At 39.7% G+C, this 249,946-nt stretch overlaps 5 protein-coding genes across 6 annotated transcripts; 3 read left to right on the forward strand and 2 right to left on the reverse strand.

Moving 5' to 3' along the window:
- The first annotated feature begins 20,422 nt into the window (after positions 1-20,422).
- On the forward strand, positions 20,423-47,169 carry TBC1D2 (TBC1 domain family member 2). The gene is made up of 13 exons (XM_070935414.1): positions 20,423-20,830; positions 22,267-22,405; positions 24,458-24,596; positions 27,932-28,050; positions 29,077-29,249; positions 37,421-37,807; positions 39,558-39,668; positions 42,015-42,199; positions 43,819-44,292; positions 44,497-44,617; positions 45,684-45,869; positions 46,066-46,187; positions 46,968-47,169. The coding sequence occupies exons 1-13, from the start codon at positions 20,423-20,425 to the stop codon at positions 47,167-47,169; spliced, it is 2,766 nt and encodes a 921-aa protein (XP_070791515.1).
- Positions 47,170-61,220: 14,051 nt separating this feature from the next.
- Positions 61,221-124,050, forward strand: CORO2A (coronin 2A). Its single transcript, XM_070938490.1, has 12 exons — positions 61,221-61,298; positions 102,580-102,780; positions 106,631-106,747; positions 108,990-109,139; positions 109,808-109,987; positions 112,023-112,139; positions 115,134-115,238; positions 116,805-116,901; positions 117,999-118,111; positions 118,223-118,313; positions 119,316-119,575; positions 120,189-124,050. Exons 1-12 carry the CDS (start codon positions 61,284-61,286, stop codon positions 120,318-120,320), a joined length of 1,578 nt encoding a protein of 525 aa, XP_070794591.1. The 5' UTR covers positions 61,221-61,283; the 3' UTR covers positions 120,321-124,050.
- Positions 124,051-124,256: 206 nt separating this feature from the next.
- ANP32B (acidic nuclear phosphoprotein 32 family member B) lies at positions 124,257-160,029 on the reverse strand. Its single transcript, XM_070938491.1, has 7 exons — positions 159,568-160,029; positions 146,680-146,829; positions 133,444-133,566; positions 132,190-132,376; positions 128,908-129,041; positions 126,652-126,727; positions 124,257-126,050 (listed from the first exon to the last, which is right to left on the reverse strand). Exons 1-7 carry the CDS (start codon positions 159,619-159,621, stop codon positions 125,977-125,979), a joined length of 798 nt encoding a protein of 265 aa, XP_070794592.1. The 5' UTR covers positions 159,622-160,029; the 3' UTR covers positions 124,257-125,976.
- Positions 160,030-169,493: 9,464 nt separating this feature from the next.
- Positions 169,494-177,935, forward strand: HEMGN (hemogen). Of its 2 annotated transcripts, none has more exons than XM_070938492.1 (4): positions 169,494-169,691; positions 172,215-172,308; positions 174,260-174,513; positions 177,719-177,935. In XM_070938492.1, the coding sequence occupies exons 1-4, from the start codon at positions 169,610-169,612 to the stop codon at positions 177,817-177,819; spliced, it is 531 nt and encodes a 176-aa protein (XP_070794593.1). In that variant the 5' UTR covers positions 169,494-169,609; the 3' UTR covers positions 177,820-177,935. The 2 variants fall into 2 exon arrangements, with proteins under 2 accessions (XP_070794593.1, XP_070794594.1); XM_070938493.1 differs by having other exon boundaries at positions 169,499-169,691; positions 172,215-172,296.
- Positions 177,936-183,604: 5,669 nt separating this feature from the next.
- Positions 183,605-184,678, reverse strand: FOXE1 (forkhead box E1). Its single transcript, XM_070935415.1, has one exon. It carries the CDS (start codon positions 184,676-184,678, stop codon positions 183,605-183,607), a length of 1,074 nt encoding a protein of 357 aa, XP_070791516.1.
- Positions 184,679-249,946: the final 65,268 nt, after the last annotated feature.

Raw genomic sequence — 249,946 nt, forward strand, 5'->3', positions numbered from 1 at the left:
CTGGCCCCTCCGGCAGCCGTATCGGAGGAGGAGGAGGAGGCGTGGGAGTCAGGGCAACCTCCGAGGAAGAAGAGGGAATGGAGTTGGTAGAGAGAGAGAGAGAGAGAGACAGAGGTGAAGCTTGGGCATCCATCAGCCCTTCAGATGGAGAGTCAACAGCCCCCAGGTGGTTGATGAAGAAGAGGGCCTGACGCACAGAAGGCAGAGAAAGGGAGAGCAGTGGAAAGCCGTGGGCCAATCCTGTGGAAAGAGAAGCCACCGCTGCTAATGAGGCCCCACCCTACTCTGGGGATAAAAGCCAGGGAGCAGAGATGAATAGGTGTGGCAGAAAACTACAGTAGAACCTCTGGTCACGAACGCTTCTGACCATGACCAAATCGGGTTCCAACCAAAAAATTCACAAAATTTTTGAATCTGGTCACAAACACATACTCGGGTGGCAAACACAGCCATAGCCAATTTTCCCTTCCATGCCACGAGCGACCTCATGTGGCTGTTGCATTAATTTTGCATTAATTTTGGTTAGGTTCGGGTCACGACCAAATCGGGTTGCAACCAAAGTTACGGAACGAATTATGGTTGTGACCAGAGGTTCTGCTGTATTCATCTTCCGGCCAGATGCACTTGTTAGCCTGCAAGATAAACTTTTTACCAGGGCTGCTGGCATTCCTAATAAATAAAAGAATCTTTTGAGTTCATGTCAGAGGGTTTGTCGTGTTTGGGGAGCTGGGTCAGAACACCACCATGCTTGAGTTCACATAGTACTTTAGACTAAACTGGGCTTGCCTAGCATGGATGAAGGAAATTATCCAGGTTCCTGGTAATGTTTTGTGTACCCTATTTCATCAAACCAATTGCAAACACAAGAGTATGTTTTTTGAGCAAACATGGAGGGGGGAACTGTAGCCTCCAGGTTCCATTTCAGCAGCCCATTGAACCTCCCCATCTAACTGGGAAAGTCAAAAAATTCAAGAAAGTAGCTGTTCCTACATAATTGAAGCCCCAACTCTTTTACGTGCAACAGGCATAAAAAAGAAGTAGAATTTCCACTGCATGGTTGCACCCAGCATTTATACTTTTTTAAACCCTGCACACAACCCTGCTCCTCTGATGGCTAAAAATTGTGCAATGAAACCTCCTTTGGATACACTCTCTGGAGGAGGGGATCTGTTTTTTCAGTCTCAGATAGCTCTGACTTTACAATTGAGCCCAATATTTCTATTTCTAAGCAATACAGTTGCTAAGAGAGTTTTTCTCCATTTTAGGAGCTTTCTTGCCATAGTTATTAATTGTATTTCAGTGGTTAAATGGGTTCAAAACCCGAGTGCTGTGCAACAGGCTGAGCTCCAGTTACTTGCTCCAGCTCCTGTACACCTAGAACTTCGAAAGCATGCAAATGAGAGTAGATAAACACTTTGGATGAGAAAGTAACCACATCCCGTGCATCTTGGTGTGTTGTTATTCTGGCCACATGACCTCAGAAATATTTTCAGATAACGCTGGCTCCCTCCACTAAAAACCAGAGATGAGCACCACCCCGTAGAATTAGAAATGATTGGACAGGGGAACCTTTACCCTAACCTTTACCTTTTACCTGCAGTTAAGGTAGTAACATGATCTTTACGACCTTTTTGCCATAGTTGTTAAGTGAATCACTGTAATTGTTCAAGTTAGTAACACAGTTGTTAAGTGACCCTGGCTTCCCCACTGGCTCTGTGTTTTACAAGGTTGCAAAAGGTGATCGTATGATCCTAGGACAGTGCAACCATGATAAATATATGCCAGTTGCCAAGTGTCTTAATTTTGATCATGTGACCATGGGGATGCTGCAAAGGTTGTAAGTGTGAAAAACGGTGATAAGTCAATGACCATGGGATCATATTTGTGACCTGACAATCTGTGTCAGTGGCAAAGCCCATTCACTTAACAGCAATGTTAAGCAACTAACCTAACACCTGCAGTGATTCACTTAACTGTGGCAAGAAAGGATGTAAAATGGGACAAAACATATTTAACAACTCTCTTGCTTAACAATTTAACAACAAGGAGCCTGAGTGGCGTAGGAGGCTAATGCCTCCTATTAAGGCAGCATTTAACATCCAGCTGCCTGCAATTACTGCGAGTTCAATTCTCACCAGGCTCAAGGTCGACTCAGCCTTCCATCCTTTCTAAGGTGGGTAAAATGAGGACCTGGTTTGTGGGGCAATAAGCTGACTTTGTATAAAATATACAAAAGTATGAAGGCTATTGCTTAACGCATTGTAAGCCGCCCTGAATCTCCGGAGAAGGGCAGCATATAAAAATAAATAAAAATAAAAAAATAAACAATGGAAATTTTGGACTCAATTGTGGTTGTGAGTCAAGGACTACTTGTTTGTATGCAATGCATAAACTTACCAGCGCTGATTATCTCTAAAGACCCCTTCTACAAGAGATCACTCAGCAGACGTTGGTTTCTTCTTAAATCCCCACTTCATTTCATGCTAGCAGAAGATGATGGACTCCAAAACATTAAGAAAGAGCCATATTGGAGAAGACAGGTGAACAAAATTATCCCTGAACTGAGCAGAAGATATGATTATGTCTCTCCTTCTTTCAAACAGGACTGTATCTTGGAAGAAAATGTAAAGCAGAAGATGTCCCTGGATAATCTCTAAGTGAGCAACTAGAGCCTCCGCCTCCAGGTTGAGTAACTGAGACAAACTTCAGCCCTTCAAAGGGCTGCCAAAATTCTGATTAGGTTGCTGTTCGGCTGCTATCTCTTTGTAAAAATGAGTGTATGCAAAGAACAAGTCAATCAAGAATTCATCTTTGAAACATTTTGAGCATTCTGAAGTGACCAGAGTATTGACTGCCTTATGCACTGTTCCCTCCTCCCCCTGACATATCTACTGGAGAAATTAGGGCCTTTTGCTCTTTCAAGACAAGACAGGGATTCTTTCTCTTCTTCATTTGACTTACTACCTAGAAAATTCATTTTTAAGCGTCCTAAACCCCTTAAAAAGAATGCCCCTCAACCCAGGAGTGCGTACCTCCCACCAGGACTTGAGTATGATTTCCACTGGTAACATTGCCAAACCTTTTTTAACCTCTAAGCAAGCAGATGTGTCTCCATCAACATATCTCTCCTGCTCCTCAATCAGTTCCTGCTCCTCTACTGGAGGAAGAAGTTGAGATGTGGAAGAACATCCAGCAACCTCAGCCTTTCCTTTCCAAGATCAGCCCATCAGCCTGTCAAATCTTTTGCATTACAAAACCATGTGGACAGGAAAGGTTTGGGGGAGAGGCTTTTGCAGCCCATAATAACTTCCAAGTCATCCCCAGAAGATAGTGATAGTCCCAGGCATCCTGTTCCAAGCTGCTGACATCATCTAGCATATCTTCCCATTCTTTGGGAGAGCCCACTGAATGATAGTGATTCCCCTTTAGCCCCAAAGATGGACTATGACCTGTCCTTCTTAGGTGGCTCTGCATGGCATAATTCATAGTTTTCTTCAGTTGCGCAAGCTTTTTCATCATGACAAGGCAGTGATCCATGAAAAGGCTCAAATAGGTACCTCTTTGAATTAAAGAGGGGGGTCCCAGGAGTCCTCTTCCAGGCTGCTGATACCATCTAGAATGTCTTTCCTATGAAACGGAATGATTCCTTTTTAGCCATCGGGGTTTCTAAAATAGGGCCTACTGAATGGGGAAGCTTGGCCTGTATAGTGTTTCTGTTGCTGGATGCATCTCTGGAGTTGGAGGAATCTCCAACCAGTCCCCCCAGGAAAGTAGGCTATCTGCATGTTAAAGCCCTGCATGGAAGCAGCAAGGTGCTGGAGAGGGTGAAGCAGAAAAAAGAAAGGGATTAGCAGGCATCATCAAGCTTTTAGCACCCAGAGCACTCCAGCACAGTTTACTCAGGTTAGGACAATTGGATGTAGGGCCTCCATCTTTCCTCAACTGAAAATTGTATTTCTTTCTCCATCATTTCCCGGAAGAGAAGTTGACCTCAAATACCTGTGCAACCTCTTCCTCACTTTCATCTGATTCCACACCCAAAATATCGTAAATAATGATGTCCACATTTTTGAGGCTGCAGGCCGTGGATGCCCCTATGCCCCCTGACTTCCATCAAATCCTGCAAATGACAGTATCAAGGCATAAATCCAAAGCTCTCTGCATCCCAACAAGATGGCTAAAGCATAGGGTGTATCCAGTCCCAGCGCCAACAGTAGCAGCGTTTGGAAGCCTTAAGGTTAGGAGGCTATATAATACACTTTCTCCCTTCCCCCACAAGGATTTTATCCATGATTTCCATCAGCCCCATTGCTAAACCTTTCTTTTCTCTGAAGTAGGAGTTGTATCTCCATCAGGAGATTTCTTCTCTTTGTTTTTTTCTACCCTTTCAATCCTGTCCAGAGAAGAGAGTGACACGTGTAAGGACATTAGCCTCCCCTTTTCAAGATGAGCCGGTCAGCCTGTCAATTTTTCTACTCTGCAAGGCCCTTGTAAACAAGCAGAGGCCTTCACCCTCTAAGGTGCTAACACATTTTCTGCTTCAAAGCCCTTGAACTGGTTGTCTTCTCCAAGGGTAGGGCTTCTAATGAAGCCTAAAATGACAATGCAAAGTTTCCATCTGTTGGCATATCAACAAATCCACAGAGACAGGCCTTCTGCCATTATAAGGATGTGGAGCACTCGGGCCTTATCAACTTGATAGAGATCTCCCAAATAGTATAGTGACGCGGCCTCTTCTCATCTCTTGGTAGAGATTGAAGGGGCCAAAGATCAAAACTAGCCATGGTCCCTCTGTCAAGAGTGGCCACATAGAGGCTCTAAGAAGCCTGCCAGCTGGCCTGCCAATAAGTTTGCCCTGAGTCATTCTTCCTTTATCAAAAGCAGATGTAGAGGATAGAGATCCCTCCCCTCTGCAAAGGTTTCTCCTAGCCTTTTTTATTTAGGGTTATAGTGCAGCTGTTTTCTTGGGGGCTTCAGAATTCTTCAGCTGAGAGCACATACCTTGTCAAATTGGGCAGGGACTTTGTATCTTCCATCCTGGGGTTCTGGCCTAACCTGAAAGTAGCAATTGTTCATTTTAAGGTATATATCAAAGTTCTCTGCATCTGGTGAAATGTTGTCTGGATTCCCAGAACGGAAGCTCTGCATTCCAGAGGGCAAAGACTGCAGAATTTGGGAAATTTGGTCGACAGATAGTGGGTCAAAACATCCCCTCCCTAATATTTCCCAGTATTGTGCTCTCCAACTCATCATGGTCTTTCCAGGAATCCAAGGGGCTCTTATTTAATTTGCTATGTTGGCTAGGTTCCCGCTAAGTGAGAATTCCTCTCTTCCCCCACCTGGTTTTGAGGCATGAACCCCCACATATTACAAAACCGTCCTTACCCCTGGGAATAAAGATGTGTTTCCATGATGAGAGCAGCCGTGTTGCTCACCCCATTCATGTGCCTCTTCAGTCCTTAGCAAAGGAAGAAGGTGACATGTCCAATAACATCCATTTAGCACAGTCTTTTCAATCATTTTTCCCTTCAAGACTCTTGTGGATAAGAAGCAGTCCTGGGGAGAGGCTCTTACCAACTCTGCAGCCCATCAAAAGTGCCCGACCATGCCCAGCGTTTAGGAGAAGGCCATGGTACCTGTCAGGAGGCACCAGAAGGTCCTCAAGATTGGTGTCCATGCAAATAAAAGCAAGGAACACCTTTTCCAGAGTTTCTGTAAAGAGAGGAGAGAACAGATATCTGTGAGCCAGGCAGAAGAGTCAGGAAGGATGACTTTCACCTCTACCCCATTTTATTGGCAGCTAAAATGGCCACATTCCAAAAAAACTTCATGCTGCCATAACCAAGGTAGATTTTGGCATTTCAATCCATTAAGCAAATATGGACAGCTATGGCTTGGTGGCCTTTTTTCTCTGCCTTTCATATATGAAGGTGTCTGTTCATAGAATCATCTGGTTGCACCATGGAGATCTTCTAGTCCAAACCCCTGCCCAAGGAATTAGTCTTCAAACCATCTCAGACAAATGATTTTTCAATCTTCTCTTGACAATCTCCAGTGATTAAGTTAGGATTAGGGTTAGTTGCCCACTTTTAGAGTTAGGATTAGGGCTAGTTCCTCACTTCCCAACCTAGTTCTCCTGTTCCCCACTTTTCATCTGACTCCACATCCAAAATATAAAAAAACTGAAGTCCATGTCTTGCAGGCTGCTGATCCTGGAGTCCCACTGGACTTCCATCGAATCAAATAAAGCTCTCTGCATCCCAACAAGATGGTTAAAGCATAGGGTCCATTTAGCCCTAGTACCAACAGCAAGAGAGCATTTGGAAGCCTTAAGTTTAGGAGGATATACAGCACAATTTCTCCCCTCCTCAATCAGGACTTATGACATAGCCTCCATTGGCCATATTGCCAAACCTTTCTTACCTCTGAGGTAAGTGTTTAGTCCCCATTAGGAGAGTTCTCTTCTTCCTCGGCTCTGTCCTCTGCCATTTCAGTCCTGTCCAGAGGAAGAAAGTGAAAGGTTTAAGCTCAGCCTCCTTTTTTCTAGATGTGCCACTGATACTGCTATACGATAAATGAACCAATCGCACCAGAGCTTGACTGCATATATTTAGCCTAAGTACTGTCCGAAGGGTCAGGTGTGACCTCGCTCCAGCACCCAGAGCACTCCAGCACAGTTCATTCAGGTTAGGAGAAGTGAATAGAGGGCCTCCCTCCCTCCCCAAGATAAAACACTTTGTCTTTCTTATCCAAGGACTGGAAGAATCACTGGCATCGGAAGCCACTGCAACCTCCTCCCAGCTTCCCTCTGATACCTCATCCAGAAGCTCAGCAAGGGAGTCCACATCCTCCAGGCTGCTGATCTTGGAGCCCACCAGGACTTTCATCGAATCCTACAAATGACAGCATCAGAGCTAAATCCAAAGCTTTCTGCATCTCAACAAGATGGCTAAACCATAGGCTGCATTCAGCTCCTGTGTGCCAAGAGAAAGGGCCTTTGGAAGCCTTAAGACTAGGAGGCTATATCACACAATTTCCCCCTCCCCTATCAGGTCTTGTGGCATAGCCTCCATCCGCCCCATTGCCAAAACCTTCTTACCTCTGAAGAAGGTTTCTCCCCATTGGTAGAGAGGTCCTGTTCTGGTTCCAACATATCTGGACTGTCCAGAGGAAGAAGGGGAAATGTTTAAGGAATCAAGCTAGCTCAGCCTCCTCTTTCCAAGATGAGCCACTGATGCTGCTATGCACTAAATGAACCAATCACACCAGAGCTTGGTGCATATAGTTTGCCTAAGTATGTTGTTCAAAGGGCTAGGTGTCACCTTGCTCCAGCACCCAGACCCCTCCAGCACAGTTCACTCAGGTTAGGAGAAGTGAATAGAGGGCCTCCACACACACCCACACCCCAAGAGAAAACACTTTGTCTTTCTAATCCATGGAATGGAAAAATCACTGGCCTTGGAAGCCACTGCAGCCTCCTCCAGCTTCCCTCTGACAACTCGTCCAGAAGCTCAGCAAGGGAGTCCACATCCTCCAGGCTGCTGTGATCGTCTAGAGTGGCTTCTGCTTCTTTGAGAGAATCCTGTGAATGACAATGATTCCTCCTTAGCCATCAGAGCAACAGAAACTCAGAATTCCTAAAAAAGGGCCTATTGAATGGAGATGCTTGATCAAAACTAGATTTTTGTTGCTTTCCAGAGGCAGAGGAATCCCCACTCCCACTCTACACATCCCCCAGAAAAGTAGGCTCTCTACTCTTTCCCTGCTAAAGCCCTTCCCAGAAGCAGCAAGGTGCTGGAAATGGTGACGCAAAAAAAGAAGAGGCATAAGCAGGGTGAGTCACATCCATTTAGCACATTAGTCCACTCCAGTGGGCCATTCCGTGCTGCTTTGCAGTAAATGAACCAATCACACATGAGCTTGGCTGCCTATATTTGGATTTCATTCAAAGAGCACTCCAGCACAATTCATTCAGGTTAGGAGAAGTGAATAGAGGGCCTCCATCCCTCCCCAAGAGAAAACACTTTGTCTTTCTTACCCATGGAGTGGAAAAATCACTGGCCTCAGAAGCCGCTGCAGCCTCCTCCCAGCTTCCCTCTGACTCTTCATCCAAGATGTCAGCAATGGAGTCCACATTCTCCAGGCTGCTGGTCCTGGAGCCCACCAGGAGTTTCATCAAGTCCTGCAAATGACAGTATCAAGGACAAATCCAAAGCTATTTGCATCTCAACAGGATGGCTAAACCATAGGCAGCATTCAGCCCCTATGTGCCAACAGTAAGAGGGCCTTTGGAAGCCTAACTGTTAGGATATACTCCAAATTTCTCCCCTCACCCACCAGAACTTATGGCATAGCCTCCATCAGCCCTATTGCCAAAACTCTACCTCTGTGGAAGGTTTCTCCCCATTGGGACAGAGCTCCTCTTCCATGGCATATGACATATCAGTACTGTCCAGAGGAAGAAGCTGAAATGTTTAAGGAATCAAGCTAGCTCAGCCTTCTCTTTCCAAGATGACCCAATGATGCTGCTATGCGGTAAATGAACCAATCGCAGAAGAGCTTGGGTGCACATCTTGCAGGCTGCTGAGATTGTCTATCATGGCTTCTTCAGGAGAATCCTGTGAATGACAATGATTCCTTTTTAGCCATCAGGGCAACAGAAATTCAGAATTCCTAAAGGAGGGCCTATTGAATGGGGATGCTTGATCAAAACTAGATTTCTGTTGCTTTCCGGAGGTGGAGGAATCCCCACTCTCACCCTACGCATCCCCCAGAAAAGTAGGCTCTCTATTCTTTCCCTGTTAAAACCCTGCCCGGAAGCAGCAAGGTGCTGGAGATGGTGACGCAAAAAAAGAAAAGGCATAAGCAGGGTGGGTCACATCCATTTAGCACATTAGTCCGCTACAGTGGGCCATTCCGTGTTGCTTTGCAGTAAATGAACCAATCACATAAGAGCTTGGCTGCTTATATTTAGATTCCATTCAAAGAGCACTCCAGCACAGTTCATTCAGGTTAGGAGAAGTGAATAGAGAGCCTCCATCCCTCCCCAAGAGAAAACACTTTTTTTTTCTTACCCAAGGACTAGAAGAGAGGTTGGCCTCTGCAGTCTTCTAGCTTTCCTCTGCCTTCTCATCCCAAATGTCAGAAATCATGGAGTCCATATCCTCGAGGCTGCTGGTCCTGGAGGCCCCCTGGACTTCCATTGGATTATGCAAATTATAGCATCTAAATACAAAGAGGCTAAATACAAAGCTCTCTGTATCCCAATAAGATGGCAAAAGTATAGGGTGCATTCAGCCACAGTGCCAACAGCAAGAAAGCATTTGAAAGCCTTAAATTTAGGTGGATATAGAGTACAATTTCTCCCCTCCCCAATCAGAATTTATGGCATAGCCTTCATCAGCCACATTACAAACCTTTCTTTCCTCTGAGATTAGCATTGAATTCCCATTAGGAGAGTTCTCTTCTTCTTGGCCCTGTCCTCTGCCTTTTCAATCCTGTCTAAAGGAAGAATGTGAAATGTTTAAGCTCAGCCTCCTCTTTCCAAGATGAGCCACTTAGCCTGTCTATCTTTTTCTATCCTGCAAGCCCCTTGAGAACAAGCAGGGGTCTTCATCCTCTGAGATGCTACTTAGATAGGGACTCCATTCTTGCTGTACATCTTTTTGGTTGTTAGCCTTATCCAAAGGTAGGAATTCCTCCTGTGAATCCTGAAATAACAGAGCAAACAATCTGTTGGCATACTGACAAATCTGCAGAGGAAGGGCTTCTGCTATTGCCACTGTGATAAGACCTTAATGACTCATTGGAGGTCTCCAAACTCCACTCCACTCCACTCATTGGAGGTCTTAATGACTCATTCTATTCCACTCCGTGGAGGTCTTAATGACTCATTAGAGGTCTCCAAAATCCATTCTACTCCGCTCCACTCCACTCCACTCATTGGACACATTGGAGGTCTTAATGACTCATTGGAGGTCTCCAAAATCCACTCCACTCCACTCATTGGACTCATTGGAGGTCTTAATGGCTCATTAGAGAACTCCAAAACCCATTCTACTCCAGTCAGCTCCACTCCACTCTACTCCTTGAAGGTCTTAATGACTTATTGGAGGTCTCCAAAATCCACTCCACTCCACTCATTAGATTCATGGAGATCTTAATGACTCATTGGAGTCTCCAAAATCCACTCCACTACACTCATTGGAGGTCTTAATGTCTCATTGGAGGTCTCCAAAATCCACTCCACTCCACTCATTAGATTCATGGAGGTCTTAATGACTCATTGGAGTCTCCAAAATCCACTCCACTACACTCATTGGAGGTCTTAATGTCTCATTGGAGGTCTCCAAAATCCACTCCACTACACTCATTGGAGGTCTTAATGACTCATTGGAGGTCTCCAAAATCCACTCCACTACACTCATTGGACTCATTGGAGGTCTTAATGGCTCATTAGAGGTCTCCAAAATCCATTCTACTCCACTCAGCTCCACTCCACTCCTTGGAGGTCTTAATGACTCATTAGAGGTCTCCAAAATCCATTCTACTCCACTCCTTGGAAGTCTTAATGACTCATTGGAGGTCTCCAAAATCCACTCCACTCCACTCTCTTCTCATTTCTGGGGAGAGAATGAAGGGCGATCAAAACTAGTCATGGGCGCTTTTTCAAGAGTGGAGAGTTGGAGGCTTTAAGAGGCCTCCACTTGGCCTGCCAATGGAATTGCCCTGTGTCATTCCTCCTTAAACAAAAGCAAAAGTAGAGGGAAGAGATGTCTCCCCTCTGCAAACATTTCTTCTAGCCTTTCTCTGTAGGGCTTTAGTGCAGCTGCCTTCTTGGGGGTTTCCCAATCTCTCAGCTGAGAACACATATCTTGTCAAATTGTGAAGTGGTATCACATCTTCCATCCTAGGATTCTGGGTGGTTGTCTGTATACCTATCAATACCCGAAAGTAACAATTGTTCATTTGTTTGAAGGTATAAATCAAAGTTCTCTGTATGTGGCAGAGCAATGTCTGGATTCCCAGGAAGAGGGCTGCATTCCAGAGGGCAAAGCAGAACATGGAAAATTTGACTGACAGACTCCCAGTATTTCCCCCCTCAAGGTCTTTTCATGAATCCAAGGGGCTTTTCTTTTTCTTTTTGAAAACAATTTTTTAAAAAAAAAAAACTAAAACAAAACATAAAAACATAATCATTCCAAACAATTACAGACAGTGTATCAATTGGTTAACATCCTTTTGTGCTCAATCCCATCTTCAGAATATCAATATCTGACCAAAACTTATTTTTCATTAAAAAAAAGAATTTACATATTTTATCTTAACTTCCGCTTCCTATTTCATATTTCATGTCCATGTTTTATTATCTATCCATTGATAAAACAAGTCCCATATCAAATAATATTGTTTATCTTCCTGTTCTCTTATTTCAAATGTCAAATTTACTCATTTCAGCACAGTCCATCATTTTCTTAATAATTTCTTCATCAGTAAGTATCTTCTCTCCTTTCCAGTTTTTTGCAAATACAATTCTAGCCGTAGGTAAAACCAGAGATATTTTTATTAGGTATCTTACCAGAGACATAAAATAGAGAATTGCAATATTTAATTGTGAATATTTTAACCAAGGGACTTTTCTTGAGTTTGTTAGGCTGGCCAGGTCCCCCAAGTGAGAATTCCTCCCTTCCCCCACCCAGTTTTGAGGCCTGAACCCCGACTGGCCCTGTTGCAAAACCATTCTTACCCCTGGGAATGAAGATGTTTTTCCATGAGCTGCTCACCCCATTCCTGTGCCTCGTCAGTTCTGACCAAAAGAAGAAGGGCATGTCAAAGAACATCCATCTAGCTCAGCCTCTCCTTTCTAAGACTGGCCAGTCAGCCTGCCCATCTGCAAGCTCCTTGTGGAGTTGGATGCTGTCTTGGGCAGAGGTTTTTACAGGCCCTGCAGACCATCAATGGTGCCCCACCATGCCCAAGGTTTAAGGAGAAGGTCATGGCACCTGTCAGGAGGCACAGGAAGGTCTTCTATGTTGGTGTTCATACAACAGAAAAGGAATGAACACCTGAGAGTTTTCCAGAGGCTCTGTGAGGAGAAGAGAAATAGACATGAGCCAGTCAGAAGAGTTGAGAAGCAAGTCTTTCTTTCTACCAGTTTCTTGGCATCTGAGAAGCCTTTGTACTACCATAACCAAGCTAAGTGTTGGCATTTCAATCCATGAAGCAAGAATGGGCAGCTGTGCACTGGCTGGTGACTTTTTAGTCAAACTCACAACCTTGTTCCATTGGCAACCAGGGAAACAATTTTGAACCTACACAAGATCATTTTGGACTAGAAATGATTGGGCAATCCTAGTCCAACTCCGAAGGCAGGGTTCCTCATACCATCTCAGACAAATGATTGTCCAATCTTTTCTTGAAAATCTCCACAATGGGGCACACACAACTGCAAGAGGCAAACTCTTCCACTGCTTTATTTGATTTCACTGTAAGGAAATCCCTTCTTATTTCCAGGGTTGGCTTTCTGATGAGCCTCCATCCGTTTCTTGGGGAAACAGAATTATATTGTTTTTTCAGAATTGTAGGTAGACATGCCGGCCTGTGAAGAAAATACATTTTATATGTTTCTAATCTCATGAGCTAGGCTGAAGCTTGAGAATTGTACCTAGGAGCTAGGATCAGAGGCCTCTGCTATGCTAGAAACCGGCCATAACCAGAATTTACTGATATGATAATTACTCTAGAGACAACCCCTAGGAACTAGGACCATAAAAGGAAATTTGTAAATTAGGGCAGGGGGAGATAGAATTAGAGTAGTGGGAGATGTAATCAGGGGCAGAGATATTGTATTTATTTTAGACACTTTGGATAGGTTGTGACATCACAATTACTAAGCCAATCAAGAAAAGGTGGGAGGTAAATTTGTAACGGTACTAGAGAATATAAGGCAAGTGTATTGATGATTTAGAGTGTTTCCACTGTACCTGTGTGTGCATGATCCAGCCTCTTTGCAAAGTGAAGAATAAAATTATAGTTTTTTCTTGGAAGTTTGGCTGGTGATTGTTTATTTCCAAACTAGACAACAAATCCCACACTTCCACCACTGACTGTTCTTGATGAAGTTGCAAGTCATCCAGAGTCCATTGACGGTGATATGAGAGGATATAAAGTTGATAAATTAAAAAAAATAAATGTATATTGCAATATTGTAAGTCAGCCCCCATTTTTAATTCATTAATTAAAAGTTTGGTGGCATATTGGTCATTTTTATCAAGTTCTTGGTTAATTTTAATGTTTTCATTCTAAATGTTGGATCTTTTGGTGTTTTTCCTCTATCTACAGTTTCATATTATGTTTTTATTAATTAATGCAAAATATATATTACTATATTGGAAGTCATAGGCAGCTCCCATCCACATTCCATAAAAGCCAAATAAAAAATAACCTGTTTCTGGCTGCTTCTGAGTTCTTCATTTCAGCAAACTATTGGATGGGAGAGGATTGCCTTTGGTTCAGGGCTGGGCTGGGAAATTTCTGCCAGATGCAAGAGCTCAACTTAAGACTGGGCCCCTCTGGAAAGATCCCATGCCGAGAAAGGCCAGGAGAACCCCAAGAAGATGGAAGAGCCTTTGGCTTTCAGCAAAGTAGTTGGCCAGGGAAACTACTGAATTCTCTTTGCTACATTGGTTTCTAATGAGATTCGGTCAGTATTGCAGCACGATCCATGAGCAACCACCTCAGAAATTCACATCATGATTCAGGGCAAAAAATAATGTCCAGAATAAATGCTGACCAGAAGATTTTTTACCTTTATTAATTGCTTTATTCAGTTTTATTTACAATTTAAACAAGACAATATCTTGGATTTTCCAACAGGATTGCAATTAAAAGGTAATACTGAGTGCTCATCACTTAATATCTTGCTAAAAGATCCTGCTGGCCTTTTGTGAAGTGTTGAAGGCCTGGTGGTGCTATAGGAGGTCAGTAGAAGCATGACTTTCTCCCCTACTACCATTTTTTTGGTATCTGAGATAGCTATACTTACTCTGAAAAGCCTTCGTGCTGCCATAACCAAGCTAGGTGTTGGCATTTCAGTCCATGAAGCAAGAATGGGCAGCTGTGCACTGGCTGGTGGCTTTTCAGGCAAACACAACCTCGGCAACCAGGGAAACAATGACTACATTTTGAACCTACACGAGGGTAGATCATTTTGGACCAGAAATGACTGGGCAACCCAGTGGCTGACTCTTGATAGCCTCTGGCCTCTGTCTTTCATGTGGGAAGCTGTCTGCTCACAAGAAGCACAATCATTGTGGCACAAACCACAGAGAATCGTAGAATCCTCAGGTAGAAGGAACTTCTAGTCCAACTCTGAAGGCAAGGCTCCTCATATTGATTTATTTTATTTTATTTTATTTAGTTAGTTAGTTAGTTAGTTAGTTAGTCAACCATGAGAAAGTATAACAAAGCAAGTATAAGTATGAACATAACATATAAACATATAAGTATAAACAGGTATACATAAGAAATGAGTATGAATAAATGGGAACAGTAGGACAGGGACGGCAGGCACGCTGGTGCTTTTATGCACACCCCCTTACAGACCTCTTAGGAATGGAGTGAGGTCCACGGTAGACAGTTTAAGGTTAAAAGTTTTGGGGATTTGAGGATGTAACAACAATCAGGTAGAGCATTCCAGGCATTGACCACTCTGTTGCTTAAGTCATATTTTCTGCAATTGAGTTTGGAGCAGTTTACTTTGAGTTTGTATCTATTGTTTGCCCATGTATTATTGCGGTTGAGCTGGTTCTAGAAGATATCTTGTAGATTGTGCTTAGTGGTTCGGCTATGGCAGTGGAAAGCTTTTTTTAAAGTAGGCACATAATCCATCTGGGCCAATAGATAGATATGGTTTTAGTTTGTGTAATGCCTTTTCAACGTTATCTTCTATAAAGTCAATATGTAGCAGATCGTTGCAATTAATTGTGGTAAGACTAGGAAATGTAGGGTATGAGCCATTGCTGTTGACAAAGATTGAACTGAAGAACGTGTTGAAAATATTGGCCTTAACAGCTTCATCATTACAGTCTTTCCCATTAGGCCTTTTTAGGGGTAGCATGGTTTTCGAGTCTGGTATTTGATATTTACAAAATTATAGAAGGTGCAGGTGGATTTTGTGTGTAACAGCTTTTCCTTTTGTTTGCAGTTTGCAGTAGCAATTGGTGCATTCTGCCTTTATCTGACTGCATAAGGTTTTGTAGCAGTTTTTAAAGTTAGCTACATAGCCAGTTTTGTTTTTTCACCAAAGAGATTTTTTGGGGGGATTGGAGCTTCCCCCAATCTTTTCTTGAAAATCTCCACAATGGAGCACACACAACTCCAGGAGGCAAACTGTTTCACTGCTTTACAGTTCTCACTGTAAGGAAATTCCTCTTTATTTCCAGGGTTGGATCTCTCCCCCCCCCCTTCTTTTTTGTTCCTTTTTATTTATTTATTAATATTATAAGATACAAGAGTACAAAGGAAATAGTAGGAAAGATAGGGGAGGGACTAGGGAAGGAAAAAGTATAGGAAAAAGGAGAGAATGAAAGAAAAGTCATAGAGATCCGACTCTCTTTGGTGCAATAGAATAAGATAATAACTTGAAATCTCAATACAGAATAAAGGAAATTGCAGACCAGACTCCCCTAGCCGATGCCAGTGGTGGGTTGCTCCCAGTTCGGACCAGTTCACAAGAACTGGTAGTAAAACTGGTGGGAGGCTCTGTCCACTGACCCGGGTGTCGTCATAGTAGATCTGCGCATGTGCAGAAGCTTCTGTGTGTGCCAAGCGCGCGCAGGCACGGGCACAATGCAAACCAGTAGTAAAGGTGAGTAGAACCCACTCCTGGCCTCTGCCCTCCAGATGTATTGAGCAAACATTTCCTTCACCAGCACATTCATGGCTACCTAGAAAGTTCTAGGCTAGAGAAGGTTCAGTGTATAGAAAACTGGAAGATCATAAATTTCACTACAGGATGCTTCCAACTGTCCTTATCACATTCTAAATAATAATGATTCTTTTACTGATTTGACTATTTTATTATTTGAAACTTTTTGCCTTGTGCTGGCTTGTTTTAGTGCTACAGTAATTGGAGCTGCAGACCATTTAAATAAAAGCTGACAACCACTTTCTTGTTCTCTCAACCTCCATACTGCATACATTTCATTCTGGTTTGAAAGAATCTGTGTTCACAGAGCTAAATAACAGAATGACAGAGTTGGAAGGGTCCTTGGAGGTCTTCTAGTCCAATCCCCTACTCAAGCAGGAGACCCATTTCAGACAGATGGCTGTCCCATCTCTTGTTAAAAACTTCCAGTAATGGAGTATCCACAAGTTCTGAAGACAAACCATTCCACTGATACGCCTTAGAATTTTATTTTTATTTTTATTTAGAAGGTTGTATGGGTAACTGTGGTTATTAGAAGGTTGTATGGGTAACTGTGGTCTGGAAAATTTATTATTTATTTATTTTATTATTAGGCTTATATGCCGCCCTATCTCCAACGGACTCAGGGTGGCTCACAATAGAAAACACAATAATCCAAAAACTGCCGAAGAGTGAACATATAACACAGAGTTCACTATTGCCTGGTTAATATGACATGCAGAATAAAGTAATTGGGCTCTCTCTGTACATTTTAGACTCCCAGTGTTAATTGCTGGCAATTTGTTTATAAAAAGAAATCAGTACCTGTTGGAGATGCATTATTCAGAAAGCAGTTCCTATAATGGAGGGGTTATGCTCTTTATTTGGTTAGTTTGGGAAATAAATTATTTTACTGTTTTTTCAGAAAGACTCATTGATTTTGTAGATGTGTATGCTTTTTAAAGCTATACCAACAATTGGGAAACAAACAGAAAATAACAGAAATGGGAACAATCCCATTATTTTTCTGACAAGTATTCAGTGACCTGCAGATCTCGTCTTTCTTGCTCTTTTTTGCTTTTAAAACAACATAAATTTTGGGATCAGTTGTGGTCATAAGCCAAGAACTACCTGTAATCTGCTCCTACATGTGACCTAAATCCATTTAGGTTAAAGGGGTGGTGGAATTCCGATAATTAAAAATTGCTTCTGCATTTAAAAATATATCAGGTTGTTAACCCGTTTGGTGCTAGAAATGGGTTGCTTTTTTTCTAATCTTGCCATTAGACTGGAGGCCATTGATGGCACTATAAGGAAACAAAGCTGAAGTTAATACTCAGCAGGGTCAAAAGATGTATGGGATTTAATGCTGTTATATTTTATTTTGTTCAGTTTCTGACCCCCCCTACAGAAAAGTGTAATGGAGTTGAGAAGCCAATGAAAGACTAAATGGCTGGATGGATTCCATGTTGGGGATGATATATAAAGCTTTGATTCACTGAAATGTTCATGGCTCCTTTTTTTAAAAAAAAATTATGGGAGAACATTAAAGCAAACATATAGACATCATAAACAACCTTGTTCTTTTTTTTATATATATATATTTTTATTTTTCAAAAACACAAACAAAACAAAACATAAAAACATTATCATTCCATACAATTATAGACAGTGTATCAGTCGGTGGCATTTTTGTGCTCCTCCTCCTCTTCAATTTATCACTAAACATGCTAGCTTATTTCCAAAAATTTCAACATCCATTTATATCATAATTATTTCCAATTCTTATTCTCTGTCCATTGGTAAAATAAATCCCATATCAAATAGTATTGTCTATCTTCCTGCTCTCTTACTTCAAATGTCAATTTACTCATTTCAGCACATTCCATCATTTTCTTAATAATTTCTTCATCATTAGGTAACTTTTCTCCTTTCCAGTTTTTAGCAAATACAATTCTAGCTGCTGTCAAGAAATTCACAATTAAATATTGCAGTTCTTTATTATATGTCTCCGGTATAATCCCTAATAAAAATATCTCTGGTTTAAAGTCAATATGTCTCTTTATCATTTTTTCCAACCTTGTTCTATTTGAGCTGTTAAAAATTTTGGAAAAAATGATAAATGGTAGCTGAAAATTAAAGATCTTCGGGTAGTGCCACTGTGGCAGCAAAGGACTAAGGAAAAACAGGTAATACAGCAATCATACTATCATGCTCAAATCATACTATCTGACAGGAACGTTTATTTCAGAAGCTGACACGATTAGGGCTCTGCTATCTCAGCCATGTGGTTATTCTGTTCCTTCCATAGTGGTGAGCCAATTAAAAAAAAAAGATGCCTAATGTGGGAATCAGAATTAGAACCAGAACTCCAAAATAAGTCGGATCCTTTCTTTGAATGTCCCACCTAAAGAAATCATTGAACTAATTCCCGACATTAGTCTAGCTGCTTTTAAAATAGTTAAAAATATTTTAATCGGTGTACTGCGGTCAAATATTGCATGAACCTCCCTTTTACGACCTTTTCTGTAACTGCTCTCAGCCGCTCTTTTGGCTGGTGAAACCGAAAGTTGCAATCCAAGAACTCTAAAACTTAGAAGAGGTCTTCCACGCCATCAGTAACAGTAAGAGTTGGAAGGGACCTTGGAGGTCATCTAGTCCAACATCCAGCCCAACCCCGTATTTTGCTAGTCAAGCCTCCCTTCAGATAGCTGACAAGAGGAAGATTTGCAGCGCCTCCTGGATTCCAACTCGAAACACCCTGTAGCTCCTGCTTAAGCGGGCGACCGGGAAGACTTCTTGAGGAGAAGGCTGCCTCCTCGCTCTCTTTCCCGCTTACGGGACTTGGAGCGTGTTGGGCCGACGGCACTGCCTGGCACCGCCTCGCCCCGCCCTGTCAGGAAGCAGCTGTCTGATCGCCTTGCGTCGGCCTGCTCCGCCGGGTGTCCAAAGGCGGCTGTGAGCGTTGCCATGGACAGGCTGAGCCGAGGTAAAAAAGAGAGAGTTGGAGCAGTGACGTTCTCGGGGGAAACGGCTAGCGTGGGCTATCGGGATGCGCGTTAGGCAGAAGTTAACTTTTTGATTTCAAGAGGGCAGCCGCCTTGGAATGTGTCGTAAAAGAGGAGAAGCACAACGGTGGCTTCCCGGGCATTGCTCACCTGAATCGCTCGCAATGTTTCTTAAGGCAGCTATGCTCTTCGGCTTGACGCCCCTGATGCATAGCAGGTGAACGGCCAAAGGGATATATGTAGGCACGGAGTGTGGGGTGAAGAAGAAGAAAAAAAAGAAGAAAAAGAAGAGGAGGAGGAGGAGGAGGTTGTAGTTGCTTTGCTTTATAGCCTGACTTTTTTTCCGGGAGTTTTTTTCTCTCTCCTCCCATAACAATTCTGTGCGGTGGGCTGAGTTGAGAGGGTCAGTACAATGTACAGAATTTATCCAATGGCAAATTTTGCTTGAAAAGAAGCAGACAGATTGAGCTCTCCATTTTCTTTTCTTTTTTTAAAAAAAAATAGTGGGACCCTCATGAAAGGATGGGAATTCAAGGCAGCCATCAGCCTTCCCATCTATTCATTTTAATGATAGAATTCACAATCTCCTGGTTTCTAGCCTGGCACCTGGTTTTGAAAATGTTTGAGGTCTCCATTTGGGTTCATTCTTTGGCATAGGGACTGGGATGTTTGTCTAATTATATATATATATATATATATATATATATATATATATATATATATATATATATATATATATATATATATAAAACAAAGAGGATAGCAGATATCACATTGAAGACAAACAAGTGTGCAAATCTTGATGTCTGACTAATGCTATTAATTCTTGTTGTATTTCAGAGGAGATGCAGGAGAGGATTTTTCCACTTCTGTTTCTGTTTAGGACTCTTCCGATTCCTTTTAAGACAGGGCTGAGCAGTCTTTTGGTGACCAGAGGTTAAACGTTGTAACTTTGGAGAAGGCAGAAAGCTGTAGTGGGAAGACTGGTTATTCAAAGTCATTGTAGTCATAACCTGTATTCTCTAAAACATGCCTCCGTTGTATTATGTAATATTATAAATGTTCAAAGTTCAACTCCTATTTTGCCTAAACTTGTTGGCAAGAGAAGGAATTTAATATAATACCACATCCTCTTGTCTATGCATTTTAAAACTTCCTGCCCAAAGAAGAACTTTGGGAAATTCAAAATGTGTGAGCCATTTTCCTTGTTCTTAATAAAGATAATAGCCAACAATAGATTTAAAAAATAATAATTTTTCTATTTATTTATGGCTTTAGCAGAATGAATAACACCAATTTATTTAAATAAGGCAAATAGAAAAAAATATTTTCTGTATTTGGCGTTAAGAAAAATATATATATTCTATTTGGAATTTCAGATAATTTTAGGTGATTGGTCTTATTGCATGTACTTGGTTATACTTTACTGTTCTTAACTGATGTCTCTTTTCTTTTTCTTTTTTTCAATTAGTATTCTACCATCAAAAGAGCTGTTGTTCAAAGAAACATGAAATCAGATCATGAGGACAGAGAGGATCTTGTATCTGGAACATCAAACATGTCACCAGAGGAAAAAATGGCAGACACCTGGAGTAGCAGTCATGATATCATCGGAGATGTATCTCCATGTCCTGAGGTTTGGGAAAATGCTGATATAAAACCTAGCCAAGAAGCCTCCAGAAAAAAACTATGTGGCTATTTATATAAATGTTCTTCTAAAGCACCAATCAAGACCTGGAAGTCACGCTGGTTTTGCTATGATGAAAATAAATGCTACTTGCTATACTACAGGACAGCACAGGATATTAATCCTTTGGGAAGCATAGACATTTCCATTGCGAGCTTTGATCTGAAAGTGGGAGCAGATGAGGGTATTTTTGAAATCAGCACTCCCATCAAAGACTTTATTCTTAAGGTATGTAATTTCAGGAAGATGGGGGGCGGGGGGTGGATGTGTCCTGAATTAGGACTGAAGCTTAGCATATTGTAAGCCGCCCTGAGTCTCCAGAGAAGGGCGGCATATAAATCAAATTAAAAAAAAAAGCCCCAATTATATTTATTATTTCAGCAACTTGAGAGATATTTTCAATAAAGTTGCTAAACAAAGAATTCAGAACTGTCCAAGTTTAAATTTGCTACACAAAATATTATGAAATAAGAAACTGATTGTGTTCTTGCCTATGATAGCTAAACAAATTCTCAGTGCTAGAAATTTAAACAAACTTTGTATTGAAATATGGCTTGAAAAGTTCTGGCTAGCTGCTATGTTTGAAAATGTTTTCTTTAAAAAAAATCTCATGTCATGTGATATCTTTTTATTGACATTGTTGGGCAAGCTATTAGCTTATCTCTAAACATTCTCAATAGATAGCGTTGTTATGAAACATGATATTGTATATGTGCAAATAAATATAACTTTTTGCTGGGTTGATAAATATATTCTGTCCAGTACAATCAGATTTTTAAATATCACAGTAGCATACAGGTAGTTCATGATTTATGACCACAATTGAGCCCAAAATTTCTGTTGCTAAGTGAGACATTTATTAAGTGAGTCTTGCCTCATTTTATGACCTTTCTTACCACAGTTGTTAAGTGAATCACTGCAGTTGATAATTTAGTAACCCAGTTGTTAAATGAACCTGGCTTCCCCATTGACTTTGCTTGTCAGAAGGCCACAAAAGTGATCCCATGACCATGGGACACAGTAACAGTCATAAATATGAACCAATTGCCAAGCATCTGAATTTTGATCACATGAACATGGGGATGCTACAAAGGTCGTAATTGTGAAAAATGGCCATAAGTCACATTTTTCAGTGCTATTGTAACTTTCATTCAGTCACTAAATGAACTGCTGTAAATTGAGGACTACCTGTAATTGTTTACCATGCTATGGATGAATAAGATTCAAATAAAAATCACTAGCAAAATCATTTAACTTGTTGGCTAAGAGTGTTTGCATTCTGATACATTAGTAAGAATTCATTTTTTTATTAATGTCTTTATTCCTTTTTATAAGTTTTTTTTAGAATTACAGTATATGTATGTATGCATGCATATGTGTGCGTGTGTATATATATATATACACATACATACACTAAAGTTTTTTTTTAATTTAACCTTGTGTATTTTATATTTTTAGCTTTTAAAATTATTAAGTATTTATATTTTATTTTTCTTACGCTGATCTATGAGTGCAATAAAGATTTTGATTTTAATTAGTGATAAACAAGAATATTAGGAGTGGCATTCCCATCTGAACAGCAACAATTTTGGAAAAAACTACTTTAGTTATAAAGACTGTATCTTTTCTCTTTTGTTTTGATTTTAAATTGAATTACTGTACAGGCTGTCAACAAACAAGCCATGATGTATTGGCTACAACAACTGCAGCTGAAACGCTGGGAATTTTGTAATAAACAGGCAAAGGGTTTTGTTGAAGCCATGCCATCTTTGCCTTCCATAAATGAGGCCCAGCAGAGCATCAGTAAGTAATAAAAGTACAATAGCTTGAACTTGAATTGCAACAGGAGAAGCACTCTTGTTAGAGGTTATGTAGGTCAGGGTAGGCAGCTCTTCATCTCTTGATTGCCTGTGGTAGTAAACTGTTTTTGATCCCCCATCAGGCCACCAGATTGTGCTGCTTAATATCAGTATATGGCTTTGGACTGTTTTAGAAGAGAGAGAGAGAGTGAGAGTGTTTTGCCTTCAAAGCATCTTGGTCCTAATTTCACTCTGAAAAAGATGGTTTCATTCCTTTTGATAACATCATTTCCTTCCTTCCTTCCTTCCTTCCTTCCTTCCTTCCTTCCTTCCTTCCTTCCCTCCCTCCCTCCCTCCCTCCCTCCCTCCCAATATGTTTCATACTGTAATCAGTTCAGCATAGCAACATTATTAAACAAAAGAATTAATATAACATTGCGGCATGTGTCCTGCAGCCTTCTAAATGCATGGAAGGCCAAGCAGTAGCTACTAATTTGTTAAACTTATGCTTGTCTTGATGGAGATCAAGATGACCATTGGCTACAGTTTGATTCCACATATTACAGGTCATCATTCAAGAATTCTAAATGCATATATTTGCTGCAAAAATTATTATTGTTGCCCTGCCTTTTTCTCTGCTTTCTCCTCTTCCGAATATTGGTCCTTCGTTCATCATCCTGAACATTGTCCTTCAGTCTTGATCCATATATCAAGCAAAAAGCATTTAAAAAACATAATTCAATTTGTCCCCAGTTTATTGCTAATAAACAGCTGGAGTCTTTGTCAATCCCATATCCCACAATAAACAAGCTTTATTCTGCCTTTCTTGACAGGGATGCATTTTCTAAAATAGATGTTAATGCCACAGGAGCTATATATGCCTTGGCCCAATCTATATACTCCCAACTTTCCAAACTGAAGGAAGAAGATATATAAAATCACACATTGAATTCATGTGGTGTGCCCTGAAACTGATTTAACATTAGCTGAAACATTTGAAGATGTTTATAATTTGGATTTTGATCTAAGTTGGTCACCTCCGGGTCCCGTCAGCTAAACAATGTCGGTTGGCGGGCCCGCGGGGCAGGGCCTTCTCTGTGGCTGCCCTGGCTCTCTGGAACCAATTACCTCCTGAGGTCCAGACCGCCCCCACCCTATTGGCCTTCCGGAAAGTGGTGAAGACCTGGCTTTTCTGGCAGGCCTGGGGCTGTTGATCTCGCTAAGGCGATCTTACGAGACCCGGCCATGGAATGAAGTGTATGGGTTTTTAATGTTCTTTTTAAAAAAAAATTACAGGATATTGTTTGCATTGTTTTTTTGCTGTAAGCCGCCCAGAATCGCTAGGGAGTTGGGCGGCATAAAAATGTGACATATATATATATATATATATATATATATATATATATATATATCATATGTGTTGTAATAAACTTTGAATTAATGAAGTTTTCATCACTGGTTTACAGCTTTCTGTTCTTTTCTATTTTATGTTCTTTAGTTCTGGTGCTGTATTTTGTTAAATTTTGAATTATTACAGTTGTTAGCTGTTAGGCCCCTTTTTGTAGAAAGTGAGAATGTCAGTGTAATCAACAAAACAGAATTTCTGTATTTCAGCTATTGGAGGCAAAGTAAGAGAAGAATGGGTTTGCCCCTGCTTTGTCATTAGGCAAGAGCTGAGCATAGGTTGCCCAACTGCAGCAAGCCAATTTGTCAACAGCTGAAAGAAAAATGCAAGTTAATTTTAGGAAGTTAAGACAATCTGAGAACTAGCCAACATTGACTTCACCTTCTTAAAATACTGGGTTTTACCCAATCTGTTCCCTAGTAGAATAAAGATTGGTGGCAGGATTTCCCCTTCCCACAAAGCCTCTTTAGATACAGTCTACACAGAGTTGAAGGAGAAGTAGTTACAAGTCAAAGGGCAATGTTTGCTCAAGAGGCAGCTGAGAATACTGTGATGCCTTGCAGGATATAGCTATGCCATAGCTGTGCCATCTGATCTGTAGATTTTGCCTGCCTGACTGCCAGTTGTTAAGCTTTGTCTCTTTCTTTGCAGCTGAGGCAGAACAGGATTTTTTACCCCCAGTGAAAACACCCACTGATGTAGTTGGCATAAAGGCAGCTTCTCTACCAGCACCACCGACTTCTATTGCTCTTCAAAACATCTCTCTCAAGCATCCTTGGATTGAAATTCAGTAACTATTTCATCTGTTTGCATTCCAGAAAAATAACCATGCTAAATATATTGCGCTGAAGTAGCCATCTTACTGAACTTGGTGCCTTTTGGAAATTGTGAATAGAATTCCCAGTCCTAAGGCTATAGTCGTGTATTCCATAGCAAAGAAATAAACTGTGAGCTGTCACTCAGTTTTCTTCCCTGTGAGTCTTGACAGGCTCCATCCACTATTATTCATCTCTCAACTGACTACAGTAGCCACTAGCTGAGTGGGGAGAGGGAGGACATATTTTGGTGCCTCTGTTAGCAAGACCTAGATAGAGATGATGTGGTATTCACATTTTTTGACTTCTGATGATTCCCTGGGCAAATCCTGCAGGTTTCTTGGCAATATTTTGGAAGTGGTTTGCCCTGGCCAGCTTCCTAGGGTTAAAAGAGAAGGGACTAACCCCAGGTCACCCAACTGTCTTCATGCTTAAGGCAGGACTAGAACCCAGGCTCTTAAGTTCCAGCCTGGTGTAGTGGTTACACCACTACACCAACAAGCTTTTAAACATTTTATTTATTTTAAAACTGAATTCTTCTCTTTATCTTGTTTTTTTTAAGAAAATAATCAGCTTAGAAATTCTTTTAAATTGAACACTTAAATAAAATGGTTGCTCTTGCATAGAATTAAATGCAAACTGATGCCAGTACAGTTGTAGAAATCCTGATTTCCTTAATTTTGTTCAGTTTTCACTCGGATTATTGGTAAATGTATGACCTCGCTCTAATGAGAACCATTAAGCCTAAAGCACTTTAAGGGGTTCTTTCTTCTCTAATGTGAGTAAAATGAAACAAGACATGATTCAGCGCTCATCTACCCTGTTTCTCTGAAAATAAGCCCTAGCATGGTTTTTATGTATGTGCCTAATATAAGCCCTACCCCCAAAATAAGCCCTACTTAAGAGCCAGCACAGCCAGCCTCCTGCCCCACTGTGAGCAAGCAGAAGAAGTGGGCCTCCTGTACATAGGGAAAAAATGAGATATCCCCTGAAAATAAGCCCTAGTGCCTATTTTGGGACCCAGAAGAAAATAAGACCCAGTCTTATTTTCGGGGAAACATGGTAGTAGTGAACAATTTATGCATAGTATGCCATTTCTAAAGGTGGTCCTTGATTTTGGTAGTAGTGAACAATTTATGCATAGTATGCCATTTCTAAAGGTGGTCCTTGATTTATGACTCTGTCACTTATGACCATTCAACATTACAACAGATCTGTCTGTGGGGTATTTATGACCCGGGTTAGAACTTCCTTTGGTCACTATTCTGCAGTCACATGACTGCACTTAGGTGACTATCACTAGTTACAATTGTGATAGGCAAGCCTCCATTACAGTCATAACTCAAGGACTACCTGTAAACTCATGTAACTTAACCTACAGTTGAGTAAAAGGACTACTAAATCAAATATCTGCCAGATGCAAAGAGATTTGACACTTATTTATTTATTTAGCATATGGCATATCATACATGGACTAGCAATACAAATTAACATTTCATTTGCCACTAAATTACATTGTCAGTAGATGTACTGTAATATGGTAACATGATCACCATAAAGCTTTTTTTTTTTTTTTTGCCTTCAAGTCCGTTTTTGACTCCTGACAACTGCCTGAACAAGTCTGTGCAGTTTTCGTGGCAAGATTTTAGAAGTGGGTTGCCCTTGCTGGCTTCATAGGGCTGAAAAGGTGGGACTGGCTGAAGGTCACCTAGTTGGCTTTGTGCTTAAGGCAGGACTAGATGTCACAGTCTCTCAGTTTCTAGCTTGGTGCCTTAACCACTAGACCAAACTGACAGTCCAGGGGTGAAATCCAGCAGGTTCTAACAGGTTCTGGAGAACCGGTAGCGGAAATTTTGAGTAGTTCAGAGAACCAGCAAATACCACTTCTGGCTGGCCCCAGAGTGGGGTGGGAATGGAGATTTTGCAATATCCTTCCCCCAGGAGGGGAGGGAATGGAGATTTTGTAGTATCCTTCCCCTGCCACGCCCACCAAGCCACGCCCACAGAACCGGTAGGGAAAAAATTTGGATTTCACCCCTGTGACAGTCATACACAAAACTAGCCATGTAGATATCCATTTTATAATAATTGATTAATTTGAAATTTGTTTATACCATATTTGAACAGCAGAGTGAGATGCTAGTTGCAGAGTACCTGTCAAAGTTAACAAGCACTTTTATTTATCAAGAACTGATAAATGAGAGCAGAAAGTGCTTTCCAATACTTTCAATTGTAAAGATATGCTGCGTTTGAAAGTACATGATCACTTTTGATTTCAATCTCAGAAATGAAAAATATTGCTGAAAAAAATTTAAAGTAGCTTCTCTTTTACCAGCCAAGGAATGAAAGATAAGTTATAGGAAATAATATAAAACGGGTACACTTGCTTAATTCTTCAGCTCTTTGTAGAGTTTAAGCCTAAACAGCTAAACCTAACCACCAATTACTATAACTGTTATTTCTCTGCTCTCGTATTAAAATCAGATGAAATTGAGAAAACAGAAACACTTTGGACCTAGCAAATTCTATAGTACTTTGATCTCATAAAGCAAACCACAGTTGCTATCTTGCTAAACAAACCGGCATTTGCAACTATTTTTTTCTCTAGCATTTTCCTGCAATTGTAGGGCTGCTTTTTTTGATCATACAAGTGCTGATACATTGGTTGCAACAAGAATTGACTGACCAGCTTGTCGTCCGAGCCTGATGTAATCGCCTGAGAGAGAGTGATTGGCCCAAAGTCACCCAGCCAGGTTTCATGCCTAAAACAGGAGTAAAACTTACATTTTCCTACCTAGCTTGTAATCTGATGCCTTCACTACTAGACCAAACTGGCTCTCAGTTTGTGACCATTTTGATAGCTGAATATTTTAACTCTTCACACCAGGTAGTAGTTCATAATGATTTAGTGTTTTACTAGGCAAACATTTTAGGCTTTAAAATATCACATATTGGCTGCAAAAATCTGTCGATTCCAAATCGATTGCAAAGAGTTGGCATTTTCTGGTCAACTATGATGTCCTATATCTTTGTTGCCATCTGGGGCTTGGTTGGATTTTGCAGCCCAGATATTTTCCAGCCTTACTACACAGAGAAACCCAGTGTAACAGAGAGAAGTGTGGTTTTTGTTTTTTTGAATGCTGCTTTTCTGTCTGCAGATAATTTTTGGGGTTAGTTAGAAGGTATATTCTGTCACATGAGTTTCCACACAGCCTCTGAAGAACTGCAGCCAGATGTGCTTTAACCACTATAGTGAGATCTAGAATGAAGATCTAAGCATTAGCTTTTCTATGCAATTTTCTTCTTTCAGAAACACAGTGCATAACCTGTGTGGCAGCCGTCAGAACCGAAGAGACTGTGGTCAGTTTGAGGATAATTTTGAAATTATTGCTGATGAAGAGCACCTAAAAGGAGAAACCGAGGATACAGGTACTTACTTTGCTTTTATGCTAATGTATAAAAGACATTTCCTGTTACATTTTGTGATCGTATTATGAAGCAAATCAATGAAGGCAAACTGTGGGAGATGAGCAAAAACAAAAAACAAAAATAGTTATACAATCTGAATGTTTCTTAAAAATAAATCCTACTAAATTGAATGGGACTTATAACAGGGTTAGATCTAATGCAAATTAATTATTTCACTTTGTAGACAGAACATTTATTACGGAGATTCTCAATCATCCAGGTCATGGTTGTTCCAAAAGTACTTTTTCAAGAGACAACTGGACTTTCTGGTTTTTCTTTGAAAACGTTTCGCTTCTCATCCACAGCTGAAGAAGCTTCTTGGATGAGAAGCAAAACGTCTTCAAAGAAAAACCAGAAAGTCCAGTTCCTCTTGAAAAAGCGCCATTGGAACAGAACATTTACTTCTCCAGTGCCTATTCTACATTTGAATTAGCCATTATTGCAAAAAGACCTGGGGTGCACAAGACAATTTTATACAATGTTGCCACATTCTGCACAGCAGTACTTAAAATCTTTAGAGAAGATGACCTGTAGCACAAACTGATTTTAATGAGCATTTAGACCATTATTATTGCCTATTTTGTAATTGATTCATTTAATTATTTGTATTACATAGATTTAGTATATCTTGTTTTTAATGCTTATTTATTGTTTTTAACTTCTCTCCTTTTAGACTCTTTTTTTAGATTTTTGTTGTTATATTTTTTAATTTTTTAATGTAATTGTATTTTTGATTTGTTTGTTTTGTTTTTTTATTTTAAATTTATTGTACCCTCCCCTTCTTATGCTGGTCTTTGACCATAATAAAGGTTTATTTGATTTATTAATGTACTTCCTGATAAACATGCAGAGGATTGCTCATAAATCTTGTGACTTATCTAGAGCAGATACCGTATTAATGTTTTGCTATATTACTAATTTTTCAGAATATAATTCTGAGATCTTCCAGTACAAGAAGGTATTCTCTATCATTTGTTTTCATTTCAGTCATGGCAGAGATGCAGAAGGACACAAAAATGAGACCAACGCCATCAACACTCCGAAAATACAAAAAAGCAAACAGCAGTTTTCATTATTTTGTTGAAGGAGCAGAACAGGGAAAAATAGCTTCTCTTCAGCACCAAGTTTTGATTCTTACAGAGGAAGTAAAATCTCAGAAGGTAAGCCCCCCCCCTTAAAATATATACCTAGTGTAGATCAACCAAAAGATTTAAATCAAGTATCCAGCCATGTATAAGACAATGTTGGACTAGAAATTGTTTCCTGGTACATTTCTAGTGACAATGCAGGTTGTTAGCAAATGGAAAGCAAAATTAAACAGGAAAAGTTTCTGGAAAAATGTCCTTGGACTGGCATGTTCTAGCAAGCAAATAAACCTGGCATCTTTCATTGATAAATATATTTAATCATCCAGGCTGCAAGTTGTTTGACTTTTAATATAAAAGAAACTTAGGTTGTATATTACTTAAGTATATTATTAAGAAGAAGTGTCATTTCTTCTTAATAGTATGTATATTTTATGTACTGTGTTAAATTATATTTTTTGATATTTCATGACGTTGGAGTGCTGAGGTAACATAAAAAGGGGTGGGGGCAGTTAAACCCAGAAGAAAGGAGGCAATCTGTTTTACACAGTTTGTTATTAATGTGTGGGAGAAAATCCACAGTCATCCAGCTTCTCCTCTAGCCCCTTTTCCATTTCAAGATAAGGGCATCAGTTAGCATTAATGAGACTAAAGCTGTGGGCAGAATAGCAACTTTGAACCCAAACTTAAGAGATGTTAGACCAGGGGTCCCCAACCTTTAGTCCAAAGCCCACTAGTGAGCCATGAGGTATTTACAACTTGGCTGCAGAAACGGTGGGTGAGTGCGAGTGAACACACATCCCCACTTGCACAAGCAGCGGGTGAGCACTTGCATGTGTGCTCCATTTGTTAGAGCATCAAGTTCATGTAAAGATGATCACACAATGGAGCTGCGCTTGCCAACCACTCATGTGGAAACATTGTCTCTTCCTCCCCCACCCCCGCGGGTCTGCAAAGCTGGAAAGGTTGGGCAACTCTGTGTTAGACCACATGCTGGGTGGAATTTAAGGGGGCCTGTTTCCATACAAAAGAACACTAGTAGGAACATTTTGAGGCAATTGAAGAATAGTATAGGTAGTCCTCAACTTACAACCATAACTGAGCCCAGAATTTCCGTTGCTGAGACATTTATTGAGTTTTGTCCTATTTTACGACCTTTCTTGCCACGGTTGTTAAGTGAATCACTGCAGTTGTTAAGTTAGTAACGGTTGTTAAGTGAATCTGTGCTTCCCCATTGACTCACAAAAGGTGATCACATAACCCTGGGACACAATGAAACCATCATAAATATGAACCAGTTGCCAAGCATCCAAATTCTGGTCATGTGACCACGGGTTGTAAGTGTGACAAGTCACTTTTTTCAGTCCTGTTGTAACTTTGAAAGGTTGCTAAATAAATGGCTGTAACTCGAGGGCTACCTGTACTCAACAGGTGCTAAACAAATTCAACCTTTGAGAAGTTAGTGTAACTTTCAAGCTGTGCTCCATAAAGGAGCTCTCCCTTTGCTGAAAGGTTTTCCTTCAGCAAGAACATTCTGGATATGCCCCCTGGACAGGCCTGGATAGCTAATCCAGATTTAGATGTATTTTTCTGGTACATAATTTCTGTGAGTCATAGAACACTACTCTAAGTTAGTCTAAATTACTTTTTTTATACTATGCTCATTACATTATCAATTTTATGCCTGTGCCTATATTATGTTTTTTGTATTTTGTATCAGTTTATGTTTTATCTCTGGATATGTAAAATATTTCTCTGGGTCATGTGAATCACAGATATTTCTATTAAGCTTTTTAATGATAATGGAACTTCTTGTAGCATTTTTTTCAACTTTCCAATCTGGCCTATAGTCCTGCGGTTTTCTGGTGACTTCCATTCAAATATTAATTGGATCATGTCTTAGTTAGCTTTTTATGGTAGCTAGGTACTGCAATATAATTAGGTAGGAGAGGAAAGATCCAAATTAAAATCCCAACTTAGTCAGAAAGTTATTCCTAAATAATGATGGGTCTGTCACTCTGAATGTAACCAACCTGAGAGGGTTGTTTAGAAACATAACAGTAATGGGGTGAATTGTGTATACCTTGTGGGAAGGAAATATGAAAATATTACATTGATGGGGTGAAGGACATTGTGAAAGAAACATTATTTTACAACAATATTTTTCATGCTCCATAAAAGCATTCCCCCCTAAAAATGTTACATCCAAAGTATGTTCCATAGGGAAAAAATGTTTCAGTTTTATTAAGGAAAATTTTAACAAGAGAAAAACACTGCAAATTTTAGACCAGAAATAAAGAAAATAAAACTTAGTGAATAAATAAGAAAGAAAAAAGAAAGAAAATTGGAAAAAAAAGCAAAAGAGAACAAAAGGTTCTAAAAAAACTTCCAATCTTTTTAGCACCAGTTAATATTTTACCATCTCTCTCTAAGATTACATCAACATTTCTTTCCATTTTAACCATCAAATCCATAAATCACGAGTTCAGTTTTTTTACCCTATCTTCAGCAAAAAGTCCAAAACGGGTTTCCAGTTATTAGTAAATGAGATTGTAGCCCTTTCTCTAATCAGACTATTAGACTTCTGTGTTTGAATGGAACACTATAGACTCTTTTCACTCCCAGATAATTACAACTCCCAGATTAAGGCTATTTATTAACTTTTGTCATATATATATATATATATATATCTCACAAGCTCTACAAAGATTCCTGGTGTTTGACAACAACCCACTTAAAATCAATAAAAATAATATATAAACTCAGTACAACATAAAATCAGCCATCCTCCCTGATGTTCTTAATCCAGTAACAATCTCAGATATTAGAAGCTCTACAGAAAAACTGCTGGAATACAGAGTTGATTTGTTCCTGTAATAAATTGCTGGATGCCCAACATGCTCAACCTAATGTTAAAAGAGAACATAACTTTGCAAGATATTGCATTCTGTAGTTCCTCTGCCAAAAATTTCTGTTGTAACACACTTCCTGCTAAACTGCTGAAAACCACCCTTGTTCATTATTTCATAAAGGAAAAAAGGAAGGAGCTTTTACAATATAAGTCCCAATTCGATCCTTTTGCTGCTTTTACTAAATACTATAATTATTTTGCTTTAAGAAAATGAATTCATTCACTAGACCCTGTGCCTCACTCTATGCTATGGTTTGCTTTGGTTCACACATTGTAGTAAATCACACACACACACACACACATACTTTATCAACATGATTAATGCATTATTCTAAAATGAAGGCAATTTTAAATTTATGTTAACCCTTCAAAAGAGAAAGATTGGAGAGATAAAATAGCTATAAACATGCTAAAAATCCTACACACAGCTCAGCTGTCCTGCTTTATTCACTAGATTTGCTAATTCCCTCATAATACAATTTGGAAAAGGCTGCAAATAGAAAAAAATGCACATTGGCTAATTCTGCAATGAAATAAAATTACCATTATTACTGCTACTGATACCTAAATACATATGCTTAAAACTTCAGAAAGTAGAAAGAACTTCAAAACTAGAAAGAGTGCAGAGAACAGCAACAAAGATGATTACCACCTTTAGTTACCACCTTTAGAGCGCTCCATGGCTTAGGACCTGGTTATTTACGGGACCGCCTACTACCACAAACAGCCTCCCACCGGCCGGTACGCTCTCATAGAGAGGGGCTCCTCCGGGTGCCGTCAGCCAAGCAGTGTCGACTGGCGGCCCCCAGGGGGAGGGCCTTCTCTGTGGGGGCACCCATTATCTGGAACGAGCTCCCCCCGGAGATACGGAGGATCCCGGATCTGCGCACCTTCCGCCGTGCTCTTAAGACCTTCTTATTCCAGCAAGCCGGCCTGGCCTAATTTTCTTCCCTTTCTTTTAAATTTTTAAACTGAAATTTTAATTTGTTTTAAATTATTGCGATTTTAATGGTCGTGGGCTAAATTATTTAATTTGGTTTTAAATTGTTTCTAACTTTTGTATTTCTGTATTTTATCCTGTGCCTGTTCACCGCCCTGAGTCCTTCGGGAGTAGGACGGTATACAAATTTAATAAAACATAAAACAAACATAAACAAACATTAGGGGATCGGACGCTGAAACGTATGAAGAACGATTGTAGGAACTCGGTATGTCTAGTTTAATGAAAAGAAGAACCAGGGATGACATGATAGCAGTGTTCCTATATCTCAGGGGCTGTCACAAAGAAGAGGGAGTCAAGCTATTCTTGAAAGCACCTGAAGACAAAACAAGAAGCAATGGATGGAAACTAATCAAGGAGGGAACTAGACTAGAAATAAGGAGAAATTTCCTGACATTTGGAACAATTAATCAGTAGAATGACTTTCCTCCAGAAGTTGTGGGTGCTCCATCATTGGAGGTTTTTAAGAAGAGATTGGACAACCTCTTGTCTGAAATGATATAGGGTCTCTTGCTTGAGCAGGGAGTTGGACAATGAAAACATGTAGAAAGTAATTTGTGTCATTTGTGTGATTACACATTTGACTTAATTACTAGGTGTGCATGAGATTACGGTACATATTTGTCTAATTATACAAATGACATAAATTGATACAAGTGATAGAAAACATATGATATAATAATGTCAAGTAGGTAATTAGGTAAATGATATAAATGATCTCAGTCATCAGTACTGTTTTGGACAGAAATAGATTTTGCAGCTGAAATCTTAGCCACATTTTGTCCTGTTGCATTCAAAATCCACTGCATTGCATCCATAAAAATCAAGTTCTTACTGTTTGCAAACAATCTCTCCATTAACTGAAAGTAAGGATTTAGAAGAACTCATGATAAAACTGGAGTGACAAGCCCAGGTTAATACAGTGTTAAACATTAAGGAGACAAAGGTACTGTCAAGCAGTGAGGTTGGTGACTTCACCATTTCTCTTGAAACAATAAAGTGGTAAACAATTTATTTCAATAACTGCTCATAGCAATGAGGGAAGTGACATTCAAGATCATGAAAACAACAAAGCATATTGCAATGGCCAAATCCATCAGCATAGTTAAAGCTTTTTCCTCAATATTGTATAGCTATGAAAGCTGGATGCTTAAAAGAATGAGAGGGGGAAAAAGTCATTTAGTTACATACTTGGAGATGACTAATAGGTGTTCCATGTAGGAAAGAAGATCCAGTATCCCAATTCTGATATAAATAAATTCCCAATCACCGCAATTAACAAGTAAAAAACCATACACAGCCAGGCACCATATAAATACTACACATAGAATTGTCCAAAGCACACATTCTGCCAAAGAGAAGCTCCCTGAGAATAAACTCCAGCACAAATCTGAAAGCTTGGAAGACTAAACCTCTGGTCCTGGAGACTGACCCAGATTGGGTCCTGCAACATTATCCTGGGATATGTATATCTGCCTTCATTCATGATATAAATATAGCCTAATGTGAAGGAATTATCAGCAAGCAGGAATTCATATACTGTAGGCCATTCTGGGGAATTGTACGAGTTGAAGTCTACACATCTTCAAGATGCCAAGATAGAGAAACTCTGCTCTAGGCATTGATAAGAATAAATGATAGGCAGGAAAAAGATGATAATGCTTGGCAATTGCTAAGGAGCTGAGAATGGATAAGTCATATAGATGGGATCAATGAAATCACTGGAATGTCCTTGGATAATCTGTGGGTTGCTACAGAATAGAATACAGAATAACAGAGTTGGAAGGGACCTTGTAGGACATCTAGTCCAACCCCTGCTCAAGCGGGAGACCATATACCATTTCTGAGAAGTGGCTGTCCAGTTTCTTCTTAAAAGCCTCAGTGATGGAGCACCCACAAGTTCTGAGGGCAAGCCGTTCTATTGGTTGATTCTTCTCACTGTCAGAAAACTTCTCTTTATTTCTAGGTTGACTCTTTCCTTGATCTGTTTCCATCCATTGTTCCTTTTCTGGCTTTCAGGTGCTTTGGAAAATAGGCTGATCCCCTCCTCTCTATGACAATACCTCAAATATTGAAACACCGCTATCATGTCATCCCTGGTCCTTCTCTTCACTAGCCAAGCCCAGTTCTTACAACTATTTTTCCTATTTATTTTATTTTATTTTATTTTATTTTATTTTATTTTATTTTATTTTATTTTATTTTATTTTATTTTATTTTATTTTATTTTATTATTTTATTTTATTTTATTTATTGTTTAAATTTGTATACTGCCCTTCTCCCGAAGGACTCAGGGCGGTGAACAGCCAAAATTAAAATACATACAATATAAAATATAAAATAATTTAAAACAGAATTAAATCAAATTGGCTTCCCAAAAATTAAAACCCATTACCCTTAAAATAACCCATTAAAATTTTAAGCCAGCCCAGCTTGCTGAAATAGGGAGGTCTTCAAAGCTCGACGGAAGGTCTGGGATCAGTCGTATTCCTGGGGGTAGCTCGTTCCAGAGGGCGGGTGCCCCCACAGAGAAGGCTCTCCCCCCTGGGGGTCGTCAGTCGACATTGCTTGTTTTAGCCTCCAGGTCCCTATTCATGGAGATGCGTTTAGATGGCAGATGTTTGTCCATATGGTTTCTCTACATCTAAGGAAATATTCCCTTGCTTTCAGGAACATCCAGTTATGGGGAACAAAGAAGAGCTTCTCAATTCACACAGTTTGGGGGAAGGGGGAACTTCATCTTCCTTTCAGAAAAACAGAGAAAGTTGAATTTTGTGCACACCCCAATAACTGTGACATTTTCATTCCCCCCCCACTCCTCCCCTGCATTTTCCCAACAACAACAAAAAAAAGAACTGAAAATGCAATGTTGTTTTCAGAGAATTGCACTAAGAGCTGCTTGTATAACAAATGGGACATTCCCAACATTTGTGCTAGTTTTCCTAAGAGTTGTTATTTAACGTAACAGCAAGTCACATCAAAGTGGCTCTCTGGGATACATCATATGAACATCACAAGCCCAGTGGCTATAGGGAACTTATGAATCAGCTGTATTATCTTGAGATGATTCAAGGAAACAGAGAACTCCAGTCTGTGTTCTGATGACCTATAGTAACCAAGTCAGATGTACCATCTTTTGACATTGTAATTAAAATCTTAAAATTGTTTGAGGTAGGTCTGTGGCCACTAGAGATTGATAGTGTCTTTTAGAATAATCCAGTCATTGTTGTGCCAAAATAATAACAATGAGGAAAGGCATTACATCATTCCAGTGATGGCTGTGGCTGGATTATGCTCAAAATCCCGTGGAGATCGTGCCAATATCTTTTTTTCCCCATCTTCCTGTCACAGCATGGCACATATGCTACTTTGCTATTTTATATTAATTTACTTATGGTCTTAGGACGGAATGGAAAAACATTTTAAATGAGACAAGTTCCTTGGAAAGGAAATCTGCCACCATGATTTTTTTCTCACCTCACTTTAGATGAAGGTCTGCAGGAGAGCTATTCATTGTATCCATCTATATCTAGGTCCACAACATGATCTTTAAGTGTACTTTGATTGGCATCCACAAGACTACCTGCCACATGTAGGTTTTTTTTTTTAAAAAAATATTCTTTTAATCAAAGAAAAAAAGATAGCATTCTGCAAAGCATCAGCTTCAAATGTCATTTATTTACATCAGTGTCTATGATACAGGCTCCAAATTGACCCAGAAGCATTTTAGAAAACAAAATGGTGGAACCTGCGGGCTTGGTGCTTTGCTTTGCTTTGGTCCTTTACAGGACAATCTACCCAATTGCCCAGGGGGGAAAAAAACAAAGATAAAAGTGGGTGTTGTGGAAGGCAGAGGAGTAGCTAGGAAAAAAATGTTAATCAGTTTCCTGTTAAATAATTTGGCTGTGTCTATCACTTCAGCCATTTTCATTTCAGCCATTTTCTTCAGGGTATTTAACGCATGCTGCCAAAATTTCAGTTGTGCCATTAGCCCCATAAGTGTGGAGATCTTGACCTATTTCTTTTATATATATGTTTTTCTTTCTGTACTTAAAGACTTATTTTGTGGGGGTTGAACTACAAAATAATGTGTTTTCATGAGAGGAAGAGAACATAAAAATAGACCTTCTGAATTTGGCCTAAGCTTAACTAGCAAGTCTTTTGCCTCATACAATGACCCACTAGATGCACCTAAGAAGCACTAAATGGAAAACCAGGAGATCCTTTCTTTCCCATTGTTCTCCTTGTACTTCTAGTATATAGTGGTGGATTGCTTCCATGGCTCCTACCCGGTTTAGTATAGATTCGTTCTTTCATTTTTTTTTCCTCCTACAGGAATTGGTCAAACTTCTCCACAAAGCTCTGGAGGCAGCTCAGCAAGAGAAACGAGAGTCCTGCAGATATCTGGTAACAGATACGGAAAAAGACAGACTGGAATTAGTGCGCCACAAAGTGAGGCAGATTGCTGAGCTGAACAAACAGGTTCAAGTGCTAGAGATGGAAAAGAAAGACCTGGAGCAGGAGGCTGCTTTGAAGGAGGAGCACCTCAATGAGCTGAGAGAACATGTGCAACTCTTGATGGACAAAAACGAAGCAAAGCAACAAGTCATCCTCAAGCTAACAGAACAGCTCACTAGAGAGTTGTCCGACTCTGTTACCGAGGCAGACAGCATCATGACCGAGACCTTGTACAAGCAACAGGAAAAGATTGAACACCTAAAGGTACTCTGAGAGGAATTCACAACTAGGCTCAAATTGTATAATCAGTACAATATTGTTGCGTTTTGGCTATATAGCCTTTCACAATTTCACACTTATTGTTTTGCCAATGATATGCTTGTGTGTTGCATATATATGTAGACACTTCTAAAAATAGAACAGGGTTGGGCAACAGATTCCCACTCCTAAAAACTATTGACTCATATTTAGTTTACAGTACAGTTACAATAGAGAAAACATGTTTCAAATGGATGGACAATAACTGCCTAATTTTTGGGAAGCCAGAGATGCCATTCAGTTAAGATTTCCCTGCCTGACAATAAAAATCTGATGCAATTGTAGTTTATTTATTTATTATTTAAATTTTTATACCGCCCTTCTCCCAAGGGACACAGTGCACAGTCAGCAATAAAACACACATATACATAAAATTTAAAAACAATTTAAAATATATTAAATAATTAAATAATTTGGCCCCAATATTATTAAAAAAAAACTAAGACAACCATTAAAATTCATGTTTAGGCCAGCCCAGCTTGTTGGAACAATAATGTCTTGAGGGCATGGCGAAAGGCACGTAGGTCAGGGATCATCCGTATCTCTGGGGGCAATTCATTCCAGAGGGCAGGTGCCCCCACAGAGAAGGCTCTCCCCCTGGGGGTCGCCAGTTGACATTGTTTGACCGACGGCACCCTGAGGAGTCCCTCTCTGTGGGAGCATATTGGTCGGTGGGAGGCTATCGGTAGCAGAAGGCGATCTCGTAAGTACCCAGATCCTAAGCCATGGAGCGCTTTAAAAATGGTAACCAACACCTTGAATCACACCCGGAAGTTTTTGGCTTTTCCCTATAAATGAAAAACAGAGAACAAATTTATGTAAATTATGATACATTATGCGTCGTTGTTGACATAAAATAATCCATGTACTGCAATTGAAAATGGCACAATGATCTTTGTAAGTTTCATGCAAGTGGCACAGCTACGATAAGCCCACAATTTGCACCAATTATGTGCAGATTTAAGTTTTATATATTTGTTAGCATGGGCAGTGCATAGCCTTATCGGTTGCAGCCAAAACTAACAGAACTGATGTCAGTATGGTCACATGACATTGTGCTTAACGACCTTGCTACTTTGCTTAGAGATGGAGTTGCCAGTCCCTATTGCAGTTGGTAAGCGAAGGCTATCTGCATCATAGCCTCTTGAAATAAGTCTTAAACAGTATTTTAAATGAACTGATAAAACCTTACAAATTATAGATGTCTAGCATATCTGCAGCAGTACACATAAAAGGTGTACACATACAACACAAATATCTGTTGATGATCTAAGAATGTGAGACTAGACTGTTCCTCTTTGATTGGTCCTAACCCAGAGAAGGCTCTGAACTGTATCTATGACATGAATATCCATCAATTTATCTTGAGTCCTCAGTTGTATGGGGCTTAGTTCCCATTGGCTAATCAGATTAATATGCTGTAAGTCATTGGTCTATTTATCTATGTGACTGTAACATTTGTCAAAGTCTACACAGACATTAGAAGGGTGAAGATTTATGTTACATTTTAGGCCAATGTTCTTGATCAATTTGGAAAACCAGGGAAGGGTGACCATACAGAAATAAAATGAGCCTGATCCTTCCTTCCTTCCTTCCTTCCTTCCTTCCTTCTTGAGATATCATCAATTTATACCTAATTTCATGCACATTTTAGGGTGAGGGTTACTTTACATGCTTTTTCCTGTCTTTTTCTCAGGATGATCTTGAGGCATACAAGACTCAGAATCAATTTTTGAACTCCGAAGTCCACCAGGTTAGCAAAATATGGAGCACAGTGGCACAGAGAGAAAAAAACCTTCTGATGAAGGTAAGAAGCAAGGCTATTTAACTCACATTGGTGTTTTGATTTTCTTCTTCCGTTTTTAATTTGATTTTCAAATATATAGGAAGTTTTCTACTTGTCTGTCAAACACAGGAACTTTGGGAACTCTTTTTATTTGCTCATTTCTCATGTCACTGGCATGAGCAATATGATTGTTCACATGATGCATTTTGAGGAGGGCCACTTCTTGGGCTAGCTGTGGGTTCAATTTTCATATGTGAATTCAGAGATATGGAAAAAATTATTTTACCCACAAACACACGTATAGATTGGTTCAGTGTGATTGCAACAATTCAGGATTCCCTAGATGTAAATAGACAAAATAAACCTGCCATCAAATTGTTGCTACAGTTAATCCAAATGATTCCAGTTGTAACATAGTCACCAATAAATGATGCAGTCTGCTAAAAAGCCATTACTTTTTATTCATAAATAAGCACAAAACAAGATGTGTTCAAAAAGAGCACACCTTTTGAAAAAAATCATATTAACAGCTAGGTGAATGTAAACTGGAAACCATCAAGTTGTAAAGAACAGTGAATTCAGTGTTTTTCCATTTTTAATTTACAAAAATTGCAATTCTGAGAGGAACCAAACTTGGGTTGAGAGGCACAACCCAATGGAGACTGAAATAGATAAAACTTGAGTATAGTAATTTCATGATGGTAAGAAACACCCAACCGTAGATAGCTGCTAATGCCCCCCCCCATAATTATGTGTTTAAAGCATAAATATCGTCCACATATCAAATGCCTAGCCTCATAAACTGATGGTATGAGCTATCATCTTCAAATAGATATTGTATGGTCATCTGAGATAGTCTGACAGACGACCAAGGAGTCTTCACTGAGTAGGAGGTTGGACTTGATAATTTATAAGGTCCCTTCCTACTCGATGATAATATGAATTCTCATCTAAATAGGCCCCTAGCATCACATCCAAAATGAGGCAATCCAGTTAAAAGCAGCCTTGATGATTAGCGGATGGGATGATCAGTGAAAAAGAGAGAATCCTTAATTTAACCCAATGTTACTACCAATTCAATGACTGATAGCCAAATTCTTATGAAAAAAATAACATACTGAAGTTGTTACTTTTTGGGAAAATATGACAAGGGCAGAATTTTTTTCACCATTCCTAAAGCTGACTGGCACCAACACCTGTTGAATTCCCACAGCATATAAAGTGCCTCAAAACCAGCAGTGTGCTGTGTCAGTGTTCTTTGCAATACCTTCCATGTATTCATCTCCAACGGTCTTAAAATCACTTCCCTTCAAAAATATCATGAAATCCCAATTCAGAAAAAGTTAACAGAATTGCAGATTTCTTGCAGTGACAATACTAATGGGGGAAAAAATCCCCATCTAATAAATATGCAAAACAACATATAGGCATACTACGTACTATATGAGGGGTGCAATGGCCTAGCAGCTGGGCTTGTCAACTGGAAGTTTGGCAGTTTGAGACTTAAGTGCCGCGGGATGGGGTGAGCTCCTGTTCTTGCCCCAGCTGCTGCCCACCTAGCAGCTTGAAAGCATGCAAACGCAAGTAGAGAAATGCCACTTTGGTGGGAAATTAACACTGTTCTGTGCCCCTTGATGTATAGTCATGCTGGCCACATGACCACGGAAATTTCTTCGGATAACGTTGGCTCCCTCAGCTAGGAAAGGGAGATAAGCACCGCTCCCTAGAGTCAAACTTGACTGGGGAATCCTTTACCTTTACATACTATACTACTGTATTTTTCGGAGTATAAGACGCTTCAGACTATAAGATGCACCTACCTTTTTTGGGCAGGAAAACAAGAAAAAAAAAAATCTGCCTCTGCCTCCCAGCAATTTGCCTCCTTGCAGCAAAGCAAACAGCGGAGGCCAAAAATGGGGTGCGCGGAGACGGCAATAGGCAATGGCAATTCCTGCAGCCTGAAATTAGCTGATGGTCGGGAGGCCGATCCAATGGACAAACAGCTGCTTGTGCTAATCAGGCTGTTCTGAAACTGAAGCTGAAACGGGCTGTTTGCTGCAAATTCGGTGTATAAGACGCACCCAAATTTTCACCCTCTTTTGGGAAGGGGGAAATGCGTCTTATATTCCGAAAAATACGGTATATACAGGTCAAATGAACTACAGGACACATGAATTTATATTAACAAGATCAGATTCCTGTCTCAAACAATTGATTTCAATACTCCCTACTTTAATCTGTAGATGGTTGCTTTATTCTTTTTTTTTTTTAAATAAACTTAAAAATCAGAACGCATTCAGAATGAATCCAAGAGGCAGATGGAACAATCCTTTATTTTGACAGCCATTTTTTCTTTTCGTGCGGCAGTGTGCGCAACTGCAAGCCCACAATTGCCAGATTGAAAGCAAGTACCTGATGTCTCTACGGACCCTGCAGGGGCTGCCGGATTTGGCTAAAGAACACATGGCATTGGTGACGGGACTCATTGAAGAGGCACTGCAATGGGATATGAAGGAAGAAACCCTGATTCCTATTCAGCTAAGCCCAATCAAGTAAATTACTAATAGGACCATTTGTGAAAGAGGCATGGCATGCCTACGGAGTGGATCAGTGATATCTTCAGTGGGGTGGGGAAGAAAGCAAGATTGGGGGCTTTTCTGCCTGTGTTGTAACATTGCACACCCCGCCAAAAGGGGCGGAGCTTCCAGTGCCACAATGCTACTTCCAGCATTCTAATGAAAGCGACAAGAGTCTGCAGATTTATTTATTTAGTTTGTCAAACATGTATGAGATAACAGATACAGTATAAGTATAAACATGGATAGTATAGTATAGTATAGTTTATTGAATAGCCCGAAGGCCTTTTCAAACAAAACAGAAGAGAAAAAGGGAAAAAGATAAAACAGTTACAAAAATAGCAATCTAAAAATATATGATAGATGACATTAAAATTTTACCATATCGAATTTCAATAGCTAAGTTGCCAAGACTAGAAGACTAGATAACCCAAATAGGATAGCTCCTCTCTAACTGAGCTCATCTTTCTTACAATTGATAAAATTTTCCTTGATATAACTGGCTCGTATTGCCATCAACCTTTTAAGGTATCGAGTGATCGCTCTTACCAGGGGAGGAGAGTCAGCCCTCAACAGAAATGCTAATTTTTGGCTTATATTCCAGTGGGGAAATTTATTTATAATTGGGGACAGATATTGATTTCTAACTTCCTGATAGAGACTACATTCGAATATTATATGCGCCGTGTCCTCCACGACGTTTACCCCACATATGCATATTCTTTTGTCATACGGAATTTTCCGATAGCGGCCGAATCTAACATTGGTATCTAGAAGTTCGAATCTAAACTTAACAAATAACTGTCTCGCCACTGATGGCATTTCTAAATATAAATACTTTTCCAGGGTGAAAGTTGTTTTAACTGCTGTCAGCAGTTTAAGGGAATGATTAGTTGAAAGGGTTGCCATATCCATTTGCCCGTGTATATCTTTAATCCGTTGTTTAACTTGGTTCAATAAACATGGATATGAACACAGGAAATGGGGACAAATAAATGGAGACAGTAGGACAGGGATGGTAGGCACGCTGGTGCACTTATGCACGCCCCCTCACAGACCTCTTAGGAATGGGGTGAGGTCCACAGTAGACAGTTTTAAGATTAAAGTTATGGGGGTTTAAGGATGTAACAAGAGTCAGATGGGATGGTTTGTATTTATACCAGGCTCACTGTGGCTAGAAGCAAGAATTTCAGATTCATTCTTTCAACTGATGGCCCACTACGTGTCCTTATGCTGTTTTTGCAATAACATAGGTTAAGTTGAGGTAAAATAACTTAGCTTTAGTTGCTGGTCGTCACTTGTGTATTCAAACAGCAGATAAATGTAGATCACTTTACTTACCTTATTTTTTCAGAGTTTTTGGGTCTGTGTTATTGTAACAGCTAAAAAAAAGTAGATCATTAGTCTGACTAATTTTTCTTGAAGTGCACAATTATCAAATGCTAGGCTTCCTTCCGGATCTCCAAAAGATGCCTCCAATTTTTTTAAGATTGTTACAATGTTTGTACAGTATGCTTAAAGACAATTCACATTTTCATCCCCAGTGTGGCCTAATAATTTGTCATTTCCCTAATTCTGTTCTTTCCACTGTTTAGTCAATATGATGATTACGGGTTTATGACAGTTCCTGAATATGAAGCTGCAGACTGGAAGCTCTTGGCCAAAATCCAGGCCCTGGAGATCAAATGCACCAATCTGAACAAGGAGACCACGGAGAAACCTCTCTCTGAGCGATGGAATAACCTTGGGGAACTGACTCCCTCCTCGGAGTTAAAAAGCTTATTGCGGTGTGGTGTCCCAGCAGTGCATCGCCAGAGGGTATGGAGGTGGATTATCAGTCATCGCTTAAAGCAAATACGCTCTGCTGGTCATTACCACAATTTACTCAAGAAGTGTGAAAATGCTGAGCACCCAGCTTCCCAGCAAATTGAACTGGATCTGCATCGCACACTGCCCAACAATAGACATTTTATGTCACCCACTTCCAAGCTTATTCCCAAACTCAGAAGAGTTTTACTTGCATTCTCCTGGCAAAATCCAACCATCGGCTATTGCCAAGGGCTGAACAGGTGCCTACTTACGTTTCTTATACTTCTTCGTTTCAAATGTAGCAAAGTTTTTAAAAGAATCCTCTGGGTCTTCAGCGTTTTTTGTTGTTATTTTCATTTTGCTGTAATTTTCAACACTGAAAATTCAGATTTGTGACCATCTGAAGTGTCTAATGTGTAATATGTTTACCTGCTTTAGTTATAATGGTGTCTTACTCATCCTAGACTGGCTGCCATTGCCTTGCTGATCCTAGAAGAGGAAGAAGAAGCTTTCTGGTGCTTAGTTCATATCACAAATAATTTAATGCCTCACGATTACTACAGCAACACATTAATAGGCTCGCAAGTAAGTCTGGGGCTCCCTTCTGTGCTGAGGAACAGGATAACTATAGAATTTTATATTGTGAGAAAAAGTAATTTTGAGAATTGCTTATATTATAGCAGAACCTATTGGAAGGATCTACAGAATACAGAATAATAGAGTTGGAAGGGACCTTGGAGGTCTTCTAATCCAACACCCTGCTCAAACAGGAGACCCTATACCATTTCAGACAGGTTGCTGTCCAGTCTCTTCTTAAAGGCTTCCAGTAATGGAGCACCCATAATTTCTGAAGGCAAGCCGTTCCACTTATAGATTGTTCTCACTGTTAGGAAATTTTTCCTTAGTTCTAGGTTGCTTCTCTCCTTGATTAGTTTCCATCCATTGTTTCTTGTCTTGCCTTCTGGTGCTTTGGAAAATAGGTTGACCCCCCCACTTCTTTGTGGAAGCCCCTCAAATATTGGAACACTGCTATCATGTCACCCCAGTTCTTCTTTTCTCTAGACTGGCCATACTCAATTCCTGCAACCATTCTTTATATGTTTTAGTCTCCAGGCCCCTAATCATCTTTGTTGCTGTTCTCTGCACACTTTCCAAAGTCTCAACATTTTTTTATAATATGGTGACCAAAACTGGATGCAGTATTCCAGATGTGGTCTTACTAAGGTTTTATAATGCGGTACTAATACTTCTGATGATTGTGACTTTATCCCTCTGTTTATGCAACCAAGGATTGCATTAGCTTTTTTGGCTGCTATTGCACACTATTGGCTCATATCTAAGCGATTGTCCACTAGAAGTCCAAGATCCCTCTCACAGTTATGGTTTTTGACCATATACTGTATATGGATCTCATACACTATAGCTGATCTTATTACAATAGCTACAGTTTAAGACTGTATGTTTGTTTCAAAGTGCTGGAAATAATATTAAAACATTCTTTAAATGGTTCCAGACAGGAGTATCTAAAAGACTTCATTTTTCCATATAGATCTTCCTCTCTAAAAGAATTATCAACCTGTGAGACCATAGAAATAAAGAATAGCCTTTCTAACGTAAGTGCTTATCACTATTGCTATTTTGCCAAATCCAGGTAGATCAAAAAGTTTTCAAAGACATCTTATCAGAGAAGCTTCCCAGGCTGAGAGCGCACTTGGATCAACTTCAAATTGACCTGTCCCTAGTGACCTTTAACTGGTTCCTGGTTGTTTTTGTTGATAGTCTTGTCAGTGATCTCCTCTTCAGAGTTTGGGATGCTTTCCTCTATGAAGGTGCAAAGGTAAGAAAGTTATATTCATCCACAAAGTTGGTTAAATGTCTTCGTATATTTCCCAGCAGCTAGACAATTTTAGACCAATTTTCTGGACACCTAACATGTTTATTGAATCTTTACTATCTTTGTAAATTATTCAGGTGTGACTACATCCTTCCAGTAATACACTACATGAAATCAACCAAGTTTCTTTTTGCCCCAGGTGATATTCCGTTACGCACTTGCAATTTTTAAATATAATGAAGAAGCAATATTGAAGATTCAGGACAATCTGGAATTCTATCAATATCTTCGTTTTTTCACCAAAACTATCTGTGATGGCAGGTAAGAATGTTTTTAGAAGCCAAAGGCAGTGCAGGAAAACCAACACAGATCAAGTAGTTTATTGCTGAGACAAATGGGAAGCTGTCGGGCTGACACCTGGACTAAAACGAGTCTCTGTTTCTTTATTAAGCCACACCAGTCCTAATTCCTCATGTTGTTTATCTAAGTCTTGAAATAAACACAATGGTCAGATGGCAAACTCACTAACTCTAAGGAAGGGGCTTCTACTTGTATGATGTGAAAAGGATGCTTGAGCACCAATCAAGTAAATAGACTTTGTTAATGTCCTTTTTCCTTCTCATTTCAATATACTCACTGATGGGTTTTGAGTGTTTTCCTAATTTGATTGACCACCAAATCTAATATCATGGGTGTCTCTGAGGGTGTGGCAAAGGGGGATTAATAATGATGACGGTATGATGGCATCTCACAAGTTTCACGTTGTGCATACTTGCATCATGTCAGGATGCAAGCACATAATGACAGCATTTGAGAGATAATGTCATTATCCGGATGACACTTTGGCATCATCGTAGTTTGCTGCAGATGCTTTTGTCTAGTTTCAATTAACTGCATATAAAGAAAGCTTCCCAGGCAATCTGAATTAGTGTGATCTAAGAGAGGCCTTTGGCAGAACAGCACAAATATGTTGCTCTTTGGACCAGCACTTTTGCAAAACTGCTATATTTTGAAGAAGGATATTTCTCTCCCAAATGTATGTTCAGCCAGAGTTACTAGGTTTCTATTTCTTGTATGGCTCATGTAGTTCTCCTCTTCCAGAAAGCTGATGAGCATCGCCTTCGGTGATATGAATCCGTTTCCCATGAAGCTGCTTCAGAATCGACGCGGAGTTCACAGATTAAAAGTGGAAGCTGAGCTGAGAGAACTGGAGCAGCTAAAGGCCCAGTACGTGAAGGAACAGGCTGAACATGCAGCCAGCCAGCTAGATGGACCCGCGAGTGAGGAGGAAGAAGAGATGTAACTTTCATTTACCCTCTGGTCATCTCATTGCCTTTGTTTGAAACAGAAAGGCAGCAGTTATTTATGATAAATACTTGGCACCTGGTGCAATGAATGCAGATGTATTGAATAGTTTGCAAGTCCATCACAAATAAGGATATATCATGCCTTATTTTTATTACATCTTTTTGTGGTGCAGAAAAAAATCCTGGATTGCATTCCGCTAGAGATTTTCTGCTACTCTGACTCTAAATCAAAAGAATCCCCATAGAACTTAGTATGATGTACGAATACAGCCATTATAGTTTGTGAACCCTAATTTATGGCAGGCCTGCACAACTTGTGAAGAAGAAAGGACCACATTGATAAATTAAAAATAATTTCAGGCTGCATAGGAATACCCGATGCACCGATCACCTAGCAGAGTGGCAGCAAGGCTGGTTATTGGCAGCATCACTAAAGCCTGGAGGCACTTGGCAGTGTGTCTTTTGGGGAAGCAACGGGAAGTCCTTCATGATGATGGTAATTTTTTGGTGGCAGTGAATTTATTGACCTTTTAAAAAAGGCTAGTGGACCTTCAAGACTGCTTGCCGGGCCATGTATGGCCCACAGGCTGAAAATGCAGACTGATTTTGGTTTACTAGTATACCCGTGGTTCATTCCAGTGTAGGTTTTTCAGCCAACCATAGGTGAAGCAAATGTGGATTAACCCAATGTATGAGCCATACTTTTATTATGCATATACCAAATTTCCCCTTTTTTGCTTTCCTCATTTTATAGCAGGCTTTCTAATCAATTGGCTTTCCTGCAGAGATTGGACTAGATCACTGTTTCTCAATCTTAGCAACTCTAACCTCATGTTGGTTGGGGAATTCTGGGAGTTGAAGTCCACACATCTTAAATTGCTGAGATGGGGAAACACGGAACTAGAAGATTCTTGGGGTCCATTCAGAACTACCATTCTGTGATTCTGTTAGAGAACCCATGACCCCTTAGGGTTGTTTCAGAGATATATTTCCTTACTACATTCAGAAATATTGTTTCAGAGATATTTCCTTACCACATTCGTTCCTCAATGCCTTTAACAATGGTGCAGCTTTTAATGTATTTGAATCGGTCTTAAAAATTCAGGAATATATTTAGAGATGTATCTGCCTTGAAAGTAGCCAGTATTGAACTGTACAGCACAGTCAAACATCCAGAGTTACCGACAGGAAACGTTTTATGGCATTTTATATTATGTTTTATAAACTTTCCCAAATTTCAATTCCATGGAAGTCATAGACCCTGGATTTTTGGATACATTCTATAAGGTAGCTCATTTGAGGTACCTTGGTTCAAAAAACGTTGCCCTATGATGAGCCATTCCACCTAGTCAAAGGTTACGGGAACAAGAGTAGTATATAGATAGATGAAGCTATATACTATAAATTTTAGTGGTATATAGATAGATGAATCAATGCTTTGTAAATTTCAGAATAGAGAGGGGAGAAAAGTACCTGCACAATAAGATTCTTTCTTAGTGATATTTGGTGATATTTTTTCAGCAGTTTATCCACAAATTTTCATGCTTGGGGCATAGAACATAGAATCATACGACTGGAAGAAGACTTGGAGGTCTTTTAGTCCAATCCCTTGTTCAAGACAGGAGGCCTTATACCATCTCTGTCAAATGGTTGTCCAGTCTATTTTTGAAAGCCTCCATGATGGAGCACCCACAACTCCAGGAGGCAAGCTGTCCCATTGATTAATTGTTCTCATTGTTCATAAGTAAGTAACAGTAACAGAGTTGGAAGGGACTTTGGAGGTCATCTAGTCCAACCCCCTGATCACACAAGAGACCTGTACTAGGGATTCGAGCCGCCGAACTGTCAACCTTTCTGATCGACATCTTCTTTTCCCCTTTTCTGTTACTAATAGATAATTGTAACACCTGGAATGCAGGTCCTCACCCAAAGAGATAAGACTCAAGCCATGTATTCCTTAGATTAAATGCAAGAATGCAAAAGGCATGGGGTGGGGGTAGGGGGTGCCCAGGTGTGGGTTGTCTCCCCCCACCTTCGCCCATTGTTCCATTTCCCACTACCAACTTCTTCTTACAACAGCCTTGGTGGTGTTTCCTGCTTCTTCTCCAACCCTGCACATCTTCCTACCCCTTGTAACCATTCTGTACACCCTCTCCCAAATCTTTCCCAAATCTTTTCCAACTCATTCAGTCATTAAGATTGAAGCATTTTATTTATTTATTTAAATTGAAGGAGCAGCAAGTCAGATGTTTTGCTCTCCAAAAGTCCCACCCCACCCCCTTTAACAGAATGGCCATAACAAAGTAGAAGTACTCATTTTACTTTGAAAGTGATGGAAGATACAGGAAGCTGTTTCTGTATCACCTAAAAAAAATTGCATGAAAATTTGCAGAACGTTTATTGTTAAATTATCTTCAGTGTTGTACCTCCCCCTGCTGATAAGTTATGGAACTGCAGCAAAAACCCTACAACTAAATAAAAAATGAAATGGTTTCATTCACTGTTTGATCCCAACCTTGTCCATTGCACATAGCATGCTGTGCAAAGCCCATCCCTGTGGTCAAACAATAGTGGACATAGGAAGAATATTTCTTCATAGTCTGCTCCATAATGGATCCCTCTAAGGAGGATTTAAAATCTCAAGAATTACTCTTGTTAGCTCAAGATCCTATCTCTCTGTGTATTTTAATGAGGTAGTTAATTAAGTGGTGCATATCTGTCATTCATTTCATCCTTCTCAATTATGTAAACATGTGCCAAGGACTCCAATCTGAAATCTCCCATTCTATGATTGGGGCTTAATTTAACAAGTGCAATTGTCTGTGTTCAAACTAGCATCCTGTCTGAGAATGGAATAGACTACAGAAGACAGAATTGAGGCAGAACTTTCTGAGAAGGCAAAGCCTTATGCAAGTCCTCGAGAATTGGTTAGGAGTGCTGTGCACATTTCCAAAAAAAAATCAGGGGAAATTTAGCTCAATCTGCTGCAAGCACAACCTTTCTCTGCTTTTCCTTAAAACTTATAGTTTCTATTCGTGTAGGTAAAAGCACTTCTATTTTAATGACTCAACTCTATGTGACTCTTAAAGCAGCAACATCCAGTCCTAAAAGTGGGGTTGCTTTCACAAAGATCAGAGAAATGTTGTGTTCTTGTGAGATATGAAGCATTTCTTCCAATTTATTTTTGAAGCTTCCCCAGCCCAACTGATCTGTTGACTGAACAAAAACTTCTGATTGCTCTAGCAAATTGTCTTCAAACGACTACTGCAGATGCAGATTTATGACAGACATTTGTTGCTGGCTTAAACCAGATCCAGAAGAGAGAGTAGAATGAACTGATTTTCCTGTCTGGCCAACACTTTTTCTTACTTGGCATGACAGACGCATAGTATTTTATTGATGGCAACTACCAGAAGAACCCAAAAAGTGGCTGCAAAGCAAAATTACCAAAATCCTCCACATCAGGCTCAAAATCTGTATGTTACAAAATCTATCTGAAAACAATGTAGAAGCAGAAACTAGATGATATTACTAAAACCAGGTTGTGTGCTTTCCTTGTAACCAGCCATACCTGATTCTGTATGCTGCTTTGTCGTCTCTTGTAAGGGCATTGACTGTTCCTGAGCAATCAGATCAGAGCCTTCCGATGATGCTTCCTTCTTTCCAGAAGTTTCTAATGTTAAGGAGCTTAAGACCTCTGCTTCCCAACAGCAAAACAGGCTCTTCTTTGTGTTCTTGTTTACCTGATACAGAGAATGGATTCTTAAGAGATAGGCCCCGTAAGGTTTGTGGCCCAGTGCACCTTCAGTTCAGAGTTGTGGGATGGAGAGAAGACTACTACCCATCTTCCTGATATGATGTTGCTTTTCTCCCCCGTTTGTATTAAGATCCATAGTTGCATATCTTTGCAACTAACAAGGTTTTTTTTAAAAAAAAAACTTTAAATAAACAAATTATACTTCATGTGTATCTTGTTGGTCTGAATGAATTTTGGCCTGCTTTGCAAGTTTCTTAGAGTGACATGTACTGGTCTTGTGCCCTTCTTTTCTGATTCATAAACTGAATAGCCTTCTTTTCTTATTCTATCAAAACAAAGCTAAATTTGTTGTTGATTAATCCCTCATGATTTCCATTTAAAAGGAAAAGTGGAATGTAAATGTAACAATACTAACTATATTGTCATTTAAATGCATTGATTTGATTTATTAAACTAAAGACTCTTATGTTTTTTTTAATTCCCCTTTAAGCCAAGATGAGTATTTTGTACCATTCCTTAAGATATGTGGAGAGAAGAGTGGAGAAAGGTACTGACTTCCAGAGCTCATTAAAAGCCTGAATTAGGTTTCATTCCCAGTTACCTTGATATTTGCTTTCAGGTGTAGGTTGAGAAACATAGGATTATCTTTCAATAACTGCTTTATAAATAATTCTCATTTAATGATAATTCATGCAGTGACCATTCAAATTTAGTCCTTGTTATCAAGGCCCATGCACATTTACAATTGCCACTGCCCGCCCCCAGCTAATTTTTGTTAGTTTCGTCTACATCCCCTCAGTTGGGTTCACCACCTTGGCCTCATATGAAGGAGGTCCCTTGGAAATGTCCTGCAGGCTCACAGGTAGGTGTACCACTACTAACTGGGTTCTTCTTTTGTGAGCCAGCTGGGACTTCTTTTCATGAAAGGGGGCTCTATATGGCATGTTAAAAAAGGCCTCAAATGCACCATTGCAAAAGAAGGAGCCAATCAATAGTGGCATGCATGGGGATGGAGCACCTGGCAGTAGTGGGTAAGTGGGCAACCAAAAGGGTAGAAATGGCCAGCAAGATACCATAGTTAGATGGGGAAAGTTTAAATGGAGGCAATCCCTTATATCTTCCAAGAATGGATTTCCATTTAGATGGGTCTTCACCTAAAGACCATACAAAATTCTCTCAACAACAGCAAGTGGGGTTGCCAGAATTGCATCAATAAGTGGACAGTCAATGTGATGTTTCACTTAAGAATCACATCATTTAGTGATGGTGTTGCTGGTCCCAATTAGGGTCATTTAAGTCAGGATTACCTGAATAGGAACAGAGATCATGGACTCATGTAAAGCAGAGTCTCATGTATTTGTGGTGGCATCAATCACACAAATGCAGATTAGTTATTTCTGAAAATCCTTTTATTGTTCATATGTCAGGGGGAAAATACTTTTGTTTCAGTTTATTTGGTTTGATTTGGTTGTTATACATTATCATTCCATGCAGCCATTTGGATAACAAGACGGTAACATACCTGATTACCTCTTACTACTGTTCTCTACAACTTACAAGTTCAACTAACCTGAGTCACATTGAGTTGGAAGCAACTGAATGAAAACTGAAGAATAATAGTAACAAAAAGTTAATAAACTCACCTGTAGAATAAATATTTTAAAAATCACTTATACCTGCAAGCACTTGCGTGTGTTTAGTAGTAAATGATGTTCATTAATTTTACATTCTGTTAAGTATTAACCATTGATAGGGTTTTTTTTTTCCTGATTATCAATCAAATCATTAAAAGCTTGGTTGCCAGCCTGGAAAGTGTTGCAGTGACCTCTTGTGCTCATCATTGGAACTATGTAGTTACCTAAAAAAACTACCATAAGGATAAGATTAAAAATCTACATACTTTTTTTTTTCAAGAGGAAAAGATGTAAGCTCATAAAGCATGAAGACATCATATGCCTCTATTCTGACTGTATACATACGTTCTTTTAGCTTTTGTGACTATTGGAATGTCACAAAATTGACATTTCCAATTGACATTGGAATGTCACAAAATTGGCACCCTGAAGAGGTGTTGTGTGGTGCTAAAATGATTATATTTAAAATATACTGCATATGTGAGAGACCAAAACAGCAGCCCCAGTTTTTCTCTAATATGCAGCCTTTGACTTCTATAAGAAAGAAGAGTCAGAATGGTGTAGTGACTGAGATGTTATACTAGCACTAGGAGGAACTGGCTGAAATCTCTCTCAGCTGTGTTGATCCACAGATCTCCTACCTTATAACTGTCCATCTGATTTTTCCCGAATACCACCAAATTGCATCTTGTTGCAAAGGCTCAATGTTAAACTTTTCAAGATACTTTTGAACACCTATCTTCTTAGGTGTTAGTATTTCTCCCCATGTTTGGGTCATTTGCAAATCTGATAGTATCCCTTCTCTCCCATCATCGAAGATTTCTGAAAATCATTGATTTTCACCATATCCTGCACAGAAACACAAAGTGGGAAAAATGCTTCCTACCTGACTCTAGATAAAATAGACAAATCTGGTCTGGGATTTCAAAGGTTTCCACATCATAGTCCTAAGTGTGATGTTCAGCAGACTACCTTGGATTTTATCGTTATGCAAAGTCTGTAGGTGATATAGCAAGAATTTGGTATACACACATTGCTAGGAATAATGCTGCTTTCGTACTTTATTTACTTATTTTATTTCTATAGCTGCTCATATCAACAAGTAATTATGGGCGGCATGCATCATAAAACATAAAAACAACAAAAACAATTAAAACAGTACATGATTAAAATATATGGCATCAAGTTAAACTGTTACTATGAATGTTAATACAGGCGGGAAATGGGCCCTTAACCCGCTCAGGGCCAAAATCAGGCATATAACCAAGTCTTCACAACCTTGTAAAAGGTCAGGATGGCCAGGATTGTGCTGATATTTGAAGACAGAATATTCCAGAAGGCAGGGGTGCTATGGCAGAGAAGGCACGTCTCTTGGTTCCTGCCAGTCAAAATTCCTTGGCTGATGGGACCACAGCATGCCCAACCTACCTGATTGAATTGGATGGGTAGAAACACCTGGGAGAAGACAGTCTCTTAGGTAACCTGGTCCCAAGCTATGAAGGGCTCTGAATATGATAATAGAACCTTGAATTATACCTGAAAACATACTGGCAACCAATGCAGCTCACAAAGCAGTGGTGTTACATATATTAAATATCTGACATCCTTTACTACCTGTACAGCTACATTCTGCCCTGGTTGAAGTTTTAATTTTTGTTACCTACCTATCGGGTCCCCAGCTGCTGCTGCTGCTTTTAATAACATCTGACTACTTTAGACAGGTTTAATTCTTTCCTTTGTGATTAGAAAGAATTGGGACAGAATTGTCTAGTGTGTATTTCCTCAGCTTCAAAGATGAGCACGTCTGCTTCTGCAAATACTGGTACTGTGTGAGACCTGAAAAGTTCTCCCAGGAGATCTTTCCAAGTTTTGTGGGAAACACCAGAGCTTCAGAGTATGCTTTTAGATTTGCAATCTAAATTCAGCTTCATGTGATGTGAGAGCTAAAGCAGTGGAGGACAAATCTGACTCCCTGTAGACTGCTTCTTCAGAAGATGTCTTCCATAAGCCCTTGACCCGGAAACAGAAAGTGGCACTGTAATAGCTAACACCAATATTAGGACAAGCTATCCTTACAATAGCTTATTGATTTATCTTCGTTTGCATACACAGTGCTAAATAAATCATCATCCTTGCCAGTAAGTAGCAAGTTGATAGCTACCAAAATAATTAATGCTACCATTTAACATCACCCATCTTTACCAAGGTTAATAATTTACTATTCTTTATCTTGACCTTTGTCATTGATGGTTGCATTTAATGAGGGCAGCCCAGGTTAAATTTACTACCAAAGATAGTGTAGATAAAATATTATTTAATCGAAACTAGGTCCTTATTTTGCTGACCCCAAAGATGGAGGTTTTGAGGCAGGAATTGAGAGGTTTCAGATCAACCAAAGAGACGAATAATTTTAAAAAACTTTTCAACCACTGGTTTTGTTGATCTGTTTATTTCAACCCTTTGTAACACTATTTAATAGTTCTATGTGTTTTCCCTAAAACTGAAGACAACCCAGTCCCCTAGGCGAGTGGACTACAAGTCAATTCAGCCCAAGGTTATAGTTCAAAATATTTTCTAGGTACTATATTGTTCTCACATATATTACACCATAATCTTTAGAGCAACTAAATAAGGTACAATATGATTTTCGATATTATAGCAGTATGCCTGAGAAGAGATGAACCGAACAGAGTTGTCACTACTATGTGATTTCACCATTATCTCTGTTCACATTTTTATCCATCCTAACACTTATGCCAGTTTGCTGTTCTCGTATGGATCACAGTAGTTCTCCTTTGTATCCAATTTGAGGAATTTACCTTTTTTTGGATAAAGCTGTTCTACACTATAGTATAACACTTTGTGTTGAAGGAGTGAATGGAATAGAACAATGTGAACAATGCAGTCAGAACCATTTTGAATCTACCATTTTTTGAAGTCCTCTGAATTGGCAAATTATGTGTGAATTGTGACTAAAGTTTCATGATATGAGCTACTCCAGCCTTGACTTTTTGTCCTACTTCTGATAAATGGTTGTATAATTTGGACTTTATCACTGATAAGTTTGAAGCAGCAATAAATGCACTTAAGGAACCACTTTGGTATATCTATTTGACTTGGAGGAAATCTCTATTTAAATGTAAACCATTGTGTAAACTTCACCAAGAATTCTTTCTATTTTGGTCTAGAAATGTCATGATGATATCTGATAAATTTTCTTTAAGAAATGAGTAACAGTGCCCATTTTTCCAAGGTATTTCTTAGTGATAGAGGTAATATACTTCCTGTTTTGTTTTATTTTTTAAACAGGAAGGTATGGGAATCTGTGAAGTCCCTTTGTGTGAGAAGGACAATGCAATTTTTTCCCCTTCTGCACCGAGTCTACAGACTGGGGGCCCACTTTACTAACAGGAGGTACTATTGTATTTTTACAGTGAAGTCTCTGGATAATGACAATCAAAACAATTCTCTTACACTGTCTTGCCAGGTGGCTAGGGAATAAAGACATTAAGGCATGTGGGTTATGGGATCCAGAATGCCAAGAAAGCTTAGAAGCAGATGAAGAGGAAGTATGAGCAGCATTTTTATTTATTTATATTTTGGTTAAATGTTACCTGAGCAGGTAACATTTATGCAAAATGGAACTTTTATAAAACTTTTATAAAGCAACACATAAAGAGTAACATCTAGGATATTAAATATGTTTGTAATTTGTTGTTTTCATTTATGAAGTCTCAATATGTTTATGAAAATTGCCCCTGATAAACGTTTGCTCCTAGGCTGAAAAATGTGTCCAGGTGCTTCTCACCTGGAATGAAAAGGGATCAAATTGCAGGACAAATACATGAAGGAAGAGGGAAAGGAAGGGGAAGCCTGAGCATCTCAAATATGCATAAAATTGAGATCTTCAAATAGAGGCAAGAAGATGGAAGAAAAAAGACAATGTATGAACTGGTGTATAGACATACTGGAAGCAAGGATGACTTGCAAGACTAAGATTATTGAAAGGTATTGAAACTATTGTGGACATAAACTAGATTAAAATACATTTCTCTACTTATTTGTCTCACCACCTGGCATAAATGCCACAAGGTTAATTACATGGGAAGCTGAAGGACATTGTCTAAAACAGGATTACCCAAAGTGCTCGATATTGACCCCCAAGGATAAATGGGACTATTGTTTCTATGCTGCTTTTTCTTCATAGTACTATTAGTTAAAGTAGTATTTAATAATTATTTTCATATTGATAAATGTTTTGGAGTTGAAGAACAATATGAAACTTCATGAAGGGGTCAATAAGCTAGTGAGTTTGGGAATTGCTTCTCTAAAATAAAATACAGGCAGTTCAAAGTGATAATATTAATTACAAATTTAAATGGATATATATTTATAAAGCATTTACAAAGTTTTCAGAAAGATGGTCAGTGATGCTTTCATTAATTTTTTTCCCCTTAACTGGATGCTAGCATGAGAACCTAAAATATTTAATATTCATATTACTAAAATATTATTTAAAATGTTTATTTTTTGTAGTAAGAAAAAAAAGTAAGAATAGCTTGAAATAGTCTGGGATGCAAGGCTGTAATTTTCTAAGTGTGCTTATCTCATTGATAACAGTTAACTGAACAAATTGACATTTTAAGAGGGTTATGGGCTTTTAAAAAACCAATCTTAAAAATGAAAGAGGAAAGGACTGAATGGTGTGGTAAACAGAGATGAAAATCAAGACATCAGATCCACAATCAATTTAGATTGCCTACATATGTTGAAAAAACATCACTTAATACGATGACGTGTTCAAGGGATTAAAAATGATTTCAAACAGCTTTAGGATTTAAAAGAAAATGCCCTTCAGAAATGAGCTTGTGTGCAACCAGCTGAATATTCTCCTACAATCATTTGAAGGAGGCCTACTTGCTTAATAATTACAGAAAAAATGCCATTCTTGCACACTCACACTGTTACTGTATGTTTCAGCTTTCTTGGGTTCAGGTGGATGCCCAATTCACAATGGCTTTCCTGGCACAAGATGGGAAGTCCTATTCTCAACCTGAAGCTAATCCCAGGTAGAAATTCTGAACTAACTTCTTGGGAGTTTTCCAGTAGAATTTCTGGGCAGGACCTGAAATGAAAAATGAAACATTCATCTCTTCAGCTGCAAAGCCAAGTCAAACGAATAGCTCAACTGGTGCATACTAGTTTCAAACATCCATATACTTCACAGAGGAAGTGAGAAAGTAAAGGAGAAGTAAACTCCAGATACTAAAAAAAATAATGGGTAGAGGGCTAAATGAGAAGTAAAACAAGGAAGATTCTATCCACCCCAGTCCCCAACAAATGCTATATTCCATTTAACAATAGTCTGTTAGTTAGGGAGGTATGATCAGCAGGGCAATGGGGAGGGAGATGTTTAAAACAATAATAGAATTATAGGCCTGAAAGGGACCTTGAAGATTGTAGGAAAAAATATCTGGTCTGGTTCCAAGCGGGGAGAAAGGCACTGGAAATAAAATGGAGGCTGACTTACTGCAAGGAAATAAGGTTTATTTGGTTTCCAGAAATTTCAATGACAGCAACAATGTTTCTGGGGTGGCTGACCAAATGGCTGGGTGAGTGGGTGGATCTTTACAGGATGATTGAGATGCACCAGGGGGTTGTGCAATATAATGAGCCTTCTGTCTTTTGCTATTCTAATAGTGGTAGGTAAACTATTATGTCCTAAAGGTCATGTCCTGTCATTAGAGTTGGGTGGGGAATGTAGATTTTAGGAGTCTTTGTTTATCTACCTTTAATCCCTTCTGGGGGAGCTGGGCTGAAGGCTTGTTCATGAATAGGCTGGGCGCAAAATATCCATCTCTAAAGACTTCAGGCATCTGCTGGAGACTGTTTCATAGCAGGAAGACTAGGGCTGCTTTTTGCCTTTAAGAGCATGTTTCTCTATTTCTCCTTTGGGAAAATATTCTATCCTGTCTCTTTTACTATTAAGAATAAAGAATAAGTCATCTAAATGTTGGAAGTGCCACCAGATACCTGAGTCCTATTATCATATGTGGTGGACATGTGTAGAAACAAAAAAATACTGGACAAAAATACATACATGGCTGGAAAAGATGATAAAGCAGCACATTGATTTAAAACCAGAAATATTTTTGTTGGGGATTTTACCTGAAACTTATAGTAAAGAGAATGCATATTTAATTATTCATGTATTAACTGCAGCTAGAATTGTATTTGCACAAAATTTTGAAAAGTGAAAAGACCCCTACTGATGAGAAGGTGATTAGGAAAATATTAGAATGTGCAGAAATGAACAAATTAACACTTGCAATTAAGGAGAAAGAACAAATGAAATATTATACTGTTAGAAGAAATATCCTTCTGGGTTCAGCTCCAAGTGCGGAAAAAGACACTGGAAACATGGAGACTGCTTGGAAAGATGGTTTAATGGTGGACAGGATCACATGGCTTGAGTTCCTGAACAGAAAAAGCCGAGATGCAGCGAGTCCCCAGGTTTTATGCCCTCTCTGGCTTTGAACTTCCTTGGGCCCCAAAAGAGTATCCTGATTGGTTGTCAGACTCCCAGGGGGTGGGGGTCTTAGCTGGCCTTGCTGGCTGATGTAATCTTCCAGGAGCCATGTGGTGAGTTTCTGTTGCTAGGTGGGTCCTATTGTGTTAGTTTCTGTTGCTAGATGGGTCCTATTGTGTTGCAGATGATGGTCCATTGACAAAGGGTGGGGGGGGGCAGGAAGGTAGGAGCTGCTTTGTCTTTAAAACATGTTTCTCCATTTCTCAACCAGGGAAATATAATATTCTGTCTTTTTTAATATTTCCTAAAATATTTCATTCTTCTAGGAAAGGGGTGGGTGTTAACTTCCTACAATACGATATGGGAATTATTTTATCAATGGTTAGAGAATAAAAATGGAAGTTTATAATAAAAGAAAGAGATTAAAGAAGAGTAGAAAATATCATAAGATAGAGATGGAAAAATATGGTTATTGTGATTATTATGCTTATTATTATTAGATTCTTATTAGAAGATATGTTAAGAGGGAAAAATGAATAGGTTTACTATGTTCAATATTACAATTGTAAGATCAGAGAATTAATATCAATGTAATGAATGCTGTTGTAAATTTTGATGGTTATTGTACAGAGATATTTGTACCCAAATGATAACTGTTTAGGGGAAGATGGAATGTTTATATTTTTTAAAAAATTTATATATATATATATATATATATATATATATATATATATATATAATAAAGAATATTTTAAACAGGGGAGGGGGGGCTTCCTACAAGATCTTCTAGTGACTAGTCCAACTCTGCTGCCCAGGGCAGGTGTCCTTATTGGAAATGGAAGTGCATATGTACACTTACAAGCATGTGTGCTTGTATGACTCAGCCCAGATTTGGAGGTGATGGTTAACGGTACAGTTTCCGTTCAATGGAGGTCCACAAAACTCTTCCATACAGAATATGTAAAAGTTGATTAACGTTCTTAAGCAGCATCAGAGCCTGGCAATGGCCAGTTTTGTATTTAATTAAAATTACTTCACAGTCCTGAGACAGCACATTAAGGAAACGCCTAGTTCTTAGGGCTGGGAAAGTCATAGCCTATGCCCAGAGAAAATTCAGAATAGGGGATGGGCAACCTACAGCGGCAGATTGAGATTGCACGGATAAAGCTTGTTTTCCTCTTCATAATTAACCAATCCAGGAATACCGAATCAACAGCCTTGTCCAAGATTAGATAAGAAGCAGAATGCAGCCTTGGATGGGAGACCACAAGCAAATTCTGGGCGTTATTTTGTTTTTAACAAGCTCTGCAAAAGCAGACAATGGCAAAAACCATTGACATAGCGGGGCAGAACCGCACAGCGATGCCCAGAAAGTCAACAGGAAAGCCCTGCGGAGAACTGACTTCGGAAACTCCAAAATGTTCTGCGTGACTCTTATTTCTAAGTCGCGCGCGCGTGTGAACGTGTGTCATTATCAGCTGCAAAATTGATTTTTTTTTTTAAAAAAAATGTATTTCTGAACGTGTCCTCCCACATCAAGCGCCTTTTCTGGGGAAGTCCCGCTTTCCCCCCGCAAAGGGCTGAAGGTCTCCCCAACCTGCCTCCCCCTCCCTCGGCCGCAATGCCCTCGCCCTCCCCCGTCAGAGCGTCTCGCTCGCGCACAAAAGAGGAGGGGAGGGGCGAGTAAGCGGCCTTTGGTTCCTTTCTCCTCTGGCTCCGCCCCCTCGCTTTCCCTCTCACTCCCAGCTCGCTCGTACGTGTGCGTGTGTGTGTGCGTGTGTGTGTGTTCTGCAGTGACTTAGCAAGCGTGCGCCTTGCCTATCGAGCGCGCTTGCTGCAAGCGGGCGGATCTTTCATATTAAAAGGGCTGTCCTTTTTTTTTTTTTTTTTTAAGCGGGTGGGAAATAACAAAAAAAAAAAAAAAAAGATTCTTCCCTGATTTTTTTTTTCTTTTAAACTGGCGTCTTGCGATGCTATGCCTACGAAGCTGCGTCGCCAGACGCGGTCTAGTGAATGAACGGGATTCTTTGATCGCGCAGCGACACCTGTAAGGGGAGAGGGGAGGGAAAGCGTAGGCGGAGGTGTGGTGTAGACGGGCTCTGAGATCTTTGCTGCAGAAAGACAAGACTGGTACCAGACGAGCACCCAACATAAAAATATTTTTTTTTAAAAAAAATAAATCCAGCCTGCATGACCGTCACGAAGGTAGGAAACCGTTGCAAAAAAAAAAAAAAAAAAAAGGAGGTACTAAGACGATGAACCTGCTCTTGAATAATGTCCGAAGAATTAAACTGCCGGGTTTTTTTAATTTATTTTTGCGAGCTGTAAACAAGAGCGGGCGATTTCACATCTCTCTTATAGTACTCTGTAGTTATAATATTCTTGGCGCGCTATAATAATTGTTAAGTTAGAGAGAGCTTCTGCTCTTGGAAACTGAATGATATTCGCGAGGTGGATAAGACTGCATCATTCTGCATCTGAAGGGCGGGGTGAAGAAAAACAAGAGAAAATCTTGGTCCTTGAATTTACATATATTTGGTCCCTGCGGTTATCACAAAAATATGGGTCTTATTTGTAGAGACTCGTGGTAGATTCCCCATCCCAGCCTTTTCTAGACTTAAAGAGGAACTGTCTACCAGGAAGTTATTGGGTAAGAAATGTTTCTCTTCCTGGAAAAGAAAGACATATTTTCTATTATAGTCTAGAAATTAGAGCAATCAATTAGATGCATTGATCTGTATCTGCATTCTTGCAGATCTGACAAGAACTAGAGTTTATTTTTCACCATTGTTGTGCTTGGAGATGAATAACATTTGTTTCTAGCATCAGGAAGTGAAGAGGGTCATAGTTTGTAGAGGTTTCTTGAATTGGGTGGAGCAGGGAATTAAGTGAAGTTGGGCAGTGCTGGCAGAGTCGGCTCATTGCTTTTCAGACCGGTAGCTATCCTTTACATCGTTGCCTATGACAAGGTAAGAATTTCATCCAGGTAAACAGCCAGTGAAAAATCATTTCCTATTGGAAATAAATTCTCCTTTTTACTGTGTCTATCACAATTTGACAAAAAAGGACAGTAGCTTTCATGGACATATCTTGAAAGTTGAAATATTGATTTATTTTCAGAACTTTAAAAAAAAGGGAATGCTAGCTGATGGTCAATCTTGGTCAGCTGGTTCAGTGGTTAGGTCAACAAAATGAGATTTAATGCTGATACATTTTCCCATTTTAAATTTCCTGTTTGTTTGTTTGTTTGTTTGCAAAATTAGATACTCAGTGTTTATTATATGGCTGATAGAGAAATTTTCTCCCACCAAGTATCTCTTAGATGTGTCAGACTACAATTTGCATAATCCCAAACCAGCAAAGATATGTGGCTGGGAAGAGAATTTGTATATTACAGTTATTATATCCCAGCTTTTGGGATAACAGTTTTCCCAAAGTGGCTTGCAAACAATGTAAACAATTGTAAATGAAAATACAATACTACACCCCCTTCTCTTTCTCCTTCTCCTTCTTCCTTAAAAGATGTTTCACTGACATATTTGAGGGAGACCAGATGAAGGCTGGCCTAAATAATGGGATTTGTTGGAGGTATACCATAGATAAAGCTGTTGACGAATGCAGTAGAATGTGTTTATTGCTCAGCCTTTGCCCTGGGGTTTTCGTGCAGAAGGAATGTTCATGTGACTTTGTCCCTGGGTCCAAAGAAGCTACACTGAAGTGTGCAAAAGGATTGCTTTTTCTTTTAATTGTAATGAGACTTTTGCTGAAAGAAAGACTCAATTAATGATGTTTATAATTTATAGATGATGCAAAATATTTTTGTGCTATGAGAAACTTGTGGGTATCAGGTAGTTGTTGAAAGAGAGACCTTGCTTAGAGTCTGTGGAGGTGACTATTAACTGTCAGGTGTCACTTAGCAGCATTGGAAAACATGTGATTTTTCTGAACCTTGAAATGTTGACTTGGTCCCTGTTTAGCCCAACATATTGGTTCCATCACTGAGCACTTCTCCTTGAAGTTCATAAGCAAAATACCACCTACTACATTTACCCTTTGCCATTTCCTGCAGTTAACTGGAACTTCAGTAATAGATCTAAGAAATGTTAATTTCTTTCTTTGTTAAGACATACAATGTTCTCACTCCTCTTTTTCTTTACATATCCTACTTCCAGAAACTTGTGGCACAATAATAACCATTCTCAGAACATAATACAGCAGTCCAGTAAAGTCTTTCATAAATAAAGCTTAGATGCTTACATCAAAATACGTTGTTTATGAAGCTGAATCTTCATTTCTTGATTTCCTACTGCTCCTTGGTGATTCTTGGCTGGCTGCTTTTTCAGATCCCCAAACTATCTTTTCCAAACTCCCTGCTTCTTCAGCTCTTCTTTTGGCCCATCTGTTGTCTGTGCTCGTTTCTATGGATTCTGAGCAACTGTTCTGATGCAGGGCTAAAATAGCAAGGCTTCGTCATTGTGACAGAAAGGTGGCTCAGTCATTCATCTCCACTATTATCCTTATTCTCTTCATATCCTCTCCTCCAGAAAAATTGGCCTTCAATCCCATAAACCATAATCTGTAGGGCTTGGAAGACACATTGTAGAAGGCTTCAGTTCAGCTTATCCACATATGTCATCATCTGTTCAAATAGTATTTCTGGAAATTGCTCAGGATTGAACTCAGTAAACCTCAAGGGGAAGGGTGTTCCACAGTTTTCTGGAGTAGCTACAGATAATACAGTTTTGCATGGTTACTTGATGTCAGCTTAGGCAATTCCAGATGTTTTGTTTTCCCAGCTATGAGACCTTATTATGAGGACTCTTACCAGATTTTATAATGATTTCTGTCATGTCAGTGCTAAACTTGCTAATACTTTCAGACTAGCGTAAATCAGTAATGTTTGGCTTGCTCAAGATCCATACCATTGGCTGGGATAACCAGCCATATGTTGCTCTTGCATGATTCTGCCTTCCTCCAGAGATCTAGTAAAGAGGGAAAGGGGACCGGTAGGGAGAAATCCCCTACTAATCTCGACAATTGAACTAGGCTAGCCCTGAGGATTTTCTGAAATCCGCTAGAATCAAGAAAGTTCTGTTGCCTTTGGAGGTATGGATCAAAGACTGAGCTGTCTCTTAACCATGTACTTGCTAAGTTATCAGTGGCAAGCTGGATATTATTATAGCCACAAAAGCAATGCCATGTAACACTGATTAATATCATTAAAATATTTGGATCATATTCTTCATTTCATAGTCACCAGGCAGTCTTTTAAACATGTTTTAAAATCCTAGTGGGATATTTAGTAAAAAAAAAAAAAAAAGCATCAACTAAATCAATTAAAGGCAGCAAACACATCAAATATTCAGCACGCCAGCTTAATAAATTAGTTTCAAATGTCTAGACAAATATCTGATTTGGATGTGATGCTTAAAAGAAATAGCGTGTCAGCATTGATTGGGTGGCTTCTTCAGAGTCTGTGCGTGAAAAAAAATTCATAGCAAATGTCTGCACCTATTTATTAATGGGATATGTATATTGGACTTCTTCTTGTAAATATCAGTGAGTAGGTTTTGTGTGTTGATGTTTCACTCCTTGGAGTGCAGTGCAGAATTTTCCTATTTATTAATTAGACAGAATGATTTTCTTTAAAAGTTTCCATGTCTTGTTGAAGCTCAAATTATCAAGTGGTTAATTATGAAATCACATTGTGTCATCCTTTGGAAAGTATAATTACGGTATGTTCATTAGAGAGAAACACTGGGACATAAAAAATGTTGTTATACAGTATGTTATAGAAAAGAGGATGGCCCTGTGAACTAGTAAGCTTGGAGTATATCCAAAAATGAATTTCGAATTGATGGATCCTGAATATTAGGAGCTGCTGTGATTTATGAACATTGGATCCTTCTAGAGAGGAACAGTAGAGACAACTCCCTGTTTGAGCAGCAGTTTTATTGAGTTCTGATATATTTCTGTTTTCTTGATTGTGGTTTGGACTTTGGTCTTGCCTTTTGGACTTTTTTATTTTTTGGAAATAATATATATATATTGAATAATGGCTGGTGTGACATTGTATTGGATTACAGCAGGGGTGTCAAACTCAAGGCCCATGCCCCCACCCCCCCAGCTCCATTTTCAGTGACAGAGGGTTGCAGGAGGCTGTTGCCGCTGAAAACGGAGCTTGGGAGCCCACTTTCGCTGGCAGAGCACCCGGGCCACAGGCGCCCCGACATGAGTGATGTCAAGCTGCCCACATACCCCGCCCCCCCAGGTCAAACACGACCCTGATGTGACCCTCAATGAAATCGAGTTTGACACCCCTGGATTACAATATTGCCTGTAATCCAGGGGTGTCAAACTTGATTTCATTGATTGTGTACATGGGCTTGAGTTTACTCTAGGCTGCTCCTTTACTCTCTGTATAATACTGTATTGCATCCATAATACAGCATGGGTAGTGAATTGTGGAGACTTCAGTAGATTTTATTTGTCTGTTTACTTAGATATATGAATTCTTCAGCTAGTTCTGTTCTGATCAATGTGACCAGCAGCAAAATGTCACAGCTTCAGGGATCTTTCGTAACCAGGATAAAGGCAGAATATAAATCGAACAAATGAATAAATAATCTGGAGACATCAAGGATTGAACTGGGGAACCAAATCATCGTGTTTATACTGTATTTGTTACTGAATGTTTTTCTTTCCTTGCTTTTTTCCCCTGTCTGTCAAAAGTAAGGGATGTGATATATAACATTATTGCAGTATTCACAGTCTGCCCTTGGTTATGAAGTTATTTATTATTAAGGAACATATCTTGTGCAAGATACATAGAATTGTAGCCAATAACAGTTTTGCAAAACAAACTATTGCTTTTAAAGGTTGGGAATTCATTTTTGACAATTCCTGCTTCCTTGCTAATATGTGGAAATAGCATAGGTTATGGTAGGGAGGGTTGCAGTAGTTATGGGACAGCTAACAAACGAAGGCCCTGCATTCTGCACTGTGCTAAGCTATGATTTACTTAACTAGGATTTGTTGCATATTTTCTGTTGACCGGCTTCCTATACTCAAAGTGAACACCAAGCAAACCATGCCAAAGATCAACATGTTGTGTTTGCTTGGTGTTCACTTTGAGTATAGGAAGCCGGTCAACAGAAAATAGGTCAGGTTTCAGGTGCTGGTTAAATGTCATGTTAGAGAATGGGAAATCTGTGACATGCTGTTCCAGATTTTATTAAATCACAGGTCTCAGCAGATGCAGCCACAGATATAGGCTGGTTCAAAGATCAAAGATGCTGGAAATTACAGTACAGCACATGGAAGATAACAAATTCACTGTAAAGTCATTGTCAAAGATAAAGAAAGACCTCAATCTACATCCTTCCAACATTCCTTTCACTGTCTTGTACGGATTACTACCTATATTTCGTAGGTGTGAGTTGGCGGTTGATCATGTTGGAGAGGATATTGTGCTTGTAGTTGTGGATCTTGTTACATGATTTCATGTTTTATTATTTATATCCCTGTCCATTAATCTGTACCAGCTCTAAGCACAGCTGGCTCTTTGGTAAACAAAGGAAAAATGCCGATTCCCTGATTGTTGCTGTGATTGAAAAACCACTGCTGACGTTGCCGTTTGACAATGTTGTGGGCTGGGCCTATTGAGGAAATCTCAGGTTCTTGGTCAGCAATGACATGTTTGCCTCTGTTTGGAAGATAGAAGAAGACCAAGGTGGAAGATCAAGAAAACTGTGGATATAGGCAAGTTCCTAGAATAGCTGTTTTTCTTTTTCTGAAAAAGTACGTTCTAAATGGATTGAGCTATATGACTGAGGTAATGAATGACTCACTGTATATTATCTTCTTTTTGGATTGATTTAATTATCAAAATGAAGACAGAGACTTTGGCAATGATTGCCCTCTTATAAAAAAAAAAGGCAATCCACTCCCTCACAGCGATGTCTAATTTAATTATGGTCCTTCTAGAAAATGTATTACTCCAACTGTAAGAAAATAAAGTAAAGCGTGAATTAAAACTCTTCCGTTTTGCTACCATTTCCACTCCCTGTCTCTTCAAAGATCACAAATTGTTAGACTGAGAACAAAAAACAAAAACAAAGATTATTCCACGTTTGAGTCACCAGTAGCTCTGTAGCAAGAAAACTTTCTTCACTCTCACCCCATTAAAAAAAAAACAAAATAAAAAATTGTCTGTGTCCTCTTCCCCAGTCTCTTTCTTTATTTCACAGTCCATGAATTTTTCTAATCATATGCAAAACAACAATTCAACACAACACAACACAACACAACACAACACAACACAACACAATACAATACTCCAAGTGATTTGTGTAAGGGGATGTTGAAAAAAATTTCAAACATGATTAAGCAGCAGTTTATGGACATAGAGAAACAGACATGCAAACAATATAGAGCCACAATTTTTAGGGAATAAAAGTTTCAGATGCACTGTGACTGAGCTAGAAGTAAATTAATTTAATTTTAATTTTTTTTAATTTTATTTTGATTTAAATCTATCTATCTCCGGAGACTCAGGGCAGCTTACAAGGCGTTAAGCAAATTAGTTTACTTGATGAAATCACCTGACAGGTGTGGGATTATAGAGGTCCAAAGCTGCTTTCAAAATGTTGTGGAGTTCTCATTTGGAAGTACCTTACATTGGGGCCAGAGGTGGTATTCAGCAGGTTCTGACCAGTTCTGGAGAACCAGTAGCGGAAATTTTGAGTAGTTTAGAGAATCGGTAAATACCACCTCTGACTGGCCCCGCCCCCATCTATTCTCTGCCTCCCGAGTCCCAGCTGATCCGGAGGAAATGGGGATTTTGCAGTAACCTTCCCCTGGAGTGAAGTGGGAATGGAGATTTTACAGTATCCTTCTGCCACGCCCACCATGCCACACCCACCAAGCCACGCCCACAGAACCGCTAGATTTTTGAATCCCATCACTGATTGGGACCATTGCGATAACATAAGATAGAAGGTTTTGTGAATGATAAAATAAATAGAAAATGTTGCTGACATATGTATATGCCAGTGTTAGTACCCCCCCCAAAAAACCTTTTTATAATTAAAATGGAGCAGCTTTAATTAATTCTTTGGTGACTTCCACAGGTAGTCCTAAACTTACAACCATTCACTTAGTGATTGTTTGAAGGTACAATGGCATTGAAAAAAATGACACGACTGTTTGTCACACTTATATCATTGCAGCATCCCCATGGTCACGTGATCAAAATTTGTGGCAACTGGTCCACATTTATGATGGTTGCAGTGTCCAAGGGCCATGTGATTACTTTTTGTGACCTTCTGATAAGCAAAGACAATGGGGAAGCCAGATTCCCTTAACAACCATATTACTAACTTAAAAACTGTAGTGATTCACTTAACAACTGTGGCAAGAAAAGTCATAAAATGGAGCACCATTCACTTAACAACTGCCTTGCTTAGCAACAGAAATTTGGGGTCAGTTGTGGTTGTAAGTTGAGGACTACCTGTATTTCCACATCAAGCCAAGTTTATTTAAAAACAATTCTGTTGAATGGCAGGGTGACCCATTGTTACTGCTTTTTCTTTGTTAGTCCCCCGGAATCATCCAACTTATCTGTATTTCCTCCTCCCTCCATTCAGGACACAGAAACAATGAAAAAGCTCAGATTCCTCTATGGTTTTTTTACTTCCTTAGTACTTTCAAGTCAGTGTTGATGCCTGGCAACTGCCTAGACTAGTCTCTCAGTTTTCTTGGCAAGATTTTTCAGAAGTAGTTTATCCTTGCTGCTTCCTAGGGCTGAGAGAGAGTGACTGGCCCACAATTTTCAACCTGGTATCTTAACTACTGTACTGGCTTTTCTTTTATGTATCTTTACCAGGCTGAAGCTGATTGCAACAAGGATGCAAAGCATTTCTATGCTTCCCCTGGGCTTCCCTACCATGGGAAGTAACAGAAATAATTAGAACAGTCTGACACCTTCATATCTGACTGGAGAAATCAGGTCTCATTCTCTTCCCTGCATTATGATTCATTGGTTGATTGATTTGCCAATGCAAAGTAAAATGCAGGCCTGCAAGGGAAAGCTGAATAAGTAATGGCTTATTTTTCAGAAGAGACTGAATCTCAAATTGTTGCAGTTTTAAAAATAGACAAAATCCACAGGAAAATCCATGGGAGAAAGAAAACTCCATCAGCCAAAGCAAGAGATGTTACTCATAGTTCCTGAAAATCTTCCCACTCATTAGACCAGGCATTTAGAAGCTGTGGCTTTCAGGATCAGTGATTTTCAAAGTGATCTTCAGACCATTGGTGATCCATGGATGTCTAGCATGTGCCCATTTCCCTTTCACTGCTGATCAGTTGATTACAACCCATTCATTGCCTCAGCCTCTGATTTTCAATGTTCACCACCAGTCAGTTGGTCAGATCAGAGCCCACTTGCCACCAAATCAGCTGTTTGAGAATGGATCAAATCATAGGATGTAGAATAAATTTGAACCCGGAAACGTTTTTACTAGGCATGAAACCAGAGAACTTAAACAAATCTAATTGGTATCTCGCTCTCCACATCATCATTGCAGCCAGGATCTTGTTCGCGCAAGAATGGAAATCCAAAAATATCCCATCGGAGGCTATGTTAATTGCAAAGATCATGGATTGTGCAGAAGCAGACAAGCTTACTGGACTTTTGCGAGATAGACAAGAATCGGGGTTATATAGGAGCTGGGACAGATGGTATGCTTGGCTGCAAAAAAAGAAATCTTAAGAAGAATGAAAATATTAACCTTAATGTGAACGTGGGTAAATATCTATAGGAGCATTGCATGACAGTTGAGAATTTTTTCTCCTGGATAAACTTTTCTTTCTTTTGATGAGTTGGCTTAATGGAGGTTTGTACTTTCTCTAGGTGAAAATTGATACTTTAAAACTCTATATGTATTATATTACTCTCTGCAATTCTATCCATATTGTTATACTTTTTTTTCTGTATTTTTTAAATAATTTTCAATAATTTTTTTTTTTAAAAAAAGAGAATGGATCATTGGCTGAAAATTGCTTCATGAACACAGGAAAAATGTGCAAACAGCAATGTATTTAAATTCAGAAAATGACAGAAGTCAACAGCTCTTGAATATCATTGACTGTGAGTCCACAGGTATTCTCTTATGTAGAACAGTGATTTCAGACAAGCAGCCTCAAAAGAGACACATAACTAAGAAAGATGATGATTATTATTTTAGATTAGATTAGATTAAAAGTCCTGGTGGTACAGGTTAAAAAATGCAATGTTGCAGGCAAATTCTGCCCACAGCCTGGAGTTTGATCCTGATGAGGCTTAAAGTTGACCCATCCTTCCATCCTTCTGAGGTCAGTAAAATGAGGATGCAGATTGTTGGGGGCAATATGCAAATAATGCTTACATTATAAACCTCCCAGAGAGTGCTGTAAAGTGTTATGGGGTGGTATATAAGCCAAGATGCTATTGCTATTGCTAAAATTGGGATTTTATTAAATGAGAATCATCTTCCTCTTCGTTCCTCAGAGATTTCTACTGAAGAGCTTTCTTTACCAGTATATTTGTCCTAATAATTTTTAGGATGGCAGGGATACATAAAATAATTTTAATGATATATAAATTCTTAATTGGGAGTATGGTTGGTAAAGAATTTCATTTTAAGGGACCCTTTTAAAATGGAATGAGAAGACATTCCCAAATGCAACTAGACCTATTACGATATTCACTGGAAAAAAAATGTGAAGACAAAAACACTGGGAGTGTTCGGCGGGATGGGTGGGTGTTTGATATATTTGGTCAACATTGTTCAAAGTTTTCTTGGTACATAATGGCATAAAATTTGAGAAACACAGTTTTAGCTCTATTGGAAAAATACCTGGCAGTTGTAGGCAGCAGGAGAAACAATTGTAGTACAATAAACTCTTGAAGACCACATATATACCCTAGCTTATATTTATCTATTGATCACAGTTTCTTACCCAAAACTCCTTGAGGCAATTTTGTCTGCAGATGGAAAAAGCCGATAACTCAGTAATGCTCTTTGTTGACAAAGACCATTGTGCTGTCTCTGTCCCTTCCCCCTAAGCAATATTCATCTATTTTCAGGAATTTCTTTTCCGCTGAGAATTATCAGAGCTGTGGGTGAGGTGCATTTTATTTTATGCACTTCGCAGGAAAACTTATGTCAGCAATTCTGCTATTTTGTTGATAATTTGTTATTTCTTTTCTGACTCTCCCCGTTATTTGGATGCATTCTCTAATTTTTATTTCTATTAATCCTGCCTTTCTTTGCTTGGTGGGATTATCACTAGGGAATTTAGAAGTCATCCAACAATTGCATTCACATTACAGCAAAGAGGCTTTGTTATCATCTCGTGATAGCTGATGATGCTAGAAGTGGCTATAATCATTATGGGGGAAATGGCTTTTAGTCAGTGGGTTTATCATACATCCACCAGCTGTGGCCCAAAGATGCAGTGCTAACCATTTTTAAAGGACATGACCTTTGCTTCATACCCAGTTTACAGCAAAAAGCTTTAACTATTTCAGTTTTGAAGTAATGTTCGTCCTTTTTTCCCAATAATAACATCTGGAAGACGGCCTGACCTTGACTCTATGTTGACTTGGATAACGTTGAGAATACTTAATGAGTTTTTGTTTTGTTTTTTCTCCTCTTCTGAAGACTTTAAAAGGAACTAACTTGCACATAACTGAACTTTACTAAAATTGGCTATTGGATTATGGACTGGAAAGATTGGAGGAATATAGTAGATTAATTTGGACTTGGACTATTAATGCTATTTAACAGAACACCCTACGAGTCAAAAGAAGAAAGGTGTTAGAAGAAAAGAAAACGGGAGGGGGGGAGGAAGATTCTAAAATCTGGACAATTGGGAAGATATGTAATTGGGAAACTTTAAGGTTGTAAATTAAAAATTTAAGAGTATAAAAGGAGATTTAAAATATTGAGATACTGGAATTATAAAAATATACTGAATAATTTTCATTACATTGTTATAAAATGGATACAGAAGTATAAAAAGATATAATTTTGATGTTAAAAAGTATGCGGGAATTTTTAAAGAATGATAAAGACACAGAAATGAATGTAGTAGTTATTCAACAAGTGGGGGTAAAAGATATTCAATAAATAGAAGAAACATAAAATGAGATGCAAGAAGTTAAAAATAAAGATGAGAAAGGAATAAGTAGGAATCAATTAGATAACTCCTCAAAAGCTAACAGAATAGAGAGAAAAGAGAAAAACTTTCCCCCCAAAAAAAGATTTTAGGGGAAAAAAGAAAATCTCTTTTAAAAAGTTGAAGGATGTTCAAACAATACAGCAGAAAGAGATAAAGGGTATTCAGAAGGGAGTATTTGGCAGGCACAAAAATATCAAAAAGAGCTATAAGACTCCAAGAGAGAGAGATAAAAGGCCAACTAAAAAGTCAATAAATGATGGGACTCTAAAAAGGTTAAGAGATGATGGATAATAAGGAAATATAAAAAATATAAATATAAGAAAATAGATTAATAAAATGGAAAATTACTAACAGAATATATGCATATTTATATATAAAACAAAGATGAGTAGATGGAAATTTAGGATTAGGACATTTATTTGTATTATTAATATTTTCAGTGTGTTAAAGTATATTGTGAATTTTATATATTAAGGATTGGAAATTGTGGAGACTTTGAGGTACACTCCCGGGGTTGATTAAATATGGTTAATATTTGGCTCTACTAATAATCCTTCACATTTGGAATCTGGAAGTTATGGTGGTATAATGAGTAATTTTTAAAATATTAAATAATAGCATTTACTAGGGGAACAAATACATGGCGTAAAGAAATGTCATTTATGTTTAAATGAATTAATGGGAAAATAACAAAGGATTATGAAAAGAGAATAGCATCGTTGAAGTTGGAAGATTAGGACTATATATACTTATTTGTACTATTAGTTTAACATTGTTTTTTAAAAAAAAGACTTGACCCAGTCAATGTACTGATCACAAAATATGTATATGGATTAAAAGAAATAAAAAAACCTTGTTTATAAAAAAAACCAATGTGGGTGATGGCATGGTTAGCGTTTGGGACGTGCCCAATTCCTGTCGCATTTTAAGAGGCTGTGTTGGCATGCCTCCTCTCCTTCATGTCTGTTCAGCAATTTTCTACCAGAAGAGCTATAGTAATCTGGTGTCCAGTTGCATGGATCATCTCTCCCTCCCTCCCTCCCTCCCCCTCCCTCTTTGTGTGTGTGTATCCCAGTATATATTCCTTCCTTCCTTCCTTCCTTCCTTCCTTCCTTCCTTCCTTCCTTCCTTCCTCCCTTCCCTCCCTCCCTCCCTCCCTCCCTCCCTCCTTATCATCTGTCTGTCTCTGTCTCTGTCTCTGTCTCTGTCTCTGTCTCTGTCTCTGTCTCTTTCTGTTTGTATATGTGCTTTGACAACTTGGTGGGTAAAGAGCTGACTCCAGCTCTTGTCAGCCAATCTGAAAAACAAGAAACAAGCACTGAAGATATTTCCATTTCAGTATCCCCCAGGGCCTGCTAGGTTTTTTTTTCCAACATGGGTTTAGTGCTCTTCCAGAAGAATGGTAAGCCTCTGTTTAAAAATAGCTCTTAAAAAACAGATGAATGACGCAGGGAGAGCAGTTGCATGGTGAAGTGGGAAGATCTCTCACTGGACTGAACAATCACTTTTCATTGCCTGATGAAACAGCCTTCTCTACCTGAGGATCTGACACACCTTTACCAGGCAGGTTCTGACCAGTGGTGCTTGTGGGAGAATATCTTAATGAAATAGAAAGCCTCTCTTGGTAGGTAGTGTCTACCATCCCATGGATCATTTGCAAGTCCAGTGACTGATCTGCTTTTCTGGGCCACCCCAATCTACTCCACATAAATCAGCTCTCTGAATAATGTGCCAGGTTTTGACAGATAGCTAAAATTGAAGGTCTAGCCATCTGTCAGAACCTCTCTGCCCCAGGTTAACTAATTGATAAAAGTTTTCCTGCCACTTATCAGTATTTGGTGAGAAATAAAGCTTGGAGTCCATCAGTCACCAAATACCAAGCTCCTATGGTACAGTATTTATTTCACTAGGATTCAGGCCTGGCCATTGGACAGAATAGTATTCATTGCTGCTCAGATGGATGACTTTCATTGAAACCTGAATATAGAAAATACAATTTTTTTGATCTTGCTTGACTTTTCAGCAGCATTTGGTCCCATTGACATTAATATAGTTCTGGATTGCTTGTAAGATTCAGGGTTATGGTGTTTCTTCTCCTTCCTAATGGAGCAGTGCAAATGAATCCCAAAGGAGCAGAGAGATCATCCCAATGTACCCTCTATTGTGGGGTCCTCTTCCCCCTTCTTGCTAATATTTAAATAAGTCCTGTCAGTTTCAGGGGAGCATGCTGATAATTCCAGTTTTACTTTGTCATCCAGGCCAGGCCAGAGTCTCTATGGTTAGTCTGGGCCCAAGTGCTTGGAGATTGTGGGGTCTGGATGAGAAGAAACAAGTTGGAATTAAACCCTAATAAGATCAAGACAGCATTAAGCATTTGTCCAGAAGCCATCAGGCTCCGTGTCTGCTCTGCTTTTATCTTTGGATGAAGAAACAGCTCTTAACTTGAATGTTCTCCTGGACCCATGGCTTCTGTTACATTTGCAGGTGAAGGCTAAGTTTGAGGGGAGCTATGTTTGAGAGTGAACAACTTTGGATGATGTGCCACTTAATGTGTTACCTGGAGTGGCAGGCTCTGACTATAGTACTCTTGCTGTCATTACTACCAGATCAGATTACTGTAACATGCATTGAAGACTACAGATACCTCAGTGGCACAGGAGGCAGTTCCTGCTATGGTATAGGTGTGAACCATCACAACCATGTAGCATCTAATAAGCAGGCATTACACTGAATCCCAGTAACTTTTCAGATAGCACTCAAAATGTTAGTTTTGACTTTTAAAGTCTTACGAAGCTTGGCTTACAGGTAGGTATGTTCATTTTGGTTGAGGATACTGAGTGGTACCCAGGTATGAACGGGGCAGTCTTTGTTTTGTAGAATAATCTTTAGCCTCTGGCCCAGTTAGCACTAACCCTGTTGTCTTTTCACAAAGCTGCCCAAGAAACAGTTTACTCACAAAATACCTAATGGCTAATATTGCTTGATTGTCACCTTGGTATTAGTACAATTGAATGTATTTATTGCTTATTTATTTTAATTGGTACATTATTGTTATTATTTGCAGTTGTTCTGTTGGCTTGTTGTCAGCTGCTGTCAGTCACAGATTTAACTGAGTAAAATCTATTTCTCATTGTTGATATGGGCCAACCTATCACACACAGAGACAAGCAAGAAGTACTTCCCAATAGTAACGTTTCTAGCAAAATTGGTGAAAAGGTCATAGGAAAACAGTTTTTTAGATCTCCGGCCAGGGTTGGCAAAAACTCTCTGCCCCTTTTGTTTCTTTATAGGCATCATAATGCCTAGAATCAGATAAGTAGTGCTGTACAAAGAAAATAAAAACAAAATAATCAAATATGCTGCTGCAAATCTGGATGTGCACTATATCCAGCTTTTGGTTCATTGATCATGATAGGGTCACCTTTGAGTGCTTCCATGTGAAACATTTCTTATACAATTGCTTAGACTCATTTGCAGAATTTTCTGTGGGTTGGGTGCTCAGTGATTGCTATCTTCCATTTGTAAGTCTCCAGCGTTTACCAACTTTTTCATAATAAAGAATCCTAAGAAAGGAAAGATGGAACAGTCGAGCAGAACCTCTGTTGCTGCTAATATTGAAACCTCTTACCCAGTGGTGAAATGTAAAATTTGTTACTGCCGGTTCTGTGGGCGTGGCTTGGTGGGGGGTGGGGTAATGTGACTGGGTGGGCATGGCCAACTCTTTTTTTACTTTTAAAAGCATTTTTTCTACAACCTTAAGAGGTTGCAGAAAAAAATGCTTTAAAAGCCTCTGACGATCCCAGCTGAGCCCCCCCCCATGCCCAGCTGATCATCAGAGGCTTTTTTTTTTACTGTTAAAAGCATTTTTTCGGCCGAAAAGGTTGTAGAAAAAATGCTTTTAAAAGTAAAAAAAAAAGCCTCTGATGATCGCGCGGCTCAGCTGGGCATGGGGGGGGCAGGGATTTTTGCTACCGGTTCTCCAGACCACCCGCCGCCATCGCTACTGGATCAGGCGATCCGGTCCGAACCGGGAGCATTTCACCCCTGCTCTTACCTTGAACCTTCGTCCCTCACGATAATCCATACAAAAGCACAGTTATCTGCACTCAGTGTTCAACACCAATTGGCTCTAAGTCTAAGGCAATAGTACGCCAAAACAACAGAGGAGAATGTGTTGAGTTCTGATATTCAACATATTTTGTATGTTTTTCACTGGCTCTCTCTGAAATGTTTCTCTTAAGAGTTTTACAGCTAATGGGCTCTAATGCGTAACTCTTCCGGCTTGGGCCAAGTTCTTCTCTATCTTTGGAATATCACTTCGCTTTTCTCTGGAGGTATCTTGACCAGGGCAAGTATATTATATTCCTCCAAACTTCAAGAAAATGACTAAGAAAAAGGAAAAGCTTTGTAAGCTGGAGTTTGCCGTGTCATTGAAACTGAAGGTGCCTGATTACTTATGGAGAAAACTGATAAGGAGCTATGGATTTTTAGAATCCAAGCAGCCAAGGTTAAAATGAAATGAAGCATTGTCTCTCTCCAGAAAGAGGATTTGGATTTTATTTACTCTTCTTAGTGATTCTTTTTATATTGGTACAGAAAGCTGGAGCGTGAAAGGTAGTGTTTACACAGGGAAAACATTTGCAAGAGACATTCAGATTCTCATTCTGTGTTTTGCTTTACTATATTGATATTTCATTACAAAAAAACCCAATACCAAAGTTCACTAATTTTAGGTAGCTCTAGGATTTTTGTTTAAAGATGTATGTTGGAAAGTATATCCAATCTCAACTTTGGTTCTTTCTCAGCTTGGCCTACTTTTCCCCTTGACAATCAATCTGCACTTCTCTAATTATGTAACACCATAAATTTAACATATCCTCCAGATACATTTGACTACACCTCCCACCATGATAGCCAACATGTTTAATTTTCTGGTTGGATTGAGATAATGTTTACCTCCTTGCCTCAACACTGATTTTCACATGAACACCTTTCTCAGTCTTTAATTCATTTAGTGACAGTTCAAAGTTACAACGGCACTGAAAAAAGTGACATGACTGTTTTTCACACTTAACAATCATTGCAATATCCCCATGGTCATGTGATCAAAATTTGGATGCTTGGCAACTGGTTCATATTTATAACAGTTGCCACATCCAGGGATCATATGATCAGCTTTTTCAAGTTCCTGACAAGCAAAGTCAGCACGGAACTTAACAATTCTGTTACTAACTTAATGGCAGTGATTCACTGACCAATTGTAGCAAGAAAGGTTGTAAAATGGGGCAAAACTCACTTAACAAATGTCTCACTTAACAACATAAATTTTGGGCTCAATTGTGGTTGTAAGTCGAGGACTACCTGTATAAGCTTCTGGTCTTGTGGATTTTTATGGCAACCTTGTTCTTTCTCGGTTTCCCTTTGATTTTATAGGCCTTTCCCTTCATTTGTTTATATTGACCATTTGACATTTGCAGTTCCTTCATTAGGTCTTCATCCTGTTCTAAGCCTTGTAGAGATACCAGGTCTTTAGCTCCACAGCTTTCCCAGCTCTACCTCAGTATGACCTCAGGAGAACCTCAATGCTTATTATTCCTTCAAAGTGATCACCTATATCTTTCTAAAAACTAAAGTTAAACTTTGAGATAAAAACCAGTGGTGGCCTCCAGAATGTACTTAGGGCTCTTAATAAACATAGCATTAGAAACTACCTTCCTGCTGAACCAAATCTGACTCGCATAGGTCTCCTCCACCATCCTCCACAACCCCTTCCCAATGCATCGTTTTCATTTCAGCATTTTCTTTAGAAAATGTTTTCTATCCAGATATTTGTATCCAAGCTAATAAGGAACATTGGGGCTTTACAATCTTGTCTTGATAGCTACAGCTCAGAATTTCTCCACAGAAGCAACCCTATGTGGTAGGTTGGAATGAAAGACTGAATGAGTACACGAAGGATCCAAAGTCACCTATTGAATTTCCATGTATGAGAATGTATGTATGAGAATTCAGTCTGGGCCCTCCCCATAAGTTCTTAACTACTATACCACATTGCTGAATGCGTGTAACTGTTAAACACATATAGAAATGTAGGGATTTCTGTAGAAAAGAATGGGAGGACCTGGGATGGCTTTTTCCCCAGTTCTCAGTTCAAAATATAGCCACTATAAGAATATGTGTGTGCCATTTAGTTTTATTCCTATTAAGTAGAGGTATCATAATTGAACTGCAAAATATAGACAAAGTCTAGAATCTTGTAATGACTAGCAAAGTACAAAGTTTAATAATTTGAGAACAGTACATTCCAGAGGACTACAGTAATCTCATTCCCTCTCCAGACCCCCCTTTTCTGGTTTGGAGGATTTACTTCCACAAACTGTCAGACTACTCCTTGTTTAGTTCAGTTCTATGTTAAGTTATAATTTCTCTAATAGGTTTAACCATTCAACTCCTTGGATCATATGGAGCAAATAGCATTTTCTGGTTTTATACCCATAAACCAGGGATGTCAAATTCAAGGCCCGGGGGCCGGATCTGGCTCGTGGGGTGCTTAGATCTGGCCTGCAGGGCTGCCCTGGAAACAGTGAAGGACTAGCCCATGGTGCCTCTGCCAGCAAAAACGGAGCTCGGGAGGGCTGCATGGAGCCTTCCCGAGCTCCATTTTTGCTGGGAGGAGGCCACCAGAGGTGCCCCTGACACGAATGATGTCGAGCTGGCCACGCCCACCCTGGCCCCCTGAGATCAAACACAACCCTGATGCGGCCCTCAATGAAATCAAGTTTGACACCCCTGCCATAAACCATAATATCATTTTTCATTTTTTTTTCACAAGCACTCTGTGAACCAAACAAGATGTAAATGTAAACCATGAATTATGAACATAATGTGTGGGCTCAAGCAGTCTGATTTATTCAGCATCTGAATATATCTAAAATACACTGTGGCTTAACATGATATGTGGCCCCTTCCTAACCCACCTCATAAAAAAAGTGGTGAAGACAAAATAGGATAACCCTCAAATATGCCAAATTGCACTGCTTAGAGAAATAACATTTGTTCTCCTTTAGTAATGCTCAAATCCCAGAGTAATCATTTTATTAGGCCTTGAAAGAGATGGGTGCAGAGTATTATTTTAAAGGGCTTTCCTGATTTTAAGTGCCCTTAAATTGGCAGTGGACAAAAGGTTTTGAGATAAGAGTATCAATTATAGTACTTTGTTTTTATTGCTCTCCTTTCTCCAAGACACTCTCTGCCAGTAATTTATCTTGAGGTGGGGAAACTCAGTTGTTTACTTCTCTGTTGATAAGACTTCCTTTCTTTCCCTCAACTCAAGAATTAGTGTCAATTAAAGGCTATCTTTGCTACTAATCAGAGAGGCTCTCTTCTATCTTTGTAGAACCAGATTTTGGGCACAGATTCACAGTCTAGGGCAGGGGTGGGCAAATATGGCCCTTTTACAACCTGTGGACTTCAACTCCCAGAATTCCTGAGACAGCCAAGGTTGGCTGTTTCAGGAATTCTGGGAGTTGAAGTCCACAGGTTGTAAAAGGGCCACATTTGCCCACCCCTGGTCTAGGGGAATAAAGTCTACTGTAGGCAAGTGTAAAAGGAGTAGAAGTGCTATTGTTAAACCCCATCATGGCTTAGTATGCAGCTTGCACCTGGCTTTAGCACACACACACACACACACACTTTTTTCTTTTTCTTGTTCTCCTTTAGACACTTGACTAGAAGTTTTCCAGAAGCCCCCCAGAGTCCTTTGTTATAGAGTAGGGGTTGAGTTCCCCTCAATCAAACTTCCTAGGATGTTCAGGAACCATCCTATCCTGCTGAATGAATGTATGAGGAAAAAATGACTATTTAGATGGAATCAAACGTAGGCATCCATTTGAACCCACAATGATGCCATACAAACTATGACATTCTTGTGATGATGTCATTTGCTCTCTCCTTCCCCATCCCATCGCATATGGATACCTATGGTTTCAAGGTTAATTTGTATGTTGCCCAGAATCATATCTTGTGAGATGGACTGCTACATAAATAGGATAAATAAATAATTCACCTGTAAAGCTACATTGTAGTCTACTGCTAAGATAGGTTGACACATTACCCAAAGTCAAAGTTTATTCTTGGCATGAGTTGGGCAGGTATAGAAATCGAATGAATGAATGAATGAATGAATGAATGAATGAATGAATGAATGAATGAGAGAGACACACACAATGACTTGCTTCACACATCATGCTAAGCCATAAACCGTGGTTTAAAGTCATATTGGGTGAGGTCAAGACAATGTGCTAAATAAAATCAAAACAAGCCACATTATGCGTTAATATGAGCTGCAAATAAAGCTTTTTTTGACCTAGTTTAGATGTACTCTTGAACTTGGAAAGTGCATTTTTCTTTCTTGCTGAGAGATGAATCTTGGCTCTTATGAATCTATCCCAATTTAGCAAACTGAGCTTTTATGGTTGTCCTCAGCACTTGCTCAATAGCATGTATCAATGTATATATTTTAAACCCTGCCTTAATATTTAAAGCTCTGGTTTTTGAAGTCCTGGGTTTTAGGGTGTACAGTATGTACAGTGTTTTGTGTTAAATCAGACAAATAGAAGATCACATTGTGTATAATTAGAAGGCAGTGCAGTTATCCAAGAACCTTTTCTAGCTTGTTCAATGAGTGCCAAACATTGATGAGATGCTTCAAGCTGCTTTCACAAACATTTAATGATTGAATTGCTTATAAACATGAATGTTAAATAGTGCTATAACTCTTGCAGAGTTGTTGGGAACATGACATATTAAGCTAACTGTTGAAAATCATTCCTTTACGCTAGATCACTCGACAGGTGATAAAAGTAGTCTTGACCCTTGCTCTACATAATTGCTACAGACATAAACAGTGGCTGAATATTGGCCCCGAATATTGCTTGATTTTATGATGTAAGAACTGTGGGAATGCGTAAAGCTTCTAACTTTGAGAACTGGAATTATACAGCTCAGCAGTGTCCTCACTTGTGAGAGCTTGCAGGATCTGTGCACCGCAGAGACGTCACAATGAATAACTTGGCTATCCACTGGTATTGATGCCTCGCCCAGCCTATGGCTGACTCCTTAGCAACTCTGGTAAACAGAGATGATTTCACAGAGCTTGCGGTTGGTTTATAAAACTGCTCTGTCCTAGCTTCTAAGATAAAGTAGCCTATGCACCTGGTAACCTCTTAAGCTCCCAGGTGGGAGCTGGGCCAGGCAAGGCTCTATCAAGATTCTTTTAAAGAAAATAAGTATTGTTTTGATGATTTAAAGAAGCTTTAGGCCAGCCATGATTTTCATTTCCTGAGATAAATCTATTGTGTTATAGTAAAACCTTGATTTTATAACACTCATTCAGCAGATTTTGGATTCAACACCAAGCTTTATCCCCAAAGAATGCACACAAATCTGTTATTTGCAACTCAGTTTGGATACTTTTCTTATATTTGTGTAAATATATTTGACTTATTCTTGTCTGTGCATATTAGATAGGACCCTGGATTTGCAGAACATGCTAGACGACAAGATGGTTATGCATCTTGTAAGAATGTAAGCAATTAGGTTTAATCACCTATTATTTGGTTTAATAAGACATGCAGTTACAGTGTGCACATTCTGTTTCCTTTGGAAGGGAATCAACATTTAGGCTTAGTTCTCACAGGTATGATACTAGCTAATTTCCTTACAGTTGAACATTGACTGAGATCCATTGAAAACATTCCATTTCAGGTGATACTACAGAATGGATGCATGCATGCATGCATGGAGAGATGCATGGATGGATGTGTGGATGATATGGGTGGGATAGATAGATATGGTAAGCATCCATATGTCTTTTAAATAATGAGCAATATATACAACTGTACCTAGATAAAAATTATTCTGTGATATTTGGCCTCTGATGAATTTCTATCACAATATTTAAATTTTATGTTTTATTAATATTGGGTAAAATGACAATGATTTTAACAGGATTAGCTAACTGTTGAGGTTCTATCTCTTTCTTCTACAAGGAAAGACTTGTAGAAGAAAGAGACAGAACTTCCACAGTTAGTGCCTCCCTGCCTGGTGCTTCCAGCGTCACAAACATGCATCCTTTCAAAATTGTTCTGCTGCAGGGTGTTGAACATATGATGCAACATTACAGCCAGCATCTAGTTTTCTGTGGATGCTGGAAAACATAAATGCTGTGTCACTTCCAGAGTAACCAATCGGAATAGCAAAAGATCGGCAAAAGATCTCTTCTGCTTCTTGAACTTCCATTTTGGCGAGCCTTTGGTTTGAACCTTGAAACCTCATCACGGTGATTCATTACACATTTTCCTTTTGGAATAAGCAATATTATGCAAAATGAAAAATAGTTTTTTAAAAAAAGTAAGTCAAAAATATTAAAGCATAAGTAAAAAACATTCACAGCATTCAGCACACCCATTGAATGAGTTCTGAATTATGTCTTTGTATCTTTACAAACCATCCTTGCTTCCATTCATCACATTTGTATATCACTTCACATATTACCTTTTATTCTTTAAATGTCTTACCACTCTTTGTGGATCTCATTAATGCCATCCAATCGTGACGTTTTTGATCTCCTTAATCTGTTTGCTCTTGTTTCAGATTGTTGTTTTATAATCTGGTGTTTATATCAGTGGTGGGTTCCTCCCGGTTCGGTCCGGTTCGGCCGAGCTGGTAGCGGTGATGATATGACGTCACCGAACCGGTTCTCCCCCCCGCCGCCCTCCCACCCCCCCTACTCACGTTATTCTTACCTTTTATTTGGTCCCACCCCCAATCTATTGCTGCCTCCTGACTCCCAACTGATGACTAGAAGGAAAAAAACTGTTTAAACTCTTGCCGCGGGGCTTCAAAGGGCCGTCCTACAGCTGATCAGTGTTAAAAGCAAACAAATGAGTCAGGTCGTAAGTGCAAGGACTGGTCGTAAGTGCGAGGACCTTCCAGAAATGACTCTGACCAGCTAGCCACGCCCACCTAGTTACATGACCTCCAAGCCATACCCACAAAATAAGCCACGCCCACAGAACCGGTAGTAAAAAAATTTAGAACCCACCCCTGGTTTATATGCTGCCTCTATTTCGCTAAGCCATCTCAGTGTATCTATTTTTTCCACACTGGCAAACTCAGTTTTGTATTTTGTATCCACATTTGTTTACCATTCATTCAGTTTTTACCCTATCCCTTCTAGTGTTAGGAAATATTGTTCTTATGTAACACACTCATTGCATTCTATAGTGGTGCTTAAAAGTTTGTGAACCCTTTTGGATGTTCAATATTCAATCTTATTCAGCATGCATAAATAAGACCTGAAACACATCTGTTCTCCACAGATCTTCTAAAACTAGATAAAGAGAACCCAGTTATACAAATGAGTCAGAAACATTATGTATCTTAAGGAAAATATTGAGGAAAATAATACCTCCTTGGCACTTCCTTCGGCAAAAATAAGTGAACCTTTATCAGTTTATTTGAAATGAAAATTAGTCAGGTGTTCCAGTCAATGGGATAATAATCAGATTTGCGTGTGGAAGGTTCTGTCTTATTTAAAGAACAGCATTCTGGATACTCACTATCCAAATATGATCTTCACAACACAGGTATGGAGAAGTGTGTCATAACTCAAACAAACGAGATTTCTGAGGATCTCAGAAAAACAGTTGTTGATGCTCCTCAGGCTGGAAAAAGTTATAAAACAATTTCCACAGAGTTTGGACTCCATCACTCCACTATCAGGCAGATCATATGTAAAGGGAGGCAATTCAACACCATTTATCCTCCCCAGAAATGGTTGACCAGACCAGTTAACAGCAATGGGTGTGGCACTCAGGTCTTCAGTGTTGGCAGGAAATGCTGCATATGACATACACATAATCAATCTACACCTTTTCTATCTTTAAATGTGTTCACATGGTCAACCTTTGTGCGTACATCTGTTGGTAGCTATGGAATATGGATATAATATATATTTGTTAATATATTTAAATATAAGTATAGGATGAAGGTTCGTGGTTGGTTGGGAACATGAATATATAGATACTTTATTATGCAGGTGTATTTTTAGCTAATATGCCACATACTTTGCAGCAAATATTACATAGATTATATGAGATAATATGGAGTATGGACTTGAAATGTAATGCAATAAAGACAATAAATGCTGTTTGTTTTTGACAGTGAAAAGGGAAATATTCTAAATCATGTACCAAGAATCCAAAATCAGATCACGTTGTTTAAATATTGTACCTTGGTAGCATGTTTATTAAAGAGATGAAAATTAAAGGAGAATTTTTAATGAACAAATGCTGATAGAAACTTAGTGGTGGTATATGATATGTCATGAAGAATGTATGTTTGTCACAAGACGCAAAAATGGGTATTGTCCACTTTGATGTACAGAAGGAAGAGTTGAGTATGTCAGGAAAAACTAAGTACAATATTGCTTAAAAGTATGTGAACCTTTTTGAATCCTTTAGAATATTCAATTTCTGCCGTTTAGTTGTCACCTGGGCTTTTATGGGCCACATCTTTTAGTCTTATGCTGAAAAGTCTGTCTCACCACCTGGTGATTTTATAGATGTTATGTTTTTCATCTTGACAGTCCGTGTGACAATCCATGGGTGTTTCATAGTCATTCTTTTTTTAAAAAAATTAAAAGATGTAAATATATTTTTGTTTTCTTTATTCCAATGATATACCTGATTATTTCTGTTTGCTTTATCCACTGTCTTCTCCTTCTTTTCTCAACATGGAAAAATGTAGACATTTTTTCTAACTAACAATTTACTTAGTGCCTCCTCCTTTATTCAATCATCATCAATTTCCGTTTGGTGGCTACTTGAAGGTTTTCTCCCAAGATTTTTCAGGGTACTTTGCTGTCATCCCAGGCAGCATACTGCCGGATTATACAAAGAGCCACAAATATTCCTAACATAACAATTTTCCACTTGAAATTTTTTTCTTTACGGGAGAAAAGGCAGGAGAAACAATGGACAATAAGCAACAAGGAGAGATAGAGATTAGAAAAGGGAAAACATGCCCAAACAAGGAACAAAGAATTAAACAATTCTCTCATTTCTATTGATCTTGAAATGTTTTTTCATGATCAGCCAGCCCAGGAAGAATAAATTCAAATGAAATTTCTTATTTAATTTATCTCTTTAATCAGGCTGATTATGAGCTCTCTATCAGAGACCATTAAGCCAGAGGAAGTAGAGAAGCAAAGCATCTATATCATACTTCTTTCTCAATTGAGATACACATTAATTTTCATTATAATACAAATTCGTTTCCTGTTTTGAAATTTCTAGATGAAATACTCAAGGAAGAAATTATTCATTTAGGTGTGCTGCCTTTTCAGTGTAGGTGAAATGTCTTCTGTAAATTTCCCTTCATAATTTTTCTAATTGGATTATTTAATAATTAGTACTTCATGTTTTACAGATAATAATGGACAGATAGCCCAAGATATCACTATCTTGTTTCCCAAATTATAAACCTTTCTTATGTGAAATATTTTCGAGATGGGATACAGTGTTGAGGTAGATTAATGAAGGTAAAATTATACTCTTAATAACTGAGATTGCTGTTCAGGGTTTTTTGTCATTCTTTTTAGTCATTTGTAACTTAATCATGAAATACACAATAAATTAATGAGTTTCATGGTGTTTTTACATCAGATATGAAACAAAGAATTGTTGAATCACATTCTGTAATTCTCTGATCCTAAATTTATTTATTGTTTATTGGTTCGATTTATATGCCGCCCTTCTCCGGAGACTCAGGGCGGCTTACAATGTGTTAAGCAATAGCTGTCATACTTTTGTATATACCTGCTTAGCAGGGCTTTTGGCCCTCCTCAAGCGGTGTTCTTTTTTATACAAAGTCAGCTTATTGCCCCCACAATCCGGGTCCTCATTTTACCTACCTCGGAAGGATGGAAGGCTGAGTCAACCTTGAGCCTGGTGAGATTTGAACTTGCAGTAATTGCAGGCAGCTGGCAGCTAAGTGCTATTTAACAGCACTTTAGTCCCCCTGCACCACCAGTGCAGGGGGTGCAGAATCATTTCTGCACTTCTTTCAGGTTACATGACCAATGCAATTTTCTTGGTTTTATATGTTTGATTTCTCAATATATTCTTGCAAATCAGTGGAATGATGTACAGCTATGTGTAAATGCAACTTTGATCTTGAAACATCTTTTTCTCAACATTGCTATAAAAATGGGTTCCCATACCAACAAGGATTCTGGAAACCATTATGTCAACTGCAATGAACTGGAAACGTCTTTGTTATCAGTAAAGAGATTTGCTTCCTTGCAGGATCTTGTGAAGATTGTTGGATAGAAAAAGGAAAAAATCTTCACCTTGATGCCCATAGGGATATATTACTGTAGTTGTAAACTAAAAATAAATAAATCAATTCTGGAATTCTTGTAACCCACATTTTTAATTTCAATAAATCTTGTTAAAGAAAATACTGTGGGAATCTTGTTTGGAAAAGAATTACTGAAGAGTTATAGATTGCTGATAAAGAATTTGATCATCCTTATGTAATCTAGAGAAAGCATCCTGAGAGAGGGAATTCTCCTGATGGTTATAAGTAGGCAAATCTGTATTAGGGACCAAGAAAGTGAAAGGTTCACCTTTCAAGGAATTCTAGTCTAGCATGCTTCTGTGGCCCCTGGAAGATGGCAATCATATGGTGGGTAAACAGCTCATCATTATAGATTTTATGGCTGGGCAGATGATACTGTGAGAAGATGGTCCTAGAATATCAGGCCTAAATCATTCAAAGTGACAACTAGTATCTTGAATTGCACCTAGAAATCAACCAACAACCAATGCAGCTCTCTGAATATAGAGTTATAATAATGTTGCCCCATGCCAAGCACATGGTAACAGTCCAATTGAAAAGTGACTGAAACAGGAGTGACAATGAGTAATTATCCTACTCCAAGAAAGGTTGCGATTGGTTCAGAAGATGGAGCTTCAGAAAAGCCCTTGTGGCCACAGCTGCCACCTACTCCTTAAGGAGGAGTTGTGAGTTGATTCTCAGAATTACATTGTTTTCCTTTCTGTAATTATAGTTTGCCTCCATAGAAGAAAGCGGAACAGCAGAGATGTTACTTTTCCAGTAAGTGTGACAATAATTAATTAGGAATTGCAAGTTAAAATTCTTAGCAGACCAAAAGCTTGAAAGTTAAACCAAACATGCTTCAGGAGATACTGGTCTCAAGAGTCCTAAGCCACTGAAAATTAGAGCATATATCATCCACAAGACTTCTGAGGAGTCTCATCTATGTTTCTTGGTCATATTGGTGTGATGGAATCATGGTGAAAAGAACAGAATGCTCAAAAGAGACATGTCTTGCCCTCTCATCACTGTTAATAGCTATACAGACCAGAATGAGAACAATGGGTATTTGTACTTATGGTTGGCGGTATGAATAAACCTCTTTGTAATAAATGCATGTCTGTCCGTGTGTGAGAGAGATGAGCCACAAGCTCTGCTTATCAAGAAGACCTGTTTTGTGCAATTATTCTTTGAGGGTCTTCCTCACTTTTTTTTAAGCCATTATTGCTCAGTTCCTGATGAACACCTGAACTACTGTATCAGTTATGGAGGGCAGATTTGTTTCCTTGACTTGTTCTGATGACGGGAGGCATAAATATAACAAATTCTACATTGTAGTCTGGACAGTAGACTGGATTGTACAATTTGGGATTCACAGAGCTAAACACTTTTTAGTATATGGGGGGGGGGGAAACCTCACTTGTTACTATAGAAATAGTTGAGAGGGCATCCCAGTAGATTTGATTTGGCAAGTCTAGTTTAAATGAATTAAGCATACATGTTAAAAGCAGAACCAGTGCTTTTTCCCTGGGTAACTAAGTTTGCACAACATGCTTAACTCATTCATGAACAAACCCATTCTCTGGGTTCACACAAGGTATCACAAAGAAGAAAATTAACAAAGATTAAAGTGAATGAAATTTAGAAGGATGAGCAAATGAAGATTCCAAATATTAAGTAACCGTATTAAATAGGTTCAAGTAGGGATGGGATTCAGCTGGTTCAGACCGGTTCGGACAAATCGGATGCTAATTTTACATCTGGTTCGCCGAACTGGTAGTTGCAAGGACTGGCTGGCCCCGCCCACCCTGCCCCTCCCAGGAATCTCCACGTGGTCATTTTGGATGCCAGGTAAGTGCAGGGCCTGTGCGGAGTCTGGGAGGGTGAAAAACGGGCCTCCCGGAAATTCAGGAAGTCTGGAAAAGGGCCTGTTTCCGGCCTCTGGAGGGCTTCCGGAGCCCAGAGGAGGCCATTTTCACTCTTCTGGAGGCTCAAGAAAAGCCTCCGGAGCCTGGGGAGGGCGAAAGCACCCTCTTCCATGGTGCAGAAGGCTAAGTAGGCCACATCCCCCCATGGCCACGCCCACCAGGCAGAGAACTGGTTGTTAAAATTTTTGAATCCCACCCCTGGGTTCAAGCATATATACAGGATATATATCTTGTTCTGTTACTGTTTTATAATTCACTGTCATTCCATTTAAGGTATAAAATGATGTCTGATAGTGCGGAGCTCCATACCCCATCACATTTTGAAGATGTTTGAAAAGGCTTTTGGATTATTTCATCATTTTCAGCTAAATATTTCTATCTGTTCTATCTATTCTATCTAATCTGTACAATACTCTGCTCCTCACTCCCGAAAAAATTACCCTTTAGATGTAAATCTGTTCTGGGTTCCTTTGAGAACAACTAGATACAAGGGTGTTAAATATAAGTAATTTCAAGTAAAAATATAGTAACAATGAGAAATTAGTCCAAACATGCCTTAAAGAAGAAAAGACTGCATAATCAGAAAAATGGTTCTGTGACTAAGATATGAAAACATGCTGTTGAACATAGTGTCTTTGCTACAGTAGCACTGATGATGTTACCTAGTTTTATGCAAGAAAATAACCAAGCTTAATTTCTTTTAGTTTATCAAATAATCTGTGCTGCCAAAAGATGCTTTTTCTTCTTAATTCATTCAAGGTAGATATGGGGGAAGATGAGACCAGTTTGTGTGTTACTCAAACTAGGTAGCATCATCAGTGCCAGTAAGGAATGGAGTTTACTCACATTTTATAGTCTAGTGACTTGCCCTTGTCAGTGTAGGTGGGAGAGATCCTGGAACAGGGGTGAAATCTACTTATCTTCCCTACTGGTTCGGAAGTGCGTGCACACACCATGTGCAATTTTGGACACTCTGTGCGTGTGCAGAGGGTAAAAAACAGGTTACTTTCTGGTTAAAACCAGGAAGTAATGATGTCCGGGCGGGTAGGCAGAGCCTCGCGCTACCGCCGCTACCGGTTCTCCGAACCACGCACCACCGCCGCTACCGTTTCGATAGAAGCGGTGCGAACCGATAGCATTTCACCCCTGTCTTGGAGGTTCTATGTTTGGTCTGTTTACTGTTGGCTTGTGTGGCAGTTCCTTGCTTGAGGTATTGCTTGCTTGATTGTTGGTCTGATCTAATATTAATCTTGGAATTAATCTAAGCCCATCTGAGCGATGATTGCTGGTGGGAAGTTAGTTTGGTCTTTTCCCTTTTTGGCTTGTTGATTGTCTCTGTAATATATAGATATTGTTTATGTCTATGTGTCTATTGATGGCTAAATTGTCAGAGTGCCAGGCTTCTAAAAATTCCCTAGCATTTTTGGATTTGGCTTGGTCTAGGATGGTCACAATTTCCCAATTGAAACTATAGTTAAGACTGTCCATGTGTTATGAAATTAAAGAGTTTTCATCATATCTTCTGACTAGGTGGTGTTCATGGATGTCTTCTAATGAAACATCTGCAAGAAAACAACCACGCTTACAAAACACCAAGGATATTCTTTTTTATATATAAAAGGATATATTCTTTTTTATTGAATTCTCATTGTTTGTCCTGGTACTAAAATAATTTAATATACTTTGTTTTTTTGTGGTTAGTTTCTCATCAGCAATTTACTAAGCACTAACTGTATAATCTTGGTAATGGCTTATCCACTTACTGATAATAATAATAATGACTTACAGATGATAATAATAATTACTTACTGATAATAATAATTAGTATCAACTAAGAAAAAAAACAACAAGCCACAATGGCTGATTGTACTCAATACACTAAAGCAAAAGCAAAACCATCTTTGCAATGTATGAAACGCTACTCTAAATGAATTTCTATGTAAAATAAGCCAAACAGTGGACTATGGTTGTATCTTTTTTTTTTTTTTTAACTGTTCTAAAAAACATCTTTGGAATAATCATTATTCTGCTGCAAGGAAAGGTGGCCGACAATAATACTGTGGTCTGCCATTTTACATTTCTTGCAGCTTGCCACTACACAAAAGTTCCCTTCATTTAGGTAGAGCATCTAGTGTAATGTGTCTTGATGTGAATAGAAGGAGCAGATGGCAAGTGTCTGGTAATTTGTTAAACAGCGCAGCCTGTAAAGGAGTGGAACGGCAGCAAATTGCAGAGCCAAGCTGCCCGTGTCATGTTCTTGCATCAAGTGGTTAAGCCAGCTGGATCCAGGGTTTCAAGACTGTACATGTAGCAGTTTCTACTTTAGTCTGAGATTACTTTAAAACACGGAACAACATCTCTTGGCCTTCCTGTGAAAGATCAGCATCCACACAGGGTCACTTTTTTTACTGGACTGTTGCCATTTAGAAAGAAAGAAGAAAAAGAAAAAGAAAAAGAAAAAAGAAAGAAAGAAAGAAAGAAAGAAAGAAAGAAAGAAAGAAAGAAAGAAAGAAAAGAAAGAAATTAAAGGAGAAAGACAAGGGAATGCAGATAATGCAAACTGCAGGTGATTTTACACTACAGCTAACTATTCTATATGTGAGGCTTATGGCTAGGAATCGTCAGAATTACAATATTAGTTGCTGAGGGTGTTGGGAATTTTCTGTCTGAGAGCTGTAATTTTTCTTTCTTACAAAATTGCAGAGTTCCCTTTGAGGAGGGAATGCCCATATGCATCTTAAAATTCCTTGTGTGTCCAGTCACACTTGGTCAATAAAGGATTCTATTCTGTCCTGCCCTGTCCTGTCCTACTCCTACTCCCACTCCATTCTAAATATGTCCCAAAGGGAAGAAGATGAGCATATGAGACCAATATTAAAAAGACGGGTCGGTTCAAAGTTTTCAAACAAAGAAAAAAATTCAAAACGTTGAAAAGTTCGAACTGTCCCTTTGTTTGTTCCTTTCCTTTATTTACAGAAAAGGTTGTGCATCTTCTAGACAGCTTGGTGCCCCCTAGTTGTGCTATGGAACTCAATTCCCAGAATTTCCAGCCATCTGCATGGGGAATGTGAGAAGTTGAACTCTCAAGAAAACTGAAGTGCCCTAGATTGGGAAATGCTGTTAGAAGGAGAAGGAGAAGGAGTAGTAGTAGTAGTAGTAGTAGTAGTAGTAGTAGTAGAAGAAGAAGAAGAAGAAGAAGAAGAAGAAGAAGAAGAAGAAGAAGAAGAAGAAGAAGAAGAAGAGGAGGAGGAGGAGGAGTGTTTAAAGGAGTGTTTTCCAACTTCTCTTAACAAATTTCTTGGCATACAGATGATTTATGATACCTCAGTCATTATCTTAGTGGCAAATGTGGTCAGAACTGACATCTGCTAAGTTCCAGTTGGCCGGGTTACACTGCTGCAGGCACACCTATTCCTCTCTGACCAAGAGGAACTATTCTCCCTGGGATATTTTGACTTGAGATTCAAGAGAAACCAGATACTTGGTTTCCGTAAAAGCATTAGCCAGTTCTGTGGCTGACCCACCCTTCACGAAGTGCCATTCAGACATTATACGGGCTCTTTCTATACAAAGTACACTGGTCTGAGAGTTCTGCTCCTAGTTGCTCTTGCCTTAGTGACTTTTTGATTGGATTATTGCGGTAAAAAAAAAAAGAGCCGGCTGCTGATGTGTTGAAACTGGGAAGGAAATGTATTGCTGGTTCTGTTCCAAGTGTCCATTAGTGGTTTTGTTTTTGCCAACAGGGTTTTCGCATGGCTACTTTCTGCTGTCGTTATTGCTTTGGGGGGGGCAGTGTTGTTTTGCATGCTCCATGAGATGCTTCTGGGTACAGCCATGACTGCCAGCACTGCCATTCCCTTGCATTATTTACTGTATGGCTACTGGGAAATTGACAGGAGCTCTGCCAATTTTCCCATTTAATTCAAGTGTGTGGGAGGCCTGCCAATCATCGGGAAGAAGGGAAATCTTTGCCCCCAAATAACCCAGTTGGTAGGTTGGTGAGGTAGAGCAGGGGTCTCCAACCTTGGCAACTTTAAGACTTGTGGACTTCAATTCCCAGAATTCCTCAGTCAGCTTTGCTTTGCTGGCTGAGGAATTCTGGAAGTTGAAGTCCACAAGTCTTAAAGTTGCCAAGGTTGGAGACCCCTTAGGTAGAGGATGACTCGAGAGGAAAGGAAAAAAGAGCTCGCTCTCAGTGCATGGTGCAGACTTTTTTTTCCCTACTTCATCAATCGCTTTCCCTATTTCAAATCCGAACCAACTCAGAAAAATAATACCGATACAGATTTCTGCAAAAACTAAAGATACAAAATGTGCTCTGTGCTCTTGCTATTTTATGTTCCAAAATGTCAATTTGTTTTATTTTATGACTTGCATTTCCTTTAGTACAAATAGACCTCAACTTAAGGCTATTCATTTCGCGACTGCTTGAAGTTACAACAACACTGAAAAAAGTAACTTACAGCCAGTGATAAAATCCAATTTTTTTTTTTATTACCGGTTCTGTGGGCGTGGCTTAGTGGGCGTGGTGTGGCTTGGTGGGCATGGCAGGGGAAGGATACTGCAAAATCCCCATTCCCTCCCCACTCCTGGAGGAAGGATATTGCAAAATCCCCATTCCCACCCCACTCCTGGGGGAAGGATATTGCAAAATCTCCATTCCCACCCCACTCTGGGGCCAGCCAGAGGTGGTATTTGCCGGTTCTCCAAACTACTCAAAATTTCCACTACCGGTTGTCCGAACTACTCAAAATATCCGCTACCGGTTCTCCAGAACCTGTCAGAACCTGCTGGATTTCACCCCTGCTTACAGCCCGTCTTCCCAGTTACAATCATTGCAGCATCTCCATGGTTAGGTGATCAGCATTCAGGCACTTGTTAACTGGCATGGAGTTATAACAGTTGCAGCACCTCAGGGTCCCTTTGGGACCTTCCCAAACAGCTTCTGACGAGTAAAGTTAGGGAGGGAAGCCGGAGTCTCTTAATGATTATATGATGTGTTAAGGTTATTGTTGTTGTGTTACCAACCAGCAGAATAGATTGCACAGAGAAACGTTGCTGAGAGCAATGAATAAGAGTTATGCAAACTGGTTTATCAAAAGCTTACTTTATAGTAGAAAAACAGTCTCATAGTCTTTAAACAAATTCCAAGTCTTTGCCAGTAAATCAGTCCAGTAGTTACAGAATCTTCTTACTCAACAAACAGTAGTTGGTTAGAATAACAAACTCACTCTGGTTCACAAACCACGATGGTTGCAGATCCATCCAATGATAATTAGCAGATAACAACTCCTCTCAATGGTAGCTTATCATCAACAGCAGCATCATAGCAGCAACCTCTCAACAGCATATCATAGCAGCAACTGAACACGTTGCAGTACCTTGCTTAAATATTCTTACAACCAGTAATTATGTGATTACAGCATGACTCAGCATTAAAGCCACATAATACATATACAGATAAAGTAACAGTACACTTATATTGCCTGTACAACATAGTTAGGCTCAAACCATATCCTAACATGATGCACTGAACAATTGCGCTAATTTGCTTAACAACCATGGCAAAAGTTGTAAAATCGGGCATGACTCACTTAACAAGCACCTTGCTTAGCAGTGGAAATTCTGGTCCCAGTTGTGGCTGTAAGTCAAGGACTACCTGCAGTACTTTCTCTTAGGATTTCATTTTGTTAATTTACAAGGTAAACTAATTAGGGAGTGAATATCCTTTCTAAAAGTATATTCTCTTAGTTTATGAGAAGTGTACATCCAATGGGATGAAAAGCAGATGAAGCTGCAATAGATATTTTTACAAAGGTAAGAGGACATCTTGAAGCCGATCAATTCATGAATGGTTTGAAGAATAGAGATAAACTTTTCTTCTCCTTCATTGAAACTTCGCACACAAAAGAAACTGGTCCATCTAATGAGACAGTTTGGTACCTTCTTCCTTTCTGTAACATGTGACCGGTTGTTGCTGGCAGGAGATCTGTGGTGGATGGTCTGATGCAACCAGTTTCTTCTAATGTTAATTTTCCCGTCAACTGATCTGAGGATTCTGGGAATTTTAGGGATCATTGGATTAGGGAAAGCTGTTAGACCTGTTATTTTCTCCACAGGACGGTTCACGGTAGGTATTACTTCATATTTATGGGTTGGCTTCTTCACCATGTAGAGGTAATAGAGATTGTAAAATCCAGGCTGTCCATGGAACCTTGGGCAGAGTTGAATTTCAAATATTGCCCAATAACTCTTGGAGTATCTGGGCTGGGCAATTGGCAGTATGTTGAGATGAACCAATATCAGAACCAGAAACTATGGATAATCCAGTAGTTGCCTCCAAGACCAAATTGGGGCCAGAGCAAGGACAAGGTGCAAACCAAAGAACAGATACAGTCAGATCTCTTTTTAAAATTTCCAGTGGAAATAAGAATTCTGAAATTCTATTGCTCTGTGGCCAAAAAGATGCAGTGATCAATCTAGGAGGAAAAAAGTCCACTTAGGACAGTCTTGGGCCCACCAAATGCATGGATTTCAAGACTCAGAATTCCCAACCAGTATATCTGAAACCCATGCATCTGGAGAGTGCCCAGGTTGATGACGTGGAAAGTCTGAAGAAAGTTCACCAAAAAAGTTGTGTACAATTCAGTGGTTTACTACAGGAAAGTACACAGAGGTCTCCAAAGTGTCTGACAGGAAGAGCCTGACATTGCCTTAGTTTAAATAAAAGTAAACACAAATCACATATTTTTCATCCTAGCCAGTACGGTAGTCCCAAAGGTGCTTTTTAAGAGGCAGCTGGACTTCTTGTTTTTCTTTGAAGACGTTTCGCTTCTCATCCAAGAAGTTTCTTCAGCTCTGATTGGATGGTGAGGAATGGAAGGATTTATATTCCTTGCAGACAGCTGGTCATTTGCATTCTTTTTAGAGAGTCATTGAGGCCACTTGGCCTTTTATAACCAAGTGGGGTGCCCGGCCGGGCTGATCACCCTGATACCGTGTTTCCCTGAAAATAAGCCCTAATGCATCTTTTGGAGCAAAAAAAATATAAGACTGGGTTTTATTTTCGGGGAAACACGATATAACAAAGGATCTTACTTAACCCAGTGACAATCCTTTAGCAAAAAAGAGGTTCATTACTTCTTAAAGTCTCATTCTTTTAAAGTCTGCTGTGCAGACTTTAGAAAAACAGTCATATTGTGAACATCTTGCAGTCTCTATCCATTCTTTTAGCACTGACTAGATATGAAATGGGATGTAGATCCATATCTGGGGCAAATAAGATAATGTTAGATGTGATTGGCTGTTTTCCATGTGAATATCCAGTCGACTTTGACGTGAAAAAGGTACAATTCTTGTTCTGCCCTATTTTCTTAATAAGGCAAGTTCTGTGTTTAAGGACATGCACATTTCTATCTTATCATAGGAAAATAGTGCATATTTTTAATTAGATGTTACTCAGATAAAATTCCTAACTTCTGCCTGGGTCATTCTACTGTGTTATTCAAAATGGTCCTTGTCTGTCTCTAAGTGTTTCGTCAGCTAGAACTGGAACTTCATCCCTGATATTGTGTGATTAAAAGTTTTCCCATCTCTAGCGGTGCTTTGGGACTGACTCAACCTAGCAAGGGATTGCATGAATTTGTCAGGATAAGGAAAAAGGCTATTTTGGAAATTTCAACGTTCTAAGATAGTACAGTTGTTTGCAACACATACTGTTCTGATCTAACAGTTTGAATATGCCTCTGGTGTAATTTGGGTGCCATGTCAACTCTTCCTTTTGGCATCCTTTATTTCACGATAATACTCAGACAGCAGTGGCTTCCTACTTCCCAAAACCAAACCAGGTTGCGCAAAACGTGTATTTTTGAAGACTGTTTTTGCAAATGATAGTTTTGACCAGGAGAGGGCATTTGTCAGCCAATGGAAATATTCTTCTGGCAATGGTGAATCTTGCAGTTATTTCACTGCATTGCCTCTTAAGAGAGTGGTTACATCAGCAGGTTTTGCCATGAAGAAAAATATCCTACCCTGCCTGGTTCTTCTGTGAAATCCGCAAGAGGTATTCCTGCCCCCCCTCCTGCTAAAATGATGACTCTAATAGTATTTGTTGGAGTCTATATGAGATAACAATATAAAAGGCTAAAAAAAGAAAATTGATCTCTTCTGCCTGTACATTACACTGATTACCGGCATCTGCTGATTATTGGCATGTGCTACTGTCTTGTTTTCATGAATGTCTCATTTTATAAGCCCTCTACACACACACATCTTTTCTCTGCTGCAGATGTGCCTTGCTGAATATGGTGACCTGTTACAAGTAGTCGCTCGTTAAGAAAAGAAAGCACTGAGAATGGTTTTCAACAACAACTATTTCAAGGCAGAATCTCAATTCTGGGGAAATAGCCCTATGCTAGTATCAGACTGGCTGCTTGTCCATCGAAGTAGAGAATTGGCTTGTTGTCGGCATTTAAAACATCTTGATCTGAAGCCAAGCAAGCATCTTGTGGAAGAGTTCACAAGCAGAGGCTTGCTTCTTTTTAGGTTACGCAGTGTGCAAGGTAATAATCTAGGGTCTGTTTATAAAAAGATTTAGAGCAGGGGTGTCGAACTTGATTTTATTGAGGGCCACATCAGGGTTGTGTTTGAGTTCGCGTGGGGGCGTGGCTGGGGTGGATGTGAACAGTGTGGGTGTGGTCAGCTCAATGTCCTGTAGCCTGCATGCACCCCCTCCTTCTGTTTTTGGTTGTGACAGCTTCCTGCAGCCCTCTACCAGCCTCCCAAGCTCCGTTTTCTCTGGCAGAAGGCTGCAGGAGGCTGTCGCAGCCAAAACAGAACTCGGGAGAGCCGAGGCACCCTGGGCCAGTCCTTCGCTGTTTCCAAGGCGGCCCCACGGGCCAGATCCAAGCACCCTACAGACCAGATTTGGCCTGCGGTCCTTGAGTTTGACACCCCTGTTTTAAAGTGTCAGTAAAGATTGGATTTGAGCTGCAAAAGTTCAGAAGACCACTATGTGGCAACAGGAGTTACATAAAACCCTTGCTTTTCATTGCTATTTATTTGGTGGCTGTTCTTGAGTTTTGCAGCCACATCTTGTGGTTATTTTAATCCACCGAGGTTATGACCGCCATGTTTTACACAATACTATTTGCATATCCAACATCCTTTATGTGGCATTTTGTCATTCACACATTTCAGAGAATATTAGGACAGATTTTGGCATGTCCATATAACTCACGCATAACAGTGGCTGAGAGTAGAGGATCTTACTTCCGCCTCACCAGAATACTGTAGTCTCTACAAGATTTGTTGTGGTGGCACGCTACTTCAGGGCAGTGTTGTTGTCATTTTCTCACAAAGGTATTTTTAATGAGTTTTTTAGGAACATCAGCCTTACTCCTAACATGATCACAAAGTTTTACCAGAAAGCATCACAATAATCCTTTAAAAAATGTTATAAAAGGAGCAAATGTCTTCAAATTACAGATAAGGGATTAAGATTTGTACTGATTATTTTTCAGGAACAATGCAACATTTAATCTCCAAAGACTCCCTTCTTTCCTTTTGCGATTTTTGAGGTCCATTGGCAGTCTCTGTTGTGTGCAAGCCAGCCTGCTGGCAAAGATTCAGAAGAGCATTTTTGGTTCTCTACCTCCTCATTTCTGGAGTTAGGTATTTGCTGAAGTGCAGATCTTAGCATTTTCTGGAAGCACTTGATGCTCACTCAAACCTGAGCACCTGGTAAAACTATTCCACCTATTCGTTCTCAGAATTATCAGAAAGGGATGAGAGAGAGAGATTTAGGAGTAATGGTATTGCTTCTTACTTAATTTCAATTAAACCCTAACTCTAACCCTAACCCTAACCCTACTCTGATGTTTTGTAGATATGGTCAGGGGAGTTGGAAATGATGATAAATTGGCTTTATTGGTGTTCCTAGATAATTGGGATATTGGAATTGAGGTGGAATATTGAGTAATTTTTAATATATTAAACTATTAGTGACTCAACAGGGGGCAACAAATACATTTTATGAATAAATGTTATTGATGTTTCAATGTATTCATGAAGAAGTGACAAAGAATCATAAGGAGAGAATGGTATTGTTTAAAGACAAAGATGTGACTGTAGAAGAACCCCAACAAATGGGGGCGGGGGGAAAGATGAGTACAAATTGGGAAAATAGTATTACACACACTGATATATAATAGAATTTATTATAATTACAATGTGCATGTTAAGGTTAGAAGATGGAAGACTATGATTATGTATATTTAATTGTATTATTATTGTTAGCATTGTTTAAAAAGTATATTGACCCAGTCAATATACTGTCCACAAAATATGTATGGCTGTTAAAGGAAAATTACAATATGCTTAGAACTGCTTTTGGTCCACAATGAGAACAATTTAAACAATTAAAACAGTATTGGGTTTTTTTAAAACTTACACATGAATATTTATCATATTATAATTATCATTTGATATTCTCATAATCACCCTGAAATCAGAAACTGTGTCAAATGGATGGCCAGCAGAAGAGAATGATTGAATTATTGGGGAGGGGTGTCTTCTGCTGTGCTATGTGTGGAAAAAATGGGCAATATTAGGCAAATGATAAAGGAAGTACTTTGAAAACAGTAGGCTTGAATGGGGAGATAGATTGTTCATGTGTTCTTTTGAGAATGAAGATTACATCATACTTATCTAGAAGATCTCTCCTAAATATGTCATTCTATGTCACACCTGAAACATTTGTCCAATACACACACACACCTTACCTCAGATCTGGGTATTTTACTGGGTATTTTACAGCCTCCAAGTCACATCCGGCCCTTTGGCTGTCCCTGTCCAGCCTATGTGAGGTCAGTTAGAAATTAGAAATCAAATTTAAATAAGCATTTAAATATCATACATCATGTGCATAGTACAATGGCATTGCTTTTATTTTGAAGGTGACTGCTTTTTTTCCCCTTCAATTTACATATGTGCATGCATGCGTGCCTACATAGTTTTACAGCCCTAGGATTCGGCCCTCCATAATAGTCCCAGTTTCTCATGCGTCACCTTGAGAAAATTAATTGCCCACCCCTGCCGTCTCTGAACACAGCCCTGCTTCAGAGAGAGAAAGATGGAGAAAGAAAAATATAATGAAGAAGAAAGTGGTTTAGCATTAGCGTGTGCCTGTCATAAAAAGAAAATCTGTTTAATACAAGCCCTTGGAGGGCTACTGCCCTCAAGAAGGTTAATCAAACAACAGGGTAGGTCACCGATACCCAGAGGTCACAGGTAGACATGCCAAGACTGAAAAATGAGTTTATTCAGCTGATGGTGAGGAGGCAGCTATGGCCACACCCCAGCAGATGAAGTTTCAGCTTCCAGTGAGTTGTTTGCTTTGGACATTGTGGATGGAGGCACAGGCTGAGAGGAGACGAGTGTAGCCAATGGGCATGGCTGACTCATTTCTGTCAGGATTGTTTTCATGGCTTCATTTGTTTCATGGCGTCATTTGTCGAGCCATCCCACATTTTTGCTTTCATGGGGGTGGCAGAATGCAACCTATGCAGGCGGTAGAAAGATTAAAGTGACTGTGAGCTGAGATCAAGTCAGTGAAAGGTAAGCATCCTTGCCAGGTATTGCTTTTGTTATGATGCTGGAGATATTGAGTCCCATCAGTCTAATGTTGGCTGATACAACTTGTGACCTCTCAGATTATACCAGCAGTTGAATATAGCAGCTCTCCAGGAAAATGAGAAGTTGGGGGGGGGGGGGGTTTCTATTGACTTATCCTGAGATGCCAAGGAATAAAACAGGTTGTTACACATTTAACAAGTTACACTAATGTGTAATTAGGTAGGTAGGGTGTGCTCATTGACTGGCAACACTGCATGAAAAAACTTTACCCATTAGTAACCAATAAAGGTGCAATTAGAAGTATAAAAAGTGCCCTGCACAGTCAGTCAGACAGAGACAGACAGATAGGCCAACATGTCTGTGCACAGATTCACATAAAAATACATATGTAGAAATCACTCTTTCTCTTCACTTGCCTGCTATTATTAGTAACCCTGGCTTGATTGGTAATTTACTGAAATTAATAACTGCTCTCCATACGACAAGCATTTCTCCATGTTGCTGTCAGACTTTAGAGGGCAGCAGTGCAAAATAGGCTTTATCTCTTTTCCTGTTCCTCCAATTATTATGCTTTGTGATGTGCTAAACATCTGTTTCATTTGTGACTCTCACATTGAACAACCAAAACCAAACTTTGATAACGAAGTAAATAAAACATCTTATTGTATACTGTTCATACTGTCTTGGTTGTAAGCCGCCCAGAGACCTTGGAGAGTTGGGCGGCATAGAAATACGAATAATAAATAATAAATAATTTTTTTTAAAAAAAATTAATCACATGGAGTCAAGCTCAATTTAAGGGTATCTTTTGGAGTTTTTTGGTACTTCATAGTTGAAAGTACCAGTAATTGGTGAAAACTTATATAGAAAACATAATATGCAAATAGTACAGCAATGCATCCTTACAGACTTTGGAGTGTAGACACCTACGAAAAATATGTGCTGAATTAATGAAGGGAACCATGTCAACATATCCTGGAGCCAACAACCTACAGTATGTCTTTAAAGGGAGATAATCATCTCTTCTCCTTTAAATATCAGGAAATCTTGATTGCTGAGTTAGTTCTCTCTCTCTTTTTAAAAAATCTGTAAATAAATCACCTAGGGCGTTATCTGTTACAGTGCATAAAAAAGGATTTTAAAGGATGTTGGAATTTAGCCTGAAGCTCTGCTTTGTAGAGTACTTGACCTTTTCAAGTCCTGGTATGCTTTGATATTTAAATAAATAATAAATAATAAATAATGGCAAGATATTATGGTATGTATTCTTACCATACAGTATTGTGCCCCCCCCTTTCTCCCCCCCCTCCCTGCCTACAGGATCTGGCAGCAACCTTACATTCTTTGCAGCTTCCTGGTTTGTTTTTGTAGCATTATAGGTGCTTGTATTCACACAAGGCAGTAATTTGTCATATGATTTGTTTGATTTTGATATTATACAGTGTTGAGCAATTCAGTTGTTTTTAATACAGCTGCCTAGGAGTTGATTGGTACTGGCTGCATAAAAGAGATCTTCACAATAAAATTGTCAAAAATCTAAGCACAGATTAATATTTCATCAATGACTTTTCAATTCTAAAAGGTTCTGGGTTTCTTAGGGAGATTTTCCTGATGAATCTTTCCCGGAGCTTCCTCGGCCAAGATCTTATATTAAGTGACCTTCCTATTGATTAATGATTGGGAAACTAGTCCAGCTCAGCCAATGGCATATTTAGGAGATTCCAAGCAGTCAAGCTCCCTTTAGGCCAGGGGTGTCAAACTCATGTGGCCAGTGGGCTATTTAGATCTGGCCCACAGGGCTGCCCTGGAAACAGCGAAGGACCTGCCCACAGTGCCACAGCCTGCGAAAATGGAGCTTGGGAGGGCCCACCCGAGCTCCGTTTTCACTGGCAGAGGGTTGCAGGAGGCTGTCACAGCCAAAAACGGAGCTCAGGAGCCCGTTTTCACTGGTAGAGTGCTCGGGACACCACAGGCACCTCCGACACAAGTGGCATTGAGCTGGCCATGCCCATCCTGGCCCCCCAAGTTCAAACACAACCCTGATGCGGCCCTCAATGAAATTGAGTGTGACACTCCTGCCTTAGGCTGTTTCAAATTTGTCTGAACTTCCACAGCATAGTTGGAAGATAACTTTAACTATAGGTCAAGAGCACGGATCTCCAAGCTTGGCAATTTTAAAACTTGTGGGCTTCAACTCCCAGAAGTCCTCAGCCAGGACTGGAGATCTCTGGCAAGAGTATGGAAAATTCAAGCGTCTGAAGACTTCATGCTTGTATTCTCTTTCTGCCTTGCAGATGTCATGGAATCCTCAGTATCGGAGTTCTAAATTCCGCCACGTTTATGGCAAGGCCGCCAGTAAAGAGAACTGCTATGACAACGTACCCATCACCCACAGTGTCTATGACAACCAGTTTTGTGCTGTCAATCCTCGTTTTATTGCCGTGGTGACCGAATGTGCAGGTGGAGGCGCCTTTCTTGTTATACCAATCAGTCAAGTAGGTATCTCCAAGCCTGTCCTATATAACTGGCTTATCGATGTGGGGCGGATAAAGACATGGGAGGCCAAATGTTGATAAAGCCCAAATCAGTAACTCGTTTTCAGTGAGGGCTTTGTTTTTGCCCTGATTGGTCACTTGAAAAATTAGCAATATTGTCTGCAATAACTCCATAAGTTGATACACAAGCAGTGGGTTCATTTACATGTAGTCCTTGACTTACAACCATTGTTTACTGACCATTTGAAATTACAACGACACTGAAAAAAAGAGACTGATGACTGTTTTTCACATGACTGTTGCAGCGTCACCATGGTCACAAGGATCAAAATTTAGATATGTGGAAACTGGCTTATATTTATGATGGTTTCAGTGTCCTTGGGTCATGTGATGATCTTTTGCCGAACGCCCACAGAACTGGTAGTAACAAATTTTACATTTCACCACTGGCCCATTCTCATGTTTCCTTAATGTTGGCGTGACCAAGTGTTAATCCCTGATACGATATTTAATTCATATGCGCTCATGACACTGTTGTCTCATGCACAGCAAACAGCAGAGGCAGCTTAAAGTTGTCTTTAGCAGTTCCAGTATTCATAGTAGTGCTCGACTTACACCAGTTCATTTAGTGACTATTCGAAATTACAACAGCACTATGACCAGTTTTCTTATGACCAGTTTTCACACTTAACAACCATTGCGTCCCCATGATCCCTTGATCAGAATTCAGATGCTTGTCAATTGACTCATATTTATGGTGGTTGAAGTGTCCTGGGTCCTGCGATCACCTTCTGCGATCTTCTGACAAGCAAAGTCAATGGGGAAGCCAGATTCACTTAACAACCGTGTTACTAATTTAACAACTGCAGTGATTCACTTAACAACTCTGGCAAGACAGGTCGTAAAGAGGGGCAAGACTCACTTAACAAATGTCTCATTTAGCAACAGAAATGTTGGGCTCAATTGTGGTCATAAGTCGAGGATTATCCGTATTATTTTTTCTCATTTCAAGTTGTAAGTTCCTCAGGTAAGGGATGAAATAAGGGAAAGGCAACATCATTAAGATGTAGCAGAACAAAACTGTCTCTGGGACATGTTTGTTCAGCATTTAGGGAAACTTCACCTCACAGATTTATTGTTGTGGAGAAAATAAGAAGAGGAAAGAGTATTACCTTTTTTAGTTTTTAATGGTTATTAATTGTTTAGTTTTAATTTGTTAATGGGTTTTAATTCGCACTGTTTTAATTCGGGCCAAAGTATATAATTCTTTTAATTAATTTTAAATTTTGTATTGTTATGTATTTTAGTTTTGGCTGTGCACCGCCCTGAGTCCACTAGGAGAAGGGCGGTATATAAATTGAATAAATAAATAAAATAAATAAATAAAAATTACCTATGTTCGCTGCCTTGAATTGAATTATCAATTAAGTGATAAAAGTGGAATAAAAATCTAATATATATATAAATAAATAAATGTGAAACAACCTGTATATGCTCTGCATAAATAACTAATAAAAGAGGCATACAGTTGGCATATATTGTAGCCCTAGCCTTCAGTGCCAAGATTATGATAGACTTAATTGGAATGGACTTTACTACCCTGTTTCCCTCAAAATAAGACATCCCCTGATAATAAGCCCAATCGGGCTTTTGAGCGCATGGCAATAGGGCCAAGCGCTTATTTCAGGGTTCAAAAAAATATAAGACGGGTCTTATTTTCAGGAAACACGGGTAGATGGCAGCCTTGCATTATTTAATTAATTTGTTTAACAGGGTACTAGTATTTCTCTCCCGGCCTCCTCTTGGGGAATGACTGCTTTAATAACTGTTAACTATAAGGAAGCCAGCAGTAAGACATGCGGAAACTGCTTTTTGCTCCTGCCCTCTACGTCCCTTCCTCTAATCTACCCCGTTACATCTGTATGACTCCATATTGGCCTGGCTCTGCCACAGTTCGATAAAAGTCTTGCTGTCATGCCCCCGTTGGAATTATTATCTGGATCTTCAGCTCCCTGAACTCCTTGCTTGGCTCTTGTTTTGCCAAATACATTTGGGATTTATTGCTGTGCAGCCTGGGTGTAGACAGCATTGGGCTGGACTAACTGCAGCCAGAGGCTGTTTGAGGTTTGTGTGGGAGTTTGTTCTCAGTCTGCTTTAGGACTTGCCAGTAACGTGGGAGCGTTGGGGGAGATTTGGAGCAATGAAGGGGCTGTTTGAACTGCCAGCTGTTTGTGTTATCTCTGTGCTGTGCTCTGGGTCATCACACTTGGGTTGTGCTCCTTGTGTGTTATGTTTATACTGAAGCTATTATTTTTTTCTTGTTTCCTTACTTTATATATGCCCTACCTTTCTGATTTGACAAGCATTTAAGGTGGCAAATCAAATATGAAAACAAAACATAGAAAGTTTTAAATGAAAAATAAAATTATTGATACTAGAATTTTTTTTAAATTAGTTATCCTAAACATTTTATAACACTAAAATTACCTGATAAAAAACTGGGAACCCACATACATCTTTGCAGATTTTCTCTGCAACAGTGGAGTCCAGATGCATATCCAAAAGAGTATATTTCATGCCTTGGGTACAAGACATGAAAAGACTCTCTTCCATGTGCTATAAATAGAAGCTTCTCTTTGTAACATGGGAGGCCTTGATCCTTAGACCTAGATCTGGAATTGGAGCAGCTATGTATGTCCTTATTCAATGTCGTACCTTTGAATGGCTGTTAAGTGAATGGTTGTTAACCGAGAACTATCTGTACAAGCACATAATGATAGGTAATGTTAAATTGAATTATGCATTAGAGAATAAAGCATTTGGTATTTTAAAAGGGGGAGATAAATTAAAAATCAGCCTGCTTTTGATCCAAACAAATGAGACCACAAACATGCATGCTACTTTATTAGCATTATTATTATATACACAACAATGTGAAATTACAGCTGTTAGTTCTTCAGCTGGTGTTTGCCTTAATATGCATCAAGTTCTTCCCAAGGATGTCATAATGTATCAGTTTGTATATGTGTGGATCCAAGTAGTATGGCCTTTTTATAATTGATAGATGGAAATTTTAATAATGATGATGATGATAATAACAAATATCACAAAATATCGCGACCCGGCCATCGAAACTACGCGATTATGGATGAAACATATGACAGTGATACCCATTGTCATCGGGGCACTTGACACCATGTCCAAGAATTTTACAAAATACATCAAGAAATTACAGCTTCCTGCGATAACACCAGCGGAACTGCAAAAAACTGCGCTACTCGGAACATCATACATTTTAAGAAGATACTTGGTTGATACCTAGGATGCTGGCAGCAATCAACCATCAGTGCCAGTCAATGATATTTATGATGCATTTTTAAATGTTCAGTTGACTGAGTTTCATGTTTAATGGATAAAATAATAATAATAATAATAATAATAATAATAATAATAATAATAATAATAATATACAAAGACCTACAAATAGAAATAGAACAACTGTGGCAAAAGCAAGCAAAGGTACCAATAGTAATAGGTGCCTTGGGTGCAATCCCAAAACAACTGGAGCACCACTTGAAAACCATAGGTATTGACAAATTCACCATCAGTCAATTGCAGAAGGCGGCTTTACTTGAAACAGCTTCCATCCTGCGATGATACCTGTAACACCATCAAGCATCCACATTTGCCTATCCTAGGTCCTTGGAAAGGACTCATTAGTTAGACAAAAATGCCAAACCCAGTCTGAACATCTGGCTGACTGCGCGAGGATCATCAATAATAAATACGATAAAAAAGCCTTTTCAGAGAACTTTTCATTGTAGAATTAAACTTTTCCATTTGTTTCTAGACAGGAAAACTTGACCCGCATTACCCTCGCATCTGTGGGCATAAAGGAAATGTATTAGACATCAAATGGAACCCCTTTGATGACTTTGTAATAGCATCATGTTCGGAAGATACCACAGTAAGTCAGAGTTACGAACCTTTGCCTGAGTCAGGCAGAATACCGCCTAATTTCTTCACGAACCCAATCAGGAGCACAATCACTCAAGTTTCCTTTTCTTGTTTGTTATTATGATTAGTTATGTATTTACAGCTGGATAGCACAGTCTGTATTATGCCCATGGATTTTTAACCACGGTGGAGCTAGCCAGATCAAATGAAATCTGATGTTGCTAGGACAAATGATCACTTAGCAACATTCCATGGACTCTATAAAAATTTGGGTAGGATGTCCAGTGTGTATTGTGACATTGCAGTGCAAGCTCTGCCCCTGCACATGGGTGTGTGATGTCACGATGCATGTTCAAAAGGGACAAAACTTACATTACAATTCATCATTTGCCTCCCCCCCCCATGCCCCTGGTATCCCTTTTAACTGTGAAAATGAAATGATGCAGAATCCATGTGCCAGATTCTGACATCTTAATGTTCCAGATGGTTAGCAGACCGAACAATGTCACATCTGCATTGCTTCTAACATCGTCTTTTTTCTAATACCTTCCAAAAGATCACTGTAAATTCCCCAAATGACATTCTAGTTTTGGATTTAGAAGTTTGGAAATCAGGTTCATGGGCGCCCTTGAGCAAGACTGATTTTTTTTGTGTGTGTACTCTATCTCTTGTCGTTGTGGAGTAGCTAAAATGCCATGCTTTGGAGAAAAGGTGGGAAGTAAATTGTAACGAAAAAGAAGTGCAAGTGAAGAGAACATTTCCTTGGGAATGAAAACATGTTTGATACCTAGTCTCTGTTCCAGGTGACTCAGTGGCTAAGACACTGAACTTGTCAGTCAGAAAAGTCGACAGTTCAGCGGTTCGAATCCCTAGTACAGGTCTTCTGCGTGAGGAGCAGTTTGGACTAGATGACCTCCAAGGTCCCTTCCAACTCTGTTACTGTTATCTCAGATGCTATTTAGAAATGCAGGGACTAAGAACAAGCGAACGCCCTCGCTCATTTTGATGGATGCCAAGGCTACCTTCTGCCGTGCAGGGGAACCTTTCTCCTTTTCTTATTGGTAATCCTGTGTGTAGTACTGGAACATGAAATAACAAAGGACCTGGACAGGGTGAAGGCGGGGTGGCAAAAGAGAGTCTCTTGTACCCTTCCCTTCATTGCTAATCACTTTTCCATTTCTGTAGGCTCAGCAGTTGTTAATATTGGTCTTTCAGGCTACACTAGTCTACAAGGAGAAAACCTCAGAAATGAAAGTAGCTTAATTTTACGCGAATTGGTCACTAATAAAGGAAAATTAAGTCCTGAGTATTCATTGGCTCCAATTTCCAAGATACAGCTTCAGCTCTAAATTACATCAAAATAATTCAGAATTATGAGGGGGATGTGTGATTATGCTCCATAATTTTTCTGCAAAATGTGATATAGCAATGAGAATGGTGCCAAACCAATCATTATAAATTTATCTTATTATTGATACCGATAACATAACTTTCCATTCATTTATTGGTTTTTCACGTAACATTTTCATGCTTTTTGCATGAAAAACTGACAAGCTCTAAGATCAGATTAAATGACAAGGTTCCATCTTTATTTGGTATCTAAACTGCATTTTTCGGCTTTTCTCTTGTGAACCGCAGTAGAATCATCCCTGGGGAGATTCCAGCAATAATCAGTAAGCATGGATGGACTTCATTTCCCTTGGTATCTTTTCTCCATGCCTGCGATATCCTGGTGGAATCTCTCTCCCTGCTCATCACTCACTGCCCCACAGTTCAAAGGGAAATAGCCTAAATGTGAGTGTAAGAAGTGAATTTTCAGTGACATGTTTGTACCAAGTGTTTTATAGGATCTAAACAAATTTTCCAGGTGTTTTTCATAGTCATCTGCCTTGCTGTTCACAAGTGAAGATAAATGTATACACTTCCATGTGGTGCCATTTTCATTGTTCTACCGTACTTTGTCGAGAAGTTACGAGGCATCATGATCATCCCTCCCTTGTAGGCCAATATACTCGCCTGTGTATAAATCTTTATTGTGAAATATCTTAAAAACGTTAGCCAACCAGCACCTTTATCACCTGTTTTCTAATTCATCTAATCAAAATATGTAAAATTAACACATTTTATCTTGGAGGCCCATAATTTCCCAAAATTTGTAGACAGCATTGTTGCTCTTGAACGCTGCTGCGTTGAATGAGATAATCTGGGTTAATGGAATCTTCTTGGATTGTGTTGCATCTTCTGTCTCGTAGGTTAAGGTCTGGAATATTCCCCAGCATTTGCTAACCCAAAGCATCACAGATGCCCAGAAGGACCTTCTTGGCCATTCCAGAAGAGTGGGGCTTATTGAATGGCACCCAACTGCAAGTAACATCCTCTTCAGCACTGGTTATGATTACAAAGTGAGTTGAGATCTTAGGAGCATTCATTTCAACCCTGAAATACTGCTAGGCTTCTTCATGAGAGTCTTGTGAAAGAAATTTGGGTGATGGAGAAGAAAGGAGCATATGTGCCATAGTGGAAGAATTCCATTCCAGTTATTTATTTCAATCTTCAGTGATGATAAAGTGTAAATTGGCCAGGCAAAATGAATGCAGTCACTTTACAACTTGAATACTAAGTGTTTTTGAAGTCAGACAGACCAAAATAGAATTAAATAAATAATAGTTTACATTAGAACATCTATAAACTAAATATATGAACTAAAAACTATAAGTAAGGGAAAAAGTCATTCTTTTGGTCTTTTTGAAATCACAGCATTTGTGATACATCATAGAAATTGACACTGTCTATATGCTGGTCTGAGACGGTTATAAAGTTTTGATTTGATTTTGTTGTGCAAATTATACTTCCCACAGAATTAAACTTTTGCTCCAATTATTTTAAGCACTCCCTTTCTCATCCTTCTCCACTCAGCCATGGTGTCAGATTTGGATCTGCATTGAATGAGATAGTATTTGTTGGTGCATCACATTTGGGGCACAATTGCTGCATAGTTCTTTTATAGTCTGCTTATTCAGTGGGTGGAAAGTTCAGAAAACATTCTCTGATACCTGTACTTTTATCGCAGGTCATGATCTGGAACCTTGATACCAAAGAACATACAATTCAGACGCCAGTAAGGACAATCAGCTTCCATACAGATGTCATCCTCTCCATGTCTTTCAACACAGATGGCAGCCTCTTAGCCACAGTCTGCAGGGACAGGAAAATAAGGATCATTGACCCACGAGCAGGAACCATCTTTCAGGTATGTTGGTTGGGGAGAATGATTGGCATGAACGGTAAAACTGGTTCTAACTAGGAAAGAGGCTGTCAGGGTTCCAAGTAATAATCCCAACGAAAGAAGATTCCAAGGCTTGAAGTTCCTCAAAGTTCCATTTTATTAGAGATGTCATATTGGCACATCTGTGAATCTGAAAGTTTCCAGGTTTTCCCCACCCAAAGGAAAGCCCAAGTCCTGCCCAGCACCCACATGTCCATCACATGGTCCAATCAGAGCTCCCAACTGGAGATGCCTCCCAGTCACACCCCTCCAGGTGCAGGGCAAGATGTCCTTGACTCTCTGAGAAAGGAATGTTATTATGACTATATATCACCCGTGCTCCATACAATCCCCTCTCCCAGTTTCCCACAGCACTAAATGTGGCAGGCCTGAAGGCCCAATGCAAAAGATGGCTTCCAGGTCTGACAGGGGCTGCTGTTTGTAGGTGGGATCTACGGGATGGTTTTAGCCAGAAAGTGAATTGCCTTTCTTCAAAGCAACATTGTTAGAGGCAAGCTATCTGGTTGCAAAGACTGGCTCTGAACTTAAACCAGATTTACAATATTTGGAGAGATACAGTCAGACAAACCCAAATCTACAGTCTTGTCATGTTCTAGAGATGGGAAGGACTTCTAAAAAACCACTTCCTGAGAATCCAGCATTTGAGATGAAATTCTTCCCTTGACGTATTTCAAACTATATTAGAGAAAAGGTGCATGGAGCCTTCTAGCCTCATCTTAAATTCAAAAGATCTTTGCAGGTGATCCACTTGTTTGATCTTTGCACATGATCTACTTGTTATTTGTTGACATGGTTACTATTCTTCATTGCTAAGAAACATTAGTTATGCAGATTAACAAGACTTTCTATGTTCAATTTTGTTCTCCAGTCACATAAATCTGTACCACCCAAGAAAAAGCTCCTCTGCCTGTCTTCTTATAAATGCTTTCCAAATGTTGCCAGATCTTCAGACCACAACATATAATGGTAGTTTAATATTAACTTATTAAATTTATATGCCATCCATCTCACCAATAACATAACTCTCCTCTGATAATTGTCATTAGATTGGGCCCATTATTTTACATCAGCATCAATAATTCAGGCAATGAGTTATTTCTTTTAAAAAATTGCTGGCCAACTAAAAATTATTTCTATCAGAAGCACCATTGTCCAATTCAATTGCACCTCTACTGAGTCTTAAGTCTTGAGTCTTGATTCCTTTCAGTTCTGCAGTGTTTAACTTTCACTACTGCTGCTTTACTTCTGAAATGTTTTCAAATGCTTCCTCTTAGTTTTCTCTCCATAGGAAGGAACTTATGCATAGAGAAGACCCCAGGATCATTCATATTTGTTTTGGGTATGACTTTCAGGTATTAACTGGAAGCCATCAAAAGTCAAATTAATTGCAGCAGAATAGTGCACGTCAGCTGATCTGTTACCTGACTCGTGGATGTAAGATCTCTGTCCCGTTCTGATAATTCAGTGGTGTAGAAGATGGGCCATTAGTAGGCCTGTCCTTTGCATAATTTCTCAGTTCTAGTCATTCATTCAAGTGGTCTTCAATTCATAGTGGACAAAAATAGTTTGATAGGAAGTCCCATGATCTAGGCCAGGTCCAGTCTTTTGGGTTGCTTAGGCTGCTTTGAGTGAAGAGGTGAAGTCTTTGGCCACATATAAAATATATAATATAGCTAATGTATATAAATGCACATCATGTTAAAAGTTTACTGTTTTGGGGATACCACGTTATTAGCTGTCCAGGGCTGCATAAGCCCTTGGGCCATAGGTTAGAAATACCTACTTTTAATTAGCCTACTTTTTAATTGATCTGCTAGTATTTCTTAAAATATATTGTTGTGTCAACTAAATGTAAACTATGCAAGGGAGATGAACGTGGGTGATTGTGGAGAGATTTCAGAAGACTAAGGAATTAACTAAACTAGGCAGATTTCCATGAAAAGAGAAATATTTGGGGTATTTGATTTCCTATAATTTAACATGCTATGCCTTCTTACAGGAAGCAAGCAGCAAATCTCACCGGGTGAATAAAGTTGTGTTTCTAGGAAACCTGAAAAAGCTGCTTACCACAGGGACATCCAGATGGAATAATAGGCAGATTGCCTTGTGGGATCAGGTGAGTTTCATGGTAAACCGCCATAAGATCACGTCACTGATACACAGAGTAAGGAAGATAACGGTGATGGAGGTATACAAGCTTCATTGCCAAGGTGGCAAAGAGTAAAATATGTTTTAATTCCAGGATGTCCAGAGAACATTCTGAGGCAGCCCAAACACGGGTGAAATGCTCCCAGTTCAGACTGGATCGCCCAATCCGGTAGTGAGCATGGTGGGTGGTTCGGCAAACCGGTAGCGATCCTGGCACAAGGCTTCGCCCACCCACTCGGTTGTCTGTTGTGTATGTTTTGTACCCTCTGCACATGCAGGGGTACATGCCAGAACCAGTAGTTAAAAATGCTTTAAAAAGTTAAGAAAATCGCTCAGCTGATCGTCGGAACTTCTTCTTCTTTTTTTTTTTTTTTACTTTTTAGGCATTTTTTTACTACCAGCTCAGGTGAATAGGTAGTAAAAAAAATGCTTTAAAAAATTAAAAACAAGGTTCCGATTATCACAGCTGTGCCCTGCGGTCATTGGAGCCTTTTTTTTTTTCTTTTTTAAAGCATTTTTTACTACCTATTCGCCCGAGCTGGTAGTAAAAAAACACTTTTAAAAGGTTAAAAAAAGGCTCCAAGGATCACAGCTGTGGCGCACGATCATCAGAGCCTTTTTTTTAAGGGGTGGGGGGTGCTTTTTTGCTCCCAGCAGGCTTCCCTGAAACCTGCTAGGCCAAAAATGGGGGTGTGTGGGCAAAAAACGGGGGGTGGGGGGTGCATTTTTGAAAGAGAGAGAGAGAGGGAGAGAGAGAGAGAAAGAAAGGAGGGAAGGAAGGAAGGAAGAAAGGAAGGAAGGAAAGAAAAAGGAGAGGAAGGAAGGACTACAAACCTGGCACTAGACGCAGCTTCAGAGGATAATCCAGGGCTGGAAGGGACCTGGAGATCATCTTGCCAAACCCTGCTCCAGCAGGACATCGTTAGTGAGTTTCTGTCTTTTGATTCCCCGGTCACATGGTTACATACACCCAGTCACATGACACCCCCACCCCACGAAGCCACGCCCACAGAACCGGTAGGAAAGAAATTTAGATTTCACCACTGCCCAAACAGTCATGTTCCTAATTCACTAAAGTATAATGAGAAGAGGTACAACTTAGTTATATTTGCAAGATCCTATTATAACAGCCAATCTCAATAAAAGTAGTTTTAGTCTACTTGGGAAACTGATTTCTTGGTCTGGAGCTGGGACTGACAACCAAAGACTGTTTCAGCCATTCTTTTAGCTGTTTAGATCTCAAGAGCTCTGTTTTGAAAATGATCTCTATCACTTCACTTGCTGGAGAGATCTAGAACAGCTGCATTCTGAATCCTTTAGTTTAATCCATGCTTTCTCCTCTTATATCACAGCCTCTGAAGCAGCTGGTTCTGTTGCTAGCTACTTTTATACCCAGAATGTCTGGGTCACAATGGGGCCTTAATAGACTAATATTAAACATTTCCACATAACTGTCTATAGGAGGTGAAAATGTATCATTCCTCTCATAAAGAAAACATGCCCTAATAAATTTCCAAATAAACTTGTGTCAGTCCAACAGTATGGTTTGTACTTAATTGATTTCTGTGCTCTGTGTCTGCTTGAATTTGAAAATTCTTATTGCAAATGCATATTGATCAGAACGCTGTCGGTAATTTAGATGAATCCTGGAACATTTCCAAAATAGCAAATTGCTCTGGGATTGTCTTTCAGATGTTCAAATATTGCTTAGCACATTGTAAGCCGCCCTGAGTCTCCGGAGAAGGGCGGCATATAAATCAAATAATAAAAAAAAAAAAAAATCAAATGCACTTATTTTTTTCCCTAGATTCAGCAGTCAGCTCTCGGGTAAGGGAATCTCAGAGTTTTACATATCTCCAGCAGAAGCTGGAAATGCACAGCACTATTAGTTCATCCCTATAATACCACCAAGATCAGCCAGAAGTTCATAGTCCCTTAATTTAGTCCCTTAAAGCAGTGGTCCCCAACCCCCGGTCCGCGGACCGGTGCTGGGCCGTGGAGTACCTGGCACCGGGCTGCGCAGCGGCCGGGGGACATGAACGCTGCAGCGCAAAGGCTCCTGGGCCGTGCGCAAAAGCTCCTGGGCCGTGCGCAAAAGCTCCTGGGCCGTGCGCAAAAGCTCCTGGGCCGTGCGCAAAGGCTCCAGGGAAGAGAGCCCCGCGCAGGTACGCACGTGTGGCCCAAAGCCGCCACCCCTGCGCGCGCTCAGCGGGCCACGGTAAAATTATCAAAGGCTGATTGGTCCGCGGCGATAAAAAGGTTGGGGACCACTGCCTTAAAGTGTAGAGATATGAAGGAAAGTGAAGGTTCTCCTTGACATATCATCGTAGGATAAAAGGCCCATTCGCTGATTAGAGGCACATCATTTAAAGTGCCAGGAGGAAGCCAAGCCTGCAGAAGGCCTTAAGATTTCAACTTTACACACTCCTGTGTCCTAATGTTGCAATTCTCTTTGCGCTACTTAAAATGATATTGGTGCCTCGGTTATATTTTTTTTCCAAGTTCAGATAGGCTGAGTTCTCTTTGAGATGGGAAAGTCTACTTTAAGTCATAAGTCATAAGTTTATTTTGTCAAGCATATATAAGATAACAGGTAAAAGTATAAACATAATTTGAATACATGAAAAGAGTAAGTAAAAAGGAATATTAGGACAGGGATGGTAGGCACGCTGTTGCACTTATTATTTCTGGTAGTAAGGACTGCTAGGGCTTCAGCGCAGAAAACCTATAGCAGCATTTCTTGGACCTGTATGTAAAAGCTGTTTAATTAGTTTGTTTGGAGTTCCTACCTGCAACCTGAAGTTTTTTAGCAAACGTATCATGGCAGTGAGAATAGGATCCATTTGACATTATGGGGGGTGGTGGTGGTTATGCTCATTATTTGTGTTCTCTGATTTTTCTGGATCCAGTGAAAACCTTACAGCAGTAATTTCTGTTTCCATGATCTGTATACTGTATACAGGATGATCTTTCTGTGCCTTTACATGAGGAAGATGTGGATGGGTCATCAGGCCTCCTATTTCCTTTCTATGATACAGACACACATATGTTGTATGTCTTAAGCAAGGTGAGTTCTTAGCCATAGACCAAGTTGAAATAATTGGCTGTGACAATATGTTGTATAGTTCAAAGCAATACAGTTGGTGCTGTGATTATTAATTTCTACAGAGCAGTATTTCTCAACCTTGGCGACTTTAAACTGTGTGGACTTCAACTCCCAGAATTCCCACTGATGTATTGACTGCCAGCTCCCTTCCAACAAAACTCTTGTTTTCTAAGTCCTCCTGGCTGAAGATAGGAGGTGCTACTCAGATGTGCTGTTTGTCCAATATTGCAATTTTTCTGGTTCCCTTCCCCCTCCCTTTTTTACTGGCAGAATTTAGGATGTTGATGTGTTTTGCTGTGTTAGTTTCAGATCCAAGATATATAAGAAGCTTATAATAGTGCCAGTCTCCAAGACTGATTGCACTCATTATAACTCTCAAGGGAAGTTACATGATTTTTGCTGATCTAGAATGTGGTCTTGGGCATATGCCCTATTTCTCACCTAATCTGGCTAGGCTCCTTAGGTGAGTAGGCAGAGAGTCATTGTGATGTAACTGTTCCAACTCTGAAATCCTTTACCTAGTGGGTCCTTTAATTGTGGCCTCCCTGGTGAATCTATGAAGTAGCTAAGATTTAAGATCAGAATAATAGAATAAGGGACCTTGGAGGCTTTCTAGTTCAACCCTCTGCTCTAGCAGAAGACCCTATACCAGGGGTGAAATGCTACCGGTTTGCCCTGGTTTGGGTGAGCCGGTTGTCCGAACTGGTATTTCTGACGATCAGTTGTGCCGCTCGATTGATATTTGGTAGAAAACAGGAAATCCTGCTTTCTAGCAAATCTAAATTGCGCAGCACAGCTGTTCCCCCTCCCTCACTGTTCTACTTACCTTCTTAAGCCTCATTTTTCCACGCGCGGTGGCACCTGCAGTGCGCATGCGTGTGAATCATGTGTTTGACGCGCACTGCGCATGCACACACAGTGAACCAGTGCCAAACCTCGGAGGATTTCACCACTGCCCCTATACCATACCAGACAAGTGGCTGTTCAGTCTCTTCTTAAAAGCCTCCAGTAATGGAGCATCCACAGATTCTGAAGGCAAAGCCATTCCACTGGTTAATTGTTCTCACTGTTAGGAAATTTCTCCTTAATTCTAGGTTGCTTCTCTCCTTGTTTTAGTTTCCATCTACTATTTCTTGCCTTGCCTAACAAGCCTATCCAGCTTAGGTAGAAATGAAATCACCTTTGAGGACATATATGGGATCCCTCTAACCAAACTGCTTACTTGGATAAGCTGTGAAACATTTAAAGCTACAAGAAAAGAAGTCCAATTGCCATGACTCAACTTCCAGACCAGGAGCCACATGTTATTCTAATTTGCCAAGAATAATTTAATTGAGGCCACATCTGAGTGGAATCCTGGATTTCCCAGATCCATCCCAGAGTAGCTTCTTTTTGAAAAAAAGAACTCTTGTATGAACTTGCCCCCACCCAGCTCAAGCTGCTGCCCTGGAAAGGATGAAATATTTCACTTAACAGGGAGAGGAAGTGAGTATACATTGAATTTGTATCTCTTACAATTATCTTTAGGGAGATGGGAACATCAGGTACTATGACATAAATGTGGAGAAACCATATCTACATTACTTGACGGAATATCGTTCCCCTTTGCCTCAGAAAGGAATTGGTAAGTTTGCAACAGTTTCACTGCAGATTGTATGCTGGGTGAATTAGAACAGGGTGCCTGTGAACAACTGATGCATTGAGGGAAGGGGCAGCTGGTCACAGACAGATAATAAGCATCAGCCTCTTTTCCCTTGCTTCACTTTTGTCATGGCTGCACAGCATTGACTCATGACATTCATTTTTCTGTGCCTTTATCTCTCAGAATATTGATTAAACCAGCCTTCCCCAACCTGGTGTTCTCCCATATGTTGAATTACGGTTCAGATTATCCTCACCATTGACATTGGCAGGAGATGATGAAAATTGTAGGCGAGCACATCTGGAGGAACCAGATAGTGAAAGGCTGAATCCTTTGCCAGCAGGACAAGAAAATTTTGACAATTGTTTTTTCACCTGCTTCTAAGGAGTTTTCATCTAGTCTATTTGAAATCACAAGAGCAAGAAAGTCCTAGAAGACTGATTGTGCAATATCTGCCAGTCCATGGCTAGTCCATGAACCACCTACTATTGGTTAGAAAAGAAATACAAATAGGTACATTAATAGTTATGTATAAAAATGCTATAATCAGAATATTTTGTTAGTGATGAATTGTAATTGATTGGATGAGAACGAAGACAGAAGACATAACAAAAAGAAGAACGAATGGAGACAACACCGAGATGTCACATGGAAGGAATGACTGATGTATTAAATGTTTGTTTGTTTAAAAAATAAACTTTTTTAAAAAAATCTTCCACAAGCTCTGCCTTCTTAGACCATGAAACCGAAAGAGAAATGAATTGAAATGGCTGGAATTATAAGAGACAGGGAGGTTTTCAAGTTGTTACCTAGCAACTGTAGACAAGATCAGAAAAGGAAGAATCATTTTAGTTACATTTTTAAAAATTACATTACAAATGGAAGCAATTTGTTCTCTTTAAAAAAATTGGCTAGGCCCAGGGTGTGATACTGGTCAGGGGAAAGATTTCAGCTTTCTCTGTTTCCTTCCTCCATGACTCTATCCTATTCTGCAGAGGAAAAGAGCAGCAGTTGGATTTCCCAAACCCATGTTTTGGTGGAATGTCTTGTCATAACATGTTTTTTTTTTTTTCTGCCAGGTGTGATGCCCAAGAGGGGCCTCGATGTCTGTGCCTGCGAGATCTTCCGGTTTTATAAACTGATTCCGGTCAAAAGTCTGATTGAACCCATTTCTATGATTGTACCCCGACGGGTGAGTGGATATCTCTTCTTTGGCAATATACCATGGAGTACCTTCATTTTGAGGATATTGTAGTTCCCCAGATACGGAAATGGAACTCTACTCTGATGTTTTCCTTTGCAGTCTGAATCGTACCAGGAAGACATCTATCCAATGACAGCTGGGGTACAGCCATCATTGACAGCACAAGAGTGGCTGAATGGCACTAATAAAGGTTTGTGATACAATTGCTTGAACTATCAGAAACAAAAGATTTTGCTCATTTATCTATCTGCATCACATTACATTAAAGGCAGATCTTTGGTAAGGCTGGAGGCCCACAGGTATACACAACAGCAATATTATAATCTGGATTGCAGTGTTTAGAATTCTCATAATAACTTGACGATGTTCTTCCGCAATTAAAGCAATAACGTAGAAGCTCTTTCCCTACATCTCTTAAGGTATCACGCCTAATGTTTTACCGTAGCTGTTTGCTGGAGAGCTGTGCATGTGAAGGATCCATACAATTTATTCAGCCATAAGACTGAAATTGTAAACATCATGGGCCCCAAAACAATAATGCATAAAATTCAACTGTGAGAAGCATCCAAAGTTTTTTTTGCTTGTTTTTCACTCTTGGGAATTGAATGCCAATTAGCGGCTCATCTGTGGTATGGTGGGAAGAGTACAGTACTTTGACCCATGATCTCAAGTAACTAGTCTAAATCTAGGTTGTTTTGAACATAAAATGAGTTCCAAATATCTTGGAAGAAGAGCTAGGTTCAATACTTACCTAATAGGTAGGGAGTAGAATTCTTCCTTCGGATCTTTTGACAATGGTTCTCCCCCTCTTCTTGAGTTATTGTGGCATTTGTATCCTGGTATTGTTATATAGTGGAAAGGTATCAACTCCAGTCAATTTGATTGTGGGTAAGGCCTATAGCTGTATTTCACCTGGCCTTGCTCTATACCAAAACCAAGATAATGCAATATTCCTAAATTTGAATTAATTAATGTCGATTGAAAGAATCAACTTACTTTGAATCAAAATTGTAACGCCTTTGTACTGCGTATATTGTCCTAGCACACAGACTAAGCTAAATGCCTTTCTTGGAATGAATGAAATTTTCTTTTTTTTCTTGCATTTAGTGGCTTGGTTCTCAGAGTCACTCAGTACTAGTTCCTATTATTCTTTTTTGCTTGGGACAAAATTATTCTTTTCTGTGGCCTACAGGTCCTGTCTTGATGTCTTTGAGACCAGGTTCTGTGATCTTGAGTTCTTTACCACCATTTCTTGAAAAGGAGATTGCCATGGAAGCAACTAAGCCTGTCCCACGCCGGGACAGAGTGACTGATATCACCGAAAAGTTGAATGAAATCCAAGAGAAATGGGGGATCAGGAAGACTGAGGAAAGACAACAGCAAAACAGACGAATGAAGTTATCTAATGGCGTTGATACCAATGAATGTCCTCCACCTAAAACAGAAAATGAGGTACAGTGGTGTAACCGAGAAAAAATCATGTTAGTGAGTAAATGGGATAAAATAGAAAAAAATAGCTTCTTTCTCAGGAAGTACAATCAAGATAGGAAACAAGGGCATGCCTCACTGGATTTAATAGTGACATACAATTATTTCTTAGAAGCATCTCTCTTTGTGCTCAATTTACTGATTCTGTTATTACTATGACCTCTCACTTTAGAATAGAGGTCAGGATAAAACACATTTCTACTCTCTTCTTCCTCTCACTCAATTTCAAATATCTGATATTAGATGAGGAATGAATGGGAAGTATGAAGGATATTCTGCTGCAAGAGTAGCTGATGGGTAAAATGGATCTTAAACCCACTGCCAGTTTTTCATGTTGGAATATTAGTGGAGGAATTGAAATATTTATTATAATTTCCAATATTATTTAGCATGATCTGCATGTTTATTTTATTTTTTTAAAATAGCACTCTCTTGTATAAGCATACCCCATTGGGATAGTTCATATGTGTGTCTAAATTTCCATCAGTCATTCTCTCGCTTGACTCTGTAGTTTCAGATAGACAGATGATTTTAATGTATGATTGCACAAATGACATATGAAGTCTTTACTTTCCAGCTGCTACAGATGTTTTATCGACAGCAAGAAGAAATTCGGCGGCTCCGTGAAGCACTGATTCAGCGGGATATTCAGATCAAACAGTTACAGCTTGAGATAAAAAATCGTCATGTGGATTCTCGCCGATTCTGACAGGCTATCATTTGGCGTCTCAGAACAGATGCTGCCAGAAATCACTATATTTTGGAGATTATAGATTAGGAGGAGAATTTCAGATTTATTGGCAAGTTGTTGCCTACCTTGAGTGCCCATATCCTGCAAGCTGGAATTTACTGGAGGGGGTTTTGTGGTGCTCTATTTATCGGACTCGTTCTTTCCAGGAAAGTCCATGTTTCAAAGTAGTCCCATAATAACTCAGTAGGAGGTATTTCAAAGTGGAAGGCAGACTTGCCTGGGTATGAACATCCTTTCAGTCCCCAGTAGACAACTTGGAAATATGGTTGCTTGGACTTTCAGGCTGTTTAGCATTCAACTCTTTCACATGGTGATGAACCAAATAGGAGTTGTTCAGGATTCTTTTTGTTCTGCATTCTTGGATGGATCAGAATGATTTTGCACTGAATTAGTTTTGTTTCCTAGAACCAAGGAGAGTTTATGTGGGAATTGAAACCATCACCTTCTCTTAGTTTTATGAGTCATCTTCTTCTAAAATTATATTTATGCCGAAGAGGTAAGGACCAAAGAAATAGGTGTCATTAATTTAAAAAGGAAGTCAGAAATAGATGCTTCTGAGAGCTAAGCTTTGGAAATGAATGCTCTTTATTTGAGATGGAGAAAATAAGACCACTGCTGCTGAAGTGGTCTTATCAGAGCCAGGGTGGAAGGCTTCTGTAGCCCAAGTCAATGTGTCTTCCATCTCTACCCATAATCTCTGAGGATCACTTCATGCCTTAAATCAATTAGGAGTTTAATTACTAATGCTCTTAAAATGGCTTTCTTCCAATTGTCTGACACTGAATTTTCTACTCACTGATTCTTTCCTTCTTTATTACTCTGAGTATTGTACCAGATCTTATAGGTATATTACAGTTCAGTGTCCAGAAGCGTGAAGAAACTTTTACTTAATTCTGATAATCCTCTATCGTTCTGTTTATCAGAAACAAAATTTCCACAACTGTCAAATCGCAATACTTTTTGTCACTTTTCATTTTCTGTTTTGATGCCTATGACTAATATTTCACCTGGTGTTTCATATTTGTTTCCTTGCTGATTTCTATGATAGACTATGCAAAGCACTGCCACCAACAATTGTTTGAGAGCAGGATCAACTACTCCAAAGATTATGAAGCCCAAGATGGGGGGGGGGGGGGTAGATGCCTTTTGCTAACATAAGTTTCTCCTTAATTGTGAATGCTGAAAATGTTCATGTACAAAATGGTTGGAAAATTTGAAGAAGAAAAAAAAACATACCTAAAGCTGCACCAGACATAATAAAATTGTAAAATACAACTACTTTTATAGTTTGGGTTAAAATATTTGTGCAGGATTTAAGAAAATTCCAAAAAATAGAAATTGATAAGTGAGAATACCAGAAGACTGAGCTGTAATCAAACTGAGGAATCTTGTATAAACATTTAATACAGAAATACCCGTTCACCCATCCTCTGTACTGCTTCTGTGTTTTATGACTTATTTTTTTTCTCTTACAGTTCTCTTTTACCCCCTTTTTCCTTCAAGACCAAAGTTAAATCATTTCTTTTAATTCCTCATTAAATTGTAACATTCCCTAGTGCAGGGACCCCCAACCGAAACTGGCCCACACAAACAAAGCTCCATCCGCAGGATGCAGGCAGCACACGAAACCATACTCCCTCTAGTCCATAGAAAAATTTCTCTCCACAGAACTGGTCCCTGGTGCCCAAAAGGTTGGAGGCTGCTGGCCTAGTGGATTGATAAAATTGTCCAAGCATGCCCCAAAGGTGCTTTTTCAAGAGGCAACTGGACATTCTGGTTTTTCTTTGAAGACGTTTCGCTTCTCATCCAAAAAGCTTCTTCACCTCTCAAGACATGCCCAAACATGTCTTTTTCTTTTTTATATTTTTTTCTATACTATTCCCCCTCACGTCCCCACTGCTTTTTTGAGCAGGAACCCATCTCATAGCCAATATGTACATACAAGAAGTCCTCAACTTACAACTTCATTTAGTGACCATTGAAAGTTATAAACAGCACTGAAAAAATTGATTTATAACCATTTTTCACAAGACCATTGCAGCATCCCCATGGTCACGTGATCAAAATTCGGGGGCTTGGCAACTGGTATGCATTTAGGATGTTTGCAATGTCCCGGTGTCATGTGGTCACCTTTTGCAATCTTCTGACAAAGTCAAAGGGGAAGCCAATTTCACTTAACAACCTTGTTACTAACTTAACTGCAGTGTCTGTGCTGTCACAGTGAACCACTGTGACAAGATCATAAGAAATTTTGGGCTCTATTGTGGTTGTAAGTGGAAGAATACCCTTATAGCAGAAGCTGCATTTCTTTTCTGGATTGTACTATTCAGATCTCACGTGGCTGGATAGGGGTGACTCTCAGTTCAATTCAACTGCAAAAATGACTTCCCTATATACAAACAGTTACGTTCTGGCTCAGCTTTTTCTTTGTCCAATTTAACAAACTGTCATTTAACGGATTTTGGATGCAACAGACCAAATTTGTGTTTGGATTTCAACCATGAAAGAATGGACAAATCCATTATTCCTGTAGGCTGTTGAGACTACTGACATAGGTAGTGATATAAGTATTTTACATCATTTGCATAAGATAATTTATGTCAGTTTGGATTTAATGAACACCCCAGTCACGATTTTGGGTTAAAGTTAATATGTACTGGGAAGAAAATTTAGAGCTGTAGATCCGAGATTTCAGATGCTATAACCCAGTGTTACAATTAGCTTTGCTTAAATATGCTTTTAAAGATGTATTCACAATGGTACAAAAGACATAATGGAACTTCTATATATACCAAGCTTTATGCATATAAAATGAATTGGCCTCTCTAATAATCCCAGTAATTGGTATTAAGTGCTCATGGGATTTTAATTAGTACCCTTTAAAACAACTGGTATATTTGCACATGTTACAGTTGTAATCAAGACATTAAAACAATTCCAATTATTTAGGAGATTAGCCAGATGAATTATAACATGTCTTGAAATTAAAACTTGGAGCATACAGTAATTGTAGAGTCAGAGAGATGATCTTGGGGAAAAGAGGCAAGAACCGTTATCTAAGCAAAGAGGGATAAAACATGGGGAAGTAAAACACAATCAGAATTGCAAGATTCTACTACTATAGGCTAATCTCAAAGAGTATAGCTGCAGTCTTCCTGTGAGGTCACTTTCCTGATTTGGGCTACCCTGTAGGGCTGACAATAATAGAATTACTATTTTCTGTAGCTAATCTTGGATATATGGTAAAATATACCCCTGCTTTGTATTTTTGGAAAATAGGACTGAATGTAGATTGAACAACTAATTGGTACGAGTCCATCTTTTGTTATTAATACATTATGAGCCGATAGAGAGATGTTTTGGAAACTACAGATGCAACATTTTGCTGCAAAAGTAGAAATGCTGCGTTAGGGAAACAAAAGGGTAAAATACATCCTTGGATTAAGGACGATCGCTTGCAATTTTGGAATTTGTCTCTTTTATCTTGTTTACAGGCAAATAAATTATTTAAAGTATTTGTCATCTTAAGATAAAGGGAGAGGGTTTAAAATGCACTTCTAAAGTGTGCTTTTTGATTATTATTTTTTTTTGCATATTTTTATGTTATTGCTTTGATCAATGTTAGCCATTTATCAAAGGGATTGAAAAATCCCAAATTTACTTGAAAAATGTATGTGTGTGTGTATGTGTGTGTATATATATACACACACATATACATACTGCTTTTTGTTCTGTTTACCAAGAAACTTGTATAAAACAAATTAGCACTTGAAAGTTATTTTTAAAAATTACTCTTGTTTTTAAAAACACTTTTGAAATAGTACATGCAGACCAAAATTTTAGTCATGTATGCTTTCTGAGGCAGAGAGGAAAAAAAGAAAAATCTATATACAGTGATGACAAACTGATTATGCTTTATTAAATAGCGCCTAAATATATTTAAAGATATATGGGTGGTGGTATTTTTTTCTATTACAGTGATTTAAAAGCCAGGAAACTGAAATGCCATTGGGGACATATCCCCATATGAAAGAATGACAAGGCTTGTACTTAATAAATACAAGGAATGATCTTGGTAAAGCTAAGCATTTTTAATACTTATACCAACCATGTAACTATGATAAATCCAGTTACTAGTGTACAAGAACATTTTACTATTGTTTAATCACACATTCCATAAGTGATGCCTCAATAGTTTTAATCCTTGTACCAGTATGTCTCTTTTTCCCTTAAAGCTGAAATTCAATCAAATGGCTTTTTAGTAAAGCTGAAATTAGAACCTTCCCTTACAACAAAATTGCTGATTGGCAGGATTGCAAAAAACTATTTAAGAAATTTTAGAAATACATCCTCTGATATTTCATTTAAATAGATTCCAAAATTCACCTTTTGATCAGAACATTACGAACCAAGTGCTACTACTGAGTGTATTACTTCTATCAAATATTGGAACATGGACATTAAGCCAGAATCCTTTACATATGGCAGCTAACTCCTCTGGGCACAATAACAGCTACTATTATCCTATATGCATAGGATTATAATGTTAGTATGGCTTTGAAAAATAAGCTTTTATGACTACTGCAAGTATAGTGATGGAGATGGCCTTTATTGGGATATGCTGAAGAAAGGTGATAATGGAAAAGGTATTCTGCTATTTGAAATACTTATGCAAAGTAGCTAAAAATACGTCATTGGCTACAAACAATAATATCTTAATAAGTAAAACATCTAGATAAAAACCTCTGTGAACAGCTAAAATTTTCCAAGCCTGATAGTAGTCATTTACAACCCAGAAGCACATCAACTTCAAAAGTCAAAAGTTTTTAAAATTTACTTACATTGTGAATTGTACTAGTAATAAAGCAATCTGTGAAGCTGGAGAGAAAGATGAAGCAGGGCTTCCTGGTTATTTACTTGCATAGCAAAATAAATTACCTAACCTAAACAACCTTCATAGATCAAAGAATCTAGATTCTGTTTTATTTCACAAATGCAGAATATTCACAATCCTGTCTACTAAAGTTTAAGCAAAAAAAAGGCACATTTTCAAATCTCTCTGAATATAACAACTGCAAGATTATAGTTTATCAAATAACGTTTATTTAATTCAAGTTCTTAAAAATACTTTTTTCTGTTGTTGCATAAAACATCCTAATGTAAAAAATATCCAACGGCTTAGAAAAGGAAAAAGAAGGCAGGGAAAGCAAAGCATGAAGAGCAGTCCCCAAAACTTCAGGACTCTATTTACAAAGCCTTGTTGCACAGAGATTAAAAAGGGAAGTATAGTCAGTGGGTGGTGTGGAGCCCCTATAGCCAGGACTGGCCCATCACACTTGTTCTTGCTAGGGCAATGGGAAGAGATGAAGGCCTGGGAACTCCCAAGAGGATAAGTGAAGGTGCTAGCCCAAGAAGGCTAGGTCTGTAACCACCTGGAGAAATCAGCTGCAGGGTACAATGGAATGTCACAGGAATAGCCGACTCTTTGGCTTTTTTGAGTGCTGCGCTTGGAGGGGGGAGAACTACAGGTGCGTCACACGTGCTCCTCAAGTCACAGATCATCCAAGGGGTACCCCAAGAAATACTGAACAGTCCTTTGGAGACACAGAAGACTTTAATCATCATCTTCCTCCCCTTCATCATCTGTTTCTCTTTTACGCTTTTCACCTTTCTTACTCTCTTCTTCATCTGCAGAATAGAGAAATTATTCTATAATGACTATTCCAAAAACATACAATACATTCAGTTGAATTATCCAACAAGCTTATTACAGGCTCCATAAAGGAAAAGGTTTTAGAAACCTCCCAGAATCGTTTACTATTGACCATGCTGACTGGATGTAGTAACCGTTTTAATTAAAAATACCTGAAAGTGTTTTTTTATCATCTCTATGTATAGAAAAGCAGCTAATGGTACACATCGTTTTATACAGTTGTGCTAGGAATGACTGCTTCTGGAATCCAGCAGGGATGGTCGCAATGACAATGGCAATCAGGTGACCCAGCTCACTACAACATTGCCATCGCAAGCTGGGCAGCCAGATCACAATCATGACCACAGAGATGTTGCAACAGCCAGAATTTTGAGGACCGAGTGTAGGTCTATTTTTTTCCAAAGCCTTCATAATGGTCGGCAAACAAATGGAAATGGGGTGCATTCCAGTATTGAATGGCCAATAAATCATCATTATTATCATCTTCCAAACTTGCATTGTTATTTCACTGGTACTTTTACCAGTGCTTTTATGTTCCTGAAAGTAAAAAAGACTGGCATAAAAATTTACACATACCTTCTTCCTTTTCATCGTCGTCATCGTCATCATCATCATCTTCATCTTCTTCACTGTCATGGGCAACCTTTTCCTCCTAAAAACAATAATAGGTTTACCTTAGATAGTAAATACCTTTGCTCCTGTTATCATATCTGCTTCCCATTTTCTGATCAGTGGGCAAAACTTTTTAGAAAAACACTGATGCTAATGTATTGTAATCCAGCCTTCAATTGTTTGCTACCATGTTAGTAGCAACCAATGAGAACATAAACAGAAAAAAACCAAGGTTCATTTTTTCAACTGCTCAGGTATCAGTTTGTTCCTTATCTACATGAACCCGGGGGGGGGGAATTTGGTTGATTTCAGTATCGTTATACTGATGATACCCTATTACAGATAGTCCTCAATTTACAACAGTTAATTTAGTGACCATTCAAAGTTACAATGGTACTGAAAAAAGGTGACATGACCATTTTTCACACTTAACGACCGTTGCAGCTTCCCCAAAATCATGTGATCAAAATTTGGATACTTGGTAACTGATTCATATTTATGACAATTGCAATGTCCTGTCATGTGATCATTTCTGTAACCTGATAAGCAAAGTCAATGGGGAAGCAACAACTATTAATAATTTAACAACTGCAGTGATTCACTGAACAACTGTGGGGAAAAATTAACTTATCTCACTTAACAACAGAAATTTTGGGCTCAATTGTGATCGTACATCGAGGACTACCTGTATATCTTTTGACCCCAGACCAGCCAAGTAAAGCTGTCAAAGTTCTGTTCCAGTGACTGGAAGCTGTTTTGTGTTCGGAAGGGGAGGAACCATGTCTGCCATGACTCAATCTTACTAAGACTGAGTGGCTGTAGTAGGTGTTTGAACCAACCAGATCTGGAAATATTCCTTCTCTAATTTTGGACAGGGTAGAACTTCCCCTTGAAGTTGATGCACAATCTGGGTGCCTTCCTGTACTTGCAGCACCTGCCTGAAGAGCAAGTGGCAGCTGTGATCATAAAGGCTTTACATAAACTCATCAGGGGTACTAGTTGCTATTTTTCCTAGATCAGGGAGCCCTTCAGATAAGTCACCTAGGGCCACGTCATCTTGCGTTTGACTCGTGCAACAAATATTTTACTAATGTAAAATATTTATATGGGACTGCCCTTGAAGACTACTAATAAGCTTGATCTGGTACAGAATCCAGTGTGAGCAGTACAGGGCAAGTATTGGGATGCCAATATTAACACATCTGTTTTGTGAGCTGCACTGGTTGCTAGTTTGCCTCTGGTCACGATTCAAGGTACTGGCTCGCGCTCTCTATAAAAAACCCTATAAAGCTCTACATGGCGTAGATCTGGTTACTTGAAGGCCTACCTGACTCCCGTAGCATCTGCCTGGCTGATTTGATCCTCCAGGTGAGCATTCTCCAGGTTCCACTGATGGACCTATTGGGACCTCAGAAGAGCACCTTCTATAGCAGTGCTTGTCCCCTATAACAAGGTTCCACTCAAAATACAGATGATCCCCAGTCTACTGTTGTTTTAGAAGAGGGGTGTCAAATTCGATTTCATTGAGGGCCGCATGAGGGTTGTGTTTGACCTTACAGGGGGTAGGGGGCGTGGCCAGCTTGACATCACTCATCAGGGGCACCTGTGGTGGCCAAATGCTAAGGCAAAACTTCCCTCAGACCTTCACTTTCCTTCCTTCCTTCTTCCTTCCCCTCTTTCCTTCTTTTTCCTTCCTTCCTTGCTCTCTTCCCATCTTTCCTTCTTTTTATCTTTCCTCTTTCCCTTTTTTCCTTTCCTGTCCCTTCTTGCATGCTCAAATGCAAAAGGGGAAACATTTCTCCTTTTGTTTTGTTTTGCTAACCCTTTACCAGCAAAAATGGAGCTTGAGAGGGCCATGTGCAGCCCCACCCCCCTTTTCGCTGGCAAAGGCATGACGGACCGGTCCTTTGCTTGTTTCCAGGGTGGCCCTGCGGGCCAGGCCTAAGCACCTTGAGTTTGACACCCCTGTTTTAGAAGAGCTGTGAAGATGTGGCTCTTCATCCAGGCATTTGGTAAGGGAAACACTTGCCATCTAACTTCTATGTTTCACTGATTTTATTGTAATTTCTGTTTGATTGTTGTAAGTGGCTCAGAATCATTTGGGGCGCGATGCTATGCTTGTAGTAATACTAGTAGTAATAAAAATAGCTACTCTTGTAATTTGATAAATAAGCATAAAAAATTTACTAGAGTAAAGAGAAAACAATATTTTAAACCAACCTCTCCACTAATTTCATCTTCTTCATCTTGTCTTCCTTCATACTCAAACAAATCAGAACAAAATGACTGCCATCCGTCATACTCGTCTTCGTCCTCATCCTCATATATGTCATCATCGTCATCATCATCATCATCTGAGAAAGAAGAGTTTTATATATATCAAATAGGGAAGCTGTCATAAAATCACAGTAATATATTATCCTATGAACAACTGCTAAAGAGAGCATATACTGATATCAACCAATGTTTCATAAATTATATCCAGACTTGCAATTTATAAATGAAGCAGTATAAAAGGCAGTATGAGTTTAAAATGACAGTCTAAAAGAAGATGAGCTAATAATTTGCAATCTATTACAACAGTTTGCCATATTAGTACAGATTCCTTAATATACAGTGGGACAAAAAAGTATTTAGTCAGCCACCAATTGTGCAAGTTCTTCCACTTAAAAAGATGAGAGAGGCCTGTAATTGACATCATAGGTAGACCTCAACTATGAGAGACAAAATGAGAAAACAAATCCAATCACATTGTCTGATTTGGAAAAAATTTATTTGCAAATTATGGTGGAAAATAAGTATTTGGTCAATATCAAAAGTTCATCTCAATACTTTGTTATATATCCTTTGTTGGCAATGACAGAGGTCAAACGTTTTCTGTAAGTCTTCACAAGGTTGGCACACACTGTTGCTGGTATGTTGGCCCATTCCTCCATGCAGATCTCCTCTAGAGCAGTGATGTTTTGGGGCTGTCGCTGGGCAACATGGACTTTCAACTCCCTCCAAAGATTTTCTATGGGGTTGAGATCTGGAGACTGGCTTGGCCACTCCAGGACCTTGAAATGCTTCTTACAAAGCCACGTTTCATCTTCAATGCCCTTGCTGATGGAAGGAGGTTTGCACTCAAAATCTCACGATACATGGCCCCATTCATTCTTTCCTGTACACGGATCAGTCGTCCTGGTCCCTTTGCAGAGAAACAGCCCCAAAGCATGATGTTGCCACCCCCATGCTTCACAGTAGGTATGGTGTTCTTTGGATGCAACTCAGCATTCTCTCTCCTCCAAACACGACAAGTTGTGTTTCTACCAAACAGTTCAACTTTGGTTTCATCTGACCATATGACATTCTCCCAATCCTCTTCTGGATCATCCAAATGCTCTCTAGCAAACTTCACACGGGCCCGGACATGTACTGGCTTAAGCAGGGGGACACGTCTGGCACTGCAGGATCTGAGTCCCTGGCGGCGTAGTGTGTTACTGATGGTAGCCTTTGTTACGTTGGTCCCAGCTCTCTGCAGGTCATTCACTAGGTCCCCCCCGTGTGGTTCTGGGATTTTTGCTCACCGTTCTTGTGATCATTTTGACCCCATGGGGTGAGATCTTGCGTGGAGCCCCAGATTGAGGGAGATTATCAGTGGTCTTGTATGTCTTCCATTTTCTAATTATTGCTCCCACAGTTGATTTCTTCACACCAAGCTGCTTGCCTATTGCAGATTCAGTCTTCCCAGCCTAGTGCAGGTCTACAATTTTGTTTCTGGTGTCCTTTGACAGCTCTTTGGTCTTCACCATAGTGGAGTTTGGAGTGTGACTGTTTGAGGTTGTGGACAGGTGTCTTTTATACTGATAACAAGTTCAAACAGGTGCCATTAATACAGGTAATGAGTGGAGGGCAGAGGAGCCTCTTAAAGAAGTTACAGGTCTGTGAGAGCCAGAAATCTTGCTTGTTTGTAGGTGACTTATTTTCCACCATAATTTGCAAATAAATTCTGTCCAAATCAGACAATGTGATTGTCTGGATTTGTTTTCTCATTTTGTTTCTCATAGTTGAGGTCTACTTATGATGTCAATTGCAGGCCTCTCTCATCTTTTAAGTGGGAGAACTTGCACAATTGGTGGCTGACTAAATACTTTTTTGCCCCACTGATTAGGATCTGGATCCCCAGTGCTATCCCTTTGACTGTATCCCTAAAAATCTCACTAGGCACTAACCAGGCTCCATGTCCCCAATGGTAATTTTATCTAAACAATCCTTTGCCCACCTATTGAGAAATCAGTAAATTGAGTTTACAACCATACAATTAGGTAAAGGCGATAAAGGAGAACATCACATTTCAGTTTTTCTTCTTGTAAATTGGTGTATTTTGTGATATATCATACAAACCATAATAATTATGCTATGCTTCAAAACTGATCTTTCTCAGTTGACATAAATACTTTTGATTCAAATACACTGGATACAAAAATCTACATACCCTTGTTAAAATGCCAGGTTTTTGAAATGTAAAAAAATCAGACCAAAATAAATCATGGAACCATGGAACATTTTGCAAAAATCTACATCAAGTCTGACAAAAGCATATGGGAAAATGTGTTATAATCTGATGAGATCAAGGTTGAACTTTTGGCCATAATTCCAAAAAGTATGTTTGGCAAAACAACAATACATGCATCACCAAAAATACATCATATTAACAGTGAAGCATAGTGATGGTAGCATTATGCTTTGGGCTGCTTTTCTTCAGTTGGAACTGGGGCTTTAATCAAGATGGAAGGAATTATGAACAGCTCCAAATATCAGACAATTTTGGCACAAAATCTTTAGGCCTCATCTGAAGATGAAGAGGGATTTCACCTTTCAACACGACTCAAAGCATACATCCAAATCAACAAAAGAATGGCTTCACTAGATCAGAATTTTGGAATGGCCCATTCAGAGCCCATACCTGAATCCAAATGAAAATCTGTGGGGAGACCTGAATAGGGCTGCACACAAGAGAGTCCCTCATAATCTGACAAATTTGGAGCACTTCTGAAAGGAAGAGTAGGCAAAGATTCACAAGGCAAGATATGCCATGCTGATAGGCTGCTACCCCAAAAGACTGGACGCTGTCATAAAATCAAAAGGTGCTTTAACAAAGTATCATTTTAAGGGGGTAGAGTTATGCAACCACATTAATTGTATATTTCTATTGTTGTTTTCTCTCCTAAAAGATTTCAGTTTGTTTTTTAGTTGAATTTTACAGCTCATGTGTTATATTAAAGGTGGAAAAATTCCGAAGTGATTTATCTTGGTCTGATTTTTTTACATTTAAAAATATGGTATTTCAAGTTTTGTAGACTTTTTATAGCCACTATATGGTGCAGAGAATATTTCAAATTTCAAATTTGGTAAATTAGTTTAATGCAGTGCTCCAAATGACTCAAATGTCATGTTTACATTAGGCCTTGATCATAGCCAAGAATTAACTTTCCAATCTACAATTAATATGATTGAACTCACCTTCCTCATCTTCCTCATCAAAACCATCTACTTCAGCATCTGAATCAGAAGCCTCGTTATCTTCCTGATCAAATCCATCTAGATATGTGAGCTGTGGAAGAAGTGTGAAGACGCACTCTCGGTAATCATTTAGATTTGTTACTTCACAGTTGAACAGGTCAAGGCTCTTCAGAGAGTCCAACTTTTTCTGAATTAAAAATATGCTTTTGTTAGTTTTAAGCATCATTAATATATTGACATCATACACAAACCTGGCAAGATATACTCATAATTTCAGTTTGGATTGGGAGGGAGAGTAAGATAAACAAGCCATGAACTGAGCTGATACAGTGTATTCTTTCATGACATTCCCAAATTAAATTTGATTTCATAATGTAATTAACCTAACATCCCTGAAAAGAACAAGACTTGAATTTTGAACTTATCATATACATTTCTCACTTACTCATTATCATAACAGAAAGAAGTTATCACATTTACTAATAAAACATTTTTAAAGAAACCACCCTTACTCAATGTGAATTAATCTAAAGCTATTTCAGTTCATTTAAAGATCCTTTTCTGGTCTTTGTGTGAAAAGAAAAACAAGATCAAGTGATGCCATCTTCCTGATATGTTTTTTTTTTTTATGAAGAGTCCCTTCTTTCCTTGCCCATGAGGACACTTCTTTCTATCTTACACTGAACTCTTATATTCTACATTGGATAATAGTAAAAGCAGACTGTGCATAAATATAACTTCCTCCTGTTTTAAAACATTACTCCATGCGAGTTAATATTTTAGGATGATTTCTAACAATAATTGTTGTCTGACTTCACAACTAACCTAAGCAGCTTTAATATTCTGATTTTTGGTGAGGTAGAAAAACAATTTAAGAATTAAAATCTACCAGACAAAGAGTGTCATCTACTCAGAAAGAAACCACATGTATTGACATGAAAACATAATAATCTTGAACAAAAATATAGTATCAATCCTAACTTAGATTATGCCAACAATTGACAAAGAAATGTTACTGTCATACACAAACATTTCAATGCTCTCTTGGATTTAAGATGAACTGGCATCCTTTTATGCCTATAGGAAAGCACAGACCTTTGGAATATATTAGCTCCTGAAATGAGGAATACTTAAAGTTACATATAAAATGTAACACATATGATTTGGACAATGATTTGGACACATTTAGTGTGAGTTCAACATCTATCACTGGTATTAGTATTGTTAACCCCATTGAGACTTTTAATGACATACCAATGGTTCCAAAGTATCAATATCCTTCAGTTTATTTCCACTGAGATTTAAATGTGTGAGGCTAGGAAGTTTTTCTGCTAATACATCAAGGCCTCCAGAAATTCTGTTCTCACTTAGTTCAAGCTGCAATGAGAAAAGAGATACACAGGGGAAATGGCACATTAGCAATAATGCAATTAGAACTCAAGAAGTCTAAAGATGCAGTATAAATAACATTGGTAGCCCAAGCAGTCTTCATTATCAAGTACTAATAAAAAGCAGACTAACAAAGAGATGTTTAAATAATCCAGCTACTTAGCTAGAATGCAGTGCTGCCAGGAATTACATTTTGTTAATTTACATAATAAGAAATACAACCATACAGTCTTGCCGAAAAGATCCAGTCAAGATATACAGGCATGCATGGTAGGTTTTGTAGATGGATTTCTTCAATGGAATCCCAAGAAGTGCAACTTGGTGAAAATTGTCTTTTGGATATTCCTTGTTTCCTTACAGGATTGCAGCTACCTGAATATTGCTTGGAAACAAGTCTATGTTTTAAAATACCGTATTTTCCGGCGTATAAAACGACTGGGCATATAAGACGACCCCCTATTTTTCCTGTTAAAATATAGGGTTTGGGCTATATTCGCCGTATAAGACTACCCGTCTTCCAACACACACCAAATAAAAATTAAAAAACATCAGATTTGATTTCAATATGGTAATTTTAATTCAAATGCTTATGACATGCAGGTACTTAGTAGGAAAGCTGTCACTTATAAACATATAATTGACTTGGCGTGGCCAAGTCAATGTCACTTCTTTGCCCTTTTTTAACCTACAAAACACAACACAACACAACTGGCTCACCCACAATGTAAAAGCAGCTGTGCTAGATCCAAAATGGCCCCTGCAACAAGCAGGAACCTCACACAGCCACAAAAAGCCCAAAAAACCAACTTTCACACTTTACACACACACAACACAACACAACACAACACAACACAACTGGCTCACCCACAATGTAAAAGCAGCTGTGCTAGACCCAAAATGGACTCTGCAACAAGCAGGAACCTCACACAGCCACAAAAAGCCCAAAAAAACAGCTTTCACACTTTACACACACATAATTCCACATACAGCTTTGTGAGATTTTGTGTGTTTGTGTAGTTAAGAATGAAACGCTACAGAAACACACTAAATCTCAGAAAGCTGAACAAATATTATTTTAATTTATTTTTATTTTTATATAAAAGCAGCTAAATTTAAAACTTCCTAAACTTTAAATGGCTAGGTCTAAAAAAAGAACAACTAAAAAAAAAAAACCCCAATTAATTATTTTTTTTAAAGCTCCCAAAGGGGGAAAAAACTTACCCAATAGAACAAGGGTCTCCAACCTTGGCAACTTTAAGACTTGTGGACTTCAACTCCCAGAATTCTTCAGCCAGCTTTGCTGGGAGTTGAAGTCCACAAGTCTTAAAGTTGCCAAGGTAGGAAGGCAGGCAGGCAGATAGAGCTGCTCACCGATGAGCTTGATTGCAGGCAGAGAGATTCAGTTGCTTGCTGATGCAATGGATTGCAGGTATTACAGCAAGCAAAGCAAGGCAGGCATTGCGACCAGCAGCTAAGGTAAGCAAGCTGGAGGCGGGCGGGGGGAGGATTTTTGCTACCAGTTAGCAGGCAACTCAGCTGGGATCATCAGAGCTTGGCTCGTCAGAGCCATTTAAAAGAAAAAAAAGGCTCTGATGATCGCGCAGCTCAGCTGGACATGGGGGGCGGGGGCAGGGATTTTTGCTACCGGTTCTCCGAACTGCCCGCCGCCATCGTTTCAGCACACCGTATACCATCTTATAAGATGAACCCGGCGTATAAGACGACCCCCAACTTTTGAGAAGATTTTCATGTGTTAAAAAGTAGTCTTATACGCCGGAAAATACGGTACCATGTTTCCCCAAAAACAAGACCCGGTCTTATTTTCTTTTGGGCCCCAAAATAAGCACCAGGTCTTATTTTCAGGGGATGACTTACCTGCTTACCTTAGGGCCATGGCAGCCAGGCCTCCCATGTCTTGAACCTGTCGTGTCATTGCCCGACTTCTTCTGCAGCCACTCATGGCCAAACATCGTGTGGCTCATAGCGTCAGTGACGCAGCTTGCGACAAGAAGCTGCATAGTGTGTTGTGCTGTTGTGCATTAGCGGTTGGCACCAGCACGTGCCACGTGGCATCATGCTGCGAGTGGCGGCACCGGCACAATGTGCCATGTGGCATCCTGCCACAAGCAGCGGCAGTAGTGCAACGAACCATGTGGTATCCTGCCATGAGTGGCATCCAGCCATGAACAGTCACAGAAGTCAAGCAGTGGTAAAACAGGTATAGGGGCATGGGAGGCCTAGCTGCAGTGGTCCTAAGGTAAACAGGTATGGGGGGCAGCTCCACTCCCAACCCTAGCTTGATTTTTACGCATATGCCTTGTCCCACTTTGTACAATTTTTGGGATAGGGCTTATATTAGGCGCAGGTGTGAAAATTGGACTAGGGCTTGTTTTCGGGTAGGTCGTATTTTTGGGAAAACATGGTAATTAGGGTATGTAAGTCTAAGTCAATTTCTTTTAAGGTTTTATTCTGCAACAGACAAATTTAGAGACGTGTTTCAAATTTGCAGTGTCATGTCTTATCAGCAGTTGCACTAAGACAGATCTAACAACCTTGTTTTCTATTAGGTGATAGAATTGTAGCACTTTAACTGCCTCTTCTCCTGCAGCATTAAACAATTGAATTACTATTTCACCTGAACCTTGTCATTTCCTGTTTAGAGTTGAATAATCACAATGGTGATGTTTATATTATCTGCCTTTTCTTCAGGAACTCAGGATTGCTTATATGGGCTCCCACTACTTTATCCCAACAACAAACTATGAGTAGTTTGGGCTGAGAATGATAACTCTTGTATCTCATTTTCTAAGGCAGTCAGTTACTGAACATATTCTTTCTCTACAAATGTTTCTCACTCTATAGTTTTGTTTGTCTAGGATTTCAGAACGATTTTTCTATCTTCCTTTAACTTCAGTTGCTTTCTCAAACAAAACTGTTCCTTTGATCAAAAAGCAACATAAAATATCATAAAATGAAAGAGATACAAAAGACTTACAGCCATTTCAACAATATATGAAATATTAACATAATTATCGTTTTAGATCAAGCCTAAATTTTATGAGTAAAATCAAGTCATAGTGATATGAGAGGCAATGAAAGTGAAAAAATTTCACTCCATAAAATAATGCAAAACAGTTGTTAAACATGTGTAATCCAACTAGAAATTCAGTATCAGATGAACTTTGCTCTAGAAGAAACAATTATTATTACAATCAAAGGCCAGGCAGTTAAAATGTAATATTATAATATATAAAATGAATCTCTAAAGGATACACCAACATAATCTAGCTGTAGGTTGCTATGCACATATATATCTTCTGTGATTATTCTTCAGTCTTCCTATTTTAGCTATGCTTTTCTGTAGTCTCGCTGATTTTCTTATAATACAAACATTTCTTTCTCCTTGATTTCTTCCATATCTTGATACTCTTCGCTGAGATATTTCTTTACCTTTTTTGAAGTTGGTGTTCGTTACTGTATGTCTTTCTTGTTGCTCTTTAAACCATGCTTCTCTTATTCTGAAAGCCATTTCAATCTTTTTTCTTTTGCATTTTCATAACATTTTTGCTTCTCATTCTCACTTATCTCTTTCAAAGGTTTCCAAGTAGAGATATGCCAAATTTGTTGATAAAATTTTCACTGCAATTTTATGTTCCCTGATATTGAATTTTGTGCATCTTACTCCTCAAGTTCTCTTTTGCTTGAGTGTACTAAGTCAGATCCTTGTATATTGCATGTCCTCTAGCTGAATGGCACACCTATTTCATTTTAATGTTAACCTCTATAATTCATAGTTTGAATCACACAGCCTCCAGGCACTTGAGCAGAACCTTGACAGCTTAACTTGGCTGACCTGGCTGTCTGGAGTGCATTTTTCCATCTTCTGGTTTCTATTATATAGGCAAGTTGGCTCCAGTGTTTGTGCATCCAGGAGTTAGAGCATAAAAAGGTAAAGGTTCCCCCACACATGCGTGCTTCTCATTTCCGGCTCTAGGGGCAGTGCTCATCTCCGTTTCTAAGCCGAAGAGCCAGCGCTGTCCGAAGACATCTCTGTAGTCATATGGCCGACATGACTAAATGCTGAAGGTGCTATTACCTTCCCACCAAAATGGTCCCTATTTTTCTACTTGCATTTTTACGTGCTTTCAAACTGCTAGGTTGGCAGGAGCTGGGACAAGTAACGGGAGCTCAACTCCATTACACGGCAGTAGGGATTCAAACTGCTGAACTGCCGACCTTCTGATCGACAAGCTCAGGGTCTTAGCCATGCATAGTTTTATTATTTGACATTGGTATTGCCAATAAACATTTCCCCCCCCCAGAATTATATTAACCTCCTTAGAATAGAATAACAGAGTTGGAAGGGACTTTGGAGGTGTTCAAGTCCAACCCCCTGCTTAGGCAGGAAACCCTATACCATTCCAGACAAATGGTTGTCCAATCTCTTCTTAAAAACCTCCAATGTTTGAGCATTCATAATTTCTGGAGGCAAGTTGTTCCACTGATTAATTGTTCTGCCAGAAAATTTCTCCTTAGTTCTAGGTTGCTTCTCTCCTTGATTAGTTTTTATCCATTGTTTCTTGTCCTGCCCTCAGGTGCTTTGGAGAATAGATTGGCCCACTCTTCTTTGTGGCAACCCCTGAGATATTGGAACACTGCTGTCATGTCACCCCAAGACCTTCTTTTCATTAAACTAGATATACCCAATCCAAGCAACCGTTCTTTTTGTTTTATCCTCCAGTCCCATAATCATCTTTGTTGTTCTTCTCTGCACTTTTTCTAGTCTCAACATCTTTTTTACATCGTGGTGACCAAAACTGGATGCAGTATTCCAAGTGTGGCCTTACCAAGGCACTATAAAGTGGTATTAACACTTCATGTGATCTTGATTCTATCCCTCTTTATGCAGCCTAGAACTGTGTTGGATTTTTTGGCCACTGCAGCACACTGCTGGCTCATATTTAAGTGATTGTCCACTAGAACTCCAAGATCCCACTCACAGCTACTACTATTGAGCGAGGTACCACATATACTGTACCTGTGCGTTTTGTTTTTCTTGCCTAAATGTAGAACCTTACTTTTTTCACTATTGAATTTCATTTTGTTAGATAGCACCCAATGTTCAAGTTTGTCAAGATCCTTCTATATCTTAAGCCTATCTTTTGGAGTGTTGGATATTCCTGCAAGCTTGGTGTCATCTGCAAATTTGATGAGTTCCCCATCTATCCCCTTGTCCGAATCATTGATGAAGATGTTAAAGAGTACTGGGCCTAAAACAGAGCCTCGGGGTACCCCACTGCATACTTCTCTCCATGTAGATGCATTTCCATTGAGGACTACACGCTGAATGCAGTTGGTCAGCCAAATACGAAGCCATCTAGTGGTGATGCTGTCTAACCCAATTTTTTTTATCTTATCAAGTAGAAGATTATGGTCTACTTTTTCAAATGCCTTACTGAAGTCCAAGTAAATTATATCCACAGCATTCCACTGGTCCACTAATTTTGTCACTTTGTCAAAGAATGCAATAAGATTTGTCTGGCATGATCTGTTTTTGACAAACCCATGTTGGTTTTTGGTTATTGTTTTGTTTGGTTCTAGGTGTTCACTAATTTGTTGCTTGATTATCTTTTTCAGAATCTTCTCAGGTATTGAGGTCAGGTTGACTGGTCTGTAATTTCCTGGATCTATTTTTTTTTTTCCTTTTTTGAAGATGGGAACTACATCAGCTCTTTTCCAGTCCTCTGGCAGTTCCTCGGTGCTCCAGGATATTTGAAAGATATAGTTCAGTGGTTCCAAGATCACATCTGCCAGTTACTTCAGAACCTTGGGGTGTAATCAATCTGGTCCTGGTGATTTGAACTAGTCTAGGGTGGACAGGTGCTTTTATCATTTTCTTCCCTATTTTAACTTGTGTTCCTAATCTGTTTTTACGATGCTGTTTTTGATAGGTTGGACTGTTTTTTCTTTGTGTAAAGACAGATGCAAAAAATGAGTTAAGCAGTTCTGCTTTCTCCTTGTTGATTGCCACCTTCTTGCCACTTTCTCCCACCAATGAAGCAATCGTTTCCTTGACTTTTTTCTTGTTTTTAACATGTTGAAAACATGTTGACTTTTTTTGTTATTTTTGACTTTTGTCTCAAGCCTTAGTTTATGTTAAGTCTTAGCTTTTCTCACTTCATCTTTGCAGGCTCGGGTTATTTGCTGATATTCTGCCCTAGTTATGTGCCCCTTTTTCCATTTTTTATACTTGTCCTTATCCAATGTTTACATTCCAATCACCCATTTATAGTTTAACGACTTGTTTTAATAGACCATTCACCAAGACTTATTGATGTGAATCACATAAATTCATGCAGATGTATTATTGTAAATTTAACTATCTTGGTTAAGCTACATTGGATGCAATGGATCTGCCAGTTATTGCTGGAGAATATTTGAAGGAAATTTCATTTACAGGTAGCCCTCATTTAGTGAATATTTTACTTAATGACTGTTTGTAGTTACAATAGTGATAAAAAAGTAACTTTGTGACCAATCCTCGCATTTATGACCTTTGTAGATTTCTAAAGCAAAGGAATGCTGAAGTAAGTTCATAGATACGGTTAAGAATTCCTTTCTACATTAGTAAATGTCAGATCCACTGTATTTACTAAATGAGAACCACAGGTAGACTTCATTTACGACCACTCTTGGGACCAGCAACTTAGTCACTAAGCAAAGTGGTTACTAACTGGGAAATTATGTGTAACTGCTTTCCAGCTTGAAATTGATGAAAGCTGGCTGGGTGACTTTTAGTAAGTCACACTCTTAGCCTAACCTACCTCACAGGGCTATTGCTGTAGGTCACGAGTGTCAAACTCGCGGTGTCACATTGCCATCACGTTATGTATCGTGACATTTTTCTCCTTCGCGGAGCTGGGGTGAATGTGGCCTGTGCATGACTCTCTCCCTCCCTCCCCTCTCTTACTTCACTATTACTATTATTAGGCAGAGAAGCAGAGAAGCCACCTTCATTATGCATGTAATTCTATCTTTACTTCCTGATGACCCAGCAATATCCCACAAGTTAAAAGCATCTGAAGAGAGCTCAGAGAGTGGATAGTATGACAAGTAGTCCTCAACTTACAATCATTCGTTTAGTGACCAAAGTTACAATGGCACTGAAAAAATTGACTTATGATCATTTTTCACTTATGACCATTGCAGGATCCCCATGCCAACTAAAAACACTTATTTGTTGGAGAAAAGATTAGCATTCCTCAGACTACGATAGTTCAAACAGACACAATGAAGCACTCAAAGCCTTATTTATTTATTTATTAAATTTGTATACCGCCCTACTCCCGAAGGACTCAGGGCGGTGAACAGCCATAAAATAAAACATATAAATACAAAATTTAAAATAGAAATAAAACAAATTAAATAATTTGGCTGAACCATTTTAAAACCCCAATAATTTAAAACCAAATTTAAAATTCCCATTTAAAAAGGGGAAAATTTAGGTCAGGCCAGCTTGATGAAATAGGAACGTCTTAAGCGCGCGACAGAAGGTACGCAGATCCGGGATCCTCCGTACCTGATTGCCTTAGTGCAATCAGTGTAAAAAGTTAATATACAATGCACTTTGACTCACCACTCCAAATCTAAAGCAAGCAAAGTTTAGAATATGGAAAAGCCTAGTAGTTCCTAGAATTGCATTTAGCCTCTTCTTTTGAAGGAATGTTCATCAAGGAAAATAGAAGATCCCTCAGGAAGCATATAATGGAGAAATCCATTTAACAACTTCAACATTCCCCTCTAACATGAAATATTTCAGAAGTGGGTAGTTGCTTGAAGTGTTTCACAAATTGCTACATTAAGGGATGCAGAAACATACATTGCAGAATTTACTGGGGAACAGACTTTCAACAATAACAACCAAAGACTTTATAGTACATCTTAAGTGGCAATAAGTACTGGGGAAAAAAAACCTTGAAATGACCAAATAAAAGAAGGGACATGGAGAGAACAAACCAGATTATAGCTCTAAATTTTATCCAAACTGCCAGGCAAGGAGCTACATTATAAAAGTCAGGGAAAGATCCGCCTGATATACTTGAGCATCATTCAGTCAAACTGTTAGGAAAGGAGCTACATTATAAGTCAGGGAAAGATCTGCATGATATACTTGAGCATCATTCAGTCAAAAAAAGTTCCTCCTGCCTGGCAATGAAAAGTACAGTATCTGAAAAAAAGAGACAAAAACACTGGCAATCAGGGTTGCTAGCCATCAAGAGGCAATCAAAGGACTTGTGCACTGATATAATTACCATAGCAATGGGGTGCTGGGGTGAAGGAAATATATACAAAACTAATCGCTTCAAATATATCTAAAAATATATCTAAAAAATATATCTAAAAATATTTAAAATATTTAAATGATACCAAGTTATGTCCATTTTCTTGCAGAAAATACTATATTGGTCATTTTTTGCAGCAACAAGCAAGTCCACTGAGGATGTTTCCCATTCACAGGTATAATGTTGGAAAATTAAGGCATCCATCTGGGTGCTGAGTGACTTTATTAAATTACATTAACTTCTATGAGAAATGGAATCTAGGTGCATGAATAGGAAAAGAGTACCTTTTGTTTGTTGACACACTGAACGAGCTGAACAAAATGTTATGTTGCACAATGCAGCCAATAGTCAACATGGTGTAAATGTGTATACCAAACAAATACAGACATACAACCATACTCATACATTGTAACGTATTATATGGAAACAAGTAGCTCCAGGATCCATTCAGGGAAACCATTCCCCCCCTCAACACAACAAAATAAGCTAATCTGAAATGTGACTATCCTGAATTTATTGAGCTAGATATTATTTGATGAGTTGCAAAGATCTATTAGCTTCACTTCATTATCAGTTTTGAGGATGACAAAATAATCAAATCCAATTCACATCTGAGAGTCTGGTACTTGATCATACTTTCTTTTTGAGCAAAACTTCATACATCTATGCGGAACTGGGAAGGATAAACAATAAATACTGCAAGGCTTGAATTCTATGGCATACCCCATAGCTATCGAAGTTGAGACTAAGACTCTGTAGTGTAGGATTTCCATCCTTGGGGAGCAACTGCCAGTGGGAACTGAACTAGCGATCCTGGAGATTATATGCTAAAAATCAAAGATGATATTTAGGAGTATTTCTGAAAAGTCTTTTGTAAAAAGACAGGAGGCAGCAGTTTTGAGAAATGTTACCTCATGTTGCACATTAGCTTATAGCAACTGTAATACTAGAGAAGGGCAATTTAATTCCAACAATGGGTTTTATTTGCAGCAGAGACACTGCTATTGGCTATCATGATTGCCACTCTCATGCAATGTTTTGGATTTTGACTTTCTCCATAGCATTAGCTGTACTCTAGAAGAAAAATACTTCTGTGATGAGCAGATCTTCCATCATGTTCTGAACCTCAAGAGACACTGTAGCAGCGGAGAGCAACAACTCCTTTTAATGTGGTCAGCCACATAGGCAGCTGTGTTATATTCAGTGATGTTCATCTGCTGCTTGGAGATTTGGGAGGCCTCTGCTAAGAAAACGGAAGCAAGGTCTCATTTATCATCTAGCATATACAGTAGAAAATAGGTCATCTTTTCACAAAGAAAAATCTGATATTAGCCATTATAGGCTTGGAAATTCCATTCTAAACAATAACCTTGTTGTGAATTTAAAAAATATGAAAAGTATTCATGTTCTTCTTTATCAATGAGGGCCGTAAGACACTTTGCACTAAATTTGTATGTGCAACCTCAACTACCAGTGATTTGAAGGCCAAATGCCAGAAAAAAACTGCTACCTCTTTTAATGCAACAGCTTTTTGGTTGGAAGAATAGAGGCTGATGTTTGCCATACATTTTTTACTGATTTCAACAAAGCCAGAAGATTAGCAATATTTCTGGCTTATAAGCATCTGAAAACAATAGAATACAATCTATCTATTCAGAATGGGATCTACTGTACCTAAAGATCAAGAGCCTCACACAACCTGATCAGCTGTTCAGGATGTGTTTGACTTTCTTCAGAGATCCCACTGATTGGTCTCCAACCATGGGATCCAGATAAGAGGGTGGATCTTACAGAGTAAACCTGTTGATCATACAGCAAGTCATCAAAAGTCACTACTTTAGCACTAAGAAGAAATAAATCTTGTGCAATTATGGTTGTAGTCTCTTTCAGTAGAGATCCGTTCTCTTGCTTGGTAGGGTAAAGACCATGCCTTGGCAATGGGAACCTGCCCCAGATGTTGGCTCTGAAAACTTTGAAATTATGTATGAGGTTCTTCTCTGTTGGATTAAATGGCCTAGAGGGATGAAGGGGTAATCTGATATTGATAGCACAGATCTCAGTGTAGTATCCTTAATAAGGCTGCAAATGAATACCAAATCCAAGGGAGGTTTCCTAACAGACTGAAGTATCTCGTTTAATATTTATGCAACCTATTCTAAAAATCCCATTATGCACACTATACCAAATAGGTTGGGAATCTCTGTTCCCTGCGAGCAGGTGTCAATACAATACTGAATTTCCATTTTTAAAAGTAATATACTGGTATATCTCAGTTGTTACATCTTTAAAAAATCACAAACATGTTCATACATGTAATTCCAAATAGCAATAGCACTTAGACATATATACAGCTTTATAGTGCTTTACAGCCCTCTTTAAGCGGTTTACAGAGTCAGCATATTGCCCCCAACTATCTGGGTCCTCATTTTACCCACTTTGGAAGGATGGAAGGCTCAGTCAACCTTGAGCCTGGTGGGATTTGAACTGCCAAATTGCAGGCAGCCGGCAGTCAGCAGAAATAGCCTGCAGTACTGCACTCTAATCACTGCACCACCATGGCTCCTAGTTATATATTTCTGTCAAACAGCATTATAATTACTTCTACATACACATATACCCCTACCTTTTGGAAAATATTTTAGAGACTACAACATTGACTGATTAACAAGTCAAACCCTGGCTGATTCAAGGAACTGATCCCTCACCCAACATGTCATTACATGGTAATATTTACAAGCAATTCTCATTTAATTTGTCTCCTTCACTACTGGAGACAAGAATTATAACAGTTGTAGCTAAAGTGTATATATACATGCATTTGTATATAACATGTATTCTAAACTAAAAGTAGTGTAATAAGTTTAGAATAGATGTTGGATAGATAATAGGTCTATTAACCCATGTAGTGTGACTATAACATTATTATTTTTCCTTATTATCTTTTTTACTTTCCCTTTTATTGGTGGTAATATTATTATTATTGTTATTATTTTGCTTTGCATGTACATTGGGTTCTGTACCAGACACAAATTCCTTGTGTTTCTAATCACACTTGGTCAAATAAAGCATTCAATTCAATTATTACAAATAAGATTATAGCAATAAAGAATGTCTTAATGATGAAGTGACAAAAAAATGCTAGGGAGCAGAGCTGCAAATCTGCAGGAGATTGGCTGCAAGGAGAAAGCTGTTTTAGAGTATGTGCAGGTATGAATGTGGTATCCATTTGCAAGTCTGAGTCAAACATATGTTTTCCAGGATTAAGGGATACCTGTGAAGAATTCTTGGGGAAAATTGCAGCTTCTTTAAGGAGTAACAGACAGATGCTAAATATGCACTTAAGTGCACTCTGAAGAACCCTTTAGCACCTTTCATTCTGAATTACTACATACTCTTATTTGGGATATAGGACACCAAGTACCTCCTATTCTAAGGTATATTGATTAAGCATGTTAATGTACTTCTTCCGTACTCCTAGCTGCTAACTATGATATTATATGCCTTTTGTTTTAATAACAACTATAATCACAGGCAATTTCATCTGTTTATCTATAAACATTGTACCTTTTGGGAAATGTCATCAAAATTTTGCCAGTTCATATTTTTATTATTAATTGAAAGCATTAAATGCTTGGTTCCTCCCCCATTACCATTTTCATTTCTAAATGGCAAGACACAGAGACTACAAGGTACTACTAATGTTTCATTCTCCAGATCTACAACAGGGTACAGATCTTGTTGCTAGCAACAGGTGTAAGTGTAACCATTACCGATATTGACTACTTCAGACTCAAAGACAAAATGGTACTTTGAAGAATGAATATATAATGTTTCTTCTGTGAGTTGTAGTTCTGTTCTATGTTTGTTCAGTCATCTGTTCTAAAGCACCTTCTTTGCCATTGAATATAAAGTGATTTTTTTAACCTTAATAACCATTTTTTTTTGTTTTTTTACTTCCATCCCTAGCAACCCATCTCCCAAACACACAAATAAATGCATAGCTTAATAGCTGCTTTCCTAGAATGGCTCCTTTTACACATGTTCATTGTTCCAGCATTTTTCTTATCACTTTCATCTCAAACTTAATTATATTGTGTTCAGAGAATTTCAAAGCTTTGAAGTTCAAGATTTTACAATTGGAACTAGGATCCAAAGAAGATGAATAAGATAAAATATAGCGGCTGGAACTATTTCTTAAGCCTTTATGTTGCTTCAACCATAGCAAATTCTATGTACCATACACTCCAATTCAACAAACAGGTTAAAAAAACCAGTAACACAATATAACAGAAACCTATTTCAAGTCTTTCTGTGCGAAGGAATAATCATATCAACTAGGTGAATAATTCATAGTAAAGGAGGATCCAAACTTTAAAATCAAGTACTAAAGTCTTTCTGGGAAAGCCAAGTTTTAATAGGATTAGCATTGATCTAATTCTGCAGGTAAGATCGTTCCACAGAAAGACAGCAAGAGAAAAGGGCCACCTTCATGATAGTTGATAGTATCTCTCATTTAGACTGTGAACCCAAAGAGAATCCTACCTTCCAGATCTTACTAGACAATCCGGTAGTGCTGGCAGCTGTTAGTCCCAAAAGGTTTAGTATAAGAATCATTATAAAATAGTAATTAGGAAGGGATTTTTTCCCCCTCCAAACTGAGTTGCATGTTATTAAGTTGGAGTCAACTCTTAATGACCATAAAGACAGACATTTTTCATAGTATTTTGCCCTTCAATAAAATAACAGACAAGATCATTACCTTTTTCAATTTGGGGAGTTTAGGGAGATTTGAGACAGATAACAGTCCAACATTTATTAAGCTGAGAAGCTCCAAGTTCACAAACTCTTCTGTGAGTCCCTCAATTTCACCATCATTTGCTCTGCAGTTATCAAGAACAAGCTCTTTTATCTGAAAAACATTCACATAATGAAGTTATTATTTCTTTTGTTGTATTTTTATAACTCTCAATATCAGGAATTCTATGGATGATTCATAATCAATTAAAACATTATAAACAGTAAAATAATGGAATGCAAAGCAACATATAAAGCAATGTGATGTGAGCAAACCAAGAGCACCACAAATGGCAATAAATAATAAAGAGGATGTCTTAGCTATGGAAGTCAGCTGAGTGACTTTGGGCCAGTCACTCTCTCTCAGCCCAACCTACCTCACAAGGTTATTGTTGTGGGGAAAGTATGAGAAGTGTGTTGAATATGTCTGTTACATGTAAAAATAATAAAGGCGGATACAAATAAAATCTAAAAATACCATAATGAAGCAACACACAAACTTCACTGTGTTCCACAGCCAGGACACCATTACATGTGGGTTTTTTTTTTTTTGTTTTTGCAAACATCCAACTAGATGGAGGCACCCTGGGGAGGTCCTTGGGTGAAGGTGTTGGAATTCTGGTAAGTAAATACAGGACATGTTCTTTCGGATATGCTGCCCCAACACCATCTAGATCTTTATGTATATTAATACCAGCACTTTCAATTAGACCTGAAAGGACAGTATAGATGGCAAAGGAACAGTATAATGTAATTGCATAAGTCAATTAGTAGTCTACTGTATCTTGTTTTTAATTAAATGGAGTTTTTACATTGTTTTCAAAGGCAGCTCCCAGTATAGCGTGTTACAATACTGTAATACAAAAGGAGGTTACTAGAGTGTGAATAACTACTGCAAAGCTATTTGTGTCCAATTATATCGTTTCACCCAAAATAAGACATCCCCTGATAATAAGCCCAATTGGGCTTTTGAGCACATGGCAATAAGGCCAAGCACTTATTTCAGGGTTCAAAAAAATATAAGACAGGGTCTTATTTTCAGGGAAACACGGTATCAGCCAAAGAAGATAAAAAGTGCTGTGAGCATCCCTTGAGCTTCTAGTGAAAATGATGGGTCCAAAAGTTTCTCCTATTTCTTAGAGCAGAACTGACAATCTACAACCATTGAGCTTCCCTTTTTAGCTCCTACAGCCGCCTTGAATATAACTGCTAAAATCTCATCTTTGACAAGAAAAACAGACAATAAGCCCTAACATTACTTAAGTCAGCCCTACTCCACCCCAATCTGCAGCCTGAACCCAGGCCGCAGTCTGTTGAGAAGCGGGCCGCGCAAGCAATGGGCATGTGAAGCTCCCTTGTGCTTGTGGCAGGTGCGCATGTAAAACCACCCCCCTTCTCCTCCCCTCCCCCGCTGCTGCCGCCAGTTCTAGGAGCTGGAGAGGTTGGGGAGCGCTGATTTAAATCAAACACATTAATAAATAATATGCTCAATCATATCATACTAGTAAGTATTACCGTACTTTGCCACTTCTACTACCAGTCCATTTCCAAGCTCAATTCAAGGTGTTGATATTAACATATAAAGAACTGAATGCTTAAAACAGTTTATCTGAAAGGGTTTCTCCTATTTTGCCTACCAGGAAAGAAAGAGGCTCAAAAATCTTCAACATGACCCAGAAAAATGTAAGTCAGTCCCACCAATCAGTATAGCCCTCAAGCTTCTCCCAAATATTAAATATGATCCTTAGCCACCAAAAGTTTTCCCTCCTTGTTTAATAGGAAAACAAAATAGGATGAACACCATTTAATTGGACAACTATTCCCAGTGAGAATTTTAAATGTCTTAATGACACCTGCTGTCATTTGGAGCTAGAGCAGCAAGTAAATAAAACCAATGATTACCTATTTAATTATCTAAAGCAGTTTCTTTCTTTGAGATCATATCTCAATATGAGATATGCAACAAAGATAAGCAATAGACATTATAAGAATAATCTGCAACAGGCTCTATCAGTCCACTTTGACTCCTGCCTAAAAAGATGGCTAAGGACATTCCTTCATTGGTTTGATTAGCAAGTTGATGTGGAACCTGTGAGCATTTTAGATTTAACATCAGTATTATAATAAGACACTAACTTCTATAAAAGTCTGCATAAGCTATATTACAATATGTTTGTTATATGAAACTATAAGACAGTTTGTGTTGATGACTGAATATAACAATGAAGGCTTTGGCAATTATGCTTATAAATTCAGAGAATCAAAACATTACTTTTCATTCAGTGGAAAAAGTCCCTGAAAGCTAAGACTGAATAGGCCTTTGCCTCTTACTAAAGGGAGTAGACCTTGGAGATAGATCAGCAGAAACCAATTTCGTAAACATGATGTACAATAAAGGCTATACTATACTATAAAATGTAGTGGAAGGAAAAAGCATGAGACAAGAATAGTAAGTCCTGTGAGAAAAGAATCTAAAGTACTGATATCAGAACACCTGTAGTTCTGATTATAGTTTTGGGATAATGCTTATCCCCAAATATGGTTTGGGTATAAGCATTATCCTGCCAAAATAAATGGAGACAAAATCTTCAAGAAAAGACAGAAGAACCCAGTGGGTTGGCAATAAGAAAATCTTTTTCCTGCACTACTGTTACTTTAAGAAAACAATCTGCTCTAACAAAAACCTTGTAAAAATAAGCCAGGATGTAGATTCGATTATTTGAAGCTTTTCCAATCACCATAGCTCTTCCACTCTCTGTCCCACTCCAACAACTGTGTAATAGCATCAATGTTAGTGCAGATCAACAACTGTACATCTGTGTCTGATTACTAAAACGGACGTTGTCTTACCTGAACGTCCCTTTTCTGTGCGCTGCAACCACTATCCATAACTGGGTACTTCCTCAGGTTTTGACAGGAACTGAGTGAAAGCTGCATTTAAATTCTCCTTGCTTGGCCACGCCCACAATCCCATGATCCTCCAATCTGTCACGAAGGTGCGGCAAGTCTGCACAACAAAAGTTCAAAAGCAAGTACAAAGAACTACCAAGTCACCCACAAGAGGTGGAAGAAACTAGGGCAGGAAGCCAACAACAACAAACAAGGGGGAGAATGGATAGTGGTTGCAGCGCCCAGAAAAGGGACGTTCAGGTAAGACAACGTCCGTTTTCCTGAGCGCTGCTCCCACTATCCATAGCTGGAATATACCCAAGCCTAAACCCCGAAGGTGGGAGGCTGACTTCCCCCAGAGTCCCAGGCCAAATGAACACTTTGCAAAACTCGACGACCAAACGAGGCTTCGGCTGAAGCATAAGTGCCAATTTTGTAGTGGCGAATGAAAGGCGAAAGCAACAACCACGTCGCCCCATGGCAAATGTCCGCCACTGACGCTTGAGTCGCCCAGGCCGCAGTAGTGGCCGCACTACAAGTGGAGTGCGGCAGAATCTTGCCAGGTAGCGGTTTTGAGTTCAAGTCATACACCATGGCAATACAGGCCTTGATCCACCGGCCAACCGTGGAAGACAAGATCTTCTGTCCCATCAAGGCCGGGTGGAAGGAAACCAGAAGTGCCTCCATTCTGCGAAATGAGGCAGTCTGACGAATGTAGCGACGGAGGGCTCAAGGGTGTGCCAACGCTTCTCCCGGTGGTCACGAGGTAAAGGGCAAAAATCCAGCAAGGTGAGCTCCTGGGCTCGGTGAAGCCAGGAGTTCACCTTGGGGGTGAAGGAAGGGTCCAGTCGTAAGATAACCGTGTGTTCTCGAAACATGCAAAGATCCTTCCTGATAGACAGATCTGCAAGCTCTGCACTCTCCGGGCGGAGGTAATAGCCAGGAGAAAGGCCACCTTAAATGACAAGTATTTGAGTGCAACCGATCCCAATGGTTCAAAGGGTGGAGACGTTAGAGCCTGCAGAACCAGTGGAAGGTCCCAAGTCGGGTAGCGGTGCACCATTGGGGGGCGCAAATTCGTGGCGCCATGCAGGAACCCACCGATACGCGGATGGTGTGAAAGAGAATGGTAGGGCGCGCACGTAATCACCGTGGACAAGGCTGCCGTTTGACCTTGCAATGTAGAGGGGGCCAAACCCTTGTCGAGTCCCGCCTGGAGGAATTCGAGAATGACGAACTGTCGCAGAAGTGGGATCCACATGATGAGTGGAGCACCAGATACAGAATCCTCTCCACGAGGCCTCGTAGATATGAGAAGTGGAGGGATGTCTGGCCGCTTGGATGGTACCGATGACTCCGTCCGACAAGTTGTCTTTCTTCAAGATGACCTGCTCAAATGCCAGACGGCCAACTGGAATCACTGAGATTCGGGATGACAGATGGCCCCCTGGCATAGAGAGATACAGTGAGGTGGAATCACCCAAGGGCGGTCCACAGAGAGTGCCACGAAGTCGGTGTACCACGGCCTTCAGGGCCAGTTGGGAGCTATCAGAAGTAACTCGGCCTTTTTGGAGAGCAACTTCCGAATGACAGGAGGTAGGAGTGGTACCGGTGGGAACGTGTACAGGAGACCACTGGGCCAATGGCACCGAAGAGTGTCATGATTCTCCGCTAAAGGTGTTGGGTAACGGGACACAAACGTGGCAGCTGAGCGTTTGCTAGGGACGCAAACAAGTCGACTACTGGAGTCCTGAAACGAGAGAGGAGCTCCCGAAACAGGGGTGGATGGAGCTGCCACTCTGCAGGTCGATCTGTTCCCGTCTGAGCCAGTCGGCTCGTACATTGGCCGTCCCCGAGATATGGTCCGCTCTGATCGAAAGAAGGTGATGTTCCGCCCAATTGAACAGTGATTCTGTCTTGAACATGAAGGCTCGAGACGTCGTGCCCCCTTCTCGGTTCACATACGCTTTGGCAGAGATATTGTCCATGAGGATCAGGATGTGATGACCCTCCACCGTCGTACGAAACTGTAGAAGAGCCAGTCTGATAGCTCACAGCTCCAGAAGGTTTATGCTGCTCCGACGTTCGGTCTCCAACCACTGGCCCTGCGCCACCAGATTGAGAAGGTGCGCACCCCAGCCATGAAGACTGGCGTCAGAGGTAAGGACCAGTCTGTCCGGCTCCAGAAAGTCACAACCCTTGAGGAGCGATGGGGATGTCCACCAACAGAGGGAAAGCCGGACCTGTGGAAATAAGTATACCTTGAGTCTCTCGTTGGAATGGCCCGCACATTGGAAGGGGAGCAGGAACCACTGCAGAGATCAGGAATGTCTGCGTGCCCACGGAACGATGTTGAAGCAAGACACCATTTTCCCGAGCAGCTGGGACAGATGCAATAAAGGAAACTTCTCCCATGTGCGGACCTGTTGGATCAGCTAGACGATGCTCTGTACTCTGTCCAGAGACAAAAATACCTGATCCCTGACCGAGTCGATCACCACCCCCAGGTTAAGGAGGCATGTAGAGGGAATCAAGTAGCTTTTCTCGAAATTGATCGAGAAGCCATGACACTGAAAGGCACTCAGTACGAGATCCCTGTCCCTGGCTGCCCTCTCTTCTGGGGAGGAAGAGAGTATCAGGATATCGTTGAGGTAGCATAGTACTCGAACTGGTAGGGGCCAGAGCGTTGCCGCCCCTACTGCCACCAGCTTGGTAAAGGTGCGGGGCGCAGAGGAGAGTCTGAAGGGCATCGCACAATACTGGACGCAAATCTCAGATATTTCCTGTGGTCGGGATGAATAGGTACGTGCAGGTAAGCTTCTCGTAGGTCGACCGACTGAAGGAGGTCTCCCTTTCTCACACCCCCAAGGATCGACCAGAGGGAGTGCATTTTGAACCTGCGATAACAAACGGACAGATTCAGGTGTTTCAGTTTGAGTATCCCACTCCAGCCTCCTGAGTTCTTGAGCACCAAAAAGAGGACCGAATAAAAGCCGGTCTGGAACTGGTCAGGAGGCACCAGTTCTATTGCTCTGATGGTTAATAGATGTGAAATCTCCCTTGTCATAAAGAGTTGCAGTTCGGGAGAGGCCAGGACCAGGCAAGCCAGAAAGTGATTCAGCGGGGCCCCGGAAAAGACGATGGAAAGTCCTAGCGAAGTCGTGCGCCGCACCCATGAGTCCATGGTCAATTGGGCCCACTGGCGGCGGAAGAGTTGGAGCCGCCCGCCTATTGGACTCAGAAACTGCGAGTCACTTGCCCCGTCGGAAAGACTTGAAACCGGAACCCTGAAACGGCCGTTTGTTGGATTGCTGGTTCCTGCCGCAGTCTCGGAATTGTTGTCTGTCCTGATAACGGTCGCCTCCATGGACGATGACCCATTGGAACTGGAGCTGGTCCGAAAGGGCTGCCGCTGTGCATACGGGGTGTAGCGGCGGTTGGTGCGATGGTACGAAGACGGGAGCACCTTCTATTTATCTTTGTCCTCAATAAGGACTGGATCCAATGCAGCCCCAAAGAGGTTCGGAGCCTTGTACGGAGCCGCAGCCAGCTTCCACTTCGCCTTGAGATCAGCTTTCCAATTGCGAAGCCAAAAGAGCCTCCTCAACATCACTATGGAAGCCAGGGCCCGAGAGGCAAATTTAACGGAATTCAGGGAGGCATCAGCCGAGTATTCGGTGGCTACAACAATTTTGTTTATGCCTTGATGTAATCTGGTTTCCTCAGGAGGAAGCCTTTCCTGTAATTGCCTCAGCCAGATGAGGGACGCCCTATTGAAAAACGATGTAACTATCGCCATCCTGTTCGCCCATGCCACCACTTGGTGGGATTTGCGAAAGGCCAATTCCACCCAACGGTCCTCGGCTTTGAGGCCGTCCAATGAGTCAGTTGGAGGTCAGGCGGAGGACAGGGAGGCAACTGGCGTGTCCACCGAGGGAAACACTAGTAGGTTCTCCAGTTCGGGGGCAGAACAATAAAGTTTCTTGTCCTGGCTGCTGGGTGTAGTCAATGAGCCAGGTTGGCCCAGGGTGTTTGGATCACGTCCGAGAACAACTGTGGACAAGGTATGAAGTCCTTTTCCAGCTTGGTGGCCTTGAATAATGCATCGTGGGGCCCCGTGGAAACCTGGGACTCAGACACAGCCTCACCAGGCATCCCAAGGTTCGTCGTTAAACGAGCCTTATGTAGAAGGGACTTGAAAAGAGAGGGACGGAACAACCCCATGAAGGACGGGTTATCCAGCAATAAGCCCTCATCCTCCGAGAACTCTATGTCCTCCCGGCATTCGTCTCCATGGTCCAACCCCTCCAGAAAGCCTGCACGTTTGTGCAGCGATGATTGTGAGTGAGAGGTCGCCGACTCATGAGTCATGTGGTGCCCAGCCAGGGCCTGGAGGGGACCCTGAACCGCCTTCTGCAATCCCGCTGCCAAGAGCGTAGACAATGCGGAAGAAACCATGGACTTAGGTCCAGATGGGAACCAGGCAAGGGTACCTCTGGAGCGCGGAGGCCCACAGCAGTCAGGGTAAAGGTGGCTTCCGGAAAGTTACGGTGGGCAGAGTAAGTGCCAGCCACAGAAACGTCTGGCATGGAGAGAGACACCCCTTTGGAGAGGAGCAGCGATTTGCCTGAGACGGCCAGATCAATGGTAGACAGGACTGGAAGTGGTGGCATGGGCTGAACAGATCTGGATCCTGTGTCATCCAGCACAGGCGTATCAGTCTGTGGAGGGCAAGTGCCCAGGCCTAGGGCCTTTTTAACCAGGTGCTGCACCTTATCACATTGGCGCTCCAGGGCCTTGTGGCGCCTTAAAGCGTCTTTGTCTTGTCCAGAGGAGGCCGCTGCCTTGTGGGGTTTGCGGCTGGGTAAAGCAGACCGCTGCCCTGAAGCGGTTTTAAGGCGCTTGGCAGGCTTGTGAGGCGGGCTCGCCTCAGGTTCTAGGTCAGAAGAAAGGGTTGAGTCAGCCATCATAAGGGAAGGGCCCTCCGAAGTGAGGGAACCCAGTCACCCAGCGGAGGTAAGAGCCTCCCAAGTCCAATGCCAGAAAAGACACTGAGGAAAGCGCCGGCCACTGAGCAGTGCCAAAATGGCGGCCATCAGTAATGGTGACAAAATGGCAACCAAACTGGTAATCAATCCAAACGTCGACTGCAAACTGAAAGTGCTTCCAGTCAGTCCAAAATGGCGCCCGCGACGAGGATTTCGTCAAATTGACGCCCCGAAGGTCCGTCAAAATGGCGGCCGCCAATCATAGCTGTCAAAAAAATGGTGGCCGCAATAAAGAAACGCCCCGAATTGGTGGCCCAAAGGTCTGCCAAACGGCTGTCACCTCTGGGAGCTGTCAATGGCGTCCCAGTAATGTCACCTGGTCTCTGCAATCAGACCTCGCCAAGTGTTCTAGAACCTCGGGGCGCAGCCAGAAGCCATGCCGCCACTCCAGAGCTGCTGCTAACGAGAGCGCTGTGAAATGGCGGTGGGGGCTCCTAAAGCCTGTTCACTCGCCAGCGGCTGATAAACAAAGGCCGGATCCGCCCCGAAGGGAACAGAGTCCGGCGGCTGCCGATAGTGGGAATGCTGAGGTGCGGGCAGCCTGGAGCCCCAGACACGCCACATGCCTTTTGCAGCAGTCGATCTTCTCGCTTTTCTTCCAAATAAAAGGTAATCGAAAATAAACAAAGGACCTAAATGAACCTAAAGATAACTAAAAGTTGAAGAATTTAATTAGGGAAAACCCTGAGCTCAGAAAATCACGTCAGTTCTTGTCAGCAACTGAGTGAAAGACTGGAGGATCATGGGACTGTGGGCGTGGCTAAGCAAGGAGAATTTAAATGCAGCTTCCACTCAGTTCCTGTCAAAACCTGAGGAAGTACCCAGCTATGGATAGTGGGAGCAGCGCTCAGGAAAATTAGATTTATTTTTTTACAATTCTGTCTCTGTGCTTGTTCATATTTCCACTTTCAACAAACATAATTTAAGTTTTAAAAAATATAAATTTGGAGGTTCTCATCCTGGAAAAAAATCTGTCTCTGCTGACCCTCTAATAATTATTCATTTATTTACCTCTGTATCTCCCCTGTAAAAATATTATTATTCCTCTTTGACTAGTTTGGGAATTTTGCACTCGCATACCTACCTAATTTGAATTAGATAATAATCTGCCCTTCTATAAGCAAGTCATTTCAATCAGGCTTGCAGAGCATGAAAATTAATTGGCTCTATCTGCCTCAAATGCATAAAATTCTATTTGCATGAGCCTGTGACATCCCCCAGTACATTTTTGGGAACTGTATTCAAATGATAGAATTTCATTTTGCAGCTGAGTTTATTGCTGGCTCTCATGTATGTAAACACTGTCGTCCACCACAAACACAACTAATAATAATTAATGTAGATTCCACAAGTCTACGTTCTACTCTTAATATTTTCTGTGTGCCATGGATCATTCATTCAAATACATTTTTCCCATAATAGAGTTAAGCCTGGTGTGGAATTAGGCTTTCAAATACAGTGTAGTTAGTTGAGAAATTTAAACATTCTATATGGATTATGCTTTGGATTTCAAAACTAGAATGAATTAAAAAAAGACATAATTATTGGGTTAAAATCTTGCACCAAGTTACAATTACACACTAAGGTTACAGTGCAATCACACCTCACTATTTGGGAACATCTCTCATTCATCCAATGTGTCTTACTTTCTATTGAATAATTTTAGGGCTTCTGCTTATTTATTACAGAAAACTTAGAAAACTTCAAAGTAAGGAATGTGTAAAAACTGTTCTTTTTGGCATACATATAAAATTTATTTCTAGCAACATAAAAATCAGTTCAGTCCAGCAGGCCACTTTCCTTTTATTACGAAGAAGACCGCACTTGAAGTTAAAAGAGGACATACAGAGGCCCAATTTACTAATATGCATATTTATTCATTTATGCACTTTATCTCATGAGCCACTTATCTCATGAGCGAGGGACTCTGTGCAGCGTAAACCACTAAAATAATTATCATTAACAAACATTAAAACTTAAAAAATCTATAAAACGGTTAAACATTTTGCTGGTATACAAAGTAGACATCTAAAAAATTATGTAATAAGATATGAGATAATAAGGAAATTAAGAATATATTGGAGAGATTTGTTCCAGAAAGTTCTTAATAAAGCAGTCTAGCGCATAACTTATCAAAGTAGAAGCATCAATTTCATATCAATATTCTTTAATTCCAATAAATAACTTTCCCCATTTTTGGTGAGCAATGACAATCTGGTTAGATAATTCTATGTAATCCTTAACCAATACAGTCAATTTCTGCAGCCACAAGGCTTAAGTGTGAAAATCACCAAACATCTTCCCATTAAAAGAAAGCATACTAAGGATTCTATCTGCTCATGCCAAATTTGGTCTAGCCCCAAGGCTGTCTAGTATTACAGCAGAATGCAGGTTTCTGCATAGATAATTCTGCAGTGAATTCATTAGGGAAAAAAATGGAACAACAAAAGATGTCCAAAATTTGTTTGCTATCTTTTACTGCTACCATTATATTGTTTATATATAATACAGCACTGACTGCCTTTCAACTGTTATTATATACATCCTATTTATTTTAGCAGATAAGAACAGCCAATTCATGTTTCTTTTTCTAGTCAAGTAATTTTATGAAATTAAAGGAAGACTGCCTGCACGTTCTGAGTAAACTTTCAAAGTATATCAAACAGAGGCCAAATTCAGTGCTAAGGAAGCAATTAATAAAACTACACATTTTTCAAACTGTTAAATCAGCACCGAATATACAGTAGACTCCCATAATCAGTTTCCAAACAAGGTATTTTCAAAGTTTGAAATATGATAATGCATTTTGAACTAAACTGTTATAAAATTATCAGTGTAAGAAAGGAATAGTTTGCCCTTTACTAGACACCATATAAATACCTATTGATCTTTATAATCAAGTTCTACAAAGTTTTTAAATACATGTGACAGTCATACTGAATTGTAGATGTTTTTTTCATATTTACAAATGTTTATATAAACATTAACAAAATATTATCTGTACCACTTTAAGAATATTACAGTACACTTTAAAATAATTTGGCAAATTATTTAAATATAAATACTCATATTTAAAAAGCCATCTACTTTTTTAAGGGCCCTAAATGGAATATGGTAGTGGCTGAATTATTAAGAAAACCCTTAGCAACATTTAGTTTGATAGATATATATATTCCAGCTTAATTTTGTACAATTCAAGATGGTACAGATAGTGTTCCCTCTTCCCATTATGTTTCAGAGTTAAAGAAAGTCATCATGGTTAAGTTAACCGCAAGTATATTATGTTAAAGAATACTATTCATCTCTTCAAAGTATCCATATGTGAAGCAAAAAAATGAAGATCAAAGGTGACTTTGAAGAATCTTATTTCATTCCAAGTTTAAAAGAGAATAATCCGTCTACAGGCTCTTTTGAGCAGACTTGAAACTACCTTGAGCTGACAGATGCTTAAGAATGGAGTAACAGATAGGACAATTTTAAAATACTTGCCAGAAATGGCCTCTAACTTTAGCTGGAGAAGCCAAAATTCAGCAGATATAAACTTAAGAGTATAGAGTAGTGTATGTATAGAGTACTGTATACAGTACAAGTATGTACCTTGTTTATTTTCTGGGATACCATGCTGGTTTTTGTTAATATTTTTAGGCAGACAAATGTTTTATTAGGATACGAGATATGAGACATATTGACAACTTTTAGTTCCTGCCTTAAAATAAACAAGTGAAATGTACAGGGTTTTTTTTTCTGGCATCAGAGTACAGATGAAGACTGTTGAAAAATATAAAGGATTAAAAAAAAGAAGCAACAGCATGGCTTAAAGTTCAGATATGCCAGGAAACCACAGGCAGATTAAAAAAAATAAAGGAGGTGATACTAAAGTCTTTAATGGGTACTATTTTACCAGGACGATTGGACCAGAAAAGTATGTTCATGCTCTGAAGTCTAGTTAGATTATTTTTAAATAAAGATCCCTATTGAATATAAATATCCTACCATAGGTTGTTGAAAGATAATGTATGGTAGGATATTTATATTCAATAGGGACCTTTATTTAAAAATAATCTAACTAGACTTCAGAGCACGAACATACTTTTCTGGTCCAATCGTCCTGGTAAAATAGTACCCATTAAAGACTTTAGTATCACCTCCTTTATTGCTTTTTCAAAATTAGGCTGCAAAACATTTTGTTGCATTTTGCACTAACAAAAGCCCTCCGAGGCCACCTCGAGTGTGTCGCCACTGAAAACGCACCATCACAAATCTTTCAAATTCTGCCACGGAAGCCACCAGAGCTTAGAACTGGGCGAAAAGCACCTTCCCTTTGACGATGGGTTAAAGAGAAGACGTTTTTGGCGGGAAGACGGTTTGGTGGGGCGAGGGGAATTAAAGAGGCCGCGCGCGGCCGGCTCTCTGCAGCTTGCGGCCCGTTTAAAGGGGAGGGCGCAAGGAAGGAGAGAAAGGCACGAGCGCGCGCGCGCACGGCCAGAGGCAAACGGACGCGACGCCGAAAAAGATCGCGCGCCCCTTCTTCCACGCGACGGTTGCCCGTTTAAGAGGGGGAGAAACGCGCGCCGCGGGCGGCAGACGAAGCAGTCGCTCCGCGCACGCGGGCCACCCTTCGCTCCTCCGCAGCGGCAGCCCACGCTCGCGGGACCGACGCAGCAGCAGGAGCAGAAACATGGCGGCCACGGAATCCCTTCTCGAGTCCGTCAGACGTTCGTTTGGCTCCCGCAGCGGCCGCCCTCAGTTGCTCTTTCAAGAGCGCGCGCCCCCCACCCTCCGCGTTTTAAAATTTAAAAAACCAGCCCGCTTTCCCCGGGCCGGTTTGCGCGTGTACGGATGGCGAGAGAACAAGCTGTGTTGAAAAGGGAGGACGTCCCCGGCTGTTTCCCATTTTCCCGCCCAGGCTGGCTTACATCCGGCGGAGTCAGGTTTCGTAACTCCAAGTGGATCCGTTTCTTCATGTTCATGACGGCGACGGGACGAACGGGACGGGCCCGAGTTCAGGCCCTGCGCTTACAGTGCCGAGTCAACTCGCAGGGAAGCGGCGGAGGGGGAGTTGCAGCCTGGCAGGAGGAGGAGGAGGAGGGCGGGAGCGCTCGGCGCCTCCTTCGTTTGCGACTGCAGTTAAATTGGCAACGGGGCCCTTGGTTGGAGTGAGCCGAAGCAAAGCGACGGAGTGGCCGCCAGGAGGCGCAGCGGAGGCGTAGAAGAGGCTGCCGGGAACTTCCTCGTCCAAACCACACCCTTCTCTCCTTGCTGACAGAAGCGTCGTCCCAGCCACTGCGGTCTTTCTCCGGTGGCGCCGTATTTCTACAAGCGATGGTTGTTTTAAACCCTTTCCTGATTAATATTCCCCCTCCCGAGTTTCTTTTGAACAAGCATAACGGAAGAGTTAGGCTCTCAAAAGGTCCGTAATACAAGCCCAAATGCAACAAATAACGCCAAATGTATCCTGGAGTGGTGTTCCTTTCCTACGTGGAAAATAAGGATGGAGTTTACATCGGACTTTTCTCTGAATGTTCTGTGTTTAATCTTCGACATACGAGCCCTATTCGTGGATGAAGTACAGGGCTGATTTTAAACATTGCACAAAGTTCTTACTAATAGCCCCAATTATAGTTTGTTGGATTAAAAAATAAGAATCCTAAACATATCAAAATGTAGCCTAAAAAATGGAAATTGACTATTCTGAGTAGTTACTAACACATTCTTAAAAACCTAGTGACTAGTCCAAGAATGTTTCTCTCCTTTCATAAATTTTGTATTGGCCATTGCTTTTCTCTTGCAGTCCTCATTTGTTTTCCCATAGCTTTGATCTTTTTTCGTCCCAAGTACAGAGATAAAGGGTAGTTACCAATAATATTGATTATGTGTACTAGATTCATTCTATTATTAAAGCAGGAGAAAAGAGATGGGGGACTGTCCCTATAAATTTACTGAGATTCGACAGCATAGCTTCCTACCATTTTGAGATAGGATCCAGCTGAAAATTATACCAGGCATCATAAATTAAAAATAAATCCCCTCATATTTCATGTACTGCACAATTTGAAATTATTCCTGTTATCGTCATTAAAAGACAGGCATTCGGCAGAACTTGTCATTTTAAATCTGACCAGGTAGCAACTTCATAATAGTAATTTTTTATTTATTATTCACCCGGTTGATTGATGAGTACAAGTGGTTTTCTGTCATACTTGGTAGTCTTGTTATGCCTTCTGGGTTTCTGGAATTTAGAGATAACATGGGTAACCCAAGGATGTTTATTTTTAATCTCTTACTAATTAAATCCCATGTTTATAACTAGACTGCTCATATCTTAAATATTTTGATAGACATGAACGGGCATTCTAACCACTCATTCAGAGTTTGGGTGGTGTGCAAATTTAATAATTAAGTGAACATTGTGATGTTACGGTATTAATGCAATGATGCAAGGTTCATTTAAATACCATATTTTCTTCTTTTACCAGATCATTTAAAATGTGCATGTTATTTGTTAATAACAGTGTAACATACACAAATCAGTTAATGATATTTTCCTCAACATGGAGACCACTGATGCTTTTAGGCAGCTGCAGTTAAATACACTGTTTGCATTTGCGCAGCACAGTAAGCCATAAACTAATGTTTAATACTTATCGGTTGTGTGAACCTGGCCAATGTAGTACTGTAGGTTTATTAATCAGTGAATAATATGAGCCCAGAAAATGGAATTGAATAAATCATAATTCAATTAACAATTATGACTCCAGGCATATGTCTTCCTAGTGAATGTCTGACAAGGAAAAGACCCAGACCCAAAAGATAGACCAACAACTGTACTAAAAGTCAAAAGCCAGTTTGAACAATATTTAAAATTACTTATGGAAGGACAATAGCCAAGGGCGTGTGTGGATAAGTTGTTTTAAAAGACAAGGCTACCACAATGATAGTCTACTTCGGAATGCTGATCATCCCCTTCGTCAATGATTATACAGGGCAGGCAGATTATATTTGGGGGACATGATTCCTAAGAATGTACCTTGGATGAAATAGCAGAAAATATACCATCCAAAGAATTTTTCTTCCTTGAAAACCAGCTAATTTATCCTTTGGGCTTTTCTATTGCTTATCGTTTTTGAAACAAACTACTACCTGTTAAATGTTTACCTTACAAATTGTACTTTCAGGATGAAGATAGATCAAATGTGTCTCCACAGATTTGCAAATTGTGTTCAGACTTACATCTTTAAAAAGCCCTGTACTATATAAAGTGTAGTATTAATCACACAACTTGGAGTATTTACAGTACTCCATTTATATGATGTCATAACACTTCTGTTTCAACAGCAGGTGATGCTCGTGTTATATAACTATATGTTCTTGTTATAAAAGAAATGGCTGAATGTTATACTATTAAGCAAATGGTTCATTTTGAGTAGCTTGTGCCAGTTATATTTTATTAACAATAATTAAAATAAATTATTTACATGGCCACTAATAATTTTTTAAGAAAAAACATATGCCAAGGTTCCAAGTAACACCCCCAACAAAAAAAGACACTGAGGCTGAAAGTTCCTCAGAGTTCCATTTTATTAGAGATGTCATAGTGGTACATCTGGGAAAACCCGAATCTGAAAGCTTCCGGGTTTTCCCCACCCAAAGGAAAGTCAAAAGTCCCTTTCCCTGCAACCACATGTCCAGCACATAGTCCAATCAATCCACTGTCCCAACTGGAAATGCCTCTCAGTCACGCCACTCCAGGTGCAGGCTGAGTGTCCTTGGCTCCCAGAGAAAGAATGTTATTGGCTGGTTCATATTTATAACAATTGCAGTGTCCTGGGGTCATGTGATCATCTTTTGTACCTGACAAGCAAAGCCAATGGAGAAGCCATATTCACTTAACAAACATGTTACTAAACTGCAGTGATTCACTTTAATAACTGTGGCAAGAAAGGTTATAATATGGGGCAAACTCACTTAACAAATGTTTCACTTACCCACATAAATTTTGGGTTCAATTGTGGTTGTAAATTGAGGACTACCTGTAACCCAATCACAAACCACAAATAGTGTAATGCCTGGGAGAAAAGGCAGCTTTCTAGAAGGGTAGGATTCCTCTGCACAAGGGGCGGGGTGGGGTGGGGGTGGTTCCACAAAGTAAGCACAGCTATGGAAAAGCTTTCTAGGTCCCAACAGAAGGCAACATTTAAGAGGGGACCTGGAGTGAGTGTATCCAATGCAATCCAGTGGGGGAAGAGATCTTGAAGATAACCTATAGTGATATAGTATATAGGGTTTTAAAGGCGATAACAAGACCTTGAATTGTACCCATAAAGAAACAGGAAGCCCATGCAGCAGCCATATGCAGCATGGGCAAGCTGCAGAGCATCCAGAACTGTGTATACCACTGCATTCTGCACTAGTTGAATGCAGTTGCTGAATGATCTTCAAAGGCATCGCCATGTAGAATGTGTTGTAGCAGTCCAGTGGGGAGTGACTAGGGCATGAGTGACCATTCCTGGTGAAATTAAATGTAACTGGGACACCAAGTAAACCTGCACAAAAGCCTCCTGGGCCATAGCTGCCACCTGTTTCTTGAGCAGGAGCTGTGAGTCCAAGTGGACCTCCAAATAATACAGCAATTCTGTATGAAGGAGTGCTATCTCATCTAGAGTTAGATAGTAACTCTTCAGATCCAGAAACCCAGAGTCACACTGTCTTGCTAGGGTTGTATCCCATCTAATTCCTTCCCATTCAGATCCTACAACTCCAGGTACCTGGTATGCACGTAAACTGGCATCACCTGTCTGGCCTGGGGCAGAAAGGCACCATTTTAGATCATCAGTCTTGGTGATACTCCATCTCAAGCTATGGAATGAATAAGGGGGACAAAAACTATTATGTCATCAGCCCATTGATGATATTTGACTTCAAACTATGGAATGAATCCACCAATTCACGTAGATGGTAAACATAAGGGATGAGAGAACTAAGCTTTCAGGTACCCAACATGAAGAACATAGAGCTTGATTTCCCCCCCACCAACACAGACTGGAACTGTCCATGGAGGAAAGAGAACTACTAGGATGCTCTACTCCCATCCCCCCAAACCAGTTCAAATTGATACGGCTCTTGATTATATTGAACATTACCAAGAGGGCTAAGATGGATGCATCACCATCATGCCAAGTCCTCCAGAGATTGTTCATAAGCATGTTCGCTTCTTCCAAATTATTTAGCAATAGCACTTAGGCTTATATACTGCTTCATGGTGTTTTACAACCCTCTCTAAGCAGTTTACAGAGTCAGTATATTGCCCCCAACAATCTGGGTCCTCATTTTATCGACCTTGACAGGATGGAAGGCTGAGTCAACTTTGAACCTGATGAGATTTGAACTGCCAAATTGCAGGCAGCTGGCAGCAGAAATAGCCTGCAGTACTGTATTCTAACCACTGCACCACCACGGCTCATATCACCCGTTTCAACAAGCTTCCTAAAAAAGAGAAAGTTGAAGAGTAGACAAAAGTTGACCATCCCAGCTAGGTCGAAGAATGCCCATTTGAGAAGAGGATGAATCACTGTCTCTTTCAAGAATCATCCTTTCCCACATGAAGGCTTGGACTCAACCACATTTCACCTCCTGGAAAATCTTAACCAACTAAGAAATGCATAGGTACAAAATAGAGATGACACAGCTCACAGCCACTCTCGTTGCAGGACAAATGTATAAAATAATATTAGGTTTTCCTGCTTCTTTTATGAGAATCAGATGGTCTAAAAAGAGCATGTATGTTTACCCGTATGTGATTAGAAGAACTCAGAATGTTCAAGTCCCATTTCAGTTATTTCTCTTTAATTATCACTGCCCAGTCCTTCGTTGACCTGGAAAATCTTTATTAAACTTATAACTTGAGAAAATGATGCATATTACTTGGTAGATGCTGCATCTAATTAGAGGTTTCTTACCATAGTCTGTAAATATCCTTCAAGACTGGCTGTGTTTACATAACATACTGAACCACAATATATTATGTGTGGTTACATGTGTTTTGATTTCAGTCAATGTATAATATAAATTTAGAGGGGATAAGTAAGCCAGGATTAAATTAGCCACAAGTATTGTATAAACCGCTATTATTGAAAAATTGGATACACCAATCTTGTATTTTTGCACTATTTGGCCTTGTTCATAAACTAGGAAACATTATCTAATTTAGCCTGTCATTTTCAATATTTTGCTGGGTCATACTTATAATGTACTTATCAGTTTTCAACAGACTTTAAGAACTCACCAGTTCTTGCTCTATGTTTTTAAAAGAGTTTTGTGCAGATTATTTGGAAAGCTTTAGGAAGTATAGTGTATATCTTTCTGCTATTTCAATGCTGAATTTTATATTTTTAGTTTTAAGAGGTATCAACAGGCTATATATGCATTTTATATTTACCCATGGTTAAGCTAAAACATAGTTTATTTTCTGGGTTCCTTTAACAACACGGGAGCAAAAACTAATCAAAATTTAGTTGGTATGAACTTAGCTGCAAATAGTTAAACATTTTAAAACTTGATAAAATTTAGCATAATAGGAAGTTGTCCTAGCATTGACTAAGAAAGATTTAAACCCACTGAATGATGACTGGGTTCACACAAAATGCATACCTCAATTATCCATATGTCTGTTCTGCAAACTTCAAAATATTTAGGATTAGGAATTAGATCATTCTGGCATTCAAATAATCAGGTTATTATTAGTCAAAGCACTTTCATTAGATGTGACATTATTGCAAATCCAAAATCCAGATAGGTTAGCAGCCTTAGCCTGCCCAGTCTATTTGCCAAGAAAATAAGATGAAGGTGCAGAATCTGAAAATTCAAAGTATATCATTACCAAAGTTTTTACCAACACTTACCAGCCTAAGAAGACATTTCCCAACAAATGGACTGCAGCACCCATACTACATAGAATAGAATTTTTTATTGGCCAAGTGTGATTGGACATACAAGGAATTTGTCTTGGTGCATATGCTCTCAGTGTACATAACAGAAAATTCACTGCAGTTTACTTAAATAATGAAAAAGGGTCATTCATATAACAAAGACTTTCTAGCATTGTGTTTCAAGGGCTCTTGGAATACTTAGAAGGGTTGGAAGAAATAGGCAGGAATTCTTGTTCTCCATTATGGCATCCCTTAACCTACTTAATGTTGTAGCTCAATGATACATTGAGCTACAATCTAGCAAACAAATTTATCCTAATGTATTGTCTGGATCTTTCACGAGAATTATGTGGAAAGTGAAGATTTCTCATGCAAATGACAATTTCAGGTAAAGAGACTACAATGTAGCTTAATAATAGCATTTCCCCCAAATGTTTTCTAAAGCTACTGTTTTGATGGTTAATGTCTGGATATTAGGGCAAACCACAGCTTATTAAACATATCTCAGCTGGGTTCATATACCATACATAAACAGCAGTTCACACTGCTGTTTATAAACAGCTGCTATATTTATTTTATATCTATATTATGATCACGATGTCTTGGTTCTCATCTTGCGTCAAACCATAATATGTTTTATGTGGCTAGAGTAAGAGTAAATCTTACTGTAAGGCGTGTAGGGAGAAAATGTATGTTACTGTGTGAGAGATTGTAAATGAAAATCAAGTATCTGATTTGAAGCATATATCCCATATCCAGGGGTGAAATGCTACCGGTTCGGCCCGGTTCAGCCGAAGCGGTAGCGATGGCGGCAGGTGGTTCAGAGAACCAGTAGCGTTGGTGGTGCGAGGCTCTGCCCACCCACCAATCGTCATTACTTCCTGGTTTTAACCAGGAAGTAACATGTTTTTTACCCTCTGTGCATGCGCAGAGGATCCGCACTCGCATGTGACGTGGAGCGTGCACTTCCGAACCGCTAAGGAAGGTAAGTAGATTTCACCCCTGCCCATATCTGCCATGTATATGTTTTTTTTTTTAAATAGTTATTTGTCTTTTCCCTTAGCTAATTTGCTTTTCTGTGAAATCCATTTTGGATTACAGTTTTACAACAATGTCTGTAGCACTTTTCTCAAATAGTAAAATAGGACTGCAAAATGTATTTGTCTGCCGCCAAAGTTGGGATGAGTTCCTTCACTCTCAAGGCAACCTTTTCCTTTTTTTCAAAAACAATATTAAGTTTATAGTTTTCATATAGAAAGAACATACAAAAATACTGTGTACATAATTTCTTTATAACAGGGAAATATTATTGCTGAGCTTTATAGAAATATTTATTTAATCGGAAACAGTGATAGATTTCTTTTCTTACCTTAGATAACTTGAAAAGTTATGAAATTCTAGCCTCCCAGCTGATATGTTTATAAACGTTTATAGCAACAAAAGTAAGCAATAGGTCAGTGTTGTACCCTAACATTCCAAAGGTAATGTACAGTATAGTGTTTAAATCACTTAGGCAACCCAAAACAAAACACAACAGTTCAGCCTTTTGATGTACAGTATGACCAAAATGAAGTACTTAAGTTGAATGACTCAACTCCAGGAGCTAACTATTAAAGAACTACTGTAGCGTTAGCAACAGATATTTCTTGAATTTCCATAACATTGGCACATAACTTCTGTACTGTATCAGTTAAAATGATAAACATAGTTTGTGGCTTGGAAGAAAATTTTGAGTTCTCCATCCCTTCTGTTAAAAATACTAATAACTCTACCTACTTTCCTGCCAGCAATAATAAGAAATTAGAAAAGCAAGCAGTGTTGAAGCAGCAGGCAAGATTGAACTGGTTATTGGTACTTCAAATAACTTCAATACAATTCTTCATATTAATCTTGGGCTAATAAATTGTATTGAACAGTACTGCCATTTGTGAACATTTTGATGTTTCCATGGATTTAATTGTTCTATAATTGATGTGGCTTATTGGTGGCATTGTTTCTGTCTTGATATTGTCATAAGGGTTCTTTAATTGTATTATTTTATCTTTCTACTTCAAATCTTTCTACACCACTTCAAGGATCTACGCTGACAGGAATCAATGGTACTGTCTGTAGGCAAAGCAGGATATAACAATAATAGCAGTGTTTGTATTTCTGTTCTATTCATACACAAAGTGCAGTGTGATTGGTTGGAGAAGATATTAAATTGATCAAATAAAATCAAGGAAGGCCGATCCATTTGTTGCTTTTGTTGTAGAAATTAGAAACAATAGTCTTCTGCTTTTTTCATTAATCATACAGATACAGTATATAGTTGCTGCTGTTGCAACTACTTAGTCTCCCAGCAGTCTGACAAATCTGTTTTTACCATTTCAGTCTGCTGGTAAGTACTCATATGGCGGAAATGTTTCCACATTTTTTTAAAAAAATCTTTCCACATAAAAATGTGAAAAAGAAAGATTCTATCCTGGTCATTTGTCTGATATGATTAACCAAAGTTTATTAAATAAGCAACCATTGGGATTTTATGCAACATAATTAAACTATAAACTGTTTTCAAATTTCACATGTTACGTCTTAGCTTGATAACAACTAAGGCTATGTATGAGAAATATATGTAATTTCTTTAGCTAATTTCTTATCATAGAGGTTGGTTACAACCAAATAATATAAAGGCCTGTAGGACTTAAAAATTAACTTTAAAAACTTCACTATCTTTGTTTCACTACCTCTATATGAATAAGTACTCCCTGTTTAAAAAAGTACTAAATGCTTCTGATGAAAACTTATGCCATAATAAACTTGCTGATCTTGAAAATGACTGAAGATTTTGTTGTTGTTCAAGAAAATGTAATGTGGGGAACTGCATCTAGTGCCATAATAGAGTTAAGGATTCCTTCTCAATTAATTGAAGCCTGCAGTTTTGGGCTATGAGTGCCTTGCCTCTGCATATCACAAAAAGCAGGAGGCGCATTTAGTTCCTTTTACCTCCACCCTTCTCTCTTGTCACTTCTACTCTGCCCCACCTTTTTAGAGCAGTAAAATAATCTCATTTAAGCCCAAGGGAGGTGTCCAAAGGACAAGGGAAAAAGGAACTCCCAATATTAAAAGGTAATACATATCAAACATTTTACAGAGGTACATTTCAAGCATATGGTTTAAGAAGAGGGGGGGGAAGTGGAAATTAGGCAAACTAAGAAATGCCAGTGTTTGCAACATAACCTGGAGATACATCACATTTCAGTTATTTATAGTATTAACTGCAAAGTTTGATGTGAATATAAAATGTATACAAAGTTTGATATGAAAAACTAAAGGAATTTTTCCATTGCAGAATCTTCTTCAAAATAAATTGCTACAATGTAAACGGGCCAACTGCTTCTATTTATTTAGTGTATGTTTTTAGAATTGTACTAATCCCTCCCTACAAAATAAAAATATATTAAAAAAATCTCAGGAGTATTTTCTCATTTAGATTCTCTTTAAAAAATCTCATTTATTGGCATATTCTCAGAGAACAGAAAACTTAGGGCAAGGGATCATCTTTAAGCAAAGTGCATACAAATATATACACACATAGATCTGAACAGATTTTTTCCAGAGAAGTATTCTTATTGTGTCTAAATGCTGCTTGCAATTTTATCTAATAAACCATTCTTTCCAAAGCTGTTTGAGGAGGTAATTAGTTCTAAATGGTGGGGTAAGGATGTTTTTCCAGGAATTTCCAAATGTGCAATGTTTGAAAAATGGCACATTTCTTGGATAAAATAATTATTTCACAGGAGGAAAAAGTGTTTGGAAATTGATATGCCAGGCTTTTAGCATCAATATAAACACCTTTGCAACTTGATAAGAAAAAATAGTATTAACATAGCCATGTCCATGGCAGATAAGATGTGTAGGGCGGGTAATCTGTTTCTTTTTTTCCCCTCAGTTTTGAAAACTCTTTTTGCACTAAACCATTAGATGTGTTATATGATCCTATGGTGGAGCTCAGCTCCTTTTTCTATATAAATATTAAAATAAACTGTTACAGATGGCAAGTTTAGAAAAGGATCATTCATACTCTGAAACGTCACAGCAACCAGAGGCCACACCTGAAGAGTATGCAGTTGCAGGTAATGCAAATTATTTTGGGAAAGGGATTGCTTTTTGGGAGACAAGTTTGCATTTTTTCAAGAATTACCTGTCTCTGATCCTTGCCCCTGATAAATCTCTATTCTTATTTTGCTTTCGTTGAGTAAACATTGGGAGGATCTTCTGCAAATATTGTTTGTGTGCATAGCACCTTTAGGCTTCAAATAGGTTAAAACAGAAGCAAAATGTTAAACATAGCAGAAGGTTATCCCCTCTACTTTTAAACAGCTTTAGACTTGGACTGAGATGATCAGTTTGGATCTGGATCTTTAAGCTCACTGGGTGATCTTAAAAATTCCTCACCTGATTTATCTTGCAAGGTTGCAGATGTAGAATGAGGAAGTACGGGATATAAATATGGATCAAGAGAACACTGATTCGTTCAAACTGCTTCCACATAAAATGTTCCATCTGTCTTCATCCTCATCAAACTCTGGACAGTAACCCAACCTTGGCAATACCTAACAAATGTATATCCCTTTAACATTGCTACAGTGATGCAAATGAAAGAGACCCAGGACATTTGCAAAGGAAAATCAGAGACCAAGAGAAATACTGAAGTATGTCTACAGTAAAGCTAGCCACCAATTAAGTCAAGGGAACAGATGCAAGCATTTTATTTCAAGTGTCAGGAAAGATGCGCAAATTATTACTTTATTGCCTTGATTTTATTGCCAGGGAAATAAAGAAGCATTGATGGGATTTTCTGCCTTAGATACAAAAATAATTGTTGGATGCCATGTGTATCTTAACTTAGGGAAAGGTTGGTGCTGTTTTATGTTCTGCCTCAGGCAGCCAAATGTCTTAAAACTATAGAGAGAAAATCTCTTTACATTGCAAGATACTTGGTGCTTCTCTCACCATCAAAGGCTGGAGGATAGATTCATTTCATGCATAGGGAAACTTCACTTGCTGCTGAAGTGGACACTATGCATAATATTCCACATCTGGATTGAAACAAACATTTGTGACTTGCATGAATCCAAAGCACAGAGAAACATCAGGAGGCAGACGTTAATAAATATGCTGATGCAAGGTTTTTTTCTTTGTTTTACGGTAGAGTCCATTTAAGGTAGATGCCCTTTTAATACTTATATTTGAATACCATAAATATACTGGTAAATAAATAAAACTTGAGGTGTCACTGAAAAAACTCACTGCTGCAGCTAATGTGCTTCTATTACAAGTGTGGAATTAATTTATGTCATGGGTATAGACTGCTTTTCCTCTTGATAGCCTCATATTATTATAACATTATGAACAGATTTTAATGAAGGAGAATCAAGTAGAAATGTCCCAAATTTTGGGGAAACCATTACCTGAGAAAAATGTTAAAAAGTAGTTATGATCCAGACATACTTATCTTACATGTGTCGTGCATCTGTGTCAAAGGCAAATGAAATCTAGATTCTGTCGCAGCTAGAAAATTAAGTTGTTACCACATGTTATAGCTTTCATATCTTAATTGATTACAAAATATCATCCTATAATGGCTATAGAAAGAGGTCCTTATAGATTATTTTCAACAACAACAACGAAGGAAAAAAGGGGACATTTCCCATTGTGAGATTGGTCAAGTTGAATATTACTCAGATAAATGTTGATACCACATAGAATCTGACATGCCCAAATCAACAGGCCATACTATAAGCTTTCTTAAGGTTGTTCTGTATATGTTATCTCCAACAACAAAAAATGTTTCTAAGTTCAGAATTCATCATCAAGCAAAGTTCTACCTCAGGTTCTCATTCACTGTTTGGACAAAAGTGTCTGATGTCATTTCTGTAATCTGGACAAGATGACTCTTTCTGTTGTCTTTTGGAGTTGCCATAGGTGGGTCAAAAGTGACATGCAACACTGCAAAATGCACCAGACTTGTTTTTAATGAAATGAATTGTGCTGCCTGCTGTAGCAGGTTGCATTACAATGTAAGTATAGCTAAGTGGACAAACATAAACATAGACTGCATACAATTATATGAAGATACTATACCTAGAGAATGAAGCTTTAGTGTTTTAAAAGCTTTGGCTGCATAATTGTTTACTGAATTTTGCATGCTAAAATAATATTTTAACACACCCAAAATGGTTTTAACAAGGAAGTAAAATAATAACTTTCATTCTGATTGTGACTTACCATGATGTTACTATTTCTCTGGCTTGTCTCAGCAAATTTTTTTAAAATTTGGAGACAAAAGATGAGCACATATGATAAATCCTTCAGCCATTATAGAAATATTTAATTGGAATAATGTTGACTTCGTGTTCATGTAGCCAATTAAATACTTATGGGTTTTCAGAAACCTTCTCCTCAACCATCATGGAAATATTCATTGTAGGCATTTAATTTTCTAAACAGAACAAAGGACCCAATATATTCAGTTGTAGTTGCTGAAATGTTTCTGCCATTGCTTTATTCAGCATCTATTCCTGCAATATCGATTTAGATTTCTTAACAGCTTAATTTCTTAGCATAATTCATGCAACTCTTGTTACTTCTTGCAGATGTTGGCATTTCACACCGTTTGAGAGACAGAGAACTTCTCAGAAAAAGAAGAGCAGAAGCAGAAGAAAAAGACACTCAACAGTGGGTTCTGGGGTAAATTAGGATGGTGACAAAGTGATGTTTATTTTAGAGATAAAGCAATCTGCTGTGATGTGTTTGTTTGCACATAGCTTTTAAAAGGATGTTTTTATGTGTCTAAATAACGACACTGACATTACTTTTGCTCTCATAAAAAACAAATTAGTCACATTTAACCAAAGTTTAGCCAAAATTGGTACAATAGATTTCTTTTCTAAGAAAAATAAGAAATCTTTTTTGTTTTTCCTCATATAGAAGTCTCTCCTAGTGTACCTTATAGAGCTACCCTTTTTCTTTGCCCATATTTCATTCCAACTCAAATATTAAAAGTTTTTGCTTATTCCATTCCTAGGTAACATGCCATCCCCTTTTGTATCCTTGAAACTTTTGCCCATCTCATTCTCACACTGACACATACATATTCACACAAATGGCTGGAATTTAGATGATTCTGAAAATGCATCTGTTTTACTTAGCTGCACAGCAGCATCTATTGAATCTACTCTATGTCCAGGAAACAGAGTTATGCAGTTATTATCCTAGGCCAGTGATGGCTAACCTTTTTGCCGCCTTGTGCCAAAAGAGGGGGGAGCGTGGGGGGGTCGTGCATGTGCGGGCCCACACCTACAATTCAATGCGCCCCATCCCCCCGTGCTTGCATGCACAATGCCCACCCCCGTGCTCCCCCTGTTTTTGGCACGTGGTAACCTGGTGGGCCTGGTAGGCCCGTTTTTTCGCCCTCCCCAGGCTCCAGAGGCTTTCTAGGAGTGAAAACGGCCTTCTCCACCCCAGTGGAGGCCCTCTGGAGTCTGGAAACGGCCTGTTTACAAACTTCCGGTGTGCCCGAAAGGCCCGAAAATCAGTTGGCCTGCGTGCTCAAGTGCGCTGCAGCTGAGTTAGGGCAATCTCGCATGCCTACCAATATGTCTCCCCGTGCCACCTATGGCACGCATGCCATAGGTTCGCCATCACAGCCCTAGGCCAATAGAATAGATTTGCAACATTTAACTTATTTACATTTAAAATGACTTACATTTAAAATAACTTATTTTGCAATATTTCATATTTGGCATCATTTATTCTGCTTCTTATATTGTAGAGGTACGATCAAGGAGCTATAGCACATACAAAAAAATCCCCTTTGACCATGAAGCTATCGTTTTTGGCTTCTGAAATTTCAATAGACATATTTTTGTGTCATAAATGGTAAAACCTTGTGTTAGGGTCTGTGTATTTATGTTTGTGTGTGTTTATGTATCTCCCCATATCATATGGGGAGTATGTTAAGTTGCATTTATATGTAATGTCAGGTTTTTGGTGTTTTTTTTTGGCCATTGTACAATATCCTTGGAAGATAAAACTTTGAGATGGTGATCAACCAAGTTTTAATTTTTTTTGCAGCTTTTCATTGTTGCTGCAGCTACTACCAACCCTTTCCATCCACACTATATTTACTAAGTTTATTTTTTGACCTGTGTTTACCTAATAACCACATAAAGGAACCCCAACAACGAATGGAACTGTTGGGAGAACTATGTGAGATAGGCAGCTATATAAGCCCAGAAAGAAAGAAAGAAAGAAAGAAAGAAAGAAAGAAAGAAAGGAAGGAAGGAAGGAAGGAAGGAAGGAAGGAAGGAAGGAAGGAAGGAAGGAAATAAATTAATTTTGGGGAGAAATAGATTGAAGATAAAAGTCAGGGACCCCACCACCTTTCTTTATTGCCCAAGCCTTCCTCTGCTGCTTGGGTATGATTATGGCTTTGAGTTCTGCAGGAAATTGAATCACTGACCAGGATGGGTTTGCTCATCTTGAATGGAAAAAATGCTGAATAAATAATCTTAACAATCAAGCTGAGAATTTTAATGTGATTCAAGAAGTGAGTTAATGGTTTAGTAAAAAGGCCCTTCAAAGCAATCTGTTGGGTCCTAGAATTTATAAATTGATTCTTATGTGTACATTTGCCTAGGGAGCAAAAGAGACACAAACGAGCACGGAAAGGAAGAGCAACTGGAAAGGGCCGAGGCCGGCGTCAGACTCCACAACCAGAACCACAACCAGAATTGCAGTCAGAGGAAGCTGAGAGTCATGAAACACAGGTGACCGCAGTGGAGGAGAAAGCTGAAGTCACTCATGGAGTCCATGAAGAATGCTCTGTCCCTCTGGTGGTAACGGAAGAGCTGTATTCCCAAGAGGAAATAATGCCGTCTGTTTTCAGATGTGGTAAGTTCTGTAATTAGCAGCCTTTGAAAATAAAAGCTCTTTTAGTGAGAAGTGTATTATTTAACCACAAGGAAATTTAGTCTGGATGATAAACAGGGTCTCTGAAATAATTTTGGAGAACATCTTCCCTGTCCCTTTCCATGGTTTTTTAGTTGGATCAGATAAAGAGTCTAGTACAAATGTGTCCAACCTTGGCAACTTTAAGACTTGTGGTCTTTAACTCTCAGAATTCCATGCTGGCTGGGAATTCTGGGAATTGAAGGCCACAAGACTTAAAGTTGCCAAGGTTGGACACCCCTGGACTAGTAGCTATCTCAATTTAATTACAGAGCAAATAAAGTACAAGGGTAGTGGTTCTTTCTGGATTATTGAACAGTAAGGCTCCTTAGATATAATAAGAGGAAAGCTGTCATATCTGATCTGCAAAAATTCTGAGGACCATCAGAGGACAACAAAGAGCTGTCAGCTGGTGATCATCTTTTGCAACTCTTATTTGGTAGCCCTAGTTTAGAGTTTTGCCAGGACCGCTAAATTTTAACTTAGCCAGCTTTCCATTTCTTCTATCATTGCAGTACTTATGTTCTCCTTTATTAATTTTGGCTGAAAGGACAACTACAACAATATCAGGGCAAAATAATAGATTAACATTTCTTTAATTAATTGATTAGTTCATTCATTCTGTTTGCATAGTCACCCATCTCACTTCAGTGATTCTGGGCAGCTCTCAACAATTAAAACAATACCCCAAACAAAAGTCACATTAATAAAAAAGCCTATAAACAAAGAAACTGTCAATAAGACTGGATTAAAAATAGAAAAACAATCCTAATCAGTGGCAGAATTCAGTCTGGATCCTGCTTTCTGCACAGTCATTGAAGAGGCTCTCCTCTACCACTAGATCTTCAAGTATGGTGGCAAAGTCATATTTTCAAAGCCTTGCTAAAGGCCAATAAGGTTGGGGATAATCTAGGCTGCAGAGAAATGACATTACAAACGGCAGTAAAGGCTCTTTTTAGATCCCATCAGATGACACTCCTTTGTTGACGGGACTGGTAACATGCCTCTCCCGCGGGATCTGATGAAATACCTTTTTTTTCGGAGTATAAGACGCTCCGGACTATAAGACGCACCTATCTTTTTTGGGGAGGAAAAAAAAAATCTGCCTCTGCCTCCCAGCAATTTTCTTCCTTGCAGGAAACAGCAAACAGTCTGCTTTAATTTCATTTTCAGTACAGCCTGATTAGCACAAGAAAAAAAAATCTGCCTCTGCCTCTGCTTCCCAACAATTTGCTTCCTTGCAGCAAACAGCAGAGGCCCGCGCGGCAGTAGGCAATGGCAATCCCTGCAGCCTGAAACAGCTAAGGGTCGGGAGGCCAATCCAACCGACAATCAACTGCTTGTGCTAATCAGGCTGTGCTGAAGCTGAAATGGGCTGTTTCCTGTTTGCTGCAAGGAGGTAAATTGCTGGGAGGCAGAGGCCAAAGGGTGGGGGCTGGCGGGTAGCCGGGTGGGCGGGACTACATTTGATGTATAAGACACACCCAAATTTTCACCCTCTTTTAGGGGGGAAAAGTGCATCTTATACTCCGAAAAATACAGTAGGTAGATGTAACCAGGGTGAGGCGGTCCATCAAGTATACGGGTCACATGCCATATAATGCTAGTGTATTGTATATATTTTTAATGCTTTGCTTGGGATATTTATATTTAGACTAGGAAAGTGATATGGAATATTTCCCCCCTCTAGCATTCAGAACCTTCCACATGTGCTATTGAAATATACAGTAACTGTATCACTGATCTGATGATATGTCTCTTGCCTCATATGTAGTCTGGCCATTTGAGTGTAAGCTCACTTAACAAGGTAGAAAATACTTTTAATGGAAGTAACAAACTCTAGTTCTTTCCTAGAGAGTTAATGAGGAGTCTTAGGAAATAAAATAGATGTACAGGTGGTCCTCAATTTACAAATGCAATTAGGACCAGAAATCCTGTCATAAATTGTTATGGTCATAATTTGAGGCACTTCCAGTCGAGTTTTCTGCCCCTTTTTGCAAAGGTCATTAAGCGAACGCTACACTCATTTGAATGGGCATATTTTTGCTGAAAAAGGCCAAAAATGTAAGAAACTGAGGGGGGGAGGGGACATTGTGAATCATGGTCATGTGACTGCGGAATGTTGCAACCGGTTGTAAAACTGACTCACCTGACAGATGGTCACACGTGTGTGTGTGTGTGTGTGTGTGTGTGTGTGTGTGTGTGTGTTGCGACCATTTATGATGGCCAAGGGTGCTTTGTGGGATGTAAAACACCCATTGGATGGCTGTCATAATGTTGTAAAATGACCCAATCAAAATATAATTGGCATTGTATTTTAAAATAAGATTACATATTAGAAAAAGAAGTCTATAGACTGTCCTGTAGCTGTAAACTAGGCTACTGCTTTTCAGGTTGAGGGAGAATTATGGCATTGCCTGTGTTAAAGTAAATGCAGCTTTCAGTTCAGTTGGTTTCTTTTTGTGTGATGGGAGGGGGCCTCCTCTCATGCCTTTCCATAAGTGATTTATGCCAGCATTGTCAAAATATAATTCTGTATTTTAGTGTGATTGAGGTGGTTCTGCCATCAAACCCTTATTCATTAACTACTGTAGTCCAGCTTTAATGGGCAGAAGTATTAAAAAGACGGTTTTAATACCTATTGTAATTTATTTTTCCTCACTGGAGCCCTTTTTGTGCTTGTACACTTTTACTTTATTTTAAGATTTGAATGTAACCTTTTGTTTTATTGAAAAATCTCTAAGGGGATTTACAGGGAAATAATCACAAATACAATGATTTGTGAAAGTCCATAAAATATTTAAAGTAGCTGGTGCCTTAGGTAGCAGAGAAAAAGCATCTGGCTGATATATTGTCTAATTTTTACCTTGCAGACACTGTACTTGTGAACACTATTGGTTTTCATAACAATAGTATTTGGAGAATTGCTAATTTTAATTCTTCTTTGCTTCTGTTACTATGAATATGTCATCATTAATAAAAAAAATTTGAAGACATCATTTACTGTAGCATCAATTTGGGAGTTGATGTTTCTCTCCTTTTTGCTTAGATAGTTAATCTTGGTTATAGTTTTTGCTCAGAGACATCAGCATTATTTAGACTAAACCAATAGAAACATTTGTGATACCTTCTTTACTCTGCCTCCCAGCTCACCACCCAGGACTAGAGGAGACACCAAGACCAGAAGGCTCAGAGGACCCCCAGTCTTTGGAAAATGATCACTTGGAGCAAGATTTATTTGGCTTTTAATTGAAAAGTTGCTTGTGGATAATAATTGTTCCTTATTCAATGTGGAAAAGCTGTTAGGCTACATGATACCTGTCATTCTTGTGTGAGCAATAAAAATCTGGTAGCCTTTGTTGTAATTTTCCTGCAATTTCTTCTTTTTGAAATACTCTGTGAGTGTGTCTTCCTTTGGAGGATTCAGCACAGGGGATTTTGTATTTTTTTAAATGTTGGGTTTACTGACCTATGTTCAAATGAAGTAGCTTCTTAATCTAGTATCTTTAACATGTCTTAGCCTAGATGGATCATTATCTTCAACCATGATGATGGAGGACAAGGGTAACTATCATCCAAGACATTGTGTAGCTCCAGGCTGGGAAACTTTGAAATAGAGACAAGCAGAATGCCTCTGCAAGATAGCAACCATCAGCCTTCTTCACACCAGAAAGGTCTAGAAGGAGGCATTTTGCATCCATCTACAGGTGCTTCGTCTGCTTATAAGTAATGTGTTAGAACAGGGAAGAACAAAGATGAATAATAACAAGCAAAGACAGATACCTTCCCAACATTTTTTTTCTCCTCATGTTCCTTATTAGTAGTCATTGAGGACGTGAATGTTTGTGCTACACCATTGTGTACTGAAGATGGGACCTACATGACTGAATGCACCACTGGTTTTTTTTCTTTTTAATCCCTTCACAGAATTAACCAGGAAACAATAAATCAATTATTCTCTCTCATTCATGCAAGTTTTTAGGCCCATCTCAGAAGCAACTCCACCAATTTATATACTTCTGTCATTTCCCACAATTATTATTTTCAAATAATCCGCTGAGGGGGAAAAGTCAAACCACTGTAGGATGTCTTTAGACCGAAAGCACTTGGAATTCTCTATTTAGAACAATCTCTATATAAAGACAATGGGTTTTAGCCCTATAGTCCTTTTTTTCCTTTTATATATAAAGTATGTGTTTGAGACCATGCATGTGGAGCCCGTAACAGGGACTGAGTAGTCCATGTGTACCTATGCAGAGTAATATAATTACACACATCTCCTGCTTTGCTGATTTCGCCTGATAATAATAAAAAGAAATATAGGCTAGTGAAACTCCTTACACTATCGACATTTTTACTTCACAACTCTTAAAAGCAGCTTGAAGGCAATCCATGGTCAGCGTTTGAAACAGATGGATCTGGAGCTTTGGAAATGTTTAAAATAATTACTATTGACAATAGTAAATAATTACAATAATAATAATAATAGTAAATAATTATTATAATTACAAATAGTAAGTAAATAATAGTAAAAAAATAATTACTATTGACAATAATTAAGTCAATTTATTGCGGAATTTCTTGTCTTAGTATGTTTGCTTTCTGTATACCCTTCAGAGACTTTGGTAGTGAATGGTTTAGGAAACTAATAAATCAATATATATTTTATGAATTTGAAATGTTTTGCATATTTCTATGATCCACAATTGTCTTTGTGCCAAGAACAAGCGTAGAAAATTGCTGCCTTGACTTGAGCAACTAGAGGTCCTACAACAATCTTGCTCCTCTCAATGCATCTCCACTCCCTACAAAAGGAGTTAAAGAAAGAAAAAAAAAAGGCCAGGAGCCTAGTAGAACTTGTCTCCTAATGAAGTGAATGTGGAAATAAATTCTTGCTGATTTTACTTCTGTTCTTTCCACTATTGAAGGGAAGCTGCTAAATTATTAAACCAGCATTAACCTCGAGGGACCTGAAACTCAGGAGCCAGGAAAAAGAATGAGACAAGAGTTCCATCCAATGGTGACATGGAGTTACAGCATCTAAAGGCAACATTAACTGTTAATGCTGACTTAATAATACCTGCCCTTGTTGAGGTTTCAATTAAACCATATCTGAACTGGGAACAGCTTTTCCTTGATGCTGATATCATGGAGAACTGAAATTGAGGCCCCCTTTCAAGCTAGCACGGATTATACAAAGAAGTGACCTAAATAATACTGATTTTTAGGTTTTACTGCAGAGAACAAACTTCAAATTTCTACATTTTTAAATTACCGATGCAAGGTAATTTAATTTAAAAGAATTGCAGAAGTCAAGCACCCACGTAGCAAATTTAAGGAGCATTCTAACCTTAGAGCACAAAGCAGAAATCAAGGTGATGCTTCCATTACTAAAATTTAATCTGGTGCTCCTTCCTTCTTCTTTTCTTTTCTTTTTTTTAATTTTGGCAGCCTAATTTACAGAAGGAAAAAGGCTTTGGTTAATTGGGTGGGATTCGAAAACCTTTACAGATCTATTATCAATCACCCAAGATTTGAGCAAGTCTGAGTCTGCTTTCTGTCTACCTCTGCCTTGGTTCATTCCGCTTTTTGTTCATTTTTATTTTAGTGCAGTAGTTTTCCAATTGTTCTGGGGAATGGACGGGAATGTTCCTGTAGACTAGAAAAAGCAGAAACATCCATCTAAGAACAACTTCTCCCCCTCCCTGCTGTTTTTCACCTGCAATAAACATCATTATTCAGGGACTTCCTAGTGATAAAATAGTTTGGCCCATCACTGATCGCCTCTCACGTTATATGGGCTCTTTAGCAGAAAAGTCTGTGCTTGCATAATGAGCTCTGATAAAAAAAGGGATTGCTTCCCTAAGATTCAAACCTCATCAAAAGATCTTTTCAATGTTTTACAAATTATTAAATGAATGGAATACAATATAATTTACTGCGGTCTAAATTATCCCAGTGGAATTCTTTCTCAAACTGACTTTAAAATAACTAAAATAGTTTGCTTACCCCAAAATAAGACATCCCCTGATAATAAGCCCAATTGGGCTTTTGAGCACATGGCAATAAGGCCAAGTGCTTATTTTAGTATTCAAAAAAATATAAGACAGGGTCTTATTTTTGGGGAAACATGGTATTTGCATGCCACAGGGAAACAAACTGCAGATTTTTTTATTATAGAAAACTTAAAATACTAGAGACAAAATACACAATAGATGAAGAATGTAAACTGCAACTGTTCTCCCATCTTGCAGCGTAAGGAGGAAAATTCAATCCTTTTTACTATGCCATTTGGCTGTAAAATTTACACCTGCACAGCAGTATTTTTAATACAAATCAATTCACCTAGTACTAATGAAAAATTAAAAATAGGACTATGGGAGTAGCAACATATTTAATTTAGTGTCCATCTTGAACCACACATAAAGCCTTGGACAAAGGCTACCTCACTTAGTAGATCATTATCCTTTTGTCTTGGGTTCTTTCTGTCTTTTCCAGGTAGAGGCATACATATAATAGATGCAGGGCTGAAAATACTGCGAAAAAGACAGGCCAAAGAACACAGCAAGAATTGTTTGAAGGCTACAAGAACATTCAAGGTTGCTTGGGAGATGTAATTTGTTGGTAAAGAATCTGATAGTATTTTAGCAAAAGAAAGTTTTCAAAATTCTTATATAAAACAGAATTCCAGAACTCCTTTGTACACCTTTGCACATTGCTTGGACAACAAAGCCAGAAATGCAATAGAATAAAAGAGGTATCAATTGGTCTGTGGTTGAAGGAAAGTATCTTCATCTCAGCTGTATAGAACTGGCAATAAATTCAAGCAATTCCCACCCTTTTTCTCCTTTTACCAAATTAATTCGGTTTCTACACTGAACATAGAATTAACATATGAAAAGCAAGTGCTATCCAAATTACTGGTGGGAGCCGCTAACTTCAAAAAAAAATTAGACACATTACACAGATGATGTTTCTCTCTAGGGTTTTTACTAAATGAAATCCATTTTCATAAATGCTTTACCTTAGAAAATCTATACAAATGCTGGGAACAAACAATAGCAAGAATACGCTGAATTTCGTGCCCTTCTTCTAAGTATCCAGAGGAACCTAATTAGCCACTATTTCTTAAAGAATGCTGAATTATGACACTCTTAGTCTAACCCAGTTACTCAAATTTATCATCCTGAAGGAATGACTGTCTATACCATCTGACTCAAACTCTGCATGTGAATCATATGAATGTTATGGTCCAAAATTCATTTCAAAACTATAGGTGCATGTCAATAGAAATTGAATTTTAAATGTTTTCTGTGTTAAGAACTTCCTACACATAGAACATTAAGGAAAGGCTCATTAGAACTTTTTAACTTAACAAAGCTTAAGATTTCTTGCAGCTTTTACATTTGTGTAAATATTCAAATGTTTGCTTATTTATTTAATCTGTTATTACCCTGAATTTGCAATAACTCATTTATAATAAGTTAATCTCTCTATTCCTGAAGTCTGAAATGGTACAGCCGTTGTACTATGGTTGTACTATGTGATTTATAGGGACGTGTGGTATTAGTCTTGTTTGGATTTTGAACAATTTTCAGCTAATGGGAGTCCTGATCCCTATGATTCTTATTAAAAAGCTAGTTTTTTGATCCAGGATTGCAAGACGATAACCTACAAAATTTTACTGATTTTACTTTTAATGATAATGTACAGTAGTAAATTATATGGATTTAGCCATTCATTTTACAGCAAATGTTTCTTTTCCTTGCATTTCTGCCTCAACTACCAGTATAACAATATCAAAGTCTTGATTGTTATGACAGATAAATAAAGCAGGGTGAGTAGAAGACCTCAAAAAAAAAAAAAAAAAAAACCCTTGGTAAAAAGCATCATTTTGAAAAAAATAGAATTGCCTTTTTGGGTGAATCATTTGATTACTGTGTTATTCTTAACTAATCAGAAAATATACAATAACTTTTATGTTTTGAATACAGTATGTATTTCTCAGCAGCAATAATTGAAGCTGAATTTTAAAAGCAGGGAATTTACCGAATATGAATAAATGTCTTCTTTCTAGGGAGTGAATTTCACATTTTCTTATATCTTATGTATAAGCCATTAGCAAATGTACTCCTTCCTGATTATATAGCTGACTGTACAGCTGCTAAGCATACATTTTTACAACCAACAAAAATGAAAATAAATCTGACTTGAGTCGATGAACAATACGTGCACTGAAGTGTGGAGGCAAGTTCCTTTATGCTCTGCAACACAAGCTATCTAACTGAAAATAATCAACTACAAATCAGAACTTTCCAAGAAAATCAGTTTCAAAGGTTATTTATTGCATTTCCAAAGCCAGCAGAAAGCATTCAAACAGAAGGGTGAATCATTGACTCCACATTTATTTCTCCAAATGAACTTGTGAGTCACTGAAAACTTGACATCGAGGGTATTAAGCATACACCTACTAGTTATTCATAATATTGCTAATAATTGGGCTAGGTAAAAAAAATGAAAAAGAAAAAGCTTACTATTTATTGAGGCTACTGCTACAACAGATTATTTTGTAAAGAGGGAGCTCACAAAAGAAAAAGTGGAGGAGAGTTAACAGGAATGGAAAAGCACACAAAAAGGTCTAATATGTTGCATTGCCTTTCGTTTTGACAGGTGGTGCGTTTCATAGCTCACAGCATGAAAGGGTCTCCTGTGTCTTCTCAACAGCCCCACCTATGCAGCAGAGTCATTAGCTTCATCCTGTATAGTGCATTCGCTTCACAAAGTTAAATCTTTACATCAGCCTTGTACTGTGGACACCTCCATTGTCCTGTTCCTCTTACAGACTTAAATAATGGCGCCGATTGGCATATCGATGTGCAGGCGCACCGAATGAACACAACCCTTCTGCCAGTGCAGGGTAATGTGCTCATGATGGTAATCTAAGCGCAAAGGGAAAGATAATATAACTGGAGGTCTCACCCTCCCCCTGTTCTGCCTTGCTCTCTTTTTCCCCCAACCAAGTTCCTCCTTGGCTTCAGATGGCTGAAACGAACCTTTCCATATTACTGGGGTAAGGGGTGTGGCGCAGGTAGGCTCCGGGACTGCTGAGCTGCCCACTGGCATTGTACCCGTGAGCCAAAGAGCTGTAGGAGCTAGGCGACATCCTACCATAGAAATCCATGCTGTCATTAGTGATGGGGGGTGAGGTAGGTACTCCTAGACGGGCAGAAGCCCCAAAGAGGTTACTGTTGCTGCTCTGGGAATAAGAGCCTTGGTTAACCTGGAGCTGCTGGGCACTGGGGATGGCATAAGAGTAAGGCATGGTGTTGTGGGCCCTGCCTAGGCCAGAGGCTGCAGTGCAGGCCTGGTTGGAGTAAGCTGCGGACCCAGCAAAGGAGCAGGCATTGCCGGGAGAAGTGTTTATGTCCAGGCTATGCTGCTGCACCAGCTCCGGGCTTGGCTGGGCCATAAGGGGCCCCAGGCTGAAAAGGGGCGGCTGGGAAGGATAGCAGAGAGCAGCAGGAGGGGCGTAGGCCGAGCTCAGGGAAGGCCCCACGGGCTGGGCCGGCGCCTCGTGCATGTAGGCCGGATAAGTGGAAAGGTCGCTGCGCTTGAAGCGCTTCCTGCGGCGCAAGAAGCTGCCGCTCTCGAACATGTCTCGGGCGTGGGGGTCGAGGGCCCAATAGCTGCCTTTGCCCGGCCGGCCGGGCTCTCGGGGCACCTTAACGAAGCAGTCGTTGAGCGTGAGGTTGTGGCGGATGCTGTTCTGCCACTTGCGAGGCCCGTCGCGGTAGAAGGGGAAGCGTTCGGTGATGAAGCGGTAGATGCCGCCCAGGGTCAAGCGGCGCTCCGGAGAGTGCGCGATGGCCATGGCGATGAGCGCGATGTAGCTGTACGGGGGCTTCCCGCGCTGGACCGGCCGTTTCCTGCGGCGCCCGATAGGCCGCGAACCTCCCATCACGTCTTCTTCCGACGGCTCCGGCTCCAGGGCCTCTCCGGGGGCTGCCGGCTCCATCTTCACCAGCGCGGGAAGCCTAGAGGCGGCTTCGGCTTCGGCGTCGGGCCGGCTCACCGCGCAACCCGTCGGTTGAGGGCTTTCGGCCGTCATCCCAGGCTCTATCTCCGCCTCCGACGGCGATGCAGGTTGCAGGCAATCAACGGGCAACTTTGAGGACTGGGGTGCGCCAGCCTCGCTGTTCCTGGCTGACGTCCGAAGGGGTATCTTCGAAGCACCCTCGGTCCGGCTCTGGCAAGGATCTAGGAGCGCGAATGCCGGTGGGATTGCGAAGAGAGCAGCTTCGGAGTCTTCTGCGTTTGGGTGCTGGAGCTTGAGAAGTTCTGGGAGAAATCTAGGGCTATGATGACCCCCAAGACTTTCAACCTCCTGGGCGGGCTGACTCTGTGATGCCCGGCAGACCTAAAACGAAGCCGATCTTCGAGGACCGGCAGGACAACGCGCCTTCAGACCTTCCATGGCTTACCGGCTCAAGCGAAGGGTCGTGTGGGGCTACTGGATTCGGGAGGTGAGAAGCGGTCCTGAAACACCTGCCGGGTTCCTGCGATGGATAGAGGCGGTGGGACGACAAAACAAGCCGATCTCTCCTTTAGACGCCGTTCCTCCAAGGAGGCGCTTCGGGAAGGCTCGTAGGGAGACCTGCGATCCCCGCTTCTTTCACCGCCTCTGGAAGAGCTGCGGGCGCACCTTGCCCAGCCAGGAGGCGAGTTATCCCAGCCGCGGCAGGGACTCTGGAGCTGCTTGCGCTCTCTCTCTCTCTCTCTCTCTCTCTCTCTCTGTGCAAGCTGAGTAGCCGTCGGCCGGCACTCCCTTCCAGCTGTCGTGCCTTAAAGGGACGGGTGGAGACAAGCTTGCCCGAGCAGCCTCTCTTGAGAATGCCAGGGGCGCAGCAAACCCACAGGGCTTTGCTGAGAGGGCTTGCGGAGGGAGGGGCCTGGCCCAGGGCAGGCAGGAACCGGGAGGGGTTATACCGTCGGGAAGAAGAGCGGGCGAGCCCCGCTGCCAAGTTTTATCCGCCTTAGAAGAGCCCAGCCGAGTGACGCCTCAAGTAGTGACAGCTACCCGTGGGCGTCCAGGACAAAACGTGGTGAAAGGAGCGCTGCGGGGCGTTCTTCGGACGGGGCGAGGGTCATGCGAGTGGGACGCTGCCCTCTCAAACACAGGGACATTGGGGGACAATTTCCCGCATGCTGCAGCCAAAAAGCCCATCAACTGGCCCATCTGTGTGTTGTTGCTGGGGGTGGTGGGGTGGTGATGGTTTTATTTATTTATTTATTTATTTATTTATTTATTTATTTATTTATTTAATTAATTAATTAATTAATTAATTAATTAATTAATTAATTAATTATTTAATTATTTAATTATTTTTATACTGTATTTTTTACTGCCTGCAAGCCGCCCAGAATCACTTCGCTGTGAGCGAGTGGGTATATAAATATAAATATAAATTTCCCCAATAAAATACATTTCCCAGATAAAATAAGGTTCATTTTGCACTGGAAGCAGCCAGGAGGCTGAGATGGTTAGCCCCGTGTTTCTCTACAGAATCCCATGCTGTCCTTGTTGCTTTGGGGCTCCATTCGGAAGATGCTGTACCAAATGGGGAGGATGGTGGGATGGAGAGATCTCAGAATCCTAGCATAGCTAGTCATAGAGGGGAAACTAGAAAACCTGCCTGTTCTCTGTATTTCTCTGTGAAATGCGTCTGACTCTGCTCAGTAGGATTATAGCCAAATTAGTGTGCAGTGATATATGAAACCTTAGGCCAACAGTCTTACATCTACTTATCTGAAATATTCAGCCTCACTGAATTTAGTGGAACTGACTCCTGAAGAGACACCCTTCGGGTTGCACTCTTCTTTTGTTTGCTGAGCAGCCCTTCTATCCTTCTGCAATACTTGATCAGGCCTCCCACAACTGGTTGCTTTAACCAACTCGCTCTCAGTTGCTGAGATCAGGCCAGCAGGATAACTGCAAGGGTGTATATGTCTGCCTTTTCAAGAGAAACCAAAATGGATCAGGGCATAGGTAAACAAGTATTTTTCTCTTTCTCACCTGTTGAAGTACTCAGGAATTGATATTTCCACACACATAAAAAAAAGTAGATCTTACCATCTTTTACCATAATATCCATTCTCATCTACAGTTTTGAAAGGGGATGAGAGAAGAACTGGAGAAAAGAGTTCATTTATGCAACTTGCAAAAAGGAATTTCCCACGTTAGAAGCAGATGAGGCCAGCAGTCACATGGTAAGGACAGGAGCTGCTCTGTTCAAACCTTGGCTTTCTAGGAGAAATTGTCCCATCGCCTAATTGAAAAGAATTGTACAAATATTTATGTTTCTTTGCAACCATAACATCCAAAGCAGGTTACAAGAATAGCAAAACCACATATGACTGCACGGTTCATAGCAATCAAACCACACGTTCAGTAAACTCCAATAAAAGCATTTTAATATGAATGTTGGAAATATAAACTCTGATTATTGTTATTCCTTTCAGTGAATAAACTGCACAAGTTTTCACTTTCTTTCATGTCCTGTTTAAATAGGATTCAACTGGGCTAGGATTTGAAAGGGTAAATTGGAATCTCCTCATTCCAAGCCATCAGAACAGCATGTGTGAACCCAACTAGAATGAGCAAATTGACCAAAAGAACTAAAACCCTCTGGTGCCTAAGAGGCTGAGGTGTGAACCAGATAAATCCCTGGTCTATCTCACAAAGTTATTATAAGGATTCCTGGATTAATGTGCAGGTAAAGTATACGGAATGGTTTAAGCTCATTTGATGGCTTAAATTTGAATAGACATGTATAGATGGCAGAATTGTAATACTACTGTGTAAATATATGTTCTTTAAAATGGTTAAAGGGCAATGCTCCTTGTCTGGTTGAAAGCTGCTAATGAAACACAATAAAAACAAGCCAACAATGCATCAAAAAAAAAACACAACAAGAATAACAAGCTAGTAGATAAAGCAATCAAAAAGAACTGCAATAAAAACGTAAAGAGATCAGTAGGAGCAATACATTTACAATGAAGCAAAGCCACCATGATTAACTTTGCAATCCAAACAGCAACTTTTTCCAACCCCTGTGGTGTGCAAGCACCCTTCATCATCCCTATGCAGCAGGCCATTATACTAAATGGTAAATATGAATTTGTGTGAAACTCTTCTTTTTTAATTACATGGGCAGAGCTATGTACTTTACATAGCAACCATGCAAAAATTTCATTGCCATTGAATCCCAATAACCTGAATGAGAGCCTACAATTTTCGGTGACATTCAGCAGGAATTTAAACAGAGTTCTCTCCAATCCTTATCTCACACATTCACTATTAATTAAATTAATTCTTCATATTAGGCGTAGTGTACTAACAATAGCAATTTGTAACAATCTCGTTTTTTAGCAGGTATTCTCATTTCATGATTGATGATGATCCCCAAGCCACAGATCGAAACATAGTGGCTCACACACTTATTTCAGGGGAACCAAACCGATTTTTCTTGATGAAAACGTAGTAGTGAATGTGTTACCATTGCAGTGCAAAATCACAATGATCTATAAGAAAACTAATAGGCCAGAAAGAAACCCCTTTCACTGGGACAGAATGCCTGATTTTTCTAAGCAACCTGCTTAGGAGTTTTCTAGAATCATTTTACTTTTTCTGATCCTAATTGCTAATTTCAGTGGGATTTGCTTGGCAGTGCAAAACATTGCCAATGGTCAGCTGATTTACTGAATTCTATGCCATGTACTTGCAAGTAAACAGGCACCAGTTTCGGTATTACAGTAGTCTTGAACAGCAAATCTTAAGTATTTTAATACGTTTCATATGAATTAATTCAATATATAAGTAGCCTTTTAGTGGTATAATCTAATTTATTATTAGCCTTCAACTCATCGTTTTAACTAATTCACTAGTTTTTAAATCAAGGATAATGTAACTAATCCAAGAATTAGTTCTTCTCATTCTAATTCTGAACCCATCAACTTCTCTTGGATAGGTATAGTGAGGTAAGATAGAAGTTAACGCACAGGCTCTGAGGAAGGAGAAGCCTGCACCATAAAAAGAAGAGGCAAATTTTGCTGATTATTTAGGGTGGGGTGGTGGGCGAGCGTAGTGTTTATTAGATAAAAGTCATGGCACAAGATTCAGATTTACTCCGTTTAAAGCCGACTTTATCAAATAGTCATAAATCCAGGTTTTCTCCTAGTTCATGATGAATTTCATCTATACAGAACCCATTTACATTAAGGTCTCTGTTGGATCTGTTAGATTTAAGCTATTCATAATGTGAGTTCTCCAGAAGCTCACGAATGCACGTGGAATTGATTGGTACTTTATTCCAGATTTTAATACAGCATTCTAATATTCAGAAAAATTATCTGGTTCTTGTCGATTTTAACAGGACATTCTGGAACACACGGGCCACTGAAAGTCCGCGTCCAACTTTCTACGGACTATCTTCAGGCGCGTGGAAATCCACAATTGCAACCCGACAAACGTACTTAGGAGAGCGTGATCGCTCCAGTTCGCGGGTGGGCAAAGTGGGGCGCGTGGGGGCGATCGTTCTGTAAATTTGATTTGGGGTTGGGGTTTTAAAAAAAATTTTTTTTGAGTTGCATCGAGCCCTTCCAGTGTATACTTCACGGGAAGTATTTAACCGCTCCAGCTTGAAAACCAAACTCCTCCGGCGGCTTTTATTTTATTTATTTTTTCCTTCCGTCCGTTCTTTCGCCCTTTCGGGCGTCTTCCCGTCTTCCCTGCCTCCGATCGCTGTCAGAGGGTCGGGAACCGCGTTTTGCCCCCTTTATTTCGATAACAGAAATATAAATAGGCCGAGATTCGTTCGCGGTAACGGCGAGGTTGTCAACTCACATGTATTTTAGACCCAAAGACCAACGATTTCAAACGCAGCCCAGACAGCCAAAAGCGATTTTGCAGAAGCGGCCGAAAAACCCTTTCCAAGACAGAAAAAGGCAAAGCTCCAAATTTATTGCCGACAAAAATCACAACCCCCCCCCTCACTTCTCCCTCTCTCCCCCTGTGTGCATAAGGGAGGGAATGGGGGGGGGGAAGTTTGCTTTCCTGGGTTTGAAGTTTTTGTACCTCTCTCTTGTATAAACAAGCCTCGGGAATAAAAACCCATTTTATTGTTTCTTTTAGTCCACGTGGCTGTGCGGATCAGCAGCCTTCGGGATTTGAAGGTGGGACTCTGGCGCTCCCGGAGCGCGATGCTTCAAAGCAGCGTTTTGCTCTCTCGGGACCCCCGGAAAAGCAGGCAAAGGAAGATTGCGAATCGAGGAGGAAAAGCCTGAGCTCCCGGACGCCAGGAACTCCCCGGTCCGGATCATTCAGCGCCCTGCAGTTGGGAGCAAAAACCCAACTCTCTCCAGGGTGGGGTGGGGGGTTACTTAGACGCCAAGCCTCCTCGGACCTCCTTCTCTTGCCAGGCGAATTCGTTTGGGTTGGGGGTTGTCTCTAGGGGAGGGGGGCAGGCCCCACCCGGCTGACCTTCCAGCACCCACCTACCCACCCCCATCTCCCTGCAACGGCTGCAGTGGTCTGGAGACGTCTCCAGCGGCGCAAAACGCCTCGTCTTTGGCTCTGATGTCCCGGCGGAATCGGCTACGGCTTGCGGAATGACCGCGGGATGAAAGGAAGAGGGTTTCGTGGCGTTTTCTTTTCCGAGAAAGGAAGGGAAGGGGACGAATAGGGTTCCTTATCGGAGTCTTACAATCGGGACAGCTAAACTCTTGAATCCCGAGTATTTCGCCCCTGCAGAAAATCCAGATAGAGTTTAAAGCAATAAATGCGAACTCTTCTTTAACCCGAAGCTGGTGTGGGGTCTGGTTATTCCCCCTGTAACGATGACTAAATTTACTGTCGTGTCTTCGTTGGGGTATCTTTCCCCCCACAATCTCAAATGACTCGTTGGTTTAAGAAAGGATCTCGTTGCCACGTAAATTCCTCAAGGAAAAGATGAATCCGAAAAGCCCCCCATTGCATTCCGCCTAAAACTATTTTCACTTTCCTTAGGGAACTGGAATTAGGTCCCTTCCAGCGAGACCGCTTCAAACGCCTTTAAGGGGGAGGGGGTTAGTTTTAGGTTGGCTTTTCGGATCCCATTCAGCGTTTTTTCCCCCGCCGGGTGGGGAAAGGAAAGAGAAGGAAATTGTTTTTGAGGCCTCTGTATCTCATATCTAGATTTTTAAATGTGGTACTCAAAATAACGCCGATTACCGTCTGTTAGGTATAAATGAACAGGTGGTTATTTTATGTGTCAAGGACAAAAACACCCGGTTCCTCCAACCCACCTGCTTAAAATTATTTAAAAGAGTTCATTCTTCGAAGTATCCTATTTTTCTCTGTTTTGGGAATCTCAAGCATCACCCTCACCTGCTGACTACCTTCTCCCCCCCCCCCCACTTTCCTTCCTCCATTAATTAGCAACCAAAGGACCTGGATTTGCAAGGATTACACTGAACCAAAAATGACAATAAAGAAGATACAAATCTCTCGAATAAGTGGATGCAATTAGCTTTCTTTCCCACTCTGAACCCCCCCCCCCTTTTTTTTTTGAGAAGGATTTATTGTTGTTTTGGCTGATGCAGTCCCAAACTAAACTCTCAAAACAGCTCATTTCCCAGGAGATTTTGAAATGGACTATTAATTACTACTGGTGAATCTTCTTCATGGCCCACCTAACCATACCAGAACAGTGCTTTCTTTTTGAACTTTAAAAGCTTGTTGAAAACCGAGATGGCTATTCCTGTCCCTCCGTCACTGCCTCTCACATTTCTACTGTAGCACTCAATTCTCTTGTGTGATATAGTTTAAGAGGTGTATCTATTTCAAATTTCAAACATCCCAAATCCTTTTAAACATTGTTCCAAAGGTGCTATTTCCAAAAGGCGACTGGCCTTTCTTGTTTTTTTCCCTCCCCTTTGAAAACATTTCGCTTCTCATCCAAGATGCTTTTTCAAGTTCCTGTAGCACCTTTGGGACAAGACCTGGATGATTGAGAATCTCCGTAGACATTAAAAACATTATATAAGTTTTCAGTTCACAACCAAAGAAAAGCACAAGGAGAGCCCCCAGTTTTCATAAAAAGGCTTCACCCTTGAAAAGATCTCTGGAGAAATATGACAGGTAGGGAGAAGGTTAGGACATCAGGTTAGAAACTGGGAGATTGTGAGTTTTAGACCCGCCTTAGGTACAGCTGGGTGCTTTGAGCCAGTCACTCTCTCTCAGCCCAAGGAAGTAAGCAATGGCAAACCATTTTTGAAAACTTCACCTGAGTAAAAATGCCAGAAAGTTTTGGATTCAAACACTTACACTAAATCAAAGGATTTTAAAGATTAATATGGAATTGAAACCAGAGGTTTTTCTTACAAGACTGATGGGCAAACAGTAAGAGAAATTTTATGGGACATTGTTTTCATAAATGATAAATGCAGCAACATTATTATTTGCACAAAGATAGAAAGATTTGGTACTACCCACAATGGAGAGATGGTTGGTGAGGATAACAGAACTTGCTGAAGTGGCCAAGAATATCTACATTTATTGCTGACTGGAAACCCCTTATAGAATTTTGTGTGAAACGGGGAAAAAGTGATTTATAATTTATAGTTTTGATGATTAGAAAGAATAGATAATAGAAAAAAAATATGACTATGTTGCAACCATTTAGCAAAACTGATAAATGTATTTAAAACTGCTGTAAAGAAGATTGAAAGCTACATATGTATCTTTGTATCTTTCTTTGTTTTTGCACTTTAGCATTTTCTTTGACTTTGATTATTTTTCTTTCTCTTATTCTATATCACTAATTATAATAATATGAAATAATATTAGTAATAATAACAAGAAAAAATGAAAAACCTTGCCAAGAAAACTGCAGGGACTAGTCCAGGCAGTCATCAGGAATTAAAAACTGCCTTGCAGGCGCCCAAAGGATGAGCAAGATCTCTCTTCATCAATAATACAAAGCAATTGAATAATACTATATTATTAGAATAATAGATGTCTATGAACCTCTGTTGGAGGTGGGAAAGGAAGGTCATTATTACAAAATTGAGAGGTCATTTTATCTTATGTAGGTAATATTAAATGTATTTTTTTTTAAAAAAGGGGTCTTGCTAATGTGTTACATACCTCTACATTTAAAAAACATCCTGTATTGTATTTACAAGGAGAGGGAAGTAAGAGATTAATGATGTAATCTTGTGTCAGATTAATCAGAATTAAGTCCCACAGAGTTAGCAGTATGATTCAGAGACAAAAAATGGAAGAGGGTCTATTTTAATACCTTTTTGAAAATTAATCCTAGATCAGCTTTATCTTTATTATTTAGAGCCACTGTTTTTCCTTGGCCCCAACCCTAGAAGTAAACTACATTTAACTGAGCTTTTATCTTTTTGCTTACCTTCCCCCAAAAATGCTGGAAGTGCCCCTTATAGAGCTTGGCATTGCAGTAACTAGAGTTTAATCACATTAGTTGTAAATGTTGAACTTTTTTCTGCTCTTATATGACTCTGCTGTGGCAATTCTAATTTTCAATGGAATCAATGAATGCATTTTAGACCATTGGAATGGCCCACCCATTTAAAATTAGAATTGATAGAGAGAAGAAATGCAAACACAAATCAAAACACCATTCCCAGGGGCTGGTGGTGTCAGACATGGGGATTTTGGGGCATCTGTTAATGCTTTCATTGCAGGAAGGGCTTCACTGTAGAATCCCAATTGCCTGGCAGAGGTTCTCATCTTAATCCTTGTAATTGGGACCAGTTTCATTTCTGTTTGTGAGAGCTATTCCTCTTTGCAGTAGCTAGTCAAACTTGGTTGAGTTTAAAAAGCTCAGCAGTTTCAGGCTTGGCTAGTATTTTGATGAGATGACCCAAATGTTCCAGAAAAAGATAAATTGAAAATAAATAAATAAATAAATAAATAAATAAATAAATAAATAAATGGGGGGGGGAGGGAGGGACGAAGGAAGGAAGGAAGGAAAGAAAGAAAGAAACAAAGAAAGAAAGAAAGAAAAGAAAAGAAAAGAAAGAAGAAAGAAAGAAAGAAAGAAAGAAAGAAAGAAAGAAAGAAAGAAAGAAAGAAAGAAAGAAAGAAAGAAAAGCAGGAAGGAAGGAAGGAAGAAGGAAGGAAGGAAAGGAAGGAAGGAAGAAGAAAGGAAGGAAAGGAAGGAAGGAAGAAAGAAAGAAGGAAGGAAGGAAGGAAGGAAGGAAGGAATAAATAAATAAAAAGAAGGAAGGAAGGAAAGGAAGGAAGGAAGGAAGAAGGAAGGAAAGGAAGGAAGGAAGGAAGGAAGGAAGGAAGGAAGGAAGGAAGGAAGGGAAGGAAAGGAAATCATAAGAAAAGACACTGAGAAAACATTCTCAGATTCTTGCCAAAAAACTGCATGGGTGCATGAACTGAAGATGACTTCACCTTTCTTCTTCCCAGGATAGTGATGTGGCTTGGGAGAAGCAAAGCAGAGAGACAGTGGCAAAAGTAATGAAGATGAGAGGCTTCACCAAGGAAGAGTTTTGAAATGCTTTTTTTCCCCAAGCCAGTTGATTGTGAGGCAGCTATAGACATCAAGACATTTTAGTTTTCAGGAGGTTTTGAACACATCAAGTATGTTTTTAAAACATTGCCATGGTTAATGAACCACACAATCCCCTTTTCTCTCCCTCCTATTTTCTCCCAATTGTCTCATCCCTATGTACAGAAAACTCTTTCAGCGTCCACCTTTTCCTTAAGCACTGTTAGGTATTCAGAAATTATTCTCACAGTCTGAATTGTTAATCAACATTGTCTGTATACACAATCAGCAACATTTTCACTTGAAAGATTTCTCTCCTGATTTCCTGATTTTGGATGCAGTTGCTGAAGATCCAGCAGCAGCTGAGGGGGCCACTGGATGTAAGAAAACTTGAGAATTATTATTATTTATTTGTATCCCACCTTCATTACCTTCCTCTTCCTGTTTTCCCCACATCAACAACTCTATGAGATGAGTTGGGCTGAGAGCGAGTGACTGGCCCAAAATCACCCAGCTGGCTTTCATAGCTAAGATGGGACCATGGCTAAGATAAGACTTGAACTCACTTTCTGCTTAATCATTAGACCGAATCTGATTCCTTTGGCAGGTAGAGGAAAAGTCCTGATCCTACTTCAATAAGCCACTTCACTCATGAAGCTCATGGAAACTTACAATAAAATTAGTTACTCTTAGAAAGTGCTACCAGACTCTTTTGTGTTACATTTAAATTTACTGACAAAGAAATAAAGGGAGACTAGTATAGCTATTTCAAGCTGTTTAGCTCTCATCAGCTAGCCATACCATTCTGGGATTCGAACCTGGGACACTTGCATGTATTAACCTTTAGGCCATGGGCTCTCCTTGCTTTGCCGGCTGTACCAAGGGGATATTAAGTGACTGCCTGAGAAGGCTGCTGGGCTGAAAGGCAAAAGCGGAAGGATATGCTCCATCCCATATTTGGATAGACCAGGTTGCCTTGATACACCGGTCTCACCGGAAAAAACACTTGCTACCAGACTCATTCTGATGTTTAGCTATCAAAGATGGAGAGGGTCTTCCTCCTACAATAGCTCTGTTTTAGTCAATATCCTGCAAACCATCTAAGATTTTACTGCAGTCCATTGCTCTTTTTAGGGTGGGGGTGGGGGGAGGTTTTCTCTCAGCTTTCAGCAGACTGGCCCAAATTCTTTGTGTGAGCTGCAACCTGAGCTGGATTTTCAACACTACTGATAGGTACTTGTAAGGAATCCAGCAGATCTAATCCAGTGAGCTGTTTTGCATGTCGATCTTACTTAGTCAGAGGTGGCCCGCTTCCTCTTCCTGTATGGCTCAAGGCAACGGCATGGCCACAGAGCAGAGTGCCGTCTATGGTTCCTGTTATGTCATGAATATTTATACAAGAATATCATTCAACACAGAATTCAAGGCAATGTATATATAAAATCCAGTTCCTTGTGTGCTCCATCATACTATATAACATGACGAGGAAGAAATAGGGCCTGAGGTGGAGTTACAGAAGTGCGATGTTGGGGCCAGAAAACTGGAACAGTCTGGATACTCCCCGTCTTTGGTTTCAGTGAGAATCCCTGTTGTGCCTCAATGAATTTCATTTTCCAGATCAAGAGTACTTCATCAAGGTTGAGCATAACTGCAGGAAGTCCTCGACTTACAACCATTTCATTTAATGATTGTTCAAAGTTACAACAGCACTTTAAAAAGTGACTTATGGCCAGTTCTCACACTTACGACCGTTGCAGCATCCCCACGGTCACATGATCAAGCTTCGGGTGCTTGGCAACCTGTACGTATTTACAATGTTGCAGTGTCCCAGGGTCCTGGGTTTGTCATTTGCAACCTTCCTGGGAGTCAATGGGAAAAGCCAGTGTCAAGGTGGAACCACTTTTGAAACGTTTAAGTCTTATCGCTATTCAGCTTGTCAAAAAACTGGGGGGAGGAAAGGGAGAAGGAATGCAGACACATCAGAGACAGACCATGAGAGCCAAGAACCCACCAAGGCCACTGATTGCAGGTGTCCAACATAAAACTGAACAGTTCTCAAAACAAAAGGATAATTCATAATTGGACAATGTGACAACCAAGGGTGGGGAGGACAGAAGCTATGGTTTAACTATACATGCATTGCGTGGGAAAAACCAGAGTTGGTTTTGATTCTTCTGTACTAAAATGGTGTCTCCAATAAAGTTTTTTTTGCGTTTAGGATTTCAAAGTTCCTGAGAGTGCCTGCTTTTCTTGGGCTCGCTAGTTGGATGGCTGACAGCCAGATTTGCTTAAAGACTGCAAGATTCACTGTAGTGATTCACTTAACAACCATGGCAAAAAGATTTTTAAATGGGCAAGATTCACTTAACAATCGCCTTGCTTAGCAATAGAAATTTTCAGGCTCAGTTGTGATTGTAAGTTGAGGACTACCTGTAATATGTGTTATTCTATAACCTTGAGTAAGCATACTTGCAGAATGCAGATAAGGGGGGGCTCCTGGTACTAACAGTTCAAAGATATGGTGGAGCGACTCCATTTTTCCTTCTTAATGGATTTTTTTCAAGTAGGGAGAAAAAGCAATGGTATAAAAAAAAAATAGGAGTGTTATTGCGGAACCCCCACATAATTCTAGTAACTAGCACAGTCAATTAATTATTGTAACCTCATCAAGGGACCTCTCTATTCAGAGGAAGATTCCTGTTGAGCCAAGAAGAGACCATGGTTCTTTCCAAGAATCAGAGTGACCAGGATTTTATTTATTATTTTTTTTATTGACAAAATTCAAGGGTCACGTGAGACAGTGACATGATTAGAGGAGTAGGACAGGACTTTTCAGGGTTTTTTTTTTTTTTCAATTTGGGGAGAATGGGGGACTTCAAAAAAAGGGGTGAATGCATTGGTAAAGCTGTTGAAACTTTATATTTTTATAACCTTCTCTCTGGTTTCGTTAACAAAATGAAAAAACAAATAACATTACCAAGGTTTTGAATGTGGACAGCTTGTATTGTAATGATTGTAGCAGTGGTGGGTTTCAATTTTTTTTACTACCGGTTCTGTGGGTGTGGCTTGGTGGGTGTGGCATGGCTTGGTGGGTGTGGCTTGGTGGGCATGGCAGGAGAAGGATACTGTAAAATCTCCATTCCCACCCCACTCCAGAGGAAGGTTACTTTAAAATCCCCATTTCCTCCCAATCACCTGGGACTTGGGAGGCAGAGAATAGATGGGGGTCGGGGCCAGTTAAAGGTGGCATTTACCGGTTCTCTGAACTACTCAAAATTTCCGCTACCGGTTCTCCAGAACTGGTCAGAACCTGCTGAAACCCACCTCTGGATTGTAGTGATTGAGGTGAAGCTGCATAAATCTGGTGCTGATTGTATTTTGTTGTTGTTCTGCTTGGGTATTATCGATGAGCAACCAATGGGATGACTGAAATGGAGGAGCAATACTTCTTCCCAAAGAATACTGAATCACCAAAGGGAAGTATTTCTGCAAGTACATACAGATAGCATTAATTTACTTTCATATAGGAAAAAGCACTAAACGCAGACCACGGCTCTGTCATGAAAAATGCTCATTGTATGGCTAAGTCTTAACTGGGGGAAAAATGAATGGCATAAACTTGTCATTAGCAGGATCTTGGATCAGTGATTTACAGTATTGTAAATCTGAGAGGGTGCAATGACTCAGTGGTTAAAGACGCTAAGTTTGTCAGCTGGAAAACTGACAGCCCGGGCTTGAAATTCGAGTCCCATATGATGGGGTGAGCTCTCTTTCCTTGCCCCAGCTCCTGACCATCTAGTTCGAAAGCAAAGAAATGCGAGTAGATTAATAGGTACCACTTTGGTGGGAAGGTAACAGTGTTCTGTGCACCTTTGGGGTATAGCCATGACCATGGACTTCAGAAAATGTTGGCTTCCTTGGCCAAGAAATTAAGACTGAGCATCAGTCCCTAGAGTTGGACACATCTGTCCAAGGAAATCTGACACTTTTAAAACAATATGAAGCCTAATCTCATTACTGTTCTTTTGGAATAAAATGATTGGATGACTCTAGAAGACACTAGAACGAACAGAATGCCTAGAAGTCCAAATTTCTTATAATTTGTAGATTATCTCTCTTTATTTAATTCTTCTGACCATCTTAATGAAAATTGTATTAGTAAAATGTGGGAGCTGAAGGCAGTGCTGTTATTGCGTTATTGCAAAGTTTGACTTAGCTTGTTAAAACTGATGAAAGTTGACAGTCAGCAACTTCTGGAGAGGCCCATGTCTTCCACTTTTGGTTTAGAAGAGATGGTCCTCTCAGAGCTCTAGGCTGTCAATGAAAGAGGCTATGCATTAGTATACAATGGCTTTTTAGGGATCTACTAAGGCAGGGGTGGGAAACAATGGCCCCTTTATGACTTGTGGATTTCAACTCTCAGAATTCCTGACCCAGAAGTCCACAAGTCATTAAGGGGCCATCGTTCCCCACCCCTGTTCTAGGATAAAGATAAAAGTTTCCCCTTTCCAATCATGTCCCACTCTAGGGGGCTGTGCTTATCTCTGTTTCTTAGCTGAGTGACCCAGCATTGTTCAAAGATGCTTCTGTGGTTATGTGGCCAGCATGACTATATGCCGAGATGCACGGAATGCTGTTACTTTCCCATTGAAGTGGTACCTATTTATCTACTTGAATTAGCATGCTTTCAAACTGCTAAATTGGCAGGAGCTGGGGCAAGAATGGGAGCTCACCCTGTCATGCGGTGCTTGGGTCTTGAACTGCCAACCTTCTGGTCAACAAACCCAGCATCTTAACCGCTAGGCTCTTCTATCTTCTCCTGAATCTAAGCATATAGCACAGATCACCCAATCTGAGGAATGAGAGTTCAACTTTTTCTTTCTTTCTGAAGTATCCCTTTACAGTGGAAGATGACATTTTGTGTTTTGCCAATTCATAGTATACATTCCACCGTAATCTCCTCATCTAGGATAATTTTGGTAAATTGCAAGCATTTTAATCAGCCAATTTTCTTATTCGGTTTCTAGTCAAATGACACCCTAATGTTCAGATAAATACAGAATTATCTGATAACTCCTATAATCTGTCTGATTCTGTGAGGCACATGCAGTCTCCGGTTCCTTTTTTCTGTTCCTTTTGTGTTTCCTGAATTTGTGCCAACCAAAATGTGGTGACAATGTGCCAAATAATGGTTGTGCAATTTTTAAGTTTTGGGAAAGCAGTATGCAAAACAAGAAGGAAAACATGCATGTTTACCTGGCTTTAATCATTTATTCCATTTATAAAACACTCATATACACAATTAGAAAACACATAAATATGAAAAGGAGTAAACAAAATATTAGCTGTGGACCCACTGATGGTGCCACTATATCCTTTTGCTCTTGATAGTAAAAAATGCAGCTCCCTGCTATAAAAGTGTGTTCATTGTTTCTTAGACTGTCTCATTCTCTTCGTTCAACTGTTAAATTGAACAGTCATTCAGGCTCTTGATTTTACAATTATGAAAAGTAATTGATTTTTTTAGAACAGTTCTCTTTTCTTCCAATTTTTCCAAGACCTTGGCTAGGGTGGCTGGGGTCCCTTTAACAACTGCCTTGGACAATGACCATATGCAGTTATGACATGGATGAAAAAGTAATTTTGCAGTGTCCACTTTTATGTCAGTGTCCCTCTTTCTCACAATTATAGACAGTTAGCACTGGTTGTCCTGTGCCTGATCCTTGTTTTTCCTTCTCACTGGCAAAACAGAGGAATTGCCTAAATAAACAATCTAATTCTGAGCTGCTCTTCTTCACAGTACAGCACTTCCCTATAAAGTCCTAAACTCAAATTAACAAACTCAACACTGTAACCTGAGGTGATTAGAACCCTGCACTGCTTGTGGCTGCTGCCTGAAATTGACAAGACCCCAATTAGTTTCCCATTAAAGGCTTTCTTTTGCTTCCTAAGATGCTCACTGCTCACATATGTGAGCGCAGGGCAAACAGCTAGCAGTGGTGCCAGCACATTGCTTTCAATGACATTCCCCGCTGTGTGTCTGCTTATTCTCTTGTAATCCCTTCCTCTCCAGCTCCATGGGATCCTATCCTCTTGATGCTGTAAAGCTGAAGTAAAATTCTAAGCACAGTCACAGTCATGTGATTTTCAACTACAACCACTTCATTTAAACAACCAAGTCTCTGATCCTAATTGTGGTTACTAAAGGAATGCCTGTGTGCTTTTTTGTGTTGATATGGATTCACCATCTATTCTTTATTTTTATTTGCTCTTTATTTATCTTGTCTTTTTCTTTTTCACATTGTATGTTGTATGTATTTTGTATGTTATATTGCAAGGAGGAAAGGAATCCCTGCGGATTTTGCTCCGCTAGTTGTTGCTGACTGTAGCTGGTGATGCTCATTTCTGTTTCAAGGTCACGAGCCAGCACTGTCAGAAAACATTTCCACGGTCATGTGGCCAGCATGATGTCATGGAGCACTGTTTCTTCCCCATCAAAGTGGTACCTATTTATCTACTCACATTTGCCTGCTTTAGAACTGCTAGGTGTGCAGGAGCTTGGCAAAGATGGGCATTCAACGCTTGGGTCTCAAACCCAGACTGTCAGCTTTCCGACTGACAAGCCCAGCATCTTCACAATGAGCCATTGTGCCACATATATTATATTGTAATATTGTTATATTGTAATCTTCCCAAGATTGTTTTGGAGTCAGGTGGTATTTAAATGAAATAAGTAAAGTAGGAAAAATTAAGTAACATAAAGTCATAGGGAATGGCATCCAAATATGACCTCAGCATTACTTGTTTAAGGTCCAGGGCCAGCCAGGAAGTATGATGAGCTCTTGTCTTTCTGTCAACAAACCGGGTGGGTGGGAAGTGCAGGGGCTAATAAGCAGGAATCTTTCAACTCTGCCTCACCTACCTCAGACCAACGGATATAACAATGTGCTGAATTATAATGCTGCTGATGAAAGAAAGCTAAGTGTGGAATTTAATGGAGCCTGTGAGGTCTCAGAAGGGACTAGAATTATTCTGAACCCATAAACCTGGTTATGTTTGTCTAGTTTCATGACAAATAAGAACCGGGAAATTTAATTTAGGTCAACATTGCCAGTCCAATTTTCACAAATATGTAATTGTGCCAGAATTTCCAGTTATAAGACAATCCAGAGCTCTTGCTAATACTGTACTGTGCTTTCATTTGTTCAAGGCAGCCAGCAGGCCTGACGAGAGGGGGATGTAGCTAGTACCTTGTTCTGGGGCCCATGGAGCTCAAAGGGGGCCCATGAAGGGGAAATTAAAAAAAAAAAATTTACAAAACCAAATTTTAAAAAAGAAAAACAATATTGGATATATACTTCATACTCTATACTTTGTGTGTATAGCAAACCGCCTTGCAACCTTGTTTGACATAACCTTTATTAATCTGAAACTCAGTGAACAATTATGTGTGTAATTTATTGAATTTTAATTTCATTACTTATTTATTTAAGTTTGCAAGTTTAGTTTAGTTTCATTTATGAATATATGTTATATTTCATTTCAGTTGTAGGTGGGGGGGGCCATATTAGTCTTGTTCCAGCACTTAATAATCCTCTTGGCGGCCCTGGCAGCCAGGAAGTTATAGGAATATCAGAAGAGCTTCTGGTGGTATTTTGATCATGTTATGATAGCATTTCGTCAGTAGGTGGCACTGGACTTAATTGTGCCCAGCAGGAGTCAGGGTTTTCCTGTTAATATCCTGTTTTGCCTCATTTCTTGACTGATGACTGCCTGGGTTTTCAGTATTGCTAGTAAAGCACTCCGTTTTTGTTTGGTTTTCTTCGATTACGAAGAAATATCTAAAACAACAGGGTTGAAATCAGGAAGGAAGTTAATTCAGGTGTTTCTGATTGTTTATGGAGAGATTCATTCATGTAATTGAAGGCATTTATATGCCATTTTAAAAGAAAGACGTATTTAAAAACAGTGATAAGAGTTAATGCCAGTATTTTAACTAAACTTTAACTTACTTTAACTAAAAGATGCACTGCAATCTTTTAGTTAAAGTAAGTATAAACATCATTTTCATAAGGCTCCTGATTTCACCCAAGACAAATTAGCCAAGTGGACTTGCTAAAAAGACACCTCAAGCTTTGTACATTGTACATTGAACTGCAATGTACAAATTTTACACAGTTAAAACTAAAAGCCCTTCGATACAAGGATTCCAGACCGTGTTGTCATCATGAGATAGCTGAGCTGATTTATTTCTGGCCAAGCTGCATTTCAGCATGTTTTCTGGTTTTCCTTTTGAGATGCTGGAGCTCCTTGGTGGTATCTCCCCTTGGTGGGAACTTGTAAGCTTCCTCTTCCTGGCTTCTCCCCATGCTCCACCAACATCTTGAGAGCTTTTGACAGATGGTTTGCATTAAGCATTGGCACCGAAGTGATGGGTCAGCTCCTTCCACCCATAGTATTGGGGTGACTACTTATAAAAATAGAAATAAAGATGGCATGGTGACAGCACTGGCCAGATGCTATAATTTGGGTTCTCCTGTGGGTCATCTAGAAAAGGCAGCATGATATTTGATATTGCTGCAGTGAGCATAAGGGGAGGCTGATGGCTTCAAATATTTTCTAGGTTTAGGATATGAAGTAGGAGTGCCCTCAAACTCATCAGTATAGCTCATAAGACTCAGAGCCACTTTTTAGTTTAATCATGTACAATATTATGCAACAGGATACATCATAGCGTGTAATAGTGTACCCAAGAAGACCCAGTTTGGAATGACATCATAAGACTCTGCTGAGTGAAGATACCGTATACTATGACTTTTCTTAAAGGATTGTTCTTCCTTTCTGTCTCCCCTGGAGGACATTAAGCCCCATTGCATAGTATTGTTATGCCACATAAGGCATAACCCAACTCTGCTACATATTAGAAAAGCTGGATATAGGTAGAACACACATGAACGAATGCCCTACAGTAGGATCAAGCTAAAGCACTGGCCTCTTTGATCTCAACTCAACTCTTAGACACTAAGAGTGGTTGTGACTTGTCCAGGATCTTGTTACATAAGATGGGTGGCTATGCAAATCTTTTCAGTAATAATAAATATTAATAATCACTATAAAATGCCAGTTAGAGGAGAAGGATTTAATGTTCCTGATTGTCATGACTGATGCCCTGTGTTTCTGAGCCATTTGCAACAGGGGTATATTTTGTGCCCTAACCCTTCCTCTTGGGTTTTTCTTAGTGGAAACTGTACCACCTTAATAGCAGGGAGTGCTGTTGCCATTGTGGCAATGGTGTTGACAAGGACTTCCAGAGGAGACTGGAAATCCTTAAATGGGCATAAATAGCAGAACAGCCTCATCATTTTGAGTAATGACTAATGATGTCCTGCTCCTAATGGCAACCATGTGTCTCATCCTTGGCATTCTTCTGGTCTAGTTATATTGTCCCATGAGATCTAGACGCTATTTCATAAGAGTCATGACATTGGGGCTCCAGAGCCTCATTATCCTCCAGGTATGTTAACAAAAGTTAGAAGCCAGAAACTAGCTTCTATATATCTCATAGTGTATATACAGATAATCCTAAATTTACAACAGTTCATTTAGTGACCGTTGGAAGTCACAACAGCAATGAAAAAAGTGAATTATGAATGTTTTTCACACTTACAACTGTTGCACCATCCCGATGGTCATGTGATCAAAATTCAGTGACTGGGCAACTCACACATACTTACGATGGCATTGTGTGGTCACCATTGGCAACCTTTTGACAGATTCACTTAGCAACCGTGTTACTAACTCAAAGACTGCAGTGATTCACTTAATAATGGTGGTAAGAAAGGTCATAAAATGGGGAAAATTCACTTAACAACAGTCTCACTGAGCAACAGAAATTTCAAACTCGATTGTGGTCATACGTTGAGGACTACCTGTACACTGTTTTGAGGGGAGCGACGGTCTGCCCATTAGGCCCTCCCTCACTGAAGTACCAATCTAAAAATGCCCATATATGGCCTGTGAGGTGAATCACAGTCTTCTTCTACTACCCCTAGTCCCAGATAACTTGCTGGGGGTGGGTGAGTTGAAAAACCTTTCTTGGCTGATTAAAGAGATAGGAAAAATGAGGAGAACAGAGATGGTAGTTGTGCCTTTGAGAGCACATCAGAAACAGGGATGCAAATGACTATACCAATCTGAGCTTGACTTACTTTGGATAGAGGCAAATACTGCATATTCCTATTCTGAAGCTAAAAGCTGCTTGCTATGCTCCACTGCCCACTTTGCAATTTTTCCCCTTTTGGTTCCAAGCATAAGAAAGACACCTGCAGCCAAATTTAGCCACTCACCTGGTGGACTGATGGGAAGTATTTTTCTTTTTTTTAAAAAAAAAAATTAAAGAACAGTGGCTTTCTCTTTGCAAGTGAAAGTTGTTCATGCATATTTTTAAAGGGGCACAAAATACTCTAAATTTTTCATCCAAAACAATCACTGAAATACAATATCTGAGTTAGGTTGTAATCTAAACCCACTTTTTATTGATTGATTTAATATAGGTATATAAAAGCTGTTAAACAATGTTTAAAATATTTACATTCCACCCATTGATCCACTAGGTAAATACTTGCTGCAATTTACAAAAGAGTTACATTGAGAAAGTAATACAAGTGTTAAAATATATAATCCATATACCGCAATGGCTATGAATACAGAAATAAATCCAACAGGAAGTATCAAATGCAAAAAGGGAATAGTTTAAAAAAACAAACAAACATGTGCCTAAACTGTAATAAAGTTTGCACATGTATCCTCTTTAGGGGGACAGTGTAGCTATTAGCGAGTAAATCCCATTTAATGAGTTTTGGGTGTGCATTAGACTGCATAGTGCATGCCATGTGGGATGACTGATTAAGCCATTAATTAACCCTTTTCACCCCAATTATGCAACAGAACCAGGGGAGAAATCCAAATTAAAGCACCCGCAACAGATGATTATCCAGTCTCTGCTTGTACACATTCAAGAATGGGGAGTTGACCATCTAGCTGAAAACTGATGCCATTACCAAATTCTTCTTACTGCTAGGAAGGTTGTGTGTGTGTGTTTTTAAAAAAGCATTGGACCAAATCTGATTTCCTGTACAGTAAAATTGTAATTCTGTAATTAGATGATAGAGAACAAGCTTCAGCCTTCTTCCAAAGGTTTCATTCAAGGTGCTGGAAAAGTGCTATTATGTCCCCTTTTGCTTAAATTTTTCTCAAGGCTAAATGTAGATTTCCCCCGCTTCTTTGTTGTCATCTTTTGCACATTTCTGATTTTTGTTTTCTTAAAAATGGGTTGTCCAGAAATGGATGCAATATTCTGTACTGAAAAGAGAAATTACCAGAGTTTTCATGTACATTGCACTAAACCTGGTTTGATTTAACTATATATATTTTAATGAACCATTTATTGGGTTGACACATTACTGTAAAGCACACATCATGGTTTACAAATTATACAGAACATAAGTGGGAAAAAAAAACAAATCAGACTGTGGCTTTGCATTTACGAGAGCCTGGATACTGAGTCTCATAGCTTAAAGAATTTAAATCTGGGTTGCCACAGATGAAAGCCTATCGCTCTAATTATACCAGACTAGATTCACTTCACGTTTGCTCTTTTTAAGATTTTAATTTTAATCCATTTTAATCCTTATTTGTATAAGCAGTCATGGTTTTAGTCATGTTGCTTCCTATCCTGCTACAGCAAATTAAATACAGTATGTACAGTATATGTAAATGACTGAAGAATGTAAGTAAAATAGTTCTAAAAATAGCGGCTATTGAGAGCTGGTTTGTTTTATTGTAATGATACCAAGGATGGTCTCTTTCAGTGCAAATTTGCCATGCCCCCCCCCCATATCTCTTTCCTATCATTTCACCTGACAAAACTTACGTTTTGGGAAGGTAGAGATTATTTTAAACATGTCACCTCTTTAGTCACATGGTCCTTGTAGATATGCATGTCTTTCTCCCATTTAGAATAATGTTAGGGATTACTGCATATTTGGATAAGGGGCAGGCAGAGTCATATGAGCCCATGGAAAGGGGAAAACAATGTTGATTATGGCAGCTCAGTAATATGCCAAATGATCAGGAAACAGGAAAAAAAGAATCCAACTTATTTTTCCTCAGCAACAAGGTGATTATTTATACACATAGTAAAATATAAGTTATACTTTAAGATAGATATGATAGAGAGATAGACAGATAGATGATAGAGATGATAGATAGATAGTTAGATAGATAGATAGATGATAGATAGATAGATAGATAGATAGATAGATAGATAGATAGATAGAAAGAAAGAAGACAGACAGATGACACATAATATGTAAGTAGGAGATAGGCAGCTAAGTAGACAGATAAAGATAAATGGTAGATAAGAGAGTGGGGGGGAGAGAGAAGCAGATAGATATTTTTATTATAGCTATAAAAGGGGGCAAGGACATCATATAACAAAATTTGCAACCAATCCAATTTTAGCAGGAAAATTGGAATAGGCAAAGCATTACAATACCTGAAGACAGTATAATACAACTATAATTAATGAGAATTATGTAACGTAACATAAAAATGAAATCTAAAAAATAATGTAAAATAATAAGTATTTTTACTGATTTATGACCATAATAAAAGTATCTATCTACTCTCATCTCTCTCTCACAAACACATCAATCTTTGATATCTTTCTCAGTCTCTCTCATCTCTACCTATCAGCCACCCAGAGTTGCTTGATAGTGAGATAAGTGCTATATAAATTTAATATGTAAATAAATTCCTATCACTGACTGTCTTATCTATATTTATTTACATCTCTCTCTCTCTCTCATCACTTTGATATCTCTCTGTCTGTCTCATCTTTATCAACTATCCAAAGTTGCTTGATAGTGAGACGAGTGCTATATAAATTAAATAAATAAATAAATCACCCTCTCTCTCTCTCTCTCTCTCTCCTCCCCCTCATCATCCATCTTTCTCTCCCCCACTCTCTCTAATCTACCTCGTTTACCCTGTGCGAGGTTCATGTTTTTGAGACTCTGACTGCTTGCTGGCTCCTTTTTTGCCCACTTCATTTCTGAAAAGTCTTTGCCTACTGCAAGTTGGTATTAAAAGTGATTCGTGTGACATCGTGTGACGTCAAAATAACCAGATATAATATATTGCTCTGCAAAACTCAATGGCCAAAACTTCTGATGGGCAAAACTGCTTGCCTTTTGAGACTGACTTCCCCCCCCCCTTCAGTTTCCAAATATTGCAGGGACTTATGTAAAAGTTATTAGAAGGCATCGAATCTGAAAGTTGCCTCTTTGCGTTCATGTTTTCTTCAAATCACAAAACATTTGGACTTTTTATTGTTTGTTTTATTTGAAAAGGGAAAATAAGGATCAACCACTTTACAGCAAATTCTAAGGAAATATTTCTTTCAGTTCAGATGCTTTTATCTGCTACTGTTTAAAACTTAGTACTTTGAAGGTACTGTTTGATGATTTAAGAGTAATGCATAATGCTTAAGAAATTAACAATAGTTTTGGTGGAGCCTCTTTTTTCAGGTCTTCACTTTTTTGTTTTTAGGATATATTCAGGAAGTCTTTGTGATAGTATCAAGGACACTAGCAGGCACATTTCCCTATTAGGAATATATTATAGACTCTCAAAGAAAGGACTGCAAGAAAAAGCATAGTCGTTTTCAGTGGCTACTGGAGAGGATGTATTCAGTCACAAAAGCCCGGTTTGTTAGAACAGCTAGCAAGTTTTTCCCCCGCATTCCTGTCTACCCTCATCCCAGGATACTCAATATTCATTCCCAACTTAATTTTATCCATTTTCTGGTTAGGACACAGGTTGAAATAAAGCTTTGGGCTATCCCTGTTTATCCTTTTTATTTTCTTACAAAAAAAGGTGTGTGGATTATGTGGAATCCCAGGGCTTTCTTGGCAATAAATATGAGGTTGGTGCTTTGCTTTAAAACAATTTTAAACAATTGGTTAGACCAGTGGTGTCAAACTAAAGGCCCATGGGCCGGATCCGGCTTGCAGGGTGCTTAAATCTGGCCCATGGCGCCAGCCTGGAAATAGCAAAAGACCAGCCTGTGGTGCTTCTGCTGGCCAAAACTGGGCACGGGGGAGGGGGGTGCACGTGTCCCGTTTACCCACCCACCCACACCAGCTCACGGAGGAGAACTACAATACTGATCTGGCCCTTGAAGAAATCCAGTTTGACACCCCTGGGTTAGACATTTAGAAAAAATAGGCTGGAACAAGAGCCTTGTTTCTGAGCTCTATCATCACCAGGTGAGTTTCATGCTTTGCCCTATGCAATAACAGAGTTGACTTGGTTTTGGCTTACAGTGTTATGTAAACCCAGGTATGATGATATGCAAAGCATGTTTTATAGCACTGTATGTTGCAACCAATTAAAATTATAATAAGGTATAGTTTAGTAGACTAATGAAATCTTACCTTCAGGACCTTCTCAGAGGTGGCCCTCCAATTTGACACATCTTTTCTTTAGAGCAGCACCCCTCAACATTTTTGGCTCCATGGACTGGCAGCAGTGGGGGGGAAGGAATGATTTCGTGCACACAACCTAACCCCTTGCTTGCACAAATAAAGCTTTGCATGCTTGCCTGCTGCTTGAGTGGCCCGGTTCCCAACAGCTCCCAGTTGGGAACCCCTGCTTTAGAGGTTATAGTGGCACCAATTTGCTACTTTCTGGAACCGGGTGAAAGCAATTCTTTCTACCAGGTCTAATGAACTGTAAGATTAAATAAAAGAGTAAGGACAGTTGAAGCATTCTTTTAACATCACAATTAGAATTGCATATTTTATTAGAATTTAAAAGCAGTGATCATGTATTACAGCAGGGGTGAAATCTAAAATTTGTTACTACCGGTTCTGTGGGCATGGCTTGGTGGGGGGTAATGTGACTGGGGGGGCGTGGCCAACTTTTTTTTTTTTTTACTTTTAAAAGCATTTTTTCTACCTCTTTGGCCAAAGAGGTTGCAGAAAAAAATGCTTTTAGAAGCTTCTGACGATCAGGCAACTCAGCTGAGATCGCCAGAGTCTTTTAACGGCATTTTTTTTCCTACAACCTCTTTGGCCGAAAAGGTTGCAGAAAAAAATGCTTTTAGAAGCCTCTGACGATTAGGCAACTCAGCTGGGATCGCCAGAGGCTTTTAAAGGATTTTTTTTTTCCTACAGTCTCTTTGGTCGAAGAGGTTGCAGAAAAAAATGCTTTTAGAAGCCTCTGACAATTCTAGCTGAGCCGCTTGATCATCAGAGGCTTTTTTTTTACTTTTAAAAGCATTTTTTCGGCTGGAGGTTGTAGAAAAAATGCTTTTAAAAGTAAAAAAAACGCATTCTAAAATTTTCCCTATTACTTCTGTTTCACTTGGTATTTTTTCTTGCTTCCAATTTCTTGCGTAGGTTATTCTTGCAGCAGTTAATATGTGAATTGTAAGATATTTGATATCCTTAGGGTATGATTTGTTAAATATTCCTAATAGAAATGTTTCTGGTTCTTTTTCAATCTGTGTTTTTGTTATTTGTTCCAACCATTTTTTGATGTTAGACCAAAATTTCTTTGCTGCCGGGCACGTCCACCATAAATGATAAAAAGTCCCTTGTGCCTTTTTGCACTTCCAACAAATTGGGCTATTTTTAGGTTGTATTTTTGCCAATCTGGTTGGAGACATATGCCACCGATAGAACATTTTCAGTTGGTTTTCCTTGTACGCCGTTGCTTTCGTTAACTTTAGGTTTACCTGCCAGAACTTTTCCCATTTTTCCAAAGGTATTGTGTGTTTGATATTTTGAGCCCACTTGATCATCGTTTCTTTGACTGTCTCTTCTTCCAGTTTATAGCGTAGGAGAAATTTATAAATTCTACTAATTAATTTATTTTCTGAGTCTAATATAATTTTATCTATTTCTTGTTTTTGATTATAAATTTCATATGTTTTTATATGCTCTCTATATTTGGATTGTATTTGAGTGTAAGTCCACCAGTCTATTCCTCTGTGTAAGTCTGTCTCCAATTGTTGTTTTGTCTTTAGTTTGCCTTGATAGTCAATTATATCTTTATATCTAATTATTTTTGTCTTATCTGTTAAATTTGGGTGCCTAATTGATTCAGCCGGTGCTAACCAATTTGGTATCTTCATATAATGTTGTTTTTTAATTTTAAGCCAGATTTGTAATAGTGAGTTCCTTATTGTATGTGTTTTAAAATATGAATGTGATTTGTATTTCTCATCCCACATAAAGGAGTGCCAGCCAGTTTGAAGTTCGTGTCCCTCAATTGTTAAAATTCTAGAGTCCTTTAATTCTATCCAGTCTTTAACCCACGATAGTACTGCTGCTTGGTAGTATATCTCCCAGTCAGGGAGTGCAGTTCCTCCTCTATCTTTTGTATCCTGAAGCAGTTTAAATTTTATTCGTGGCCTTTTCCCTTGCCAGATAAATTTAGATGTTATTTTGTTCAGCTTTTCAAAAAACGTTTTATCTAATTTAATTGGGGTGACCTGAAACAAATATAAAAATTTAGGTAATATAATCATTTGGATGGCCGAAATTCTTCCTAGGAATGAAATATGTAAGTTTTCCCATTTTTCTAAGTCTTTCTTTGTTTGTTCTAGTAATTTATCATAATTGTTTTCTTTAATTGCTGATGTTCTTGTAGATAAGCAAATTCCTAGATATTTTATTTTTTTTGTTGTTTGAATTTGTATATTATCTATCAAATCTTTTGTTTGGATTTCCGTAAGATTTTTAACAATTAGCTTCGATTTACTTTTAACTTGGAATGCTTTATCAGGAATAATAAAAAATTCCTCAGTTCTTGGATGTACAATAGGAAGCATAGTTGCATGTAGGTGTATATTTCTTTTCACTCCAAATAGAAATGCAAATTTGAAAAAATTATGTAATAACATCCTTAAGAAGCTCTACTGATTCACAAAGCTGATGTTGGAGGTGTTTCCCATACTTCCGGTTCAATTTATTTAACTATTTTTGTCATCAAATTCACAAAGTATTATCCAAAATAACAAATTAAAAACCATGATGAATATAAGTAAATTTATAGCATCTCCCTAATTATAACTCTGATTGTTTTTCCAAGCAATTGTGAAACAACAACTGTAAAAGGAAGTAAGTACAATCACAGAAACAGTGCCAGCAAATTAAAAGCTGCTTTAAACTATCATCTTTTAAAACAGACTACTTTCAAAAGTGTAGCTCCCATGTAACCTTTACAATATTTACGATATTAAATGGCCACAATAACCCTAAGAAGCTATAGGGTCTAGCTTGAAATCACCTATGACTGCACTCACACTTGTCCTGATGTTTTATCCCTAGGCATGTTGGTTCTCTCTATAGAAAATCATTGATCCAGTATTGGGGTCATGCATAACCATAACAACAACAAAAACAACAACAATAACATCTTTTTTATTCATTAAACATCAAACTCAGTCAACTGGACATTTAAAAATGTGTCACAAATACCATTGACTGGTGCTAATGGTTGATACGGGTTGCTGCCAGCATCCTAGGTATCAAACAAGTTCCTTCTTAAAATATATAATGTTCCAAGTAGCACTGTTTTTTACAGTTCCGCTGCAATTTCTTGAAGTGTTTTGTGAAATTCTTGGACATGGTACCAAGTGGCCTGATGACAATGGGTATCACTGTGACATGTTTCATCCATAGCCGTGTAGTTTCTATGGCCAGATCACGATATTTCATGATTTTTTCCAGTTCTTTTTCTTCAACTCTGGCATCTCCTGGTACCACGATGTCAATAAATTGTACGTTTCGGTTTTCGACAACTGTGATATCTGGCGTGTTGTGTTCCAAGTGACGATCCGTCTGTTTTCGAAAGTCCCACAAGTTCACCTTCTCATTTTCTATAACTTTTTCCACTTTATGTTCCCATGACTTTTTGGATACAGGAAAGTTGTATTTTTTACATAATGACCAGTGGATTAATTTAGCAACTTGGTCGTGTCTAGCTTTGTAATCATTATTACATCATCATCATCATCATCATCATCATCATCATCATTATTATTATTATTATTATTATTATTATTATTATTATTATTATTATTATTATTTTCCTATCTCGCAATGGGCTACTCTAGGTGACTCACAACTATAAAGAAGAAATAAAAAGGAAGCTTAAACAAAGCAAAAGTAAAATAATAGAATAAAACAAACAAGGGGAAAAAAGCAAACAAAATATAACAATATGACTAGTGAAAAGAGTGTGTATGTGTGTGAGTCTGCTGTCAATCTAGCAGCCACCTCCAGAGTCGAATTCCCCCATTCGGTTCCCAGGCCAATTTACAGAGCCAGATACCATAAATGTATATTGTGGATTATTTGGTATTGCTTGAGAGAATAATATGAATTCAATTAACGTGCTTTGTAAATCATTATTGATGACAAAGATATGCAACTTTACTGGGCCCAACATTATCTGGGCTTTAAAAGGCAGGTTAGGGTGCACACTGCAAAAAGTAGCAGATAGAATCAGAGCAAAATGTGATTTGATTTAAAGTTACAATTCAGCCAAAGTTAAACACAGTTTATAATGATGCTCTGTAGTAATGCATTTTATAATCTCTCTCTTCTGTCACATTAAAATTACATCACGTTCCATGCTGATCTGACGGTGTCAATTCTTGGAAGACTGTCTCTGCAGTGCATCCAAGTATGACAGTAGTAGCCTGGTGAAATCCATTCTTCAGAAATAATGGCAGAATAAAACCCCTGTAAAGGAGACACATAAGCCATAGAAATCACTGCTGTCATTGTCACAAACCGGTAAGTGCAGCATGGAAGTGGAGAAGCATGGTCTTGCCAGCTTCAAGTAAATATCTTGGGAGGTGAAGCTATTCTTCCAGGCATTTTCAATAGTGTTCCATTATGTGGGGAGTGTCACTATTTCTTTTAAAGCAAAAACTAGTCTGGGCAACACCAAAATAGAAGGATAGAGAAAGAAGAGCTAATCCTGATGGAATGAGTCACTTTTGGCTGTGGGATTGGCAGAAAGAGGTGCTGGGGATGAGAAGTTCAACTGCCACAAAGCAGTAAGACTTTGCGGCTTGGTGCATGACAGTTTAAGTGATGTATAATCAAAAGAATGGGGAAAAAATAACAAATTGCTTGATTCAGTGCTTGGCAGCCATTGTGCACTCCTCGTGGAGAGAGAGAAAGAAAGAAAGAAGAAAGAAAAGAAAGAAGAAAGAAAGAAAGAAAGAAAGAAAGAAAGAAAGAAAGAAAGAAAGAAAGAAAGAAAGAAAGAAAGAAAGAGAAAGAAATCCTCCACCTGGTAGTAGTAGGATTGCATCTTTTTCAGTGTTGGTTTTATGGTGCATTAATAAAGCAACTAAAAAAAAGTGTGGTCATACACAGTCACACTAGCATCAGCCTGAATTGGAAGCATAGACTGCAGATCAGAATTTTCTTGGTTTTGATTGGCTCTTCTACAAGAGTAGTTGGGGGTAGTCCATCTGTAATCTTCCGTGCCCTTCCTCTTCCTCTTGGACCAAGAAGCAGCCTCATATGTTGCAACCTCAAGAAACTTCAAAAAAGAAATGCAGCTGCTCTCCCTTTCTCACTTCAGGCTGCAGCAATTGCAGGCTTGCTCATATATAAATAATAATAATAACCAGTGGTGGGATTCAGATAATTTAACAACCGGTTCTCTGCCCTAATGATTTCTTCCAACAACCAGTTCACCAAACTGTTCAGAAAGTTAACAACCAGTTCTCCCGAAGTGGTGCAAACTGGCTGAATCCCACCACTGATAATAACCTTTATTGTCACTGCACAACATATGTACAATGAGATTGGTGGAGCTCCCTCAGTGCACCCCCCCCAACACAATACAACTCACAGTGGAAACAGAAAATCCCTAACCCAATAAATTGTATTAACAAACACCCAGTCCTATTACACCAGTGTTACACGTTGCACCTTGCAAAATCTGAAAATGTGCAAAATCTCTACCAATAATTTATCAGTATTTTTCTCCTTTTTTTCCAGAAATACCTCATTGTGTCATTCTGTTTCAACAGCAGCACAGCCAGAGGAAATAGGGTTTAGGACAACTCTCCACAGCCAACTTGCCAGGGGTGAGATCTAAAATTTTTCCCTACTGGCTCTGTGGGCGTGGCTTGGTGGGTGTGGCAGGGAAAGATACTGCACAATCTCCATTCCCACCCCTCCTGGGGGAAGGATATTGCAAAATCTCCATTCCCACTCCACTCTGGGGCCTGCCAGAGGTGGTATTTGCCAGTTCTCCGAACTACTCAAAATTTCCGCTACCAGTTCTCCAGAACCTGTTAGAACCTGCTGGATTTCACCCCTGCAACTTGCCATGGCCAACTTGCTGCAACTCACTTGCTGCAGGACAACCTCCCATGGCCAACTCCCCATGGGACAACTTGCCACAAATAAGAGTTACCCTAATATTGAAAAAATAGTAGAATAGAATCATTAAATAAAGGATGCAAAAGGAGCGACAAAATGAAATGTGCATGATAAAAATTAAAATAATGTTTTAATTATTTTATATAATGAAATTGAATTGTTGAACTGTCCCATGGCGAGTTGGCTGTGGCAAGTTGGCTGTGTTGAGTTGGCCATAGCAAGTTGGCTGTGGCAAGTTATCCCATTCTGGAGGAAATCAAGACAAGAAGAGGGACATGTAGCCCTGCCGTTCAAAGTAGGCCTCCAAAGTCTCCAATAGGCAGTGATGAGATCAACAACATCAGGACTCCCATGTGTTCCCTCTGATGATCTTGACAAATTGAGAAGCCTTTACGTATACTTTACATTCTACATCAGGGATGTCAAACTCGATTTCATTGAGGGCCGCATCAGGGTTGTATTTGACCTCAGGGGGCTGAGGTGGGCATGGCCAGGGTGGGTGTGGCCAACTCGACATCACTCATGTCAGGGGCACCTTTGGTATCCCGAGCGCTCTGCCAGCAAAAACGCGCTCCTGAGCTCTGTTTTCGTTGGCAGAGGCACCGTGGGCCAGTCCTTCACTGTTTCCAGAGTGGCCCCATGGGCCAGATCTAAACACCTGCAAGCCGGATCCGGCCCCTGTGCCTTCGGTTTGACACCCCTGTTCTACATCTTACAGTATATGGATGCTAAAGTTGCTGAGAAAGAAGCTTATGGCTGCCAGCCAATCAGAAAAAAATACTGGCATGTTTTGCCTTGAAGGATACTTGTGCGTTTTTTATTTCATAGGAGTAAGAAGGTACACTTGCCAATGTCCAAAGGTAAAACCACTGTTAAAAGAACAAAGGGAGTGTAAGGAAATAAATTGGCATGTCAAAAAACCTACTTCTGGTTGGACAACAAGAGTACAAATGTAGAGAATATCCAGCTGTTCTTTAGCACATTATCCTCCCGACTGGACAAGTCTGGACTACTTTGCTTAACATTTGATGGAGCAGATTGTTTGCATCCACTTTGAGAGGCTCTCCATAGTAGGGAGCAGTAGTAGAACCCAACCCTTACTGTGTTGATGTAATGTCCTGTCAACCTAATGATAAGGTGTCCCTACTCTTATTACTACTTTGTAGATTTTCCACATGGCCAACCAACTGTATTGTCCACATGGTTGGGTGGATAAATATTTTGATGGTGTTGATTGATTGATGGGGAGCCAATGGTCTCATAGGTAGATATGAAAGAGGGGCTGAGAAGAATGAAAAAGATCATACTGGGTTAGCTGGATAAATATTTTAAACTGGTGGTACAAGACAGTTTCAGACATTCTTACAACAGAGTTGCACAATGTAACCTAAAGACAGAAAATTAAAAAGAACAATTTATCATGAATTAAGGTAAATATACATGTCCCAGGATAATGTTGCAGGATCCAATTTGGGTCAGTCACCAGGACCAGAGGTTTAGTCTTCCAAGCTTTCAGACTTGTGCTGGAGCCCATCCTCAGGGAGCCTAGAAAGACTTCTCTCTAGCAGAATGTGATACACCTTCTGCACATTCTGCTAGAGAGAAGTTCCCTGAAGATGGGCTCCAGCATGAGTCTAAGTCAGAAGACTAAACCTCTTCTGACTAAACCAGAGGTTTAGTCTTCTGAGTTAGACTCTTCTGACTAAACCTCTGGTCCTGGTGACTGACCAGAGGTGGTATTCAGCAGGTTCTGACCAGTTCTGAAGAACTGGTAGCAAAAATTTTGAGTAGTTCAGAGAACCGGTAAATACCACCTCTGACTGGCCCCACCCCCATCTATTCTCTGCCTCCCGAGTATTAGCTGATCGGGAGGAAATGGGTATTTTGCAGTAATCTTCCCCTGGAATGGGGAGGGAATTTTACAGTATCCTTCCCCTGGAGTAAGGTGGGAATGGAGATTTTACAGTATCCTTCCCCTTCCACGCCCACCAAGCCACGCCCACAGAACTGGTAGTAAAATTTTTTGAATCCCACCACTGTGACTGACCCCAATTATATCCTGCAGAACCATTTTAATTTTTTTTTAAATTGAGGCTTATCTGCCACTCCAATTCTGTGGCTAAGTGGCTTAAATTCCCTTTTTATAGTATACAGATTCAGCAAAATAACAAAATTATCAATGATAAAACAATAATTAAAATGACAAAGAACACTATGCCCAATAAGGAAAAATAAAAAGAATTAGAATACTGGTATAAAAATCTTCATGTCAACATGAGTGACAAGGAATGTTTCACAAATGGAGTTCTAACAGAGAGAACTGCCTCCCTAAATTTAGGAGGAATGCTTACAGGATAACCAATTCATGTTGCATATAATTATTCTTATAATTGTTTAATTAACCATATGTAATAATTATAACCTTTCAAATTAATTAATCATATAGTGAAATTAATTATACAAAGAAAAATTAAGATACCTTTTTTAATTTTAAGAGTCTATGGAATCCCTGTAACTTTGTACTTGCATTAGTATAACTCTCTTTTTTAACTTTTTCACAATTAGTCACCTATTAATTGCTGGTAAGGATGGTCCATGTTGTCATAACATTGCAGTTGCTTAGGGATACACTGAAAATCTCTGAACACTGCTGATTTTAATACAGTGGTTTTGTATTGCTTCCTTTAAACCACTTTGAATATTTGATCCAAATGAAATCTTGAAAATCACCTTGAAACATTGCTCTGTAAAATCCTCTGGCATTTTGTGTGAAATATGAATTCCTATCCACATATCTTACAATGTATTAAATTTATGGAATATTGATATCAGGTGACACCTGCAAAATTGGAGTATATTACCATTTCCCAAGCTTCTGCCTAGAGAAGATATTTTAGTAAAGGAGGGATGGAGTAGCTGTGTGATGATTTTTTTGGTAGCTTTGCATTGTTTTACTTGAAAATACCTTATTTTAGCTCTTGCAGTCTTAAACACGTGATATATATAGCCAAGAAATAGTTATTACTGGGTATCCTATGGCATGGCATGTTACATGGCACCTTCAACACTTAGCACAATCAAAGGCAACTTGAATAAGGCTTGCACAACATGAAACAATGAAGAATGAATTGTTAGGTGATTATCGTAAGGTTTGGTGGGTGGAGGAGGACACTATGCCAAGGCACCACCCATGCATTACAACAATCACCCTGATACCTGCAATTGCTTACAGAATATAATTCAAAGGTAAGGTGAAAAAGTAAAGAAGACACATTCCTTGTAACGTGAAATGTGCATGGATCTGCAGGAGAGTTGACTACAAGCTTTAATTTTCCTTTTGTCAACTTTTTTTTTTTGTATCCTAGGGAAATCTCAAAATTATATGCTGTGTAAAAAGGGGTTGGTGAATAATTGGCACATAAACGATTCCTGTACCCATTGGGTAAAAACATTGTAAATTGGGTAAAATTTACAGTGGGTAAATTGGATCAAATTCATTGTAAATTTCCATATGTCATCAACAGCTGTTTCCAAGCTGGCAACTTCTAGATACACTGATACCTCGGTACTCATCCAGGATTCGTTCCAGAAAGTGCAATGAGTACTAAAAACAATGAATACTGAGCAAACTACATGACTTACCATGTAACCATTTATTTCAGCCAGAAGGAGTAGCGAATCACGAGACAGCCGACGCCAGCAAGTTCTACCTTGTGCATCAAGTGCCAGGAGAAAGATGAGTATCGGGACAAGATTTTTGCTTCAAAAAATGCACTGAGTACAAAATTCAATGAATTTTGATGCAGTTGAGTACCAAGGTGCCAATGGTATGCTGATAATAATATCCAACATCCCACTTAGCATGAGTAGCACTGATGAAGTAACCTAGTTTGGGAAATGAAATGCCTGCAAGAAAACAACCAAGTTCAGAGAGTACCAAGGACCCTCATTTCAATCCTGAGCTAGAAATACTCTTCTTTACGAGTCACACTGCTAAGGGATGTTAGCAGTTCAAGTTCAATGCAGGAGAAGATCAAATTAGGAAAGGTTGATTCAGTATTTTAAAAATGGAATTTCTCTAGCTTGCTTCTCTTGTATTTAGAGCTGACTGTGATTTTTAAAAAATGGCACTGCATGTGAATGCCTATTATAAATACAGCTATTTCAAAAAAAAAAAATTGAAATAGCTGTATTTCACTCTTATTTTATTATAGTCACTGTTTAGAATAAAGCACCATGTTAATCAGACAGGTGGTTGTCCAGTCTCTTCTTAAAAGCCTTCAGTGTGTACTACTGTAAAAGCAACCTAGATTACCTTAGTGCTGATATTACATAGCAAAAACTTCATCAGTTAGGAAGAAAAGGCAAATAGCAGCAAGCAAAGGAAAACAGAAAACCATGCAGAGGTTTTAGGAAAAATAAATAAAAGCGGAAAAAGACAGTTCAGGGAGCAGTGAGTATACTGCTACTGACTGCTGAGTGCAGCCAGGAAGGTTTAGAAAATCACGAATGGAATGAAAAACAGAATATTCTTAACAGAAATGCTCCATGCTGCAATGGTTCTCACTTCCTTCTGCCACTAAATATGGATTTCGAAGATATCACCCCACACATTGGCATGCTTGGAGGAACTCCAGTGTTTACAGAACTATACCTGTTGAGGGATAGATGGGTGAAAAATGAATGGAATGGAATGGAGAGATTGGGTTGCAAAAACAGCAGCAATCCATATTCCATTTGCCCTTTGAAGTTCATTGTTCTGCAGACTCAGACCCTTTTCAGATATCTGAAGTGCTTTGCAGAAGAGTTCTAAAACTAGCAAGAATTAAAAGAAGGGAGTCACATTATTTTTGGCAAAAAAAATTTTTTTAAGAGATTTCGAAATACATAAAAAATTATTGACACCCTTTACAGCAATAAAATCATGTTTATACAATAACATTATGGATAACTTGGATGGTTCAAAGAAGTTTGCTTAGGATATAAACTGGGAAGTGGTAAAAAAAAATACTGTGTACAGTTATAAATATAGAACTGAATTTGCTTTAAAACATTTTGACTTTTTGTTCTAATTGAACCACACTTACTGTGTAATGAGTATTGCATCTCTTCGTTTTTGCATCTTTGGAAGGAATGATGAGACAAAAAGTTAATTGAAGAAATCAGCAACATTATAGTAAAACAGCCACAACAAAAGGTAGGGCAAAATCTTAACATGAAATTGTTACAGAAAGTACTACTTTTCAGGAAAAAGAAATGTGAGAAAAAAGGAAGAAAAGACGAAATCTTAAAATACACATCTTGCTTCAAGAAACTAATCATTTTTCATTTTCTGAATCTGACATAATATTTATTATTGATTTCTACTTTTTTTATTTGTTATTGTTGTCACAAACTTCTGAAGCAATAAATTTTGGTATTGAGACAAATTACTTTTCTTTAGCTGATTTCTTGATCCCCAAATATAGACCATTTTAATATATTTACCATATAAAGTAATTTTTCATAATCCATTTTTTTTCATTGGGCTGGTTCCCCCACCACTAAATTTCCCCAGGATTTCTTGGACTTTCATACCTTTGCACTTTTGTGAAAAAGACGCCTAATGTTAAAACAGCTAAATTCATAAAAATCTCAGGTTTAGGAAGTTTTAAATGGAAACCAGTATGGAATTTGTGACATGAAAGTATATGGAAGTAGCTCTTTTGAACTGTAAGCATCCTTCAAATTTGGAAAGCAGGTTGCAAAATGGCCGACATGATGGGCATGGCCAATCAAAACACATCTCTTAGAAGGCAAATGGATTAGGTGGTTTTCTACCAGCCTCTTTGCCCTCCCACAGTGTTCTCCATCACCACCTAATGGTTGTCTTATTATTGTTTCCAACCCAATGGAAAACTGAAAAACAATAATGTAAAGGGTTTGGGTGTCTGACAGCCTGTCCATCCATCTGCACCATAACCCTCCAAACTCTAAAAAACAATGGAATAAATTTGGTGAGGGAAGTCAAGCTGGAATAATAAAAGTTCAAAAAATCCCCCGTGCACTCCTTGTAGGAGAAGCAGTTCTGCCAGCTGCTCTATTCTAGATTCCCCTTCCTGGTCATGCGACACACTGAAGGAATAAGGGCTCGAATGAATGAACTGGAGGCATCCAATGAGGATCATCTCAAATTTTGTTTTAAGTATAATATCTATCTCTGGTCCAATAGAAGGATATCTGTAAATTTTGAATCACCTCAAGTCCGTTTTTAGCTCATCACAACTACCTGATACTAACTCAGGGCTGTCACTGTCCTTCCCTTTGCAGAGAACTGAACTTAAAAAAATAATGGTATTTTCCTTAATTTACTTGTCAACATACCAGCAGTGCTCTTTTCAGGTTCATAAAACTTTCATCAAAGGTAGTAGTACTATGTAATGGGAAGAAACCTAGGGTGATCTGGATTTAGTGGAATTTTGGCTACGTTTACTCTGAAGTAAGTTCTACTGAGCTTGACAGGACTTTCTTCTGGGCTAGATTGCCGAGAATTGGATTTACAAAGTCTTAAAACACCCACGAACAAGCACATAGTTGGGAACCACTGTGCCTGTAATATAGGTGGTCTTTGATTAACAGCCACTTGTTCTGTGACAGTCCCAACTTATGACAGCACTGAACAAGTGGTACTTGCAACCTCTCCTCAAGGTTTTGGCTGTTGCAGTGCCCCCACGGTCACAGGTGCTTGGTAACTGGCCTGGATTTCCAACCATCACAGCATCCTGCTGTCACGTGATTATGATTTGTGACCTAACCTGTTGTTTTCCCACAAGCAATGTCAATGGGGAAGATAGCAAGAAGTCGGAAGTTGCATTCATATGTGGTCCTTGCTTAATGTCCCACAATGATTCACCTAACAATCGTAACTGGGGAGTGCTGAAACTACTGTTGGTAAGTGGCATAATGTTATGATGTTGTGCTTTACAACTGCATCACTTAGAAACCAAATTTCCAGTCCCAATTGCTGTCATTAACTGAGGACTAGCTACATGTGGCAAACGCTTGATGGGTACTGACTTTCTGAAACATCTAAACATTTCCAGCTCTCTTAGTGCCTTTGGTCGATCCTTATGAGCTTTCTCTAGATTTGAGGCAGCATTTCCCAAGAGCTGTCAAACGGATCTCATCGGCCATTATTGTTCTTTTCCATCAACGTGTTCCACAGATGAGTGGGTGGAAACTGGAAGCTTCACTCAAATTTTCTTTTGTACCTCTGCATGTTGAACACAAGTCCTGGCAACCACACCTTCCTCGAAGTTGTGACTCCCCAGGGAAGGATTGTGTTGCTACAGGCTTCTAATTAGCGATAATGGCCTGCCTGTCACTGGATGAAAAACAAGATGTTGTTGGGCTGCTCTTTTAAAACCAATTTTCAACTATCTAATAGTTTCAAGGTTCATCTACGTCTGTGAAGTGGGGGGGGGAAGGGGGAGGAATCAAGCAAAACAATTAGGAGAATGCTCCCCTAATGGAAGAAATGAATGAGCTTACTTTTTATTGTTGACTTCTTAATTTCAAGGTTGTTACGAGTTATTTATTATATAAGTAGTGCATAACTTTTGTGATTGAGACCATCCGAGGAAATAAATGCGTACGTAATGGAAGCATAAAAAGAAGAATATAATAATATAAGGGAATTTTAAAGAAGCTCTGATATTAAAAAGAAAAAACCCTCGCTTGTGCAAGACATTAAGATTACAAAGTGCAGTCATAAATAACAGAGCTACAATAATAAAATATTGGCCTGGCCAGGAAAGCCTATCAGTGAGAATTCATTCAAAGCAGGCTTTCAGAGGTGTTCTAGGAAGGAGTTGTATGTAAAATCAGTGACTTGATGGTAGCCATAATCATGCAAATGAAACCCGGCCCCTTCGTTTTATTTGTGGTGCACACAAAAAAAGATCAGATTTTAAGTGTGCAATTGTGGCTCCCTGTTGACTTTTTTGACTCCCTTAGATGCCCCTTCTGCAAAAGGTAGAACCCACTAACAATAAGTTCCAGCTCTGGTGCCTGTCCATTTCTAACCTATGTTACAATCCATTCTTAAAACCTTTTTAAATGACTAAATTCATGCAGGATTATTTTGAGATGCTAAAATGGGGGAGGGAGGGTGGGTGGGTCAGGAAGGAAGGAAAAAGGATATATGCTGGCAAGGATAGAATATCAATCCATAACCTTGGGATATCAATTACGATTATAATATTTAATCCATAATGTCAAATATTATATTATTTAACTATTTATCATGTTTTACGTTTTTGGGGGAAATAAAATTTGGTGGTATTGGAAAGGCATCTGGAAACCAAAGGTCTTAACTGGTGAATTAGATTGGAGTGAGAAGGAGGATGCTCTTTCTTTTTAATGTGAAACATGAATAATTGGGGCTCATTTCTTTTTTTTAATGATCTTAGAAGTGCAACTCGATTGAAATCTTCATTTAGTCTGAATCAATTTGATCAAACAAAATTATAAAACTACAAGGGGTAGCTATCAGATGTCAGTCATTGTTAGGTACACAACACCAATAGGGTTCATAGAGGATAAACTGATTTACCGTTGAACAATTCTGCTGTTATTTAAGCACAAAAATAAGGATTTGTAAATGGGTGAAGTCATAAATAATGGATTATGTAATAATGGAGGCTTAATGTTCAATTAGTAATGGGACATTTAATTGAACATTGAGTAAGTTAAGCTGAAAAGTAAAAATGAACTAGGATTTGCAAATTAACTGCACATATTTATTTAAAAGGTTTATAAACCACACCTTCAGCTCCCAAAATCCAAAGTAGTATATATAAATGTTCAAACAGTCAATGGTGTGTTAAAAATAATACAGAACTCTGACCTTACAAAAAGCCTCCAGGGTAGAATTGAGAAGATACAACTTTTCCACCAGCTTAAAATAACCAAATGTGAAATGTACTAGGAAATGAGTAATTTTTACATATATTTAGATTTGTTTTCAGCTGTCACCTGAAAATATGTTGTGATGACCTTCCTCAAGCGGTCATATAAAAGTCTGGCTATTATCTCAAAGAAGACCTTCTCTATTATGAACCCTGAATATTCTGCAGCAAGAAAAATACTGCAATAAGAGTTATTGGTCAGATTTCTGACTTGGATTTCTCAGTGTCATGCATTTCCACCTGAACAATAGCATGAAAGAAGAGATTAGAGATGGTTCGCAAGAGTTTGATATATAATTGTCCATATGGTTCATGACCAGGTCATATCAGGCTGCAGGCAAATGTTTGGGCTGCAGCCTTGTTTGTGTGCCCACGTACCGTGTAATTGCAAAGTATATTTTGCAATGAAGGTAGGTCAATTTACCTACTAAATATTAAACCTCATGCTTGGTTTTTATTTCACCCACTATAGACACTTCCTTGTTCCATCATATAAAGGTGATGTCTCTTTTAACTGAACTCGAATCTTAATTTCATGGTCATACCCATTCTGTTTCTTGGCCAACAGTATAGAAATGCTTTGCTATTGTCTTCTTCCAGCGTATAACTTCCTAATCTAGCCTGCAGTCCTGGAATTTTCAGGTAGTTTCCCTTCCAAGTAGTAACTAGAGTCATCCCTGTTTAGCTTCCAAACCCAGACAACTACTGACATCCTATAGGCCACAATAAATTGAATTATGTAATTTAATTTACTTGCTTTTAATGTGATCTCTGAAGAGACTATGAGTGTTATTAGCCCCAATATAATATTCAATAGAAGAGTGAACAATACTGTATACATGAATTGGTCAAATCCGATAAATATAGATATAAATATAAATAGAGATGGAGGCAGAGATGATAGAGGCAGAGTATATCCCCTCTCTGTGAATGCTTTCTGCAGGACAAGGTTTGGAAGTGACCAGCAAAGAAAGAATAGATGCCATCTGGCAAAAAGATGTCTTGGACATCTAGAGGGTAATGGAAATAGCGATAAGGTGGGAACTGGTGCAGAATGAAAGTGTTTGTGTCTTTTTTGCAAACAAAGATGATTTATTAACAGTGCACCTAAGAAGCATTATTCTCAGTTGCCTCCTTATATTACTCTTTTTTAATGAAGCCATTTTATTGGATTACTGGACTGTACAGTCATTCCTGATGCATAGGCAAAGATGGCGGGATGACTTGCCCTCACAGGCTATTTTGGCTCTGCATGCCTTATTATTCTGGGTTTGCCTTCCCCCATTGGAAAGTTGCATTACAACAATTATTCCTGCAAAAAAATAGAGAGGGTGGTACCTGCTGAGGTCAGAGAATCACTCCTTCTGTTTTTGATGTTCAAACCTGAATGTTGTTGCTCATTAATGAAAGCACCCTTGCACATAGAAGAAGGAAGGGTTAGCAACCTTGGAGAAACACAGAATTCTCCCCCCTCCCTCCCTCTCTCTCTCTCCCTCCCTCCCTCCCCCCCTCTCGTAGTGAACATGCATAATGGCCATGGAATGCTGACCAATGAGAACACAATTCAGCAACAAAAGAAATGGAATTGAATATAGTTTTAAAAAAAGAACATGTAGTTCCCTTTTGCTCCTGGCCCTATTTATCCGTACAAAAATCTGTGATTTTTAAAATTTATTTTAGAAATACTGTTAAGTCTTTGGGGACAATAAAAGCGAGACAAGTTGATGTCCTCTAGATACTTGGGGTTTTAGTTCCCATCAGACCTAGCCACCATGATGAGATCCAGAATTTCCGAAGAGTACCAAGTTTGCCACCGATCTGTTTTTCTAAATCAGACATAGCTGAGTGCTCCTTGTTATTTAATATTCTTGAAATATTACCTTTGTAGTACAGGGCTTTCATACAAAATTACAGCTCGCAAGTCACAAACAGAATTCATGAAACCCTGTCAGTTATAAATATCTTTCATGCAACTCTGGAAAAGAAGAAAAAGAGGGGTTACTTACACACAGCATCCACTTCTCATGGCAACGCCTTTCTCTACAATATGTCTGGTATGAAGTAAGGCTTGTTTCCTGTAGTTAGCAGGAGGGATTCAATTGTAGTAACGTAAATCCTTTCATAACAATACTTCTCAGTACTTCTTTTGCAATTAGAGATTTTTAAAGCTCTAATTTAGTGGCTGAGGTCATGGAATGAATGAATTTGAATCTGTGCCGTGAAATGCCATCAAATCTTGGATGCATATTTGTGGTGCCACAGGAGAAAGAGCTCAAAAATAGAGAAGGAAGGCTTAGCTGAGGCCTGCACAACTTCCAAGGGTTTGGCACCCCCCACCCTGTTTCTTGGATCAAAATTAGGAGATTTATTTCATCTCTCCTGGATCAATTTTTTGTATCTCAGATACAACCAAGGTGCTGAGTTTAGAACAGGTCAGAGTGGAGGGAGCTACTGAAAAAAAAATGGGTATTACCAAATTCTCATTTTATTCTGCTCCCTCTCTCTTGGTCCTCATGGCCAGAGAACAGACAAGAAGGACAATGAATGCACCTATCCTGCAATCTTACAAGTAGCAAACTGGCACATATGGTGGTAAATGTACAACAGCTATTCAGCATGTGCATTAAACGCTAGCCATGTGCTGACTTTAGCAAATAAATACTAAATATCTAGCTACCAGCTAAGATGTTAAATAACAGACGGCACATGAAAAGGTCCTCCATCCCTCCTCCATCCTGCCTCAATCCCTATGATAGATTGACAATTTCATTTAGCAAATTCAGAAAGAGGAGGTTATGAATAAGTTGGGGACCAGAGGCAGGAGTCAATGCAGCATTGTCTATGGCCTTTTTTATATTGGTAGCCTCATCCTATACATCTGTCAATGTATCTTTACAGTTGTATAGCTGGATGATGCTATAACATAGTATCAAGCCCCTGTTGTCGGGTGCGAAAGATCAGGACCACATGTGAACTTCCAATTAAACTAATTTAATTGCTTGCCTCTGGAAGTTGTGCTTTTAAGAAGAGATTGGGCAGCTCTTTGCTGAGAATGGTATAAGGTCTCCTGCTTAAGGGGTTGGGCTGGAAGATCTCCAAGCTCCCTTTCAACTCTGTTCTTTTGTAATGTAATATAATTCTGATATATTGCTCACACCTATGCACAGGAATCTACTCAACTAAACCCACTATTTTGGCATTAGATAAGGGTTAACAGAATTCAGGAGGGGTTGGACTTAGTCTGTGGCCAATTCCTCTTTTGATTCCATCCCCAGATTCTGCCACTCCTTCTCCTTCACCTGTGTTGAAATGGCCCATTACTTTAGTATAGCACTGATTCTGTTGTTGATTTAGGTGATATTGAGACACATTAGCAACTCCATCCTTTGTTGAAATGTAATAATCTTTCCTCCAATCTCAAGCCTTCAGCATCAAATTTTAAAATTCACCCCTGCGATGGATGGAAATTCTTGGAGATAAAGTCTAATCTATTTTTAAGATTCTGAGTTGAGAAAGCTATTTAATGCCACCATGTTTATGGAAAGACTTTGAAGGTAGTGTCTGAGGTTAAGTAAGCAGAATACTTATATAACCATAACATAGTTTTACTGCTATCTCAGTTTTGTTTCAACTAACCTTTTGCAATACAGAAAAAGAAACCCTCAGGAATAGCAGGCACATTTTAACATTTTAAAAATTCAAGACTCATAAATGGATGTGGTTAGGGATGGTTTCTGAATTAAAAATAGTGTTTCTCTTTTTATAATATTGATTTACATGGTGAGCATAAGAATCCATAGGATGATGGGCAACATGAAGTCCTCTGAACACTAATGCTTTTATTCATACAGTTTTATTCATACTGTAGCTATTCTATGGGATCAGCTCTAGGGAGAAGTCCTGGCATTTCTAGATTTTCGAATTCACAGTCGGGGAAAAGCTGTAGCCCAATATTTTGGAATTGGCTACTAACCAAAACAGGCAACACTGAGCTCCAAACCAACTGACTGAAGAATTTTCTTATAACCTTAAATTATATCTTAAACCACTGGGTGGTTCCAGATGGACAAATGAAAGTCAACATCATTTGGCCTCTCAATAAAATGATGTGAACTCATCAGAATTATTCCAGCTTAAAGGCCTCAAGTAGGCGCTCCCAATGAGCTTTTCTCCTCTCAACACTTTATAGCCTTGATCCTATCTACACCATACCAGTTTATTAAGAGGTCATGGAATTAAGGAGCGTTCCAAAGCTTGCAGAAATTATTTTGGATGAATTGTTGGACGGATCTTAAGGGCATTGCCGACAACCTCTCTGTTGCAACTGAGTCTTGTGCTTTGTTGGCAGATGACTGTTCCAAAGCTATTCCTTTTGTCTCTTGAAGTTTTCTGATTTTGCAAGAAAGCAAAAAAACTTCCTTCTTCCATCCAAGGGGAATTTCTATTCTTCATGCCTTGCCTATTTGGAGGATGGAGCACTATTTACTATTCACATCAATTTAGAAATGTCACAGTTGCTCAATCCACATTTAGGATAGGATAGTAGAATTGCCCATTTTTCCCCCAAACACTCCCTATCAAGTTATTTTTTCTCCTGGCTTCATATCTATCCAGATTTGCTCCCTCCTTTATCTTCACTTCTCTGGGCAGCTATCTTTTCTTCTTGCTTCACCTAATAGCTGGCAGCAGAATCCAGGTGGCTCATTCTGTGACAGGGAATCATTCATGAGTTTAATCAAGATTCATGTCAAGCACACAACCCAGCCTTCAACATGAGCAACAGCACAAAGCTCAGGAAGTGGCTGTTCCCAGGATGAGTCAAGGGGAGCCACAAGAATAAAGATAGATCGCTTCCCAGATACATCAGGGGAACACTTGCAACCCAATGTCAATTTTCCACAGGCATGCAAGTATTACATTCATTCATGAGAGATTACAGGATTACCGTCATTCATGAGAGATTCTGCAGGGGCAGGCACAGGACCAGAGAAAAAGCACAGGTGCCTCAATGGAACAATTGCAACACACTCCAAAATTTCTCGGGAGGTAGGCCAGTCATCCTTCACCAGAGAAGGGAAAGACTAGGCCAGCATGCAAGAAACAATACAGAAACCAGCATGACTTGCTTAGAGCTGAGCAGCATAAAACATGAAGAGTGAAACATGAAATCGCTGGATTTAGGAGCACAATGATTGCAATGCAGGAAGTCAGAATGTATAGCCCAGCACCTGTGGAAATGAAGGCCCCAAGAGTAGCACAGGAACTGGCAACATGCCTCTGTGTCCCTGCTCTGTGGTATCCAGTGGTGACAGCAATCACTCTGCATCTCAGTACTCCATTCATTCTTTCAAATCAGAACTGCTACTCCCATACCATACCATACCATACCATATCTGTCAGTTTGTTTCTTTGTTTGTTTGTTTAATTTTTCTGCCTATCTCATTACGAGGTGATTTGGGATGTCTTACATAGTTAATATTATACACCAATAATATAATAATATTAATATACGTTTAGGAGGCAGCATGAATATCTGTTTTGAAAATAGTCCTGGGCACATAGCACCCAGTGTCTAGGTTTCCAGGGGGCAACCCGGATGTGATGCACACTTGATTCTCTCCTGGCTCATTTGGACTATTGAGATTCTAAGGGGGACTTGGTAACAGAGTCCCTATCCCTTGGTAACAGAGGCATATCCCTATCAGCAGAGAGCCAGTCCCACTGCCTTGACTGTATTGGCTGTTGAAGATGATGAATGGTAGGTGGTTAACTTCAGGATGCTGCATGATACCCTCTCTGAAACGGAGACTTGTTTTGATCACAGCTTTGAAAGCAAAACCTAATGTTATGCCATTGCAATCTGGTGGAAGAAAGTGTGGCTATTACTCGATGATGGCTCACCATAAAGTCACCATGCAGGGAAGTTGCTCATCAGTTTGGTTTAGGAAGAATCCCTATCATGGTAGAGGTTTATCTGCAGATTGAGCATGATCTATTGGAGGCTGTGGCTTGCCTCAGGAACAGCAGAAAATACTTAAGCTTTTTACTATGGGATGTTTTTCAGTCATTTATTCAGTCTTTGAGTTAGATTCATAGGAAATATGTTGGGGATTTGAGCTTCTCATTTTACTTACTTACTTACTTACTCACCCATCTCACCACGATCCAATGGACCAAGGCCCAAGGGAAGGCAGGACCTGCAGCATTGGTTGAAGGAAATACGCTGTTTTAATTGGTGCTATTGAAAGAGTCACTTGGCAATGCAATCTGGAGAATATCTCCTCAAAATAATGCCCAATATAGACAAATCCATTTTTCTGAAGTAGCAAGGACATTCTTTGGAATTCATTACACTGCTATTCCAGAATACGGTGGCTCAGAGTGGAAGCTTCATTGATACTAAAATAGGCTGCAGTTGAATTCACCATTAGGTACGTAGGAGCTCTGCAGTCCATTTAGCTATGGACTCTGGTCAGTTTGTCCCTGAAAGCCCCACAAGGAAGGGTTACCATCTCACTGATTATCAATGGGGACAATGCATATCCTCTTAGGCAATGTGTGATCAAGCCATTTATGACTTTGAGATGTGACTTTGGGATGTCTAAAGGTGCAGTGGCACTAAGTGCAAGACTACAGTTGGCTGGAGACAATGCCTTCACCAAAATTAAAGTGAGAGAAAGGGCGTCTCTGAATGGGATGATTGGGAGCTGTGAGGCACACCCTCACATGGAAGTCCAGAGCCAGTGTCATGTGGCTGAGGACATAGCAGCTCCAGAAGCAATAATGAACCTTTTCTAGTTCTATCACACCCAAGGCATTTTTTCTTACTCTTCTCAGGAGAATCTGCCATGTGAACATGTCTGTATTCATCACTACTTCTATGGCCAGAATTCATTAAGAGGAACTCAGTAGTTTTCATGTAAGAATACACACTCCTTCAGTTTCTGAAATGATTGAAGGTGATCTTTGTTCCCTTGACTCCTGTTCATTCAAAAAGTTCTTCTCTAAGCCAAAATCAAATGCCCTGCCTCATGCAATGGCTTTGATAGATGAGGGAAGGTTATACTTTGAGTCAAGCTGCACTACAAAGTCACTGCTACTGGGGCAGCAAAAGAGGAAAGCAGAAATCTGCTAGTAGCCAATGCAAAAAGCAATTTTAAAAGCTGTTCGGCTCCCTTATTGTCATTCAATTACCCAGAATCTGACCGGTAAGGATAGATGAGTCCATTGTGTTGGCAAGAAGTAAAAAAATTACCTGGCATAGGTACACAAGGAGGCAAAAAGTAGTTCATAGTAAAGGGCAAGCCATCCCTCTCCCTCTTGTGCTTCCCCTCCTCCTTCTCTCTCCCTCTCTTTCTCATATCACCATAACCCCAGTAATTAACTATATAAATTAAAATCAGTTTAAAACAAGGCAATAAATAGCATCGAACTAGAGTAACAAATAATGGGAGATCTGGTACCCCATCATCAAACGTTTACTTAAACATATTTCAAAATGTCAAATGCAAATATTTTCACACAGTACAAAAGTGTGAAACCAGGAGGGGACAGGAGGGGAAAATCTTTGATGGATGTGGTTCTGGAGAGCTACTCTTGGCAGTTTTTGGCTCAGCCCTCCACTGCTGAGGGCTGCTGCAGTCTGTGCCACCATGGACCTGCACACATAAAGTGTGACAAGAAAAGCAAAGGCATGTTAATGAGACCTTAACAAGATTGACTGTAGTGATTTTGTTTGTAATTCCCTGAGTTATGATTGTAGCCTTCCTTTGTTTTCTCTACATTTCCAGGCAACTCATATTCCAGTGCATACAAATAGCCCAGCCAAAACAGGAAGGGAAGGAGATCTCTTTGGGTGTTCTGTGTATTCATTTCCCAGGGTGAAAAGTCAATCATGACAATTTTGAAGGCTAAAGCACCTTTCAATAACAAACTGATTGAATTCATATCTTGCCAGATTTCAGGTGTAGCAGCACAATATAACATACTGAGCATGGAACATACTGTATCTATGAAAGCAAACAAATAGATCAAATGCACAAATCAATCCAGATTGAATCAGATCCAATCTTTATTATAGACATAGACAGCATTATTTTAGGGGGCAGCAACCAAGCATAGCAACAAACTAACCAGTTCCTGAAATAAGCTTCTTGTTGTGCTTGGTCTCACTCATTCTGGCTCACTCATCACATCCAAATCAATCCAGAATTCACGCTCAGGGCAGAAATGACCGGGTTCAAATTATCTTACTTTGGGAATAGTATGCAAAGGTTTAGGTCTCTGGAAAAGGATCTGATGCTGGGAAAATGTAATGATATGCGAGCATGACCTTGAGGGACAAGGGGAAGAGATGTTGCCTAAGGAATGATCAGACAGAAGAGAAGGAGCCTGCAATTGATTAGTGGTCAGAGAAAGAAACTTAAGAAGGATCAATGATAATTGATCAGGCTGCAAAAAGAGAAGGTGGGAGTTTTGTGCTTTCAGGCTTACAAGAGTGGTGTTAGTCCTTCCCAGGAAACAAATTGATGAGTTAATTGTACTTTATTGCAAGGTTACATTAATAGAATCTTCCAAATCTGAAAGTACGAATCTCCCATTTTCTCTTTTTACAGCCTGTTCCCAAAACAACACAGCACAGTCAGTTGCATAAGGCAGCTTTATTTGGAATAGTTGCATCCTGCTCCGGTTGGATGTAACTGTTCCAAATAAATACATTTAACACCATCAAACAACGTCTGCCTGTCCCGAATTGTCCCAGCTTCTTGGGAAATACTAGATAGATGCATATAAATGCAAAATCCAGTATAAACATCTGACTGACTATACGACCAGCCATGATATATTACATTTACTGTACTTGCCACCCAACTCCCAGTGACTCAACAGTAGTTACTGGGCTGATTGGAGTTTTTCTTGCCACTTCCTTTTTTACTTCTGAGTTTTCAAAAGCTTTCAAATCTAGGGATTACTACGAGTGTGCAATGCTTGAACAAGAGCTTATGCTTAAGTTTACATGGCACTATAAAGGGAAGCAGTTAATTATAAAGTACAAACCTAAAGTTGTGGTCACTTGAAAAGCCATTATTGATATAATAACAACAAGGCTGCAGAGCAGATTAGATCTGCTCTAAGCATTCCCATATTCTCAAAGAAAAACCATTTAGATAATACAGATAGTCATCGATTTACGACCACAATTGAGCCCAAAATTTCTGTGGCTAAGCCAAGGCAGTTGTTAAGTGAATTTTGCCCCATTTTACGACCTTTTTGCAACTGTTAAGTGAATCATTGTGGTTATTAAGTTAATTGCATGGTTGTTAAGTGAATCTGGCTTCCCCATTGACTTTGCTTGACAGAAGGCCCAGTGGGATTCAAATAATTTAACAACCGGTTCTCCCAGTCAGGTTGGCTTTGTGGGAGGCGTGGCCCATTCCCATCCTCCAGCTCCACTGCACATGCGAAATGAGCCTCCCGTGATGGCCAAACTGACCCTGGGAGAACCGGTTGTGAAATTACACCCCCCCGCAAACTATCAAAGTGGATCCTGGGAGCTGCGCTGCAATGGAGAAACAGGAAATGGAGTGGCTGGCATGAGGGAAGGAGGAGGAGCAGGGAGAAGAAAGAGGGAAAGTGGCCTTGTCCTTCCCTTGCGCCGGCCACTCCATTGCCCATTTCTCCATTGCAGTGCAGCGGAGCGCCCAGGATGCACTTTGATTCTGGGGGTGGGTGGGTAATTTAACAACCGGTTTGTGCAAACCGGTGTGAACCAGCTGAATAACCACCACTTAGAAAATCACATGACCCTGGGACATGGCAACCATCATGAATACATGCCAGTTGTTAAGCCTCCAAAGTTTGATCATGTGTCCACAGAGATGCTACAACAGTTGTAACTGTGAAAAACGGCCATAACTCACTTTTTTCCAGTGCCGTTAGAATGGTCACTAAACGAATGGTTGTAAGTCAAAGACTTCCTATATAGGCCTGATCCCTTGCTAAAAAGAGTATAATAGAATTACTATACATAGCATTCAGGGAAGGAAATGTATTTTGTGCTCTTAGGATACAAACTCACGTTTTAGTTTTAAGTAGACGTGTAAAGGATTACGGCGTTATTCCTGATCATTAGAAATTAAAGGTTATAGACCTCTTCTGTGGAGTTATTTTGGCTTATTTTGTAATCCAAAATTTTGTATATTCCTTTACACCACTGACATTTCAGACAACTGTGGTTTCTGTTTTAAGATTCTAAGCTCTCCTCTTAAAAAATGAAGAATGAAAGCCAGTGTTTAAAACAATTATCTTTTCTTTCCACTGCTGTTTTGCTAAAGGCAGATTAGAGTTGCGATTTAGAGCTGCTTTCTGCTCAAGAAAAGGAAATACTTTCTACTGTACAATATAGGGGGGGGATTATGATTACAGTAATGCAAAATGACCTCATATACCAAGCGCCACCTACTGGTATATTAAATGGATGCATTTGCATCTTTTTTTTTTCCCAGTACTGTATTTGGTTAAGTCGCGAAGGTACTTTGATAAAGCAAAACATTTTACGTTAGTTGGACTGAAGGATGCAACAAAGGGTAGAGATACAAAACTGAAGACCAAGGTAGCTAAGGCTAAAAAGGAAAATAGAGCAAAGTTACACATCAGTGGTGAAACATTACAGCATGGAGATGAATGTGTGTTCCTCATAGAAAAGAGGACTCATACGCAAATTGTGTCAAGAGTCATTTGAGGACAGTTCATATGCTTGAAAGCCACAATGCTGAAGGGTTTTTATATGTACAACAGTCACTCAAGAATAAAGGGTATCAGGTATCAGCTGCGGAAGCCACAGCTGGCTGCAATAAATGTTAAATGACACTCCCCGCCCCAGTGACCTGCAATTACAGTTTTGAGACCCTGTTGGAAAATATTTATTAAAAGTGGGGAAATTGGTGGCAAACCAGTGGTGAAATCCAAATCAGTTTGCTACCAGTTCGCTGGCTGCGCATGCGCGCCGCACGCCAAACACATGCACTACATGCGTATGTGCAGTATGCGCCAAAAGGAGACTTGGGAAGGTAAGTAGAAGCAAGGGGGGGGACATCAGCTGTGGCGCGTGATTTAGCTTCACTAGAAAGCAGGATTTTCTGCTTTCTAGCAAAGCTAAATCGCGTGACACAGCTGATCCCCCCCCGCTGTTCTACTTACCTTCTCATGCTTCCTTTTGGCGTGTGATGCATGCGCGTGCATGCGCAGTACATGCCAAAAGGAGGCTTGGGAAGGTAAGTAGAACAGCCGGGGGGGGGATCAGCTGTGTCATGCGATTTAGCTTTGCTACAAAGCAGGATTTCCTGCTTTCTAGAATAGCTAAATCACGCTGCACAGCTGATCGTCGGAAATACCAGTTCAGAGGAACCAGTAGCTTTTTTTTTTTTTTACTACCGATTTGCCCGAACTGAATCAACCCAGTAGCATTTCACCCCGTGGCAAACCATTAAGATGTAGAAACTTATGGAGTAATAAACAATCTGTTCCTTGGTTGAAATAAATGAACCTTGCTATGCTTAAGAGCATACTTCTGCCCTCTTTTATTAGATGGATGAAAAATACCATTGGCTTGAAGAAGCGACAGTAAATTATAGCAATGATGACATATGAAATGCATGTGATAAAACAAGAAAGGTGGGTCAAGGATGAATGGATGCAGAATGAATGTGGATTGTGGAATTTTTGGTGTTTTCTGAGCTTGGTTGTTTTCTTGCAGATGTTTCATTACCCAGCTAGGTAACATCATCAGTGCTGATGATGTGCTGATGATCTTACCTAGTTGCGTAATGAAACATCTGAGAGTTCAAAGAGTACTAAGAACTCCACAGTTCAACCTTGAGCTACCTATATATTCTCTTCTATGGAATGTGGATTGGACACAAAAATGAGTGACCAGTATAAAAGAACGATATATTGTGGTAGTTTGGTCAAAGATAGAATGAATGAAGATATAATTGCCAAGGAAATCAGGGGTGAGTAGATCAAGAGATAGAGGAAGATTGACAATTGTAGTATTAGAGGGAGGTCATAAGCAGAGAAGAGAAGAGAGAAACTAAAGAAAGAACTAAAGGCAGTGCATGAATTGGTCCATGGGCATATTGAAAGCAAGGATGGCTTACAAGGGTAGAGATATAAATAGTGTTGATGTAAAGAATAATTTATTTATACAGATTATCTACCACTTGAAACTAATGGATTTTAGTTCTATTTCCTTTTGTCTTATTTCTTGTAATTTCTTTTGCTCACTATTACTTACTTTTTTCCTGGGCTTTGCTTTATGTTGTTTGCATTAAAAAGGAATGGTGTGAAGGAGATGGATGGATGGATGGATGTTTGTTTCATCCAAAACCCTGTAACTGGCCAATACATGTTTAGGGCTCAGTGTGGACTTGAATTTGATCCTTGACCAATACTATCACCATTATACTGCAGTAGCTAATGTTCAATCAGTTGGGAACTATATTTTGATATAGACTTTTATAATGATATCTTCCTATGGAAGCATATGGGGAGGAGGTGGATATGTGCATTTGATCAGAGTATCAAAACCTACAAAACATCAGGGACTTCAACTTTTGCTATAATTTTTTCCTGTGGGTACCCATCAAAATTGGAGTTAATATACAAGAAGCACTGCTCATCATCTCCTGGAGATTGCTGGCTGAGGAATCCTGGAAGCTGAAGTCCACAATGCTAAAAGTTGTCAAGATTGAGAAACACTGAATTAACATGTAAAATCGTTGAACTGTCCTGTATGTCATCAATCGGCATGCATTCCTGGCTCGAAGACTGAATTTTTCGGAATTTCCTACTTTTTGTATGTCGCAATGAGACTGAAAGAATTGGGCTCTTTATTAATTACTTAGTTACTGGCTACTCCAATTTTTTATTTGGCATTGGCTTCACTGTACCTTAGTCTCATGTAACTACTGTATATCCAATATGTATCATGTATTGCTTTTCTTCATTTCTTTTCAGCATTGAAATGTTTGCTGCTTAATACTCAGACTGGTTACTTCCTTGTTTTACCTACCTAGGAAAGAAAGAATAAAAAGCCTTTTTTCCACCCGTAAGGTATTTGCATTTTAAAAAAGTTTTCTCACAGGAGCAGCATTTGGTAAATTGCAAATGCACAGGAGGATTAGCTGTAAATGGATGAGAATATTGCAAGCACTGCTGGAAGATGTCTGATAATTATGTGTAAAAATGGATCAACATTTCAGCATTGTTTGCTCTGAGTCAATTCCATGTCATTTCTTTGACATCACGAACAATGGAAGGAAATGTAAAAGAATGGAACCACCCACAAAGTAATGGCATGTCTGAATGTAAGATCTCAGAATAGGTGACACATATTTCAAATAAACATATTGGATTTCCTTTGCATTTTGTATTGCAGATGCCTGAGAGCTAAGACTGGTTTTATATTTGGATTATGAAATCATTGATGTTAATGGTGTTTCATGATGATGATAGCAGAGCTGATATATTTCAGACTTGATCTGGAACAACCAACTGATATCTTAGACAGTCTACCTTAGTCCCTATAACCATATCAGATATTTATCATGTATGCTAGAAAGTTTGCCTAAAGTGTCACTCGTATATGTATATAATATTCTAAACCTTAAGGCAGTATCCTTTTATATTTTATGTCAACTAAATGTTAATAATGCTCACAGATACCTCTGCCATTATATTATTCTTTACGTTACTCTTTAAGAGAGGTGGCAACACCTGTGATCACGTGTACAAGTGTTTGCATCTTTTTTTTCACAATGCCTCCTCAGAATTATAGCAACGGTGATTGATTTTACTCTGAATTTATTTCCTATTGCCACCGTATTGTTGAGTGGGATAGACTTGTGATTTCATACATCCTCTTGCTGGATTTGTGACTTCTGAGTGATTGCTAAGAATAACAAAATGGAAACAACAAGAGGTATTGAACAGATGCATAGGATAACTTAAATAAATAACAATTGCAGAAGGTGTTCAAGGATATTAGAAGAGATGAAAGGAAAACCCTATTTCAGATGCATTTACTGTTTGTTTTCAAACATGCTTTATTTGGCTTTTTTTCCATATGTATTTCTGAGGACTCACTTTCTGTGACCTTTGAACTGTCAATCCATCAAATGGATGTCTATTGAAAGCATATATGAAAAGTAGATATAGATATATAATCATATACTTTGGATTATTACTGTTTTATCAGTTCCTCACTCAACTTTTGAATGTGAATTTTTAAATTTGAACCTTTAATGTGAAATGTTAGTTAAAATCTGAAGAGTTAACCACTTTTTTTTTAGTTTAAAGATTTGCTTATGTGTCTTAGAAACACTGATTCTTATTTTTAGATAAACCAACAATTTATGATTATACCATGAGGCAAGTTCCTTTTCAATCAAAATTTTTTGAAGAGTTTAAGGACTCTAATGTTTAAATAATAGACTTAAGAATCCCACAGAGCATGTTCAAATGTTTAGGTACATACAGAATTTCTAAAGTAAATATTCCTGATGTTTGCTTTTAATTGGTACAGTAAAAGTATTAGGTTCATAGGTTGTCTAAGGTCAAATATTGATTTTTATTCCCGTAAGATAGAATGTCTTATTCTATCTAATACATGTGATCCATCTTGGCTAGAATCTGTACATTTAACTTTTTCATCTAAATCCCAATGTTTTCTTAGCATTTCACTCTCTAGAAATGGCAGTTCATGCATTTGAGATAAGAACAATCCAACATGTTATTCAATATTGGGCCTTAAAATATTACAGTTGCCTTCCCAAGATGATGTTCTTCAAATGTATTGGGATTGTAATTCACAGAATTCCCACCAACATGGTCAACTGAGACTGAGTGCCCAAAACTAGAGAAAAACATATCCTGATGATTTAGCTCGCTAATTTTTTTTCCACGTATTTCTTCACCAGTGATTTTATTAGTTGCTTGATATGCAGACCATGGTACCAAGGGGTGATTCAAAATTTAATCACTGAATTCTGCACAAGGAGACTGGTTCTCTGGAGTCTTGTTACTATGTGCTTTGAATTAAAAAAGTGCAAAGAATGTATTCTTCTATCTTGAGTGACTCAACTTCCATAAGCATCTGAGTTGACATGTTATCTAAATGCAGATACAACACCAAAATTAGAGTTGACTCAATATCAATAAGCAAGGAGAACTGTCCCAAAATTAATTTCATTTTGTCCAAACAGTCATATCAAATTTGTATGTGTGTGTGTGTGTGTGAGATACATATACATACAGTATATACATACACATCCATCCATATATACATACATATATATTTGAAATCTATTCCCTTTCCTTGCTTTTGAAGAATCCACCAGTATGATATAAAGGACTGTTTAATTTTTCGGATTCTATTTCTTTCTGTCATTATTTATTTTTTGCATCTAGCCTATCCCTCAGAGTCCTTAGCTGTAACAACACTATCATGGTCTGCCACACTTGCAGTAAGTATTGTAAGCAAGCTTGACTTTGCTTCTGGGCAGCTGTTGCTCCTCATCTGTCATCTCTGCATACCTGGCTGAGTTATGTTCAGCTTTTAAGCAGTTAAGTACCATTTGTTTATCTAACTGGAACACTTCAGGAGAAGAGGAAGGCTGTTGGTTATATGCATCCCGAGAGGGGAGCTATGGGTTACAGCTGGATCTGCAGAAAATGCAATGGCACACCTATTCTGGTCTTTGTCTTTTGTTATTATATTCATTTTGAAATGAACCTGTTTCATATGAGGCATCACATTTCCCCCAAACAGAAGGAAGACCAAGAAGCACCAATTTAATGATTCAGATCCCTTTGTGGGGAGAGAATTGAGTACAGTATTTTTTGAGTTATATTTTTATTTACATATGTACAAGCACCAAGAAGAGGCCATGCCTAGGCAGATGAAAAATACTGTTCCCCTTCAAAACAAACAGAAGATCCTTGGAGAGTCCCTTCCATTCACCCCAACTCTTTGTTGCCTGCCGTCTGCAAAGAACCAACTTTTGTTATTGTTGTGGTGCTGTTAAAAGCAGCCTCACTGATCACCAAAATGGAACCCAACTTCCTTCCTGAAGCACTTCCATTGTCAGGTCAGTTGAAGGTTTACAAAACAATACAAGCTCAGACTTTCCAAGAACTTCCTCAGGCAAGATTGTTAAAAATGTGAGGAGGAAAGTAAAATGTGACTGAAGTTCGTTCCAAAAGCTCTTTCTGTCTAGCCATAAGCCTGGTACCTAAGTCATCAGGGGTTGAGGTCAGCCACAGATTTTAATTCAGGAAGCATACTTCTGGGCAACAAAGCCATTGGGCATGTGTTTTCAGCTTTTCCATTTCCTAATTCTGCAAAAGAGGTTTAAGATGATCCATTGGAATCTTTGCTTCTGTCGGTCTCAAAATCTTGAAAATGAGGAGTAAAGGGCAAGGTTTAAATATTTTCTTGTCCCAAAGTGCTGCAGGCCTTAGCAAGTGTGCATCTCCTTTTCCCAACATGTTACCACTAGCTAATTTTAATGGCATGGATAGTATTGTCATGCTTTAGATTTGTCATTTTGTTTTAAATGTTGTAAATTGCCTTAAGTGTTACAAAAGGAGAAAGTCGACATTTAATAAAAGTGGGGGGGAAATGAGTAATTTCCCAGCTGTGAAGTAAGCACAATAATTCCTAAGTCATGCAGTTGTGAGGCCTCACTCTGGTATTAACAGCTGTCCAGAGTCCTCTGGAGTGGGTGGCTGTATTCAATTTAATAAACAAGCAGTAGCCACTGAAAAAGCTGCTTCTGCATGATGGCGTGTGATAGGCAGGGCCGGATTTTCCTATAGGCTAACTAGGCTTCAGCCTAGGGCCTCAAGATCAAGAGGGGCCTACATTCAAATTGTTAGCAAAATTAAAATTACACTTTCACTATAGGTGAAAGGGCCTCATAAGTGGAATAGCCTAGGGCCTCTTTTCATCTAAATCCGGCCCTGGTGGTAGGATACTGATCTACCATCAGTGGCATGCTGCTATGTTCTCAAGACTTTCCTCCTTGGGCAGCCATATTGATTTTCTTCTGGCTGGCTGTGCCACAGCTCCAAAGACAAGATTTCTAATTTGCTATTTGCAACACCGAAGTTTTGCAGTGGAATTGTTAACCTCATAGAATGCATTTCTTGATCTCATTGCTCACCTCCAAGTCACAGTAAGATAGAAATGGGCAGATACCCAGCTTCTGAAATCACCTTTGTCTTATTAGGCTTTTTGGGTTTATCAGTGAGAGCCCAAGTCTATAAAAGTGGTACAGATGGCATGGGACACACTTGTCATAAGGAGACTACCAAATGGGGCTTCAGGTTCATGGCAACTTCCATTCACATAAAACCTTACCAATGCAATGAAAAGAGCCTGGGTGACTATGAACAAATGTTCAACCGGGCATATGGGATCAGGGATACTCATGACTCTTCTCATCAAATAGCCACTCTATTTTTGCTTCAAAATTTCCTTTTCACACTTAGGGGGAGTAAAGCTTCTGAGTTGTTAGGACTCTATCACATGAAATTAAAACCCTTCTAAATCTACTGAAAAATAGACATAGATTTATTGATCAATCTGGTGTACCTTCTGTGCTATGAGCTGTTACAGGCATAGCCGGTTATTTGCATTCACTGCCACCTTTTATTTTCTTTCATCTTCCCATTTTTATTTTTGCTTACAAATGCATACCTACCATTCATTGCTCAACTATGCTCACCTATGGTTAAGTTCACTTGCAGGATTGCAAGGTTTTTTAAACAGTGTCAAAAAATCAATAAAAGAGGGATAATTATAATTGATAATTTTCTGGATCATAGCAGGAATGAAAATTACATGGGAATCACAGGAAATTCCCTCCTTTGAAGCTGTAATTTATATCAGGAAGTAATTCCCTACTGGTGTTACATTTGAAGACAGAGCAGCTCTTATATGCTGTTCATACATGTCTATCATTGATTCCTACACCTTTCCTTCGTTTATGTTGTATTTGCACCATAATTGGATTAAACAGGAACGATGGAGGAATAAATGTTGTTGTTTTCCGTGGGGAAACCAGTGGTTTTCAGTCATGCTGAATGTGGTCAGTGATTCATGTTGCTGCAAAGGTTCTCAAAATCTCTTGTTGATAAGTGGGATGGAGCAGTTTTGCTCACAAGCCAATAAGGTATAGATTTACTTTAAAGAACTGCTGGAGATGATGTGGGCTTTCTTTTTTTAAATAAAGCTGTGCTTTGATTTTGTCTCTTAGAAACACACAAAGCCACCTGTAATCAGGAGGAAAATGTGACAGGAAGGATTGCACTAAGGAAAAGATACTTGAAATTAGTGTTGTAATTGAAAATAGATGAGTCTTTTACCTGAACAACTTTTGTTGATGTAAGAGTTGACAAGACCCGTTCTGACATTCTTGCTTCTTCAGGACAATCAAAGGTTTACAATAACAGAGTTGGAAGGGACCTTGGAGGTCATTTAGTCCGACCCCCTGCTCATGCAGGAGACCTGTACTAGGGATTTGAACTGCCGAACTGCCAATCTTTCTGATCAACAAGCTCAGTGTTTTAGCCACTGAGCCACCTTTGCTTCTGGCCTTTTGCGTGCTCTTACTGTATATAACTCTGTATAGAGTTATTCTGTGGCAATATGGGCAGCAAATAAATAAATATGCAAATGCAAATAGGCCTCTTTTATTGTTATAGAAACATTTACACGTTTTATTTAGTGATCTGGGGATCTCCTCTCCAGAAAAAAAAAGTGGTGGATGATCCCTGCTAAATAGTATGTGTGTGTGTGCTTGTGTCTGTTCTATTTGTCTCTGTATGTATGATTGTTTGATACAGCTGCTGTATTTTATGCCTTGTGTCTTATTAATACTATGCTAAAAAAAAGCACACAGAACTTTTAAAAACTGATATAAGGTACAGTGGTATCTCAGTACTCATTGGTAAGGTGCGATGAATACCAAAAACCAAATTTTTCCCATAAGGAATAAAGTAGTGAGTCACAATCCAGCTGGCACTGACAAGTTCTAACTTGTGCGTTGAGTACCAAACAAATGATGAGTAGTAGGACAAAATGTTCACATCAAAATGCATTGAGTACCAAATTCGATGAGTTTCAAAGTAGTTGAGTACCAAGGTACCACTATATTTGAAACAGCTAACTCAACCGAGGGAAGGCCTATTAAATATTTATTTTATTTATTCGATTTGTATACCGCCCTACTCCCGAAGGACTCAGGGCGGTGAACAGCCAAACAATAAAATAACATAGACATAAAAAATTTAAAAACCAGATAAAATCAAATTAAATTATTTTGGCCCAGACAGATTAAAACACCCCAATAATTTAAAAACAGATTAAAATTTACATATTTAAAAGGGAAGAGATTAGGCCAAGCCCGCCTGCTGGAATAAAAAGGTCTTCACAGCGCGGCGGAAGGTGCGCAGATCCGGGATCCTCCGTATCTCCGGGGGGAGCTCATTCCAGACGGTAGGTGCCCCCACAGAGAAGGCTCTCCCCCTAGGGGTCGCCAGCCGACATTGTTTGGCTGATGGCACCCGGAGGAGTCCCTCTCTATGAGAGCGAACTGGCCGGTGGGAGGCTATTGGTGGTAGTAGGCGGTCCCGTAGATAACCAGGTCCTAAGCCATGGACCGCTTTAAAGGTGGTAACCAAAACCTTGAAGCGCACCCGGAAGACCACCGGGAGCCAGTGCAGCTCGCGCAGGAGAGGTGTCACATGGGAGCGCCACGTCGCTCCCATTACCACCCGCGCGGCCGCACTCTGCGCCAGTTGGAGCCTCCGGGTGCTCCTCAAGGGGAGCCCCATGTAGAGAGCATTGCAATAGTCCAGGCGGGAGGTGACGAGGGCATGAGTGACCGTGCGTAACGAGTCCCGATCCAGAAAGGGACGCAACTGGCGAATCAGGCGAACCTGATGAAAAATCCTCCCGGTCACGGCCGTCAAGTGCTCTTCTAAAGACAGCCGTGAATCCAGGAGGACGCCCAAGTTGCGAGCCCTCTCCGTGGGGGCCAATGATTCGCCCCCAATAGTCAGTGATGGCGTCAACTGCCTATATCGGGACGTCGGAAACCACAGCCACTTGGTCTTGGATGGGTTGAGCCTGAGCCTGTTCCTCTCCATCCAGATCCGTACGGCCTCCAGGCACCGGGACATCACTTCAAGGGCATCGTTGGGGTGATCCGGGGTGGAGATGTACAGCTGGGTGTCGTCAGCGTACTGATGGTACTCCACCCCGAAACCACGGATGATCTCGCCCAGCGGCTTCACATAAATGTTGAACAGGAGAGGCGAGAGGACCGACCCTTGCGGCACCCCACATATGAGGGGCCTCGGGGTCGACCTCTGTCCCCCTGTCAACACAGACTGCGACCGGTCAGAGAGAAAGGAGGAGAACCACCGCAACACAGTGCCTCCCACCCCCAACTCTTCCAACCGGTGCAGCATGATACCATGGTCGATGGTATCAAAAGCCGCTGAGAGATCTAACAGGACCAGGACAGAGGAGCACCCCCTGTCCCGAGCCCTCCAGAGATCATCAACCAACGCGACCAATGCCGTTTCCGTGCTGTACCCGGGCCTGAAGCCCGACTGGAACGGATCCAGATACGTCGTTTCATCCAGGTGCTGGGGGAGCTGTTGCGCAACCACACTCTCAACAACCTTCGCCACAAAACGAAGGTTGGAGACCGGACGATAATTTACCAACATTGCCGGGTCCAGGGAAGGCTTCTTGAGGAGAGGCCTCACCACCGCCTCTTTCAAGGTGGCAGGAAAGACATCCTCACCCAACGAAGCATTTATAATCCCCTGGAACCAGCCTCGTGTCACCTCCCGAGAAGCCAGCACTAACCAGGAGGGACACGGGTCCAATAAACAGGTGGTCGCGTTCAGTCTACCCAGAATCCTGTCCACGTCCTCAGGGGTCACAGGATCAAACTCATCCCAGATAACATTCTCAAGACCTGCCCCAGTCCCTCCCCCTGAGACTACCCAGTCGGAGTCCAGATCTTCCCGAATCTGAGTGATTTTGTCATACAGATACTGAACAAAATCCTCGGCTCTACCCTCCAAGGGGTCCTCCCGCGCTTCCTGGTGGAGCAGGGAGCGGGTCACCCTAAACAGGGCGGCCGGGCGATTATCTGATGACGCAATAAGAGCAGCAAAATAGTTACATTTCGCTGCTTTTATTGCCACTAGGTAATTCCTAATATGAGATCTTACCAGTGTCCGGTCAGATTCAGAAAGACTGGCCCTCCAACTGCTCTCTAGGCATCTTTTCCGGCGCTTCAACTCCCTCAGCTCCTCAGTGAACCAAGGAGCTAAATGAGATCGGCGCCGGGTCAGAGGCCGCAAAGGCACGACTCGGTCCAGAGCTCCAGCGGCCGCCCTATCCCAGGCGGCCACTAGGTCTCCAGTCGAGGCGTGTGCCAGAGCCTCAGGGAATGGCCCAAGCTCCATCTGGAACCTATCAGGTTCCATCAGGCGCCTGGGGCGGAACCATCTTACCGGCTCCGCCTCCCTGCGGCGGGGTGTAGCGGTTCGAAGGTCGAGACAAAGGAGAGAGTGATCAGACCATGACAAGGGCTTGATGACTATATCCCCTATCTCGAGATCACTCAACCACTGTCCAGAGACAAAAACCAGATCCAGCGTGTTTCCCCCCGTGTGGGTAGGGTCATGAATTAACTGGGTCAGGTCCATGGCTGTCATGGAAGCCATGAACTCCTGAGCCACCTCTGACGCCTCACCCACGGACGGCAGGTTGAAATCCCCCATGACCATAAGCCTAGGGGTATCAACCGCCACCGCGGCGATGACGTTGAGTAGCTCAGGCAGGGCTGCTGCCACGTGGCAGGGAGCCAGGTACGTGATCAGCAAACCCCTCTGAACCCCGTGACCCCATTTCACAAGGAGGGATTCACAGCCGGCCGTCTGAGGAACAGTGGCCTCCCTCGGTCTCAGGCCTTCTTTAATGATAACCGCTACCCCCCCCGCCCCTCCCCTGTGACCTTGGCTGATGGAATGCGTGGAAACCTGGTGGGCACATTTCAACGAGGGGAACCCCCCCTCCTGGCCCAACCAGGTCTCCGTAATACCTGCCAGGTCCGCACCCCCCTCCTGAATAAGATCACAAATGAGGGGGGCTTTATTTACTACGGACCTGGCATTGCACAGCATCAGCCGAAGGCCTGGGCCCTGAGGGTCTATGCAACCTGGAGAACGGGTGGAGCCTAGGGGGCCGGAGCATGCCACCGCTCGTAGACAGCGGGTGCGCGCTCCCCTAACATGATATGGCCCCCTGCTCCCGCCATATCTACCCCTCCCACTCACACTACTGATGTTTGAAACACTATCCGGATGAGCTCTAACACCCCCCTCGACCCCAGGTCCCCCACCCCCACCGCCGCACTTCGAGGCCAGACCGAACCCTCCCCCTTGTGGGTTTTCCCCCAAACCCACAACCCGAGTTCTAATTCGACCCTCCCCCTCCCTGGGACCCCTTAAAAGTTTAATTAAAAAATTTGATAAAAAACCCCACAACCCCCTGGTTTTCACATGCCAGCTCTCTGGGTCCCAAAACCCATCCTTGAGGTAGGCTCTTGATAATGTGGAAGGCCAGATCTGCGAGAGGGGGGAATCTCGCAGCGCAAGAAGTTCATAGGTAGTATACATCTTAGGTTACAGCGAGGGAGGCGGAGATCATAATCAGGGGTCCATTTGGTAATCCCAAAATCAGATGTAACACACAGCCATGCGGCTCCACCGGTAAATACACTGTCCTCTCACGACAGTTTGAGGGGTCTTTCACAGTTTCAGCCAACGGAGAATGACATCCAGCCCGCCCTCTCACGGCGGGAGGCCCTTAAATAGCCCAAGAGATAGAAATGCTCCATCCATCCGGTGGTGAATTCATGATGTAAAAAGACGACCCCCTCAGTGGTTGCCACAATGGATTGTCCCAAGGTTGGAGAGAATGATTTATAGTTTAGTCAGTCAGTTCATCCGGGGGTTAAGATGACAGTCCCTGCTCTTTATAGTCGCACCAATAGGATAGTTCCAGTAGGAGACACAAAAACATACGGGGGAAGGGGAGGGGAGGGGGGAGAAACCCCTTTCCCTGGGGCCAGATGGTAGCCCATTTCACGGCCTAAACAAGGTCCGGGAGGGAGGGGGGGGCGGGGGGAGAGAAGGGCTGGCATCAATGCAACAGGAGGAGAAACCCCTCCCCCGGCCACCAGCCCTTTCTCCTCCAGTTCTTCCAAGTAAAAAACCCCCAGTTCTTCCTGGTAACATAACCCAATGCCATGTCCCAGCCTCCAGTACATTTCTCGGAGGCCTCCAGGTCCTCTGCAGCCGCCAGGATCTTCCTGAAGGGGTCTCTCACTACCCAAAGCCAGAAACTGGCTGCTGGAATCCCCTCCGTCGCTAGCCCCGCCATCAAGGCCACCATTGCCTTCGTCTCTCAATGCCTCTAGCAACGCTGCTAGCAACGCCGCCGCTGCCGCTGCCATCGTTCTCTCACAGCCGGTAAGCCACCTTTCTCCCTTCTCAGCTGGGACGCGGCAGCAGCGTGGTAGCAGCAGGGCTGCTATTCGGTCGACTCCAGGTGAACCCTGAGGGGCGAGAAAGGTCTCAAAATGCTCACCCCAGTCTCATCCAGCCAAACGGGGGGTCGTTGATGGTCAAGACCCCCCTCGACACCCCAAAACGTCCAAAAACGCCCCCATCTAACCGCAGCGCTCAGGGAGCGGCCGCCATCTTGCGCATGCTCAGAGGGTGTCAAATGTCAAATAGGGGACATAGACAAATGTCCCCTATTTATTTTTAGTATTTTCCTCCAATGGTGGAAGGCTGGTCAAAGTGTACAAGCCATTTCCAAACAAAATAACTTTCTTGAATTTAATCGACTATGCTATCAATTATTTACATCCAGCCCTTTGCTGCAAGTATGTTAGAACTGAAGTTAAATCAGATTATATTTTCTTTCCTTATTTAATGGTTTGCTGCCTTTTTTTATTTTTATACAAGCATGGAATCAATCATAAACCACATAGTTCGCATTATTATTTCACAATATTATTATATAGTCAATCATCTCTGGATCAATGTGACATCACAAATACAATTAAGAGTAAAGACAATATTTGACTTTAGGCTAATGCCATGAACATTTTCCTCAGACACACACACACACACACACACACACACACACACACACACACACCAAGTGAAACTGAGATCTTTAAAAAGCTTAACAGTGCCTTTTCAAGAAAACCTACTCAAAGGAACCTAGTAAAAAACAACAAATTTAAAAATCTGCTGCCTTCAGGGTTTACAATCTAATACACTCCCAATTTATTTATTCATTTATATCTATTGTATACATTGCTTTTTTTTGAAATATGAAAAAGGCTAAAGGAGGGTGGTGGTGAAACAAAAAACCAAACAGTTTAACGTTACAGTTCTTAAGTAACCCCAAACTGAGATGAATATTGTTCATGTAGTCTGTGGTAGTAGCATGAGGAAAAGCTTATTGGATTTAGGCAAACAATTGTCAGAAGTGCTGAAGGAATATCTGAATTTCTTTCACTGGTTGGAAATTTAATGGAATGGCATTGAGAAGGCTTGATGGGGTTCATCCACTGGGCTCAACCATCTCCTCTCAGCTCCAACATGAACAACCCTGAGTATCCCAAGAGGGCCTACACAAGTGCTTAACTACAGATCAGAGCATTTGTGGGGGTGGGGGGAGAAATCCATTCAGATTCTTAGGCACTTAAGGACTCTAATGAACTTGCCACGCCTGTGGCAATGCACAACGGGAAAAACCACATTCATTCATTCTTTCATCCATCCATGTTTAAAACTCCTTTCCAGCAGACGAAAAGTGAATCTTGTATTGTATAGCAATTCGGCAGTGAAATCCACTCCATTGTTTCCCTCCAAGTCAGAAAAGGTCACCTATTGTTGATCAGATAAAAGGTGTACCTGGATTGGAGAAAATGCACTGACAAGGGCAGACCGATCCAGAAAAGAGGCAGGACAACACTCTCCTTTATCTACAGACAAAGAGGAAAACTCCTGGAGTATCGGAGGTCTATAGCAAAAACAATCTGATTTTTTATTTTTTTTGGGTAGCCCTGGTGTTCTTTTCCATGATGTCGTGACAAAGTGCTGCAGTGAATAATCCTCCTAAAATGCCTGTGGCAGATGCATAATGCCTATGGCTTTGAATGGGCTGGGTTGGTTTCAAGGCCTTTGCTTAATCCGTTATGTACTGCACAGTCTCCAGTCCCTACTTGTTGCCAGGAACATGAGAGCAAGGTGTGGCTGTACTAGCCATCCATCGCTCCTCTCAGCTTTGGCACATGGTGAAATCTGATCAAGGTCACTCCACAACCCATAAGTATAAAAAATGAATTCCCTGTCAAGTGAACATCAGCTGGGAGATGGTCTTGCCTTCATTCTCGCCAGAGGTCTCATGGTTTACTGTATGTATATGGTGTTGTTCTGAGTTTATGACTTTCAGGACTGTCTGGCTAGTTTTTTGTTTTTCAACTCTGCGTATACATTTCAGCTTTCCCTACCTCTAAGAGATCCTTGTAAAGTTTATTCCTACCTTTGCTTTTCACCTGTCAAACTTCTTTTTGGGATCTCTTTCCCCCCTCTCCCTTTAAAATTTTCCTTCTAGGCCGCTGTGGATTCTGCATTTTTCTTTTCAGGTCTTTAGTGAGACCATTCAGTGTTTTGGGATCAGGCCAACCAACTGCAGGATTAGGACAATTTTTTTTTTTGAAGAGGTGCTTTCAATGTTGACTCCTGGTGACTGCCTGGACAAGTTCCTGAAGTTTTCTTGGCAAGTTTTCAGGTGTGCCATTACCTGCTTCCTAGGGCTGAGAGAGAGGGACTGGCCCAAGGTCACCAAGCTAGCTTTGTGCATAAGGTGGGACTAGAATTTACCATTTCCCGGTTTCTAGCCTGATGCCTTAACAACTACACCAAACTGGCTCTCCGGGACAATATGGAGCATAGCAAATAGTGATATTTAGAATCAGTGTATCAGTATAATTCAGCTAGATCTGACAGATCATTTCCATACTAGTACAGAAGCTCATAATACAGGACAGTGCAGTGTGGTTTTAAAATTTTTGTGAACCAGAAGGTCACAACTTGTGCACTTATGAATAGTTCAATACTCAATTTAGTATAAATTGTAAACTGGTACCAGGTCACGTTTAATGTGAGCCAAAACTCAGTCAATGGGAGAGGCTAGCACATGTGC

This window comes from Pituophis catenifer, unplaced genomic scaffold (assembly GCF_029215685.1).
Source record: "Pituophis catenifer annectens isolate HBS135680 unplaced genomic scaffold, rPitCat1.0.hap2 SCAF_2, whole genome shotgun sequence".
Lineage (NCBI taxonomy): Eukaryota > Metazoa > Chordata > Lepidosauria > Squamata > Colubridae > Pituophis > Pituophis catenifer.

Coding starts and splice junctions, on each gene's coding strand:
- TBC1D2 (XM_070935414.1), top strand. CDS start 20,423: ATGAAATCAGATCATGAGGACAGAGAGGATCTTGTATCTGGAACATCA. Junction 22,406..24,457: donor TGAGGCCCAGCAGAGCATCA/GTAAGTAATAAA, acceptor CTTTCTTTGCAG/CTGAGGCAGAACAGGATTTT. Junction 45,870..46,065: donor TCCTCTATGAAGGTGCAAAG/GTAAGAAAGTTA, acceptor TTTTTGCCCCAG/GTGATATTCCGTTACGCACT.
- CORO2A (XM_070938490.1), top strand. Junction 106,748..108,989: donor CATGTTCGGAAGATACCACA/GTAAGTCAGAGT, acceptor TCTGTCTCGTAG/GTTAAGGTCTGGAATATTCC. Junction 109,140..109,807: donor GCACTGGTTATGATTACAAA/GTGAGTTGAGAT, acceptor CTTTTATCGCAG/GTCATGATCTGGAACCTTGA.
- ANP32B (XM_070938491.1), bottom strand. CDS start 159,621: ATGAACATGAAGAAACGGATCCACTTGGAGTTACGAAACCTGACTCCG. Junction 133,567..146,679: donor AACTCCCCAAATTGAAAAAG/GTAATGATCTTG, acceptor TTCTCATTGCAG/CTTGAACTAAGTGAGAACAG. Junction 126,051..126,651: donor CGACGATGAAAAGGAAGAAG/GTATGTGTAAAT, acceptor TCTATTCTGCAG/ATGAAGAAGAGAGTAAGAAA.
- HEMGN (XM_070938492.1), top strand. CDS start 169,610: ATGGCAAGTTTAGAAAAGGATCATTCATACTCTGAAACGTCACAGCAA. Junction 172,309..174,259: donor ACTCAACAGTGGGTTCTGGG/GTAAATTAGGAT, acceptor ACATTTGCCTAG/GGAGCAAAAGAGACACAAAC. Junction 174,514..177,718: donor GCCGTCTGTTTTCAGATGTG/GTAAGTTCTGTA, acceptor TCTGCCTCCCAG/CTCACCACCCAGGACTAGAG.
- FOXE1 (XM_070935415.1), bottom strand. CDS start 184,678: ATGACGGCCGAAAGCCCTCAACCGACGGGTTGCGCGGTGAGCCGGCCC.